The 243793-nt window shown below is 40.0% G+C and overlaps 1 protein-coding gene across 4 annotated transcripts; it reads right to left on the bottom strand.

Moving 5' to 3' along the window:
• Nucleotides 1-98783: 98783 nt before the first annotated feature.
• On the bottom strand, nucleotides 98784-235093 carry IGSF11 (immunoglobulin superfamily member 11). 4 transcript variants are annotated; one of them, XM_044251436.1, is made up of 7 exons: nucleotides 234985-235093; nucleotides 123909-124072; nucleotides 122290-122497; nucleotides 119312-119467; nucleotides 103886-104008; nucleotides 102917-102983; nucleotides 98784-101145 (listed from the first exon to the last, which is right to left on the bottom strand). In XM_044251436.1, the coding sequence occupies exons 1-7, from the start codon at nucleotides 235034-235036 to the stop codon at nucleotides 100701-100703; spliced, it is 1215 nt and encodes a 404-aa protein (XP_044107371.1). In that variant the 5' UTR covers nucleotides 235037-235093; the 3' UTR covers nucleotides 98784-100700. The 4 variants fall into 4 exon arrangements, with proteins under 4 accessions (XP_044107371.1, XP_044107370.1, XP_044107372.1 ...); XM_044251435.1 differs by having other exon boundaries at nucleotides 102917-103067; XM_044251437.1 differs by lacking the exon at nucleotides 119312-119467 and having other exon boundaries at nucleotides 102917-103067.
• Between the last annotated feature and the right edge of the window lie 8700 nt (nucleotides 235094-243793).

Consider the following 243793-nt stretch of genomic DNA (forward strand, 5'->3'; position numbering starts at 1 on the left):
AATTTTCAAATGCACATCCCTGGGCCTCACCCCAGGCACATCAAGTAAAAATTTCTCTGCTGAGCCTCCAAAGTCTGAATGTTTAAAACCAGTGGTTCTCAAATTTGGCTTTACAACAGTACTACCTGGAGAGATTTTTGTTTTTCTTGTTTTTTTGGTTTTTTTAAATCCTAACAACCAGGGGCACCTAGGTGACTCGGCCAGTTAAGCATCAAACTCTTGATTTCAACTCAGGTCACAATCTCAGATTGTGAGATCGAGACCCCCATGTTGGGCTCTGCGCTGAGCATGGAGCCCAAGATTCTCTCTGCCACTGTCCCTCTTCACTTCTAAAAAAAAAAGAAAAAAAAATCCCAACAACTGGGCCACACCACTGGCCAATTAAATCAGAATTTGAGGGTGATACTCAGTCATCACATTTTCAAACCCATTGAGAACTCCTGTTTTCCTGTTTGTTTGTTTGTTTTTAAACTGAGAGAGAGATCACAAGTAGGCAGAGAAAGAGGGGGAAGCAGGCTCCCCACCAAGCAGAGAGCCCCATGTAGGACTGGATCCCAGGACTCTGAGATCATGACCCGAGCTGAAGGCAGAGGCTTAACCCACTGAGCCACCCAGGCGCCCAGAGAACTACTGTTTTTAAACCTGTTCTAGGTGGTCCTGACATGCACCCAGGTTTGGGAAGCCTGCTTCACACTTGATTATCTCCTGTTCGCAAGACTTGCCATTAGATTCCTGGGCACAAAGATTAGGGACAAGCTACTAATGAGCAAACAAACAAATATGTGGGATTTCAGGAAACTAATTTTATTCCTGGAGCCAACTTAATCAACCAGCTCCATATGTGAACAAATGCAATTAGTACTCAGGATCGCCGGTATGTATTTTGTTAATAAAACTCTAAAACTTATCAAAGATTCATTAGCAGCCAAAAGCAAGAACTCTGTACTAAATATTTACATCTGTTTCTAAATCAACATTTTTATCTTCAGGTATAATGACATTCACCAGTCATTATTCTGGAATCCTGCTCAGCTGCTCAAGTTAAAAGAGAAAGGAGCCTCTATAAACTGTTGGTAGAGAATCTCAACAGCTCAGGGTTAAAAAGTCCCTAGAGGTCAAGAATCCTCTTCCAAAACCTGACCCAGCCTACAGAAAAGCATCTGGCCTGACACAAGTTTATGTGGGGACCACCGCCTGCATAGGAATCACCTGGGTACTTGCTTCAACTCCCCGTTAGCAGCATCACCTGGAAATGTTTCTTTTCGAAAAACAAGCTTCCCAAGAAACTTGTAAGCATGTTAATGTTGGAAAACAGTGTAATTTTTTAAAAGATCTCATTTACTTATTGAGAGAGAGAGAATGAACAGGGGAAGAACCCAGGGAGAAGCAAACTCCCCACTGAGCAGGGAGCCCGAGGCGGGGCTCAATTCCAAGACCCAGAGATCATGACCTGAGCTGAAAGCAGCCCCTTAACTGAATGAGCCGCCCAGACAACCCCCCTTTTTAAAATATTCTATTCTATTCTATTCATTTGAGAGAGAGAGAGAATGAGCAGCAGGAGGAAAAACAGCTGTCCTGATAATTCTATCAGCCAGTCCTACCCAAGTGTTAGACAGTGGCAAATTCACCAAGCCAGTACTATGCTAGGGATGTTCTAGTGGTCAACTAGCTGCCTCTCCCCACTTGAACACCACGTATCTTCAAACCACCATCTTTCCTGTTTACTCTAGAGTTAACTGGTGATTGTTCTCATGTCCTAGAAGGTAGAATATGAACCATGAAAAGAGCCTAGGCATTTTATAACCAAATACGCCCAACTCAAGGCTCACTTCAATGTAAGCCAAGCCTAGCTCCTCGTACCTATCCTAGGCAGAGGCAACTGGCTTATTCTGGAAGCTTGACCTAGCACACAAAATGTTTTTTGGTTTTGAACCAAAACCTACTCCCCAAACTACAGAACATGTGATCCCATATCTGCCCTCAAGATCTACCCAGAACAAAGGTAGGATAGTCCACAGGACAGTCCTTAAATACCTACAAATATACACCACATCTCTCTCAAATCTTTTTGTTTTTCAAGCTAAATAATCCTACGTCCTTTAGTTTATTCTTTTTATTAAATTCCCTGAAAATTTCTGTGTATGGTCTTCCATAATATGTATTTTTAGTTCAGGTGAATAGAATTGTGTAATATCTTTCTGTTCCTTATTTTTTTTTTTCAACAAATGCAAGGCTTTTAAGAACTATGTATGTTGCTATGCCCACCTTAAATTTTTTTGCCCGATGCGTTTCTCCATACCCTCTCCCCACCTCTCCAGCACCCCTACGTCTGTCCTGGTTTCCATTGCTCCACAGATATTTCTCATTATCCATATGCCTTTTAAACAAGGCACCCAGAACTGAACATTATCTCACCTATTACAAACACACAGGATCCTACAGATATATTTTAAGGGATGTGTGATTCTAGATTCTCACAGCAGCTCACCATCCCTAGAGACTTCAGCTGCAGTGACAATACCTCATTTAAATCATTCCCCTTGGATGGTCATCTCCCTCCTTCTCAGGCAGAAGAAGCCCATGACCTGAGAAATATTGTCTCCTAAATACACTAACTCTGCCTTCTATTTCCATGTGTTCTTTTTGCTCGCAGAACTGCATGTTATGTTGCTGAAAGGGACTCAGAGTATTCAGAATAAACCTTAGAGATCATCCAGCATGAAGTCGCCTGAAGAACTTGGTGGTAAACTCTTAACATTTTATGAAGGAGGAAACGAGGCCCAGAGGTGTTCAGCAACTTGCCCAGGAACACAAGGCAATTACAGCCCCAGAGCGGAGTCAGAAGCCCCAGGTGTCCTGGTGCCCAGGCCAGCTCCTCCCAGCACCCATGTGGGCCACGTTCCCTGCCGCACAGCAGAGGGCTGTGAGTTGGCGCCTACAGCTGCCTCACCCACCCCCTCCCTCGGATTCTCTGAAAGCCGAGCACACAGAGCCAGCCTGTATCAGAGCTTCAGAGCTACAAAGCCTGCATTATTTAACACTGGCTTTAGCTATCTGGGATGGAGAATAAATAGCACTATAATAAAATCCATAAAACATACCAAATTGGATTTTTTTTCAGGGATGGCTCCAAGCACAAGTTGGTAATCAAAAGGTTTTCAGAAAGACTGGAAATAGTGTTTGCTGTGTTGAAATTTCCCAGAATCTTAAGAGCATCCCTGTTCCCCATCGCCCACTAGCTGAGTACTTCAGGCAGAGATGCCTGTTACTCTAAGTCATAAGAAAGGAGGACATTTTCAAAAAGCCTGATAAAGTCTCTCCTCAGGTCTTTATGAGCCAACCTACCTTAGAGTATGAAGGTCTTTATCCCTGAGGTTTCCTAATACTCCCCAGGCAACAGCATTAGGGGAAGAAGAGGTGGTAGACCCCCTTGTCAGCGAGGTGAGGAAGATACCTGTGACAGCAAGTGGTGATGCTTGTCAGCCATTTACACACATTTGGGGTGGCAGAGCCCCAAATACTAATAATGAAGACTCCTAATTCCTCCTAAGGACTTGGCCACAATTTGGGGTCTCTCTCAAACCTTAGGAGTCAGAGGAGCCCTGTTTCCCATCAGTGTGGTCAAGTGATGGTCAGCAATGAGCACTGCTGCTTTTATATTAATATCATACTTTCCAAAGAAAACCTCCAGCTCCAGGTTTCATGGGCTTACCCTATTACCTCTCTCCCACCCCAAACTCCCAGTGAAATAACTAAAATATATTGTTTAAAGAAGGAAATCCTAATAGGGATAGCACATAAGAGAGGAAGGCATCAGGAAGTTTGAGGAATCCCAGAATACCACCACCCAAAACACCAGAGGTAAGAGGTGTTATTCCCAGGAAAACTGGAAGACAAGTCAAACAACTTGGTGTCCACAAATGATGAAGGACAGGAAAAGGCTCTGAGATCATCATATGAGTTGATCTGAGAACTCCTTTTAGATCACCTGAGTGCTAACTCCTCTCCCAGATATACAGAACACAAACAGCAGAACCTTTCTGGGGGAACGAAGGTTTCAAATTGCTCCCCAGCACAAGTGGACAGTTATCTGGATAAGAGTCAATGTGTGCATGTTTAGGGCAGAGAGAGAAGGAAAACAAAGTTGCACACTTGTCTGTACCCTCCATCAGACCTGAAAGGAAAGGAGGAGGAGGAGGAGAATAAGGAGAAAAAGGAAAAGGAAAATGGAAGGGGGCGAGGAGGAGGAGAAGAGAGCTCTCCTTCCAAATGTGCCCCCCTGGAGCCAGCCCATTCTAGCTTCTGCTGCTGGGGCAGCCACACACTACGTGTCTGCTTCACCACAGGGAGTCTGCCCATGGCCTGCCCCCTCACGACCCTCCCGTAACAGGGGTTTCTGCTGACCGACGGCAGCACAACCTTAGAGAAAACTATATTAGGGATATATACTAATCGATCTAATTAACCAAACCCTTTTTCATGTGTCTTAACTAATAACCAGGACTCACTAGAAACCTAGAGACAAAGAAACTCCACCACGGTGACCAAACCAAACAACGGACTCAGGAAGGAACAGGGAGGACAGGAAGCACAGAGGAACCTCAGAGATCTAATTGGCATGCTCTGAAGCATCAGAAAGGCTATCACTTCTCTATGTTGATCCAAAAGGTGAAGCAAAGAGATCAAGAAAGGGAAAACATGGAGGGAAAAGTCAAAGTGATATGGAGGACAAAATCAAGTCCAACAACCACTTACTACAAATTCCATTAGGTATAAAACAGAGACAGTGGATGTGAGTGAATAAAATATAATGAAACAAAATTGCCCCAAACTTGAGACAGACAAGAATCTTCAGATTAAAAGTTTCTACCAAGTGCCAAGTGGGATTAGCAATACAGCATGATGGAATTTCAGAATTCTAAGGATAAAGAAAAAAAAATCCTAAAAGTTTGCGTAAACAACCACTTATAAAAGGATCAGACAGCATTTTCAGTGTTTTATTTATCAACCACTTACCCAGCATACATTACTTACCAGGCCCTTTTCCAGACACTTTAAAAAGAATAACTCATTGAGAGAAAGCATCACATTCCTTCTCATCAACAAGCCTGATTACTAGAACACAATCAAATAATATCTTCAAAGTTATAAGAAAATTCATTTTTAAGCCCAGAATCCTGTACATATTCAAACCATCAGTCACATGTGGGGGCAAAACAAAGGCATTTTTTGACATTTAGGAATCAAAACTTCACATGCCCTATGTGAAAAAAAAATATGCTAGAACCTATTCCAACAAAATTAGAGATTTTTAAAAAGAGAGAATATAAGACAGAAGAAGCTATGGTAGCTGAATATGACCCAGAAGAAACGAAGAGAGTCGGAAAGAAATTAAACAATGATCCAGTGGACCTTGACGCTTAAGATACTCTCTTTTGAGCATCGGTGATTTAGTGACACAGGCTGATATTGCCTTCTCAATGGGCAGGCACTAAGCCCGGTGTGACAATGGATAATCTATGCATAATCATAACACTGCAAATGCTAGTCAGAGGCTTAATTTTTGTAATAAACCTATAGTCAAAGCAAGAAAAAAAAGTCATTACAAAATAAAATATAAATGCAAATGCAAAAATACTAATGTAACAAAAACTGAGGAGAGAAGGAGGAGAAGAGAGACCAGGAGAAAATACAGTGAAATAACATTCTCATCCTTCATGTCAAGAAATCAACAAATACAATCTAGTATTATTAAATAGAGAAAAGGAAGTATTAATGATAATATGAGAATATAATAAAAACCAGAAGCTTTAAAAAGCAATTACTAGGAGTATATGGAAACTGTGCTTTCTCCTTGATTTTTTGCAAACCTAAAACTTCTCCTAAAAATAGCCCATTAATTAAGAGAAAAAAAAGTAGTTACCTGCGTGGAGTAGGTAGAAGGCGTTTCAGCATGGTTTGAACATTTTCATTATGATTAATATGTTTAACCTCAGAGTAAGTCTTAAATAACAGACTGAATCAGGATAGAGTGTTCTTTACAAGTACATTTGATCTTTATTATGGTTATTTATATATTTATCTTACCCCCATAAGCTCTTTGAGAGCTTACCTGTGTATGTCCTATAGTAATTAACAGTACTTTTGCTCTTAAGTTCAACTGAAAAGGGTACTTGTAAAAATTTTAAAGAGACAAAAGAATGAAGGCACAGTAATTATTGTTTCTTACTAATTTTTAACTTTCATCCATCATTTCATGTGTGCAATGTCTAGCTGGAACAGATACTGGCTGGGAATCAAGGTCCTCTTTGTGCCATCCGCTGCCTGACTGGCCCTCCTCTGCTCATGGTTCCCGGCTCCTGACTGATTCCTTAAATCTGAAGCCCTGGCTGCCAACAGCCATGTCCTTCTGCACACCTGCCTTCCCCTGTTCGCTGCAGCATGAGGATTCTGTGTTGTCTGGTCTCTGAACGTCCTTCCTTACTGCTAATAGACCAACTATCCTGCACTCCTCATTCCCAAAAACCTCAGAAGTACCTCAAAGATACTGGTTCTGGAGTCCTGTCACTGATGCCATGACCCCTTCCAAATCTGAGATGAAAAAAAGAACTGGAAATAAAAGCGTAGAGAGTTGGAAATTGGAAGAGTATTTTCTTTCAAGAGTGAGGTGATCAAGAACTTCCACCTCAGGTGGGGTGATGCCACTCCTCACATCAAGCCAAGGGAAAAGAGCCTAAACCGAACACTTCAGAGAGTTTCATTATGTTCTCTCGGCACTTTGGTAGGCATCATAATGGTGAATAACTCATGCCTTTTAAATTGAAAACGTAAGAGAAGTTATCGCTGGCCTCTCAGAACATGAGAACAAAGATTCTCATATGGAGGCAACCAGCACTCCTAGTGATCCAGGTGTGTGCTACTCCTGAGCCGGCAAAGAATTCTCACAGATCCTGAACAACAGAGCCCCCCACAGGGGCAAGGGACTTCAGCCAAGAGAGGAGGGATGGCTGGCCTGCCGGAGGTCAGGAGACTGAGGCCCATCAAAGCCACAGGTGGAATACAAGTGCATGCAGAGCAGTCAAGCGAACCTCGGTGAAAGCGCCTGATGATGGAGGGGGCAGGGAAGTGTACTGGGACATCACCGAAGTATCTCTCAGGGTGGCTTATGGGAAAGGGTCAGCTGCAAACCCTTGTCAAACTGAAAAGGCATTAAAGCCACCAAGAGCAATATTATCAAATAGAAATTTTCTCCCCACCTGTAATAGGCAGATTACTTTGATGGCCTCCATGATTCCCGGCCCCTACCAGGAATACCTTTTCATAATCCCCTCTCCTTGAATGTGGGCAAGACTGTGCCTTGCTTCCAACCAAGAGAATATGGCAAAGGTGAAGGAATTCTGTAAATGTGATTAAAGTTCCTAATCTGTTAACCTTAAGTTAATTGAAAGGGAAACTCTCCTGGGTTGGCCTAACCTAATCAGGTAAACCCTTTCAGATGCTGTATCCTACTGACCTTGAAAAAAACAAGCCACATGAATTCTATAGGTGCAAGGTGAGGAATTCTGCCTGTAACCACATGAGCTTGGAGGAGCATGTCAAGCCTTGGGTGGGATCCCAGCCCAGAAGACAGCTAGACTGAACCCTTGTGTGACTCTGAGCAAAGGACCCAACTATGCCTGGACTCATGGCCCATAGGAACTGTGAGATTATGAATGAATGGTATGGCTTTAAGTCACTAAACTTATAGTAGTTTGTGACACAACAATAGAAAACTAATATACCCACCCTACATACACTACAATTCTCTGGGGATTAAAACTAAGGTTAACAAGGTGCGGGATGGCAGGCTCAATTCACTGGCTGGCCTCAGCCTCTGTCCCTTTGCAAGGACAAGGTCACCCTATAGTAGGACCTAACTGGGAGAGGAGAGAAATCTTAACTTTACATTAGGATTAAAGTTTTTGTTATTGCCTGAGATCGCATTTGTGGTGTGTGTGATTGTGTGTGTGTGTGTGTGTGTGTGTGTGTGTGTGTGTAAACTGTGCTTGTTTTCAACAAAAAAGGTAGGGATTCAACTAGCCCCATAGTATGGGAATTCATGGACAGTGCAGAAAAGACACTGCTTTCAGATTATACCCCAAGAGTCTTGCTTGCTCAACAGAATAGTACTTCTTATATAATTTCATTATGCTGAGATCTCTACATACCAAATTGGAATTGTCTGTGTCTGACACTGTGTCTTTTCTAGCAGACTGTCCAGTGACCCATACTGCCAGCAACCACTGAGAAGAAAGCCTCCCAGTCCCTGCAGAAGGGTTTCCTCACCCTCATTTTGTTCCACTTCAGTCTTACTCCTGCATTTTCCCAGCTCCTGGCTTTCTGATCTCTTCCTTTTTCTAGCCCTAATGTCTGTCTTTGGACTTAATGACAGATTTGTTCCCCAACTAAGCTGTAGTCCTCTTTATTCCATAAGGCCTCTCCCTGGGTCCATCTACTTGTGTCTGCTCTGGATTACTCCCATGCATGACCAAGCCCTGACTCCCAAGCCCCCACTTGACTGGTATCCCTACCAAGACTAACATGACCTACCATGATGGGGGATTCCACAAAAGTTGGGTGTTCTCAGCAGTGTGCTTATGAAGAGAGGAAGCAGAAGCCAAGTATCCAAGAAAAGACACAGCCTCTAGGGTGCAATCTGCATGCGTGCGTGTGCACACATCCATACACACAGACATGAGTCTTGGAAGCAGGAAGAGAGAGACTTAGACTTTTCATTTGGTGACTGCTGTAGGTCCGTTTCATCACAAGTTTCTTCTGGGTCCATTGTGCAACTACAGTTAACTGTCCTAGCCAAAGAGAAGGGAGTCATTGATACTGAGGCTTTCAAAGGGCCTAACTCCAGGGCAGACCTACATTCTGAGAGTTGGCCAGTGCCTGTACCCTACTAGGAATGCAGACCCTCTTCCTACTGCTGTAGCTGAAGAATCAGAAGAGCTGGAGAGCAACTTCCATGATGAAACCTAAATTTAAACTCTGAAAGAGTGGGAATCTTAATCTTCTGTTAACCACTGTATCCCTACAACAGTGCAGTGTTTGGTTCAAGTTCCATAAAGGCCCACCAGATGAATGAATTAATGAATTAATGAATGAATGATTAATTCCATCAGCCCCATATTAGTTCTGAGATGCCCCTGCAGGTACAGGGTTTTGCCTAGCAAGTGGACACACCCTTAGCCCCAGGATCTGCTTTTGCCTCTCTCTTTCCCTCTGCCTTTTCTCCTCTCTGCCAAAGTTTTGTTTACCTCTCCATCGAAAGCCCCCCAGCTCTCTCTGCCCTACCTCTCTCCTGCTGAACCTTCTTGGACCTCTCTACTCCTACTCCCTCAATTTTCTTCTCTCTCTCTCTCTCCCTCTCTCTCTCTCTCTCATTCCCTGTTATCCCCTTTCTCCATCTTTCCTTTCTATCTTGTGTACTTCCTCCTCCCACTGCCTCACCACACATGCCCATCTGTTTTCATCTGTCCCTCTCCCTACCACTTACCCAGCCATAACACCAGTTTGAAGTACATTTTACTTGTTATGTCTATTGATTAAAGTTTTATGTTCCCTGTTCTTAATTAACTTATTCATCCTGCTCCCATATATTGCTGTTGTATATTTCAAACATTAGATATATTGCTGACAAAGCCATTTGTAAATCAATGTTCTGTAAACTGAATCCTATTTCAAATGTATTGGAAGAATTTGGTAGATAAAGGAATCCTCTGATGAAAAATTAAACAATTCCTAATAATGAATAATTTTGTAAATCTGAAGTTTCAGGTAATGGCTATGGAGAACAAAATGAACCCATTCTGATGCCACGTACCACCATCCTTCTGCCCCAGTTTGGGTTGATTTCCTCAAGGAAGTTATCTGACCACAAAGGAGTCTGTGGAAGGAACTAAATAATTCCCCTGGGAGGTTCTTCTTTATGAAAACGGAAGTGTTGCAAGATGAAGGATGAATGAGAATAGGCTCAAAGTCTGCAAATTTATAAAAGGGAAAAACACGAGGAGCATTCATTCATTATACATATGCATGTTTAGTTACCATGATATTCCAGGCACTCTGGTAGGTGCTGAGGATAAAACTTGATTAAGACATAGTGCTTGCCCTCAAGGACTAACAGTCTAACAGGGGACAGAAATACATAAATAAGTAATTCCAAAGCAATGTGTAAGTATCATAAATAACAGTAGCATGTACTTAAAAAACAAAGGCTCAGCAGTGGCATCAAGTGGGGAAAACTTCAGGAGAGCAGAAACCAGGTCTGTTTTGTTCGCTGCTTTATCACCAGTGCCCAGCATGGAGCCCCACCCAGCTTCCACGCACAATGAGTACTTGCTGCTAAAATGCCTAGTGATCCACTCCGCTGTGGCGGGAACTGGAAGGGGTAAATCAGTCAAGGCTTCAATGAGGTGATGATACATAGAGCAGACCCTCAAGGAGAATAAAGGGTCTGGAGTAAGACAAGGATGGAATCCGTACTCTGCGTACACACAGCGTTGAGTATAAGGTACAGAGGTAAGAGAGAACACTGCACACTCAATTAAATTTCAAACAAACACCTGCCACTCACAAAAGACATCTCCCCTTATCAGGAGAAAGAGAACTTAATTTCTTTTATGTGTGGTTCGTGATCGCATTTTTTTCTCTTTATGACTTTGTCTGCTCTTACCACTGAGTTGCTTCCTGTATCCTTTACGCCTTTCCCTAATTGGTCCTTCAAGGGCCTCTCTATTTCTTCTACCTAAAAGCTCCTTCCCTCCTATACTCCAAAGTTATTGTCTTATCACAATTGTTTGAGGTAGTTCCCTACCACGTGTATGTTAGGGCAAAAATATGTTACGCATTCTAAATACATCCTTGGTTGCCCATGTAGGACTGGCTGGATATGGTATACCAGCTAGGTGGGGTTCCACAAGAAACATGCACTTTCACCAAGAATTTTCCAAGATAATCTGTATTTCAAACATTTGCTCCTGTTGTTCCCTAAACCTGCCAAGTCCCTGAAGTCTGAATACTTCGCCTCCTATCTATGTCTCCCAGTCTTATCTCACAACAGAAAATAGCACAGAATTCTTCTGTTAGCCCGTGTCACATGCAATTTTTATTTCAAAAATTCTGAAGACCAGACTCATGGGTTTTGTCTCCTATGACAATCTGTATATATCCTAACATTTGCTGCAACAATTTCCCTACTCCAAGGTTACTCTAAGAACAGGAGCTGTGTGTTTGGAAGGGTTGTGCAGCATCCTGGCTAAAAGCTGGAGGACATCAGCACTGCCCTCTGGAAGGGCAGCAGAGGTCAAGAGAGGCATCTTAAGGCACATGGGCTTTGCAGCCAAATTCAATCCCATCTCTTGCACTTACTAGTCAAGTAATTCCTGCAGCTGGTCTCAGCTCATCTAAGTGTTCTTATTCTTCCACCTAGAGATGAAACAGAGATAGGAGACCCTCTCCTCGCACTAAGAACTTGTCGCCCAACAATATTTAATAAGTAATAAAGAAGTGCCTTTGGCCTTTCCCACCACAAGGGCTCCTTATACCAAGTCCCGCATGCTCCTATACCACTGCCATTTGGTCACATTAATCACACTCTAACCCTCATCTCCTCTGATTCCTCTCCTATTGATAACTCTCTCTGCTCCAGGGTCTCCAAGCAATAACAGCCCACAGTGTAACACTGACATAAACAGCCCCTGCTGCGAGGTCACAGGTCCTTACCTGGGGTTCGGCTGCTAGGGAAAGGCTCCTTGCACACCTTACATTTGCATTCTGGCTACCCGTTTCTTTTTTCTCTTACCGCTTGGGATGCTGCCTAACAGTATATAAGTTTGTCCTGCACAGATATGCCTAGCCCAGGTGTGGAAAGGACCCTTCTGCAGCCACATAACTGCAAGGGGATATATTTCCCTAAATGACACATACCATGGACGTGCCAGCAGCAACCCTTCTCCTGACCAAGTACATGCCCTCCAGACAGCAACCTGCATACTTCTCGGTTCAAGCCCATGACCTGCTCAGTTCCCTTTCTTTCCCTGGCTCATCCTCCCCCATGATCCCCACCACCCTCTTGCATGTCATCCTCTTCATGTATATTTCTCTCCACTCTCCTTTCATCCCACCCACATGCCTTGGTCATTTTATGGGAATACAAAGGCTACACATTTCATCTTGAGTTATACCAGATCCTCTTAATTCTGACTCCGAGGGACTCCAGAGCAGCCGTGTGAAGCCAAAGCATAGGAAGGATGGCGCAGCAATGTGCAGGCAATCATCTTCTAAGAGCTAAAATACACACCCAATTTACATGACTATTTGCATTTGTGTATAAATTATACATCAATATGTATCCTCCCAAGACAGTGAGTTACTAAAATAATTTTGCCAGTTTCAAACTTGTCATTGCTCAATTTTTCCTCTCTCCCCCTTGCAACAACACCCACACACATCTTTTCATTCCTTAGGAGAGAGGGAGAGTGAAGAAAAAGAGAAGGAGGGAGAGAGAGAGAGAGAAAGAATAGGACAAGAGAAAAGTAAAGAAGAAAATAGAACAAAGGAATGGATTACAATGAGAAAGGGAAAATACCAATGAAATACTCAGCATTTTTGAGTAATGAAATAAAGGATACCTCTATAATCAGCCCCTAATGATGATTAAATACAATCGAATCCATGCCCAAAGGCAGAAAAATAAATATAAAATCATATATAGGCAACCTCTCTATAATTTCCTATCTCTTCAAATAAAAAAAAATTAGGACTTAAATTCTACAGAAAGTTTCTTTAATAGGTCACTTTGGAGGTCATCTGGGTGGCACAGTAAGTGTCTGCCTCTCAGTTTTGGCTCAGGTCATGATCTCAGGGTGGTGAGATCAAGCCCAGTATCAGGCCTTGTGCCCAGCAGGGAGTCTGCTTGAGGATTCTCCCTCCCTCTCCCTCTGCCCCTCCCTCTGCTCTCATGCAAAGGGGACCTCTCTCTCTCAAATGAATAAATACATCTTTTAAAGAGAGAAAAAAAATAAGTCACTTTGGCACACATATCTATAGAATCACCTTTTAACAGTAAATGACTATCATAACATACTTCAGCTACAAATATTTTGTGCCCACATTATATGGTACTGAAAACAAATCAATCAAGACAAAGCGTATAGCACCATCACCCATCCTAAAAACTCACTTCACTAAGGATTTCTGTCCTCTCCTCATCCAATCCCACCCCAATTTAGGTCTCTAGGCAGCCCTGTACTCACTACAGGGCTCCTACAATCTGGACCAATCCCATTATTTCTCCTTGATAACTGAACAAAGGGTTCAGACATGCTGGGTAGTCTGAGCTCTTCATTTGAACTCAGGAACTGCGCTCGCCCTTAGGAGACAGGAAGCACAAATGACTGTGTGAGAAAGATGAAAAGAGAGAGAGACATCTTGAAGGATAAGATGTGTCTACGCCCAGGTTCTAGTGGGTTCCCACTTCCAGGCGGCAGTCCCATTTTCTGCCCTTGGGAACTCTGAAACACCTATGTGTCCTTATAATCAGCCTCCCATTTCTGCTCCAGCCAGTTTCATAGGTTTCCATTATTTACACCAAAACAACCTTGACTAAGAATATTTAATGCAATGAATCCAGAAGCATTTCCAGTATCATTTTGTACTTCTAATAATTTTTAATGTATTTGAATTGTTTTGTGGCTACTAGGATATTTTTTCTTTTTCTGTTAAATAAATTTGACTCTTTAGGATATAGCCAGTTTGTTCTATGAAACTTTCCTTAACAGTGTTATATTTTTAGCCATAAAAATATCTGACACTGTAGGGGTATGTATCACTTTGTGTTGCACAATAGATCATGACTTTGTGAATTACACATCTTCGAAAATAAAATACATTGAAGTTCAATAAAATTCTCACCCGTGGGTCTCACTTCTTCATTTCTGCCATCAAAATACCAATACCTCATTAAATGTGAACAAATATTGGAAATGTGCTAATTCAGTTAATAAATGCAGAGAAGGAGCAAAGGCACAAATAATGAAAAAAGTGGCAAGAAGAAGGCAATAATAATAAAAAGGAATAAGTTTGATAAATTCTGCAAGGCAGGCTGCAGGCTTAATAAGTAATTTATTACAGTGGAAAAGTGGAAAGAGGCAGAACATCAACAGAACCTAGAAGGGGCATCGGGGCCCGCCAGAACAGGGCCTGTTCTTCCAGCCATACTTGTGCAGAGCACCAAGAATTTAACATCAGCACCCCACTGTGTCCTCTTTCTAGTTGGCTGTGTAATCATAGGGCAAGGCTAGTGTCTGATAAAATGCAAGTCCTTCTCATTGCACAAGGTAGAATCAGGAATTCTCAACTAACTGCTTTATGTTTCAACAAATAAATAGAGTGCAAGCTCTTCCTATTAACTGATCTGATAATTCAGGCAATGTCTATCCCTAGGATAGGCACAGACTGAGAGCTACACATGAGAGACCCAAGCCTTGCCTTTAGGAGAGACCGGTTCCTGCTGGGTCCTATGTCCAGGTTTTGCTTTCTCCACTCACTGCTACCAGCATAACTAACGTTGGATTGAAAAACACAGAATTGGGATTATCGCTATTAATATGCAATACCTACCCTATGCCAGGGACTATATTATGCTTTCTCTATATATCACACATCATTCCCTTTATAACTCTGCCAAGTAGATACCCTCTACCTATTTTACAGATAGGCAAATTGAGATTCAAAGAAAGTAAGTAGTTTTGCCCCAGACACACTGTAAGTAAACAAGGGAGCCAGGATGGAACCCAAGTTTCTCTTACTCCAGGGTCTATGTATTTCTCTTTCACCTGGACTCAACATTAGCTACACTAAACTCCCTGAGAAATGAAACGAAAGGCATTCAGTCAGTTGCTTATTCATTAATTTCTATTTTTATTGAGTACCTACGACCCTGTCACACAGCTGCAAGGGGTGCCACTCAACCTGGTCCACGTGAATCTCTTCCTGCCCACACAAGAATGTGACTGGTGTCTCGGAACTTCAAGACCTAAAGAGTCCCTCTTGCATGTGGCATTCAAAATGACAGCAATGTAAGGAAGACAGTTTTCCATAAGAAAGAGGCTTATTACCCACTGCAGGGACAAAGAAAATCCTCCCGCACCCTAAAATAAAAGAAGATATGATAAAAATGTAATAACATCTCAAGAAATGTAAAAATACAGTGGACATTCCAAAGCAAGCGTCCAATTTCCTAAAAGTCTGCTAGAGGAGATTAATAAAGGAGCCCTTTAAATACAGTGAGCAATTTGCTGACTGCACAGGTGGCCTGACATGGCCCACTGCTGCCAAACACATTCAAAGACACCACAAGGAAGCGAGGCGAATAGGAAAAGGTTTTTGCATTTTTTAATCTTCTGTGTTGATATATCTTTCTCTGTGCTATGAGTGGAAGCAAGTCATTCTCCCGCCTCCTCCCAGTTTCACCTCCTTCCCTCTCTCAACACACACACACACACACACACAATTTAAATTTATAATTCATCTGTGATCTTCATTCGGGTTTCAGTGACTCAATTTTAGGGAATGCAAATACATGTTCTCTTGCTACCTGCCAGAGCTCAATAATCACTTGGCAGTATACAGACTGTAGATGAAATTAAAGGACCTGTGGTTCTAAGAATAGACATTCAAGATCTTAAATAGTAATGAATCCATATTTGGACACCAAGTAAATTTCCCTTCACGTTATTTCTTTGGCTTATAGATATCTGATAATTCACTGTGCATATAAAGTTAAGTATATTAGGTCAGGGATCCAATTTTGATATTTTCTTTACCTATCTAATATGATCCATTGCTACAGTACCATAAAAAATGAAATTGATGCTAATCGTATATGTATGTGAATACACACACACACACACACAACACACACACACACAGTCCTCCACCCAGAGATAAACTGTGTCTGTTCTTCATTTCCCTCCTTCCACTGGTATCTAAGTTTTCGATGTTACCGAGGAAGGAAGATATTAATTTTTTGCTCTAGTAGTCAGAAGATTAGAAGCATTAAAACAGATGCACCACAGTCATGTTTATTTGAGATTTTTTTTTTATCTAAAGACCAAAAGGAAGCAAATGTAATTGACAGATACATCAAACAGGGCTATATTCTCAAATAGATTATTTTCTTGCTACTAAGTTTCCTCTCTTGCTCTATCCAATACCTCATCTTTGCAAATATAGGGTTTGCTTCAAAATGAATCTCAGGAAACCCTCCCTGTCACTCAGCCATCCAGGGAACAGTCCTCTATGGCATGGCACGTCCCTTCACAGGTGGCTACGCCTGCTGAGAAGACAGCAGAGATTCCCCAGTGGGAGGAAAAAAAAACACAAAACAGAAGGCTTTAGAGTCAAATAAAGATTTAAGTGTGAAAGGTCATTTTAGTTAGGGAGGAAGGAGATTAGGGAAGATATCCCAGAGAAAACATTTTCCTAGTCCTGGAAAATGATTGCCCTCTCAATACAAAGTGAAATGCAGATAAGTGGGGCCTTAGAGCAAACCAAACCTGCCTGATCCTTAGACATCTGAGCTACATAAAACACAGATTCCTGGGTTCCACCCCAAAATTGCTGAATCAAAACCTCCGGGTATTGAGCCTAGAAATCTGTATGTTTTCAAAGTACCTGTATTCCTGTTTGGAACTGTGGCCTTATTAGACACACCAATCCACAGGTTTTGTCCTAGAAGAAGCCAGTCTCGGCATAGCCGACATAGGTCCCAGGATGAGAACAGGTTACTCGGACCCTTGAAACCCTGCTTAAAGTCGGGAACTGAGGAGCATAAGAAGAACAGTTCTCAGCAAACAACCCCCTAATAGGATATGGCTGTAACTCGGACATGAGTTCATAGCTCTGGAATTCGGTGTGCAAGAAGGGGAGTGGAAAGGAAAACACAGATGCAGAGGGTATTATGATGCAGGACAATGTAAAAAAACACGCTGGTGGTTAACTAGGAAGTATATTCAGACACAGTGGCTCTGAGGTTTTTATTTGTATCCGAAAGCCAGCATTTTCTCTACATCTCTGTACCCACCAGCCTTGACCTTATCTCCATCCTGCAATGACTGCCCGACCAGTGGCCTGACATCCACGTTTGACCGTTTCCTGCCAATCCATTCGACCCCAATGGACCACAGTAATCTAAACATGCAAGTGTGATTGTGCTATTCCCTTACTTAGTATGCTGTTAACAGCTCTTAAGATAAACACCAAAATCCTTAACATGGCCTCAGGGCCCTTCATGAACTGACTCAGCCTCATCTTTTGCCACTCTCCCTTCCATGTTGTTGTCGACCTACACTGCTTTCTATGTTGCTTGGACTTGCAGTCTCCTCTGGTGCCCCCACTCTCAAATTTCAGGAATGCTGGTTTTTATGCCTGGGATTTCCCTTTCCATTTCTGACTCATCATCCAGATCTTAGATCAAACATCACTTCTGTAGAGAAGACTTCCCTTCCCTCCTTGCCTAAGCTGAGTCTCTTGTCCTACACTCTCATGGCTTCCTGTACTTTATCATTCTCCTTTGTCATTCTTCTCATACATGTAGCAGGGTCTGTTTTTGTGATTACTTGATTAATGTCTAACTCCCTCACTGTGATACAAATACACTAAGGCAAGGACCATGTTTTAGTCCATAACCTACCCAGCACCTAGAAAAGTAACTGATATATAATAGAAACTCACATTTTCTAGGGGAAAAAAGCCAATATGCTTGCATAACTGGGAAAATAGAAGTACCACTGAAGAAAGAGGGACACTAAAAAAGGGGGAAAAAAATGAAATGCTTGATTTCAAGTACTACCTACAGTCAAGAGCAGCAAATACAAGTGGATTAATGTAGAGATAAAAATAAAATTACAATAACGTTTGATTTTTTTTTGAAGATTTTAGTTATTCATTTGTCAGAGAGAGAGAGAGAGATTGCACACATGCAGCAGGCAGAGAGAGAAGCAGGAGCAAGGAGACTGATGCAGAACTCGATCCCAGGACCCTGCGACCATGACCTGAGCCGAAGGCAGATGCTTAGCTCACTGACACACCCAGGTGTTCCAACAATGACATTTGATTTCAACAGGTAATTGATAATGTATGTTCTACTCTAGCGCTGAAAATAAACTCTTGGAAGATATAATAATTCAAGCAGTAGTTAAATCATGAGAAATCCAAATGAAAAAGTGTACATAATATCAGAGAATCAAATATTAAGTCTCAAAGAAGGCCCAAATTTAGAGGGTGGGAGGGCAAGTGAGAGATAGACCAGAAAGACAAGACCATCCAGAATGGTGCAGTGAAACAAGAGAGCACTAGGGAGCGATTTTGTTTCCAGATCTGAATTACCAACCAAGTCAAATGCTGCAGAGAAGACAAAAATGATGAAGATCAAACAGGCCACTGGTTGTGCCACAAGTCTGCTCCTTGAAGAGCTGAGTAGTTGAAACGCTTTCTTGGAGGATGGGTTAAAGAACCAGGCAGGTGATAAAAGCCTGTTTTCAAACACCTCCCATATGTACATCTGCAAACGTAACCCTAGCGTCTTCAATAGGTTGTTCTGGTTCTTACGTAATGAAGAGGTGCCAAAGAAAACACCCACAGTGAAGAAGGCTTGCCTAAATCCTCCCCATATTAGAACCCAAATCGGTTCTAATCTGAACCAATCATGTCACACATTCTCGATGAGTGTTTACTGATCCTGATGGTGATATTATGCCTTTAATCCATCTTCAGTGTACCCACTTGGATTTCAGCAGAACAGAATCTGTTGTGTTATAAATATCTGTGAAACATTTCATTAAATGTGAATGCAAAAATCCAAATAAACAGCAGCATCCCTTCTCGAGAAGCTAACGGACAAACATAGAGGGAGAGCAGTTTGGGGCAAACACAAAACGTCAGTTGATGCAGGTTTCTACTGAACCAGAACAGCCTGGACACCCTAAAGTATAAAAAAGATGAGTCAGATAGAGATCAGAGGTCACTGATTGAAAATTCCCATTAAACCATAAGATAATATACTCTACCATTTAACTTTGAGCACAGAAAAAAGAGAGCCAAAAAAAAAAAAAATGCAATTGACCAGTTTGCATCTAGAAGGCCACTAGAGAAGCTACTTTCTTCCAGTATTGATCAGCAGATAGATGAAAATCCGATAACAGTAAAGAGTTTCACTGAACTGTTGCTCCCTTTTAGCTCTAGTTCCGTTGGCAAATGTACCCACCTCTGGAGAAGCCCATTCACGGCCCTTTGGGACCAGTGAAAGACGTGTTCAATTGTTGGAATGTTCACGTGACTTTAAGGACCCATGAGTAAGCCCAGGGAAACTGTAGACAAGAGAGGGGAATGTTAATTTAAACTCCTCCGCTCCTTGCATTGATATCATCAGCCTTGCCTTACCCTTACCTTCCTATCCACCCAAAGGATAGATATATTCATTATAAGTATCTCTGGATATATGAAGAAGTATTAATTGCTTTAACTGTCTATAACTTCATAATGAGCCAGCGGCGTATCATCTAGAAAGAGAAGGAAGTAGACGGCAGGCCCTCTCTCTCAGTATATTCAAGCCACATGGACTCCTGTAATCCAGCCTGGAAGCCTTGATTAAGGATAGAGACAACCTAAAGTAAGCTTAAACCTCAGTAGACAGCCTCGGTACAAAGCCTCAAAACAAGATCATCTGCAGACAAGTTCAAGGAATTGAGGCTAATTCTGGTTATAGAAGAGTAAGATGGGGTGGTATACAGGGTCGGGAGATGGGAAGGTAACTACACATTATTGAGCTGTACCAGTGTCATTAGTTTTTTCATCTTCCCCAACTTAACTGTGAGCATCATGAGTGCAATGACTGTATTTTATTTGTGCTGGGGACCCAGGGCAGGTCTGGGCCTGTAAGAAGTACTCAATAAATATTCAGTTATAAAGTGAATGATAATTGCCTTCAAATTTCCAAAGAACTGCCATGTGGAAAGGAGAAATTTGTTCTTTGTGATCCCAAATAACAGAATCAGGAACAATGGATGTAAGGTATAAGGAGACAGCTTTATGTCAATGTAAGGAAGAATTTCCAATAGAGCTGTTCTTAGACAAACTAAACTTCTTCCTTGGAGGAATCTCACAGAGACCATCCAAGTCTGGGACAGTGACAATGATGCAAAGGAGATTTAAGCATCAAGTAGGTTTACCTACATCATGGTCCTCAATCCTGGAGACACAGTAAAACCACTTACAGTTCAGTTTTTATTTTTGTTTTAATACAGATGCCTAGACACAATCCCCAGAAACTTGGTTTCAGTTGGCCCAGGGCATCAGTATTTTAAGACACTCTCCAGATGGCTCTAATGTGCAACTACAGGTAAGAAGCACTAGATGAAACTTTAAGGTTCTTTCCAAACTTAAGACTCTGATTTTACATCTGAAGAATTAGGAGCTCCCATTCAAAATACTTCAATTTTGACTGACTGCCTAATTCATTAGATGTTCTCTAACACTAGTTAAACTAATGAAGCATCTAAGGCAATGTTCCAAACAGAAGGATAAAAAATTGGAACAGGAGAGAAAAACAGGGCATGCATCTGTATTAAAGCACATACCTTAATCTGTAGTTTGCAAATTCTAAATAACTGAATTTTTACTTAATCAAAATTTCAGAAAGTATAAACATGTAAAGTTCTTCCCCTTAAGTTTCCTGATATGGAACCATCAGCAGTTGGATCACCAGTAGGTGTAGATATAATCAAAAACCTCAGAATTTTCAAATCTCAAAATTCTGTTTGAGACCTTTCAGCCTGAGGACTGAAAATATCGAAAGTGAATAGGAGAGTACATATGGTTGTTAGAACGCAAGTAGGTGACAATCAGATAATCTCATATGCTGCTTTTTTATCCTGAACTATTTTGGTTAAAGTCTGCTCTTTGGTAAATGAATAATTCACTTATCTTTCAAGTGTATTTTAAATGTGTCACTTTTGAAAGCAGGGTAAGAGATATTTAAATAATATGTTATCACTCTTTAATAGGTTGAGACGTGGTTCGGGGTACTGCTGTAGATAGAAGCAGCCAGTCAGCTGCATGCCTAGAAAAACAAAGAAGGGATGGGCACAGAATCCTTTCCTTCAACCCAGTAACCATAGACACATTCTACTCAATAGCTTCTCTAGTTTCGGGTTTCCCTTAATGTGCCTTCTGAGACTGACTTTGCCAAATGAGCTTGCTTGGTACTTAGCTGCCATACTTGTGGCTCTCGATGATTGTGGATTTAATTGATCTACATTTACCCCCTGAGAAGAGACCATAATTCTGGAATAAACTTATATCATTAAAATACAGAAGTAAAACACACAGAAACAAATATAGTTAATTTCCAACAAAGGAAGTTGGAGGTTGGAAAGGCACAATGTCATGTCCATAGTAAGTGTTCAAAGATCACAGAATGCAGTGACAAAAGGTCAGCTTTTGAAACAGAGATTTTCAAGTGAACGTCTCACAAGGCAGGAATGTGGCTAGAGCACTGGAAGCCAGTGTGTCCACTAACAGCACATAGTGAGTGTGAAGGAGACCATTAGGAAGGAAAAGGTACTAAGAGCCTTCCAGGAAGCTTTGTAAGGACTCTGGCTATTACTCTAAGTGAAATTCAAGGTTGTGAGTAACATAATCGGACTTTGTTTTTTAAAGGATCACTTGGCTACTATGTTGAAACACCATTAGGGGGTGCCAAGGCAGAGAAGCAGGGAGACCATTCAAGAAGGACATGGCAATAAACCAGGTGACAGAGGATGGTATCTGGGACCGGGGAACAGTATATGGTCATATTCTGGATCTTCAAATATTTTGAAGATAAACCAGTAAGCTACACTGATACACTGAAAGTATAATATGAGATAAAAAGATAAATTAAGATGACTTCAAGGATTTGAGCCCAAGAAACTGGAAGGGAGAACTGCTTTTACTAATAAAGACAGACTAAGAGAAGGATGTTTTTGGGGGAAAACAGAAGTTCTGTATGAGATGTATTAATTTTTCAACACACCTATTAGAAATTTAAGTGGAAAGCTGAGTAAGCAATAACCATACATATTTCATATCTAAGAAAGGGTTTTAGGTCAGAGATATAAATTTGGGAGTCTTTAGCAGATAGATGGTATTTAAATCCATGAGTTTGGTTGGGCATGACTGTAGACAATATAGGGAATTGTCTACAGTATAGGGATTGTAGACAATATAGAGAAAATATCTTAAGGACTGAACCCTGGAGGACCCAATATTTAGAGATCAAGAAGGTCAGAATGCACCAAGCAAAGGGACTGAGGGGGAGCAGCCACTGAGGTATGAAGAAACCGGAAGAATATAAGATCCTGGAACCCAAGGGAAGAAGCTGTTTCAAGTGGAAGAGTAGAACCCGGAATATCAAATGCTGTGCTAATGCAAATGCAAATCAGAGATAAAATTTGTCATCTGTTTTTTGCAATAAGGAGGCCATTGGTGGTCACTGTAAGAGTAGTTTGACTGCAGTGGTGGAGGTAAAAAGTCTCGGTGAAACAGATTCAAAAGAGGAGAGGAACTAGAAAGAGCAGGCACAGATGATCCAAGTCGCCATCACTGACTGGCTACAGGAGACAATGAAGAATAAATAGACATATTCCCCTAGCAAAGCAACACAATTTAGCACATAGAAAACAAGTCCATATTTCTATTCTCAAAGGAAAGAAAGAGCTTCTTACCTCTTTGTAATAGGTGAGACATTGTTTAACTTCTCGTTTTGTCAGACTACCTGGCTTCTGAATCTCTAGACACAGTTTTCTGTCCAATTTGACAAACTCAGGTGGCAGGCTTGGATTTCGGCTCCCACCCATTTTCTTCATAGGCCATAAGACAAATCCACACCCCAAATGCCTCAGGCCTCCACCCAATCAATAAATTGCAGTTAATGCCCTTAGGGAAAATGGTCTTTGATGAGATTCCTGTTAGCAGCCAATCCAAGCCCATTAACTTCCACGTCTGGAAATAGGCAAGGAAAATGAGGCTGATGGCTTCAATTTAGTTCTCATTTATCAGCATCACAATAACGCAACTCAAGGACATAGAGTTCAGGGTGATTGGATGAATTTGCTGAGTAGAGGTCCAAGACAGAAATAATAAAGAGGTGGAAGGTAAGGATCCAGGATTACTGGTAGAGTTATGATGAAGGACCAGGTTTAGAGTCAAGGAACAAGAATAAAGGGCACTGTGTGAGATGCTAAGAGGCCCAAATCCAGAAAAGCTCCTAGGCATGGTAGCATTTGCCACTCCTCTATAACTCTATAACTTCTGACTCTTAATGTCACTAAAAGTATATATTAACAGTGATTACAATAAACCTGACATTTCTTTGGCTAAATCCCCTCCAAAATGCTTTGCTGTCTCCTTTTCTCATGTGTCCCTTAGCAGGTAATAATATTCTTCATTTCACAGATGGAAAAAACTGAACTTACAGCGAGTAAGGTACACAGAACAGCAAATGCTGATGACCAATAAAGAACACACTTGGCTTCAGTGAGTAACACACTCCTCTAAGGAGGGAAAGAACTAGCTATCTGAGTTTAACCAAATTTGAAGAGTACATGTAATGGATGGGATGAAAAATATTTTATCTGTGAACACCAGAGTTGTTCTTGAGGAGTAAGGATTAACAGGAAATGATGCTGCAAAGCATTGGCCAAACAGCTCTGCGTTTGACATGAAAAGAAATGGAGAGAAGAGCCAGAAGAGAGAAGAGAAATGAGCCATCAGAAGAAACCAGGCAACTGATGTGTGGCTGGGGCACCGTGTGGGATTAATACCCAAATCCCCAATTATAGGGTGACCTTAGGACTTTCAAGAACAAAGATAGCTGATTTCTAATCTGAAATTCTTTTTATTTCTAAAATGTAAAACTTTGCCCTGTCCTCCCTTTCCCCCACTTTAGTCAAGTCTATTACACATGTAAATGCTTTATGGATTTTTTTTTTTAAGAGAAATTAAGGAAACCTGAGTTTCACAGCCAGAGCTAAGATACAGAGAACACATTAAGGATGAGTGTTGACACAAAAACAGAAATTCAGAGAACTTGAAGTTTAGAGCCAGAGGGGCCATGAACATGTAAGTTCCTAAGAATTCTCAAAATCCACAGGGCCAAGAATGCAGCTTTGGGACAATGTTCTGCAATTCCCACAGAGCATGATCACTGAGTTCACACTTGGTTGCATAAACAGTGAATGTGATAGGGACTGACAGTTGTTTGGTTTATTAGAAAAATCAGCTAAAGTTCCTTAAACATTTTATTAAAACTTGAACCTATATATGCATATGTATTCACCAATGTATTACGGTGGAGCTAAGGCAGCATAGTCTACCACCAGTCTGCTGAACGGAGTTCTCTATTGTCTTTCTTGCATAAAGCACATCCATGATACTGCATCTAATTTCTTTGGAGGAGACAAAACAATCTAAATGCCAAATTCTCCTCAACGTCTATGATATTTTTATAATCTCATGCAGATGTTCTGCCCATCCCTAATTTGATAATAATTCTCCTTAGCAATGTGTTTTATCAAATCTTTCTAAAGAAGCTTAGCTTCCATAGAAACACTTTCTTCTTGCATTAATGCCCCATCTACTTATGTAATAGTTAGCAAAATTATATAATTATGATAATAAAAAAACAAATGGCATATACAAGTTTGTGACCAATGCAGCCAACTCTCCATCTCCAAAGCAGACATGGAGAAGTCATCTAGGGGAGCAGAAGTGGTTGGTGTATAGAACATCTACCCTGCCATGACTCCAGACGTGTCCCATGTTTTACAGAGGAGAGAGCTCTGTTATTCCAAGGAACTTAGTTAACAGAGGTCAGTTCAAAGTTTCTATTAGGTTTATACATGATTTTCCCGAAGAGTTAAACAGCTTGCCAACACAAGACACACTGGAACCATGGCCATGACCTGCTCCTTCAGTAGCTGCTTCACTGTCAACCTCCAGGCATTCATGTGGCACTCCCATGATCGCCCTTCCTTGGGCAGCCAGGGGCGGTGGAGGGACATGATGCAGAGGCAAGAGGACCACCTCCCTTCCTGGCAAAAACATCATTCCCACTCCTAACTGAATAATTATATTGTGTAGTGAGCTTTGACATTTGCTCACCCTTCAGTGAAGCCCCTTAAAAGAAGCCAAGTTGTATGAGGAGCCAGACAGAAGAACTCCAGAACAGATTCTCATTGAGAAGTTGTAACATTAAGTGGTAATGACTAAACGCATGTATTCAGTGTAAATTAGAGGACTCTCTTCGGCTGGAAAGGGCAGAGAGCTAAATCTAAGGAAGCAGTCAGAGAAAGCAAATTTTCTCCTAATCAGGAAAGTACAATCATGGTGAAGTGGAGCAGGTAAATGGAGCTAGTGTGCATAATTAGGATCTTTTTTTTTTTTTCCTCTTCCTGGAAACTGCAAGAAAGTAAAGGTGGGCATCTGAGAAGGAAGTTAAAACTGCTGGAAGAGAACTTCTTTGGTTAACTGAGGGGACAGGTTAAGCCTGATGACAGTCCTGGTAAAGAGCTGAGACACCTGCAGCCTGAGGACACTTAGGAATTTAAAGGGACTGCTGATGTCAGAAATTCAAAAGTGATAGCATTCCTTCTTTAAAGTTACAGATTTTTTTTTGCTTTAAATTTCTTTTTAATTTTTTTTATAAACATATAATGTATTATTATCCCCAGGGGTACAGGTCAGCGAATCACCAGGTTTTTTTTTTAATTTTTTATTTCTTTTCAGCGTAACAGTATTCATTGTTTTTGCACCACACCCAGTGCTCCATGCAATCCATGCCCTCCATAATACCCACCACCTGGCTCCCCCAACCTTTCACCCCCCCGGCCCCTTCAAACCCTCAGATTGTTTTTCAGAGTCCACAGTCTCTCATGGTTCACCTCCCCTTCCAATTTCCCTCAACTCCCTTCTCCTCTCCATCTCCCTATGTCCTCCATGTTATTTGTTATGCTCCACAAATAAGTGAAACCATATGATAATTGACTCTCTCTGCTTGACTTATTTCACTCAGCATAATCTCTTCCAGTCCTGTCCACGTTGCTACAAAAGTTGGGTATTCATCCTTTCTGATGGAGGCATAATACTCTATAGTGTATATGGACCACATCTTCCTTATCCATTCGTCTGCTGAAGGGCATCTTGTTCTTTCCACAGTTTGGCGACCGTGGCCATTGCTGCTATGAACATTGGGGTCAGATGGCCCTTCTTTTCACTACATCTGAATCTTTGGGGTAAATACCAGTTAGAATGGCCAAAATTAGCAAGACAGGAAACAACATGTGTTGGAGAGGATGTGGAGAAAGGGGAACCCTCTTACACTGTTGGTGGGAATGTAAGTTGGTGCAGCCACTTTGGAGAACAGTGTGGAGATTCCTCAAGAAATTAAAAATAGAGCTTCCCTATGACCCTGCAATTGCACTAAAGTTACAGATTTTTTTAATGGATATTAACCACTACATGCAGTTAATAAGCAAAACTCACTATACCTGGGTTTTGTGTTTTTAAGTTTTACTCTACTTATATATTCTTCATTCATACAAGGTTTAATAAATGCACACGTGGTAAATTCAGTGCAAAATACTGTTGTTTTTATAAGAAGGACAAAATTGAGTAAAATAAATGCACCATTATCTCTGGGACTCAACCTCACCACTGGGCCACCTGGGACCCCACACCTAAGGCAGATTAATTAAAGGGAGATCTAGAACTTCAGGGGAACTAGATAGCGAACTGAAAACCATCACATCAATGGCACCTCACAGAAGGTGGGGGGATGGAGAGAGTGGCAAGCTGAGCTGGATGGTTTGTTTTTATAATTAAAAGATGTAAAAAGAAGCAAAAAGATTAAATGGAAGTTGCCACTGTGAGCTTCAGGAACAAACACGTGAATTTTGTCTTACTTGCTGCTGTTTTTGCAGAAGCAGCCAAACGATGGATCCAGCCTCGCTCTTGTTTTGAAGCTGGGGGACAGGTATGAGTAGGGCCTCCACATTTCCAGTTTTCTTGTGTTCTTACAAGCTCAAATGCATTATGAGGATGCCCATACTGAAGCCTCTGCAGGACACCATCAACGGGAGCTACCTACTGATCTTTACATGGGATGAGAACAGCTAAAAGAGTTGAGCAGATTATATTTATAAGAGAAGAAAAAGAAACTGCTCCCTAAGCCAAAGCAAGACATGACCAGGCTGGGCACAGTTAAGCCTAGTAAAGAAAAAGCCTCAACCGTCCTAAAGAAACGACGTTTATCCTGAAGGCCTCCACCACCTCACAGCATCCACGGCAACCACCAAACACGGAGTGTCATGAGACAACATCCACAGTGCACCGTGATGCCTCATGGGACACTTGTATTAGGCAACACGGTGGACATTCTTTCCTAATTTGCATTTATGAAACAGTGTTAACCCACAGGCAAGACAGAGTGGCCAAGTCTCCAAGACCTGGGCTAAATCCAATAGGAACTAAACATGCTGTCAGTCAGATTCAGAAACTATAGCAAAAGGGTGTAGTTCTTCAAGGATTTCTCGAGCCCTGGGAAATCATCTGGTTTTACCAAATTAACCCAAAATCACCTTTGGAGCTGGAAGATTTCCATCCCACCCAATCTGACAGTATTTACATCCATGAATACTCTAGAACAAGAGTTCTCAGAGTGTAATCCTCAAACCAGTAGCACCAACGTTTCTTACTAGAAAGGCACATTCTCCAGTTACTGGGAAAATCCAGGGCTGAAGCCTAGAATCTGTTCTAACAAGCCTTGCAGATGATACTCCTAACTCACTCCACTTTGAGAACCTCTGATATCTATTACTGGATCTCAAACCTGGCTCCATGTCAGAGGTTCCTAGGAAACTTTAAGAAACAAAATGGCGAGGCCTGGTTCTCACACCCTCCCCCACTTCCAAGATTCTGATTGAACTGGCATTGGTGCAGCGTAGGCGTATGAATTTTTTGTAACTCCACCACTGATTCTAATGGGCAAGAAAGTTTGAAAACCACTAGAACAAACTCAGGAAATGAACACAGACAACTTTTCATACTTGGGGCAAAAAGCATACATATGTAGTCATCAGGTATGCAGAGTCATCGATTATAAAGAATAATAACTTATCTACACTGACAGGCTGGACAATGTTTTCCCTTGATTATATTTCAATAAAAAAGAAAATAAATTTTCCCCCAAAAGTCTTAGTCTTGGGGCGCCTGGGTGGCTCAGTGGGTTAAGCCGCTGCCTTCGGCTCGGGTCATGATCTCAGGGTCCTGGGATCGAGTCCCGCATTGGGCTCTCTGCTCAGCAGGGAGCCCGCTTCCCTCTCTCTCTCTCTCTGCCTGCCTCTCCATCTACTTGTGATTTCTCTCTGTCAAATAAACAAATAAAATCTTTAAAAAAAAAAAGTCTTAGTCTTGATGTTTTTTTTAAAGATTTATTTGAGAAAGAGAGAGAGAGAGAACGCATGCAAGAGAGAGGGCAGCGGGAGAGGGATTCCCCACTGAGCAGAGTCTGACTGTGGCTCGATCCCAAGACCCAGGATCAAGACCTGAGCCAAAGGCAGACTCTTAACCAAAACTGAATGAGCCACACAGGCATCCCTACGCCTGATTTATTTAAATGTGTATTTGAGGTTTCCCCTTTTGCTCTTGCTGCTACAGAACTCAGAAGCTAGTTTTGTTCTTAGAAATTTTATCTACACTTTTTTTTTTTTAAGATTTTGCTTTTAAGTAATCTCTTCAGCCAATTTGGGGCTCAAACTCACAACCCCAGGATTAAGAATCACCTACTCCACAGACTAAGCCAGCCAGATGCCCCTGTCTCCTTCCTTTTAAGTAACTGACTCCTATTCTTTTATACATACTGAAAGTCTTGTTGCTATGCTTCTCACACTGTAACATAAGTATCCCTAAATGTGGCTCGTATGTCTGGAGACCCCAGTTTAATCAAAGTTAGGTTATTTTAAATGTCTTAATATTAATATAAACACAGGTATATTCTGAATTGGAAGGCCCAATTTGGTCATTCTGGGTTCTTCCCCAAGCCTCCCAAGGATACTGCCCATTTACTCTCCCTGCCCTTAGGACCACTTCACTAGGGAAATCCAAAAAGCACTAACATGCTTTTTGGTGTGTGTCTATATATATAGACACACACACACACACACATACATATGAGCCTTACTGAAAACCACCTGAAATTATTTTGGAAGAAGGTATAATATAAACAAATAAATGATGAAACTGCCCCCTTGAGATCTTTTATATGTATGTAAAGCATCATTTTTTTAAAGATTTTATTTATTCATTTGACAGACAGAGATCACAAGTAGGCAGAGAGACAAGCAGAGAGAGGAAGGGAAGCAGGCTCCCTGCTGAGCAGCGAGCCCAACGCAGGACTCGATCCCAGGACCCTGGGATCATGACCTGAGCCGAAGGCAGAGAGCCACTGAGCCACCCAGGTTCCCCTGTATATAAAGCATTACTATTACCTCCAAACACTGTTTATTCTTTGGATTCCATCAGACACCAATATTCAATAAAGAGAAACAAGCTATTCCCATTTGGTATGACTGATACATGAGATCCATTATGGCAGACATTAAGAATACCTTTGAAATTATAATAAAGTTAATCCCTTAACTTATTTTAATGAGACTAGACTCTGAGAACGGCATTCTAGGTGAGGACTACCATATCCACTAGGGCTGAGGTGGGAGCAAATCAGGACTTAGTGGTGGAGAAAACAAGAGAACTGGGCAGGAAGCAAAAAGGAGATAAGTTATTGAAATTGGGATTCAACGCAGAGACCTGTAAAAACTTATAAGGGAAAAGGCTTAGAAAAGAGGGCATTCTCACCATCTCCCAGAAGAATCAGAGAGAAGAGAGAGGAGAATGAATGACAAAAATCCAAATCAAGACTACAACCTGAAAGAGAAATTGTCAGCATTTTATATAGAATTCTTGTGCCATATTTATGCATTTATTACACCCAAAGGATTTATTGCTCAGTCTTTCTGCTGTCCTCTGGGTGAAAAACAGAACTCTGCTCCTCAGAGCTTTTATAGAAAATGGCAATAAAATTCCCCCTAGAGTTTGCCCTGTCTCCCAGCTTTTCCTTCTTGCTAACCAAGTTGGAGCTTTTAGAACCGGCACTTTGGGGTGTCTCTGACGATGCTGTGGCTTCAGGCAGCAGCGTGCCTCACCACATCTTCGGGGCTTCTCACTTCCGCTCAGCTCCATCCAGCCCAGATGGCAGCACACGTCAGTGCAGGGTCCCTGGGGTCTGTCAATAGTTTGGAGAAATGCAGTTTTCTCTCCTTTTTTGTTGGAAAAAAATTTAAAATCTAAAACCCGACTATCCTTAGCACTTACTGTTCTAAGTGGCAAAATAAGCCTCTCCATTTCTCAGAAAGTTGGGGAGAGAAGACTCTCACATTGCATAAGCCCCACATTTGGAGCCACAGCATCTCCAAACTGTATCAGCAACCATCTAATTCCAGACCCCCATTCTACCAGTGAGGGACTCGGGGCACCAAGACAATGATCTCTCTCCAACCACAAAGCCAATGAGACGAGAGTCCCAATCTCCTAGCTGAGTTCCAGTTTCCTCCCAATCTACCTTGCCACACCCCTGAATGCCAGTGACAGTGAAGGAAGCAGAATGAAACCTGATGGGATGCAAATAAAGCCTTGACACTAGACAGGGGCAAAACAAACAAACAAACAAACAAACAAAAAACGGATGCACACACAGGAGGCAGCAAGTGGATGTGCAGCAGGTCACTGGCACATGGTGGAAGCAGTGGAGATCCATGGAAAGGGCCGAGCGAGAGCGCTCCAGAAGCTCCAGACAATGTCTGCAGAGTCTGGCCAGGGCAGAGACCTTTTTTCGTTTCTCTCCCAGTTGGATGTTCCTGGACCCATACAAGGTACAAAGTCTTGCACCCAGGGAGACAGAAAGTGCGACAGATAATCTAGAATATGGATTCTAACATTTGGGTTCTTACCCCAGCCTTGTAAAAAGTGAAGTGAATCCCGTAACCATGTATGTGAATTATAGAAGGTGAGATGGTACATTACTCCTGTCAGTACAACATCTACCATCTCAAGGGCAAAAACACCTGGCTTTTTGGGAATTTCTGACATACAGTCCTGAAGTTTAAAGATGGACGAAATATGTGGTGAAATGAGAAATAGCTTTGGAAACAGAGATAGGTTTCCACAGCAGTTGGCATACAATCCTGTTTCCTAACCTGTATTAGGAAATTAGTAAGCTGTAGAATTTAATAATAATAGCAATAATACACATGTTCATAAAGCTCTTCATAAAAAGGAGGCAATCTCAGGGCCAGGACAAAATCTTTTCTTCTAAATGCTCATCCTCTCACCTATTGCAAATCTAACCCCAGTTAGATACCCCTTTGTTCTGAAAAATTCTCCCTCTGTCCCTGACTGTCCAGGAGCAGAAAGCCAAACTCCAGGCATAGTTTCAGTTTCCAATCCAGAATAAAAATATAACAATTAGAACAAAATGAAGAGAAGAAATATCCTGTCAAGGCCATCCATTACTAGCTAAAGAGAGAATCAAATATTTTACATAATTTTGGAAAATTCTTAATAATAACTGGAAATGCTTGCCTTTATTTGGCTTCCTTTTTATACATACAAGAAATTAAATCCTCTAGTAAGTGCATGAAACTATCTGGAAAACAGCAAAATGTACAGTGGGTAGGAATGACAGAAACCACAGTTACCCGATGTGGATCAAAAATATTAAACAAAGAAAAAATACTCATTATTCTGTCAGCTTTAAGACATTTTCAGCTTGCTCAAACTGGAACACGTCCCCCTGTGGTCTTGTAAAACTCACTGAATTGGAGTAAAGTAGTGTAAGCAGCGGTTTCATCTTCAAAGATGCCATGTAAAATATACATATTAACAAGCAGGGTTTTTCTTATTTCTATTCCTTCTCTCCATTTCTCTGCTCAGTTCTACACATCGGCCATGTCTTGGTAGCACACTATCAACTAGAGTGTACATTTCCTTGCACCCGCCACCACCCCCAACCTTGAGGCTTCAGCCCCGGCCACAGAAGCCCTCGTGGGTTCCTCCAGCAGGGAGTGAACTTCCTGAGCCAATAAATTTGACATAAGTACTTACATCTCTTTCCTCTAAGACAGTACCTAGTAAATAGCGCCCAGGTTAAACTGCTTGTATTTGAAAAAGCAAATAAACCAAAAAGGCATGTTTGTGGGTGTGTGTCCCAGTGCTTTGCTCTGTAAATTCCTCCTGAATTACTGATTAGACCAGGGACAAGCAGTGTCTTAGATGTGAAACAAGAGGAGACATGTGAATTCAAATTCACAGTTCTAAATGCATCTTCAAACCTGGGGAGTTCTGATATAGTTTGCTATTTCCATTTTGCAGAATATTGGGAGTTCTGTAGACAAAGTCAGTGATTAGTCTCCTCCTGACACTATGCCATCCTTGGCAATGGGCATGTGGGTAGAGCCACGGAGCAAGATGACCATGAACCAAAAGAGAAGATCAGGTGATATTTCATTGCCTTTTTCAGCTCTTTGAATTTTTACTTCCCTTTTCCTTCCTACCTATGGGAATTGAGGTATGTCTTTCTAAAGGTACAGCAACCACCCAGGAAAGCGTGACTATATATTTAATTCTATACCATGCAACTAGGCAACCATTTTTGGAGACCCTCCTATAGACTTAGAATATGCAAAACCCTGAATCTTCAGCATCTAGCACAGTGCCTCCTGCATAGGGGACACTAAGTAGATGAAGTTTGTTGAATGAATGAATGAATGAATGAATAAGTATTAGACCTAGATAGTAAAATAGAAGCTAATGCTAGAATTTACATCAATGCAATTTCAAAATGTAGGGGAAAAGACAGGTTTTAATGCTATGGCCCAAAGAAATACAGTTCATGAGAACAAAAAATTACAAAAGAAAAATAAATCTGTTATGACACAGAAAACAATCCCTGATGGGGAATAAAAAGGAGACACAATGAAAGAAGCAGGAGGGGCCAGACAACTGAGCGGAACCAGGGATATGGGCCAAACCCCCAGAATGGGCCAGGCGGTCCCTCAAGCTTCCAGAATTTGACCACAGAGGTATAGGCATGTGGTCTGAGAATCATCAGTAAATGTCTGACATGGGCAATCAGCGGACAAATAGGGGTCAGCCCTGGAAAAGTCCAGCCATGGCTGGAGATGGCCCCATGCATAGGGTCTGGTTTCACAGACACAATTCCAGGAACTAGATACCTCATTGCTTCCACAGGAGCAGCAGCTCTCATTACACAGCTGCTGAAAGAAAGCCTGATGTCCCTTAAACATCTCTTGGTGTCAGTGGTGCTTAAAACGAGAGAGGGGCTGGGCCCACAACAATATCAACAACAAACAGTATGGTGCTCACTATGCTGGGCACTGTTAACACAGTCACTCATTTAATACCCTCTCCAGCCTTAGGAAGCTGGTGGTCCTGTAATCATCTCTACCTTGGAGATGAGGAGACTGAGGCACACAGCACTTTAAGTGCTTGTTCAAGCTCATGCAGCTAGTAAGTGGCACAGCAGAGATCCCAACCTGGGCAGCCTGGCACCAAAATCCATGCTTTCCACACATACTGCCAGCTGTGAGACGCTGAGGGAGGTGGTCAGGGAGCTCCGTGTTCTTTCTGAGCCAGAACAACACCAATTACGCATGTGGAGATCCACACTTTGCAATGTGCAGAATTAGAAAGCAGAGCACATAACCAAAGACTCATACACAGGATGGCAAGACCTCGAAGAATAATTCAGCAGGGCAAAAGCCCCAAAGGGCCTGAGGCTTGCTCATGCAGTGAATTAAAATTTACACAGTATGACTCACATGTGCAGAAATGGAGTTTAATTCCCCATGCTCCTGAGCCCCGTTTCCATTTGCCTGCCCTGCAGGGCTTCCAAGCAATCTCTTATGGTTAATGCAGTCTCTTTAGGGTGAATATTCAGTGTATTCACAATTTACCCCTTTATCATCTACCCCCAGGGTGGACTTACAACTCCCCTAGCTCTGAAAAAGGGACTGCTAACTGAGGACTCCTGCTCCACTTACTTCAGGGTACGCCTCTTTAACATGTGGCTATTTCACTTAGAATTAAATAAAGTTAGAAATTCAGTTCCTCAGGGCACCTGGGTAGCTCAGTGAATTAAGCATTTGACTCTTGGTTTTGGCTCAGGTCATGATCTCAGGGGTGTAGGATCAAGCCCCGCATCGAGCTCTGCACTCAGCCAGGAGTCTGCTTGAGATCCTATCTCCCTCTCCCTTGTGCTTGTGCTTTCTCTCTCTCTCTCTCTCTGAAATAAATAAATAAATAAATCTTGCTCCCCCAAAATTTTTTTCAGTTCCTCAGGGGCACCTGGGTGGCTCAGTAGGTTAAGCATCTGACTCTTCAGTACAGGTCTTGATCTCAGGGTTGTGAGTTCAAGTCCCACACTGGACTCCATGCTAAGCATGGAGCCTACTTTAAAAAAAAAAAATTCAGTTCCTCAGACACACTAGCCACATTTCAAGTGCTCTATAGCCACATGTGGCTAATGGCTACTGTAACTGGATAGTACAGACATAGATCATTTCCATCACAGAATAGTCTACTGGACAGCACTACACACACACACACACACACACACACACACACTCTCTTGTTTACTTGTCTTACTTTCTTCCAAATGTAATATACATAAAATAACATACATATATAACAAGACAATCAAATTCAAGACGGAAGCTCCATGCCTTGTAGAACCAAGTTCTGCCAACAGGTGGCAGTGAGATCTCAAAACAATTCATTTAACATCCTGATAAAACCCAGGATTCCTTGTTTTCAAAATGGGAACAATAACACTAGTCCCACCAATTTTTTCAAGTGACTCTAACAGTCATGAGATAATGCATGTGGAAGTACTTTCAAATTTTTAAGACAATACTCAAATCGAGCCATTGCTATTCCTATTCTAAATAAAAACACACTACAGACTGAATGTGTGTGTCCCACCAAAATTCATATATTGAAACCTAACCTCTGAAGTAGTGATATTAGAAGGTGAGGCCTTTGGGAGGTTATTAGATCATGAGAGTGGAGCCCTCACAAATGGGAGTGGTGCTCTTAGAAAAGAGACCCAATGAAACTCTTTTTTGCCATGTAAAGACACAGCAAGAAGGCAGTCATCTACGAAGCTGGAAACAGACTTAATCTAAAGGCACTTTGACCTCCTAGCATCCAGAACTATGAGAAATCAACTTCTGTTACTTAATCCACTCCATCTATAGTATTCTGTTACAGAAGCCCAAATTGACTAAGACAAATCATTATTTTATTGTTAAAAGAAACATACACACACACACACACACACATAGCAGAACTCCAGACTAATTTTATCACAGGTGCTAAAGGAATTTACATCAGTATCTCAGGGTTACCTACTCCCTGTTAGTGTGATGAAATCCTGAAGAATAGACAATGGAGTAGAAGGCTGCGGATGGAAGAATTCTTGAGTTTCTGAAAGAAGGAAGAATAGTTCCGGGAAAGTACAGATCAACACATTACTTACCAGTTCTTAGAAAATTTAGAGCACACTTTATAACAAAAGATTGTGAAATAGTCATAACAAAATATATTTGTTAGAATTGCTTACCAAGTCAAATAACTTTAGGGATACTACAAACATAGTCTGACTTGATTTCAACAAAATACTTAACATTCCCCAATATGTCCCTGTGATCAGGAGGGTAAAATGGGGACTAATAGGCAGTGTGATTCAATATATTTGTGTCTGTTCAAAAAACACCCCCGAATAGTGTTGGTTTTGTGTTCAAAGTTGGCCTGAAAGAGGGATGTAGAGAATACCATCCTTGGAGCCATTCTGCTGCATGTTTTTGACAATGCTGGATGCCCTTGGGGGAGTCCCTGCACATGACAACAACACTGCACAGTTCACCTAGGCTCCCACAGAGAAGGCTCTGAAGGGCTACTCTCCAGAAGGGTGTGGTGGACAGGCAAGTTCAACTCTGGGCAAGAGCGCACACATACACATTATTACCAGACGTGGTTTTGCTAAACTGGCTACAACTGTGCAAAGACAGATTATTAACCCAGGTTTAGAATTAAGGAAATTAAGGAGCATCAGAGTGGTTACATCCTCAGTCAGGGCAGAGGAGCCAGCCAGCAGTACAGCTGGGGTTCCAGCCCTGATTTCCCTAACTCCCAAGCTTCCAGTCTTCCCTCTGTCCCATGTCTGAACATGTAGGGGGTAACTGTCTGGACTCCCGACGAAGTACAACCCCCTCTTTAACCCTTTCTCTGCCCCTTCTCCTTCCTCTCCACCCACCACCTTCCTTTTCCATGATCTTGCTCTTTTTTGTTTTATAGATTTTACTTACTTATTTGACAGAGAGACAGAGAGAGAGAGAGAGAGCAAATACAAGCAGGGGGAGCAGCAGAGGGAAAAGGAGCAGGTTCCCTGCTGAGCAGGGAGCCTGACACAGGGCTTGATCCCAGGGCCCCAGGATCATGACTTGACCCAAAAGCAAACACTTATCGAACTCAGCCACCCCAAGCCCCCCCCCACCATGATCTGCTCTTTATCTTCTTCCCTGCCTGTGTTTTATGTCTATTCACATCTAGGCAGGTTTTGTTCCCCTAAGGTTCTTAAGGAGAGGCCAGGAGCTGATCTCTGCTCTAGAAAATGATGTTCATGATCTCCCAAAGGCAAAACTACTAGATCTCCCAAACACAGTTGGGAGTGACCCATATTTTACTGTTTGTTCCATTTTCAACTCCTTTGGGACAAATAACTGTCCTATTTTAAACTGGAACTAGGGTGTGGGGGTTGTGTACATGTGTGTGAGTGAGGAGAAGGGAGGGTAGAGAATATGTAATACCCTAGCTTCCTGACTTTATAGCTGAAAACTTCTAGGTCAATCATATTTTGTCCAGTCAGCATTTTAAAACCATGACCTCTTTCGCCCAACACACACATGCACCATCGGATACCTAACAACCTTCTGGAGAAAGGCCAGCACTGGCCCCCGAGGAAAGCAAGAGTCAGTAATTCAAAATGTAGGCATGGATTTGTCACAAAAACAAACAATCCTTCAAAAAAACAAAAGTCGTGGGACAGCCTGGGTGGCTCAGTTGGTTGGACGACTGCCTTCGGCTCAGGTCATGATCCTGGAGTCCCGGGATCGAGTCCCACATCGGGCTCCCAGCTCCACGGGGAGTCTGCTTCTCTCTCTGACCTTCTCCTCGCTCATGCTCTCTCTCACTGTCTCTCTCTCTCAAATAAATAAATAAAATCTTTAAAAAAATTTTTTTTTAAAAAAGTAGTAATTTCATAAGTGAATTTTTAAAAGAGAAACAGAGAATTGATGGTTCAGGAAAGGTAAAGTTATGGCAATGAGTTGTAAATCCTTCTCATAAATTAAGGCTGAAAACAGGATTTTTGAGTCAGTCACTGGGTAAACTGCTTTACTGGATACACTAGCACCACCTTGTGGTGAAGAAGGGGAACTTCTAAGGTTCTATCTTCTCTGTACCAAGGAAAAATGCCTTTTCTATGGGGGTAAAACAATTTTGGATAGACATCACAAGCCTCCAGAATTTTACTCACTAAGAGATGACTGCTATTTTTACCAAATATCCTGCTTTGGGGAAATCCTGTTTTATCCAGAGAGGACAAAATGCAAAATGAGGCTAGTCCTGGCATCTTCAGTGCTTATCTTTATGAATGAATGCTAAAATACAATGTTGAGACTGTATTTCACATTTCTGTAGCACTGTCACATACGTGATTTTATTATCAAAACAACATCACGAGTTAGGCAGACAATATATTTATCCCATTTTACAGATGAGGAAACCGGTTCATTCATGTTATTGGCCAAGATAGTTATAAAGTTATTTGTGCCGCTTGCAGAGCAAGCTAAGAAGTTAATAGGCCTTCACAGGAACCGAGGGTCTTATAAAGAGGAGCACACTGAAAAGGCCAAAGTATGAGAATCAATAGTCAGTCAAGTAAATGTCCCACTCACTTTCAAATGACTTCTAAAGAGCTGACTTCTCAGCAAAGCTGTACCTTCCACAAGTTCAAAAATGAATGGAACCCTAGCAACAGATGCAGCCTCAGAGAGGCAGCCACAACTGGCTGGACCACTGGGATGCCCTCTGCCATGCCCGTGTGCTGGTCCATCACTGAAGTCCTCCAGGGCCAACACGCCCACAGAAAAGGACATTTCCACCAAGCTGAAATAAACATGTCATTTTAACCAGACCACAGCATCCCATCCCCCACTTGTCCAAAATCTGCTTGTTCTTTCTTGTCTGTAGAACATCAGAGAAATTATTTTCATCCTTCTGTTTGAGTCAAGGATCTGAGCCAAAGAACTTCATTTAACAGAGAAGAGTCTACATGTAATCTTCCTACTAGGACTGTGCTCTGTTCATAGTGGGATGGCATGCATTTGTCAGTTTTTTTGGACTCGGCTTTTAGAGGAACCTGTGCTGGGGGCGGGATGCCCATCTGCCCAATCTCCCCCATCTCGGAGCAAACTTACTGAACTTCTTCTTTTGATGTGATGCTATGAGACATTTGGAGGGTCATATGTTTATTCAGCACTAATCTTTTCATCTCAAGAGTCAATTCATCAAAAATGTTAATAAGTATACTACAAAAATGTGTGTACATTAATCTGTATATGCATTTCTAATTATTTCTTATTGAATATTTTCTGAAAGGAGAGATGTAGAATTTAACCAAGTTATTCTAAATTGGAGAACTACACCTTGAAAGAATGTGGAACTCCCCCTTTAGGGTGTTCCATAGTTATTTTTAATATTTTTCCTTGTTTGTTATTTGCATTTTAATTTAATGGTGAGGATATCTGATGTAGATTACAAGAATTGTAGCATTTAGAAGAATTTTTGGCCACAGATCAGAACTCTTTTCTCCTTGGTTGGCCCCAAATTAATTGATTCTTTTCTAATGGCAGTGAGTGAAAGGCCAAGATATCAATCAGATATTTTTTTCAACAAAAATCTCTTTGTTTTCTAATCAAGATAACATTAAGAAATCATCAGATTTCACTTCTCCTTGAACCATATCAAAGGCCTGAGCCAAGCTAGAGAAACATACATACACACACACACACATACACACCACATTCCCCCGCTTAGGTACAACCACAGTCAAGCTTCCAGAACATGACCTGGTTCCTCTCTCTTTCCCTTGAGTGATCACAGCTTCCTCTGTTATAATCCGAACATGATCAATGGTAACGACCTCCAATCATAATTCTCCTTTTTCATGAGGGTTCCAAGAGGCAGGCTTATCATTCTCTAAAAAAGATATTACAAGATAGCAAACATGCAAACATTTTGGTGACATAGTACAATATAAAGCTAATGAACATCTTAAGTGTTCATTCTCTTTTCCACTGTCATAACTCATATATTTATCATATATATCTTTAAATGATATAATACAAATAACATAATATTTATACATAAATTTTATCATTTATACACACACATACACACACACACATATATTTCATGGGAATCACCTAGTCCCCACTGTTCACAGATACAGGCTGCCTGTCCACTGCAGGGGCTGAGAAACCTGCTGGCACATGGTGACAGGCTTGCCGAAGGATCCTTGAGAATGCCAGGTCCAGTGATATGATAAACCTTAAGAAGTGGAAGAAATCTGGAGGGACAGTTTTGACAGATTTGACTGTTTTACCCAACAATAAAATAATACACTGATAATGAAAACATTAAAGCATTATAGAAAAATAGACAAGAATTAGACAATTCAAGAAAAAAATACTAATGGCTGAGAAAACAGCACAGCCCATCACTAGCAGCTGTTTGAAATAGGCATTAAATAAAAATAATTAAGGAAATGTAAATTACCTCACCAACAAGAAACTATTTTCTTGGAGTTGGCAAAGATTAAAAACATTATAGAGGCACCCGGGTGGCTCAGTCAGTTAGGTGGCTGCCTTCAGCTCAGGTCATGATCCCAGGGTCCTGGGATCAAGCCCTGCATCAGGCTCCCTGCTCGGCAGGGGGCCTGCTTCTCCCTCTCCGTCTGCTGTTTCCTCTGCTTGTTCTCTCTCTCTCTCTCTCTCTCTCTCTCTTTCTTCCTCAGTCAAATAAATAAATAAATAATCCTTTAAAAAATTATAGAAACTCCTGACTATCTTCTTCCATTGTGAAAATGCTAAGACAATATGCATCAAAAGTCTTAAAGTTTTTATAGCTTTTGACCTAGTAATTTCAACTCTAGATTACTACCCTAAGGAAATCATCAGAAGTGCAGGCAAATTTATGTGCAAATATGTTTATAATAGCATTATTTATTACAGTAATAAATGGAATCAATAAACATGCCCAACAAGAGAGAGCTGCTTAAATAAATTACAGGCCATCCAAACATGCATACTGTGGACTGTTACACAACCATTAAAAATTACATTTACAGGGAATTTTGAATGACATGGGAAAACGCTTACGATGCATGAAGTGAAAAAAAAACAGATATTAAACTATTCATACAGCAAAACCTGAATTTTTTAAGTGGAGTTTGTGCACAGAGAGAAAACACTAAAACACTAAAAATGTGTAAGATTACATATGATTTTTATCATATTCTTTATAAAACTTCTTTGTTTTTTTTCCAATTTTTCCATAGTGAGCATATATTATCTTAACAATTAGAGAACATATTCGTTGAAAGAACATTCCACAGCAGCATACTTCAGGCCTGGAAAGAATCCATTCTATCTATTCCTTCTATCCCTGATTGTTTCCTAAACACATCAAGAACATCCACAACTCCCTGCCTTTCTTCTTTAAGTCCTTACTGCTCCGAAGTCTTTCCAAGAACCCAAAAGTCAGTTTTTCTGGGTGACACTCTCTGAAGACCCCAGTACGAATCGGCTGTTCCCTCCTTTTTGTTTTAGAACCACTTGATTTCTGGTAGTAGGGACGTGAAAATCTTGGGCTTCAGAGCCGATGGTCAAGAAAGAAGTTTTGAGACAACTTCAGTGCAAAATGGTGGTTTTATTAAAGCACAGGGATAGGATCCATGGGCAGAAAGAGCTGCACTGGGGTCCTGAGGAGTGACTGATGATACACTTTCAAGGTGGAAAGGGGTTAGGGATAGCGTAAGTCTTTAAGGAATTTGGAAAGCAAGGCTCTAGGACCTTGAGAGGCCAGCTGTTGTTAGGAAAAGTTCATTTGCTACAGTCTAGTAAACCCTTAGTCAGAACACCCTTCAGATGCGTATCAGTGAGTCATATGCTTGGATGACAACTGCCAACAGAGACAGAGATAAAGGAAGTTTCCAAAGGAATTTTGGAGACTTACCAGATCCTGGAAGTTGGGCAAATGCTAAGCTAAAACATTAACCTCAAGGCCCTGGAGTTCCTAGAGGAAGTCCACTCTGACTGTTTCAGAGACTTGTCAATGAGCCGTAAGTTGTAAGGGAATTTAATTTTTTCTTTTGCCTTTGTTCTCCACATCTGTAGGATGCCATTTACTAAATTAATTCCAATTATTCGTTTATGTGTCTGTGTGCCCCCTCCCCCCCAACACACGCACTTGGACTTTGAACTCTTCAAAGGCCCTATGCCTTAGAAACCTTTAAATTTCTAATACCTGGTACCATTCCTGGCCTGCTGTAAACACTAAATATGTTGAAGAATGAATGATAAATGGAAGGATACATAGATGGATGGAGGCAAATGAGGAACTTCTGTAAGGGTGAAAGAATCTAGAAGCTAAGTCATCTTCAAGTTGCTTCACATATTTGGATGCACACATCCTTCAGATAACACACGGAAGGCACTACACTGAACACTGTAAGACAAGTTGAGCTATAATTAGCTTATAATAGAACTGGAATTTTTCTAGTTGAAACAACAAATCTGTTATCCTGCTTTACAGTAAATGGCTTTCTACAAAGGATACCCACATGCTATTTTATTATTAAAAAACATTCCAATAAAAGATATGCTGAAAAATTATTGCAATTTCTACTAATTAAAAACTAATTAAGTCATTTGCTGAATAATACATGTACTCTACTTGCATTATCTATGAACATGCTCTTCACTTACAAATATTTGTCTCCATTTCATTAAAGTAATTAAACTGCTTCAAGTACGGTTATTTTTACAAGCATTTTATAGCCAACTCTCAATTTTCCATACCAATGGAGAAGCATAATTGAAATATTTAAAACTGAGTAAGAGAGAATACACAATCTCCCTGCAGTTCCTCTCCTCCTCCAGTTTAACAAACAACAAAAACAACTCACTTGAGTTTTAGCTTGGCTCCCTTCTCTGACTCCCACTCTGATAGCCTGAACAGAGAATCATTGCACATAAACAGTAGGATTGGATTCACACGCATATGTCCCCTCCTCCCCTTCCCCACCTCTCAGTACTCTCATTTTAATGTGTGTTAGGGCAAAATGGAAGGATAAGGGAGCCTCCTTTCCCAGGGAAGAGGGACCATCTACAAATCAATGACAAAATTAATTGCACTCTGTCTCTCCGACCACACAGCCCATGCTTTGTCCCTGGTGATTGTAACAATTCCTTAAGTCCCTAAGGGAGAAAAGTGCTGCACAAAGCAAAAAAGTTACACGAAAAATTATAATGGAGATTCTGAGTGAAGGTGTCAGGGTGTGCACGACAGTGTAACCAGCTGCAGCTTTGTTTGCTATTTTAAAATAAGGGGAATTACATGGAGGAAACTTTTCTTCACAGAAGGGGAGGGAACCTATTTATGAAGGGGCAGAGAGTAAATATAAGTTGGATGCATCTAATGACATAAAGTGACAAGAAACTATCTATTGGAAACCGGCTGACAACCCACTTTCTGTAAGAGTCACTTTGTTGGGGACAAACTGAGTAGAGTTCTGTTAACTCTCTAAGGCCAGTTTTTTGACCTACTGCAAGAGCAGAGTGTGGGAGGAGCAAAATGGCGGGAGGCAGAAGTCCTGCAGAGGGGACAGCCAGGAGCAGATGGGGGAAGGAGGAAGGTGGTCAGAGCGAAGATGGCTGGGAGAGATTGGCTCCAAGGGCTTGACAGCTGCAGTTATGATACAAAACACATGATATGTTGATGACAGAGATGGATAGGTACGTCCGTACATACAGACACACATACATAGGAGGACACACGGACAAATACACAGGCAGAAAGAGAGGGTAATATTTGGTACCCACACCTATCATAGAGGAACCTAATCAATGTCCTATACATCCTGGCAGTCCTCATACACAATACTGCTTCCTAAGGCTAAAGACACAAAACAGCCTGTGTGGTAGGAGGTGAGGGACAGAGCTGTTGTTGGTTTTGTTTTCTTCTAATACAGGCCTCAGAGGTGGTCTCCAAGATGTGTTCAGAAGGCTTAAAGCAGAATTTGATTCAGACCTCCTGTGTTATATGACATCTCCTTTATTCTGGGCTTTCCCCTCTTTTAAATTTTATTGGATTTTAATCGAAGACCATCTGATGAAATGTTCTGAACCTGGATTAGAATGGAGCACGTACTACAGCTGAATGAGAGGGAGGACAGCAGAATCACATAATGGAATATAAAATAGATTTTAAAAGCAATAAAACTGCAGCAGGCAGAGGGGTCTCCTCGGGAGCAGGGAGGAGTGGGGACAAGCAGGAACACACTCACTATCCAGAGAAAGAGAACCCAGTAAGTTCCTCCCCAGGCCAAGGAGGGCCCCCTTTACCTTGGGATGTGCTTGGTCCTGCCCAGGGCGCAGCAGAAAGGAGAAACAGAGCCCAAGCTGCTTTACGTGGAAAACTGAAGAGAGTTATAAAAAGCAGAGAGAACCAGAGCTCTCAAGAACCTGAGGCAGACCCGTGACTTCTCCAAAGTTCATCCTGAGAGACAAAGGAGGTCAGTTTTACTATGCCATCAAGAACAGGACTTCTCTGAACCTTTCCATGCAACTGAACCACAGGGGATCTTATTAAAATGCAGATTATGATTTAGAAGGTCCCGGGGTGAGCCCAAGAATCCACATTTCTAACACGCTCGCAAGGATGCTGACGTTTTGCTCTGGGGACCACACTTACAGTAGCGGAGGTAAAGCAGTGTTTTTCTCACCTGCTTCAGCATCACGGTTGGAAGCTATACCACAGCCCCCAGGACCCCACCTGGAACTGCAGCTCTTAGGGGTGCGGATCACCTCGTCATCTGCAGGTGTACCAGGCTGCCCTGATGAGGTTTTATGCCTATTCTTCCACATGACAAACTCCTGATCATTTATAACACAGAGCTGGCTACACAAATGATCATACGACGGGAAAGGGAACTCCAAGCTGTGGGCAGAACTGCAGGTGATGTGAAGAGGTTGGGAGTGGCTCTCATGGAGGAGCTGAGCAATGGCTCTGTGAAGAGAGGACCATGCTGGGAGCCCTCTCTGGGCCTCCAGGGCATGCTTGCTTTTGGGCAGGCATACCTACTTAACGGGCTCCACGCTGCTGAGCACTTTTATGTTTTGACTGAAGTAGAGTTGACAGACAATACTGCATTTGTTCCAGGTGTATGACACAGTGATTTGAAAACTCTATACATCACCAAGCAGATGTTTCTTAAACAAACCCCATTACAGTGCCCTACTGAATGGAATCTTCAGGAGCCATCCTGAGCTCTGCACTTTCTCTCACAGTCACCTGCACACGTTGTGACCAGTGCCATTGGCTGAGCCTCTGGGATCCATTCTGTCCTCCCTCTCCTCCTCCCCATATCCACGGCTACATCCTAGTCCAAGCCATTGTCTTCTCCCTTCTGGACCAGAGCTACAGTCTCCTAGTGACTGTTCCAACCACTGTCTTGCACCTAGCATTCCTTCTCTATTCCACGGCTAGCCTAGAACTCCTTCAGAAGCATCTCACGCATGCAGGATAAACTCTTCACTGAAGCCTGAAATGTCCCACACGGTCTTATTCCTCCATCTCTCTTCGACCTTCTCATTCTCTCTCTGTGCTCCAGCTGTATTGGCCACCTCCGTGTTTCTTAAAATTTACCAAGCAACCTTCCATCTCAGTCATGCATGTGCTCACTTTTTAATGAACATTCTCTGCCAGATATAGCCAGATGCCGCTCTTCTTATAGGAGAGCCACAGATACCATCTTCCCTGAGTGAATGTCCCTGTCTACCTCACCATAAGTAAATCCCTCTCTGGCCCCTTATCCTTCCTTTAGAGCATGCACTATGACTGGCAATTAGTTCACTTATTTACTCATGGAATTTTCTTTTCCATTATACCACTGGTTCTCAACATTACCAGAGAATCTCTGAAGGTTGGGCTCAGGCTCTGTTTAGCAAGCCGTTCTTGTGAACGGTTATATGTTGAAGTCTCTCAATCTGTCTTGTGTGTATGCCCAGCACCTGGAATGGTGAATATACCAGACATTTGGTAAAGTTTTTAAAATGAATAAAGAAATCCTGTAAGGACAATATCCATGCCCCAGCCAGTAATCCCTTCTTGAGCCATTGGTATACTTGCAAAAGAGCCATTTGAAAGAGAAATCTCATAAATTTTGTTTCCAGTGAAGGAGTTCTAAGCTGGCTTCAGAGTAGCAGATGGATTTTAGGGAGCAAAACAGAAGGTGGGACACCCACTAGGAGACTGTTGCAATGTCCAGGTGAGAGATGATGGTGGCAGGAACCAGAGTGATGGCAGGGGAAAGGGAGAGGAGGTGGTAAGCTGAGGACAAATCTCAGAGGCTAAGCCAACAGGACTTCATGACTGATCATAGGTGGAAGGGTATGAGGGAAAATGAGAAGCCAGGAAAAGCCAGGAGAAAGAGGGGTGGGAGATAAAAATGGGGGGTTCACAAGTAAGAAAAAATAGGATAATAAAAGATAATAAGCAGACTGCCTTTGCACAGGAATGGTTACACTGGGCCCCTTCCTTTCTCTCTTTAACCCCTTTCCAACCCTCCACTTCCCCAAAAACACATGTAAGAAGTAGATATTCTAGTGTAACCCACAGTGAGAATGGCATATTTAAAAGAAATCACTTAGCGGCCCCACATCCTTCTTATATGGCTGATAATGCCACAGCCCTTCAGGAAAGTGGTTTATTCAGGTCATGCAGCTGCTGGTGGCCATGGGGATCAAGCCCCAAGCCCCCACCTCCTAGCCCACTCAGATAGCTGCTTCACTGGGTGCTCGGTGGGAAAAAAGGGAAAACTCCAGGTTCCAACATGACTGAAAGTGTTGCAAGCGACATTCTCTCTAGAGAGTTGCAGTTTCCCTGTTCCGGGCTATGAAAAGTCTTCCACTGGAGGAAGATGTTGAACCCTGAATGTCTCAAACACAGCTGACCACAGAGTCCTCTTCCCATGCACTTCTATAACACCTGTTAGCACCCCAAACCGCACATCCTAGGCATGAGCTACGAGAGAGACAGGGATAGATTAATCCCAGTCTAAAGGTTGCACGTGAATTTTTCATATAGTCATAGAAGTCTTGATGCCTTTGTTATGTTTATCCACGTTCCATATTCCAGAACCTTTAAATGGCTGTTTAAGCAACTAACAGAGCTAGCTCTGAAGGCCTTTAGCCCTCCCCAAGGGAAAACCACAACAGATGCCCTGCTGGGTGAGCCTCACTTTAGGTATTCCCACGTGCTTCAGACATGGAGCTGCCCAGGCCCATCCCTGCTCTCAGAGGCCCTGCACTGCCCAGCTGCCCTCTTCTACCATGAGGCCAGAGTATGCACATAAGGGCACCTTGATGCTCTGGAAGGAAAAACCCCCACTTGTGGCCAAGAGAACAGGGAACAGGGGCGGTCAGGTTTAGGGATGACCAAGCATGGAAGAATAGAGAAGGGGGAGGGGGCCAGGGCTTGGGAGCCCCTTACTTAGGGATGATGGCAGGGGGCCGTTGGCAGGCTTGAGGCTATATTCAGGAATCTGGAAAGGAGTTCTCTCAGCAGTGCAGGATTCCAAATTAGGAGGAGTGCACAGGCAGAAAACCTTCCCAATGGGGAAGGGCGTGGACCCAACATGGGGAGCCTACCTGAGGTAGCTGTGCCACCCAGCTGTGGGCGAGGAAGAGAGCCAATGCTCTGGAATTCATATACACCAAAGTCTGAATGAATAACCTTCTTATGTTTTGGCTGCATGACGTTAGATGCTGGACGTCACTCTCCTGAGTCTGGGCTTCTGCATATATAAAAGAGACACAGTGATGCCTGCCTCCCAGAAATGCTGGGTTATTTAAATCAGATAGAGTGAAAACACTGCCAGATAAGAGAAATGCAACCAAATATAGGTATGATTATGACAGTTATCACAGGTGTTTACTGAGCATTTACAATATGCCAGGCACTAGGTTAAGTGGTTCAAAGACATAAGGTTATCAATGCCTTCGAGGAGCTCTCTGAGGTAGATCACAGCATGGCCTCAATTTTACAGCTGAAGAAACTGAAGCCCAGAAAAATTTACTTGCCCAGAGGCACAGAGACAGAAGGCAGTAAAGCCAGCATCTGAACGCAGAGTCTGAGTACAGAAAATCTTTCCCGGTCTACAAACACAGCCAGAGAAAAGGGCAGAGAGGCAGGCACGCTGCCAATAGTGAGCCAACAAAACTCGGGGGGTGGGGGGGCCTATAAATGCTGTGACAGCCAACGGCCCCACCAGGGGTCCCTTTAATAAGCATCAGCCTTTGATCTCCATTTGCAGACTCTGGCTGAGCTAGAGTAATACCTAGAAATCCTGGGAGGGATCCATCCAGTCCTCACGGTGGATGGGAGAAGAGCCCAGCTGGGTGACAGGGGCTAGTGGGCTGGGGGCCAGCACCAGGAATGGGAAGACGCGTTTCTCTGCTGACTTCCAGGACTGGAGCCTCCCTCCGGGCCCTCAGGCCTGCTCTACCTCTGGAGACAGAGAGCACAGTGTAGACAAGGCCAGCGAAGGGAGAGGTGATGACTGGTCACTGGCACCCTCGAGGAAGCCCCTCTAGCCTGTGTGGCACCACAGCTGTTGGTGATCCACAGGCAAAAGCTCCTCGATGAACATTAACTCATGGGGAAGAGATTCACCCAGCTGGAAGATGATAGACAAACCTGCCCAGCCCAGAGTGATCTTTGAACAAAGCCAGGAAGTGAGGGGTTAAGAAGGGAGGGCTTCCAGGGAATGCCAGGGAATGGGGTGGAAGCAACCTTCACATCACCTGCCTGCACCTGGTCACAGCAGGCTGTCCTCAAAGTTTTACTGAAACCAAAGTTTTATTGAAAGAACAGCCAGTCCTAAACACAGCAGTATTCTGTGCCAGGATGGCTTGGAGAGAAGTTCCAGAAGGGCTTAACATGAACCCCGGAGATGACTTACACAGTCCTTGGTGAAGCCAAAGGGGTGGGGTGGGGGCTGTAAGTGGATTTGAGGGTACAGTGCAGGGAATGGGGTGGGGGTGCTCAGCCCCCACTCTCACCAGGGTTGGAAAATATAGGATTGAATAGTTTATTCCATGAGTGAAATTATAAGTTAGCCAGTATCCTACAGAACAGGCCCTTTTAAAACCAAGTAGTTTTTAAAAACCAAGCAGGCTAAGAAGGACAAAATCTTACAGCCCTTGAAGAGGGAGGAAGGCAGAGGAGAGGAGAGGAGAGGAAGGGGAGGAGGAGAAAGGACAATGGGAAAGAAGGGAGGAAAGGAGACAGTCCTAGGAGGAGGGAGGGAAGAGACAGGATCTCCTAAATTAAGGTCAAATACTAAATGAAGAAATCTTACAACCAAGGCGAGCCCATAGATAGGACCATTTTATACTATTGCTTAGGATTTGAATAAAATCTATTGTTTTAAAACAATGCTGTCAGACTTTTGGGCAAGTATGCTCTTCATTGTAATTTTAACTCTTGTAATTAAGGGGGAAAAAGAGTTTAAAAATTAAATGTAAATGATAAAAACCTCAAAATTTTCAAGTCAAATTTCATTAACTGATAAAGGTCTACCCTGCGCCCTGGGCAAGGTCAGTGGAAGGGATTTGGTTAATTTGTAAGATTAAAGGCATGGTGAATAATTGAGGCCACATTAGAGGGAAGGACTATAGTTTGAATGGCATTCCAAGGTCAAAAGACTGAAGATGCTAAGAGTACTTGTCCAAAACACCAAGTTAACCTTTCAGACAGGAAAAATCCAAGTAACTGTGGCCTTGAACTTCAATGACTGATAAACAAGAAACAGACAATATAAATTGGTAATCTACCTGTTTATAAATAGATTTATCTTTCCTTTGGCTAAGGAATTTGACCAGTGGAGTCTTGAATATTTTAAAGTGTTCTTTATAAGGTAATGTGTTATCTTGACAGTTTATTAGCAACAAAGTCAAGAAGGTCAAAACTGAAGACTTCTTCTATAATTTTATTTCTACTCTGCTTACATCTTAATAAAAGGTGTCTCTTGCAACAGTAAACAGAAACCAATCTGCATTTGCAGGTGCAGAAAAGGTGCTTTCAAATATATTATAAGCAGACAATGACATAAGCTTATTGGAATCAGCATTACTCAATATTCTTTGGACCTAGGCAAGATACAAAACTATCAGTTTCTTCTCTTGGCTGAATAGAAAATGGATAGGAAAGTCCATAGAACACAAAACTAAGCCAATTAAGACTGTGGTAGTTTTGTTATTGTTGTCATTACTACTAATAAGGATACCATTACACAGTGTTTTATTGGTTTCTAATATTTTCCAATTAGTAAGTGGTCAGGGCTGCTTTTGTTGAAGGTGTGTGTTAGGGGCAGGTAGAGGGCTGAGTATCTTGTCCCTCCATTCCCTCACACCCTCAGAGTTGGCCCTGCAGGCTCAATGGGACACATAATTTGAATAAGCATAGCCATAAATTGCCTGGTTTTATCTTCAACTTTCCTATCATGGATATTGTGGTTGCTACCCTAACCTCCATTCCCCTTCTCTTGGTAGCTGTCAAGATTTCCGTTCTGGAATCCACACTCTATCTGCCACAGCCCACCTGCTTTGGCAGAATGTCATGCCACACCTGGTTCTAGATGTGGGACACACAGAAAAAGAAGTATTATCTCAACCCTGGGCCTCAGCTGCTACCTGAAGGGTAGGAATGGACACAGTTTGAACACTGAATGAACCCTGTACATTGGAATTTTCTAGGAGTCTGCAAGAAAAAAAGCATCATCTCTCTTCTAAAAGATTTCCAGAGTATTCCCATATATACACAATCTAAATGTGGACAAGAAGCATATGGGTCTCAAGTTGTGACAGCAATGGGTATTTATTCTCAGGATGAAGCTAGCACCAGGAAAGGCAAAAAAAGGACAAAGATGAAAAGAGACATGATTCCTGATGACATCATCTGCTGAATCACACCAATCCTGAAGCCTATCTAATTCTAGACTTCCGATCACATAAGCTAATATAGTCTCTCTATTACGTAAGCTGATTTGATTTGAATTTTCTGTTACTTAAAGCTGATCTCACCCTAACTCAGATTGGTACCATGTGAGGTGATTTAGTCAGCTGTTAGAGATAAGAAGGCTGACATTCTGAGATCTTTATGACACAAAGCCCACAGCTAATAAGCGATGAGACCAAGTTTCAAGTCCTCCTACTCCAAGTGCAGTGCATCGTCATGTGCCGTCTCCAGAGGGTGGTCCTAGCGAGCCTCTTCTCCAGATTTATAACTTCCACTAAGTGTGAGTGCAAATATCCGACATCATACAATTAAAATAAAAATTGTAGTGTTGGTTCAAAAGATTTTTCCTGTTTTTTTTCTAATAGCAAAGAGCCCCCACCCCCCACCCGTGGACGTGGCAGTAAATCCATCATATGGCTTCATTCATAGCTCCATCAGTAATATTGGGCATAAGGACAGGCTGGCAAAAGTATGTGTAGATGGCTAGGTATGCAGCTCTTATGGGATAGGCTATAAAATACATTAAAACAGAAGCCCTAGGTGAGTTATTTAACACCAATTAACAACATTGGTTAGGTAGTATGGAATCATAAACAGAGTTTCTGCCTTCCAGGAATGTGTTAGCTAATAGAAGAGAGAATGGTGACCCTTCCTCCCTCTGCTACTTCTTCCCCCAACTATACTCTTCTCCCACTGCCATGATGTGAGATTAATTCTATTCATGTATGTGCTAAGTAAGTGTGGGTGTATTGAGAATCTTTCTATAGAGAAAAATGTACCCAGCTTCCCTTAAAGATCAATCAATTATATGAAAGTGGTTCAGGCAGGAGTGACAGAGACAGCACAAAGAAAGAAAAGTGATTTGTTCTCTTAAGGGATATCTTGGGTTACCGAAAAAAAGTAAACACAAATGAACTAAGAAAGAAAAAAAGTCAAACTGCCTAGAAATAAAATAGACATCAATTATTATTTCAAATTAACATTATTTTTACTAAAACTAATTTCAGACTATAAGGGAGGAGTAGGAAACTAAGCAGTTATAGCCAAAGAGAGGCTTATGCTCTTCTTCCCACTTGAAATATTGATTTCTCACCTATCAAAATTTCTGCATAATGAGAAGGTCAAGAGTAGTGCTTAAGAGTTCTGGTTTCAAGCCAGACCTGAAGCCAAAGCCCATTCCCAATATTTTCTAACTATGTGACTATATGAGTGACTAAATTACTGAACCTATATAAAACTATTTTCTCATGTACAAAATGAGTGATTGTGAGGATTAAGATTACAGATGTCAAGTGTTTAAGATACAGTGCTCAATAAAGTGAAGATACTATTATTAGCCATATGCCAATCATCTTTCAAAATTTTGTGCAGATTCCTAATTGTTGACCAGCCTTCCCTGGCTTCCCATAAACCCTGATAATTTGACTTATGCCAGCTCCTAGATCAGCCATTACCATTAAGATTCTCCTAAATACTCTGGCCACAGACTCCAAAGAGTTCTACAGCATTAACTCTTCCTTTTCCAAAAATCCTTAGGTAGCTTTGCAGACTCTCTGTAGGGCCAAGGTTCAAGCCTCTGTATCACTGCCCCGTTTCCTGGGTGTCTAGGCACTCTTAGCTTAGTCTTGCCTGGAAGTACGTAACTCCTGATGACCCAAACCAGCACTGGGGGGAAGGCGTGGTTCTTGATTAGAACAACCATATAAGGCAGGATCCATGTGATCCATTTTCACCGAGGGTCCGGAAGAACTGAGAAAGTAAGAACGTTCATGCCTCTTCCTATTTTCTGCAAAGACTTTAAGTCTCAAGGGCTCCCATGTGGTATTGACTGAAAATCCATACTACAGTGCCACGTACAAACTCAGGTGAGGTCTTGCATCAGTCAAATCAGTCAGGAGACAGAAAACACGGAAGAAATTTAAATAGAAAAAATTTAATATAAAGAAATACACAAAGTTACTGATCAGAAAGCTGAAAGTATAAAAGAACATTAAGGTATCACGGTTGAAGCCAAGTATGAGAAACAGCTATCAGCCCTAGAACCAGAGGAACAAATGCAAGCATGTGCAATTATTCAAACTAAGAGATGAGGAAAAAAACTTACAGGAGGGTTACAGTCTTCAGAGAAGGGAATGTTAGGGACTGGTGCAATGAGACTGATTCTCAAGGTGCTGGAAAAAACTGCAAACGAATTCAGCGGCTCCTACAGGAAGACGGGCTGCAGCCAGAGTGAAGAAGCTTTACTGTGTGACACTCAAAAGAAGGAAAAGCAAACAGAAAGGAATAAATTGCATCTTCCTTCTCTTGCTGTCTCCCTCTTAGTGCTCCCTCCTGGCAAGTCCTAACACATTAAAGCATAAAGGTGACAGGCAAATTATCGCAAAGTAGAGTGCAGAAGGTTATCCGTGGAGGTGAGAGATGACAGCTTAATGACTAGCACAAGGCTCCTCTCTTCCCCTTTGACCAGAGATTTCTCACACTAGGAAATCACTGGAGCCTTCAGAGACATCCACTCTACCCTCTTCCACCCAAAGGACCCCCAGACCCTCAGCCCCAACAGTCCCTGAGAAAGGCAGGGATTTCCAAGGATATGAAAAGCTGAGAGGAACTCCTAAAACTCCCACATCAGATCTATCCCAGATGGATCAAACAAGGACATTAAGTTGACCCCAGGGATACAGCTAGGGTCACTCCTTATTTAATGACCACATTTTCCAGCCTACATCACTAGAATTCATTAACCCACAGGCACTAGGTAACAGCCCATTTAATACGACCCTAGCAATATGAAATGTCCCAAATGCTCCACCATCCAATAAGATGAATGTCTTCCCTTTGCTCTCATAGGTAAATTGACATCTGTACACATAGGTATATATACATTTTCTTTCCATTTATTTTGCTTAAATCCTATTCCCATTTCCCTTACATTTTTACACAGAAGGAGCTTAGGTTTTTTAAACTTCCACAAGAAGGGGAAGTCTAGGATAACGGCAACTGGTAAAAGTGTTCCTTCTGTTCCTAAATCCACATGATCCATTGTTCCTGCCCCAGTTAGCTTCTGGGGCTGATAAGCAGATAATTAATTGCCAGAGAGATGTCAGGCTCCAATTCATATCTAATGGGGAGAGTACATGGGAGCCTGAGGACCACAGTCAAAGAGATGGGCCATGACTGGTCACCTTGAAGGAGCTCCATCTCCACAGATTTTTACCCACTAAAGGTAAGGTCAACATTGGACCCTTATGTGAGGTCTCACAGATCCCCAAGAAGCTGAGATGTGCAGAACTATGGAGCCAAAGTTTCCCTGCCCTTCAGGAGAGAATAAAGTGAGGGGTCTGGGGAAAAGGCAACTTTCTCCAGAGACCCCAGACTGCTGTTTCCACTTCACCACCCCAGGAAGGAGAGATCACATGAACTCTGACTGGCATCAGGACTCCTGCCACTTGGGATACCCCAAGAACCAGATCTGAGTCTTGGTGATGCACGAAAGACAAAAGTAACACATTAAACGGTTCCAGAAGAGACCAAACAAAATGATAGCCTAGCAAAGTGGTGCTTCCATGGCAAAAGAGGACAACTAACCAAAAGCATACCAATGCACTTCATGAAATTCAAGCACAGCTCACAAGCACACACCAAAAATCTTCTAGAACTGAAAACCTTGATTTTCAAACTAAATATCCCAGTAAATTAAATGACAGATAAGTGGTAAATGCTGAGACCAAAGTTAGTGTGCTGGAACCGTAATTAGATGAACAATCACAAAGGATAGAAAAGTAAATGGTGAGGGAAAGGATCAAAGTCATGGAAGGCAGACTGAGGAGAAATACAAGGTCAGTAATCATCAAAGGGATATAGTGACAAGAGGAAATAAGTAAAATAAACAATATGAGAACTTCCCTGAGATGTAGGCAAGTCTTACTTTTCAGATTAAAAGTTTGCACAAAGTGTACACTAGGCAAATTTGACTGAAAAAGATATACTCCTGAGCATACCACCTTAAAATTCCTGAAGACTAATAATAACAAAATAATTATGAGTTTCTACTAAGAGGTGGTGTAGAAACTTTTATTCATCACATTAAAAGAAGATTTTGGAGGGGCACCTGGGTGGCTCAGTGGGTAAAAGTCTCTGCTTTCAGTTCAGGTCATGATCCCAGGGTCCTGGGATCGAGCCCCACATTGGGCTCTCTGCTTTGTGGAGAGCCTGCTTCCTCCTCTCTCTCCCTGCCTGCCTCTCTTGCCTACTTGTAATCTCTGTCTGTCAAATAAATCTTTAAATAAAATCTTTAAAAACTAAAATCTTTAAAAAAAAAGAAGATTTTGGAGGACATCGTTCTTACTGAGAGGAAAGGAATGCAACGTAAGAACTCTATATTCAACCCTGATACTTAAAAGTTATTTGCATATATATATGTCACCCATATCTCATCAGAAGAAAATGCTCAAGAAAGGATTCTACCCAAACAACTCATGAATCAGAAGGAAGAACTCAATGTGTAAGTAGTGAAAAGGAGAGGAAACAATGGTATCATCAGGCTTTGCAGAGAGTGCGTGTGTGTGTGTGTGTGTGTGTGTGTGTGTAAGAGGTAGAGAGAGAGAGAGAGAGAACTATAAATGAATACTAAAAATTGTGAGAATGAGTTATCTGTTCACTAAATAAGGATTATTAAAATAGAAGGGATAAGTGCCAGTAAAAATTTTAATAATACTAAATACTAAATACTAAACTAAATACTAAATTTTAACAATACTAAATACTAAATACTAAACTCTCTCAGTAAAACTTTGAGGTTAGGGATAGAGATAAGAAAGAGGTCTTCCGGGACGCCTGGGTGGCTCAGTTGGTTGGACGACTGCCTTCGGCTCAGGGCGTGATCCTGGAGTCCTGGGATCGAGTCCCGCATCAGGCTCCCAGCTCCATGGGGAGTCTGCTTCCCTCTCTGACCTTCTCCTCGCTCGTGCTCTCTCTCACTGTCTCTCTCTCTCTCAAATAAATAAATAAAATCTTTAAAAAAAAAAAAAAAAAGAAAGAGGTCTTCCAAAAGTCTCTTTTGGGTTGAGGCTGGGAGTTTAAGAGATGGGGAAAGTGAAAGTATTCTTAAAGTCCTATTTTATTGGGAGTAATCATCAGGAAAATAGAGGGAAGTTACAGGGTCTTAATGGGGGAAATAAATAGTAGAGAAATAGGTATACAAGTTTGAGAAACAGAAAAGGGAATAGGAAAATACAAAACTTCCAAGTTAATAAGGAGAAAACAACTGAAATGAGTATCAACTCTAACAAACCAGTAAAAACAATGAAAGTGAAAAGAATACTCATTTGAATTATTTAAATATTCTTAGTATTCCGTTTTAGTATATGGGCTGCCGAAGCGAGCACCTTAGTATTCCGTTTTAATTTATCTGTTGGCTTTTTGGCTATGTATCTTTTGCTCTGTCCTGTTGTTAGCGGTTGCTCTAGAAATTACAGTATAAATATCTAACCTTACCTTCTCAGTGTAATTATAGCCAATTTTGTTCCACTTCATATAAAATGTAGAAGAGTTGCAACCACATGGGTCCTTTCACTGACCTTTACAATTGTTGCGTATTACTTCTTCATACACTGAAAATCCCATAAGCCTTTTTTCAGTCATACATATTTTTGAAACCTTAAAAGGAAAAAAAAAAATCTTTTCTGTTCACCAATTCCTGGTGTTCTCCCTTTATTCCTGAAGACCCTTTCATCCTGAACATTCTCTCTGGCATTTCTTAAAGTATTTCATATTCCTGCTAATGAATTCTCTTAGATTTCCTTTGCCTGAGGGGAAAAAATATCTTTATTTTGCTGTCATTCCTGATGGATATTTTCACTGGACATAGAATTTTGGGTTGATGGTTCATTTTTTCTGGCACTTAAAGTTGTTTTACTCTCTTCTGGCCTCCATGGTTTTTGATGAGATAACCATTGCTTTCTTGTCTGTGACGTGTCACTTTTTTCACTGTCTTCCAGATTTTATCTTTAGTTTCTTCAGTTTGACTCTGATGTGCCTAGTTACACCTTTCTTTGAATTTGTCCTGTTTAAGATTCACTGAGCTTCCTAAATCTATAAACTTACAGGTTTATTTTCCCTGGGGAAAACTGGGAAGTTTGGCCATTATTTCTTGAAATGTGTTTCCTGCCTCAGTATCTTTCTCCTCTTGTTCTAGTACCACCACAACATGTGTGTTAGACCTTTTGCTATTGTTTCACAGGTGTCTGAGACTCTGTTAACATTTTCCGTCTTTTATTTCTTTGTTTCTCAGATGAGATCATCTTCAAATTCACTGACATTGTTTCTCCATCTTCTCCATTATGCTACTGAGTCCATACAGTGAGCTTTTCTACCTAGGATATTGTATTTTTTAGTTCTAAAATTCCCATTTGGCTCATAGTTTTTATTTCTCTGCAGGGAACTCCTATCCTTCCATTCATTTCAAGTGTGTATGCCTTGACCTCATGAAGCACAGTTAACAATACATGTTTAAAGATTTTGTCTGATAATTTCAACATCTGGACCAACTCAGAGTTAGCATCTATGTATTGTCTTTCCCCTTGAGAATTGGTCACATTTTCCTTGTTCTTTACATATCAAGTAACTAGACATTGAGATTATTATGTCATGTAGATTCTGGGTCCTATTATAATCTCTGTATTGCTGAGAATGTGGAACAAATGAAATCCTCATATACTGCTAGTCAGAATGTAAAATGATAACCACTTTGGAAAATGTTTGTAGTGTCATAAAGTTAAATATGGGGCACCTGGGTGGCTCAGTCCATTAAGCAGCTACCTTCTGCTCAGGTCATGATCCTAGGGTCCTGGGATCAAGCCCCGCATCAGGCCCCCTGTTCAGTGGAGAGCCTGTTTCTCCCTCTCCCTCTGCCTGCTGCTCTGCCTACTTGTGTTCTCTCTCTCTGTGTCAAATAAATTTTAAAAATCTTTTAAAAAAATATTTAAATATTTAAATTAATTTAATTTAATTATACACCTACCATACCCTGCCATTTTAATCCTACATATTGACCCAAAAGGAATGAAAGCATTTATGTCAATATAAAAACTTCTACATAGATGTTCATAGCAGCTTTGCTCATAAAGTCCAAAAATACTGGAGACAATCCAAATATCAAAAGGTGATTAGATAAGCAAATTATGGCATATCCATGCCATGGAATATAAAAGAAATGATTATTGCTATAACACAAAAAGTAGATTAATCTCAAAATCATTCTGTCATTTGGAAGAATAGCAAAACAGGAGCATATATACTCTATGATTTCATTCCTATAAAATTTTAAAAGATCCAAACTAATCTCTATTAACAAAAAGCAAAAGTGTTTGCCTAAAGCTAGGGGTGAAGAGAGAAACAGATTACAAACAAACATAAGAAAATTTTGCAGGTGACAGGAATGCTTGCTATCTCGGTTATAGAAATGATTTCATAAATGTACACATATATATCCAATATATCAAAAATTGACCAACAGTACACTTTCAATATGTTCATTTAATGTGCTTTAATTATATCTCAATAAGCCATATAAATAAAAAGAAGACTCAATTACATAAATGAATACAAAACAAAGCAGGAGAGATGGACTAACATGAAGTACACCTGTCTTTGCACTGAGCATGACTGAATTCTCTCATGAAAAGACAAAAGACAATCAGTTCTGTTTAACAAAAAAGAAAAAAAAAGCCTCTTAAGCTTAGAAGAAATACTTAAAGTGATAATGGAAGGGTTTTGAAAATTAAAAAAAAAAACCAGACAAAGAGATACGGGGAAAATATAAATAAAAGGAAAGTTGAATGGAGCATTTAAAAATCAGACAAGGTTATAAAAACATCAGAGATGTCTTAGAAATATTTTGCAATAAGAATGCACTATTTATGAAGAAGATGCCACAGTCACCAAAAAACACAGCAGATAAATATGTAAAGCAAAAAGTATTGGAAATGCAAACAGAACTTAATAAATAAATAAACTTAACAAATACATGAGGAAGATTCAATATACTTCTTTCAAAAATGGGTAGACCTAGTAAACAAAAAATAAGCAAATACTTAGAGGAACTAATGTAAGCAATCGATTGAATAATGCAAATAACAAATGTTTTAAATATATGGAGAACAACATGGCCCCAAATAGAAAATATACATCTTTGGCTTGTGTCCATGATACGTTTCCAAAAAAATTAGTCCTATATTTGGCTTAAATAAAAACATATTCAAGGAAATCATTTACAGGTCACAGTTTCCACTCATAATAAATTACAAGCAAACATTAAAGTGGCTTACTGAAGGAGCGGTCAGGACATTTCTGAGGCTGAAATACCACCTGACACTGACCATGATAGAGGCTAAATAAACTCTGGGGTCCAATGCCCCCTCCACCACTCTGTGACACTGGAAGGTTACCCAACCCCACTGAGATTCCAACTCCTACAAATAGCAGCGATTCTACCCACCCTACAAATTTCTGAAGTGTTGCTAGTGAAAAGACCAACTGACATCATAGAAATGAAAGCATTTTTCAAATTGTAAATTACCATACAAATGTCAGTTTTCCATGAGAAAATATGTCTAAGTAGCAATCAACCTTGGGAGAGAAAGGAATTAGAAACAGGTCTCTCCATATTGGGGTCTACATCGTATGGTATGCAAAGATCTTTTAAAAGAAATGTAGAGAGGCCATATATACTTGCAGGAGTAGAAGCTATAGCAACTAACAATGATAACACGTTACTAACTTAACAACTAATGAGGAGGAAAAGTCAATGAGATAGGAGCTACTTAAATATTTGATGACTAATAAATTAAATGTTAATTAAATACTTCAGCAATTTTCTTCCCTGACCAGCATATAATTAACATTTAATTTGTTATAAAATATTTAGAGTTATGAAATATCCTATGGCATCCAAAATGTCTCCATTGTCAAACCATCTTGGGACAATGTGTCAAGGGTACAAGGGGTTAGACTGGCATTTAAATCTCAAGAGACAGAACATAAAAAGTACCTTTTGTGACTTTCTCACATAAAGAAATTGAGATGAAATAAGGATAATTTCATTTTCCAGTTGAATTTGGCCAAAGAATTTATAGCTAAGTGTTACTAGGAAAATGAAATAGGAATGAAGCACTCAACTAAATCTAAAACTACAGTTATGTTTGCAACCACCTCGACAGCAAGAGGAAAACATGATTAAAAGTCAGTTAGGAAGAAAATACCATTTACTTTGTCCTCTTTGAACTTGCAATACATCTGGAAGAATGAGCACAAAGGAGGAGGAAGACTGGAAAGAACAGTTATCCAGTAAGACTAGGGGTACCATAAAAGAAGTGTCCTGTTCCCAACTTCCACACAAGGCTGTCTGGAAGTTTCAGACGGAAATGCATTTCCCCACTGGCTCAAAGCTGACCTTGGAAAGTACATGACCCTGGGCTTAAAGTAAGGAACACAGGGGCTGGGAAGGCAGAGACATCTAGTTAATAGGAGAAAGCGATATGGGGAATGAACATCCACACTTCTAGTACAGAAGAGTCAGCAGACCAAAAGAAACTTCTCTTGTGGATCATCAGCAGAGCTACAGTGAACCAGGCGAAGGCCAAACCTCTAAAAGAAAGTTCCCCAGTGTGCACCTACAACACTGAAGGGAAAAGGTGGGTTCCTAAAGATCATGACTTGGGGATGCAGCCTCTTCCCTTCCAACCCTTCATTACCCTTCCTGCATGCACGGTCTTCATTCAGCACAACCCCAGTTCAGTGACTCAGAGAGCAGTATGTGTTCTATCAGAAATAAGTGCACACGAGATGCTAAATTCTGGCCTTCACCAGGACTGATTCCAAGAGCCCCTCCAACAGCCTCTCTATTCCAAAAGACATTCAGGGTAGCCTACCCAAACTCCCTTACCTATCCACCACCCTCTCACTAGTTTCAAGAGAGTCCAGCTCCTCCGCGAGGCCCCCAGCCTCAAGGAATACATTATGCTCAGCACAATATATCCTCGTCAGGGAAATCCCATTCTGCTTGTCAGTGATTGATTGAGGAATAAACAGAAACCTAGTTCTTGCCAAAGAGTTATGAGGAGAGGTCTACTGAGACCTCTCTATGAAGGAGAACCTAAAAGAGACACTTCTCATAACCCTCTTTCTTGTTGTGTCTGTGCACGACTATGAGACAGCAACAGCCATCTCATCACAATGGAAGGGCAAGCCCGAGGAAAAAGCATCCCAGTGAGGATGGAGATCAGAAAGAATGAAAGCAGCTGGCCAACTGAAGACGTTAGTGGGTGACTGAATTAATCTACTCTTGAGATGTCCCACCTCTGGATTTCTCAAACTGTGTCCTTTTCTCAAACTGTGCCCTTCTCCCAAATTGTGGCCTTCCTTTTATTGCTGTGTTCAATTTTCTCAATATCTCTGCCCTTTTAAAATCGTGTATTTTCCCTGACACCTGATTCATACACCCAAGTTCTCCACTTGGACAAACCCCAGCCCGCTCATGCTTAGCACAGCTCAGTGCAACAAACCTGAGCAGTATCTACTGTGTGGTGGCTGCTAGTCTTTGTGCCAGGAGTGAAGTTCATACTGGCTCCAGACAAATGTTTCTAAAGTCTAGCTAGAAATATGTTTGGTGCTGTCCCTCTCAAACAGCAGTCCTCCTCCCGGGTCATCCTATAATTTTGGAGACATCCTATAATCCATAGTGTCTGTATCAGAAAGTGACTTTCGCTGAGCTCTCTGGACCAACTCCATCTTCCACTCTAGCAAGTTACTTCACTCACTTCGACCCACAGGTCCAGAAGCAGCCACCTGGGGAACAGGTATGACCTCAGCAAGAAGTGTCTGTCTATAAAGATCAGGGACTGATGATGGCTTCAGTAAGCAGCCTTATTTAGAAGCTATTATTAGAATCCTAAGTTTTCTTGTCAGCTCTTCTCCACTTCTCAGCTCTATAAAACTACAAGTCCTATCCCTTTTCCTGGAAGGTAGACCACCTGCCCTGCTTCACTCTCCAGGAAACTGTGATCCTCGGTCTGGTTTGCTGGCATGGCTCCTTACCTGCCTTTTGGCCTGGTTCTTACACATGGCACGAGCCTCCACATCCCACCTTAATCACTCACTTGTCAAACAAGAAAAGCTTCTGTCCACACCCCAACCTGTCAGACTTAGCCAGAGCTCTGAGAATTGGAAGGGAGAGAGAAGGAAATGCTTGCTTCATATTGTGGAACATACTGCCCTGTAAATATAACCAGGGAAAGTGGAAAGAAACTTTCCACTGGAAAGGTGAGGAAACAAATGCATGTATAGCTTTGATATACACAAAGTTATGAAAGACGACATTGGAGAATGGCCAACAAGTAAAAGGCTGAGAAAAAATGAGATTTGGGAAACATGTGATTTCCTATTTCAGAATTCATACTAACCAAGACAGAATGGGGAGTATCCTAAATTAAAACTCATTTCAGAGGAGGAAATTTTGTTTTGGTCATTTAACCTACCGGTGAGTAACTCCAGCAAAGAGGTAAGAACACTGCATAGGGCTTACTGACATCAGACACTCCATGAGTGAATAGCAGCGCTGTTGCTCTCATCCATGAGTGATTACATGGACCTCCCATGAGGCTGGGCAGCAACACTGGGCCTGGTGATGGCTGAAATTCTGCTTACAGTGTCAGCAGAGGTTTTGGTGGTGGAACAGCTTCCAGCCATGCCATCTAAGCCTCTGATAAGCCCACCACAATGATCGAGCTCTTCGTATCCCCAGACCGGCAGGGAACATCAGCGTCACACCTAATTATTATCCTCAGAGAAAAGAGTCCTCTAATGATCTGGGCTGAAACCAGGTCTGAATACTAATGAAAGGTGGCCTTCTAGGATATTAATTAGGGGTGACACTCCCAGGGCAAGCTTGACTTTTCTTCCTGGGATTCCAGTTGAGACCATGCACTGGATGTGAGCAAAATGCAGATTAGAAGAAACAATGGATAATTTTAAAAAATAAAAAATAAAAAAATAAAAAAGGAAAAGAGACCATGAAAAGCAAATCATGAAAGTTTCAAGTCTAAAACCCAAAAACCTCAAAAATAATTCAAGTGTCTATAACTCCAGTGTTAGCTCCTCTCTCCTTGCCATTTGAGAGTTAATAAAACTGACTCCATCCTTTTTTCCAGTGTTTGGAGGGCAGTCTGATACTGTCATAAGACATCCAAGGTCTCTAGGATTTACATTCTCAAGGTTTTTGTGAGTCTCAGTTCCTCAATCCACTGAATGTGACAGGTCACCATCTCTTGCCTATGGTTTCCTTGCCTCTCCCCAACATAAACAATGTTGTTTTGAAACCAGAGGTATTGGTAAGATCTGGATACTTTTTAGTAAGGCAGAATCTTAGATTGGCTACTGGATCAAAATCTGCAAGTTGAACAAGATCCCCAGTGACCTGCATGTATATTAAAGTTCCAGAAGCTCTGTTTATTCAATTTAGAATTGCTCCACCAAAAGCATGGTGAATGTAACAGACTTTATTATAGATTTGAGACAACTGCGATTTGGGGCATTCTGGAGCACAGAAGCAATGCCTATAGCATACATTTGATTATTAGTCATCCCATACTTGTCTTCACACCACCTTGACCTGTTTGACTACCTCTTCCCCTCGATTTCACATCTCAATTCCCTTCATTTTAATATGCAGACTAATTTAATTCTATTAATTAATTTAATTAATTTGATTTATTAATTTATTATTTAATTGGATTAATTAATTAACTAATCCAATCTAGCTCTGTGCTCAAATTTGCATATATTTTTAAAAATTCATTAATGTCCTTTGACAAAACTATGGGTTATCTCCACCACCAGCACCCCCAAAAATCTTACAGAGACTTTGAAGTTTTGTGCTTTTCTTTCCTTCTCTGCTTCAGGCTTCCATGAGTACAAGGAAGTAGTACAGATGTAAATTTTCTTCTGATATGAAATATGTCCCCCTACCCCCACTTAAAAGGCAGAAATTGCTCTAGTCACTTTGGATTTTGAAACTTCTTTTCATCCTGCAATGCTCAAATCTCAATTATTCATTGTAAAGCAAGATAAGAATAGCTCAGGTCATTCAAATCCACAGAGTGTAAACACCATATGTGAGCCACTATTTTCAAATGTTTTATCAGAATTACAGGCAAAGAATGAAAATTATTCTAAGTTCTAATTGGCTTCTCTTTATTTGATCTCTTCGGTCAAAATCAGCTCCTATTTCAGACTCCAGACATGACTTTGGCCAGAGCAACCTAATAACATCTGCCTTGCCTCGGACACCAACTTCACTTGCGGGCCTTGTAGCGATCGCTCTCTGGGGTTGGGTATGATCTCTAACAGGGTTTTCCTAAGAAATTCTTGGCTAAGGAAGGTGTTGCCTCTGCCTTACAATCTTTATTTTGGGTGTCTTATGACATGGGGTGTCATCAGACTTACTGAGAAGAGGGAGAAGGGAAAGAGATTCACTTGCCTCCACGTGAGGTGGAAGCAAGAGAATCAGGCATGGAAGGCTGAAATCACAGGCTGGAGAGGTGGCCAGCATGATCAATAAAACATCAGATTCATTTGTTTTATAATGTGGTGGCCAAATTCAATCAATAAAAGAGGTGATAAAAATAGCCTACAGTTCAATTGAGCACAACAGACAACTTTTTTTTCAGCATCTGCTAGTTTCAGGCACTGTGTGAGGTCCTGAGAAAGCACAAATCATTGCAAAATAGTCCCTGCCTTCAAAGAGTACAGTCACATTCCAAAGTTAATTTGAATATAATGTGGTAAATCCTAAAAGAGATATTACTACAGGAAGTCTTATGTAAGCACAGAAGATTTCTTCTCCTGTCCTGGGCAATCAAGATAGGCTTAAGGAGGGGTCACCTGAGAAGAGATTTTTCTATTCTACTGTGGTAGAGACTGATGTCCTATTTCATCATACCTTTTACCACAAATATGCTTATGTTAGGCTTTTAAAAACAATTATCTATATAACTCTCCTGGAAGTTTTATAATAGAATCATTAAAAAAAAAAAAACTAGGCTGCAATGCAGAGTTGGAGATCTATGGAAAATTGACAGTAGTTAATTTCTGTCATAAAACAATTTGGACAGTGATATTAAGACAACAGTTCAAGGTAGAGTGGCCCTTATAATTTACTGTCCTATAATTTACTTCCAGGAGTGAAGGAGAGACACTAATAATAATTTCTAGAGACTGTAAGATCTGAAACCATAAAACTCCTGAAAGAAAACACAGGTAGTAGGCATCTTGACATTAGTCTTGGTGATGATTTTTTGGATTTGACACCAAGAGCAAAGACAACAAAAGCAAAAGTAAGTAAGTGGCAAGTACATTAAACCAAAAAGCTTTTGCACAGCAAAGGAAACCATTAATAAAATGCAAAGACAGCCTTTGGAGTGGGAGAAAATATTTGCAAATCATATATCAGATAAGAGATTAATACTCAAAAACATATAAAGAGCTCCTACAACTCAATAGTGAAAAAAGAATAAAATGACCTGATTAAAAAATAGGCAGAGAAGATGAACATTTTTCCAAGGAGGACAAAGAGATGGCCAACAGGTATGTGAAAGGTGATTAGCATCACTAGTGATCAGGGAAATAAATATCAAAACCAAATGACATATCACCTCACAACCGTCAGAATGGCTATTATCAAAACAACAAGAAACAAGTGTGGAGACTTGAGAACTCTTGTGCACTGGATGTGGAGACAGAGAACTCTTGTGCACTGTTGGCAGGAATATAAACTGGTACAGCCACTGTGGAAGACAGTATGGAAGCTACTCAAAAATTTAAAAATAGAACTACTGTACAATCTAGCAATTCCACTTCTGGATATTTATCTCAAAAAATCAAACCTTAACTTGAAAAGATAAATGCAGCCTCATGTTCACTGCAGCAGTATTTACAATATCTGAGACGTAGAAATAAACTTTTCACTGATAGATAGATAGATAGATAGAGGCATAGTGATAAATATACACAACAGAACATTATTCAGCCACAAAAAAGAAGGAAATTCTGCCATTTGCAACAACATGGATGGACTTGAAGGCATTATGTTACATGAAATAAGTCAGAGAAAGAAAAATATTGTGTGATGTCACTTACACATGGAATCTTAACAAAAAAAATCCCCTTAAATACAGAGAATAGATTAGTGGGGGGTAGTGCATGAAAGTGATCAAAAGGTACAAACTTGCAGTTATTCTATAAGTCAGTTCCTGGAAATGTAATATACAGCATGGTGATTCTAGTCGTTTGGGTTTTTTTTTAAGATTTTATTTATTTATTTGACAGAGACCACACATAGGCAGAGAGGCAAGCAGAGAAAGAGGAGGAAGCAGGCTCCCTGCCGAGCAGAGAGCCTGATGCGGGGCTCGATCCCAGGACCCTGGGATCATGACCTAAGCTGAAGGTAGAGGCTTTAACCCTCTGAGCCACCCAGGCATCCCGTGATTCTAGTTTAAAAATAGTTTTTTGTATTTCAAAGTTGCCAAGAGAGATCTTAAAAGTTCTCATTATAAGAAAGAGAATTTGTAAGTATGTGTGCTGTGGAATGTTAAAAAGACTTAAACACACAGATCAAATCATTACGTTTTATACCTAAACCTAATTAATGTTACATGTCAATTATACCCCAATACAAATAATAATGTCTAGTTTCACACACAGAAACTGAGACTAAGCTGGATGAACCAGTAACAGGGTCACCCTAGTGCAAGGGCACATTTCCAGTCATCTTGTATTTTAGTCTATTCAGGTTGCTATGATAAAATACCATAGACTGGGTGACTTAAAATATTAGGAATTTATTCCTCACAGTTCTACAGTCTGGGAAGTCTAAAGTGAAGGTGCCAACAAATTTAATGTCTGGTGAAGAGCCACTTTCTGGTTCACAGAGAGCCATCTTCTCATGGTAACTTCATGCGATAGAAGAGGCAAAAGAGCTCTCTGGGGTCTCTTCCATAAGTAAACTAAAACCTTAAATGTACCTCACAAAGTACCTAATCACTTCCCAAAGGTTCTACCTCCAACTAGGTTTCAACGTCTGGATTTGGAGGAACAGACACATTCAGCCTGGTAAACGGTAAATGCTGCTAACAACACATACTGCTATCACCACTGGTCTTCCCACGTTTCCTCCTGAAACTGAGATTTTTGGCCTTGAGAAGAGACCACTTTTTAATGGTGAGAGTAGAATCCCATCTGAATGGACCATTACCCAAAATAATATGTGATAGAAAAGAGGTCAGAAGCACACTTGACCAGCTGCAGGGAACAGATGCTGAGGAGACAGACTCAGCCCAATAGGGGTTCCTGGTCTATAGCATTCTCCGATCCCAGCCTGTGTAATCCTCACCAGTGGCCAGGGAGAGAGCAAGAGAAGGAGGAGCAAAAGTAAAGTTAGAGGTAATCTCAACTGATGGCAGAGACAACTGAAAGAACAGGGACACTCAACAAGTCAGGGCAGGAATGCACTACCTCCACAGTCTGCTGAAAGGTGGTAAAGCCCAGCTGCAGCGATGAGTTCATTCTGGTTCTGACCGGGAAGACCTAAACCAAAAATCCAATTGGTGGTACTGAGCACTGGGGAGACAGAATAGTGTCAAATATGATGTTGATTTGATACACATTTTTAAATATGAGCTTTATAATGAGTCTTTTCAAATGATAGTAATTGTAAGGGCACCTGGGGGGCTCAGTCCATTGAGTGACGTGTGTGTGTGTGTGTGTGTGTGTGTGTGCAAAATGGTATTTTTTTCTTTTTTTCTTTTCATTATTTATTTGTTTTTATTACATTATGTTAGTCACCATACAGTACTTCACTAGATTTTGATGCTGTGTTCCATGATTCGTTGTTTGCGTATAACATCCAGGACTCCAGGAAACAAACTGAGGGTTTCAGAGGGAAGGGGGGGTGAAGGGAGGGGTTAGCCCAGTAATGGTATTAAGAAGGGCACATATTACAATGAATGACCAACTCTTGACTTCAGCTCAGGTCACGATCTCAGGGTCATGAGATGGAGCCCTGTGTCAGGCTCCATGCAACAGCAAGAAGTCAGCTTGAGATTCTCTCTCCTACTCTGCCCTCCCCCTACCTGCTCCTTCTCTCCCTCTAAAACAAATAGATCATTAAAACACTTATTGAATGATGTTTCAGGCATTATTCTAAGACCTTTATATCTGTTAATTCACTGTATTTTTATAATTACTTTAAATGCTGGATGCCATGATACATCTTCATTATGTACCTGAGAATCTGAGGTACTGAGATAGGAACTGTGAAGTCCGAGAGGACACAGGAAGCAGTGCAGCATCTTTCCAGTCCTGCCTCTTTGAAGGTAGATTTGCACCATTCTTTAAATGCAATGTTGCATACGTAAGAAGCATGCAAGAAAGAATTTGAGATTACCCTAAAGAGCACCTCAAGAGTTAATAAATTCCTTCAGAAATGGTGAGAATTTTAAAGGTCTGCTCATTAACAGGATGTTGAGCTTGATGCATTATTCAAACTGCACACCTTAATTAATACAATAGTCCAATGTGGTTCACCAAGAACTAATGGATGATGGAAGAAGCAAGCCAGCTCCTCATTCTCAGAGGTGTGGTAAGAAAGAGTAGGTGGAAACTTTCTAATAGAAAATCAGCTCTTGTGAGAAAAGCTCACAGCTACAGAGTAAACCACATTGCTGAGAACCAAGGGCAAATTCAGAGAGGGTCACTGGGCCTGGGACCCTGAAAAGATCTCTACCACCCAGTGACTCAGATTGTAATTTAGATAGCCTACTTCTGAAAAATATCAGATTATTGTTAAAGCACATTGCAATAAAGTAGAGTTCCTATTTGCTTCAGGATGAATGTTTTTAATTTTGAATGCTGCTCTGAATTGTTTATCATGAAAATGTTTAATAATGCAATGTGGCTGCAATATTGGAGTGCACCATAGAGAGGGGCAGAGGCTGAATAATTGACTGGGAAAAGCCTCTCAGCTAAAGCCCAGCAGGAGCACGCTAGCCAGTACAGGAAACACTGTAGTAGGAGAGTGGAAGAAAATAGCCCGAGGAAGACAAGGAGAATCAAAGAGAGTGTCACACAGAGAAAAGGAACCGCAGTTCCTTTCTCTTTTAAGTCCCTTGCAGAAGGCCATGTGATGTATGCAGTAGGCTTCTGTACTACCCAGGCATCCAAACAACAGCTAAAGATGTGCTTTTGGCAGTAGACATGGGGGAAAGAGGGGGTTTCACAAGCACTTGGATGATGCCCCTCACTGAGGTCCAGGAAATACGCCCCAAGACTTCAGCCGCAAAGATGAGGTAAAGAACATCAGATCTGGCAACATGAGATATTTTAGCTTCCATGTGAAATTAATATTTACTGTGTGTTGTTTCCAAATTAAATTTCTGATTAACTCATTCTTCGACAAGAACTCTCCTTAATTCCCTAGAATGCTGAAAGAGAACAAATAAAGAAAGCAACATCCATAGTTGGTGAAGTAAATTTCCTGAGACTTTTGTAAAAAAGTGCTGAATCAAGTCACAACACATTCATACTAAATGATGTTCTGGACATCTCCAGAAAATACCTTACATGAGGCCTAGATTTCCAGGCACCAATACTGAAGGATTTTCCACCTCACAGGACTAAACAGAACTAAAAGAGTGTAATCATTATTTGTCAAAAAGGTGTGGCAGGGCTTCTATGTGCCCTTACCAGGGGCACAATGAGGGAGGAAAGCACGTCCATCTGCAGATTCTTACTAAGAGCCGTATTACATAAAAATCTCCTTAATTCTCTCCTTTGATATGTGGGTTTCTATAAATAAAATGGGAGAAGCTAAACCTTTTGTAAGCCAAAGAAGACAAAATAAAATGTGACTAGGTATCATATAAGCCCACAGTTTCAGCCCAGAATAAAGCAATAAAAGGAGTGAGCATCTCTTCCCACCTTTGCTAGAACAGTTGGGGGTTCCCCCCCCCACCATGCTGCCTGGTAGAGGAGAAGGAAAGGCAGAGAATGGGGATCCTGCCTTTCTGAAAAACCTTTGGAAAGAGCATCTCAGCATGACAGTGAGAAACCATGTTGGTTCTCTATGGGAATTAAACAGCTGCACTGTATGAATCTATAATTCCAGGGAAGTGACAGCCTCATAGCCACAAAGGGTATACAGTTTAGAGGCAGAGTCACTATTAATCCCTCTGAGGTTTGCAGCAAAGGGTGTGCTGTCAGTAGCAAACAACTCCAGGGGCTGCTGGCTTGAATTCTCAGGCCATGCCCACATGAACTGGAGTGTCTTTATACTCTACAGTGACTCTAGAGACTGGTGATGCTTATTTCTCTCATCCTATTCTGTGAAGAACTGAATTCTGCTTCAGCTGACAGTAGACCCAAACACAAGGACTAGGCAAGGGCACAGCTGTGGCATGAGATTTAAGGTTAGGACCTAAACATACAAAGGGAGCTCAGGCCAGGAGAGTGTCCCCCAAGTATTAAGGATCACCATAGTGACAAGCTCAGAGGCAAATGTGACAGACTGCCAAAACTCAAAGGCAAAATGTGGTAGCTAAAATGATTTAGAGAGTTGCTATAGAGATAAGGACATATTTATAATCAACTCCATGGATGAAAATTTCAGAATCCTACAAAATAATGGAAGCAGCATAGGTTTGTTGTTTATTTAATCTACAAAACTTCCTCCTGAACATCACGCCAAGTAACAAGGACAAGAAATGCAAAGCAAAACAAAACAAAACATACAAACCATACTTTTGCTTCTGACCATGACAGTAATTCATACCAAACCAATATTCTCATAGTAATCAATGGTAAAATTGGATAAATCTATGAGGCGAATGTTTTCAGATGTTGGACAATAAACCCTATGATTTCCCTGGCTTTCTGTATGAAAGCAATTTCTGGGCCATAATTCAGGGAGATAAGTTCATGCAGAGCATAATGGGTTTTTTACCTACAGATATGGGGATTATAGATCAGGGCCTCAAAGGAGATGGATTTGTGAAGCCTTGTACTAAGAAGAAGGAAGCTTCGCACAAAGGTAGAGCAAGAAATTTGCAAAAGGATCTTAGCATTTTCAACAAAGATTAAGTTGCACATGCACAGAGTGAGGAGATGAGGAAAAACAGATAACCACTACCGGTGTTAAGATCTGTGCTTTGAGGGCAGCATGCATGGCTCAGTCAGTTGACAGCTGACTCTTGATTCTGGCTTGGGTCATAATCAAAGGGTCATGAGATCAACCTGTGTATTGGGCTGCATGCTCAGCAGAGAGTCTGCTGAGTCTCCCTCACCCTCTGCCCCCCGCCACTTGTGCACATGATCTTACTCACTCTTACTCTCTCCCTCTCAAATAAGTAAATAAATATTAAAAAAGAAAAGAAGAAGAAGATGATTTATGCATTGAGTGGAAACTACAGAGGTCATAAGTGCACACAGATACGTGGGTGTTCCAACCAGGCAATGTGAAAAAACCCCACTGCACATTTCAAGAATTCAACTGAGACCTCAGAAAATTCAAAAATGAGTTGCCTAATTCTAGCTATATAGTAAAGCCTACTATACATCTACCCTAACACAGCTTAAAAATATGCCTTGAAACCATCAAACTGATCCTCCATTAAATTAATTGCCCGACAAAACAAAACCCAACACCCTTAAGAAAAAGACAACAAAAGCCAGGTGCTTTTGTTTGTTTGTTTTTGTTTTGTTTTTAATGCAGCATCTTAAATGTCTTGCACATTATCAAAAATTACCAGATACAAGAAGAGAATGTGATCCATAATTCAAAAAAAAAAAGTCAAAAATAACAGATCCAGAGATGGCAGAGATGTTGTAATTAATAAAAAACTACTTTAAATAGCTAATGTAAGTATGTTTAGGGATTGAAAAAGATAGATATATGGATGAAGATACAAGTGGACCCTATATAAAAGAACCAAATAGAAATTATGTAACTTAAAACTGACAACTGAACTAAAATGAAAAATATTCTAGATGAACATAACAGCAGACTAGATAATGAAGAAAAAAAGTCAGTGAATATGAGGACAGGACAATGAACACTGTCCAGACTGAAGGACAGAGAGTGTGGGTGAGAGGGCTAGAAAATTAACAGAATCTCAGTGACTATATGGTAATAGCAAACAGTCTAATAAAGATGTGACTGGATTTATAGTAGGTAGAGGAGAGACAAATTTCAGTAAAAGCAAACAAAAAATATTTGAAGAAAAAATGGCTGAAAACTTACCCAAGTTAATGAAAAATATCAACCCACAGACTGGAGAAGTTCAACATACCATAATCCAAATAAACGAAAGAAAACAACATATAGGGCGCCTGGGTGGCTCAGTGGGTTAGGCTGCTGCCTTCGGCTCAGGTCATGATCTCAGGGTCCTGGGATCGAGTCCCGCATCGGGCTCTCTGCTCGGCAGGGAGCCTGCTTCCTCCTCTATCTCTCTATCTCTCTTCCTGCCTCTCTGCCTACTTGTGATTTCTCTCTGTCAAATTAAAAAAAAAAAAAATCTTAAAAAAAAAAAAGAAAACAACATATAATAAGTTCATCATACTCAAATTTCTAAAAATCAAAGATGAAAAGTAATGCAACCATAAAAAATACTCCAAAATGCCAAGAATTATCACTGACTTTTCCTTAGAAACAATGCAAGCCAGAAGCTAATGAAATGACATATTTAAAATGCTGAATGTAAAAATAAACATTGTTAATCTAGAATTCTACACATAGTGTATTCTTCATACACTAAGAAAAAATAGAGACATTTTCAGACAAATAAGTAAGATACTTCATCACAGTAGACCTGCCCAACAAACATTTGATAAGAAAGTTCTTTGAACTGAAGGAAAATGATCAAAATTATAAACATTCATGAAAGATACTAAAGTACATATGAACAAATGGAAAGATAAAGCACATACTTAAATAAGATGACACAGTATCATAAAAATCTTAATTCTGAGTTGATTCATAAATTTAATGTAACCCTAATAAAAATGTCAATAGAATCATTTTCTAGAGGCAGACATCTTAATTATAAAGTCAATTTGGAATAAAAAAAAAAAAAAAAAGAAAGAAAAAACAGCCAGAAAAATCTTTATAAAAGAAGAGCAAAGGGGGGAGAGGCTAACACATATTAAGGCATGTTATAATCCTTTAAAATTAAAATGGTTTAATATCAACACACGAGTAAACAGAATACGAGCTCAAGAAATATAGCCAAGTGTATATGATAATTTGATATATGAAAAAAACAGTTTCTCAAATCACAGGAAAAAATGATTTTTTAATAAACAATGCTAAGATAACTAGATTACATTTTGGAAAACAAAACAAAATTGAATCCTTCTCAGACTACTCACCAAGATAATTTCCAAACTGATTAGAGATTTAAATATAAAAAATGAAATCTATAAGACAAATAGGCATACTCTTTTTAAATTAGAAAGACAGAAAATCTTCCTACATGTTTCAGAAGCAAGAAAGACTGCTTTGATTACATAAAATATAAAGAAAAAAGAAAAAAATTTACATTGAAAAAAATAATAAAAACTGAAATACAAATGAACACACTTGCAAAATGCAACTTATAACCAAAAAACGTCTAGTCTCCATAAGTATATAAAGGCTCTTTTAAAAAAAAAAAAGCACAAAAGATCAATAACCCCCCCAAAATAGAGAAACAACTACCGATTAATAAATTAACAGATAAGAAATGTTTCATAATCATATGAAAAGATGCTTATCTCACTCCTAATAGGAGAAACTCAAATTAAAACAACACTGATATACTATTTCGCAGTTACTTGCCAGCAAAACCCATGAGTCTAATCATGTACCCTTTGGTGAGGCTATAGGAAAACATTTTTCTTCATCTTAGCTAGCAGGTAGATAAAATGACAACTTCTAGTAAAATTGCATTTGCATTTATCCATCCTACATTTATTCAACTTTAGTTAGCGATATCCTGAAACCTATTTTTACCTGAAAACATTTTAGAGGCTCCTTTTATAATTAGGGTACTGTTAAAGAGTTGGAGGTTTCCATTATCTCCATATTTGCTAGGTAGTGGTGATACGATCTTAGTATTTGATTTGTCTATTGATACAGGACAGTGCAGAGGATATTTATAACTCTGTTCAGTATAAGCAATCCAACAAAAAGAAGAATCAAACCCATAAATACAGAAAACAAACTGATAACTGACAGGGGGGGAGGGAATGGGCAAAATGGATGAAGGGGTGTGAAAGATACAGGCTTCCAGTTGTGGAATGAATAAGTCAAAGGGATGAAATGTACCAACAGGGGATATAGTCAATGATACTGTAATAGCCTTGCATGGTGACAGACAGCATAACATACAGTATGTCGAATCACTATGTTGCACACCTGAAGCTAATGTAACACTGTATGTCAACTATACTCAAATTTAAAAAAAATTTTTTTAAGAACTCTGTTCAATAAAATCTTAAAAAAAAAAAAGGAATTTGTTCAGAAACACATCCCCCAAAAGGGTTTTCAAATGCTGACTGATCAAGGACACAAATTTGATCTTATCAAGGGCCAAGATCCCAATGAAAGGTACCAAAACAAACACCGTGAATTTTTAAGCCCTCCCATCACTCCTAATAACTATTCATATTGTTCTAGTGGTGGCAAGAGTTTCAGATGGGAGAAGACTGTTAAAAAATATTTTTTTAAGTGGGTTTGGACCAAGTGTTGGTTCAACTTGACATATTATGCACTTTTTAAAAGATTTTATGTATTTATTTTACAGAGAGAGAAAGAGAGAGAGAGTGCACACACAAGTAGGAGGAGCAGTAGGCAGAGAGGGCGGGGAAGCAGGCTCCCCACTGAGTAGAGAGCCGGATGCGGGGCTCTATCCCAGGACCCCGAATCATGACCCGAGCCAAAAGGAGACACTTAACCAACTGAGCCACCCAAATGTCCCTATAAAATAAATTTTTTATGAGGGGCAGCAAACTATGGTCTGTGGACCTAATCCAGCCCACAGCAAGCACCCTGTTTTTGTAAATAGAGTTTTATTAAAATATAGCCATGCTCATTTGTCTACATATTGTTTGTGGCTGCTTTTATGCTACTATGGCAGACTTGAGTGGCTGCAAAGAAAATTGACCTGCAAAGCCTGAAATATTTACTAACTTGCCCTTTACAGAAAACGTGGCTCAGTGGGTTGAGCTGCTTCCTTCGGCTCGGGTCATGATCTCAGGGTCCTGGGATCGAGTGCCGCATCGGGCTCTCTGCTCGGCGGGGAGCCTGCTTCCTCCCCTCTCTCTCTCTCTGCCTACTTGTGATCTCTCTGTCAAGTGAATAAATAAAATCTTAAAAAAAAAAAAAAAAACTGTGCCAATCCCTGCCTTAAAGTAAAAAAGGATTTGAACTTGGCAAATTCTGTAACGGTTTAGTTTTGTGAACAGGCATCAGATACACTGTATCCACGATACCAAAGCAACAAAAGGTCAGCTAGATCTCTGAGGTTGCTGTGGTCAGGAGCTAAAGGCAGAGCCAAGTGGCCTCCAGTGTCCCAGAAAGCAACTGTCTTCAGAATCACTAGCCACAATTCAGAAACCCAGCACTGGCCCCCACCTGCTTTAACAAGTTGTGGCACGTGGAGTGTGATCCTGGGTAATTTCAACCTTAGATCTCTGAACCCAGGGACAGTTACCTCACTGATGGCTATAATTAATTAAAATAAACCCTGCAGAGAATCATCCTTCTATCTAAAGTATTGGGCTTCCAACTCTATCACAACAAGAACAAGATAAAATGGGATTCGGGGAATATGAGAACCGAGTGACCCAGGACAGGAGAGCTGCAACTTTCTTTTCTGAGCTCACCGACTGAGGCAGGAATGTCTTATTTACTCATTTTCTCCATGTCACACCGCCCACCCAGGCTGGATCCTTCCTCTGCCCTCCCTCCACCCCAGGCACCAGTGATTCCCTCCACTGTTTTATCACATAAATCCCTCAATGCCGGTCTCTTCTGCCAACTAGCCTAGCTCTCCAGTGGTTTTCAGTCTCCTAGACACAAAGCCTCCATAGAAGACAGGTTCTACTTTGGTTATTCTGCTGCTAAACATGCTTGACTTGCGTTCTAGCTCGTGAGTCTGCACCCGAGGGAGGGAAGATACTACGAGTTACTTTGCCAGGCACAGCATGGGGTTTGGTGCCCATGGATGTGCTGCCTGCCACCCCCCTACCCCCTGAAGATTTCCCGCTGCCTCTTCACCTATCCTTGCCTTGATAAAGTGGCTATGTACACCAGGACGGGTGTATTGGCCTGGAGATACAGAGCGCTGTGAAATTGTCCCAGGTGTGCCCGGCTTCCTAAATGGCCTAACCAAGACCTTCAAGGTATTTAAACTTAAACGCCAATTTGATTTTCATCAGTCCTCAGCCCCTTTGTTTTTTCTCCTTTACTAACCATAAAAAGGCCCAGCTCTTCTGCACATGAGCTCCTAGTGATCTCCTGCTTCTCTTCTAATAACCCTAACTGATGTATGAACATGCAGATTATGATTCTGTTCCATTACATTCATTGGCTTAAGGAGAAGCTGGTTGCTGGGTGCACTTGGGACCACACTTCTCCAAGTGTGTTTGTGACTGAGGACCCAGCAGGAGGACTCCAGCTGGCTTTCTGCCAGCTCCATGGCGATGGGGAGTGACCAGATCCCAGCCCTTGGTTCAAAGCTGTCCATCTCAGGGGCAGGAACCAGAAGTCACCTTTCCCTCCACACCTGTGACTGGGAACACACTACCTAGCATTAAAGTCTTTAACAGTAATAAACCAGAAGTCCAGATAATAAAGGCTCTCCACTACAGAAAGGACCTATGGGTTTATTAGTATATCCAGAGCTCACCTGTGTGTGGAATTTTCACTCTCTCTCCCATGCCCCTCAATCAATCCTTCCATGTCCACCCGTCCACATCACTTGCTGTCTCCCTCTGCACCACCTTTATATCTACTAGGTGTCACAAGCCTGAGAAAGGTGCAGGCAGTTTAAAAACTGAAACTAAGTGCCAGTGAAAACACTAGAATCCAGTTCTGCCAGAGCTCCCTCTTTTCCTGACAGAGTTCTTGAGTGGGTCACGATCAGTTCATTTTTACGGTCACAGAGCTAACTTCATCTCTGATGCCCTCGCAGCTGGAGTTCCATTCTTCCTATCTCTGTTACACAGCAGATGGCAGATGGCGAGAGGAACCGCTCAGCACAGATGCAGGCCGGCCTTCTCCTCCTGGCCACTTCTCCCCACCATCCCCACCGGTCACACTGCCAATATCCTCTATCTCCTGGTGCCTCACTCCCCTTTCCCACACCTACCGCACTGCTTAGGTGGGAGAGTTTTCTCACCGTGAATGTCCCAGCATTCCAACTTGGTCCTTGCTATGGACTGAACTGTGTCCCCTCCAAATCTATATGCTGAAGTCCTAACCCCAATGTGACTGTTTTTGAAACAGGGCTTCTAAGAGGTAATTTCAGTTAAATGAGGTCATAAGAGCAAGATCCTAACCTGTTCAGACTGGTATCCCTATAAAAAGAGGAAACGACATCAGAAGTCTCTCTCCCTCTGCTATGTGAGGACAGTAAGAAGGCAGCTATGTCCTGGCAGACACCAACCATGCTGGCACTTTGATCTTGGACCTCTGGTCTTCAAAAGTGTGAGAAAATAAATTTCTGTTGTTTCAGACACCCAGACTGTGGTATTTTGACGCAGAAGCTCACGATGATTAACATAGTCCCAAACAAGACAGACTTGCCTTGTCACTTCTAAAACACTGTTACATTTGTGGGTCTCTATCCTCAGTGTGTTACAGCCCCTTCCACAGGAAGTCAGAGGTGCCCCACCTGAGTTTCAGTCTGAGGCATTGTGGACTACCTGAAACCATCCACACCACCCACCCACCTAGCCTTGCCAGCAGCTCCATCATGCCTCTTCCTTATTCTCCTCAGAAGACCCATGTAGTCACTACCCCAAACAGTCCCCATCCTGGTCTTGACTTGCTAGGAATCCTTCTTGGGAAGACAGCATTGGACTCTGCAGAACTCTCACTCCATAGTGATTACTTTTCTCATTTAAAGGTCTCTTTCCCAGGGCGCCTGGGTGGCTCAGTGGGTTAAAGCCTCTGCCTTTGGCTCAGGTCATGATCCCAGGGTCCTGGGATCACACCCTGCATTGGGCTCCCTGCTCAGCAGAGAGCCTGCTTCCTCCTCTCTCTCTGCCTGCTTCTCTACCTGCTTGTGATCTCTGTCTGTCAAATAAATAAATAAAATACTGGGACGCCTGGGTGGCGCAGTTGGTTGGACGACTGCCTTCGGCTCAGGGCGTGATCCTGGAGTCCCGGGATCGAGTCCCACATCAGGCTCCCAGCTCCATGGGGAGTCTGCTTTGCTCTCTGACCTTCTCCTCGCTCATGCTCTCTCTCACTGTCTCTCTCTCAAATAAATAAATAAAATCTTTTAAAAAATAAATAAATAAATAAATAAAATACTTAAAAATTTTTAAAAAAGGTCTCTTTCCCTATATTTCTCCACGTTTCTCACTCTAACTTTCCTTGTCTTTTTATTTGTAAAATATCCTTTTTTATTCTCTCCTTGCCTCATTTTTTAGATCTGTTATTGTCTCTTATTCCTAATCATTCCTTTTTTTGCTCCTTTCCTTTCCTGCACCTTTAATATTAAAGCATACTTTTTAATTATTTTTAACTTCATGAATAAGATGTGCTCTCTAGTATTAGTCTGATAAGTTAATGAGTCAAATGCCATATGCCTTTTCTTGAATGAAAACAAATAAGCAAATGAAACAAAATCAGTATAACTGCTCTAATTCTTGACTATTCTTTTTTATTGGGTGCCCCACTAACCAACAATTGTTGGTACCACAAAGTGTCAGCCAATCAAGCAGATCATTCAGCCCAAGCAATTCCAAGACCGGAAGTCAGAGGAGGTGGCGATCAGCTTTATCCTTGAGAGGCAGCGCCAGAGTGCAGCAACTGCTTGCTTCTGTCATCTGGGTAGAGCCATAACAGGCCAAGAGCCAGGAGCCAAGAGCCAGGAGACTCAACAGGCTAATCAGTTTTCATATTTATGAAATGAGTTTACATCCAAAAGAGGACCATAAAAATTCATCCCAGCTCTTGTATTCTGTTGAAAATCAAGAGGTAGGGGAGGTGGGTGAGATTATGAATGACTTCAAATCTGTGACATGGTGACCAAAAGGACCCAGCAATTTTGTTAAACATGCAAAGAGGCAAAAAAGAAATACCTAACTGACATTTGTAAATTTGCACCCACTGCTCAGAAAGGAAGTGAAAAGGATGGGATTTGGGAGGTCACAGAAGCCACAAACATGGAGAGCTTAACGTCTTGTGGTGTTCATCCTGATGATTTATGTAACGCTCCACTTGGTACTCCTGTGTCTTCCCACCCCCCAACACACAAGTTGGGATCTACCATCTACCTGTCCTAACTCTCATTGCCAAGTGACAAAAATGCAATTCAGATTAGGCTCATTTAAAAAAGAAGTTACTACGGGGCACCTGGGTGGCTCAGTGGGTTAAAGCCTCTGCCTTCGGCTCAGGTCAGGTCATGATCCCGGGGTCCTGGGCAGGAAGCCTTCTTCCCACCCACCCCACACTGCCCCCCACCACCCCGGCCTTTTCTCTCTGCCTACTTGTGATCTCTGTCTGTCAAATAAATAAATAAAATCTAAAAATGAATAAATAAATAAAATAAAAGGAAAGCTACTGGACACTGTACCCAAAGAGTCTAGAAAAGTGCTAACCAACAGCAATATAACATGAGACATGGATATATTTAAAAGCTTTTAGTGGACATATTTAACAAGTTAAAAGATCCTAGTGGAATTAACCTCAATAGTATACTTTATTAGCTCAATATATCCAAAATTCTACTTTCAGCATGTAATCAGAATGTTAAAACTATCAATGAGTCATTTTTCTTTTCTTTTTTTTTTACACACATTAAGTGTTCAAACTCCACTGTATATTTACATTTCCAGGACATCTCAATTTGGACTAGACATATTTCAACTGCACAAGAGCCACCCAAGCTAGTGGCTACTATATTAGACAGCACAAGGCTAGAGCTAGACCTTCAAGTTTGACTGTATCCAGGAATTCAAATAGTGTGGTTTGGCCTCTCTCTCCGTTTTGCTTCTCTCTGCATATCGAGCTCATCCTCTCTCCAAGACGGATACCTTCATTTGGCTGGGCAAGCTGGCCCACACAAGACAGTTCAATTTGTATTGTACTTATAGGTCAAAGTCACAGAGAAAAAGATATTTTAAAAGCTTTGATCAGTCCTGCTGATATCAATTCATCCATGAACGAGTCACTGATGCCAGGGGAATGGAGCCAACTCCAACCTAAACTGTCCCCAACAGTTCTAGCAAACAAAGCTGTGGTGGCACAAGCCTAGTGATATGCTCCGTTCTGGACTTGGGGGTACAATGAAGGGGCTGGTGAGTCCCAGGTGAGCCACACAGAATTAAGGAAGATGGGCCCCCAAAGGAAGGGATGTGAGACAAATCACATATATTAACACATGTATCTACTTGTGGGCTTAAACTGCCCCAGACTCTGCACTCAGTGGCAAGGCAAGGGGAATCAGGAAGGTGAATATTAAAAGATGCTTTGATCACCCATTCTTCTCCATCTGCTCCTGCCTTCATCATTGCACCAAGTTGCTCAATTCCCACTCAGTTCCCACTCCTGATCTGCAGCACCTTTAACCAGCTTCTCCATGCCTGTGGCTGGATCCCTCCTTGCTAACCTGTGTGGGATTCCTCTGAGAACCCAACCAACCCTGTGCCTCCATTCAGCCCTGGACCCTGGATTTTATTTTGACGGATTGCCTGTCCGTCTTTCCTTGCCGACCAGTGTCCAAGTCTGGAGCTGACATTTGTTCCGGTGCTCCAGACCAGTATTCTCAGGCTCGGCTTTTTTCATGCAAGTCTCGCTGCCCTTGAGGGGCAACTTGGGTCCTCCTGGCTCTCTCCTGACCACTGAACTCCAACAACAGCAGCAATTAGAAGAATAATCAGGAGAGACTGTGCGATATGGAGAATAATAGATTCAAATCCCAGCTCTGTGCCTTAGTGGCTCTGGGATGCTCAGCAAGTTAGTTAACCTTTCTATGCCTCAATTTCCTCATCTCCAAAATGCAGAAAGAATAGGACCTACTCAGCAGGCGTGTGTTACAAATCAGATACGTAAATACACAAGACTCACCCGGATGAGTCTAAGAGTGTATCATGGAGGTTCCATCACGGAACCAGAACCATTACAACTGATGTGGAAAAGGGTTTTATTACAGGGATTAAAGCCTACATGACTGTGGGGAGAAATGGGTAAGTAAAGGTGAGCAGGGGGAAAACTGAAGGATAGGGCAGTGTTACCTAATCAGCAGCCACAGAGGGTTGCTGGTGAAGGCTATTGCAGAGGACACCGCCCCTGCACCTGCTGGTGGCCTGAAGCGCCAGGTGGGAAGAGCAGGCCGCTGGACCACAGCAGAGGGAAGCAAGGGAGACTGGAACCCACGACTCTCTCCAGCACGTTTAACTCACTCCTGGCCGCTGACCCGGAAAAGGGGGTGCTCTCCTCGGGGCTGCACATGTACCTTACAGGAACTCGGAGATCTCGCGGGAGCCTGAGGAGCCTCGGGCCCAGGCACTGCTCCACTCAGACAACGTCGAAGCGGAAGAGCGACTGCAGCACGCGGCACCCCACGCACCAGCGGCTGGGTCACGATCACGTGCGCCCTGCAAGTCTCGCGTGAATCTCCCATGGCCAACCGCAGCCCAGAACCACGCCCGGAGGGATTCTGGGGGATACCCCCCGGCTTGAGGCGGAAGCGTGGGCGTGTGAAAGCCCCGAGTGTTAGCTGGGATTGTTACTACCGCTGCCAGTATGGGGCTTGGGTCTTGTGTCATTATCAGTTCTCGCCTACTACACTCGGCGAATGTAAGGTCCGCGAGGATATCTGAGCATGACCTCTTACACAGTGGGCAAGCATTGTCACCTGTTACTTAACCCACATGACAACTCACTTGCTCAGCACGTTACGTTTTATGACACAGAAAGGTTACAGAGCTGAAAGGTGGCAGGGGACAACCGACTGTGGTCGCTTGATAGCACAAGTCCAAGGCAGCCCCCTAGGCCTCGTTGCCTGTTAGGCCACACGGTGGCAGCACAGCGCACAGTGTGGGCACTCAACCATACTTCTTAACTCGCTTGTAATTTACACGTGTACATCAGTCAAACGAAAACGCGGTATTCCGTGCCACAGCGAACCTGGTTTTCATGGGAGGTTTTCGGGATCCTTGTCCTTACTAGCCCGCCATGCCTCAGATGCCGGAGGAAATCCAAATGCTGAATTTTTAGGAGATACACTTCCTAGAATTTGCAGCAGGCGTCACCGTAGAGCTACTGAACAATCAATTCCTGATCATCTGAAAGCATCAAGGACAAACCGTGTAATGCACATCACGTAATGCAAGACACTGTCTACATTTTAACCTGGACAAAACAATAGAAAGCAAAGAGAAAAAAAAAAAAAACCATTGCACCATTTCATGTTACTTTGCATATAACAACTTTTTTTTTTAAGATTTTGTTTATTTATTTGACAGGCAGAGATCACAAGTAGGCAGAGAGGCAGAGAGAGAGAGGTGGAAGCAGGCTCCCCGCCGAGCAGAGAGCCCGATGCGGGGCTGGATCCCAGGACCCGGAGATCATGACCTGAGCTGAAGGCAGCGGCTTAACCCACTGAGCCACCCAGGCGCCCCTATAACAACTTTTTAGTAGAGGATTTCTCTGCACCCTTTTTCACTTGACTATCTATCAGGAAGTGTCTATAAAACAACAGCTATGTGCTAAATGCTAGGGGGTTGCAGAATTTGAAGTTGATTTTTCAAACCCAGTTCTTGTTCTGTTATATTGTGATATCCTCAAGTCCTTGTAATTATCACTCACAGTTAGGATCCTCTCTGTAATGCTATCCCTAGGAACATACAGTCCTCTCTCCCTGCCTCCGTTGCTCTTTTTTGCAGAATCAACAGTCATGATGAATTCCGCTGTCCTTAGGTCTGAACAAACCCCTTTAGGCACTTATAATATCATGGGAGATAATAAAAACATTATATTACTTTTAACCCTTGTACTTTTCCCAAAATATTTTCACAACTGTAATCTCATTGAAATGTATAACCACCTTGTACAATGTGTAGGGCAGTGATTGTTGTACACATTTTAGAAAAGTGGAACTAGGCTGAAGAGTTTAAGGCAACTGGTCAAAGTTCCACAGCTGGTCTTCCAAGTACTGTGTATCCTGAATCTAAGTCCAGAACACACTATGCTGTTATTATTGAAGAGGAACTAGAGCCTTGTGTGTACAAATTAGTATAATTTATGCATGTTCTATCCTAAATAGATTTTATTTATTTTTTTAAGATTTTATTAATTTATTTGACAGACAGAGATCACAAGTAGGCAGAGAGGCAGGCAGAGAGAGAGGGGGAAGCAGGCTCCTCACTGAGCAGAGAGCCCAATGCAGGGCTTGATCCCAGGACCCCGGGATCATGATCTGAGCTGAAGGCAGAGGCCTTCTGGCCCTCTGGACCCACAGGGCCACCCAGGCAACCCTAACCTAGGTAGATTTTAAATGAAAGAGAATAATCAGCTTCAGTGGTTTCAGTAGCCATAAAACCATAACCTCCAGTTAATCAAGAATCTAAAATGATAAGGGTAGAACTTTCTGGTCAATTCAGAGGGCCACACATATATATGATTTGTACTGCCAAGATGGCTTTCTTAATACTTATTTCTGCTACAATTTCTAGAATGTAAATTTCTTTCAGGGAGAAACTTCATTTTATTTACTGAAGCATCAAGAGCACCTATAAGAATCCCTGGCACATAATAAGTACCTAATAAATATTTGGTGGTAAAAAATGATAATGAAATTTCCAAAAGCAAAGGTGGAAGGAACACAAGTGAAAATGTGTACCCTACGCTATTACATAATTCAGCTTTTTTTTTTTAGGCTTGTCTCAGTTATTTAGCATATGGAGGTAAATATCTTCCATTTTATGTCTTAGTCTATTTGATAAACAAAACTACAGAACAAGAAACTGAGACTTTTAGCAGTAGGAAATCCTGCCTTTTCTCTGAGACTTAGTCATGTCCCCAGCACTCATAAATGCCATATTCAAATATTAAAGTTGTTCATGATATTTCTCCAAATCAGAATCTTGTATCCCAGATCAAAGATCACACCCTGCAATGGTATTGATTTATAAGTTTTATTCATCACAAATGGCTTCCTGAGTTTTTGAGAAGGATGTAGTATGGTTTAAAAAAAAAAAAAAGTATGCTTCTTTCTGAATATAGGTCTCATCTCATCACTTCACTTTTCTGCTTTCAAACATCATGGTACTCCAGTTCCCAAAGAATAAAGACCAAAAACATAGTAAGGCATGTAAAACCCTTGAACTCAGGGCACCTGGGTGGCTCCGTTGTTGAGCATCTGCTTTTGGCTCAGGCCATGATCCCAGGGTTCTGGGATCGAGTCCCACATAGGGCTCCCTGCTAGGCAGGAGGCCTCCTTCTCCCTTTCCTACTCCTTCTTTCGCTGTGTCTCTCTCTGTCAAATAAATAAAATCTTTAAAAGAAAAAAAAAAAAAAAAAAACTTCAACTCTGGCCCCAAGCTATTTGACTAAAGTCTTGCTCGTTTTCAATAACCACCCCTGCACAACGCTACCTGTTATTCCCCTGTAGTAATAGGCACTTACAGCATCCCCAGCCCAATTCCTTTGATTATTCTGTTTTCTCTACCAGGAATGTGCTTTCCTTCTTCATTGACTAGCTGGGAATGTTCACTACTCTGGGCCTAGTTCTAAAACATCACCTAAAAATTCCATATGTTGCTGCTGGTATTACAGATTTCTATATTCTTTCTAAATACTAACTTGGCAAAAGATATAAGAGGCTAATGATTCATATTCTTTGACCCTATTGTTTGCCATCTCCATCTTTGCTAGGAAATTATCCATAGAGAAATTATCCATGGAGAAATCCATTACAGTATCATTTACAATAGTAAAAAATGTTAAGTAGCCTAAATGCCCTGCTGTTGGAGGATGCTTAAAACAGGAGCTTTCGAACTTTTTTGACTATTGTATATATATATTCACATACCAAACGCACTTTTGCATATACATACACAGTGTGAAACAAGTTTCATGAGACAATATTCTTGCTGTATTCTTACTACATACAATGCATCCATTATAAAGTGTCATTGCAACTCACTAAACCTACATATTAATAGGTGATGAGCTACAGTTGGAGAAACATGAGATCAAAAATATGGCAATCATATAATAGAATATTATTTAGCTACATAAATACTTCTTAAAATAACACCTAATAAGAATATATTAAAATAGGGAGCCTGGGTGACTCAGTGTGTTAAGCCGCTGCCTTCGGCTCAGGTCATGATCTCAGGGTCCTGGGATCGAGTCCCACATCAGGCTCTCTGCTCAGCGGGGAGCCTGCTTCCTTCTCTCACTCTCTCTCTGCCTGCCTCTCTTCCTACTTGTGATCTCTGTCTGTCAAATAAATAAATAAAATCTTTAAAAAAAAAGAATATATTAAAATAACATTAAGTGACAAAAACAAGAGACCAATTCTCTAAAGAGCCTGATTTTAATATTTTTTAAGTTTGTGTGCTTTGAGATGGCTCTCTAGGGCTACAGTGAAAAGATTGGACACTCCACTGTGTTTATAACTTGCTTAATATTTCCATGCACTCATTTCTTACAAAGGGCAGAAAAGCATGGAATTTAGACAGTTCTTCAGTTTTGTGTAAATTTGGGTTACCTATGAAGTACATTCATTTTATTCAATAAACATTTATTAGCCATAATCATTATGTACTCGGGACTCAAAATGCATAGTGCTCCAACTCTGTCATGGAAAGGCAGACATTTAAACAAATGAATGGACTGATGTTGCAAATGAACACCAGATGTACATACCGTGGGGACCCAAAAGAGAAGAGTGTCCTCATTTCTCTGGGGAGATAATTCCTGATCTGAGATTTAAGAGGAGTTCACCCCAAGAAGTCAAGGAGGAAAAGAAGAGCATTTCAAGTTGAAGGATGGAACAGTGGGGTGCAGGGACAGGGAAAGGTGAAACTTCAGAATGAATGGGAGGTGTCAGGCATATTAGGTCAAATCTCATGCATGACTGGAGCATGAAGCCAGGTAAGAATGGGGTGGGAAGTAAGGTGGAATCATGGAGGGCCTGGTGTGCAGAGCTGAGGAGCCTGGAGGCTCCAGGCCACTGACTTAACAAGAATGTACATTACCATCACCCACACAGCTGTAAAAACTACAGATGCCCAGCTCACCCCCAGTAATACTGATTACTTGGCCCCTAATGAGATGTACCATTTCTGAATTTTTACTCGCCCTCTTTCTGTAGGCAATGAGGGCCTATTTGAGGCATGCAGTAAACATAAGTGTGATATCACATTTCCATCCGCAACAGTGTGGAGATTGGACAGCAAGTGGACAGACCAAAAGCAGGGAGCTCCGCTAAAGAGACCATCGTGATAGTCCAAGTGAATATGGGGGGGAGGGGGAGGCGGGGAACACGGGGTAAAGGAAGAGTGGTTGGGAAGGAGAGGGGGAAAGGGTAATGAAATGTCAGGTCTCCAGCTTGTAGTCATGTGGAAGTAGTGGCGTCTGGTTGGGGTGCTGGGAGGTCTAGCTCTCCCATGATCTCCTGCAGCCCCCCTCAATAAACAGGTAAAGTAAAAACATTTGCTGTGCTAACAGAATTACAGAAAAAACCCTCCACCTTCCCTTCCTCCTCCTTGCCCACGTTCCAGTAGATTGGCACCCAATCTTTCTGAAGCCGCAGCTAGCATCTGGGGGTGGAAAGGGGGACATGGAGGTGGAAGGGAATGAAGAATGGCTGCTTTTTTTTTTTTCAACACATCAAGGAAAATAATACTTACCTCATGAATTTGAGTGAGAACAAATAAGATAATGTATGGGCTGTGTCTGGCACATGGTGGGTTTTGGATAAATCATTTCCTTTTCTCACATGGGAGTGATTAAGACCAGAGTCCTATCCCTGTCTGACCAAAAATGTCTACCCAACTCTGTGTTCCTCTATCAAACATATTTATAAGTTTTCTAGTGCAAGACTAAAATGACAAGTTTTCACTTTCTTTTTTAGAAAAGGCAGGGGAATTTTTTTCATCATATGGAATAATTAAAGTCAGAGCAAGGTGAAAGATGTTCCCCCTTTCAGCTGTGTTCCAACAACTGAGAAGAAATTCTCTTTCTTGTTAATGCTCCCCAAAAAATAACCTTCTTTTCACCCTTATACTCAATGGAAAAAAAAAAAAAAAGTGCTAGCAGCAACACATCTGATGATTCCTTGTACCCATAGATAAGTTAATTCGTCTTCAGTGCTTTGCAAGTAACCAGAAACACTACACTTTAAAAAAAAGGAGGGGGGGCTGCAGAAGCCTCTGTTAAAGTTGTTCTTTTTATAAAGTGCAGCTACAAATCCATGCATTGTTAATGCAGAAGTTTCCTCAATAGGCTTCTGGAGTTACATGGATTTAAGACTTGCTGGGGACTTCTTCCCCAGGGGGAGGGATGGGCTGGGAGTTTATACAATGGGGGCTTTCAGCTCCGTTTGTTGCAGAAGAACCTAGCCCAAGCAGTCACAGACCAGACCAGCCTCCTCCCTTCCTTTCCAAATGTTAAGCACAGATCCTTCTGAAAATTGGGGAGAGGGGTATACTAATCCAAATTTGCCAACTCTTCTCTTCCTTTAAAAATGATCAGTAATGCAGCTTCTGTTCTTCTTGTGGAAGCCCAAATATCAGAAAATACTGTATGTCCGTGAAGATCCAGGTGGCCAACATTTTGAACCCCAGTCCCAGCTCTGCTGCTATGTAACCTTGGACTACTTCACTGTTTGTGCCTCATTTCCTCGTCTGTAAAATAAGATAGTAATAGCACCTGCCTCACCACATTGCTGTGAGGCTGAAAATGAATTAATAGAGGTAAAGTGCACAGAAGAGTGGCTGGCATGTCGTTTTCGGACTTCAGCAGAGGATAGCCCCAGACTGATCAACCCGCGGGGCTGCTAGAAATAGGTCTCCTGTAACAGAGATCGTAGGCACTGGACCACTGGCCAACAAAGACCTACAGTTAACTTGAACAGGGTTCAACTTTTTAAAAAAAAAATTCATTACCAACATCCACAATTCAGGAGACAGGTGAATCAGCATTTCTGGCTTCTCTTGAGTGTTCAAGAGACCTGGCCATCCAGGGCTCAGAGCCCGGGTGGAAACTCATGGTGGTCCTTGAGTAGCTGCTAAACTCTGGGCGTGGCACTGAAAGGACAGGGACTCAGAAAATCACCGCTTATTCTTACCTCATCATAAAGGAGGGGCTCTGTGATGTTAGAGGGGTCAACACAGCCCCGACTTCTTGATGACTGGGAAAAGGGGTGAAGAAGAGGGAGGAGGATGAGCTGGTTGGGTAGGAGACTCAGACCTTCTGTTGACTCTCCAATGGAATGTTTCCCCTCCTTTTAAAATTTAAATAAAAGGCTTATCAAGTCAAACAACAGCAGCGATAAATTATCCGGAACTGTGCCATCGTGCACATATTCACTCACTGAATCCTCAGAGCTGTGATGCAGGAATTAGGATCTTCATTTAAAGGAGAAGAAAATGAGGCTCCGAGAGGCTGGATGAGTTGCCTACAGTCATCAGGGAGCCACGGGCGGAGCTGGACCGACACCCGTGTCTGGGTCAAGCGAGGCATCCTGCCTGTGAGCAGCTTCCTCCAGTCCCTGCATGCCTTGAAGGACTGCTGGCTCCTGCCAGAGCTTCTCGCCTCAGAGAATTTCCCCCACCTCACCCTCCTCTCACAAGACCTCTCTGACTGCCTCAGGCTAAGTAAGGGTGGGGAGGAAACTGGACTTTGTGCAAACTGCTAATGCCCTAGGAAACTGATGAGAAAAAAATACAAGGCTGTGAGACTCCCTAAAGTATAGGAATTAGAAAGGGAGACTTAAAAGCTTTGACTGTGGGGCGCCTGGGTGGCTCAGTGGGTTAAGCCACTGCCTTCGGCTCAGGTCATGATCTCAGGCTCCTGGGATCAAATAAATAAATAAAATATTTTTTTTTTAAAAAAGCTTTGACTGTGTGAAGAAAATTATCCTAATTGTCTACAAGGTCAGAGATAGAAATTTTCTCCAATCAATTAAAAAAATCACACTTGGGGGCGCCTGGGTGGCTCAGTGGGTTAAACCACTGCCTTCGGCTCAGGTCATGATCCCAGGCTCCTGGGATCGAGTCCCGCTCAGCAGGGAGCCTGCTTCCTCCTCTCTCTCTCTGCCTGCCTCTCTGCCTACTTGTGATCTCTCTCTTTCAAATAAATAAATAAAATATTTTTTTTTAAAAAAAGCTTTGACTGTGTGAAGAAAATTATCCTAATTGTCTACAAGGTCAGAGATAGAAATTTTCTCCAATCAATTAAAAAAATCACACTTGGGGCGCCTGGGTGGCTCAGCGGGTTAAAGCCTCTGCCTTCGGCCCAGGTCATGATCCCAGGGTCCTGGGATAGAGCCCTGCATCGGGCTCTCTGCTCAGTGCGGAGCCTGCTTCTCTCTCTCTCTCTCTCTGCCTGCCTCTCTGCCTACTTGTGTTCTCTGTCAAATAAATAAATAAAATCTTAAAAAAAATAAAAATAAAAATAAATCACACTTGGACAAAGAATGACTAGAAGGAATTAATAATTCTATGCCATACCAAATTGGAGGCAGTGCCAAGACTTTTCATATTTATTAGCTATCATAATGGAGGAGCAGTCTACGACAATACTCTTGGCTCTCTCTATAACTCACCAGCTTTGACCTTGAGCTAATTACTGAAACTTTGTAAGCCTTGGTTTCCTCATCTATAAAATCAGCATAATACTAACTTGGAAGTGTGTTGTGAGGATGGACAGGATACACACAGTGATTGGCATGCTGTCTGACACACAGCAGGCACTCTGTGTTTTAATTTCCTCAAGTGATTTAAATTGATGGCAATCAGAACATAGATATGCTATTTTGGAATAAGTTTGGGAAAGCAGGAAACAAGGGACTATTTGGGCAGACAATTATTACAATTATTATAAAGGTACTCTTCTTTCTCTTAAAGAAAAAGAGTCTCAGTGTGCTATGTATCATGGGCAGCACTCCAATACTACCTCTGGCAAAAAGAATTAGAATACTGAGTCCGTATAAATGACTTGGTCAACTAAAAATTTAAGTTTCTGAACTACTAATAATGCTAACATTGAGTGTTTACTATGGCCAGACCCTGTGCTACTCACCCTATGTGCCTTAGTTCATTTAGTCCTAAAAGAGAGCTACCATTGTCTCCATTTTGTAGATGAATTTGAGCCTTTGAGAATTCTGTGACGTGTCCAATATAATGGACAATTGCAGCTCATCCAAATACATACACGTGGTCCTATAATTTACTCAAAGTCCCACATGCAAAACTTCTGTAAATCTGATGAACTTGGGGGAAAGAGAGCAATTGGTGGATGTTGTGGAAATGTACCTTCAGTGTAAAATATTTTAGGCTCAACTATCTAATGTAGTTACCGAGCCTGCCAAAAGTAATCAACTATCATCCGAGTCCACAGTGCTACATACACAGCTGGTACTTCCATGTATTGCTTTGTCTAATAATTTTGTCCCTATTGTCAATGCCTTATGATTCAGTCAGAATTTTGTGCCCTGCCTTTACCTAAAATAGGGAAATAATACCTTATTCACAAGGAAGCTGTGAGGAGAAGCTATAAATAACTACATATGCACAGAATTTACAAGTCATCTTTTCTCTAGATTGTCTTTATCTTCTCCACATTTTTCTGTAAGCTTATTTTGCTAAACATAAGCTATACAACTTGTCCAAAAGAGGGTTTTAGAAAGCAAACAACCCAGACCCCAGATCTCTGGGATAAGCAATTGGCCAATTGCTTATCAACACCTAGCCTCAGTTTCTGCACATGTAAAATATGAGTAGTTTCTTCCACACAAGGTTGTGATAAGGTAAAATGAATGAATGCTAAGTGCGTTTTTTAAAATGCTGCCATTTAGTAAGCACAAAAAGTAGCAATTATTATTTTTATGTAAAACACTTCAGAGCTACTCACCATGGGATTTTCCAAATCCCTGCGTTTCTTATACGATCTCTACCATTTCCAAAGGACCCATCCCAAGGAGTTGGTACAGTTATTTGCCCCTTGGATGAATAACTCTGATCCATCATAGCTTTGGGAATTTTCTGATAACTGACAGCTACTTTTAATAACTGAGATCAAGAGACCAATTGTCCATTTTCAATTTCATCAGTTTAGCACATCCCTCAAGCACTTTCTCTGCACGAGGCCCAGAGATGTTGTAACCACATCTAAGGTATAGAAGACATTGTCCCACCTAAACTTATACAAATATTCACGTGTATACTTAGGACATTAATTGCAGTAATTGACTTATAAGTCTGTACTCCTGTCATATGAGCTCCTTAAGAATAGCTATTGTGGCTTTCTCCTGTTTTTATCTCCAAACCTAGAGCAATACTTAGCACATAGTGTAGGATAAAAAAACGATTGTGGAATAACTTGATCCAGTGGGGGAGATCAATCAGGTACACAAATACAGGAATATAATACAGACTGTGACAATTCCCTTACATACAGTAAATGCTCTCACTTGTGAGAAGCTGCAGCCACTTCTCACCAGATGGAAAAAGAGGATTTAGGACAGAGTATTTGTGTTAGACTTGTGGTACAGAAAGATTTGGGTAGCGATAGGTGGAAGGTATAGAAAAAAAGAGAGGAAAAAAAGAGTTAGTTTGAGGGAAGTGAATAGGCCTAGAGCAGAGTTTTCATGTAGAGAAGCTGTGTAAGTTGAGGATAAAAAGAATACACCATTTGTGGAAGGAAATGAGTGAATCAAGTGAAGGAATAAGAATTTTATTTAATACACAACTAAGAATCCTCAGAATAGTAGAGTACTGTAAGATATAACTGATTATTTTTTAAAATAGTGCTCGCTTCAGCAGAACATATACTAAAATAATGTTCCAGGATTTCTAGTTCCAATCAAGATTGGGTAGCCCCATTATAAGATAGCCTTCCCTCTTGCAATTACTTTTTAAAAACCTGGACATAACACAACAAGCATAGACACTCTGAACAGTGGAAAGAAGATGGATTTTAAGAGACCGTGGTACCCTCCCAGTGCAGGCAGCTGAACCTGTATTCACATCCAATATCAACAAGGTGGAAAGAAGTGGTGCAAGGCAGGGTAGCTGACGCTCTACTTTCCTCCTACCCTGGTCTCAACAAGTCCAGCGGGGAGGTAAGCCTCCATCCTCCTTCCCATCAGGGACGCAGGATAATGTGGCACTCCATCTTCCTTCCTTCTTCCCATCTACGTCAGATGGCAGCATAGAGGTGAGTTTCTACTCTCATCCCATAGCAAGTGGTGTAAGTAAACACCCTCTTTCTTCCCTTCTGGGTCTCAGCAGGTTCCAGCCAACAGCTGAGTTTATACCTCCTACTTGAAGGCAAGAATATGGTACAGATTGGTGCCCAACTTTAACCAAGAAGGTGTAAGCAGAGCCAAAAGGGAGCTATCCTTCTACCCCAGCCATCTGCAAAGAGACACCATAAACACTTCACTTTTTGCTATCTGTAGTGTCCCCCAGAAAAGTAAACTTTTATACACATCTGGATCACGTGCTACACCTCAACAAGGGGAGTAAGGGCTAAAATAAATGAATATTAAAAAGAGGTTCCAGGGGCACCTGGGTGGCTCAGTGTGTTAAAGCCTCTGCCTTTGGCTCAGATCATGATCTCAGGGTCCTGGGATCAAGTTCCGCATCAGGCTCTCTGCTCAGCAAGGAGCCTACTTCCCCCTCTCTCTCTGCCTGCCTCTCTGCCTACTTGTGATCTCGGTCTGTGAAATAAAATCTTAAAAAAAACCACACACACACGAATAAGAAAAGACCACCAATAGATGCCAGTATTAATATGAATAGGATGTTGAAAATATCTCACGAGATAATTATAATAAAAATGTTTCAATAAGCAATTATGAATCCTTTTGAAACTGAAAACTAGAAAATCTCAGTGAAGAAACAGGAATAAAGCAATAGCACAGCTAAAACATGGATGAATCTAAGAAAACATTATGCTAGGCAAAATAAGGCAGTCACAAAACACACACACACACACACACACACACACACACCCCTATACTGTATGATACTATTTACATGAAATGTCCAGAGTAGACAAATCTTTACTTTACAGAAAGTAAATCAGTTGTTGCCTGAAGTTGAAGGTGGTGTAGAATAAGGAATGACTGTTAGTGGGTACAGGTTTCTTTGGGACTGATGAAAATGTTCTAAAATTAGATTATAGGGGCGCCTAGGTGGCTCAATGGGTTAAAGCCTCTGCCTTTGGCTCAGGTCATGATCCCAGGATCCTGGGATTGGAGCTCCGCATCAGGCTATCTGCTCAGCAGGGAGCCTGCTTCCTTCTCTCTCTCTGCTGCTTCTCTGCCTACTTGTGATCCTGTCTGTCAAATAAATAAATAAATCTTTAAGAAATAAAATAAAATTATAGTGATGTTTGTGTAACAACTCTATAAACAAACTGAAAACTACTGAATTATACACTTCATATGGCTGAATTTTATGGTATATAAATTATATTTTAATGTGATTTGATGTGGAATTATCATTAATGATTAAATTTTAAGAAGAATCAAATGTAAGTTGCCAAGCTAAAAAATATAGTAACTGAAATAAAAATCTTACTGATCTCGCTAAGCAGAGTGGAAACAACAGAGAATAGAAATTAGTAAGTCTGAGGAAAGATCAGTCGGATTTACCCTGAACAACAGAGAGAAAATAGACTGAAGAAATGAAGAGAGCCTCTGGAACCTGTACGACAATAAAAAAGATCCATCATCAGACTCCCAGAAAGATATGAGAAAGAGAGGGAAGCTGAAAGGGTGTTTTAAGAAGTAATGGTGGAACCCTTCCCAAACTTGTCAAGTGCTGAAAGAAAGGAACTGTCAACCATGAATACTACATCCAGTGAGGAATGAAGGGGAAATAAAGACATTCTCAGACAAAAGAAAACTAATAGACTTCACTCCTAGCAGACCTACCCTGATAAACTGGCTAAGGGGAGTTCTTCAAACAGAGAAAAAAATGATCAAAGAAGGAATCCTGGACCATCAGAAACTAAGAAAGAACAAAGAAGCAGAAATATGAGTGCATATAATGCACTCCTTATCATAAGTTTTATAAATCTTTTTGATGATTAAAAAAATTATATACCATATTGTGATCAAGAAAAAGATATCTAAAGGGGGTGAAAGAAAAGGGATATATATGGAAGTAAGTTTTCACACTTCACTTAAAGTGGTAAAATGTTAATACAAGTAGACTGTGATATGTTCTGTATGCTTATTGTAATACTTAGAATGAACACTAAAAAAAAAACCATCCAAAGCAATATGTTAAAAAACACTCTAAATAAATTAAGAAGGAATCCTAAAAACTATTCAGGTAACGCATAAGAAGGTAAGAGAAACAAATCATTTAAAAAGGGGGAAAACAGAAAACAAAAAATGAAATAAATTTTAGCCTTAAACATATCAATAATTGCCTTAAATGTAAATGGTCTAAATATAATTAAAAGATGGAGGTCTGCACACTGGATAAAAAAATATGATCCAACAATATCCCATCAACAAGCTCAAATATGATGACATTGTTGTAAAGGATGAAAAAACATATCCTATGCAAACAGTAACTTAGAAATGCAGGGTGGTAAATTAATGCCAATAAAAGAGACATCCGAGAAAAGAAAATTCCTAGAGACAAAGAAGGACATTACGTAATGATAAAAGAATCAATCCCATCAGGAAGGCATGATGATTCTAAATATATCTGCACCAAAAAGAGACACTAAAAATACATAAAGCAAAAATTGATAAACTGAAAGAAGAAAAAGATAAATCTACAATTACACTTGGGGATTACAACACTTCAGTTTCAGAAACTGATTGCTAGATAGAAAATCAGTAAGGATATAAAACTGACCAATGCAATCATCCAACAGGATCTAATTGTATACAGAACATTCTATCCAACAAAAGCAGAATAAACATTTTTTAAAGAGCCCATAGAACATGTACCAACAGAGACCATGTCACAGGCCATAAAACAAACTTCAAAAAATGTAAAAGCATTAAAATAATACACATTTTTAACTTAAATAATACAGATTTTTTTCTAACTTCAACCTAAAAAACCACTAACAGAAAAAATGACCAGAAAACTTCCAATAACTTGGAAATTAACACATTTCTGAATAACCTGTGGGTAAAGAGGAATTCTCACAGGAAATATAAAAACACATAGCACTCAATGAAAATGCAAAAGCTCAAAATACGTGGATGCAGCTAAAGAACTGAGGGAGAAATTACAGCCCTAAATCCTTACATCAAAAAAGAGGAATGATTTGAAATCTGCTCCCACCTCAAAAAACTAGAAAAATGAAAGAAAGATAAATCCATAGCAAACTGAAGGATGAAATTAATAAAACTGAAAACAGAAAAATAGAAAAACAAAACAAAACAAAAAAACTATTTCTTCAAAAGAAAATCTCTACAATTGACAAACTTCAGGCAAGATTGATAAAAGTAAGACACAGATCACCAACACCAAGAATGAAACAGATACCAGTGTAGATCCAGCTTCCATTAGAAAGATAATAAGGGAAAAATACAAATAACTTTAGTCCATAAATACTGACACACTGGAGCAGATGGATCAATTCCTCAAACCCAGAAACTATTAAAACTCAATCAAGATGAAATAGAAAACCTGAATAATCCTATAACCATTAAAGAAATTAAATTGTTAATTTAAAAGCGGAAAATGAATTCTCTAGCCACAGTTCACTTTACTAGAGAATTCTAGGCCGTTAGATACAAAAATCCTCAGCAAAATATTAGCAAATCAAATCTGGCAGTGTTTTTAAAAATTATACACCATGACCAAATGCAATTTTATTCCATGTATGCAAGATTGATTCAGCATTTGAAAATCAGTCAGTGTAACCCAATATTATCAACAGACTAAAGCAAAAACAAAACAAACAAAAAAGTATGACTATACCAACTGATGGAGAAACATTTGACAAAATCTAACACCCATAAATGATATATCTTCCCAGCAAACTAATACTAGTGTAAAACTTCTTTATTTTATAAAAAGCACCTACAAAAACTTAACAGCTAACACCATACTTAATGGTAAAAGAATGAATGCTTTCCCCCTACAACTAGGAATAGGGAAAGCATATCACACTAACCATTTGTATTTAACATAGCTTTATGAAAAAGAAAGGGCACACATATTGAAGAGAAAGAAAGAAAACTGTCCCTATTTGCAGATGATGTGATTCTGTACATAGAAAATCCCAAGGATCATCAAGAAAACAAAACACAAAACAAATAACCAGACTCTGAAAAAGTTATTTCAGCCAAGTTGCAGAATACAAAATCAACACAAAAAATCCAATCACATTTCTGTTTGCTGAAAACAAATATATAGAAACCAAAATTTAAAGCACAGTTACATTTATAATTGCTTCAAAGAAAATTAAATACTTAGTGATAAATCCAACAAAACATGTACAGGATCTGTATTTTGAGAATTACAAAATGCTCGGGAAATAAATCAAAAAAGGTCTAAAGAAGTGGAGAAACATACCATGTTCATAGATTTGAAGACTCAAACAGTAAAGATGCCGGCTCCTCCCAAGGTGGCCATAGATTTAACACAATCTCTATTAAAACAGCTCAGTGTTTTGCAGACACAAACCACTTTATTCTAAAATGTATATGGAAAGCCACTAAGACCTGGAATAGTTTAAACTATTTCGAAACAGAAGAAGAAAGTGGGAGAAACCACTCCATCAGTTAAAGCTTATTATATAAGGGGATGCCTGGCTGGCTCAGTAAGTTAAGAATCTATTTTCCACTCAGGTCATAATCCCAGGGTCCTGGGATCGAGTCCCACATCAGGCTCCCTGCTCCACAGGAAGCCCTGCTTCTGTCTGTCACTCTATGTACTTGTTCTTTCCCTCTCTCTCTGTCAAACAAATAAATAAAATCTTTAATTTAAAAAAAAAAGCTTATTAAATAGGGACAATGGTCACCACAGTATTGATGGAAGAACAGATACCAAGATCAGAGGAACAGCTAAGGAACTCAGACCCACACAAATATGCCTAAATGGTTTTTTTTTCAAAGATGCAACAAAAGTTCACTGGAAGGATAGACTTTTCAACAAATGGTGATGGAGCAAATGGTCCCTCGGGCATTTATCTCAGAGAAATAAAAACTTACGTTCACATAAAAGCCTGCAAAACAAAAAAATGCTCAGTTTTATTTCTAATAGCCAAAAATGGAAACTACTCAAATCTCATAGCCTTCAACAGGTAAGTGCTTAAACAAACTGGTCCATCTGCACCATGGATGACTACTCAGCAATAAAAAGGAAAGAACTATTGATACATGCCACAATTTGGATGGATCTCAAAAAAGATATTCCGAGAAGCCAACCTACAAATGTTACATGATTCCATTTAAGTACCACTCTTGGACAAAATTATAAAGATGGATAGCAAATTAGAGATTAGGAACTTGGGGAGCAGGGAAGCAGCTTAACTATAAAAGGGTAAGACAAGGGATCCTGTATCTGACTGTAGTGGTAGTCACACTGATCTACAAACCTGATGAAGCTGCATGTAACTAAACGCATGCCCTGCAAATAGTAACTGCATGTACAACTGTAGAAATATGAATAAGGTTGATGGACTGTATCCATGTCAGTTGGTGATACAGTGTAACAGTTTTGCAAGATGTTTGGAAATTTTCCATTTGGAAAAACTAGATGAAGAGTATACGGGAGTCTATTATTTCTTATAATGGAATATAAATATATACATGATCTCAAAATAAAAAGTTAAAATTGGAGGCGCCTGGGTGGCTCATGGGTTGGGGCCTCTGCCTTTGGCTTGGGTCATGATCCCAGCATCCTGGGATCAGGCCCCACATGGGGCTCTCTGCTTGGCGGGAGCCTGCTTCCCCTCCTTCTCTCTCTGCCTGCCTCTCTGCCTGCTTGTGATCTCTGTCTGTCAAATAAATAAAAATCTTAAAAAAAAAAAAAAAAAGTTAAAACAGGACACCTGGATGGCTCAGTTGATGAGGGGTCTGACTTGATTTCAGCTCAGGTCATGATCTCAGGGTTGTGGAATTGAGCCCTGAGTGGGGATTCTCTCTCCCCCTTTCCTACCCCTACCCCTCCCACTTATGTGAGCACACACTCTCTCTTAAAAAAAAAAAAAAAAGAAAGAAAGAAAGAAAAGAAAAGTTAAAACAAACGAATGATCCAGTATATACCAAGAGCTACAATCATGATCATAACTTCCCCTGCCGGAACTTGGCAACTTCAGTTTAAAAGTCATCAGTCATTCACATACTCAATACCTATATTAGGTACTGCGCTAGGTAAGGGATTCAGAGTGAGAAAAAAGCAGTCATGGACCTGGTCTCATGAACTTCAGACACGGAAAGAGGAAAATCATTCAATGTGTGAAAGGGTCATTACAACTTCAGTCATACACATGAGAACTGGACTCAAATTTCTAGTAAGAAGATAAAGTAATTTCAAGAGTACTATTTGCTCATTAAAATTATTATGTATACTATTTAACAGAATGGAAAACTCTTATAACATTAAAAAGAACACAAAATATAAACTCATAAATTCATTAATATATGATAAGTAATGACAACTTGTTTTTATATGAATAAACTTTTATTGAATTTTAGATAATTAGAAAGAATAAAGAAATGCAAGATAAATGCTTTCTAAACAACATCTGATAGTATCTTTTCTGTCATGGTATTTTCACTCTTTATAAAAAGTATAGACATTCATTTATTTAAATTTTTACAAAGTCAAGAACAATCACATGGAAAAAATAAGTAATGCTAACGTAAATTCAGCATTTCATCAATATCGAAATGGCTGCAATGGTTAGGTTCTGAGCTTAGCCCTCCCCGAACACGGTAAAAGCAGCAGCTGCTGGTTTCCACATATTCAAACGGTCTGAGAATCAGGAAGCCACTCCCTGTGACGACTATGCTTGCAGGAAAAGAGGGCAAAAGGCATGGTGCGAAGAGGGAGTGAGAGACAACATTGGGAAAAAAAATGATGCTCTTATCGAACCACGAGGCTGGCCTCATAAATAATTCAGAGAACGATTCTGGGGCGAAATCATTTCTGGGCTGCTTAAAGTGTGATTAAGGCGAGATAGTCCCCGATACAAGTATGCCCAGATCCACACAGCACGAGAGTGGGGAGTTTATAAATTATCTGGTGAACTCCAAGGCCAGCCAAGCCGGGTAATTAATCACAGAAGGAGTCTCTTTACAGTGGTGTAAAATGCATTTGGGCAAAACTGCAACCCTGAGCTGTGACAAACATAGGGCAGACCCTCCCAGGAGCATACCTGAAGGCATCCCTTTTGTCTTATTCTTATCTGTTTTGCAAAACGAATTATTTTGGAAACAACAACAGAACTACTCCTGCCCTCCCTGTAACAACCTACTAACCTCGACATGTCAAACAAAGAGGAAGTTATCTCCCTCAGTGCAAAAGGCATCAGGTGCTGCCCTCATTAAGGGTAACCTGGTGTGATAGGCAGGGAGCCCCGGCCAGCCCAGCCGTGCCTGGAGGCTGCCAGGAAGGCTCCAGTCCCTCACACCTGCCTTCCTGCTCCCCTGTGGCCCACACACCCCAGCTCTTTCTATCTGGGCATGGGCCTCCCACAGGGCTCCACAAACACAATCACTGAATGTGCTGTTAGTAACAGTCTTTTCTTTCCTAGCCTTATGCCACTCATGTATTTTTAAAAAAACCAAAAAACAAAAAACCCCACAAGAGTTTTCTTTTAAAAAAATATTTTTCCAGGAAATAATGAACAGTAATTGTCATGGACCCAGAACAGACCCTAGAAAAAAGCAGACAGGCAAGAATCTGTCATATAGCAATATTCCAAATATGAAATTCATGGTTTAGGAAGACATAAATAAATAAATAGGAAGGGGCTTCTCAGAGAAGTTTCTTTTGCTTTCCCCCATTTCTTACCAAATTTTGTTTGCATAAAAAAGTTTTGATTCTAGGATACAAGAGCCAGCCCTCTTGGGACCGATATGAACCATTCATACCACTAAGCCCTCTAGATACAGAGGGAACCGTGATGATCCCAGGGTTGCTCATTATTTTTTTGAAGGATACCTATATTTTTAAATAATTTCATTATTTAAACTTCACCTGGCACTTGAGTCTCTTGAAAAATTATTAAGTTAGGCATGAATTAAAGAATAAGTCCATCTGGACTGCAGTTTGGGTTTTAAGTGCTAGTCTGCTCTTGTATCTTTTTCCTTGGCTTGGCACATCTCTGAGAACCAGTTTTTTGAATAGAATGCTGGGACATCTGTGGTGGGGAAACGAGTCTTCAAGATGAAGAATTCCAGTTCATTTCACAAATTTCACTGGCCACGTAACAAACAGCATTGCCTTATCCTTTGTGCTTTTTTACTAGTATCCTTATAAGGAAAGCTCTTCTTTCCCAGCACTTGCTCACCCCGCCCTCCCCCTGCATGGGGTACTCCACTGATTCTTTTCTGAACGCTCTATCGGCTCAGGTACTATACCAGGGAGCCGGCCCGACTCTGGGCTGGCACCATGACAGGGATAGCACCAATTCGCTCTAGTGTTGCTTGGCTGACAGTGTACGAGTGTGTGTGTTGAGGCCGAGGCTTCCTGCTGACTGAGCCATTGCTCCTGGGCATGACCTGCGGGGATGACCCTCTGTTGGCTGTCACTACCAGAGTCTTATGCGGAGCTGAGCCCAGGTGGGTCCCATTAGCGTAGATGGAAGGGATGTTGGCATTGCCTGAATTGAGAGAGAAAGACTGGCGCAAGTCACTGAAGTGGTTGAATGACTCCGTGTTCCTGGGAACTTTTGGATTGTTGCTCCAGTATCGACTGTTGTAGGTATTGGAAGAGGTCAATGTGTTGTTCTCTGAGGAGGATATCTCGGTGTGAAATGCTTTGGCAGAAGAAGAACATTTAGGTGGAAGATCATCCTCTCTGAAAAGGAATAGAAATAAAATTGTTGTCAGGATTAACTTGAATGTCACCCTACCCTCCAGCCCAGGAATCTTTCATCTTCTGCTAAGGCCATATGTCTGTAAGATACAAATCCTCAGGACAGAACATACTATCAAAAAAGCAAACACGGGGCATCTGGGTGGCTCAGTGGGTTAAGCCTCTGCCTTCGGCTCAGGTCATGATCCCCGGTTCTGGAATCAAGCCCTGCATTGGGCTCTCTGCTTGGTGGGGAGCCTGCTTCCTCCTCTCTTTCTGCCTGCCTCTCTGCCTGCTTGTGATCTCTGTCTGTCAAATAAATAAACAAAAATCTTAAAAAAAAAAAAAAAAAAAAGCAAACACATCAGCCCTGGTGTCCTGATGTCCTCGGCTCTGGCACTCATTCCCATTAAGACAATGCTCAAGAAAAATGTTCCCTCAGCTTTTCAATAGCCAAGAATACAAAAAGTAATGTCAAATCTCTCAGACCATACTTTCCAATATACCTGAAAAAAAAAAGGTGTGTGAATATATATGTGTGGTATGTATATATGTACGTTTATAATTTTTTTTGCTCTAAATAGGAAAATAGACCTTGAAGAGAGCCACTGAGCTTGTTGTGTAAAGAATTACAAGAGGCTAAGATAAGTCACTAATTTAGCTTAAGATGTTAATTCATTCAACATTTATTGAGTACCAGGCACTCTACTATACTAGATGTTTCATGTAAAAAAAAGACACAGTTCCTATAATCCAGAAGCCTATGGCCAAACGAGAGTGCCAATCAATGCAAGAACATTTCCAAGTCTGAAAGGCTGGACAGGGACTAGAGTCAACTTCTGTGAGGAGGTGACACCTGGACTTGTCTTGAATCAGATCAAGGAATTTATGAAAGAGATGGATGAGAAGGGAAGGAGTTTGGTGCCTGAAGAGGGTGGAGGCTTGAGCAAAGACCCTGAAGCACGAGAGGCTACAGAACAGACTGGAACACCAGTGACCATGGAAGTAGTGACAGAGGACTAGGGAAGCAGGGGAAGGTCAGTCCTGAAGGGCTGTGTGGATCACGCTAAGTAGACTAGATTCATTAAAGCATTTTTAACAAGGATACTATGTGGTACAATGTGATAGGGATAGAGAGGGAGCTTGAACTCCCCTATCCTTATAACATGCCAAGAGTCATTTTTCTTGAAAGATGATTTTCGTGCTGTGATAAGCACTGGCTGTTAAAGGTATAACTAATTAATAATTGAACACTTCATCAAAAACTAACGATGTACTATACAGTGGCTAACTGAACATAATGAAAAAATTAAAAAAATAAAATAAAGATGATTTTCACATTGTTGTCTGAAGATGTTCATATCCTTGACTGAACTGTCTCTCACACCAAGCCATATGGCTTTGGCCTGTGTGCACAGGAACTGGTATGCTCTTGGGGTGTTTCTTCTAGCTTCTGGTATAAATGCCAATGTCAAACACATTTCTTAAACTAACTTTTCTTCTGTGGCAGCCATGTTAACCCCACCTACCTTGGAAGTATGGAAGGTGAAGGAATTCTTCACATGTGTCCTCCTAGTTGGGCACATATGGGACCCTCTTCCTCTTTCATGATCCAGTAAATGAGTAAAAGTGATATAACATACAAGAAAATATGACTTGGCACTTTAACTGTCTAGGCCATCACAGCCATTGGATTAGCAAAGAAGTCTTAGCTGCCAAAATTAATAGAAATACAGACACTGGCCATGTAGGATGAAACTTCTGACACACAAACCTTATTTCATTAGGAATTTCTTCTTCCTCCTCCTCTTTATTTTTGCTTCTCCAGTAAAAGAATGCCCCTAAAATTAGTGCAATGCAAAAAATGATAATAACTGCACCAGTGCCAATGGTTCCAGCTATTAGTCCAATGCTCCTGGGCTGGGCTGCAAAATATATTTAAGGTAGGTTTAAAGAACAAAAAAAAGAGAGAGAGAGAAAGAGAAATAGCATACACTCATGCAACTTCATAAATATGTAAGTTTACCACAGAATCTTCTTAAAATGCACAGAATTGCCCAAAGTGTTGCATCCTTATAAAATTAAACCTCGGTTAGTTTCTGTGTCCTCAGTGGCTGGGACTCACACACAGGAGGCTCACAGACACTCGCTGAATGAATGAACATTACAGGACTCACAATGTCAGTAGAACAACACTTAGAGCAGAACAGGCCAAAGATGCTCACCTGCCTGATCGGCCCAGAGGAACCCTGGTGATCAGTGCGATAACAACCACCTCAACCCAACAGGGTCACTACTTTTTGTAAGCGGAATTCAAATAACCCAGAACTCTCAAATTAAGGGAAAATTTCTGCACTTCTTATTTATGACCTGGCCACCTAGCAATTAAGCAGATATAAATGGATTAGGAGAAAATAATAGAAGGTCTTGCCATGGCCATAAGATCATCACAAGTTTTTATAATGTCAATAGGATTAGGCAATCACTTGAAGACAAGTGACTGACTTGATTCTATTGATCCTGATGAGAAAGACATTCTGTCATAAAAAACATGTTGTATTGCTGAGGCTGAAGAGTATACCAAGACATTTATAAACATTTCAATAACTAATAAACCCAAGAAAATTTTATACTTAATCTTCAAACAACCTAAAAAAAATTAAGAGAAACTCTTCATTCCCTGGTTTAACAAAGATGTTGGTGTTCCAGACTCAGAGTCAATGTCAGAATTTTATATACTTACGTGAAATAACCTGGAGATCTAACAGACAGGTGCTGGTTCCGATGGCATTTGAAGCCACGCACTGGTACAGGCCTGAAGACAGGGCACTGATGTTCCGAATGGTGACTGTCCCCTGGACCTGGTCTGTCACAAAAATCATAATCAAGTGAGGAGTTAGGGGGAAAAAAAAAAACAAGAAAACAGAAGAAATCAGTAGGAAGCTATAAAAATAAACACTGAAGAGCCCTCCATAGCCTTTGCCAAAGAGATTTTCTTGGTTCATGAAAACACTAAAATCACATCACATTAAAGACCCAGAGACATGGAGGGAGGGCTGTCCTGCATGCAATCTTACAACCTAATCTGCCGTTAGTCTGAGGTCCTACATGTGAGTAACCCTCCCCTGAGGAAGCAGTGGCTAAGGCCTGTGCTAGAGAAGTTATAATCAATAACATCAAACTTCAGTTCTGAGGAAATGCGATGCCATCAAGATGAAACTAAACTCATTAATGTTCACTTTATACTTGATGGAGAAAATGTCCACGCTGTGCTCAAGGTTGTTGATTGCTACTTCCAACAACTATTGTAACTGTAAATCCAGATAAGCCAAAGGTTTAGTGGAAGAGCTACCAGTTCAGGAAATGGAGAGGAAGGGGGGAGGGTGGGAGAGCCTCCAAGGACAGTGCAGGTCTGGACCCTGTGTAGGGGAGAGACAAGGAAAGAGGGCCAGGCAGGGGGCATCTCTGATTGAGGCCTCAGGTCAGGGAAGTCTCCATCAGGCTGCAGGGAAGGCCCTACACCAGAGTCACCTGTTAAAGGAGTCCCACCCCCTGGAGGACTGCATTCGCAGGCCCACTGTGCCCATTCCCTGGTTGAGGGCAGCCTCGGAGAAACCTGGTCTGGGTGCAAAGCAGTGGCAAAGTCTAGAGGGAGCAGTTGGGGCTGGCTGTCGACAGTACTCCCCACAGCAGGAGATGAGCAGTGCTATGTTCAAGTCCCCCACATTGACATTATCCAGAAATGTTTCAGTTGTTCATATTTTATTAATTCATCAACATTAGCATAGATTATTTATTCCTTGTAAATAAAATGCAGATTACAGTAATAATAAAAAAAACTAAGATTAGTAGTTGCTGTTACTATTTGCCAAGCATTGGTTAAGCTTTTATAGTATTATCTTAATCTTTATGATGACACTATGAGGTATTATTACTCATCTCACTGAACAGGTAAGGAGACTGCGGCTCTGAGTAATATGGTTATACAACTAGACACACAAAATTGGAATTAGATGGTGGGATGTCTTACATCTAAGATCTAGGCTTCCCTGCCTCCCTTAGGCAGAATATAACACATCCAATCATTTCAACCACTCAGAATAGCTGCAAATTTAGAAGTAGAAAACGTCCTGATGGCACATTTCTGGCACCAAGTCCATGTGTTCCTAGGGCAACACCTGGAGCTCCCCCTACCCTGGGCTATTTTTACATGAAACTAACATTATCTTGTTTCTGCTGGCAGTCTTCATTTCTATCTAGAGCAAAGGCAGAAGCAGAGAACACGGATCAGCAAAAGCAAACCTAACCACAGCACTGCATGCATTTATTGGTTAAGTCATTTAAGAAATAAACACAGGGTGCCTGGGTGGCTCAGTGGGTTAAGCCGAAGCCTTCGGCTAGGGTCATGATCTCGGGGTCCTGGGATCGGGTCCCGCATCAGGCTCTCTGCTCCGTAGGGAGCCTGCTTCCCTCTCTCTCTGCCTGCCTTTCTGTCTACTTGTGATCTCTTTCTGTCAAATAAACAAATAAAATCTTTAAAAAAAAAAAAAGAAAGAAATACAGAGTTAGCACCTTTCGGAAATAGCTTAAATAAACAAGCTAAAGAAAGGACATTTTTTTCTTGCTTTTGTTTTTTTAATCTGAACTTTTTTTTCTTTTTAAAGATTTTACTAATTTATTCATGAGAGACGGAGAAAGGGAGAGAGGCAGAGAAAGAAGGAGAAGCAGGCTACACAATTTGTTCAGGATCACACAAGTACAGAGGCAGTAACAATCTATAAAATCAGGTCTCTCCATATCCAAATGGAGCAGGGAGCCCAACATGGGGCTCGATCCCAGGACCCCGGGATCATGACCTGAGCCTAAGGCAGAGGCTTAACAGGCTGAGTCACCCAGGTGACCCCAGTGGGAACATTTAAAGGGTCAAATCCATATTAGAAGGGTAGCTTACTTATTCAGAACATGATGCTCAAAGAACTTAGACATTTGAATTGTACTGGACAAAGTCAATATATTTGGTGGTTACTTTGTTTGCACTTTTGTATTATTTCCTTTTCCTTGACAAACAACTCCGAGGGCTACTAATGCATGCGAGCCTTTCAGTGAAGGCACTCAGGAGCTGGGCCAGTCTGGGAGGAAACCGTTTTCTCCTGTGTTTGCCTCTTGCTCTCCCAGGCCTTCAAGAAGTGCCCCTCCTCTGTGCTCTTCAGCACCATGTGTTTTCTTGTGCAGGCACTTAACCCCATTTGATGTCATTTCCTGCCTACTCATCTCACTAAAAGAAGTGGGGAGGTGGGGTGGTGTGCCTAGGTGGCTCAGTCAGTTAAGCCTTCGACTCTTGATTTCGGCTCAGGGTGGGGATCAAGCCTCACGTTAGGCTCTGTGCTCAGCAAGGAGTCTGCTCGAGATTCTTTCCATCTGCCTCTCCCCTGCTCGCTCTCTCTAACAAAGGGCAGGGGGGTGGATGGGTTTGTCTTGTTCATCACTGCATCATCATCCTCGGAAACTCTTCAGTGTCTGCTGTGTAGCATATGTGCTGTACTAAGAGTTTTACATCTGTATCATCTAATCGTCAAAATCCTAGGTTTTATACGGAGAACAAACTGAGGGTCACCAGACGGGAAGTGGGTGGGGGATGGGTGAAACAGGTGAAGGGAATTAAAGAGCACACTTAACATGGTGAGCACTGGGTGATGCATGGAATTGTGGAATCACTGTATTGTACACCTGAAATGAATATAACACTGGATGTTAACTATACTGGAATTCAAATAAACAAAAACAAAAACAAAAACAAAATCCTAGGTTTTATATTCCTTACTTCTCAAAGATGAAAAAGTTAGAGAAGCTACATAATTTGTTCAGGATCACACAAGTACAGAGGCAGTAACAATCTATAAAATCAGGTTTCTCCATATCCAAAGCTTATGGGCACCATACATATGCTTGGTTTTTTAAACCACAATATTCTGTAGGGTGCATCTGCAGGGTATTTCCTCACCATGCAATGTTACACTGCTGCTGTTAAACTAAGCCATCTGTCCTACTCCATCTTCGATACATTACCAGATGTCACCAGGCAAGAAAACCATAATCTCTGGGGTTACCAGGCAAGAAAACCATACTCTCTGGGCAACTAGCCCTGCAATTCCAAACACTGTGCTGCTGTTTTCCTAAGCCCTGAAGTTCTAGGAATTTGATCAGCTCACACCAACCAGTAATGTTGTTGACATTTTCATAGAGATCATCGGGGAGACTTTTAACTGCTGAATGAAGCAGCATTACGGCATGTAGAAAGAGGTAAAATAAAGATTCTTGCTTTAAAAGGTTATTTTTAGAAGGTGAAGTCACTGTTCTTCCTCTTATCTCCATCAGCAGGGATAGCGCATGCAAACTGATGGAACCAGTGCTTCCTAACTGAGGCTGACAGGGCATGCTAGAGCTAACTCAGAATGTAAGCGGGGAAAGAGGCACATTGATAAGAGAGGATTAGCCAGAAGCAGGACTGCGCTGTTTGTGTAGTCATAGCAAAAAGCAGACGGGAGCCCCTCAGCAAGCAGGGGGCTGCTTCCAGCCTCAAGCACAGGGCTCTTTCTCAAGTAAAAAGGACTAATTCTTCAACTCAGTCTGTCACTTCACTTGGCCTGCTCTGGTACAGAAGTAGTTTGTTGAACTGAAGTTAGAAAACAAATGTTCTTATGGTCCTCTTTCTTTTAAGAATATGTGAAGTTCAACTGTGTGGAACCACAGTTTGGAAAACACAGGGATCTTCCCTACCACCAACCAGCTGGTTTCCTTACGTGTGACACAGAGCTACCAACCTAACCTCCATATTGCGGGTTGCTGTGAGGACGAAATGAGGTAATGCATGCAACAGGCACAGTATAGTGCCTGGTAAAGCTTCCCTGTAGGAATTCCATCCCAGCATCACTTGGGAAACTTCCATAATTTTCTGAATCATAGGAAAAGTCAGTCAAGAAATTTGGAAAATGTTGGATGTCTCCAAATCCCCAACAGATATTAATACTTAGTATCTGAGGTTGAGAGACAGGAATTCCTCAGTCGTGAATTATTCTATACTTTCATATGATTCCTCAGTCGTGAATTATTCTATACTTTCATATGATTTATGTACTTCAGAATAATTAGTGGCCATAATAATAAACAGTCAGTCATTTCTCAAATAAAAGTTCCAGAAGTATCCTGTAAGAAAAAAATAATAATGCAAACATGGTTTATTTTTATTTGAACCAATTATTATTACAAAACTATATATTTCAATTCTGCATAAAAAAATGATCTTAACCCAACACATTTGATAATTAGTCAAAAGGAGAGCAATATCACAAAATACATGTCAAATTAAAATCTATTTAAAAATTCAAAGAAAACATCACAAATACTTAATATTTAAATAGTCGTTCTAAAAGAAAATTTTAGGGCGCCTGGGTGGCTCAGTGGGTTAAGCCGCTGCCTTCGGCTCAGGTCATGGTCTCGGGGTCCTGGGATCGAGTCCTGCATAGGGCTCTCTGCTCAGCGGGGAGCCTGCTTCCCTCTCTCTCTCTCTCCCTGCCTCTCCGTCTACTTGTGATTTCTCTCTGTCAAATAAATAAATAAAATCTTTTTAAAAAATAAAATAAATAAATAAATAAAAGAAAATTTTAAAATACTATGTAGCATTAAGTATACTATCCAATAATCTTGATCTTTTTCATGCCAAATTTTCTAGACACTGAAAATTTTATTTCATTTTTGTGTTGATATTTGTTGAATTAAGATATAGATGAAGAACGCACAGGGAAAGAATCTGTTCCCATTAAGATACTATCTAAAGTATCTTTGAGACACACATTAAGATATACACTGCTTCCTATTAGCTTTTTTTTTTTTTAATTTCATGATGAAAATATTTTGTCTGTTTGCTCAGCTTTGGCTTCGCCATTGAAACAGATACTCCTATTGCCAATTCAGATTTTAAATTCATTTCTGATTTCATGTCAAGTGTATTTCCAAAACAACATTCCCATCTCCTTCTCTTTGCATTTCTCCTATTTGAGTATTTATAAAGCATTGAAATCCACAGCAAATATTCAACCACTGGAAAAAAATGATGAACATTACTGGGCAGTATTTGAATAACAAAAAATTTGGAACCCCCAGTATTAACAACATTACATAGAATCACACATCAAAATTACCAAGCTAAGGACTTTTGCTTTTAGAACTTGTTATTTCCCAGAATACCACTCACACAGCATGTGTATGAAATATATTATGTATATAAACTTATTAATATTTATTTGCAAGAGTGACTCACCATTAGCAACAGACTGGGGCACAACTACACACTCACAACATGGCAACAGCTACAAGCAAGACTGATTAGCTCGTGACTGCTTCTCTCCTACTCACTTCTGTCCAGGTTCCCAGAAATGTTGACTCTGAGTGTTCTTGCTCTGAATTTGTCATCAGTGGATTCTTTTGACTCAGTCTGTCTCTGTGTGGACTGTTAAGCTTTAATTCTCAAAGAAGAATAGTACTTAATGTTCAAGAAATGTTACCTGTTATCATTATTTTGGCCCTCAGAGGACCACTCACTGACTTGCTACCTTCCTTAAGCAAATCTCTAAGCATTCCTTCTCTGAGCTAATACAGCTGGTATTCCTTCAATGGGCCTACGACAGAAATCTGAGTTAATTCTGACTCTTTTCTGAGTCAGAATTTTTGATTAATTTTTTTGTTGATTTTTGTCTTCCGTCTCTCCTGAATCCCACCCCCCACTACTCCCCGCCCCTTCTCTATCCCCATCACAAGGGTCTTGGTTCCAGTCCTCTTCCTTTCATGATGGGGCTATTATCAAAGTCTCACATCTACGACCAGGCTATCAATCTTACACCCTGACTGCTTCAGCTGTTTCTAAAATGCAGATCTGGATATCTTTTCTTGCTTTATAAATAGCCTGGGAACACCCACAGTCTCAAAGACAACGTCCAAACTCCCTGAAGGCTATACAATGCCTTTCACAATCTGGACCTGAACCTTCCAAACTCCTCCCTCACCAAACCCTCATGAATCTTTTTGTCAGCTTCATAGATTTTCTCACTTTAAAGCATCAAACTTACATTTGCAAGATTTTGCATGCATGCAAATCTACTACTCTACTAATAATAGCCCCTTTTACCTGGTAAAACTTCTACTCATCCTTTAAGATCCTTTTCTGTTCAGGAAACTCTTTCCCTATAATGTTCTTCCTAGACTCTTTGGGGGAAAATAAAGGTTAACAGTAAACATGTTTATAGCATTCAATATTCAGTAGTACTAAAATTATCTATCTCTGTTTCCCCCATTAGACTGTGAGCTCTAGAATAAAGAAACATCTCTAGGTTTCTATTTCTCTACTCTCTCAAACACCCTACCCTGAAGTAGTTACACAGAATAAGGGTTGTGTCTGTGTGTGTACCTATGTATACACAGGCACACATACATTCAAAGAATGGACAACTGTATAAACAAATCTATATAGTTTGACAATTGCTGGTATTTAATTTTTAAAGAGGGAGGACTGAACATTGCACGGGACCTGCTTTTTTATGTCAGAATGTGGCAAAAGAACGGGAGTGCTTTCTATGTGGACCCTGGACAAACCTGGTATCCTCTCTGGGCCTGGTAACGTGACAGAGTCGGACTACAGTAATGTTTGAGACACTCTCCTGCTCCATCCTAGTTTCCATACTAAGTTCTGCAGAGTTCTCAAGCAAGCAGCAAGCAAAAGAGTTAATCACCGCTCTTTACTGTATTAAATTATGAAAGGATAAGGACAACAGAGGATTTGTTAGGAAAAATGAGGGAAAAATGCATGATTTTAAAAAACCACACTGAAATAATCAGTAGACAGTATGGAGAAAGGGTAAAAAAAAAGCCTGGTAGATGAAAAACATAAAATATTAGAAATGAATCAAACTAATCGCTTCTCAACCCTTTGGCTAAGATCAAGTGTAAAAATTAATTGAGCTATATCTATTATCACAATTAATGTAAATGGTGCCAATCAAAGAACAAGGCTCTCAGACTGTAGACTGAAATCCAAATTAAGTCCAAACACAGGCTGCTTATAAGCAAAACAAAACTAAAACTTAAGACATGGAAACCTGAAAGTAAATGAACCATAAAATAGAAACATACCAGCAAGAACTAACCAAAGAAACCTATTGAAGAATTTTAATAACAATTAAAATAAGGCAAAAATGCATATTAAGCATAGAAAATCAAGGAGACATAACACTCTATAAGCAAATAATGACACATACTGAGGGTACATAAAAAAAAATTGGCATAACTGCAGGGACAAAGTGACAAATCCACAATCCTACTGTGTGACTTTGAAACACATCGCTCTCATAAAATAATAACTGAAACATAAAATATTGGTAAGGATAAAGAATATTTAAACAATACAATTAACAAGTTTCTCATCATCTATACAGCCATACCTTGTTTTATTGTACCTCACAGATAATTGCACTTTTTACGAATTAATATTTTGTGGCAACCTTGAACAAGTCTACTGGTACCATTCTCCAAGAGCATCTGCTCACTTTGTATCTCTGTGTCACCTTGTGGTAATTCTCACAGTATTTCAAACTTTTCCATTATTGTTATATAGGTTATGGTGATCTTTGATGTTATTATTGTAATTGTTTGGGAGTGCCACAATACGTACCCCTGTAAGACAGCAAACTTAATGGACAAAGGTTTTGCGTGTGTTGACTGCTCCAGTGACTGGCCATTCTCCCATCTCTCTCCCTCACCCCAGGTCTCCCTTTTCCCTGAGACAGGCTAATTAATAACCCTACAATGACTTCTAAGTGTTCAAGTAAAAGCAAGTCACACATCTCTACTTTAAATCAAAAGCTAGAAATGACTGAACTTAGCAAAAAAGGCATGTTGAAAGCTGAGATAGGTTAAAAGTTAGGCCTCTTGCACCAAATAGTTGGCCAAGTTGTTAATACAGAGGGAAAACTCTTGGGGGAAATTATAAGTGCTACTCCAGCGAACACAGGAGTGACAAGAAAGTGAAACAGCTTTATTGCTGATACTGAGAAAGTTTCAGTGTTCTGGAGAGAAGATCAAACCAGCAACAACAACCCCTTACGCCAAAGCCTAATCCAAAGCATAGCCCTAACTCTCTTCATTTCTAGGAAGGCTGAGACAGGTGAGGAAGCTGCAGAAGAAAATTTGGAAGCCAACAGAGATGGGTTCATGAGGGTTAAGGAAAGAAGCCGTCTCCGTAACGTGAAAGTGGAAGGGGAAGCAGCAGGTCCTGATGGAGAAGCTGCAGAGGTTCTGCAGAAGACCTAGCTCAGATAACCCATGTGGCCACACGAAAGAACAGATTTTCAATGTAACCAAAATAGTCTTCTCCTGGAAGCAGATGCCCATCTAGGACTTTCATAATGAGAGAGAAGTTAATGCCTAGCGTCAAAGCTTCAAAGGACAAGCTGACTCTTTCATTAGGGGCTAGCGCAGCTGATGACTTTAAGTTGAAACCAAAACTCATTTACCATTCTGAAAACCTTAGGATCTTTAGGAATTATGCTCATTCTACCATGCCTGTGCCCTATAAAGGGAACAAGAAAGCCTGGATGATAGTATGTCTGTTTACAACATGGTTTACTGAGTCTTTTAAGCTCACTGTTGAGACCTACTGCTCAGAATAAAGGACAATTTCTTTCAAAATATCACTGCTCAGTGACAACATATCTGGTCATCCAAGAGCTCTGAAGGAGAAGGTCAACATGGTTAATGTTTCTGTGCCTGCTAATACAACATCTATCCTGCCTCCCATGGATTAAGGAGCAATTTTGACGTTCAAGTCTTACTATTTAAGAAATACATTTCCTAAGGCTACATTTGCCATAGGTAGTGATTCCTCTGATGGACCTGAGTCTGGAAAGGGCTTACCATTCTACATGCCACTAAAAACATTCATGATTCATAGGAATAAGTAGCCTAAGAGGAGTTTAGAAGAAGTTGGGCCCAACCCTCAAGGATGACCTTGAGGAGTTCAAGACCTCAGTGGAACAAGGAAATGCAGATGTGGTAGAAATAGTAAGAGAACTAGAATTAGAAATGGAGCCTGTAGAGGTGACTGAATTGGGGCAATCTCATGATAGAATGCTTAAAGGAGCAGCTGCTTCCTATGGATCAGCAAAGAAAATGATTTCTTGAGATAGAATCTACTCCTGGTGAGGATGCTGTGAAGACTGTTGAAAAAATGACAAAGGATTCAGAATATGACATAAACTTACATGATAAAACAGTGGCAGGGTTTGAGAGGACCGATTCCAATTTTGAAGGAAGTTCTACTGAGGGAAAATCCTATCAAAGAGCACCCCATGTTACAGAGACATTCATGAAAGGAAGAGTCAATCAATGTGGCTAACTTCACTGCTGTCTTATTGTGAGCAATGGCCAGTCACACTAACCTGCAACAACCATTGAGAGAGAGCCAAGACCTTCCACAAGGCAAAATGACTGTAACTCACGGAAAGCACAGATGATGGTTGGTATGTTTTAGAAATAAAGTACTTTGAAATTAAGGTAAATACACTGTTTTTTCAGACCTGATGCTATTGCACCCTTGACAGACTACTGTATAGTGCAAACATAACTTTTACAGGCACTGGGAAACCAGAGAATTCACTTGACTTGCTTTACTATGATATTTGCTTCATTATGGTGGTCTGCACCTACACCCACAGAATCCGTCAGGTGCCTGTAATCTCCATCCGAGCACCTGTAACTGGACATCTGATTCCAGGATTCAATTCCTGATTCAATATTCTGATTCCAGGATTCAATTCCTTTAGTCAAGATGCCACAAAAACAACCTGAGGGGTTTGAAGTGGCGGGGGGGTGGGAGGTTGGGGTACCAGGTGGTGGGTATTATAGAGGGCACAGCTTGCATGGAGCACTGGGTGTGGTGAAAAATAATGAATAATGTTTTTCTGAAAATAAATAAATTGAAAAAAAATAAAAAATAAAAGTTAAGACACTAACACCAAGGCAAAGGATTTGTCTATTTTGTTGAAATTCATTAAACTGGAAATTTGTTCAACTAGAGGTTTTACTTACAGACTCATTTAAATGTAGGTCCACCCAATAATTTCTTCTCCCCTTTCCCCAATTAACATTCAACACTTAAAGCTGCTTAAAGCTTGCCATCAGCATTATTCCGGTAGGCTTGTCAGTGTTAAAACTGTTTGTTTCTGACAGCTTTTTAAAGACCAATTTTAGGTAGTTCTTACTTTCCCTTACTCTCCTCTGCCTCACTTGCTCCACTCCAAACACACGGGCCTCTTTGCTGTTCATCCCAAACACCAGGCACATTCCGGCCTCAGGGCCTTCAGATGGCTGTTCCTTCCGCCTGGTATACTCTCCACCTCCCATATTCACAAAGTTCATTTGTCAACATGCTTACATCATTTTCAGAGTATCATCCTCTTGGTGAGATTTACCCTACGCACTTTATTCAACACTGTAGCAACTCATGCCCCAATGATTCCATTTTATCTTCCTCCATATTTTTCCCCACAGAAGGCATCACATGGTAACAAACTGCAGTCTACTGATTTGTTATATTCAATCTCCACCCACTAGAAAGTAAGTTCTATCAAGGAAAGAAGCATTTCTGTTCTGTTCTCCACTGTATCTCCAGTAGCTAGAATAGTGTCTGGAACCTAGTAGGTGCCTAACATATATTTGTTGAATGAATCAAAGAAAAACAGAGTTAACATCAGTATACAAAAGGATAAAATCAAAAGCTTGAATTAACAAGATTGATCCAAAAAATAAAGATGAAAAAGCATAAACAAAATTAATAATGAAAAAGGAAATATAATAGAGTTTTAAAATGTGCAAGAAAATAATACGAAGGATAATAAAAAACATAAGTATTAAGTGCTTATTCGTGCCAGATGCTGTTCTAAAAGTTTTACAAGTGTTTTCATTTAATCTTTATTCCACACCTGTGAGGCAATTACTGTTATTGTGTCCATTTTACATGTAAGAAAACTAAGGTACAAGGTCACATAACGAGTCACTCCTGGAGCCAGGATTCTAAATCGCGTCCTCTGACTCCAGAACCTGCACTCTTAAATACATTCTCCTGACTTCATAGAATATATGAACAACTTGATGCTATTATGTATAAACTCATATGAAAAAAAAAGATGTTTTCTATAAAAATAGAGAAGAGGGGTGCCTGGGTGGCTCAGGTGGTTGTGTTCAGCTCAGGTCATGATCTCAGGGTCCTGGGATTGAGCCCCAGAAAGTGTTCCCTGCTCAGTGTAGGCTTTGTTTCTTCCTTTCCCTCTGCCCAGCACCACCCTGACCCCAGTCTTGCACGCACCCCTTTTTTCTCTCTCTAATAAATAAATAAATAAAATCTTTAAAAAAAGAAAGAAAGAAAAATAGAGAAGATACAGAAAATCTAAGTAAACTTATATCACTAGAAAAATAGTCAGGAGTCAAAAATCTACCAACAAAGCATAATAGCAAGGTAAAGCTTTTATAGGCAAATTTACAAAATCATCAAATAACCTCCATCTTATTCATACTATTTCAGAGTATAGAAAAAGAAGGACAAGTACCTAACTCATTTTATAATACCCTTATGTAATCTGATACTAAAACTGAATGAGGGCAATGGAAAACAGAAAAAAAAAATCACAGACCATTCTCACTTAAGATCACAAATGTAAAGATTCTATTAAAATGTTAGCATACCAAATGGGGCAGAGTTTATTAAAAAGTAATCACAATCATATAGACTTTATTCCAGAAATGCATGGATATTTGACATTAGAAAATATATTAATGTCATTCACTCATTAGCATTTTGGGCCAGATAATTCTTTTTTATCTTTTTAAAATTTTTATTTATTTGAGAGAAAGAGAATGAGTTGGGGGGGTGGGAAGCAGAGAGAGAGGGATAAGCAGACTCTGTGCTGAGTGCTCAGCCTGAAATAGGATTCGATCTCACAACCCATGAGATCATGACCTGAGCTGAAATCAAGAGTTGGATCTCAACTAACTGAGTCACTCAGGTGCCCCGCAGGCCATATAATTCTTTATTGTGGGGGTATCCCTAGCCCCTACCCACTAGCTACTGGTAGAACCCTTTTATGTCAGCTATGATAATAAAAAATGTCTCCAAATATTGCCAAATGAAATTGTCCCAGTTGAGAACCACTGAGGCAGGGGCTGGTGAACTGTGACACAGGTCCAGACACTTAAAGAAATCTGGGCCAGTTGTGCAGACCTTAGAAGCACCGGCCAAACGGTACTTCATATTTCCTAAGAATGAAGACATTCTTTATATATCACAGTACAAGTTCCAAAGTGAATGAATCGAATGTCAATACAATACTATTATCCATTCTACAGTTTATACTCAGATTCCAACAACTGTACCAGTAATGTCCTTTATGGCTCTTTCTTCCCCTATCCAGTTTCTAATCCAGAATTCTGCATTCTATTTTCTTAACCCCTGAGTCTCTCTAAATCTGGAATAGTTTTGCCTTCATCTCTGTTTGATGTTTCTTCATCACCGGATACAGATTTTGTGTTTGCAACAAGAATACCACAGAAATGATGTTGTGTCCTCCTCAAAGCATACATAAAAAAGCTCTCAGTTTGTAACAGTATTGGTAATGTTCACTTTGATCACTCAGTTACATGGTATCACCCAGGTCTCTCCACTATAAAGTTATCTTTAAAATTAATAAGAAATACGTAGGGGCACACTTCAGTACTATGTAAATATTTTGTTCCTCATCAAACTTTTGCCCACTATTTTGACATCAACGGTAATTTTCAAACTCTACTATTTCTTCTGCAGTGGGGAAGGAACATTCCTTCTCTCCCATTTATTTATGCATATTAGCAAGGATTGGGGATTTTTATTTTATTCAACAGATTATGTATTGATTTTAATTTTCAAATTGTCCCAGATTTGTCCAGAAGGAGCTCCTTCATGCTAGGCCCTACACACAAGGACAATTCTAAATCCCTAAATATCATGTCCCTGTCACTAATCTGACTTCTAGAGTGCCCTTCCCTGGTGTCAAAATATTTTTTTCTCAGAGAATACATCTTGAATTTAAATTAAACAAAGTTGGGGTGCCTGGATGGCTCAGTGGGTTAAAACCACTGCCTTCGGCTCAGGCCATGATCCCAGGGTCCTGGGATCGAGTCCCGCATCGGGCTCTCTGCTCTGCGGGGAGCCTGCTTCCTCCTCTCTCTTTGCCTGCCTCTCTGCCTACTTGTGATCTCTGTCAAATAAATAAATAAAATCTTTAAAACTAAATAAATTAATTAATTAAACAACTGCAAACATATTAGTAAAGTGCTTTTAAAGTCTAAGTTATTTTGGGATTATAAACTATTTTGAGATCTATTTTACTATTATCAGTACCAAGAGATAAATTTAAATAAAAAATCTGATTCACTTAATGTGCATTATTATGATAAATGAAGTTATTCAAAGTAATTCTGGTAATTAATCCAGAGTTTGAATTACAAAAGCCAACATTTTCTTCTTTAGCATTCAAGCTCACTTTCATAACTAAAGTACTAAAAATATTTAAGTTGCTAAGAAGATACCAAAAAACTTGACTGACACATATATTCAGAGACAAAGAGGTATGATAGGCTCCTTCTACACTGTATTTCTCAACTTACATACAAACCACCATTTTCAAGCATTCATTTGCAATTCCAAACTCAGCCCAATATTTCACAGAAATGTTTTTAATATAAATCATAGAATCTTAGTGCCGATACAAAGAACCTTGGAAATGATTATCTAATCCCTTTATTTAAAAAAGGCAACAGAGGCCCAGAGAGGTGAACGGTCACTGAAATAGATAACTGGAAAAATCTGGAATTTAAATATGGTTTTCAGGATTTCAACACAAGAGCTAGATTAAACATGCCACTTACATGTAAATAGTGAGATTAACAAGTTAGTTCACAAAAAAAAACTATTTACCCCACAGCGCAGCTGAAACATTTAGCAATTTAGCAATCCATGGGGAACAATGATACTGCAGTAATCATTATCAGAGTAAGCCAGAAGATGAGTATCCCCCATCACTGAGAAGTTTTTTTTTTTTAAATAATTAATTTAGGGCTGAGTAAATTAAAAAATGATGGAAAGGCCCATTAATATTTCTGAGATTCTTGTAGAAAACTTACAGGCTCTTACAGGGCTGATGGCCCTGGTTCTTTCACATGCTACCTTTACCACATGACTTAGGACTTTGTGTTTTGATGACAGCCATAGACTATCTATACAATTCAAAGCTTCTCAGGCATAATTCAGTTTGTTTGGGGCCCCTTCATTAACTGTCAACTCTTTAACTTAGGATGTGTATACTGCCCTGAGAACGCTACAAGAAACATACCCCGTATCACAGACGATGCAACACTCAAGGCCACCAAATTTTATTTTCTTGAAATAGAAGATTTTGTATATAATTCTATAATTTTCCCCTCATTCTATTTGGTCAGCTTTCCTCAAATCTTCTAGAGTGTTTCCTTTATTATCCAATTTAAATCACTGGATTTACATGTAGGAAATAATCGATAACACTCATGTCTCCTCCATCTTTACCTGTTTGGTGTGATCAACTCCTGGTTCTCCCATGATCTGAGGCCTTTTCCTGTTCTCTTTCCCATCTTCTTCCTCTAATTAGACTTGAGGCTGAAAACAGGATGATTGACCCCCTCATGATCATGCTGATGCTTCTCACACTAAAACAGGCAACTGTGCCTCAAGGAGGAAGTGGCTTCTCAGTTATCAACTTCAAGGGGTATCTCATAGTTAACAATATAAAGAAGCTACCATTTAGCCATTTTAAGTCTTCACTGTAATAGAATGGAATTTCCATGTATAGTTACCACTGGATGAGATATATAAAGGCAGCACACAAGAAAGAAAATGTTTTATTCTCTTTAAAGTTGGAAACGCAAAATGATTCAGGTAGTTTTTTCAGCAGACAGTGTGTTATTTTTCAAAATCTATTAAAGTTAATTACTTCATGAGTCTTAGAATTTGAATTTTGCATGGTAACTGATTAAATGGGTAAAGCAACACTGTACATACCCTGAGTGGCGGTTGGAGGTAGTTTGAGGGTATTGTCTAATTTCTCCCAAAGGTAAGTTGGCCGAGGGATGCCTTCCTCTGAGCTACAGAGCAGGATGACATCGCTGCCGATATCCTGGGATCCTTGGATTTGGCAGTGTGGGGCAGAAGGGGGAACTACAATAGGAAGAATAAGGAATAAAGTATGCATTTACTACTGTAAGCCAACTGATGATATAGGAGACATCAACATTCAGTGCACTGGAACCCCAGATGACAATGTTTGTAGGACACACACCAGAAGACTATCTTGTGAGTGAAGCCTGTGGTTAGTCCTAGGTACTATTCAGGGGCTTGGGTACAGGTGCGGGGCCCACAGCTTCAGCTGGCAGGGGGCCACCGTGTAAAAGAGGCTTCACACCTTCATTATATTTCCAAGGAATCTTATGGTCTTGGTTTCACTCTCCTTCCTCTAAAGAAGAATGTTGAAGATCCTTGGTGCCCACAGACCGCCTTTAGAGATGTGAGTGAGAGCACACATGCCGGCAGCAGCGGGATTCCCAGTAGCTCAAGGCTGGAAACAGCCTGAGTGTCCATGGATGGATGAATGGATAAACAAAACGTGGTACATACCTACTACGAAATATTATTCAGCTCTGAATAGGAAGGGAATTCTGACACATGCTACGGTCATGGATGAACCTGGAGAATATTGCGCTAAGTGAAATAAGGCAGTCATAAAAAGAAAATGATTCTACTTCTACGAGGCACCTAGAGTAGTCAAATCCATAGAAACAGAAAATAGAAAAACGGTTACCCACAGCTGGTAGGAGAATGAAACACTGTTTAATGAGCACAGAGTTTAGGTTTTGCAAGATGCAAAGAGTGCTCAGATGGGCCTCCCCACAACATGAACATGAAACACCATGGAACTATAGACTTGAAAACTGGCCAAGATGGCAAATTTCACGGTATGTGTCTTTTACCACAATCAAAAAATATTTTTAATTACTCAAGAAGCCACTTTTAGAAAAGATATTTCAAGAAAGAGCAACCACTGGCCCTGGCAGCTACTCTCCCCACAGGGCTCTTTGTTAATTTACTAACAAAAACCAGACAGGTCTAAATTCTCCTTTATGCAGGGGAAGTCAGAGGAAAGTTCAAGTATGTCTACTACTTGGTCGTAATGCAGTGGACATTTTAAGGCAGATAAGGACATGAAGGACACAAAATTAAAAATTACCCAAAAAGAGCACTAAAGGAAAAAATGTGGTGCTTTGCAGTAAGAATGCAAACAAATAAAAATATACACTAAGCCCATGCCTGGAGTCTCATACTGGGGTACCTAGGAATTAAAGTTGAAATCCAAGTGATGATGTACTTAAAATGCTAATGCCTATTCAATAAATTGTGTTCAACCTTTTAAAAAATGAATGTAAGAATACACAAAAGATAAGTGCAGTAGACAGAGGAACCAGGAAAGACAGCGGGTGGGGGAGAGAGAACAACAAGAGGGTATAAGGTAGGAAAAGTAAACAATCTCAGAGAATCCTAGCTGCTGTGATGTGGTAAACCAATGTCCTTCATTACTACCTTTGACATTGCCACCATGTGACTATAAAGGAAACCCAAAACAATTCTCTGGAGGTAGCATTAACTGTAAGATAAATTAAGGTTTTTTTTCTTCCTTTAAAAATTGAAAAAATAAACTTAGATAATGTGGGAAGACAGTTATCTAGCTTAGAGGTATAAACATCAGAAAAACACTGAAATTCTATTAGTACTCTGTATTTAGTACTCAAGCATTTTTAAATCTCCATATTTCATAAAAATTTCTGTATAATTAAAAATTCTATTTAATATAAATATAAAATATATAAAAATATGTATTATATAAAAATACTTTATATATATATAAATATATATAAAATATAAAAGCAATATAATTAAAACTCTACAATTTTAAACAGATTACTGTATTTCTAGGATAGAAATCTCCAACCTGGTCCTTAGCTTTCTTATTTCATTTGAAGGCTAGGAAAACAAGACATCAAGGCTATAACATATTGTCACCCACAGAGGGAAAATGGCAAAAAGCCCCATTACTGATATTCTCAAGTAACTCAACAACAGGAGGGAAAAGGAAGGGCAAGAATTTGCCAAGGAATAAGGGAGTAGATTCTGAGACATGGCTAGGATGGAGAAGAATCACGAGCATCAGCCCAAAAGAACTGAACTGAGCTGCTTCTCCCACAAGCATGCATTTAGGAAGCAGGGTTTTACTTCAGAGGCAGCAGAAGTGAGAAATACAACATGTTTAGAACGGACTTAATTTAGTATGAGATAGTCTAACTCTATGGTAAAATGGGAGAAGCACTCATTTGAAACAAGACATCTACATTTTAATCTAAGCTTTATTGTACATTATCTACGCCACCTCGAAAAGGCCCTAGATCTGTATGGTCTCAGTATTAAGACCAAATTGATCATATAACTTACCATTCTCTGACTTTTGAGAGTAAAAGGAGGTATTACTGAAATTATACCAGGACATGAGATATAAGCTGAGAACTGTGGGGAGTCTACTCAGTGTTATGTAGACATGAAGTAATTGTTTTCTCACATGAGCTGAAACTTCTGCTTTGTACTCAAAATAAATGATTCTTGATTTAAGTGGCTCTAAATGGTAAGTGCTATCATTTAGTCCTAATGTAGCACAAGTGAGAGGCCACTCGTGATGGTATTTTACACCACCTTTCTCCACCTTCACAGCAAATCATTTAAGAAGCTTCAGAGAACCACCAGAAGGAGAAAGGGATGGGAAGATCATGTGTAAAAAAACAGAGAGAAGCAGAGTCCAGACAGGGCAGACAGGAGAGGAGACAGGAAAAGGACACGAGCAGAGAGAAAGTGTAGAAGGATGGGCAGAAATAAATATTCTCAAGAAGAGAGACATACCGTAAACAAAGCCAAGGTGCCTGGCACATCCTGTCACTCACCTAAAACTGTGAGACCGGTGACCCCAATGTTTCTGCCCCCTCTATCTGGAAGGTTGTTGACCAAACACTGGTAGGTGCCTGTATCTGAGAGCTGAGTGTTATTAATGAAGATAGAGACGTTGGTGGCTGGCATGGTGCCTGTAAATCCTACCCTACCATGGAACCGGGGGGCACCATCAAACATCTGTCCACCCTGATACAGGATGACCTGAAAAAAGAAAGCAAAACAAATAAACAGGACACTACAACCCCTTCTAGACACATGGGACATAACAGTAACGATCTGCTAGACAACAGACTGCACCAAACCTTGGAAAACTTTATTTCTCATCTTAACTGTTGTCACCCACTTTTTACTGTAGCACCAATGCATAGGTATATTCTGGGATTCTAAATTCTCATATCTCAAGTTGGAATAACACTGTTTCCTGGTCGAACTCATCACAATATAGAAAATAACGTGAATGCAATCTTACTATCAGCCCATAAATATTTTTATTCCGATAATTCCAGAATAAAAAGTTTAAAAAACCAGTACTGCTGTTCTCATGCTTACTAGGTGACAGAATGACAGGTCATAGTTACAGTCTGAACATAAAGGAATATCCTAAAAGGAAGAAGAGTCGCAGGCCTGGTGATTGCTCTTCTTTCATCAATTCCTATTATCAAAGTTAATTATTCATGAGACAGGACTCAGAATGATGTGACAAAAAGCCCTGTGGGCTGAGAATGAGAAACTTGGTTCTATTTCAGCTCCAGCCGTAAATGTTTGGGTAACTACAGACAAGTCTTTCTTTGCCTCCTAAAGTGAAAAGGTTGAATAAAATGATCTTAAAGACTCAGTCTAATTATACTAAGTTCCATGGTTTGAAGAAACAAAAAAAGCTTCTATTAAATATGCATATTTGAATTCATATCAGAAAATTTACCTTATCAGATATTTTTAGGCAGCAATAAGCTTACTACTGAAGCAGAAAAGCTTCATAACAGTAATAAATTATCTTTGGGAATAAAGGTATAATCATGATTACTAATCATTAATTTTCTGAACATCATTTTCTGCAATGGTTAATACAAATTATGGATCTTTTACCTGTAAGTGGGTAGCAGCTTCTATTTTCATGTACCCTAATTTATTTGAGACTCTTTGAGGCTGGCTAGTATGCCTGGCTGTGTTTATTTTAAAACACTTGTGAAATAAACCAAATAAATCAAGTACTACTATCTAATTTTACTTCCTTAACATTATCACTGTCTCTCAAACATACTCTCATGCACCTGTGTCAGTGTCAGTCCCTTCCTGTCAAAGTATACTTTGCTTTTTCTGTCTTGGTATTTCCTATCAGCAATGCCTTTTGAAAAAATTCCATGTTCCTACATAAAATCCTCAGAGGAGTCCCTTGACATCTGTTAAAAAACAAAACAAAACAGTCTCTTAAAAAAGAGGATAGCCTCTTCTGATAGTTGACTAATAACACAGAAGTAGGATTTAAAACAGCACAGGCTCACTGAAAGTACTACCTTATTCTAGAAATCAGATATGTACTCGGATGCTTTTTGACCCATGTCTTCTGAAAAGATGAATAGCTGAGAGGTAGCATGGAATGGAACAGAAGTACCTGCTCAGGTTGGTTCGCATTGGAGAGAGGAATGACCATCCAAATGACATTGAGGTTAATAAGGGCAGCGCTGGTAGTGAAGGTACAGGGCAGGACTGCCGTCTGGCCCCGGGCCACCTGGATACTCCCAGGACTCTCGGAGACTTCCAGGGAAGCTGCGACACCTGCAGAGGAAAGAAGAAAGGTTATGTTCTCACACTTTGCCAACAGACCAAACCGCTTGAGAAAAGTTTGGTGTGTTACACTATTCGGAACATAAGCAGACTAACATGACAGTCTTACTGAACAACTACTGACCAATCACCGATTCAAAATAATAAAAACTGTTCACCCCTTTATCTCTAAGAAACCACAAATGAAAAATTTCAGCAGCTATTTACTTTATTTCATAAGAAAGTAAGTAGCTGATCTTTGGCCAGATTCAAATACAAGATGGGAAAAGAAGACTGATAGGGTTTGAGCAAAACTAGCAATGCTGAGGAGGGATGAGAAACCGATTATTTTTTTAAGAGCATCATTATAATAGCGCACTTGAAATTAAATGTTTACACATAAATCTAACAAATTCTATGTAAGATTTATATAATAAAAATCATAAAATGCTAATGAAAGGAATCAAATAAGACCAAAAAATGAACAGATATGCAATGTTCATGGATTAACAAATTCCATTCTGTCTAAACTGATCTATAGAGTCAGAGCAATCCCATCTAAAATCCCAGCAGCTACTTTTTGTAGCTATTGAAGAACAAATTCGAAAACATATGGAAAGGCAAAGAACTAGAATAGCCAAAATAATATTGAAAAATCAGAAAAAATTTGGAGAATTCACACTATCTGATTTCAAAACTTGCTACAGAGCTATAGTCATCAAGACAGTGTGGAGCTAGGATTAAGGATAGATCACCAGGAAAATGCCACAGGATCAATCCTGTGTTCTGAAGTAAACCGTTATATTTTTAGTAAAATGCTTTTCAACAAAGGTATAAGACAATCAAATGGGGGGAAGTAGTCTTCAATAAATGGTATTAGAACAATTCAATACTAATATGCAACAAAATAACTCAGACCCTTACCTCAGTCATATACAAAAATCAACTCAAAATGTTATCACAGACCTAAAGGTAACAGCTAAAGCCATAAAACTTCTAGAAATAACCAAGGGAGAAAATCTTTGTGACTTTGGTTTAGTCAAAGAAGTCTCAGATAAGTCACCAGGACCATAAATCATGAAAGACAACAATTAAAAACCTGGATTTCATTAAAATTTTAAAAACTTCTGTGCTTCAAAAGATTTAATTAAGAAAATAAAAAGCCAGGGTACAGGCTGGGAAAAGGTATAATTCACACATCTGATAAAGGACTCAAATACAGAAAATACAGAGAACTATTACAGCTCAATAATGAAAAGACAACCCAATATTAAAATGAGTAAAATATTGGAGTAAACGTTTCAAAAAAGCAATAAGTACATGGAAAGATGCTCAACAGTATTACTCACATTAGGAAACTGCATATTAAACCACAATAAGATGTCGTTACACAGCACTGGAAAGGCTGTCATCAAGACAAAACCAAGTTGTTACAAGGAGGTAGAGTAACTAGAATCCTCATTTTCTGCTGGTGAGACTGTAACATAACAACCCAGAAATTTCACCCCTAGGGATCTACCAAGTACAGTGAAAATACATGTCACACTAAGATAATTAACATTCATGGTAGCATTACTGAACAGAAACAATACAAATATCCATCAACTGTTTAGTGGACAAACAAAGTGAGGTATACCCATACAATGAAACATCACTTGGGGGAAAAGAAAACCATAAGCTACTGATACAACATGAATGAGTTTCTCAAAACTGTTTTGCTAAATGTTAAGAAGCCAGATGCAAAAGACTATATACTGTATGACTCTATTTACATGAAATGTCCAGTAAAAGCACATCTAGAAAGACAGGAAGCAAATCAGTGGTTGCTGGGGGCTAGAGAGGAGGGGTGAGGGACTGATGCAAATATGTTGCATGGAACTTTTCTAGGGTGATGGAAAACTTCCAAAACTGGATTGTTAGATAGCTGTACAACTCTATAAATTTCCAAAAAATAACTGAATTTTAAATGTGTGAATTTTGTGGAATGTAGATTATGCCTCAATAACACTGTTAAAATTCAAAAAAGAAAATAGTGATCTACCAGAGCCAAATGAAACCAACCGCTATCTCTTCTAAAAAGAATGCCTGTGCCCCTGGGACTACAGAACAGTATGGGACTAACAGGAGATTAAAATAGGTCAGGGATATCCAACAGAGAAGCTACTCTAATCATGAAAAATACATTAAGCCCATGGTGGTATCTCAAACTGTTTTACTTTGAAGTGATATTATCTTAATTCTCCAAAAAAAGTAACACAATAACATACAGGTATAATTACAATTAGTTAAAAAAAATAAATCTACATAACACCTTCTTTCTATAGAACCTCATGTTCTTCACATATAGTCTGGTGATTTCTCAGGAGTTAAATTTACAGGATAAAACATTTCATAAAATAAGCCATCTGTGATAGGATATAAAGCAGTTGATAACATCAGGAAAATTCCCTAAGGAAAATAATATTAGGTAAAGTCTCTAAGTTTCCAAAAGGAAAACTAAAAGAACCTCAAGCATTAAGAGGCAGACAGGGGAGGTTTATCATGGAAGGGGCAAGGAACCAGGGAATAAGGCATCTTAAAGGGTAGAAGAGGGTTAGGGGAGTCTGTCTGTTACTATGGTTAAATAAATGCCCCTGGAGATGTTTTTAAGAATAAGTATAGAAGCCAAACTGGCAATCTTCTCCAGCTAATACTCTACGAAGTGAAGGGAATATGTCCCCTTTAAACCAGACAGGATATTGTGTACCCTCAATTCACTAATTTCAAGCTCAATGCATGCAATCTTTCATACAAACTTTAAAGAGAAAAAAATGGCTAATATAAACTGAGAATGAAAGAGAAAGATGCTGATGGGAAAACTACCAAAATGAGACAGGAGTAAGCAAGGGAAGAGTAATTTCCTAGGCCAGGGTGGGAGCTGAGGGGAGGGGAGCAGGTCTGCCGGCTAAGAGCAGTCCCGGGGGGTGAAAGAAGCTAGCCAACACTGACTTCATCTACTTCACGTTTCACAGAAGATTAACTCTGAAATCTCAAGTACTGAGAAGGGTATAGAAGAAAGAGTCAAGATGAGAGAAATGTACAGGGCTAACTGCGCCCACCACGTCACCCAGAGGGTATGATAAGGGCAGTACCAGATGCCTACAGCTGATGACAGCTAGTGCTGCAACCACAGCTACTAGCACACAGACGCCACGCCCCACGGTAAGCACTACTTACAAACATACGAGCATGACGCACACACTCATTCAGTCCACGCCCCAATTCCTTTCCTTAGTAACCTCCTACTCATCCTTCCAATCAGCTCAAGGGTTACTTTTCACAAAAGAGCCTTTCCTGGCCCACCAGCCTAGCTCAGGGTCTCATAAGGCAATGTTCCTTCCATTCTGAGCACCATCCAAACTTGCAACCATACTTTCCTTGGTTTTTATATTCATTTCATTTCATTATTTAACATATCTTTACCAGTATACTGTAAGGTCTACTGAGAACTCCATTACTTTTTTAACTAATATTATGTTCAGTTAACAAGCATATAGTACATCATTAGTTTCAAATGTAGTGTTCAATGATTCATTAGTTGTGTATAACATATTATGCCTAGTGCTCATCACAACACGTGCCCTCCTTAGTACCCATCACCTGGTTAACCCATCCCCCCGCCCCATCCCTCTGTAACCCTCCGTTTGTTTCCTGGAATCCAGAGTCTCTCATGCTTTGTCTCCCTCTCTGATTTCTTCCTGTTCAGTATTCCCTCCCTTCCCTGTGGTCCTCCACACTATTCCTTATGTCCACATTAGAGTGAAACTGTATTATTGTCTTTCTCTGCTTGACTTATTTCACTTATAATAATCTCCTCCAGTTCCATCCTTGTCCATGCAAATGGTAAGTATTCATCCCTTCTGATGGCTGAGTAATATTCCATTGTATATGTGAATCACATCTTTCTCCATTCATCTATTGAAGGACTTCTCGGCTCCTTCCACAGTTTAGCTATTGTGGACACTGCTATTATGAACACTGGGGCACATGTGCCCCTTCTATCTGTGGTGTAAATACCTAGTAGTGCAATTGCTGGGTTGTAGAGTAGCTCTATTTTTAACATCTTGAGGAACCTCCATACTTTTTTCCAGAGTGGCTGTACCAGCTTGCATTCCCACCAACAGTTCAAGAGGGTTCACCTTTCTCCACATCCTCACTAATATTTGTTGTTTCCTGCCTTGTTAATTTTTGTTATTCTAACTGGTGTAAGGTGGTATCTTGTTGTGGTTTTGATTTGTATTTCCCTGATGGCTAGGGATGTTGAACATTTTTTCATGTGTCTTAGCCATTTGTATGCCTTCTTTGGAGAAATGTCTGCTCAGGTATTTTGCCCAATTCTTGACTGGATTATTTGGTTTTGGGGTGTTGAGTTGGTAAGTTCTTTATAAATCTTTATAGATACAAGCCCTTTATCTGTAATGTCATTTGCAAATATCTTCTCCCATTTCATGGGTTGCCTCTTAGTTTTGTTAAGTATTTCTTTTGCTGTGCAGAAGCTTTGTATCCTTACAAATTCCCAAAAGTTCATTTTTCCTCCTGCTAACCTTGCCTTTGGAGACGTGTCTTAAAAGAACTTGCTGTAGCTGAGGCTGAGGAGGTTACTGCCTATATTCTCCTCTAGGATTTTGATAGATCTCACGTTGAGATCTTTTATCCATTTTGAGCTTATTTCTGTGAATAGTGTAAGAGAATGATCCAGTTTCATTCTTCTGCATTGGCTGTCCAAATTTTCCCAGCACCATATTGAAGAGACTGTCTTTTTTCCATTGGATATTCTTTCCTGCTTTGCGAAGATTAGTTGACCATAGAGTTGAGGGTCCATTTCTGAGGTCTCTACTCTGTTCCATTGATCTGTGTCTGTTTTTGTGCCAACACCATGTTGTCTTGATGATCACAGCTTTGTAATCTAGCTTGAAGTAAAGCATTATGATGCCCCCAGTTTTGGTTTCTTTTTTTCAACACTCCCCTGGTGATTCAGGGTCTTTTCTGGTTCCACACAAATTTTAGGACTGTTTGTTCCAGCTCTGTGAAAAATGTTGATGGTATTTTGATAGGGATTGCACTGAAAGTGTCGATTGCTCTGGGCAATATAGACATTTTCATAATGTTTATTCTTCCTATCCATGAGCATGGGATGTTTTTCCATCTCTTTGTGTCTTCCTCAATTTCTTTCAGAAGTGTTCCATAGTTTCTAGAGTATAGATCCTTAACCTCTTTGGCTAGATTTATTCCCAGGTATCTTACAGTTTTTGGTGCTAGTGTAATTGGAGTCAATTCCTTAATTTCTATTTCTTCAGTTACACTGTTAGTGTATAGAAATGCAACTGATTTCTGCACATTGATTTTGTATCCTGCCACATTGCTGAACTGCCATATGAGTTCTAGTAATTTGGGGGTGAAGTCTTTTGGATTTTCCACATAAAGTATCACGTCATCTGTGAAGAGAGAGAATTTAACTTCCTCTTTGCCCATTTGAATGCCTTTTATTTCTTTTTGTTGTCTGATTGTGGAGGCTAGGACTTTTAGTACAATGTTGAAAAATAATGGTGAGATGGGCATCCCTGTCATGTTCCTGACCTTAAAGGAAAAGTTCTCAGTTTTTCTCCATTGATAATGATATCTCTGGTGGGCTTTTCATGGATGGCTTTTATGATATTGAGATATATTCTCCTATCCCTATACTTCGAAGAATTTTAATCAGGAAAGCATGCTGTATTTTGTCAAATGCTTTTTCTGCATCAATTAAGAGGATCATATGGTTCTTGTCTTTTTCTTTATTAATGTGCTCTATCAGGTTGATCAATTTCCAAATGTTGAACCACCTTTGCATCCCAGGAATAGATCCCACCTGGTCGTGATGAATAATCCTTTTACAGTACTGTTGGTTCCTATTGCCTAGGATCTTGTTGAGTATTTTGGCATCCATGTTCATCAGGGATATTAGTCTGTAAATCTCCTTTCTGATGGGGTCTTTGCCTGGTTTTGGGATCAGGGTAATACTAGCCTCATAGGACTGAGTTTGGAAGTTTTCCTTTCATTTCTACTTTTTGAAACAGCTTCAGAAGAATAGGTATTATATCTTCTTTAATGTTTGGTAGAATTCCCCTGGGAAGCCATTTAGCCCTGAATTCTTTGTTTTTTGGAGGTTTGTGATTATTGATTCAATTTCTTTACTGGTTATTGGTCTATTCAGATTGTTTGTTTCTTCCTGTTTCAGTCTTGGTAGTTTCTAAGTTTCCAGGAATGCATCCATTTCTTCCAGATTGCTTAATTTGTTTGCATATAGTTGCTGGTAATAATTTTTAATAGTTGTGTCTATTTCCTTGGTGTTAGTCATGATCTCTCTCCTTTCATGCATGATCTCATTGATTTGGGTCATTTCCCTTTTCTTTTGGATAAGTCTGGCAAGAGGTTTATTGATCTGAATTCTTTCAAAGAACCAGCTTCTAGTTTCACTGATCTATTCTTCTGTTTTTCTGGTTTTTATTTCATTGATTTCTGCTCTAATCTTTTATTATTTCTCTCTCCCACTTGGCTTAGGCTTTATTTGCTATTCTTTCTCCAAGTCCTTCAGATATAAAGGTAGCTTGTACTTTTGTGATTTTTCTAAGTTTTTGAGAGAGGCTTGGATGGCTACATACTTCGCTCTTAGGATACAGCCTTTGCAGTATCCCGTAGGTTTGGAACCGATGTATTTTCATTCTCATTAGTTTCAATGAATTGCTTAAGTTCTTCTTTAATTTCCTGACTGACCCAATCATTCTGTAGCAGGATGTGCTTTAACTTCCAAGGGTTTGAGTTCCTTCCAAATTTCTCTTGTGGTTGAGTTCCAGGTTCAAAGCATTGTGGTCTGAAAACATGCAGAGAATAATCTCAATCTTTTGGTATTAGTTGAGACCTGATTTGTGACACAGTATGTGGTCTATTCTGGAGGAAATTCAATGTGTACTGGAGAAGAATGAGTATTTTGTTGTTTTAGGGGGTAATGTTCTGTATATATCTATGAATTCCATCTGGTTCAATGTGTGCTTCAAAGCTTTTGTTTCTTTGTTGATCTTCTGCTTAGATGATTTGGTCATTGTTGTGAGTGAAGTGTTGAGATCTCCTACTATTAATGTATTATTATCAATATGTTTCTTTATTTTGGTTATTAATTGGTTTGTATAATTGGCTGTTCCCATGTTGTGGGCATAGATATCTACAATTGTTAGATTTTGTTAGATTGATTCTTTCTTTAAGTATGATATAGTGTCCCTCTACATCTCTCACTATGTTCTTTGGTTTAAAATCTAATTTGTCTGATATGAGGATTGCTACCCTAGCTTTCTTTTGAGGTCCATTAAAGTAGTAACTTGATCTCCATCCCCTCACTTTCAATCTGGAGATGTCTTTAGGTTCGAAATGAGTCTTGTAGATAGCATATGGACGCTCCTGGTTTTTCATCCAATCTGAAACCCTGTGTCTTTTCATGGGATCATTCAGCCCATTTACATTCAGGGCAACTATTGAAAGATATGAATTTAGTACCATTATATTGCCTGTAAAGTCCCTGTTTCTATAGATTTTCTCTGTTTCTTTCTGATCTATGTGACTCTTGGCATCTTTTTTTCATTTACTGACTCCCCCTTAATAGTTCTTGCAGGGATGTCTTGCTGGCTGGTTACACATTCTTTTAGCCTCTGTCTGTCCTGAAAGCTCTTTATCTCCCCATCTATACTGAACAACAGTCTTGCTTGAAAGAGTATTCTTGGCTGCATGTTGTTTTCATTTAGTACCCTGCATATGTCTTGCCAGCCCTTTCTGGCTTGCTAGGTTTTTGTGGACAGGTCTCTTGTTATTCTGATGTTCCCCTTCCATATGTAAGGAACCTCTTCTCCTGGATATTCTCAGAATAGTTTCTTTGGCTGTAAAATTTGCAAGCTTCACTATTATATGTCAGGGTGTTGATCTATTTTATTGATTTTGGGAGGGGTGCTCTCTGCTGCTTGGACTCAAATTCTTGTTTCCATCACCAGATTAGGGAAGTTCTCAACTATGATTTGCTGAAATATACCTTCTAGCCCTCATTCTCTCCACCCCCTCAGGATCCCAATAATTCTGACACTGGAACGTTTCATGCATCATTAATTGCTCCAATCCTTTTCTCGTGTGCTACTAGCAGCCTGTCTCTATTTTCCTCAATTTCCTTCCTGTCCATCAGCTTATCTTCTAGAACACTAATTCTTCTGCCTCATTTACCCTGGCTGTTAGAGTATCCAGTTTAGACTGCATTTCATTCATAGCATTTTTTGGTTGGGCCTGATTAGATCTCATTTCTGCTCTTAGAGATTCTGTATTGTCACTAATGCTTTTTCAAGCCTTGCTATTGACTTTATAATTGCTAGCCTGAATTCTACCTCTGATAGCTTCTCATATTCATATCCATTAGTTGTGTAGCAGAGGACATTGTCTCTGGTTCTTTTCTTTATTGAGAGTTCCTCCTCCTAGTCATTCTTTTGAGGGATGGTTGAGTGAATGAACAGAGTCCAAAATATCAACCAATACCCAAGCAAGATGCATCCCAGAAAAATCCAGAGTGTTCAGAAGCCACCACCATAAAACAAAGCCACAATGAAACACAGGAATAAAATTTAAAAATTAAAACAATTTTTATAAAGGAAGGGAGAGACAGGGCTACAATCTCTCTCAGTGTTGACAAAGCATTCTTCAGTTGTTCTTGGGTGTATTTTGGTCTGTGTGTTAGAGGACACTATGTCCCAAAATTACAATGAAAATAAAGCTTGTATATATAAAGGTAAAGTTGAATAGAGTGAAAAAAAGGACTAAAATAAATCATCTATCTATAAAAGTATACATGTGTGAAAAAAACAGAAGTTAAAAAGCGACTATGAAATATAAATTGACATAATAAACATCTAATTGAAATGAGAAGGTAGAAAGAAAAACAGAAAAAGTATAAGAAAAAGAAAAAAATAATTTCATCTGAAAATAAACAAGTCGTGAAGCCACACCTAGGGCTCAATATACAATTTCCCTTGGTTTGGGATTTTACAGGCTTATGGGATCCATAGGATTGTCATCCACCTTTTCTTCAGCCTGTCTTCTGCAGGAGGGGCCTGAGCACTGTTTCTCAGGTAACTCCACCTGTATAGAGTTGCCCCATCCCCTATCAAGGGGATGGGCTCAGTGGAAACCAGTCCTCTGTTATGGCTTTTGTTCCCTGGGGTGCTTTCCATGCCTCTTCAGAGAATCAGAGCAAAAATGGCCACAGCCAACCCTCTGGCCCAGAGCATAAAATTCTTCCCTTTTTAATAAACCTTCTGGGACAAACAGTCTCCACCTCTATATGCTCCGCTGAAAACCACAGCCACCAGTGGACCATGCCTACAGCAACCCTCTCAGAGTTGTCCCAGGGCCCCCCGAGTACCACTGCCCTTTACGACTCACTGACTCCTGCACATCCCCAAAGCTCCTGGATCATGTCTGGGTGCCACTTTATTTATTTTTTTTTCTAAGATTTTTTTTTTTAATTTGACACCGAGAGAGAGAAAGAGAGAGAGAGAGAGATCACAAGCAGGCAGAGAGGCAGGTGGGGGGTGGGGGGAAACAGGCTCCCTGCTGAGCAGAGAGCCTGATGGGGGGCTTGATCCCAAGACCCTGGGACATGACCTGAGCCAAACGCAGAGGCTTAACCCACTCACCCAGGCGCCCCTGGGTGCCAATTTAAAGCCCATTCTGGGGCACTACCGCTCTGTGCTCTTTGCCTGGTCACAGGCACAGGTTTCAGATTTTTTCAGGTTGCTCAAGAGAACGATTCTCAACCAGCCAGCTTGTGGTTTATGGAGATAAGTCCCTCGCTGGGCTCGCTGACCATAACCTGCTTCTGTCTCCACTGCTCAGGTAATACCTCTCACTAGAACAGATTTCAAAGAGTTCCAATTTAAGCTCTGGTGTTACATCACTTTCCAGGAGCCAGCTTATGGAGGCTCCCTCCCCCTTCTGTTTATCTTCTGATATCTCCCCGCAGATTCATGACTCCACACATCCTACCTTGCAAAAAGCAGCTGCTTTTCTGCTTATAGAGATCCAGATGTATATTCTTACATCTCAGGCTGTTTTCGTGGGTGTTCAAAAAGGTTTGATATCCAGCTAAACTCAGGGGACCAGTTGAAACAGGGTCCCCTACTTCTCCACCATCTTGCTTCCTCTGAGAACTCCATTACTTTAAGCACTGAATTAAGAACCCAATAAATACAAGTTACTGAATTGATATAATTCAATTCCTTTAGTTTCCACATAAAAGCATACATACTGTATCTGTCTAGACTGCCAAAGGTCTTAAGATCAGGACCTGTGTCTTCTGAATTCTAATACAGTATGTTTTCTACTATGTCAAATTCTTCCACAGATCATATCTTGGAAAATAAATTATGTTATCACAACTATTAAGATTAGAGTGAGAGGTTACTTCCTTACCAATAAAACTGATACTGAGCAACAAAAACTCAATTTACCTATAAATCTCTCTCTCTTTTCTACTCTTAGTCTCTTTTAGATAGAAACATTTAACATAAAAAGGCTGTTACATTCTTTAGCTACTAGGATTCTCTATGGAACAAAATTTTAAAAGATAGTCATCCAAGACCCTACAACATTATCTATTAAGATATAAGATGCCAAAGCACGTAGTACAATAAACTGCCCTAAAGGACTCACGTAAAGAAAATGACTGAAAACTGGCTGCCTAACTTTCAGAACTGCACGGGGAATAAGTAGGTAAAGAGTAAACATCTATAGAAAGACTCTGAGGAAGTTTCCTTGTAGAACTTGGTGAGCTACAAGTCCCAGCCCTTTCCTACCCCAACAACAGGGCCTACATTCCTGGAATATGTCAGGGACAAGGACATCTGAGAGCTCCCAAGGATGAGATGTGAGCACAAGAAGAGCCAGTGCAGGGCCACCTTCGATTCTGTCCTAGGAGGCCTCGCTGATGAGACCTCACTAGAAGGAAGCTGGGGGTAAACAACTGAATTCACAGAGGGTAGATCGCTGGCATCCTGGAAACCACACGTATATTTCTATCTGTTAGTTGAGACTTTTCTGGTTTTGCTTTATTTCTAAAAGCAGAGTGATCAGAAAAGTTGTGTAACCTGCTTAACTTTTCATGTCGGAAAAGGAAAACTGGATCTTAAATAAACTTAAAGAGATCTGGAAGACAAAGCTGCTTTGGGATTGTGTCTCACAGTTCCTATTTAACATACTGACTAAACTGAGTACAATTGAAAATTTCTTAGAAAGAGTAAGAAGGAGGGAAATGGGTATTTTTCACATTTTAAATGATTAAATTTTTTTCTATCTTATTAAAGAAACAACTAAAAACCCTATTTCCTTTTAGAGTGTATTTCCATGTTTGAAATTCTAGGCAGGAATTTAAACTTTAATGCTAAATATTAGATTAAAAATTCATTTAAAATACCTTAGAATTTGCAATATTTACATGAGAAATGCATAATTTAGGAGCTCGTTTGGCAGCATTTTGCAAGCTTGAATCTTTTCTTAGCACTTTCACCCAAGAAAAATTAAGTAAACTCATGAATTCTGAATGACGCTAAGCAATTAAATAAGAAAGACATAAAGCACATGGCCCTGTTTCCTCTGAGGAGCTGAAATCATAAATAACAGTTGTCTATACTCTTTCTTTAGGCCCCCGTTTCCCAAGATTTAAAGCCAAAAGAAATTCACACTTTTCTCAGACCAAGAATTACCCATCAGAGGAAAAGAAACTGGCAGCAGAGAATCCTCAGAAGTCTTCAGAGGGACCATCCACACTACACAGTAGCCAAGTGAGCAGACAAAAGACATTTTACAGTGACCTGCAGACTAAAGGAACATGAAATGTCCCTTGCAAATCCATCAGAGCCAGAACACCCGAAATTCAGAAGAAGGACAGGCACAAGCAATCCAACTGAGATTTTTTAACAGAGTATTCACTTATGTCTGAAGCATGTACTCTTGTTTCAGGATCAGCCCAACTGCCAGACTACTTCCCTCTGGGAGTATAGTCAACAAAGAACCAAAAAGACATCATGGTAATTTGAGAGGACTATGTTGCCCTGTCACCCCAAATATTAATATCAGCACTCACAAAATGCTAATTGGCTTATATGATTCCCCTGTAATTTCATAAGTGCTGTTTCCTACATTAAAAAAATGTAAAATTCATTTAACCTATGCAAATTCAGTTCCGTATTTCCATGAGACTAAAATAAATTTCAAAAAATAAAAATTCTACACTCCTTGTTTTCTAAAGGTAACTATGGAATACCACATATCTTAAATATTATAATGATTTTTAAAACAAATAAATCACTTTCTTCTCATACTGTAAGCAAATTCTAATTAGATGAAAAAACCTACTATTATAATTTTATTATATGATTTTTTTAAAAACTGCCATCTAAACTAAAAAATAATGTTTGTGCTAGTTGACATTAAATTATATTTTGGCCATCAAAACAGTACTAAACTAAATGAAGAGTAAATATCTGGTTAATTTGATCAATGTAGATGGCTTTATTACATGCTGGTCATCTACATTAATCAATTTGTAGGATCAGGGCCAAATCTCTGCTTTATTTGATACCATATTAAACGATAAACTTGATTGTTGGTATACAAAAGCAAGCTACAGTAAAATTATATCCTTATATTCTGGCTAAAGCAGGGAATACTCTCACATAGTCTATGACTCACGGTATTGCAGTCTTGCATTTCCACAGTTTTATGGTTCTCCCCTTCAGGTCTTACTACAGTGCCTTCTCATTAACTTCTCCTTTTCAACCACAAACATTCCTTGGGGACCATACCAAGGGCAAACAGCATGGCAGGAAACCTAGGTATTGAGATTATTTCCTCAGAGCAGACCCCAAGATGAGACAGAGGGAGCCCAAAGCCCTGTACCCAACCAATGCTCATGGTCTACATTATCACTCCCCTTTGTCACTTTTCAAATAATCAAAAAGTATATACATCTGCATATTTGGCCCCTTCATGCCAAGTCATAACTGTTATGTGAATGATTTACTCAACAATAGCTCCTAGAACTTGAGGTGAACTTGATCACAATCCTCTACAGCAAGTCTGTACTTGCTGACAAGTAAGTCAGTTGACTTACTTACATATAAGTAAGTCACTTACTTGTAAGTAAGTCAGCTTACTTACTGACCCCTTCTGATTACATATCTGGCTTCAGCAATAGGTATTTAAGAATTCTCTTACAGGGGTGACCACAGCCTGACAAGGTGACAGATCATTCACATACATACTTTGTTTGGCCCATATTATATGACTCACTCGAACTCTTTAAATATTTTGAATAACTTACAATTAAATAACACAAAATTCTAACAGATTACCACTTGTCTTGAAAAACTATAAACGTTAGTTAACACTGGACCTACATTTCACATGACAATTAGTGCTGCCCCTATTAGACAAAGCATGAACAGAATCCCCACAATCCCCAAACCCATATTACTCTACAATATGGCCCACTTTACTCAGTTAGGACATCCACCCAACTCTTGTGGGCATCTGTCTTTGCAAACCCTTTTGTATAACTAAGTGAGTTATGTGATTATAATTGTTTAAAGAAGCAAGACACAAAACCAGAACCAGGCTTTGCAATTATACATGATATTATGACAGCTACCAAGACCACACAATTCTCTTCAGAGAAAACAAATGAGACAATTCCTTACATGGGTTACCATGGTTTGTGACACACGATCTCATTCACATCCTGGCTACAAGTGTTTGCACCATGAATGAACACCTGACCCAAACTGTCACCTACAGACTGGACAGTTGTTTGAGACATAATTGTCAGAAGATCTTTGTCAAAAGATACTACACTACCAAATACAATGGTGCCTGGAAAATCCAATAGGACCTTCCTTCTTGGTGGGGACTTTGAAAAAGCAGCAGCATGTGAAGAGAGAAGAGCTAGGTCACTAAAGTAGGAATAAAGAAGGACATTAAAAAAAGATAAAGGGGTCAATTCATCAAGGACATAATGGTCCTGTGTATATACCTAATAACAGGGCCTCAGAGTACATAAAGCAAAAACTGACAGAATTGAAAGGAGAAAAAGAAAAATACCAATCATAGCTGGAGATTGGAACACTCTTCTGTCATTAACAATGACATAGAACAAATTCATAGACTAGATAAAAGTCAGTAAAGAAAAAAATCAGTAAATTACAAAAGACCTAAACAACATTACTAATAAATAATTTAACATAACTGAGATTTTTAGGACGCTCTACTCAACATCTTGGAATACACATTATTTTCTAGCATACAAGAAATATTCACCAAGATAGACCATATTCTGAGTTACAAAATAAACTTTAACAAATTTAAAGGAGTTAAAATCATACAAAGAATATGAATCAAATTAAAGTTCAATGATAGGAAGAAACCTAGAAAATTATCAAATAGTCAAGAAAATCCACTTCTAAATACTTCACTTCAAAGGTGAAATTACAAGGAAAATCAGAAAATACTTTGAATTACATGAAAATGAATATGGAACATATCAAAATTTATGAGAAGCAAGAACTACTTAAAGAATAAGTAGTAGCATCTAAATGCTCATATAAAAAGAAGGCTAAAAAACATCCATTTTAAGAAAGCAGAACAAGGGAAGCCTGGGTGGCTCAGGTGGTTAAGCATCTGCCTTTGGCTCAGATCATGGTTCCAGGGTCCTGGGATCAAGTCGTGCATCAGGATCCTTGCTCAGCAGGGAGCTTGCTTCTCCCTCTGTCACTACCCACCTACTCATACTCTCTTTCTCTGACAAATAAACAAGATCTTTTTTAAAAAGAAAGTAAAACAAATTAAATCAAAAGCAAGTCAAAAGAAGAAAAGAGTAGAATTCAATGAAAATGATAAATCAATGAAATCAAAAGCTACTTCTCTGAGAAGGTCAATAAAATTGATATATCTCTAACCAAACTGTTAAGAATGAAAAAGAGAAGATACAAGTATTAAAGAAGGGACATAACTACAGATACTAAAGACAGTGAAAGAAAAATGAAAGGATATTATAAATAACTTTATGCTAACATATTTGGTAACAGAGATGGAATGAAAAAATGCCCTGAAAGACACAAAATACCAAAGCTCACTCTAACAGAGAGAGATGGCCTAAGAGCCCTTTGACCATTAAAGAAAATTAATTTTATCTGCAGCTAAGTATCTGCCTTTGGCTCAGGTCGTGATCCCAATGTCCCGGGATCCAGCCCCACCTGGAGCTCCCTGCTCAGTGGGGAGTCTGCTTCTTCCTCTCCCTCTGCCCCTCCCTATGCATGCACGGGCATTCTCTCTCTCTCTCTCAAATAAACAAAATCTTTTTTAAAAAAAATGAGTATTCATTATAGAATATTAATTTTAAAAATTCTTCAAACAAGGAAGAGAAGGAAGCTCTTCTCTTCCTTCCTTGTAGATCCTTGTAGAACAAGCATCTACAAAACAAAACAAAACAACAGCTAACATCATACTAATGATACAAAGACAACTTATACTAAATGGATAAGTTGTTTTCTTCTAACGATCAGAAACAAGGTAAGGATGCCTGCTCTCACCAGGTCTATTCAACAAGGAAGGTCCTGGCCTTTGTAGTTAAGGCAAGAATAAGTGGGAAAAGGCATATCAATTGGAAAGAATAAAAAGTAAAATTGTATTTATCTGTAGATAACATAACCATTTACATTAAAAATTCTATTAAATCGGGACACCTGGGTGGCTCAGTCAGTTAAGCGGCTGCCTTTGTCTCAGGTCATGATCCCAGGGTCGGTCCTTGGCTCCAGTCCCACATCAGACTCCCAGCTCAGCCGGGAGCCTCCTTCTCTCTCTGAGAGTGAGCTTGTGCTCACTCGCTCTTTCTCTCTCTCTGACAAATGAATAAATAAAATCTTTTTTAAAAAATTTTATTAAATCTACAGAAAAGCAACCAATTTTAATTAATAAATTTGTTTAGCAAGGTTGCAGAAGTCAAGATCAATATACAAAAAACATACAAAAATATTTTTATACAATAGCAAAGAAATTTTGAAAATTGAAAATTTTAAATAATACCATTTATAATGGTATCAAAAAGACAAAACATTTAAGGATAACTTTAATGAAATTTCTGTAAGATCTATATAAAGAAAATTACAAAACTTTCCTGAGAGAAATTAAAGGGCCTAAATAAACAAAGAGATAAAGCACAGCCATTAATCAAAAGACTTAATACTGTTATTGTCTCCCCAAAGTCATCTACTGATTTAGTACATTCTAATCAAAATTGCAGGAGCTACTTTGTAGAGATAATCAAAGTGCTTATAATATATATGTGTAAAAGCAAAGATTAAAATAGCAAAATTTTGAAGGGCACCTGGTGGCTCAGTTGGTTAAGTGTCCAATTCTTGATTTCAGCTCAGATCATGATCATGATCAGATCATGATCTCAGGGTTATGAGATGGACCCCCACACTCAGTGGGGAGTAGGCTTCCTCTGCCCCTCCCTCTACTCACACTCACTCCCTACAATAAATAAATTTAATTTTTTTTTAAATAGCAAAATTATAAAAAGGAAAAAAAAGTTTGAGGACTTGTCATACCCAATTTTAAAATGTCCTATAATGCTAAGGTAGTCAAAATAGTGTGAGGTTAGCGTAAGGTCAAACTTAGAGAGTCCAGAAATAGACCTACATGTATATGGCCAATTTATTTCCAACAAAGACTGCAAAGATATTCAGTGGGAAAGGATACTCTTTTCAAAATACAGTGCTAGAACAATGGACCTCCAAATACAAAAATATTAATTTACCTTTGCCTTAGACCTTTATATAAAAGTTAATCTGAAATGGAGCAAACAGTTAAGTATAAGAGTAAAAACTATAAAATTTCTAGAAGGAAACACAGGAAAAAGTCTCTATGACTCTGAATTAGGAAAATACTTCTTAGGATACAAAATCCATGAATTATTTTTAAAAATAATAAATTAGACATTCAAAATTAAAAATTTCTTGTTTTCAAAAGACACTAATAAAAAGAAAACCAAACATCACCCTTATTTTGGTAGAAATTAATTTGAAAACACATCAAAGATGGGAGCCTGAGTGGGTCAGTCAGTTAAGCGTCAGCCTTTGGCTCAGGTCAGGATCTCAGGGTCCTGAAATTGAGCCTGCTTTGGGCTCTCTGCTCAGTGGGGAGTCTGTTTCTTCCTCTCCTTCTGTGTGGTCTATCTCTCTCAAATAAATAAATAAATCTTAAAACACACAGAAAACCATCAAAGACTTGTATTTATAATACAGATACAGCTCTTACAATTCACTAAGAACCTCATTTTTCTTTTTGAGAGGAGGAGAGAAAGTGAGACAGAAAGGGAGAGAAAGAAGGGGAGCATGCTTGTGAATATTGAGGGGCAGAGGGAGAGGGAGAGAGAGAATCCCAAGCAGCCTCCGCACCCAGCACAGAGCCTGACATAGGACTCAATCTCATGAACCTGAGATCATGACCTGAACAAGAATCAAGAGTGGGATGCTTAACCAACTGAGCTATCCAGGCACTCCAAGAACCCAGTTTTTTATAGGCACCATAGAAAACATAAAATGAGTAATAAGAACAAGAAAAGATGTGCAACTTCATTAGTCAACAGAGAAATTAAAACCACTTTGAGATACATAACTACAATGAGTTAAATTAAACTGATTGACAACACCAAGTGTGAACAAGAATGCAGACCAATTCAAACTTCTATAGCTTTCTAGAGGGACTGCAAAGTGGCACAGATCTTTGGGGATATTTTCACAGTTTCTAATGAGGGCAGCTCTCTATCTGGTACTCTACCTGGCAACAACATTATGCCCCAAAGCTATACTCTTCTGCAGCTATCCATGGAGCCTAGCACAGAGCCTGTTTCTCACACGGTTTTCTTCCAAAGCATGGTCACACCTACATGCAGATGACTGGAGAGCCAAAGTCCAAGCTACACAAGAGGCTGGAAATTTGAGTTTACACTTCAAATGGTGAGAAGAGGACTCGTAACGTGAGAATTTCTCCAAATATAGGACTACTATTCAAAATATGATGGCCGGACATTAACAGGACAAATAGCAAGTGAAAACATTAAAAGCTGTTTCTTTCATTCATCTCCCCTTCCCCTTTTGAGCCTATCTTTGTCAAGCCCTCTCTCATTCCTTCCCTCACAGGCTTCTGCAAGGTGGAAAGCTGAAACTACCAAAGATAAAAGGCTTCTTGTCTCTAGTGAAAGCCTGCGCTCAGGGAGGATACTACACTGGGGGAGAAGAGCTCAGAGGGCCCCCCTCTGCACTTGCAGAAAGGAGAAAGAGGGCTCTTGGGAAGGGCATGGAAGCTGGCCAAGTTCCTGGAGAAGAAGGCCAAAGGAAACAGCAGTGCTTCAAAGAGGATGGCTGCTCTGGACACCAGGGCTCTGTGATTCTAAGACTCCTTCTGTTCTATGAGGCCCAGAAGCTGCAGGGCAAGACTTCAAAGGATCCTGGAGGCTCCAACATGGGGAATGTAGTAGTTACTCCATGGAAGACCAGAGGGCTCCCCCAGTGTTTTGGTTCTGTAAGAGATCTTGCTGTGTGTGGATAGGGGAGCCCCAATAACGACCGATATTAAATTTCTTGACACAATGGTAAGAAGAATCTCAGATTTGTATTCAACTAGAAATAGATGCACAGAACTTATAAACCTCTGTGGGTCCTAGGAATGATAAGTATAATTTTAAAATAAATCTAATGCCCTAAGGATAATATGAAGGACTTAAAAAAAAAAAATCTCTGTACTTTCAAATTCAGAAACCCCTGTTCAGAGACAGGGCAAGGGCACGGGGAGAGAAAACTGACATTCCGTAGGCTATGTTTTCAGTGTTTCAGGACTGCCATTTATTATAGGGGAAACCCTCTGGCCAAATCTCAACTTGCCATTGACTAGCCATTTTTAGGGGGAAAAAAATAAAAATTTCTTGCTGTTTAGTTTTCTGAAGAACTTCTGAATACCAGGTTTTTAACCTGACAATGACTAAGGTAGGAAGAATGTACCTGTCTTCCCCAGCTTCAGTTTGGCTTTGTTTTCTAAAGAAATTACAGAGTAGTTTGTGTTCTGGTAGGCCTTTCTGGCATCACGACACTATAGGTGAATGCCAGTATCAGTATGGGTAGCAGACTGAAGATTCACACTGGGAAATACTAACTAGAGCTTCCAGATGGCAAAAGGCCAAACAAATGGCCTCTACTGTTAAATACAGCCATGTACTCTCCACTTCACCACCTGGCTGCACACAGCCCCACTCGGCAATAACGAGCAAGCGCCAGTTGTTTAATGAAGCATTCATGTGATCAAAGAGGCTGAATCAACAAGTAGAGATATTTATGAATAAATAAAGCCATCTGAAGCCATCAGGAAGGATGTTATATTCTGAAACCAATTACGTTCTTTAAAAAAAAATGGCTTTACTGAAATATTTTATTCTCATTCACCAATAACACTGCCTCCTTCCAAAACTAAATACTATTTTTTAAAAATTTCTTGATCTTGTGAATTTGTCATTACTAGTTTAACTTTTAACTAGTTTAAAGCATTCTACAGTGTATACATTCTTCAGCGTCTACAGGATGAAAAAGAAAAGATCTGGAATAGGGAAAGAGGATCAACAAAATGAAAGGACAACCTCCTGAATGGGAGAAAATATATGTAAATCACGTACCTGATAAGGAGCTAACATCCAAAATATATAATGAACTCATACCACTCAAGAGCAAAAACACAAGCAATTCAATTTAAAAATGGACAGGAGCAACTGGGTGGGTCAATTGGTTAAGCGTCTGACTCTGGTTTCAGCTCAGGTTGTGGTCTCAGGGTTATGGGATGGAGCCCCACATCAGGCTCTGCACTCAGCATGGAATCTGCTCAAGACTCTCTCTCCCTCTGCCTCTTCTTCCACTTGTGTTCTCTCCCTCCACCCCTCCCTCCCTCTAAAATAAATAAATATATATTTTTTAAAAATGGGCAGAGGATCTAATAGACATTTTTCCAAAGAAAGAAGAAGACCAACAGGTACGTGAAAAGATGTTCAACATCACTGATAGTGGGAAATGCAAGTCAAAACCACAAGGAAAGGGGCACCTGGATGGTTCAATCATTAAGAGTCTGCCATCAGCTCAAGTCACAATCCCAGCATCCTGGAATCAAGCCCTACCTCAGGCTCCCTGCTTGGTGGAGAGCCTGTTTCTCCCTCTTGCTCTGCCTGCTTCTCTGTCTACTTATACTCTCTCTCTGTCAAATAAATAAATAAAATTTAAAAAAATAAAACAAGGAGATATTACCTCACATCTGTTAGAATGGCTATTACCACGAAGACAAATAATAAGTGTTGGCCAAGATGCTGGGGGGTGGGAAGGAAACACTTGTGCATTGCAGGTGGGAATGTAAATTGGTGCAGCCACATGGAAAATAGTATGGAGTTTCCTCAAAAAAATTAGAAATAGGGCGCCTGGGTGGCTCAGTGGGTTAGGCTGCTGCCTTCAGCTCAGGTCATGATCTCAGGGTCCTGGGATCGAGTCCCACATCGGGCTCTCTGCTCAGCAGGGAGCCTGCTTCCCTCTCTCTCTCTCTGCCTGCCTCTCTGTCTACTTGAGATCTCTCTCTGTCAAATAAATAAATCAAATCTTTAAAAAAAATTAGAAATGATCTAGCAGTTTATCCAAGGAAATTGAAATTTATCCAAGGAAATTTATCCAAGGAAAATGAAAACACTAATTTGAAAAGATACGTGCACCCCCATGTTCACAGTAGCATTGCTTGTAAGAGCCAAGACATGGAAACAAATGTCCATCAAACAATGAATGGATAAAGAAAAAGTGGTGTGTGTGTGTGTGTGTGTGTGTGTGTGTGTGTAATGGAATAGTATTTGGCCATAAAAAAGAATTATATCTTGGGGTGTCTGAGTGGTTCCATCAGTTGAGCATCCAACTCTTGGTTTTGGCTCAGGTCATGATCTTGGGGTAGTGATATAGAGCCCTGCATCAGGCTCTGTGCTGGGCATAGAATCTGCTTGGAGTTCTTTCCCTCTCCCTCTGCACCATTTGTGCTCTCTTTCTCTCTAAAGTATGTAGATAGATACATAGGTAGATAGATATACACATACATACACAGATATAGATAAATACAGACAGATAGAAAGAATGAAATCTTGCCATTTGGACAACATACATGGACCCTGAGAACACCATGCTAAGTTAAATAAGTCAGAAAGAAAAAGATAAATACCATACGATCTCATCTATATGTGGAAATTAAAAGCAAACAAACAAAAAATTGAGCTCATGGATGTAGAGAACAGACTGGTGGTTACCTGAGGTGGTAGGGACAAGAGAGGAGTAGATGAGCAGAAAGGATGAAAGGGTTACAGAAGGCACAAATTTCCAGTTATAAAATGAATGTCATGGGGTTGTAATATACAGCATGGTGACTATAGTTAATAATATTGTACTGCATATTTGAAACAATGAGAGTGAATTTTGGAAGTTCTCATCTCTAGAAAAAAAAAATCACAACTATATGTGGTAAGAGATATTAACTGGACTCACTCTGGTGATCATTTGGCAATACACAAATATCCAACCATGACATTGTACACCTGAAACTAATATAATGTTATGTCAATTACACTTCAATTTTTAAAAATGTGGAAATAGGAAGTTTGTTAGCTATTCTGTTAGAAGCTCTTACTAATCTGAGAAAGCAGAGAGATAATAGGGCCTCATAATTATACACTGACCCAATGCTCTGGAGTACATTCCATGACCTTCCAAACTCTGCTTAACCTGGTCTCTGCCTGTCTCTCTAGTCAGTCTTACATGACTTCCTTCCATAGTGGACCTTTCTCAGGTCTGAGAATACACTGGGCTCTCCTGGATTGATAGCTGTTTCTCCAGCTTAAAGTTCTCTCCCCTGTTAGACCCACATACCCTTCTAATTCCTACCTATCCTTTACACTTCAAAATTTCCCTGATCCAAAACAGGTTACATTTCTCCTTTACATGCCTCCACATACTTCCTTTAAACTGTGATAAGACTTTATAGTCTCTTAGCATAGGTCTTTTTCACCAGATTCTAAGTATGCCCAGGTCCCTGCACACAATGACCATAATGCAGTAAATGTCCAATATGTATTGGATAATATTCATCAAGAATTTATGTACCAAATATACTTCTAAGCACTCTCTTTTAGTTTAGTAACAAATACGACTGGAAAGTGATATGATGATTAATCATATTTTATATATGAGGACACCAAGGCCCAAGTGTTAAAAAAAAAATGTTCCTACATAAAACTGGGATTCAAACCAATGTCCAGCCTGACCCAGGGCCTTGCGAACATTTACCCTATACAGCTTCCTAATGATAGTGGAAAGGGCTCAGGACTTGGAATCCAGGGGCCACTACTTACTACTTGTGTAATTTTGTGTAAACTTGTGCACACTACCTAAACACTTGGATCTTTTGCATTTTGGCATTTTTATAGAAATAATAAAAACATCTACCTCCCAAGACTGTTGAAGATGTATACATTCATATTGCATGGAGCACTGGGTGTTATACGTAAATAAGGAACCCCAGAACGCTACATCAAAAACTAATGATGTACTGTATGGTAACTAACATAACATAATAAAAATAATAATAGAAAAATTTTTACTGAATGAAAGCAAAAAAAGAACTATACATGTATACATTCAATGCCTGGCAAAAAGGAAGTTTTTAAAGAAGAGTAATTAAATCTGATCTCAGGAAAATAACCCAAAACAGTACTAAATAAGAAACAGAGAAGAGAAGAAAGCAGTTAGTATGTATTCACCTACATTCCTATAATTGTGCCAGTGGCAGGAAACTTCTCAGGAAAATTATGGTCATACACTTATTTTGATGCATACCCACAGCTCTGAGTTTTAAAAAAATTATTGAGAGCTCTATGGAGTTCAGCATATGTTTAAGTTAAGAGATAACTTTAGGTATGTGGGTGAGTACATGTTTATACTCTCCACGCCCCCACCATGTAAAAGGCCAAAAGACTTTCCTATGACAAAGCAGAAGCGAAATTCAAAAATGAAATGTGACAGAAAAATATAAAAGAAACATTAGAAAACAAATAATTGATAAGAAGTGAAAATATAAATCTAAATGACACCAAAGATAGTACAGGAAGAATAAGCAAGAGAAGAATGGGGACCATGATGGGGATAGAAGGCCCTGTATTGTTGACAGCATCTGATCCACCGATTAACGTTATCTCTAAGCAGATTAACCAAATCCCAACTGTTCTACAGCAGGTCCTTTCTCTAAGCTTTTCCTCCCTCCTAGCAGCAAATAAAGAATACAAATTTTAAACACACAAAGAAAACAAAAGGAAAAAACCCACTCCCACAAACCAGAAATGTTCTGAGTTGACGATCACCTGAGTACGTCTACATCTTTCCTTCCGTTCTGTGCCCATACTAAGATGATAAAGTGACAAAGCTGAAAATCAAAAAAGGAGAATCAGCTCCTCCGTATGTTTTAAATAGCGCACCAAGCCGCCCTCCCTTCAGCGCGCCACTGCTGTAGGGAGACTGTTACATGAGGGGGGAGCCAGTAAAGAGATGCTGGCTGGGGCGGGGGTGGGAGGGAAGGACTGTTATTTCCATGCCAGGCGCAGGAAGACTTTTAACCTTCTGATGCTTGTCCCTACCATAACCTTCTCCATAGCAACCATCGAACTGCAGTGGCAAGAAACAGAAGGGAAGATTAAAAAATATACATGTCTTACATATACTCACTTAAATATAAATCCTGCAAAATTGAACTCAGTAATTTTTTTAATCACATATTCCTCTGAAATCTTATATTGCTGTTGAAGACTAACTCACTAAAAACCAGAATGAAACAAGCATAGTACACTTGTTATTTTTCTATAACACTAACATTTGTTAACAATTATATAGCACTTTACAATAGATTCAATGTACCTTTTGAAGCCTACCAGATTTCACAGTGTTTGCTGCAGAAGAACTCTTTACAATGGTAATGTTACAAGATTACAATCTTGTGCCCATTGTATGTTATACTTCTGGGGAAAAGTTTAAAACTAGAAAGGGCCATTCCACCCACAAGGACTCTTCTACCAGGTAAAAGCAGCAAGCCAGGACGACAGTCTCTTTTCAGATACTATTTACCCTAGTTTTTGGTCACTGTTCCCCTGTTTTTACTTAACTTTGATGTGTAACTACAGGATCAACAAATATGCATAAAACATATATTTCCAAATGAAGAGTTTCAGCAAACAAACAGGCATGAGGGAGCAGTTTCATGAGGAAAGCACAGTACCCCACAGCACTGCTTTACAGATAGGAAAAGTGGCTCTTAGGTTTCAGATGGCCATGACATCAGATGAATGAGTATTCCCCGCCAAGACTCGCTCTTGTGAAGGAACAAGTATTACAGATACCACTGTTTCTGTTCCTAACCTCTGGGTGCCTAGTCATTACCTCAGAAGGCGCTAAACACCTGTTGGAAGCTTACACCAGAAGTCAGAAGGCCACCCCAGTGGGCAATTTTGCGATGTTCACTGCTGAATTATTTATTACATATTATGGTGGCCTCAGTTCTCTTATTAAATGGTGAAATGTTGTTATGGCCTGAATTTGTTTATTTACATCTAGTAATTTGAAGTCACATGAAGATACGTTTTTATGGCTCCCTTTATTAAAATACGGGGAAACAACAGGCAATAAGGAATATGGGTACAATGGGTTTTAAGTGGAGGAGAAATGGGGAAAAACATTTTGATAACAAGTATATTGTTAATAACTTAATGAAAAAGAAAATACTTCTTTCCAGAAATGGGAAGGTAAGTGAGGCCAGAGTACTGGTGTGTGTGTGTAGTGGGCAGTGGAGGACAGGTGGGAGGACAGAAGGAAGAGGCAATGGCTGGGGGCGGGGGCTGGGGAGCACTGAGACTCTCACTGTTTGCTTCTCCCTCAGTCCACAGGCTTATATGTGCTCAGGTCTACTGGATTTTACATTCTTTAATCCAGGCAGCTTAACAAAGGCCAGGCCAGGGTAAGAGGGACAAACACAAGTGACATAGTTTCTACCCTCATGGAACCAATAATCTAATGGAAATAGAGCTGTTAATCAATTAAACACAACGGTGATAAATGTTATGCAAGAGATACCCACTTCTACTTCTCTCAGGGTGAAGTCTAGACTGTGAAGTTTGTCTTTAATTTGAGAGGATTTCTCTAATACATTTGGTTACTTCTGATACGCTGACCTGTGAACAGACAGGTGAATCTTCCTCAAGTCTCAGGGAAAATAACATGGGAGTTCAGGCTAGCTAGCAGTCTGTGACTGAGCCACTGGGCTCAGGGGGCGAATGGACGAGGCAAGTCTGATCTAGAGCCCCAGGGCTCTGTTATCTGAAGGGGTGGAGGGTCTGTTTCTCCCATTTGCCTATGAGTTTTTCCAAAATGGTCTCAGGTTCAGAGAGTATATCAGTTGAATTTTGATCAAACTGATGTTCAGAAGAAGCCCAGACAGACTGGTAGAGGGATGTTTTCTTTGGCACAAGAAAAAATGGTAATGAACTGGAGACAACAGGCAGGACAGATAGAACTTTCCACATAGCAGCCACTTTTGTGCAAAATATTAGCAGCTTCCCACAAGAGTCTAACTGATGGTCCCAAAATGAAACTTACCCAGCCCCACTCTAGCCACAATGAAAACAAAAGCTGTGTATGATAAAATATGTGTTTCCAGTAATTTCTGAGTTAAAGGGCTTTGAAAAGTGTAAAGCACTATCAGATTTAAGGTATAACAACTTGTACAGTATCAATAATGTGTTCCTTCCAAATGACTTTTAAAGTTCAATCCTTTTCTCCTCTCCCCAAATATCTTCCAACTGGAGACCAGAAGCAGCAGGAGCCATAGACTCTGACTACTGTTCTTTGTACAACGCAGGCCATCTCATGTCCTGATCCCCAGAAGGCCACTCTCTCAGCACCCTATGAACTAGAGAGAGAGAATCTCATAAAATTCTGATTTATTCTCTTCAGACAATTCCATGGCTCTTCAAAGCTGTCTGTAGTTTGCAGACTCAGCCACATGAAAAGAGACTACTAGGTGCAAAATGGCTTCCAAAGAATAAACTACCAACTTCAGAGGCATCCAACTATGAGGACTATGAGAACAGAAAGATAACCACATTACCCATGATTTTCAAAGGGTTAAGTATTTTTTTTTCATATTTTCATTTTTTCCCCCAAAAGAAGAAGTGAGAGGTCACAGGTCTGTTCTCTTTATCCCAGTTTCCTAATGAAAATATCCTCAAAGTAACAATTTGCTTCCCTCACCTCCCCTTCTCCGTTAAAGCCAGATTCCAGTGGGGACCACCACCTCATCTTCTACAGAAGTGATCAATAAAGAGGAAGATGACATTGAAGACAGAGGTTTAAACTATCCAGAAATGGGAGTAATGCACTCCTCAGTTATGAGGACTCTCCCACACTATTAATGACCATTCTAACACTACATATCAAGGTATATGTATATGCATGTAAAACACACAGAAATTACTGAAGATGAGATTGAATCAGATAAGCAGCTCAATTTAAAATTCACTAGTTGTTCTACTTAAAATAAACATTTCCTACTTTTGATTAGGAGCTGGCAGGAACAGTCTCTCCAGATGCTCACATACCAGTATCTAATGGCAAGCACTATTAGACAAAGCTCTATCTCTGCTGGCTCTGTAACAGAGATGCGACTATGGTCTGAAAATACATGCGTGCATGAGCACACACACACACCCAATTTAGTAAATATCTATGAGTTTTGACAAAAAGTAAAGTGATACCCTCTATCCAATCCAGTATTCAGGTGGTGCATTTAGTGACTTAGCTTCCAAATAAAATAGTGGTCTACAACAATTTATTTTTAAGGAAGAAAGAGCGTACAAGAGAACGGGGGTGGGGCACAAGGGGGCAGGCAGAGAGAGAGAGAGGGAATCTTAAGCAGGCTCCAGGTTCAGCATGGGGCTTGAGACAGGGCTCAATCTCAAGACCCCAAGATCATGACCTGAGCCACAATCAAGAATCAGAGGCTGAATCGACTGAGCCACCCAGGCACCCCGAGATATCATTTTAATGTTTGCTTGCTTTTTTATCTGGAGCTTTTCAGAATGTTGAAAGAGTGTGAAGTGACCTTAAATATCATCTAATCCAATACCTTTATTTCATAAATGAAAAAACTTTCCCCCACAACAGGGAAATCATTGGTCTGGAAACACTGTCAGTCCTTAATTCCCAACTGAGTGTTATTTTCACCATATCAGATCTGTTGTACAAAGGATAGAAACTCAAACACCCAGGAATAAATCTCAAATATTTATGAATAGGAAGCCTGAAATATCTGCTTATCTTTTCCATTGTTATTCATTCTTCTACTCATTTAAACACTTACCAAATGGTGGAGGATGGAGAAAAAGAAAATGACTGTGAAATCAATTCATTCTAATAATTTCTAGAAGACTTGGCTACTTTAAATTTTCTGGATGAAAAGAAGTTGAAATCATATAAGTGAAATTGCAACTGGTGATTTAAATAATTTCAATTATCTATGTTTTTTATCCCTACCTTCTAATACTTTATGTCACGATCCAAATGAAAATTCAATTAATATTCTCTATATTAGAAAATCAAACATTGGTGGCAATGTTTCTGCATGAGCTTTAACAAATTCAAGAGCTTTAAAAATTTACTCTGCCATAGGAAAAATACCTAAAAGATACTTGGTTACAATTATTGCCAGGATATCCTATTTGTGATAAATTTAACCCACTGTATAAAAAAAAGCAAATATATTTTTAAGCCAGTGAAATATTGTGATTTAAATTAGATAAAAACATGTAAAGCATAAAATATCCAAATTATGTACAATAGCTTATACAACTGAAGGTGGTAATCTGAAGTATAACTTCTGCAGAAAACCTACAAGTAATTTACAAGCTGTTTAAGAATTAGAAGTAAAAGTATGATTGTAGTGAAAATATCATCTGATAATTATATAAATGAAGCATAACACACTTTTAAAGCATATACCACTGAATGAGTTTGATGGCATTACTGAAACAGGATAAGAAAGTTGCCCAATGTTCCCAAACCAATCAACGTAATACATCACATTAATAAAAGAAAGATGAATAACTATATGGTCCTTTACATAGATGCAGAAAAACCATTTGACAAGGTACAACATCCATTCAAGACAAAAATCCTGAACACAGGGGCACCTGGGTGGCTCAGTGGGTTAAAGCCTCTGCCTTTGGCTCAGGTCATGATCCCAGGGTCCCGGGATCCAACCCCACATCGGGCTCTCTGCTCAGCAGGGAGCCTGTTTCCCCCGCCCCCCTGCCTATCTCTCTGCCTACTTGTGATCTCTGTCAAATAAATAAATAAAAATCTTTAAAAAAAAAAATCCTGAACACAGCAGGATTAGAGGGACCATATCTCAACATTATAATTGCCACATACAAAAAACCCACAGCTAACATCACACTCAATGAGGGAAAACTGAGAACTTTTCCCCTATGGTCAGGAACAAAACAGACATGTGCTCTCTCCCCCCTGTTATTTAGCACAGTTCGGGAAGTCCTAGCCTCAGCAATCAGGAAACAAAAAGAAATAAAAGGCATCCAAATCAGCAAGGCAGAAGTCAAACTTTCACTATTTGCAGTTGACATGATACTCTATATAGAAACATCCCCCCCCCAAATTGCTAGAACTGATACGTGACTTCGGTAAAGTCACAGGATACAAAATCAATGTACAGAAATCTGTTGCATTTCCAAGGATGCCCAGATGGCTCAGTCAGTGGAGCATGGGACTCTTGATCCTGGTGTTGTGAGTCTGAGCTCCACACTGGATGCAGAGATTAATTTAAAAATATATAATCCTCAGAAAAAAGAAATCTGCTCTATTTCCATATACTAGTAATGAAGCAGCAGAAAGAAAAATCAAGGACTCAATCCTTCGTACAACTGCACCAAAAACTCTAAGATACATAGGAATAAACCTAACCAAAGAGGTTAGGAGTTCCTTTAACTCTTTAGCAGAAGACTTGGTGGCATACAAAGGGCACAGTTCTATCCAGCTCAGGAGAGCAGAGCTGTTGAGGTGCTGGAGACACTACAGGCTGAGACACAGCACAGGACCATAGGCCTGGGGCCCAGGAGAGTCTCTATGTCCAGGACATCTCAGTATCTAATGGCAAACAGAGTGGCGCCCACAAAGGCAGAAGATTACATCAAAGGTCTACAACAAACTGTGGTCATTATGGGTGATCCAAAGATGATAGGAGGCATGAGAGGAAGTTGCTAAAACCTCTGTAGTAAAAAAAAAAAAAAAAAAAAGAATCTTAGGGAGGGAAGAGGGACACCCATGGAAGTGCTACTGTATTACAATTTGGATAGATGTTAGAGCCTTGTGGTGTATAGAGTCCCATTAGAGAGAGGCTGGTTTGCAAGTCATAGCATAAACCGGGGTAAGTAAAATTCATCAACGTAAAATATGCTGTCTCTCAAAGCCAAAAAGACCTGAAAGACTGAGCCCATTTTAACATCTGTGGGTGCTAAAAGGGTCATCAGCTGTTTCTCGACATTATTAGGGACAGAGTGGCTCCCAGCTTGTCAAACAATTTTCAGTAATTTAACAAAGGTAGCAAGGCCCTCCTCTGTGTGTGGGGCAATGGTGCATGTCCTTTGTGAATATTATTAGTATGTCCTGAGTGAGTCTGTTATGGGAGTCTCCCTGGAGAAGAGTGTCACCAGTGTGATGTCACTCTTGTGCTTCTGGAGAAAGCTGGATCTGATTAAGATCTTGCCTAGAAAGACTGGATGCAATAGTAGGACTATTGAGGTACTCCATGAATAGCTGCGTAGAGGCATATCATTTTCCTTCAAAGATATAGGCAAACTCACCCAAAAGGCTGTTAAAATAGGCTTTGAACAGAACATCTCAGCAAAATCTGTGATTTAAGTACTGCCAGTTGCTGATTAGATGGTGTCAGCAATTTCAATAATATTGGGAAGTGCCCTTAATGGGTAAGATTATTGCAAGAAATTTGTGGTAATCCACTCCTTGGCACTATTCTTTCTTTCCAAGTTTAAGAACAGGTCAAATTGTCCTGTTAAATGCAGAAGGAGTAGAAATAATTACCCCTTTTCTATAAAAGTCTTATATATGGGTTTTAATTCTTAAAGGCTCTATTTCAATTTACATTGTGCAATATTAACTCTTTTAATCATGGGGTAGGGAGGCGGTCAAGGGAGTCCTATTTTTCCAAGCCTATTGTAAGTGCCAAAGATGAAGTTTAATTTATTACCCACTGGGACAGAACACCTATGCCGATTATGGGGTATTTTAGGGCAATAAATGCTATGAACATGGGAAATTTTATCAGACAATAGTTTAAATGGTTAAAATACGGCATTCCTATTCTCTGTTTTATATTTGGTACTTACTTTGTTGAGTGCAGGGCTAACTTATTAAAATGTAGTAGGACCCCCATGTACAGGATAACCTTGTTTAAATTTATTTGGATTCTCAGATATAACTATAATCTGAGCCCTAGTGTCAATTAAGAAAGGCCACAGAGATACAGTTCAGCTGATGTTAAAGTCAGAACCCATGTAGTAGAATTGCAAAAGTCAGTAAGTGCCTTTTTATCTTTTTGTTACATCAATTCTTCTAGGACACTTTGGCTTTCCAATTGAGTCAAATTGTAGACCTCTAATTCAGTACTTTGTTACCTCTCCCTATGGACATATCAAAGCATTTGTTTGTTGGGAGTCTTTTGGAGGTTACTACCTATACTTCAGGGAGAAGTATATCTCTCTAACCTGCTCATATTTATAAATTTCTTTCTCCAGGGGGCCTCAAATAAGTATCATTAGGGCTAGGGGCCTCCCCCATGGCAATGATGGCTTAACTGGGTCAGCTCTGAATGAACCCCTGGCTTTGCCACAAAGTGCCATTGGTGTTTTTCTCTATAATCTTGAAATATTTGGGATGCAGTTAAACTAGTACTTAAAGGGACATTTATAGCTCTAAATGCTTATATGAGAAATTTATGTAATAAAGCAAATAAAATTTATAAGTTATTACTGCTATACTCAGAGACAAAATTAAAGAACAATAAATGTTCTTTAAATTGATGGGTGAGCAAGAAAGACTATATGCCAGAAGTAAATGCACCTACCTCTTATAAATGAGATAAAATTAGCTATAACTTCATGTTTTAATATGAAATTTTTGAAATATAACACACATACAGAAAAAATGTTCACATCTCAAGTACACGCCTTTTCGTACTTCACCTCTGGGAGAAGGAATGCATTCATTTTTTATTTCACTAAGTAATCTGAAATTAATTTACCACTAAAAGTTGATCAGAGTCCTCAAACTCAAGACTTGGAATAAATTATATTCATCAAGTTAGGGAGGTGAGGGGTACAGTTACCAATGCAAAAGCTTAAGAAAGAGAGAAAATATAAAGAATTCGCCCTACTTTTATTAAGTCAGGAATGGAAATACAGATTTTTCAGAGAAAATGGGTTAATTCCCCATGACGCATATAATATCTGATGTCACCAGCACATACACACACTCCCACTATGCTCTATTATTTCTCTGTTTAAGGAGAAACACATGGGCTCTCCCATGAATGGAAAGAGAGATACAATGCCATCCACTAACATAAACAGTGCTAAGGGAATTGATCTGTTACATCATCCCATCACCATCCTAAGCTTCCTCCAGTTAAGTCATAACAGTGAAAATTCTTCAAATCACCATTCTATGATCAAAAATATGCTATTTCCCATTATACATGATAAAGCATTATTCTAGCAATAGAAGATATTGACTGCCACCATGAGATACAGCATTATCATAAAAAAATTTAGAACGCAATACACAGTTTATATATTCAGTAAAGAATATGTAAAGTTAAAGTTTCACATTGATGTATTTTTTTAGTGGGGAAAATACACACATGCAAACATATATACACTCCAAGTCAATTTTCTCCATCATCCCTAGAAAGGCACTAATAACATAGCCCTTAAAGCTTAGTGGGGGAAACCATCCTTATTATTCCCTTCTGGAATTTTCTCCTCAAACTGCAGATTCACCTAGTACCAGGACCCTAGAGTCACCAAAGAGTTTTTCTTTTCTTTTCTTTTCTTTTTAAAGACTTAAAAAACAACTGTGTAAGCTGCTGCTAGAGAGTAGATTAACAGCTGTAGGTCAAGCAGGGAAATAGCTCTGCCCAAACCCACACCAAGATATACGTAAGTTGGTAGACAGCTATGAGTGAGTATTTTTATAAACCACTAGATCAGCTCTGTATGATGTAGCTTTCTGTAATGATGGAAATGTTCCATATTTGCACTATCCATTATGGTAGCCACTAGCCACATGTGACTATTAAGAAGCACCTGACCTGTAGTTTGTGTAACCAAGGAACAGGACCTTAATCTTAATTAACAAATTTAAATATCCACATAAGGCTAATGGCCAACATACGGGGTAGCACAGTTTTAGATTCTTAGTCTTTTCATAGAGCTAAACTACTTCTCATGTATGGATTCCTCACACCAGGGGCTGCAAACTGGTGATACGTGGACCAAACCTGGCTGACAAATGTGTTGAGTTTGGTGATCACAGCATTTTTACTTTTAATGTAAATTAAATGCTTCTAGACAGGGTATTCACCAGTTGACCATCACATCTAACATTTCTTGTTCTAAATTCTTCATATGTATCAGCTCATTCTTTACGACCTTTATATAAGTTCTATGATTACACACTATTTTCTCTAACAACTAAGGAAAGTGAGACACAGAGGATGAAATAATTTGCTGACTTACTGCTAATAAATGCTGGAGCCAAATTTTGAATACAAAAAGCCTGGTTCCAGAACCCACGCATGTACTTCATCACCGGGATCTCCACTGCTTGCAGGCTAACTTTCGTCTTCCAATCATCACTACCCTCACAAGCAACATATTTCAAACATAAGTTCTTCAAAGTAATTACTAGTCTCCTGTTCACCCTTGTTTTAAGGGGTGAAATGAGCTACTACTTCTAAACAACAGCCAATCACTAGCAAAGGTTACAGGCTAAAATAAAGAGACAGCTTTTTTTTTTTTTTATACTGTTGTGAGCAAGGGTCAAAGAACCAGCATTCCTCTCTTTATCTCCAAGAAAAGACATCAACCTTTAAATTTTCTTATCTTTCCTATTCTCTTGGAGCTACTGAGCCTGTTACATATTTCCACTTTGACTAGGAAGACATTAACAGAACAAGCTGCACACCCCCTCCTCCAAATTCAAAGGTGCTGAAATCCAAAACGAGAAATTCAGAAGAAAAAGGAAAACCTAAACTTAATACTACTTATTCTTTAAATCATATCTTTTCTTGTATTTCTTAGAATCACAGACATTGCTGCCACAGTCTCTATAATAATTCACAGAAGACCTTTAAAAAACTCAAAGTCACACTCAAGGGAGGGTTAAAGTTCACAGTTAACATTGCCAATAATGAATGCCACTGTTGTTCCTTTATAAAGGAGAAAGAGAAATAAATCAAAGTTGGCAAATGTGGCAGGGAACCAGAACCCAGAAACCATCATAATTACCATGACTGTGGCCACCATTCATGCTTTAGAGGGAGACACAAGGCAGAATGTGGGCCTGTTTCGTGACTAAATTTAGTAGTTTCAGCTCTCCCTTTCCCTACTTTATCATGATGTACTCAGAGATGACTTATATGAGGACTGTGGCCAGGAATCTTCTGGTCATGCATTTCATTTGCCTCCAACTTTCCTTAGTCATTGGGAAAAAACAAAGATGAATTTAGAAGCAGCAAGATAAAGAAAACCATTACTAGGGGATACATGCAAATTCACTACAGTAACATCAAGAAATACAAACATCTGGTCATTATGACTGCTTCTGCCACTGGAACGAATTACAAATGAAGAACACTATATTTAATTGCAGGGAGTAAAAAGCTCAGATAATGACAAGTTCAGCCAGTGACCTAAAGGATTAATGAGTATATTTTATAATAGATGTTCTTCAACACATAATTATCATGAAAGGCATTATTATTATAATAAAATAAAATAGAAATGTAGATGAACGAGGAAGAGATATTTTATTAAGGGCAAATTTTGTCCTTAGCATTGAGTTAAATGTTATGAGGAACACAAAAAAAAAAGCAAATGAGACTGCATTAACCGAAGTTGTCATCCTATTTCATACATTCCGAAAGCTAATGCCCTCTTGGCTCCCAGCAATTTTACTTCTGCTGGATGCTATGAACTACAGAGGCACCTGCAAATTATGTGTGCAGGAGACAAATTGTTTTACCAATAAATAAAGTTGGACACACCAAATTTCATTGGACGTTAAAGAATGCACTCTGGGGGCGCCTGGGTGGCTCAGTGGGTTAAGCCGCTGCCTTCGGCTCAGGTCATGATCTCAGAGTCCTGGGATCGAGTCCCACATCGGGCTCTCTGCTCAGCAGGGAGCCTGCTTCCTCCTCTCTCTCTGCCTGCCTCTCTGTCTACTTGTGATTTCTCTCTGTCAAATAAATAAATAAAATCTTAAAAAAAAAAAAAAGAATGCACTCTGGAGGAGCTGCCTAGATCAGGCCTGAAGTACAGACAGCCTCCCAGACCTTCAGCATACATAGATTGTTCTCTAAACAGGGATCCATTTTTGATGTTCTCTGCCAAGAACTGCAGGCCACAGGTCTTTGCTTATAGAAGACCTAAGCCACCAAGAAAGATTCCTGATTTAGATTACATTATGTTATTGGATGTGAGAGAAGGATGAACCTGACATGGCTTAACTCAAAGGGAAAGACTATGTATGACTAGTCTGAATCCTAAGTGAGACCTGGACAGGAAGGAGGATAATCAAACAGCAAGGAAGTAGGACCATACTCCAGACAGAGGAAAGAGCACTAATTCCCTCTGAGAAACATGAATTAATCCTGAAACAAGAATTAATCCTGATGGAACAATAGGTAAGAAGTAACATCCTGGGATAACATGGCCATGCAAAGTTACTAGCACCGTCATTCCTGGATTGTTGTCTTTGTTGAATTCACAGGAAAGCAAGTCCCATGAAGAGTGAAAAGTGTCTCCTCAAAGAGAACAAACAGAGAATAGGTGTCCTAAATTTTTAGGAGAGTAAGGTTGAGGAAGCCCTGATGGGTAGATAAAATAGCTGGGGGGCGAGGGGGTATGCATGTGTGTGTTTTAATTGTTGCTGTTCTTATTAATAACAAATGTGTGGAATGAAAAGGTGATATTCAGGTAATGTAGCCCAATCCTTTGTCAAGTCTCCCAAAGGATCACTGAAATTAAAACTGTCTGATATCTAGTACTTTGAAAATGTACTAGAAAGGTATGGCCTAGTCATACCATTTCAAGGAATCTACCTATTCCAAGGAAACAAACAAGGAAGCAAAGGTTTACAGGAGACAGTCTTGGAGATGCTAGTCCACTGTCTTCCCAGGGCTGGCCTCACTGAAATAGACTCATTTCTTGTTTCACTACCACTCATCTCTCTGCCTTTGGATCTTGCCAACAGCAAGTAGCTGAACCTGATCTGTGTGGGACCCTGAGTGGGTGTTCTAGCAGCCCAGTGCATGAGCTACACCAGGATTCAAACTCAGGGAACGGCCTGCTACTGAGTCACAAGTGCTGCATGTAAGTCCTGGAAGCTGTGTACAAGTTCTCGAACCTCCACGAACCACATTTTCTTACCTACAAAATGTGGAAGATAGGACCTGCCTCTACACTTGGAGATTCCTTTCTAAGAAACTCAACTTTGCAGTGATTTAGGCCTTCTTCTGAAGAGAGGAGCCTCTTAATGAGTGACGAAGAACCACCAGACACTTATTTGTAGGATGAGACCCATGTTGATCCAAAGACATTTAATCTGAATTTCATGGGGCCTGTTCCCAAAAGAAGGCATACAGATGTTCTGTGCTGCATAATCTCCATACTGTTCATTACTGGCTATAGTCTTTTAGGACTTGTTGCCTGGATACATGGCAATTCAGGAGAATGGCCTAGCCTACAGATAGCAAAGACCACTTTTATGGCCAAAAGTTCTCACCAAATGAAAACAAAGTCATTTTGTTTCACTTTAACTTATCCAACTGCGCCAGTCCCTCTGCGGTGCCCTACCACACAGTGCCCTACCACACAGATCTGTGTCTCCAAGTGCCCAGAAAAAATTTAACATACGTGGAAACACAATTTACATATAGAACAAACAAGAACTGTTGGATATACCACAGCTAGTTCTGCAGGTCTACTTTTGTTAAGCTGCAAAGACTCTCACACAAGTTTTTACTGAATGATGATTGTCCAACTGTGATTTTTCCAAGCAAACCATTTCTCCAAAGACGTCTCCCTGACTTCTTTAATAAAAATGGCATTTTGACAGTAGAAAATAAGACACTTGAAAATGGAAGTGGAAGGACGAGAAATGCTGTAGAACTCAGGGCAGCTACAAATCGTATTGATAAAATCCTAGATGCAAAAGCAATTGGAATGAAAATAAATGAAGATGAAGCAACAAGTTGGTATTGGATTCTCACTGGTCTAACTATCACCATACTCTTTAGCTGGTTGTTGGTGATACTCCTAAGATTCATAGCTGGATTCCTCTTCTGGCTTTTCAAGGTGGGTGTTATTGGTATTTTAAGTTACAGAATACGGCACTGTTACAAGGAATACAGCAATCTTCAGGGATGGCCAAATTCTTACTTAACGATGTATGACATCGGGATTCAGACTGATTTAAACATGTACTTTCAAATGCAACAATCATGGTTGGCATTTAGTGAGTGGATTTTAAAAACCATTTTTGTTAAAGTTATAATAATGGAAGAGAATCGTTTTTGTTTAAAGGAAATTTGGGTGCATGTTATGTTTCAACTACAAGAAAAAATAAAATCAATCTAGTTTCTTACTTGAATTGAAAAAAAATAAAGGAAACCTTGGACTGTTGTAAACTGTTAAATATACTCATCACTAATGTCATTAAAGTAAATGTATCTATGATCTTACTAGTTACAGTAAATGGAAAAGTCGCTGGGGGAATTTAAGAAAATATTACTTGACAGTGATCTCCTGCTGTTTGCCTTCAACTTAAAATACTTTGCATATGAATGTTTACAGCTATTAACTTCACATCCAAGAAAGGTGCTTTAAAAGGAAAAAAAGTTTAATTTTTCAAGCCCATTTTGGAAACACACCAAAAAAGATACCTGTGTGGCTCAGTCAGTTATGCATCGGGCTCTTGGTTTCAGGCCAGGTCATGATCTCAAGGTTGTGAGATAGAGCCCCATGTAGGGCTCCATGCTTAGTGGGGAGTCTGCTTGAGAATAGAAGGAGAGATAAAGAGCTTCCAGGACAAACAGAGACTAAAAGAATTTATGATCACTAAACCAGCCCTGCTAGAAATATTAAAGGGGACCTGTAAATGAAGAGAGAATCCAGAAGTAATACAGACCAGAAAGGAATAGAGACAATACATAGAAACAGTGATTTTACAGGTACTACAATGGCACTAAATTCTTAACTTTCAATAGTTACCCTGAATGTAAATGGGCTAAATGCCCCCAGTCAAAAGATACCAGGTACCGGATTGGATTAAAAGGCAAGACCCATCCATAGGCCATCTATAAGAGACTCATTTAAGACCTGAAGATAACTCCAGCTTGAAAGTGAGGATGTGGGGAACAATATATCATGTTAATGGGCATCAAAAGAAAGCTGGGTGGGGCGCCTGGGTGGCTCAGTGGGTTAAAGCCTCTGCCTTCGGCTCAGGTCATGATCCCAGGGTCCTGGGATCGAGCTCCACGCCGGGCTCTCTGCTCCATAGGGAGCCTGCTTCCTCCTCTCTCTCTCTCTGCCTGCCTCTCTGCCTATGTGTGATCTCTGTCTGTCAAATAAATAAATAAAATCTTTTAAAAAATAAAAAATAAAAAATAAATAAAAAAAAAGAAAGAAAGCTGGGGTAGCAATCCTCACATCAGACAAATTAGATTTTAAAGCAAAGACTGCCGTAAGGGATAAAAAGGGACACTGTAACATACTTAAAGGGCCCATCCAGCAAGAATATCTAACAATTATAAATATTTATACTCCTAATTTGGGAGCACTCAATTATGTAAATGAATTAATAACCAAATTAAAGAAACACACTGATAATACTACAAATACATTGGTAATAGTAGGGGGCTTCAACAGCCCACTCACAGCAATGGACAGATCATATAAGCCAAAGATCAAAAGGAAAGAAAGGCTTTGAATGATATACAGGATCAGATGGACATCAAAGATATATAGAGAGCATTCCATCCTAAAGCAAGAAAATACACATTTTTCTTGAGTGCACATTGAACATTCTCCAGAAGAGATCACATACTGGGTCATAAATCAGGTCTACCTAGGTACCAAAAGATTGGGATTATTCCCTGCCTATTTTCAGACCACAATGCTTTGAAACTTGAACTCAATCACAAGAGGAAAATTTGGAAGGAACTCAAACATTTGTAGGTCAAAGAATATCCTACTAAAGAATGAACGGGTCAACCAGGAAATTAAAGAATTAAAATGCAAACTGGCATAGCCACTCTGGAAAACAGTATGAAATTTCCTCAAATTAAAAGTAGAGATACCCTTACAACCCAAAAATTACACTACTAGATATTTACCACAAAGATTTAGTGATCTGAAGGGGCACCTGCATCCCAAAGTTCATAGGAACAATATCCACAATAGCCACACTGTGAAAAGAGCACAGATGTCCATCAACAGATGAATGGATAAAGAAGATGTGGTATATATATACAATGGAATATTACTCAGCCATCAGAAAGGCTGAGTAATATGAAAGCCACCATTCATATTGATATGGATGGAACTGGAGGGTAGTATGTTGAGTGAATAAGTCAGTCAAAGAAAGACTTTTAACACATGGTTTCGCTCATAATGTGGAATATAAGGAACAGTGCAGAGAACCATAGAGGAATGTAGGGAAAACTGAATAGGAAGTCATCAAAGAGGGAGAAAAACCAGGAGAGACTCTTAACTATAGGAAATAAACGAGGGTTGCTGGAGGGGTGGTGAGTGGCAGGATAGGGTAATTGGGTGATGGGCATCAAGGAAGGCATGCAATGTGATGAGCACTGGGTGTTATACACAACTGATGAATTATTAAACACTACATCTGAAACTAATGATGTACTAAATGTTGGCTAACTGAGTTTAAATAAAAATAAAATTTAAAAACCTTTAAAAAAAACCACACACACATATACAAAAACCCACAATTTTTCATGGTAAGACTTTAAACTGTTAACAGGAATTGGAATAAAAGTCACAAAATAAATTTACATTTTTGAAAAAACATGCAAAGATTTACAAAGAATTATGTATATTACAGAATTACTTAAAATGGTGATTTTTTAAAAAATTTATTTGACAGAGAGAGGCACAGTGAGAGAGAGAACACAAGCAGGGGGAGTGGGAGTGGGAGAGGGAGAAGCAGGCCCCCTGTTGAGCAGGGATCCAGATGTGGCACTCGAGCCCAGAACCCTGGGATCATGACCTGAGCTGAAGGCAGATGCTTAACAACTGAGCCACCCAGGAGTCCCTAAAATGGTGATATTTTTAAAACAACCTAGATGTCCAACAACAGAGAAATGATTCATCAACAAACTATTCACAGCTTTTTTTTTTTTTTTAATTAAAAACACATTTAGGGGGCACCTGCGTGGCTCAGTAGGTTAAGCATCTGACTCTTGATTTTGGCTCAGGTCATGATCTCAGGGTGCTGGGATACAGACCCACATCAGGCTCCACACTAAGTGGGCAGTCTGTTTCTCCCTCTGCTCCTCCCCCTGCTCGTGCTCTTGCTCTCTCTCAAATAAATAAATAAAATCCTTTTTAAAAAATTTTAAAACGTATTTAGGGAAAAGGGGAAATGATCCTTTATGATATTAGGTGACAAAAAGCAAAATATAAAATTCCAAAAATGTACTGTATCAAATATTTACATGTAAAATGTATACCATAAGGCTGTGTCATATGCATGTACATCTAATAAAGAAATTATTAGTTTTTGCTCACTGATTAATTTCTATTTTTAATAGCATTTCTTCCTCCTAGCTACAAAGCATATAATTTATCTCAGACAATTTAAGGGGAAAAAACACAAAAATAGAAAAAGAAAATAAAAATCACATGTAAAGTTACCACTCAGAAATAAAGACTGGGGCGCCTGGGTGGCTCAGTGGGTTGAGCCGCTGCCTTCGGCTCAGGTCATGATCTCAGGGTCCTGGGATCGAGTCCCGCATCGGGCTCTCTGCTCAGCAGGGAGCCTGCTTCCTCCTCTCTCTCTGCCTGCCTCTCTGCCTACTTGTAATCTCTCTCTGTCAAATAAATAAAATCTTTAAAAAAAAAAAAAGAAATAAAGACTGTTGGTATACCTTATTTCTGAATTTTTTTCCCATGCATTTATCATATTACTCCTATTGTCACAGGGTGACATTACAAATCTATTTTTGGCAAGGGTTATTTTCTGTGGTAAATAACACAGATTTATTTTTGAAACATTCAGTTGGGCAAAGAAAATGCAGCCTCTTTCATTTCTATAGCTGATTTAATCACCCTCAGGAGCCCCATCAGCAATATTTCAATCTCTTCTAGTTTAAACAAGGCTTCAGCTTAAACATTTACCTATTCAAAATCTGACCTGCCAGAACTGCCGGCTTATGACATGATCACTCCGGAAGACTGAGTGTCTTTAGGACAGTCTCTGGGAGCTCTCTGCCATCCCATTCCCACCTTTATCCAGGAAGAGTAAGGGAGACGATACAGGATGGGGCTCACGAGATCCCTCCGACCCAGACAACGTCCCCTGGACATCCCTGCTCTTGTCAGCTACAGTGGCTCTCTTCCTTGGACTGGTTCCTGTTGAGCTGTGGCTGGTCCTAGGCTTTGTGGGGCCTGCTTGCTGGCACCCCTCCCGGCCTGTGGTCCCAGACAGCTGCCTCTGGCCATGAAGTCCTGCACACACAGACCTCTGGGCTCCCATACAGAGCTTCTGCAGGGTCACAGGCTCTTTCATGCTTCCACACCATCCTCAATTCTCAAAACTCACTGTACTGTCCACTAAAAAAAGAGTCAAGATTACTATTTATAAATGATACCTCAAAAAAAAGCTATATATTTAAAGTGATAAAGTGATAAAGGCAGATTTGCCCAAAATGCTCCCTTTAGCAAAAAGGAGAAGTCTCCAAAATAGTGAATTAACCATATCATGAAGTCGTCAGAGGAAAAACAAAAACAAAAAACAAAAAGCAAAAAAAAACCCTCCATAAACAAAAAAGAAAAGAAATGTTAAAAATTATTCTTGGGCTCCCAGCTTGAGGTAAATGTGTGAATGGCAGGACCCAGTGGTATGGTAAGGGCATAGGGCTGAATCTGACAAAATGGGGTGTGCTGTTTACATCATCAACTTAAAAATAAGAATAAAGCAGACTAAAATCCAGTTGTCTTCTTGTTACCATGAACCAGCAATTCTAAACAATGTCACTGATAAATTATTCTCCAAAAAAAAAAAATGTGTTGGTCTAAATTCTAAACAAGTGCAACAGTGACTATTAAGGTTTAGTAATAGATACGTAAACTTAGAGTTGGCACATTTTTTAAATTTCTTAACCTTTAATAAGCATGGGTATTCTACTTGGAAGTTATTTCACAGAAATCATAAATTACAAGTGATTTACATTTATGGAATCTAGGGTCTGGCCTCCAATTCGTGTTTGTCTGCGAGGACTGGGGCTCACTTCCAGTGAACTTCTGTCTCCAACTACACAGTCCTGGGTTTGAAGAGTAGATTCTCCATAAACTGAATGAGCATAGTGGTTGCAACAGAAGAAACACACCTGAATCATTTCAGCTCTCATTTCAGCCCTTGTGAGGTTCACTCTTTCGGAAGTGCTTCTTCACATGTTTTCCCCTCCTCTTCTCATTACAACCACTCTCATTACATCCACTCACTTATTACATCCACTCACTTATTACATCCACTCAATTACATCACTCTAAGTTACAAGTTTTTCCTTTTTGTATTGTAACATTGATTTATTTTGTTACTGGTTTGATTATATGTACACAATTTCAGTAAGAAAAATTTATCTTCTGGTCATGACTACTATTTCTTTCATTTCATGATTATTACTGACAACAGTTTTCTCAAATAGAAAAGGGGGGTGTTTCTCCAGTTGTCTAGTACTCTGGGTAAGCCACTGGTGGGACCATTTACTAAAATAGGAAATACAGGTGGAGGAAATGTCTGGGAAAAAGTGATTTGGACTCAATTATAGACACTGAGTTTGAAGGTTCCGAAGGACAAGCAGATAAAAATGCCCAGTAGGTAGCTGGAAATGCAGGAAAAGAGCAAGCTCTACAAGACACAGACAAGTGGGCCAGTGAAATCATGAAACTGAACAGAAGATCAGTCAAGTACAACACAAAAATTAAAAGCCAGAACTTCTACCTCACACCAGTCAGAATGGCTAAAATTAACAAGTCAGGAAATGACAGATGCTGGCAAGGATGAGGAGAAAGGGGAACCCTCCTACACTGTTGGTAGGAATGCAAGCTGGTGCAATCACTCTGGAAAACAGCATGGAGGTTCCTCAAAAAGTTGAAAATAGAGCTACCCTATGACCCAGCAATTGCACTACTGGGTATTTACCCTAAAGATACAAATGTAGTGATCCAAAGGGGCACGTACGCCCGAATGTTTATAGCAGCAATGTCCACAATAGCCAAACTATGGAAAAATCCTAGATGTCCATCAGCAGAGGAATGGGTAAAGAAGATGTGGTATATATACACAGTGGAATACTATGCAGCCATCAAAAGAAATGAAATCTTGCCATTTGCGATGACATGGATGGAACTAGAGGGTATCATGCTTAGTGAAATGAGTCAATCAGAGAAAGACAACTATCATATGATCTCCCTGATATGAGGAAGTGTAGATGCAATATGGGGAGGCTTTGGGGATAGGAGAAGAATAAATTAAACAAGATGGGATCGGGAGAGAGACAAACCATAAGAGACTCCTAATCTCATAAAACAAACTGAGGGTTGCCAGGGGAGGGGGTTAGGGAGAGGGTGGTGGGGTTATGGACATTGAGGAGGGTGTGTGCTATGGTGAGTGCTGTGAAGTATATAAACCTGATGATTCATAGGCTTGTACCCCTGGGGCTAATAATATATTATATGTTAATTTAAAAAATTAAAAATTTAAAAAAAAAGCCAGAACATCATGGTACTGCCACATTTAGGGGTAGACAGAGGAAAGGGCACTAGGGAAAGAGAGCAAGAAGGAGTGACTGCTGAGAGAAGACAAGTACCAAGGGTGAGGGGCAAGAAGAAATAAACATAGGTGAAAAAACTATAAAGTCAATTTGCAAGTTTAAGTCAATTTATTATGAAACCTGAAAGCCAATGTGCCTACGTTTGGCAATCAGGAGGTGTTCAGTGATCTTTATAAAAGCAGTTCCCACTCTGGCCTCTTTGCTGAAACTTAAATCTGCATAATTACCATGCCACATACCCAACTCTAGGTGTTGGGACCCCCAGGGCTTCGGGGACCTATACAAGGAGGCCCCTGCCTATCACACACCAGGATTATCTGAGGCATCTGTTTAAAATTGCTGATTCAAAGACCCTACATTAGACATTCAAATCAGAATCTCAGGAAGTAAAAAAACAAGGCACGGTGTCTTGAATGAGCTCCCCAGATCGTTCTAATACAGGCTTACATTTGAGGACCCCTGGTCTACATGCTCTTCATTACTCAGTCTACCTCTGCCATTCTATAGTCCAATAGTTTCTCTCTATCTGAAAACAGGATGCTTAAGCAAAGATTGTTAATATCCACCCAGAAGTCAGACATTACCTGATAAACATAAAATAACCAGAAGTACTCAGCGCACAGATAAGATTTTTGCTTTTCATTGACATGAATCCATTGTGATTATGTGGTCCCATCATTCTGACAACGATCACTCTGTGGAGGAAGTGCTCCAGCCGTGTAGGAGGACTATGTCTGAACGTAGTAGCTAGGGCACCCCTAGAGATGGGGACTGGGGGCAGGGAAACTATGTAAAATGAGATCAAAAAAGAAACAGTTCTGCTTGGTGGTATTGAGGTGCTAAAAAAGTCATGCATGCTAAAAGCGCTACATTACTATTACTAGATACCTTCCAAATACTCCACGTTACCATCTTTCATTTGGGTGGAGGGGGGAAAAAGCTGTATTTTTGTTCATCTATATATAGAAATAAAGAGTCAACGGTTTTATCATAAACAGAGACAGAGAATCAATGTTTTTCCCCTTAGGGAGTCTACAATTTTAATTAATATTCCTTAATTGATATTGACTTTAATTGACTGGTGACAGTCTTATGATGGGCCTCCCGCCAAGCTTCCCGGGTCAGGAGTATGCTGAACTCCATTATGCACAGAAACCTTTTGTTTTCAGTGTTGTTTTTAACGGGTAAACATTTGAACAGAAAGAAGATACAAAAATGCTGATAAATACTTAAAAGAGCAGCTTGGATCATCTGTTATCAGGAACGAGGGCAACACTTTTTAGGTCTCAGAATACTGGAGTCAGAAAGATCCTTGAGAAACCATGTACTTCAGCCTTCCATATACCATTTACTAAAATCACTCTAACACCTCCCCAGCCCCCACCCAGAGCCTAAATGGTCTGCTCATTTCACTTGAGTTCCTTTGGTTATTTCCTCGTGAGTCATCTGTAGCATCCTAAACATTGGATTATCTTGGGAAAGATGGTCCTGGGGTATCATTAAATGGGGTAACATTCTGGGTTAGCATGTTTGCTCTGGTATTTTTAAATAAAACAGCAAGAAAGTGGAGGAGAAGTTAAAAAGCTAGATGTGTTGTATCTATGACTGTGTATTAACCACAGCGTTCCATAAACAGTTACTGCACGTGTGTGTGTGTGCGCACACGGGCGCGCACACATACACACACAGATAATGAGTACAAGTCAGAAGGCTGAAGAATAGACAGAACTAAGGAGGAAAGGAAGGAGGTCAAGGTAGAAGGTGTCCCACCAGTATGTCACAGGCTGTAGAGATGTCTTGAAAATACTAGCTTAAGGTACATACACACATTAGAGCAGATACACAAATTACTGGCAGGAAGAAAAGCAGGGCAAGGGGAGGAGGTGCAAATGCAAAGAAAAACATATTAAACTTTTAAGTAGCTAGTAGGGTATTGTTATTTTTTTTTTTTTAGCCTCTGAGCATATGGGCTCTTTCATAGTAATCTAACCTATTTTAACTGCAAACAAGATCACTTTAAACCATGTCAAATAAAAATATAATCCACTTTATGAGGGTTTATAGAAGAGATTACACAAACTCATTCTTGTGTTTGAAATTATTTATAAAAAAAAGTTTCCTGGGGCGCCTGGGTGGCTCAGTGGGTTAAGCCACTGCCTTCGGCTCAGGTCATGATCTCAGGGTCCTGGGATCGAGCCCCGCATCGGGCTCTCTGCTCAGCGGGGAGCCTGCTTCTCCCTCTCTCTCTCTGTCTGCCTCTCTGCCTGCTTGTGATCTCTCTGTCAAATAAATAAAATCTTTAAAAAAAAAAAGTTTCCTTAGGGGCGCCTGGGTGGCTCAGTCGTTAAGTGTCTGCCTTTGGCTCAGGTCATGATTCTGGGGTCCTGGGACTGAGTCCCAAATTGGGCTCCCTGCTCGGCAGGAAGCCTGCTTCTCTCTATCCCACTCTCCCTGCTTGTGTTCCCTCTCTCATTCTCTCTCTCTCTCTCGCTATCTCTGTCAAATAAATAAATAAATAATTTTAAAAATGTTTCCTTACAGTCTACCCAAATCTATACCACTAGCGAATTCAGTCTGTATTTATTTGTTACCCAAATCCCACAGCTTACAGCTAGCCTCAGAATATAGTAACAATAGTTCACATGGTTCAGATTGGCAGTAAGTCATCCCCTGATATTTTCTGACAGTAATATCAATTTGTCATAAACTTAATTTCTTTTTTTTTTAAACAATTCCCATGTCCACTGTGCCCAAGTAATTCCTCCACTTTTCAGAGAGGTTATGTGCCTTGTCCAGAGTGGTCAATAATTTCAAGACTAAGCCACAACAGATCTTAGATTCAAATCTTGAACCTTTTTTCTGGCAACGGAATCATTTGAAAATCTGATAAAACTCATGGACCAATTCTCTTCCCAGAAAGGCCCACATATAAACACATTTTGGTATATAATTTTCAAGGACGAAGATATCCTCAGGAAAGGAGTCTCCGATTTTGATGAATCAGTACTTCTTCTAAGAAGCCAAGGCAACCCAGAGTCTGATGGGACCCCATTCCTTAGCTAAATTCATAAGCTGAAAGGGAGAGTAAAAAAATAAAAGAGGGGAAAGTAAGAGAAAAGAGAAAGAAAAGAAACTGTTGAACATCTAATATGGGCCATAAATTACCAAATGAAAGAACCCCTCTCTCTTCTCATTCCTACTCTTTTTTCTTTTCTTCTTTTTTTGGGTGGGGGGGGGCTCAAAAATGACTCAAGGCTCATGTTCACAGCAATCTTACACAAATGAGCTTTAAAACCACCACCACCACAACAACAGGGGTGCCTGGGTGGCTCAGTTGGTTAAGTACTGGACTCTTGGTATCTGCTCAGGTCATGATCTCATGGGTCATGAGACCAACTCCAAATAGAGCTCTGCACTCAGAAAGTCTGCCTGAAGATTCTCTCCTTCTGCTTCTCACCCCCATGCATGCATTTTCTCTTTCTCTCTCTCCCTCTCTCTCTAAATTTTTTAAATCTTTAAAAATAAATAAATAAAGCCCTTTCCTATTGAACTAATTGTAGTTCTTTTTTTTTAAAGATTTTATTTATTTATTTGAGAGACAGAGATCACAGGTAGGCAGAGAAGCAGGCAGAGAGAGAGAAAGGAAGGGAAGCAGGCTCCCTGCTGAGCAGAGAGCCCGATGCAGGGCTCGATCCCAGGACCCTGAGACCATGACCTGAGCCGAAGGCAGAGGCTTAACCCATTGAGCCACCCACGCGCCCGAAGTAATTATAATTCTTGAGGAAAAATAGTCCCAGACTATTAGAGATCATACATAAATATGTCAGTGTTACTTTCTAAAAGTAGCAAATCTATATGAGTTGCACTGAAAATCCAAATGTTAACTAAATAATTTTTTAAGAGACAGAAAGGATATGCCAAAACTTTAACAGCCAGGACCTCTAAGTGCTAGCACTGTGAATAATTTTTATTTTCTCTTTATACTTTCCTATATCCGCTAAGATTCCTGAAAAAAGTATAGATGTTTAGAATTAAAGCACCCAGGAACATGTTACTGCATAGCAACAGAAGCATCATTTTAGAGAGATGGAAGAAAGATGGGGAAAGGCCAACTCACTTTATCCTCAGCCACTGAGGGGATGAGTTGTGGGTGTAGAAAAGTTTGCAGCAGAAGATTAAGGAAGGGGAAGAAGAAGGTCACAGAAAGGATAATAAAATAGAAAAGTAAGAGGAATTTCATGGACAGAACTGCAGTAGTAGCCAATCCAAGAAACAAGTATGATACAATATAACCTGAACCCATTTCAGCGCACCAAAACACTATCTCCTTTTTTACACAAAATGCAGCACGAGTAATACAAAAGCAGTATCAGAAGCCTCCCCTCTTGGTAAATTTTACCTCTCCAAGCCCCATGTTCGAGCTCATCATGGTCTTCCCCAAACAACATCCACAAGGTGAGGGACTGCTATGTGGTTGTGCGGGCTGTCTTCCACCCTTCCTGATTCTGGTGGACACACCCCCGCATCACCAGCCTGGGTAGCAGCCAAACCAGGACAATTCTCACACTCCCTGATCACGGGTGGTCCAGCAGGGCGGCGATACAGTGAGCTTCCTGTCACGTGGTCCACCGTCTGATGCAGGACCCTGAGAATGACCACCGGTCTGGCCACTGATTCAAAGCATGGAGCAGAAATGGCACCACTGGTGCTTTTCCAACAACAAATGGAGCAACTCGAAGAGGGCTGGTCTTAAAACTAGTGAACTATAAAGGGCTGGAAGGCAGGGGCCAGGGATAGCTCACCAGCATACTTAACCTTGCACACATATGTGCTGAGCAATTAAATCATAAATTCATTTGAAGGTTAGGGACCATGTACCCCATGCCAGGCATGTTATCCTAATATGCTCACAAAGGACCTTAATGAAGCAGGTATTGCCATCTCCATTGCACACGTGAGGAAACAGCTCAGAAAAGCTAAGTATTCAGTCCAAAATCATGAAGCTACTTTGTGGAAGAGCAAAGGTGTTAAAAAGCCCCTGACTGCACGTTGCTTTCCCTATACCACAGCACCTTCAGACTGAGTTATTTGATTTATCTTAATTATATTCTATACAGTTAAAAATCAGAAATGATTGGGTAAGTCTACCAAAAGACATCTGACCTTCCTTCCCCTTTCTTTATCAAGCATCTGGCAATGTGCTTCCTAGAGGAACAGAATTAAAAAGGCACCTTTCACCTCTGTATCATGTTATCTCCCATGACGTATGTAAGGATTTCCAGACTCAGGTCAGTACAGAGGGAGCATTAAGACAGTATATCAAAGATTACATATTTGTTCAAATCAAAAGCAGCCAGATTACATGAATAAGGACCAGATTCAGATTTAAGATAGTCAACTGAAAAATAACATGCCACCTCCTGCCCTTTCTATCCAATTTATCCCTTCATAAACCAGACATCCCTCAGCTTACCCAAGCCAGCCCAGGATTCCTGTCCCTTTGTCTGACTTGCATTCCCAGACATCCCTGGGTGCACAGGGTTGTACCCGCACGGGAGACACTAACAGGGCACCACACGTGGAAGAGACAGCTGTGCCCACCACCCTCGGTGATCCCACCAAACAGAGAAGTCAAGGCAGGGAAAGGAGAACAAAGAAGAAAAAGATGCATGCTCCGAAGTTAACTCAGGACTGAAGGCGGTCTCTAACTCAGTATACTCTCATATTCTTAGTGAGGTAAGATGAGTTTTAAAGGTTCCTAAACACAGGGGAATGCCAAATCAAAAAGACAACTATACATAAGAATGAAATCTGTCAAGTGAATACCGAGGTATTCCACTCATTATTTGTCAGTAAAAGAGGAAAAATCTCTAAAAGGCACCGATCACAGTAGGATCTGTGTTACATTTCTCCTGTGGTCTTCCTTCACAGACTCTGTGAGGCGTTCGGTATGACTACATAGGAATCTACTGCTTCAGCAAATTGTGCCTAACAAACCATTTCACTTGCCACAGCTATTTGTCAAATATGAACCCCCAAATCATCTTTTAAAAATTAAATATGAGCATTTCTAAGGGCAGCTGCCTCCCTCTCCTGCTATTCTTACCCTCAGTTGCTGTGCTGCAGGTCCAGTCCTTAGGGCCTCCAATGTGCCCAGCAGTATCCACCTTCCTCACCTCATTCACTCTCTAATTCCTCCTAACTTTCCAGGTCTCCACTAAGACAGCACAGCCTTAAAGACCCCTCCAGAAAGGCCCCCTAGGCATTTTGTCTCAAGCACCAGGTGCCTTTTTCTCATCGGCATTTACTGAAACACGTGAAATAAATAAATGAACGAGCAAGCAAGTGAACAAATAGAGTTGTACTGCTTTTTCTTCGTAGAAGTTTTTCTATTTACTTTTTGATTATGCATTGGCAAGCAGCACCACTGAATGAGGAAAGGATTCCCCCCCCCAAAGTTAATGCCTGTTCTTTTTTTTTTAAAGGTTTTATTTATTTATATGACAGAGAGAGAGAGAGAGAGAGGGAACACAAGCATCAGGAGAGGGAGAGGGAGAAGCAGGTTTCCCGCTGAGCAGAAAGTCTGATGCGGGGCTCGATCCCACAACCCTGGGATCATGACCCGAGCTGAAGGCAGACGCTTAACCATCTGAGCCACCCAGGTGCCCCAATGCCTGTTCTTTCTTATTATTCCCACAATAAGGACACCCTCTCTAATAACCTGTGACAGACTTTCCAGTATGAAAGTGTGTGTGTGTGTGTGTGTTTTGTGTAATTTTTTGAGAGCTTAATAAAAAAGCACCTCTGATAAGATTGCCTTAAAAGCAGAATATTACAAAGTTCAAATTACTTGTAAGGGACCATTTCAGGATTTAAAAATATTAGATGTACTATATATTTTTATATATGAAAAAGGATACATGTTTTATAGGTCATTCCCAAAAAGAGACATAGGACCTCCTTCTGCAAAATGGGTTCTATGTTCTGCAGTGGCACAGCGGAAAACCAATGTATTGTTGGGGGAGGGGAGGACAGAGGAACAGGATAGCATCCCTGGGCACCTGAAGCCTCTCAGGTTTCAGCTCCTTCCTTCCCCAGGTTCTCTGCCTGCCCTGGGCCTTCAAGGGATCATTATAGCCAGGGAAATAATATGGGAAAAGAAGATCCAGCCTCTCTAAAACCTAACGAAGGAGGACCTTCTATGACAAGCCAATATCAAATAAGAAAGAAACTACAGAACAGAGCAGGAAAACAGCTGAGTTCCTTTCAAGAAAATGTGTGAAACACAGAACTAAAATCTGTGACAAAACTGTTTATTAAAGTTGTGTCAAATGGGGACTCTAATATCAGATAATGTTTCATAACTAAAAAAATTAAATAAGACAGATCATTAGCTTTCTTTATCCTTTCAATAACTTGGAGTAAGTGTTAACTAAAGATGCTAAACCTGCAAGGTCTATATTCCAAAGGCCTTTCTTCCAAAGTACACCACTGCATTAGAAATACACAGAGTACTTATTGAGCTACCCATTTTTAAGTGACACTTGAAAAATGAGCACCATCAAGCTTTCCAAAAATAGAGGAAATCAGCTTTGTTTTACTTTTCAGAGACATGCACAGTACATCCACCCACTGCTTGTTTCTTTAACTACCAGAGTGGAAGGGATACAGAAATATATAAAGAATAAAACAGATAAAGATAAAATTCATCTCCTACATAATGTAAATAACAATGGTTTCTAGCTTATTAATTAATGAATAATCTTTCATTATCTACTCTATGCCCACCATGTGCTAGCATTCTAGAGAATGTAAGAAAAATATGGGTGCATGGCCCATATTCCTAAGAAGCTTATCATCTAGTTGGATTAAAAAAACCCTAAAACTAATGGCTGCAGAACAAAAACCAAGAAACAAATAACTCTACGTAACTAAGTGCTGAGTGGCATTGTAATTTTTTTTTAAACCAACACCATTATGATTCTGAAAATAGAGGTTTTTAAAAAGTAGCATAATCGGGGACACCTGGGTGGCTCAGTGGGTTAAAGCCTCTGCCTTTGGCTCGGGTCATGATCCCAGTGTCCTGGGATCAAGCCCAACATTGGGCTTTCTGCTCAGCAGGGAGCCTGCTTCCCTTCCTCTCTCTCTGCCTGCCTCACTGCCTACTTGTGATCTCTGTCTGTCAAATAAATAAATAAAATCTTTAAAAAAAAAAAAAAAGGTAGCATAATCTGGGCTGAACCTTGAAGAAGTGTAGGATTTAGACCAGCAAAGAAAGAGAAGGGGGGCCATCCCTGTCTGAATATAAGTAAGGAGGAAAAATACAAGCAAAGAGAGAACGGCTGGGTGGGAAGCTGGGAAGTCATCTGGCAGACAGGAGGCTGATGGGCTGGTGAGGAAAGTGGACTTTCTAAGTGAGAGGTTCGAGTCCGGGAGACCAGTGGGAAACAACAAGGCAGAGTCTGACTACAAAGAATCTGGATATCCAGGTCATGCACCACGAATTGCCATGGTAGATTCCTCCACCAAGAGCAGCAAGATTGGAAAGGCAGCCCTGGAAAGGAACAAGTGCAAAGGGTACCCCTGCAAAGCACAAACTTATATGTAGAAGAAATCACAGCTTAGTTCTGTATAATCGTGCTTAATTTCCATTTTAAGGCTCCCATTCTACTAACAGTAAAAACTAAATTATAGTCAATTCAAGGTAATCTCAACCAATTTCTGGCTTCCTCTTTCTCAAGGGTTACATCTAAGTAACAGAAGATTACAAAATGCTAGATTTAGAGGGTGTAGGTTCAGGAGGGGTTGGGGTCATTTATCCCTGCAAACATCTGAAGCTCTTCCATGAGCTGGTCCCTCCAGATCCTTCCCTCATTCGCTTCTTCCTCCACAAGCCTCCTGCAAGTCTGGCTCTCTCTGGGTGACATCCATGCCCTTCCACCATGCAGGCATCTCCTTGCTGCCCTAAGTAATCCTTGCAGTTGAAACCAGCAAAGCTCTCTCAGGACCAACCAGACAGAGAGTTCCCATGGCCATCTGTCCTGTTCTCTTAACAGAGCCACCATTCGAAACCCGAGACTTCTGAGGATAGGAAGACTGACTTGGAATCCTCCAGACCAATTCCCTTTATGCCTGGGACTTAACTTCTAAAATTCACAAGAATTTGTGGATTCCTTCATGGTAGGGGATTAGAATGTTTGTCTTTTCCTTGAAAAATCATTCAGACCACCAAATTAGACAAAGGGAATATAAGAAAAAACTGGTTAATATCTCAAACATTCTCACATCAAATTAGGTAGGAGGTAAAGAGGACCTGAACCAGGGGATCTTTGGGAATAGAGAATAAAATGGGTAAGCTTGGAGATACTAAAATAATAAACCATCAGGAATGCTTGACAGAAGTAGAGGATACTGAATAAAAAAGCAAAAAATAAAAAATAAAAGCAATCCAGCATTTCCAGTCTTTGCAATAAGAAAAATAGTGGAATTATCAAAACAGAAGCCAATTTAGAAAGGAAAGGTTCTAAATTTGATTTGAATTACATTCACATAGGTTTTTCTGGTTCAAGGTGATGACTTTAAATCATCGAAAGTACTCTGATATTTTAAATACTAGCAAAAAGCTAGCAAAAAGGGCCAGTTTTTTAAATACTAGCAAAAAGGACTCAAGATGTATTCTAGGAGCTGGTACTACAGGGACAGAGAGGTTTCTCAGTAACACACTCACTACTATGGTTTTCAAATACTATTGGATTTCACATAGTTTACGAAAGGGAAAGCACAACTGGACTTTTAAAAGAGAGTATTTAAAATTTTCAAAGACCAAAATACACCCTTCCATTCACACTTCTCTACTAAATGGTCCCGTCTTTTGTACAAACAGGTACCTAGGCTGCGTATTCTTTGAGAAACAGACAGAGCATAATGCCACGGTGTCTCGGCAGCACTCAGGCTGCAGAAGCAGAACAGCAGCGGTAATGCTGACACCAGCAAGTGCTGGGCCCAGCTGTACACAGGCGTCCAAAGCCCAAGGCTGCTCGGTGGGGCTTGGAACAGACAGATGCACCTCCTGCTCCCTCACTAACTAACTTTGTGCCCCAGTGATAACCAGAAGACATGTGAGGAGTCGTCACTCACTGTGCTAAAGGGCAAAAAGCACTGGAAAGACCGAATGATACTACGGGCACTTAGGGCATGCTGTGTCGATAGGAGCAGAGAGCGTAGAGCAGAGAAAGATACTCGCATTATAAATTATTAGGTCGGCGTCAGTCAGATTAACAAACTTCAGGGAGTGAAAATTCAGTAATAAATACCCAAAGGAAAACATTTAAGGTTTATGTGTGCACATGAAAAACAGAACATCAAAAATCCAGAATTATGTCAGGCCCTGTTGTTTGATCTTAATTCTGAGATACATTTCTTCATATCAGTAACACTGATTATCCTAAAAAGGAATGACTAGAAGAAATAAATAAATAAATAAAGTGAAATAAAAGATGTGAAAGGATAGTGAGTAGATGAAGAAAACCTGCCCTTTCTCCACTCACCACTCTTTTAGGCCGTCCCTGACAAGTGAGCATTTAGTGTATAAATAAAACGCGTGAAGAATGGCATGTATAAAATAACGTGTTCCCCAAATAACATTTAAATCTCTTCAATAAGATATTTTGTCAAAGCCACCTAAAACTCAAATTATGCTTGTTGTACACTGAAGACAAATACTAGAACAAGATGCATTTCTTTTTTTTTTCAAATAACAAAATATTTTTTTTATTTTTATCATAACAGTATTCCTTGTTTTTGTACCAAACCCAGTGCTCCACGCAATCTGTGCCCTCTATAATACCCACCACCTGGTACCCTGACCTCCCACCCCCCACCGCTTCAAACCCCTCAGATTGTTTTTCAGAGTCCATAGTCTCTCATGGTTCACCTCCCCTTCCAATTTCCCCCAACTCCCTTCTCTCTAACTCCCCTTGTCCTCCATGATATTTGTTATGCTCCACAAATAAGTGAAAACATATGATAACTGACTCTCTCTGCTTGACTTATTTCACTCGGCATAATTTCTTCCAGTCCAGTTCATGTTGCTACAAAAGTTGGGTATTCATCTCTCTGATGGAGGCATAATACTCCATAGTGTATATGGACCACATCGCATTTCTATCTTTTTTTTTTAAAGATTTTATTCATTTATTTGACAGAGAGAGATCACAGTAGGCAGAGAGGCAGGCAGAGAGAGGGGAAGGGAAGCAGGCCCCTGCTGAGCAGAGAGCCCCACGCGGGACTCGATCCCAGGACCCTGAGATCATGACCCGAGCCGAAGGCAGGCCCAACCCACTGAGCCACCCAGGTGCCCCCGCATTTCTATCTTTAAGGAGAAATCCCAAGTCCATGAGAACAGAAAGAGGGAATTCAGTGTTTTCTCTCCTTTGGAGCTTCTTCTCACTAAACTTTGATTTAGACCAGGGATTTTTCAGTTTATTCCTATCCTTGTCTCCAGCCCCAAATGGCCAGATTAATGGCCAGGACTAAATGGCCAATCACTCCTCTAAGATCTAGAATGCCTGACTCCTCATGGTCCTATAATCTAAATCTATGAAAAGGCACAGTCTCTTCAAATTACATTAGTTTAAATATGAGGCTTATATATATATTCAAATGGAAAATATTAAACTATAGTCCCATTCACATATTTGTAAGTCACTCTCTCACTATTCTCAGGTTTTCTGGTTCCCAGTGTACTTATCACCTCCTAACATACTACACATTGTATTTATCATGCTCAGTGTTGACTGTCTGTCTCTCCCTGCTATAAAACAGAAGCTCCATGAAGGCAAGAAAGTTTACATTTTTTAGATCGGATAGTGCTGAATGGGTAGATTGCATAGTCTGTGCAAATCCCGACACCTTGTAAACCTGAGGTTTTGAAGCAACAGAATCCGTGTGCCTAAAACATTAAATATAGATGTCAGCTGGACGGTTATATCTTACTCATTCCAGGCAGATGGCATTATTGAATTTATAAAAGCTATCACTGAATGCTTGGGGGGCTATAATTCAAGGACAAATGGAACAGTTGCAGTTATGTAGACCAGGGTCTCAGTGTCATAAACTACAAGCAAATTAAGGAGTTCAGTAACCCCTGGAGAACTAAAATATGGACACCTTTAATAAAGAATTAACACCTTCTTCAAGCAGAGTTGGGATAAGGCACAAGTCATGCCATAAATTAATTAATTAAAGATTGAAGTCAGCAGCCTCCAGGTGATGCTAAGAACTAGGTAAAGATGCATTATACTGTGAAAGACATCACAACCCTGCTCTCTTTGGCTGTCTCCTTCAAGAAGGTGCATGCCTATTCCCTCTATTGTCAATACCTCCTTTTCTTTCTGTTCTTACCCTCCCTTTCAGTCCCTCATTCCCAGGGTTTTGTTCTCTCTGATACTCTCTCAGGCAGGATCTCTCACCCAAGCATATGCCCTACCCAGCAGGAGCTGCACTTGTCATATGCACAGAGGCAAGCGGGCCTCTCCTGGCCACCAGCATGTGCCAAGCTCAGCAGTGGCCTGGCACACATAAATGAGTCCAAGTCTAAATAGAGTAGAGCATGGACAGCCCCTAGAATTAACTGTTCCATGCATACAGCACTGGGCACAGACCCAGAAGCTAAACACATTCAATGCATCCAGGACAAATCCCTTCGAAAGTGGAGAAAATGGCTTTCTCTATCAATTGCCTGAGCATGGTAGAATTCAGTAATACCAGGACTCTGAACGCAGATTTCAAAAAGAAACAAAATAAAGACTCAACTCATTTCTTTAAGCTGACTTGTCTGTGTGAGCGCCCCAAGACCCAGTGCTACAACTATTTGAAATTCAAAACAAGATGGGTCAGCTTGATCTCTAAAATCTCTTCCACTCCTCCAGGCCTGTGGTTCAATCACTACCAGCTTTTCTGCATCCACTGCAATACACACAACCATTCTGAGCACTGTGAGGACTAGTGACTGTAAATGTAAGAGACTACAGTGGTAGAAAATCATTAGGATAGTGAGGGACTGAGTTAGACCTTAAAGGATTTAGGACTTAGAGAAACAAGGGGGTTTTCATGTGCAACGGCATGTGCAGAGAAGCAACAGAAGAGACAGGACATGAAACACTTTGATTGAGGGAAGACAGGAGACTAGCCGGGAACAGGTGCAAACAGAAGAGCTAAGAGTGGTAACATCGGTCAGGCTCCCTTTGGGGGACCCTGAATGGCAGGATAAGAAGTCTGGCATTGTGGGCAATACAGAGCCTTTACTAAAAGCACGTGAATAAAAAAGAAATAAAGATGAAATGATACTTCATAAAAATGTATTTGGTGGCCAAAGGAAGGTTGAAAGGGAGTAAATAATGACAAGAAAGATCATATATGATCTAAAATAATGCGGGATGCCTGGGTGGCGCAGTTGGTTAAAGGACTGCCTCCGGCTCAGGGCGTGATCCTAGAGTCCCGGGATCGAGTCCCACATCAGGCTCCCAGCTCCATGGGGAGTCTGCTTCGTTCTCTGACCTTCTCCTCGCTCGTGCTCTCTCTCACTGTCTCTCTCTCTCTCAAATAAATAAATAAAATCTTTAAAAAAAATAAAAAATAAAAAAATAAAAAAAATAAAATAAAAAAAAAATAAAAAATAAAAATAAAATAATGCAATAATTGAGTTACTGGCAACATGTTAATAATATTATTATTAATTATTATTAATGATTACTAATGCATTGGCAATTGTAATGAAGACAAAGAAGGCAGAGAAGGAGGCAGAGCAGGAAGGAAGCATGGTCAGCCCTTACAAGAAGCCCCTTTCAGGATGTGGAATGCTCGTTAATGCCAGGTAGGTGTGTGGAGTGGCACCGGCGTCCTACCCGAAGGATCCCTTCCCATTATGGTTATGGCACCTACTCCCTTTGCCCTTCTTCAGTGTTCAAACCACACTCATGTGACTGGCTTTCCCTAAGAGAGTTTTTCACATCTCTGATTAATGCTGTCTCTCTTCATTCTCCTTGCTCCTTTTCTCCACTCCCTCCTTCCATCCAGCTCAGGGTCGAAATTCTGCAGAGAGCTTTTCACCATGATTTCCACACCACATGGTCCATCTCTTCTCTTTCTTCTACAATCTTTCTTTTCTATCATCTTTTGAGTTAACCTTATTAAAAATTTACTTGTCGAGATACCTAGTTACCATGGTGATTAGAAGGCAACATCACAGATAAGAAAAAAAATTGCCCTTATTCTTTTACCAGCTTAAACACTTTTCAGTTTCCATCAGTTTACCTAAAAGATTAGGCCATTAATCTCCAGTCTTTCAAAATAAGCCTGCAAATAGCTCAACCCTCATTCCAAGACCAATATATAGTGCAAGCTTCATCCTAATTGCTCTAATTACATGAAGAACATAATGAGATACAGCAGCAGATGGCTACAGATTAAATGTGACAGAGAAGAAATGCTCCTCTCTCTCCTCTTATTGAAGGAAGTTTGCCATGGGGAAAAAAAATTATTTTGTTCACAAAGCCAAATCTATGTTTTAAAGAACGTTATCCCACTTTTCTATTTTCTCCAATAGTAGCTTTCCTTAAAAACAAAATTTGTTCACTTCATGTTGGTTTCTGTTACTATATATAACAGAGATAAATTTGTACCCCTGCTGAACAAATAGAAAGTTTTTGTCAGAGTTTATGTAATACATCATACACTTCCATGAACCTGCTCCGTAATCTCAAAGATGGATTCTTTCAAATAGAGATGGGGCGGGAGTGTCTGTAGTTTGGACCTAGCAACAAAAAGACAATGTCTTACCCTTCAAAGTAAGTTTGTTTTCTAAACTTCTGTCTTGTGGCTAATGGTAATAATTGGTTCAGATCTGATTATCCTTTCAAACCCCTCATGCTATTACTGGTACTGTCAGGATCTTGTACACACGAAATCCCTAAGTCGTGACCCCAGAAATCACCATCATCACTGGACTGCCAGGGCTCCAGGAGGAGCATCTACCATAGTTGCTCTGGTCGGGGGGCTACAAGAAAGCCTCTGTGCCATGACAGAAACTGTGTACAAGAACAAAGAACACAAGTTCTGACTCTAGTAAAACAAGAGATAAAATCAAACTTTTCCTTTGTGCCTGATGCTAGAGGATATTCTGGAAACTGGATCTAGGCCACCCCCACTCCCCAAAGAGATAAACCTGTCACTTCATTTCTAAGATCAGTTCCATCCAGATTATTGGTGTGTATGAATGCTCCTACTGCCACGGCACTCCACAGTGGACCAGGAGATCTCTGAAAACTGCAAATTGTAGGAGGGTCTATGCTTTCTTCCCCACACAATGTAACACGCCAATGTCAGGATCAGAAAATACGACTCCTTGTAGAAAAAAATAGGCACTGAATTTTATCTGCCACTCCAATGCAGCACTATACAAATTTTTTGTTGTTGTTTAAAAAAAATTTGGGAAACATTTGTTTGCATGGTCTTATTTTCTCAAAAGTAGGCATCAGTGTAACATGAAGTGAACATATGTGATATGTGACGACTGATCCAATAATGCCATGGATCAAATTTTTTTTCACTTATCAATTCCCATTAATAAATAAAGCTGTTCTGCTTAGATCTCAAAGTCACCTTAATACTTGACTATACTTATACTAATTTTCTTACGCTTTAGAATTTCTTTGCCCATCTTCATAATGACAATCTGAGAAATACCTGAAAAATTAATAACTGAAAAGAGGGAAACAGTAAGGAAAACATTTTCAGAAGCACTATTTTCTTGAGGTAAATGTTTAAAGATACCTGAAAACTTGTTCCAAAAACCAAATCCATTTACCATTTTGTGTGGTGTGCCCAGGAAGCAAAGACCAGAAGAATGGCTAGCACTCTTTGTCACTCTGCAGGCTTCACCTCAAGGATCACTTCACCCTGTTTATGGATGGCCCAGGTTTTATCCTCTGCCTCCATGTAATTCAGTCACTAATAATATTATTAATTACCATTCCAGAATACACACCTGCTTGAAGTTCAACAAGATTTGAGAAGATTTAAAACAAATAAATTTCTTTTTTAGGATACAGGGCAAGAAAAAGAAAGGTTAAGAATTGTATCACCTAGGGACGCCTGGGTGGCTCAGTTGGTTGGACGACTGCCTTCGGCTCAGGGCGTGATCCTGGAGTCCCAGGATCGAGTCCCACATCAGGCTCCCAGCTCCATGGGGAGTCTGCTTCGCTCTCTGACCTTCTCCTCGCTCATGCTCTCTCTCACTGTCTCTCTCTCTCAAATAAATAAATAAAATCTTTAAAAAAAAAAAAAAAGAATTGTATCACCTAGACATGAATTTACATGAACCCTCTTTCAAAAAGAAAAGTTATCCTAACCCTGTTTGTTTCCTTAATAAAATCCCCTCTTCTCTCCTTCTTAATATCTTCATTAAAAGGGCCTCTACTAAAACTGCCTACTCAACAGTGTCTTCCCATTGGTGTTCATCTAATAAATAATAATGATAACAATAGCCATACGTACTAATCCACTCAGGCCAGATTACGCCTCCGTAGCACATCAACTCTGAAACCTCAGCAGCTTTATACATCTCTTTTGTGCTCACACAGCCTCCTTGATGGATCCAGTAGCTGTCTTCCAAACGGTGACTCAGGAACCAAGTCTCGTACCATCTTGTGATTCCCTCATCTCAATATGTTGGTCTCCACTACCCACACTCTGTCACCCTCACTGAAATCTACCGGTTAGAACACATGCATGTCCCAAACTAACTGCAACGAATGCAGGAAAATGCAGCTTTGGTCTGGCTCCAAGAGGAAAATAAAACAGAACTAGGTGAACAAGCAGCATTGTCTCTGTCTGACCAGGTGCTTACTACCACACAGCTGCAAGTCTTTACATACACTAACTTCATTTGCCTCTATAGTCAAACACTAAGGTAGTTATTAGTGCCCCACTTCACAAAGGAGGAAATCTAGGTCCAAACAAGTTAAATAAGCTACCCAGGCTAGTAAGGGACCTAGCTGGGATTCAACCACGTGCTCCAGAATACACTAGGAGATACTGCTTCTCAGATACGGAAGACACAGAGCTTGGCCCTGTTTAGGATATTGGCCTTCAAATACCTGTAAGGCTATCACATGAAAGAAGTATTCAGATATATTCTATAAGTCTTGAGAAAACCAAACAAAAGGTAGGACTGAGTGAAGGGGGTTGTTTCTGAGAGCTTATGAGCATCCAGGCAGGGGCTAGATCCCCCGGACACACATCCCCATCTAAGCATGGAAGCACTCCCATGGGCGGGTGTTACTAACATGAGAGAAACAGACCCCGAGAGATTAAGAAGCCTGGCTAGGCTGTTAGGCAGAGCTGGGACTGAAACCCACATCAAGCTGGCTTCCAGACCAAGCAATCCTCTACTGCGTTCAATACTGTACAGAGACAGTGAATATGACTTCATTCTACAAATCACATGGGCAAGGAACGTAACCTTGTTCTTTTTTTTTTTAATATTTTATTTACTTATTTTAGAGACAGAAAGAAGGCACAGGCAGGGGAGGAGCAAAGGAACAAGCGGACTCTGTACTGAGTGCAGCGTCTGATGTGGGGCTCAATCTCAGGACCCTGAGATTATGAACTGAGCGGAAACCAAGAGTTGGACACTTAATGAGCTGAGCCACCCAGGCACACTTAACTTTGTTCTTTTTCTTTTTTTCTGTGACTAAACTTCATGCGCTTGTTGACCCCTGTTTAAAAGAAAGGCAGAAACCTGAGCCTTGCATTTCTGCACTGAAGTCTGAGGAAGCAGTCTGCTTTGCTCTAGGACTCATCAAACCCTCCTAAAGCTTTCTTTCAAGCATAATGCCAACACCTACGCTCCCTCAACCCCCCAGCTGACTCTCCTTCCTCAACTAGTCTACAAAGTCTTTTTTCTTAACTTTTCCAAATTTAGTTCTGTAAATATACCAAGACTTTGTAATTCCTGAAATTTGAAAACTACGCACTTGCCTCTTCTCTGCATTCTGATGAGGTGTCTCTTTCTTCCCCTGATAACCAGAAAAAATAAGACTATCAGAGGGCAGCAGGAAATACCAGGAACAGAAAACACATTCGTTAATGTATCACAGTATTATCCTGTTACATAAAGGAGAACTTTTGATAATTAAATGAGCCCTAGTATAAGACAGCAAACTTCCCAGTACAAAAATTATTTATGGAAAAGGTGATTGGTCATGTGGGTAGAGCAATATGGGGGTCTAGCAGGTATATTTTGGGGAGCATAGTGATTGGACCTAGAATATCTTTTACCTTAATGGATGGGAGGGAAAACAAACAAACAAACAAAAAACAGACAAACTTACAATTTCAAGGAAGCCAGAAAAGAATCACTGATTTTCTATGTATATTAAAATGGAAGAGGATAGGAAGGGACAGATAACCATAAAGCTCAATATTGACATGAGAATATTTAAGGAAAATGTGCACAGACTACAAAGGAACAGAATGAGAATATCCAAGAATGTGGTTTCCTAAGATCCTCTGAAATAAGATGAAGTCTGTCCTCCTTGATGAGAAAAGGTAAGGGAATGGGAACAGGGAAAGGTGATGGTGTGGAAGATTATCTAAAAAAATCTGAGTTTCAACAACTTTATCTGAATAGTGTCACTCAGTAACACCTTGATTCTGATCTAAAACTGCAGAACCTCTGGGAGAGAGAAGGCAGGTGCACCAAGTGAAAAGACAAAACGTCATTGTGGCTGAGATATTTACAGTTATCCCTCTTATAGCCCAGGGAATACATCCAGATTTTTCTAATAATTTTCTCTACTCTTTTGTCTGAGAGCTAATGATAAAATAACAATGCCACCACCAACAATAATAATAAATTATTTTGAAGCCCTCCCAGAGGCATCAGAAGAGATGCTGAGCTACATTAAAATGCAGCTCAGAGTTATTAAAGTATCACATTAAAATGTAAGACCCTTCAAAATCCAATCTTATTTAATTTCAAAGCAGTATTTCAAACCAAAATGCACTAGGGGAATTGAGAGAGAAAAGGGAGATAACAATAGTCTATCTCTATTTAGGAGAGAATTGAGATTGAAGCGGGTGGGAGATCTACCAGACATTTTTAATGACAGCTTCATTTGTGTTATATTATGTCTGTCCCTCAGTCACAATGCAAGGACAAAAGGACTTTTTTTTTTTTCCCTGACCCTAACCCTGTATTACTACTATCAATTAAAATTAATGTGAAAACCTACATCTCTGGCTCTGACTTCCTTTAAACCCTAGACTCATATGCTGACTTGCTTGCTCGTTTTCTTCCCCTTGGTCACATTCCTCCAGCAGAACAAATTCAACTTGTCCAAAACTGGATCTCCTTCTTTTATTCTCCATTCCAGTGCATCCAAGACAAGAACCTAGAGATTCACCCAGGATTATTTTTGTCATCCTAGAGGACTAAAGGAATTTTACCTCCTAAACTGCTCTCAGTTGGTGGCCTCCTCTTTATCCTTTCTGCCATTTGCTCTTTATGTTCTGGCCTTCATCGTCTGTCCTCTGAAATCCCTGCACCAGACTCTCAGCATATCTGCCCCTGACTCATCTTATCTCCTGGGATACATTCTGTGCAGAACCACCAGAGGACACTCGGAAAATGCAAATGTGCTTATGCTCCATCCTAGAATAGAGCCTTGGGGTGAATAGACCTCACTCCCCGCTAAGGGATAAACAAGATTCTCAGCAGGACACAGTCCTCCCATGAGCTGCCCCTTCCACCACCAGCATGTCGCCCAGCTGCTACAACTCAGCAAACCTGAAAACCCAGGAGCACTCGCTGTGCCACCTGACACGTTCTTGCCTTTCTTCATGCGATCCTCTCTGCCCAGAATGTCCTTTCCTTCTTCAAGAAGCCACAGTTCAAAAATCCATTCCCTCAGGAGCTCTTCCCTCTCTCCCATCCCTCCTCCTCCTCTTGCTTCCCCCCTCTGTGTTTGCACAGCAAAGCAGCCACCACTCCACACCCCAACACACCTCACTGAGTGCAGGTCTGCATACCTGTGTGACCCATCAGACTACCAGGAGCTCCAGGAAGCTGGATACACCTCCACACACAGTGGAGAAGAAATACACAAGAAATGCTCTCTGAGCTAAATTTTTTTCACTAAATGACTTGATTTCTACTTGATGCTCTTTGTAACATTTTATCCCAGTTTTCAATAGAGTGCAAGTGAGAGATTCATAGTAAGGAATATTTTGTATGCTCAATTTACCAGGAATGGAAAGGAGCCTCTACTAAAGTCTCCCCCAGGTCAAGAGTGCACCACCCCATGTACACTTCCACATGATATTAAATGTTTAAAACTGCCATGTAAGTTGAGTAGAGGAAGTATCCTGTTTGTATGAGAAGAGAAGATAATCAAGTCTCCCAAGCTGAACAGCTCAAAAACAGAGGGGTCAATATTGAAATACAGGTTTTGTGTCCACTCAATAGTGCTCCTCCCATAAGAGAGAGTACAGATGAATTCAATGGAAAGAAAATACAAAAAGTGAAAAAAGAGGAAATTTCCTAAGTTCTTCTCCACCTCCTTCTCTCTCACACAGTTTTCTCTTTCTTGCACCTTTCCCAGCAGAGCAGAGGACTCTGGGTAATAGAGTCATTCTCAGACCGTGGCTGTTACTTAGAACACTGTGTTAAGGAACACTAAGGTCAGTGGTTCAATAAACTTAAGTATTAATTAGTTTCGTTCTACTAGATATCCATCCACTAAACTTCTAATTTTTGTGAACCTCACAAACACACAGACTAGGAAAATGTGTAGAGGCTCAGCTCTAATCCATTGCCGCCATTACAAATACAACTCAAAGCACTAATCTTCCTCATGATGCCTGTACATTGGTATCTGTAAGTTATTACAGAGGCTGGAGGCTCAACTCCACAAACAGAATGCACAATGGAACGCCTGACAAGAAAAGCTAAATGTGAGTATTATTTCATAGATCATTCCTTCAGCAGATGGGTGAGGAGGAGCTGCCTCTCACACTGTACCCACCCACACACACACCACACACCGCAGGTTGGGGACATTCTGAGGCAGTCTGTGGGTACTGAGGAGTGTGGGCTCAATGTGTAAGTTCCGGCTCCAAGCCGAGGCTAGAACAAGTCTAATGCCCCCACTTCCGTAAGACCTGCCTGATAGTCTGGTGTCACAAAATATGCTTGGCCTACTCAGCAGAGGTAACACAGCCCCAGGAAAGATGGCAACTGCTACTAAACAATGTTTGTAGCTCACCACAGGGAGAAGGAAAAAAGCTACAATCCAGGGACACCAGGCAGAGATCCCAACAATAAGAACCTTGAAAAAGACAAGGAAGAAAAAATGTAACAGCAACTCAACTGGGCATGTGACTTGAGACTCTTGGCAGGTTGCCCTGCTAGGCTGGACAGAATGTGGGCTGAGAATTCCCATCTTTCTCCCCACTGCCAGAGGCCAACATGGCCAGACACAGGAATACCAAGTCAGACACTTCATCAAGCTAATAATCAATGAGAACTTCTGAGGAGCACGATGAATGAATAACCACAACTGTCATCTGTTTCACACATCCATGTGACTGATCTCCATTACTCTAATGGCTTTATGACATTAACAACTTCAAACAGCTCTGTAATATATTAATTAGGTATCAAATATGCAACCAATGCAAGGTTTCTCACCTGATAGGCAGATTGGTAAACAAAGCTCAGAAGCAAAAACAAAAGCCAGAGTTCACCTTAACATGTCACCCAACATTAACAGGGCAGGAATTGAGACCCTGGGCCAAGAGCAGCTAAAACAAAGATGAGTAAGATGTCTTGGAGGAGGCTACAGTATCCTGGTGGGAGGGGGGAAGCAAAGAGAACATCAATATAATAAGGCAACTGCTGGCACTGTGTATATATAATATATAAGAGTCACTAGTCAGAGTTAAAAGACTAAAAGCAAGACAAGCAAACATCGACCCCCATGACCAAAGGGAAGAGTAAAAAAAAGAAAACCCTAGAAATAATCTAATCTGGGTTTTCAAAGGCGGACCCAAGTTTTTTTTTTGTTTTTGTTTTGTTTTGTTTTTGTGTGTGTGTGTGTGTTTTGTTTTGTTTTTTTTCTAATTTATTTATTTTCAGAAAAACATTATTCATTATTTTTTCACCACACCCAGTGCTCCATGCACGGACCCAAGTTTTAAAAGGAGTATGACTTCTCCGGAGTCATGTGGTCAGTAGCAAAGCCTGGGCTGGAATTCAGGTTTCCAGTTCTTTCCATCACAGCAGAAAACTAGGGGGCAGGGCAAGAGGGTAGGCTCCAGGCTTCTGAAACTGGATGAACACAACTTCAAAAGAGCAGATTCTAAAGACAGCCTAACGAATGAACTGTGAGTCAGAATGAGGGGGAGACATGAGGACTGGATCTCCTCAAGGAGGGGAGACCCGGAGGACAGAAAGGCTGACACGTGCTATGTCAGTAAGACCAGAAAAATTAAAAGCATTGCATTCTTCTGCCCATTTTTTGATATGATTGTCTGTTCTGTGTGTGTTGAGTTTGAGGAGTTCATTATAATCCTGGATATCAACCTTTTGTCTGTACTGTCATTTACAAATATCTTCTCCCATTCCGTGGGTTGCCTCTTTGTTTTCTTGACTGTTTCCTTTGCTGTGCAGAAGCTTTTGATTCTGAGAAGTCCCAAAAGTTCATCTTCGCTTTTGTTTCCTTTGCCTTTGGAGACATATCTTGAAAGAAGTTGCTGTGGCTGATATCGAAGAGATTACTGCCTATGTTCTCCTCTAGGATTCTGATGGATTCCTGTCTCACGTTGAGGTCTTTTATACCATTTTGGTATAAGAGAATTGGTCGAGTTTCATTCTTCTACATAGAGCTTCCCAGTTTTCCCAGCACCATTTATTGAAGAGACTGTCTTTTTTCCACTGTATATTTTTTCCTGTTTTGTCGAAGATTATTTGACCATAGAGTTGAGGGTCCATATCTGGGCTCTCTACTCTGTTCCACTGGTCTATGTGTCTGTTTTTATGCCAGTACCATGCTGTCTTGGTGATCACAGCTTTGTAGCAAAGCTTGAAATCAGGTAATGTGATGCCCCCCCCCGTTTTATTTTTGTTTTTCAACATTTCCTTAGCGATTCGGGGTCTCTTCTGATTCCATACAAATTTTTGGATTATTTGCTCCAGCTCTTTGAAGAATACCGGTGGAATTTTGATCGGAATAGCATTAAAAGTATAGATTGCTCTAGGCAGTACAGACATTTTAACAATGTTTATTCTTCCGATCCAAGAGCATGGAATGGTTTTCCATCTTTTTGTGTCTTCTTCAATTTCTTTCATGAGTGTTCTGTAGTTCCTCAAGTACAGATCCTTTACCTCTTTGGTTAGGTTTATTCCCAGGTAGCTTATGGTTCTTGGTGCTATAGTAAATGGAATCGATTCTCTAATTTCTCTTTCTGTATTTTCATTGTTAGTGTATAAGAAAGCCATTGATTTCTGTACATTGACTTTGTATCCTGCCACATTGCTGAATTGCTGTATGAGTTCTAGTAGTTTGGGGGTGGAGTCTTTTGGGTTTTCCATATAAAGAATCATGTCATCTGCAAAGAGAGAGAGTTTGACTTCTTCATTACCAATTTGCATACCTTTTATTTCTCTTTGTTGTCTGATTGCTGTTGCTAGGACTTCTAATACTATGTTGAACAAGAGTGGTGAGAGTGGGCATCCTTGTCGTGTTCCTGATCTCAGCGGGAAGGCTGCAAGCTTTTTCCCATTGAGGATGATATTTGCTGTGGGTCTTTCATAGATAGATTTGATGAAGTTCAGGAATGTTCCCTCTATCCCTATACTTTGAAGCGTTTTAATCAGGAACGGATGCTGGATATGGACAGACACTTCTCCAATGAAGACATACAAATGGCTATCAGACACATGAAAAAATGTTCATCATCACTAGCCATCAGGGAGATTCAAATTACAACTACATTGAGGGGTGCCTGGGTGGCTCAGTGGGTTAAGCCGCTGCCTTCGGCTCAGGTCATGATCTCAGGGTCCTGGGATCGAGTCCCGCATTGGGCTCTCTGCTCAGCAGGGACCCTGCTTCCCTCTCTCTCTCTCTGCCTGCCTCTCCATCTACTTGTGATTTCTGTCAAATAAATGAATAAAATCTTTAAAAAAAAATAAAACTACATTGAGATATCACCTTACACCAGTTAGAATGGCCAAAATTAGCAAGACAGGAAACAACATGTGTTGCAGGGGATGTGGAGAAAGGGGAACCCTCTTACACTGTTGATGGGAATGCAAGTTGGTGCAGCCTCTTTGGAGAACAGTGTGGAGATTCCTCAAGAAATTAAAAATAGAACTTCCCTATGACCCTGCCATTGCACTACTGGGTATATACCCCAAAGATACAGAAGTAGTGAAAAGAAGGGCCATCTGTACCCCAAGGTTTATAGCAGCAATGGCCATGGTCACCAAACTGTGGAAAGAACCAAGATGCCCTTCAACAGATGAATGGATAAGGAAGATGTGGTCCATATACACTATGGAGTATTATGCCTCCATCAGAAAGGACGAATACCCAACTTTTGTAGCAACATGGACAGGACTGGAAGAGATTATGCTGAGTGAAATAAGTCAAGCAGAGAGAGTCAATTATCACATGGTTTCATTTATTTGTGGAGCATAACAAAGAGCATGGAGGACAAGGGGTGTTAGGAGAAGGGAGTTGGGGTAAATTGGAAGGGGAGGTGAACCACGAGAGACTATGGACTCTGAAAAACAATCTGAGGGGTTTGAAGTGGCGGGGGTAGGAGGTTGGGGGAACCAGGTGGTGGGTATTATAGAGGGCACGGATTGCATGGAGCACTGGGTGTGGTGCAAAAATAATGAATACTGTTATGCTGAAAATAAAAAATAAATTAAAAAAAAAAAAAGCATTGCATTCGTAACCAGCAGCAAACGTTCTCCTCAAAGCACCTATTTGCTAAGAGGTTGCTTCAGTGGTGTTACTAGTTTACTCCTCCCCTTGTGCAGAGAACTCTTTCATCACTTGTGCTAAGACTAAAGAGATGTTCTGCGTGCAAGATTTCTTAGAGACTGCTGAAATTAAGGCAGATTACAACACAACTGCATCTGCTTCAGAGTGTGTGAGCCCCTTCTGCAGCAGAACTTCTCCATGGCATCATGAAGTTCCAAGTAATGTCCACATAAACTAATATAGAGCTCTACCCAAGTTGTGAAATGCAAACCAGATGGGACTATAAGGTAAGGAGATCAACGCCACACCATGCTACGCTTAATTCATTCACCAAAATTTACCTAGTAACTCTGTGTCATGCACTACTTTAAGACCTGTTGGAGGGAGGGTAGGAGACAAAGGAAGAAAAGTCGTACAAAGGAAAACACAAGATAACTAAGATAAATAGGACCTAGTCTCTGCCTTGTGAGAAAAACAAATACTATATATGCAAAAACTATAAAACTGATGAATGTTAGAAAGCAGTGCTACTCACAATGAGGCCAACAGACCAGTGCCAACCCACGAATTGTTTGTTGTGGGTCTATAAGAAGACAGCAAGTTCAGAAATTGAGAGTAAACATTTAGAAACGTTTATAGCCATTTAACAGTAATTTTAGGTATATTAGTTTAAGAACAAGACTTCTGTTTTATATGTCATTTTTACATTTCATTTTTCTATTATTTCATTTGTATTTTTTTTTTTTACAAAATAACAGTCCACAAATAGTTTGAGAAGCAACGCAATAAAGTGATGTAACACAAGTACTACGTATTATACTACACTTATTCTAGGAGTCAGATGAAGAGAAATGGCCCAAGAAATTTAGGAGTGGCTCCAGAGAATGCAAAGGATACGTGGGGGTATCCCACTATCACTATCAGAGATAGTGAGAAGCAAAAGGCATCCTAGGCAAAGGAAGAGTATCTGCAAAAGCTTGGGGGTCATAAAAGTGGGTGGCATGTTTGGCGAATCAACTCTGAGGCATAGTAATAAATAGTTAAAGTGCAGCAAGTTAAGCCACAAAGAGACTACAGGACACTTCTATGACTTTAGAGGTTAGGCTTTGGGCTGTTTACATAAAACATAAGAGGGAACCACTGAACACTTTCATTATCCAGAGAAGGATGTGTTTATATTTTCATTCAAGTTATTCTAGCCTCAAATGTGAAACAAGAGACAACAGAAGGAAGGGCAGAGACCAGTTACAAACATACTGGAATAATCCAGGTGGGAAGTGAAGAGAACCTGCATTTATATCAAGGGGAACGGAAGACAGAATGGCTTACAGAAATGTTTCAAAGGCAGGAATGTATAATATTCTTTACCCTCCAGTATGTCTCAGAATCTGTAGTTGGATAGCTGTTCACTCAATTCAATAGATGGTCTGATTTTACAAGGGGGAGATCAGCAAGCACAAGGATGATGAGCAGGTCACTGAGAAGAGAGAGATTGGGATGAAATGGTAAATTTAAAAATGAAAATGTTAAAGTTCAATAAACACAAATATGATGAGTGTGCTGCTGAGAGACACAGAAGGTATGTGGACTGAAATGTGAGATTCTAGAATGACAATGGGCCTTGATAACACGCATGCACAGACACACACATACACACACACACACATTATACATATAGAGGGAGAAGAAGAAAAGAGTTACAGCCAATGCATTTATTTTGCACATTCTGTGTATAAAGCAGTTTTTTAGATACCATGAGAGATAAAAAGGGAAATAAGAATAAACCTTTCACTACTAGCCCCAGGGCAATTCTAGGGTCTCTTGAAACCCCCTAGTTCATTCTGAACCACAGCAGACCTGAGATATCCAGTAAGTATCAAACCAAGACTCATTTTCAATCCAGAAAATTCTATGGGTTCAGAGAATCTCTAAAAGGAGGTAGGCGAGGGGCATAAGTGCATGTGTGTGTGGGCAGGGTAGGAGGGTTTCTTGGCTAGAAGAAATTATGCCCTGAAATAACCCTAAGGACAATGTGAGTCCCTCAAATGAAAACTGGTGAGTCAACCAGCTCCTCTGGAGCTCCCAACCTTCAGGCAAGATGTAGCCCTCCCAAACCCACAGTAAACTCTGCAGAGAACCAGAGATAAGCTTCTCCTTAGAATAGCTGCTTCTCCCTGAAACTCAGTGACTCCTGAGATGAAGCAACAGTGATGGCAAACACAGGGCAAGCATATACCATTTTTCATGGAATATTTGGGAAGAAGTAAACCTGTTGTTAGATGTAGTCAGAAACAAATATTGTTCAGTCATGGATATGTATATCCCTGTGAGCCACAACCAACACACAAATACCACTTATCATTCACTGTGGCTGTGGGACAGGCCCAGTATCCACATTCTGGTAGTCTGATTGTGTTTTATCAGGCTCTCCTTAAAAGTGCCTGCTATATTTCAGGGCACATGACCTTCCCAAATGATATAATGGACTTAGTTTTTGTAACAACTTCTGCTTCATTCTGGTCATGAACAGGGACAATTAATGCCTTGTGCATTTTTACAGCTATATCTATACAAGTGGATTTCAACAATTAACCTGTGAATTTAATCTAATTATTCAACAAGTATATAAAATTAAATATTAAACAGTTTAATTTACCTAAAGAGCAATAAGCTTTTAATCTAAAATCATCAATTGCCACTTCATTTTCTTTTATAAGACATAATGTTGCTCGTGTCTTTGTAAAATGACATTGGATATAAGACAAATGTTTACATGCAAGAAAACATAAAACTATCTCCAAAGAGCATTAATTGCTATTTTGTTATCAGAAATGAACAAATTTTCAATCAGTGCCTACCCATCTGCAAGACACTATTGGGAATCAACGGAAAACAAAAAGATCTAATTACCCACAAGGTCTAGAAAAGATAGAGAACAGAATCGCTTAATACCAGCAGTGTATGGAGGTAAGCAGAGGAGAAGCTCTCCATTCAAAGTCTCCAGGATCCTCCGCAAGCCTCATACAATGCACCAGCATGGAAAGTGATGAATAAGCTTCATTGATAATAGTGACGACGTCACGGCTGGCTGAACATTCAGTCCACAAACAGAAGCCTTCTTGTATTTGCTCAAATCAACCATAGGAAAGTTTTAGCAAAAAGACTGTTATATTCAAATGGAAATCAGTACTTTCCAGCAAGAATGGACAATTAGCAATTCCTTAAACTGGCACTAAGAGGAAGAGCAGGGAAATGTACCAAAAACAATCACCAACAACGTATATTCCCAAATGTGAGATAAATAAGAAAGATTACCATAGTTAGTATTTTGAAAAAAGCACACAGCAGACCTACGTCTGAATGTTATGGGTCTCCTGATTATCAACCCACTGGTAAGCTTCAACAAAATACTTCCCTCTTGTAAACTGCTTTTACATTCAAGTTTAAACCCTCTAAGATTCCAGGACATAGTTAATTTAAATGGTGGTTCCCTGAACATTAAGTAAAAAAGTGCAAAGCCTGTCTGTACATTTGGAAAGCCTTTATTCACCAGATTAACAGATTCTAGCAAATATCTTTCCAAGATCAGCAGGGCAAATAATCAGCTTTCTCGCCCCATTTCCAAGCACACATGCAACTTTGGCCTATCTGACCTATGGATCCGGCACTGTGAGTCTGATCTGGGGGTGTAATGAGTCCAGATGTTCCCAAATAAGTTACAATGGTTTCATGACCACCTTGGGATTGAAGAAAAAAAAATTCAAATAAATAAATAAATAAAATATTTTTATGAAAAAAGGAATACAAAGACAAAAGATATAGTAGGCCCAACACCCAAGGAGTTCATACCCTGCTGAGGCTGAGGCCAACACGTATGCATGCAATTCAGGTTTAGTGCCCTGTGTGCAAATTACCGGGATGAACATGGGACAGAGAAACAGAGCAGAAAAGGGAGGGATTTCATCTGGAAATGCTGCACAAATATTTCACAGGAATGATGACACCTGAGCAGGGCTTCTGAGGCCTGAGTAAACAGGCAAAGAATGGTGTGGGAAAGGGGACAGAGGAAGGAAAGCAAACTCACTGAAGGCAATAAAAAGGTGTAAGCAGCTTGGAGGACTGAAAGAAATTTGGAAAAAAAAGAAAAAAAGAGTAGACAAGAATGTTAGATGATGGTCAGGGTGAAGAGAAATGGCTTCACTGACAAAAGGAAATGTACAAGGGATACCTGACTTTCCTAAAGATCTAAAGATATTCCAAACCTAATAATCCCCCAAACTAAACTCTTGCCCCTCCACCCCAGACCTGTCCCCAGTGTCAGGTTCCATCATCTCAGTATATGGCACCAGGCTGATGCTGGTTCTTGAGCCAGAAACCTGGGACTCACCTTGGAAAAATGCTGCCTCCAGCCCCCACATTCAGTCCATCACCAGCACCACTGATTCTAATTCCAAAACGTGTTCCATGCAGCCACCACATCTTCCTATGGCCACCGCCATCACTCTAGCTCATGCCACCAACATTGCACCTGATTTCCCAACAGCCTCTTGCATCAGTCTCCCTGCCACGAGCCTTGTCTCATTCCAACTCATTCTACACACAACGGTCTTTTTAAAGTGTCAACCCCTTCAATAAATTCCCACTGCACTAAAGCCTACAGACAGGGAACATGCCTTGGGATACTCAATGCCTTGCCTATTGAAAGAATAAAAGCAAGAGATCGGGTCCGGGACAAGACGATGAGTACGAGCCCGTTGGGTTTGAGCTGTCTGAGGAATATCTAAGTAACTGCCCTGCTGGCAACTGACACTATGGGCCTGGATCCCAAATGACATTTGCTTCCCTCACATAAGCAGAATTACCTATGGTAAACAGGACTAAGACTATTTTAGATAATCATGAACTAAGTTAATAAAGCTTGAAGCAAGCTCAGCTTCTTAGAAAAGATTAAAGTGTCTCTCTAATCTGAAATTCTGCAGTTCTGGGTCAGGTCTAGGTTAGCATTTCAAGGACAACAGAAACCATGGATCTAGCACTAGATTTGTGGTGGGATCTTCACAAGCAGCAAATTGGTAGTAAACCCTATGATGTGGCCACTTCCTTCAAACTATTTTCACAGTACTTATGCCCCTCTGTTCCCTGATGTCCTCACCAATTTTCAAATGACTTGTCTATTAGCTCATCATAAATGGGCTCCTGACTCTCAGACACCGCATCTGGGTGGCACCCGCAAGTACATATTCTGACAACTACACCAGGCAATTTCTCAGTCTGAGGATGCCACTAAGTTTACTGCTTAGGGGCCAGACACAAAGGTTATCTTCCTTCTCTCTCCTACTAACTCTAGAGAGCTACCTTGGGATGTGGGTGCTGTAAGGATTTTCAAACAAGAATTAAATTATAATTTATCATGGGCTTCCCATGGTACTGTGTAAAGCATTTAACATAAAGTACTGTACGTGACAAATAAATGCAAAGCACTTCCAGAGAGTTTCTAATAAGTAACAGTTACTTTTCCAAATGCAGATATGGGAGATTACAACCTCCAATATCCTTTTTCATCCTTAACTTTCCCCAGTATCAGTATTTCTGAACCACTACATATAAACTCTTCAAGTTCAATAAGATGTTGTTGGCATCTATCTCTATACTACTTTTTAACTCAATATGTAAAATAATCATTCAGCTGCCTTAACCGTTAAAAGAGAACACTTTGAGAACTTCTGCCTACCTATCCACAGAGCCTGTACAACAGTTAGTCATGTAAGACTGGTCAGGTTAGGACCTAGTCAGCTGGCGTCTTATTCAGGTGATCACAGGCAACAGTCTGATCAATCTGATAGTCCTAAGGCTTTTAACTCATCCATGTTTAGTCATATATCATTTACTTTATATCTGAAAGGACCATTGGTTAAAAACAGAAAAACACAGGAATTACTGAAATATAAGTGAATGAAGAACACAGACATTAAACCCTACAGATTTAACTTATGATGATTTCTACCAATGTTGTATGTTGCATTATCTGATCACATTTCTTACATCTTACAAAAAGTCTCCAATACTTTAAAATACAACAGGGAAAAAAAGCAGAAATATAGAAAATAAAATATCAATACTGGCTTTTCATTTACAGGGATTAAGATTGTCTCCATAATGTGTTATTTACCAGAAAAGTACTTAATTAATAGCAGTTTAAAATTTTTTTATTATAATACTTTAAAAGAAAGCCCCAAAATATTTTTTTAAAGATTTTACTTATTTATATGACAAACAGACATCACAAGCAGGCAGAGAAGCGGGCAGAGAGAGAGGAGGAAGCAGGCTCCCTGCTGAGCAGAGCGCCTGAAAGGGGGGGGGGGCCTCCATCCCAGGACCCTGAGATCATGACCTGAGCTGAAGGCAGAGGCTTTAACCCACTGAGCCACCCAGGTGACCCCCCAAAATATTTTTTAAATAAGACAAAATATAGACTTTCAACCACTGAGTGATAAACTAAGGTTAATCTTTATTTTTGATGCCTTGACACAACCTTAAATTTTCAACCTGCACTTTAATCTAGATTCATTCCAAAAAGTTTGTCATTTAAAATTTGACAAGTGGGGCTTTATGTGATTAATTCAAACTAAATTAAGCAATCTTGTTATACATGCAAAATAATATATGTATAAAGCTATTCATTTTAGCATTGTTTAAAACAGTAAAATATTGGAAACTAAGTATCCATCAGTGGGGGGACAAGTTATGGTACATCAATATGATGAAATATTACACAGACATAAAAAAAAGAATAAGAAAGCATACAGTGTAGTGTGCTACTGCTTGTGTAGGAAAATGGGGGTGAGTTAAAAATGCATTTGATTGCATATTCTTAAAATAACTCAGTGATACTTAAAAAAAAAAACAAACTAAAAGGTTGCCTGTGGAAGAGACAAATTGGAGGAAATAAGCCAAGAAAAACTTTTCAAGAAGTATTCTTTTATATTTTTTTAAAATTTGAGCCATGTGAATATATAACCTATTCTAAGAAAGAAATGTTTAAAATAAATATTTTTTAAAAGTAAACCATGTAAGAATATTTTAAAAAAAAAGAACACTTTCAAAAATGTAATACTTGGGGGACGCCTGAGTGGCTCAGTGGGTTAAGCCTCTGTCTTAGGCTCAGGTCATGATCTCAGGGTCCTGGGATCGAGTCCCGCATCGGGCTCTCTGCTCAGCAGGGAGCCTGCTTCCCCCCCCCCCCGCTTGCCTCTCTGCCTACTTGAGATCTCTCTCTGTCAAATAAATAAAATCTTTTAAAAAAATGTTAATACTTGGGTTTGGGGGGTAGGAAAAGAATAAATGAAGCAAGATGGGATCAGGAAGGAGACGAACCATAAAGACTCTTAATCTCACAAAACAAACTGAGGGTTGCCAGGGGGAGGGGGTTAGGCAGAGGGTGGTGGAGTTATGGACATTGGGGACGGTATGTACTGTGGTGAGTGCTATGGAGTGTTTGAACCTGGTGATTCACAGACTTGTACCCCTGGGGCTAATAATACATTATATGTTAATTAAAAAATAAAAAAATATTTTTAAAAATGTAATAATAACTAGTTTATATATAATCACACAGATAAATCCATTTTGTAAAAGAACAATCACAATTATGTCTGTAATCCTCAAACTGCTCAGTACATGCACTCTTGAATCACATGCAACACAGCGATCTTAGAGTTAATTCTATCTCAAACACTTTCCCTGTTCCATCAATGGGTGGAATAGCAACTACAAAGGGTTCCTTCATTTTCTCAGAGCTACAAGGAAAAAGCAGTGCAAATATGAGCTTCTTGACAAATCCCTCTAACAAGTGACTGAGAACAAAATTTTTAAAAATACTCATTTTTTCTCATCACACTATACATCACTTATCAAATGGAAAAGTCAAAATGTCTTTTCATTTATAATGCTACACTAAATCATACACTAAATATAAAATTTATAACACAATACTTAATAATAGAATATTCATTTAAGATCAATTTTATCTTAATCACATTATCTTTTACAGACTCCAAATGACAAAATGCTTTTAAAAACTTAATTCAAAAGGAGGTTCTTGTGAAATAGGGTCTCAGGTCAAAAAAAGGTGAAAACAAAGCAAGCTGACGATAGTACACCAATGACCAACTGACACCCAGTGTTGTTGGGGAACAAAAATCATAACTCTAAAGATATAAAACAAAATGAACAAAGAAGGTTGACTTTTTTATTCACCATCCAACTTCAGAAGGGTATTCTCATTACTCCTCTCTCACTGGGCTCACAGCAGATTGACTTTGACGTTCTTCCAAAGGTTCACCTTTCTTGAGCTCCTTCTCCTATCCTTACCTTCTAACTCTTGGCAAACACCTCACTCTTCACCTCTACTAGAAGAAATGGAAGAGGGCACCTAGGGGGCTCAGTCCATTGAGCTTTTGACTCTTGACTCTTGATTTCAGCTCAAGTCATGATCTCAGGGTTGTGAGATCAAGCCCTTTGTCAGGCACCATGCTCAGTGGGAGGTCTGCTTGGGATTCTCTCTCTCTCTCCCTTTCCCTCTGCCCATCCCCCCACCTGCTCACACATAGGCACATGCTCTTTCTCTCTCTCAAATAAATAAGTCTTTAAAGAAAGAAAGAAAGGGAGAGAGGAAGGAAGGAAGGAAGAGGGATGGAGGGAAGGAGGGAGAGGGAGGGAGGGAAGGAGAAAATGAAGAAAGAAATGGAAGGAATTCTCTTCCTGCCACACCAGAATGTCCATCTTTTTACCTACGCTTTCACCTTTCTCTCCCACCACAGGAGGCAAGGTAACTCCTGCCCTGCCTTAGAGCATCTGTCAACCTCCATCAGGATCTCGTTTGGGCCATTATCCTACCACTTTATATTTCAACTGCTCCCTTTTCATTGGTGCCTTTCTACGTGCCCTCAAAACAGAAAAACCTTGTATTATTTTGAAAAATTTCTCTTGATCCTGCTCCATCCTCTAACTATTGTCCTATTTCTCTCCTCTTTCTAGTCAAGCTGCCGAAATACATAATCCACATCCATTACCTCCTCCCTCTTTCTTCAGAAAAGGTATACTTCAGTTTCAAACCCTCTACTAAAATAGCCTTATCAAAGCTCCCCAATGTCCTCCTAATCACTGAATCAAAAGTGAAAGGAACCTTCAAGCTTAGCTATCCATTTAGCTTATTATATGGGTAACATAGCTGAGAATCATGGAAGATTAATTTGACCAACATTATACAGTGAACCTGTTGGGCTGTCAACCTGATGACCTTCCATCCAGAATACACATTCTTTTGTAAAAAAAAAAAACAAAAACAAAAAACAATCGAACAAAAAACACTAAAAAAAAAAAAAAAACCAAGATGAGTAGGGGTGCCTGGGTGGCTCAGTGCGTTAAAAAAGCAAGATGAATTTTCCTCAAGATTATTTTAGGTATCTCCACAAAGAAAAAGAAAGAACCATAATTATAATCTGAAATGAAGGTCCATGCAAATAGAGCAACAGATAATGCAAAATCCATTGCAGTTATCTTTAAAATATGGCCTTGCACTTCATGAATTCCTAAGCACCAAAACCAAATAACAAAGTTACATTCTGGAATCTTCTTGGGGAAAAAGCCAATTCCTCCTCCTTTTCTCCACTCCTCCCTCTGCCATGAACTTGCCGACAGTACTCAATCTAAATCCGGGTGCTGAAAGACCCTGCATAGTAACTGAACAAGAAATCAGAGAAGAAGAAAGAGACACAGGGAAATAAGAAGTAACAGGTTTCCAGAAAGTGGAAGCAGGCGGTGCAGAGTACCAAATGCTAATAGTTCACATTCTTCTCCCTACAAACCTCTTTTTGTGGATTCTTAGTCATCCTAAATAAATCAGAAGTTTTACTGAATTGGGGCTTAACCTCTTTTACAAATAAACATGCCCAGCTGAGCGTGAAGAGTATAGACTCCTTAATCTACTTGTAATCTACTTGTGTTCAGTCTCCCAGACTTTACATTCTAGAGGCTGACCTACAGTCTTAGAGTAAAATATTTGAAATTCTATTACCCAAGCTTTCTCCCCATCCAATACCTACTTCCAGACTACTCTTTGAAACATCCATATAATTACAAAATATATGTATGTGTAAATATATATATACATATATATGTGTATATATATATATATATATATATATATATATATGCTATATGAGGACCTTAGACAAAGAATCAATAGGAATTAACAGATAAAAAAAAATTATTTTGCTTATACTCAGCCTTTCCAGGTATTTCCATTCCAAATAACTGGGAGGCTTCATAGACATTCTTGCTTCACTTTTTACTGTTTTATCACACTACCCCCAAAATTTTCAGCTACCCCCAAAACTGAGGCAGGCAAGGTACTACAAGAGACAGCCACTTAGTAATATACAATACCTAGATTTCAAATTTAGTAATTTAAAAATTAAAGTAATGTGTTACTGGTAAGGAAACATGAAAACACAATTTTGTCATGATTTTGAATATTACTTTAATAAAATTAATCAGCAGAATGAGGAGAGGAGGGACAAGAGTAATGGGCAAGCCAGGGGAAGGATAAGAGGGAGGGATGAGATATGAAGGGCAAGTAGAAGAGGCTATGGAAAGAAGAGTGATCCTATAGGCCACCCTCTGGGGCTCTGTGTGGTGTCCACTAGTTCTCCTTTCCTTCAGACTCCTATTCTAGGACTAGGCTTAGAGCCACAGGACATCCTTGCATGGTATGCAAAGTATACCCAAGGATAGGGAGGGCTTCCTCTGGCATGCAGTCACAGAGATTCAACTGGAGATTCCCCAGAAGCCTTGTTTAAAGGGAATAAAGAACATAATACAACAGGGAAGGCAAGAAAGATGGAAGCCATTCCTAGGTTGGCAAACTCCAACTCACTTCTGTTAATAATTCAATACTCAAGCATAGTAGCCAAAAGCAGACCATCTGTTCACCTTAAAAATAATTTTAAGCTCAAGGAATTGTATTAGTCAAAAGTAAATGAAGAAGTGATTCAATCCAACCTCCCTCCTTAGAGGTTACTGAGATAAAGACTCTTGGATAAGATCATTACAAAATCTACTTCTGCTATGGAAGACTAAGCTTCTAGTGAATTAAAATTCCCACAAATAACAACTGAAACTCATATAAAAGAAAAACCAACTACCTGAGGGCTGTAGCAAGTGAACAAAAGCCAACATGGTGGGAAGGGAAATCTAAACTTGGAAGATGTGACTAGCATGGGATAAGTTGCATGTCCTCAGCTCTGCTCTGAGAAACAGCCACAATCATGGTGGTGGTGCTAAACTCCTATTTTAAAAAACCCATCCTCAGTGATGGGTTGAGTGACTCAGTCAGTTAAGCATCCGGCTCCTGACCTCAGCTCAGGTCTTGCTTAATCTCAGGTTCTTGAGATCAAGCCCCACATTAGGCTCCATGCTAGGAATAATGGGCGAAGGGCCTATTTCAAAACAAAACAAAGCAAAAAACAAAACAAAACAAAACCCATACTCTTCATGACTAAAAGAACCTGGCAAAGTACCTCAGGGAAACCAGAGCCACCAGAGAGTGAGGGAAAACCTTAGAAAGAACAGAGCCAGAGAAGGTGAACATCAAATTCATGAAAAAAACTCTGCCCAAGCCTCTGCCAGATACTTAAAACATCTACACATGGGGCAGACCAAAATTAACCTCAACCGTGATACAAGCCACCATGTGTGGAAGTTAAAACTCCAGTAGAAAAATCTGCCATCTTTTTGGCAAAAGAAATCAGAGCCCAAAGCACAAGGGCTACCAGGGAGTGAGAGAGAATCCCTGCAAAAATGAGAAGCAGAGAAGCCAGAGTTTTACATAAATCCTGCACAAGTCTCTGGCTGACCCCTGAGCCACATATGCATAAGACAGACCTGAGACCACCTGAACTAAGATCTGAGCCACCACCACCAGCTTGACAGTGTGCACCCTGATCCTAACCATCTTAAAGGCCTGCTTCCATGCTTCAGAGCAAAGAAACAGAAAAAGCATAACATTCAAATGCCAGGAATATAATCTACAATTTATCCCCATAAAAAGGCTAAGAAAATTTGATTCATTCTCAAATGAAAAGACAATCAACAGATGTTAATCTCTATATAAAACAGTTCCTAGAATTATCAGACAAGAATTTTAAACTAGCTAAAATAACTATGCTCAACAAAGAACATATACTTATAATGAATGAAAATATAGGAAATCTGTTTTTAAAAAACAGAAAAAAGCAAACAAACCAACCCAGGGGCACCTGTATGGCTTAGTCAGTTAGCATCTGACTCTTGCTTTCAGCTCAGGTCATGATCTGAGGGTTGTAAGATCCAGCCCAAGATGGGCTCAATGCTGTGTGTGGAGCCTACTTGAGATTTTCTCTTCCTTGCTCCGTCTGCCCCTCTCCCTTCCCCTCTAAAAAAATAAAATAAAATAATAATAATAATAAAACAGAAAAAAATAAAAATTTTAGTACTAGAAAAAAAATCTGAAATTTAAAAATTCATCAGGTAAGCCTAAAAGCAGAAAAAGGTGAGAGAGAAAAAAAAAAAAATCAATGAACCTGAGGCTAGAGTAATATAAATCATCCAATCTGAGGAGAGAAATAAAAGATCTAATAAATATGAATAGAATCTAATGGATATGCATGCAAATTTCAAAGTGTTAACATATAGTAGTTGTAGTTCAAAGAAAGAAAGAGAAAACAAATGGAGCAAAGAAAATACTGAAGATAAATGACCACAAACCCCACAAACCCAGCGAATGACACAAATTGACAGATTTAAGAAACTCAGTGAAATGCAAATAGGATACCTTCAAAGAAAACTACACCTAAGAAATGTCACAGCCAAAGTTTTTTAAACCTAGAGAAAATCATAAACTCAGATGGAAAATAAACATTACATACACAGGAGGAATGATTCCAATGACTGCAGACTCCTTATCCAAAGCCACAGGAACCAGTTGAATAATATCTTTAAAGTAACAAAAGAAAACAACTGCCAGCTTAGAAATACTACAGCAAGCAAAAATTTCCTTGTAAAACAAAAGAGAAACAAAGATATTTTCAAATAAAGAAACATAAGAAAATTTGTTGTGAGTAGACCTGAATAATAAAAATTGCTAAAGAAATTTCTTCAGGTTGAAGGCAAATAATGCCAAAGAAAAACGTGAATCTTCATGAATGAATGAACAGCATCATAAATAGTTACTATCTAAGTAAATATAAAATATCTTTCTCTTAATTTAAAATAAATGACCATTTAAAACATAAACTGCCTTTGGGGTTTATAATACATGCAAATATATAAGATATATAACAAGAATCATACAAGGAACAGCAGAAGTTATAATAAAGGTACTTCAATGTAGAGTTTGTATTGGTATGTTAAATATAAGGTATACCATTACAAGTTAAGGAGGCAAATTATAATCTCTACAGCAATCGCCAAAAAATAGTAATAATAAAAAGATGAACAGCTTACAAGTCAACAGATAATTAACAGAATATATTAAAAATCAAGACTCACCTATACACTACCTATGTATGTTAAATAGAAACAGACTGAAAAAAAATGAATGGGAAATCTATCCCATACAAGCATTAAGTATATGACGTCCAAAAGACTTAAATTAATATCATATTAATGGACTCACAGAGATAAAGAGGAACAATTCATAATGATGGAAGAGTTAATTCATCAAAAAGTCATAATAGTCATATATGTGTATGAAACTAATTACGGACCTTCAAAGCACATGAACCAAAAACTGACAGAACCAAAGAGAAACAAGTAATTCCACAATCATACAAAATATTAACACCCACTCTGAGCAACTAATAGGAACATTGGACAAAAAATTAATAATGAAATAAAGAGGATCAGAGCAACACTATCAACCACCTTGACCTCTAATACCTGAAGAATACACATTATATTTAAGTGCTCATGGTACCTTCACCCAGAGAACATGTGTTTTCCAATGAGTTCTAATCAATTTTAAAAGAATGACAACATACAAACTATGTTCTCTGATCAAAAAGGAATTAAGTTGGAAATCAATAACAAAAATATATCTAGGAAAACTCCCAAGTGATTGGAAATTAAGTAAGACACTTTCAAGAAACCTATTGGATCAAAGAAGAAATCACAATGGAAATGATAAAACACTTTGCACTAAATTCAAATGAAAAAGGCAACATGTAAAAAAATATGTGGGATGCAGGAAAATAGGGTTTACAAGGAAAGGTATAGCTGTACATGCTTATGTTGGGGAGAAAAGGTCTAAAATCAGTAATGTAAGTTTCTACTGAAATAAGTTAGAAAAAGAAGATCAAGACAAATTAAACAGAAGGGAAGAAATAAAGATAAGAGGTAATTCAATGGGGGAAAAGAACATCTTTTAAACAAAAACTATTGGAACAATTGGATATTTGCATTTAGAAAAAAGGGTAGATCCCTTACATCACAACACATAAAAAATTAATTCAGAATGGATCACAGACCTAAATGTACAAGGTGAAACTATAAAACTTCTAGATGAAAACAGAAAATACTGCAATTTCTGGATAGGATTTTCTTAGAACACAAAAGCCACAAAAGAAAAAAATTATAGTGGACTTTTCAAAATTAAAAACATCTGCTCTTCAAAAGACGCAATTGATACACTGAAAACACAACCCACAGAATGGCTGAAAATATTCACAATACATACCTGACAATGTAATGGCATCCAGAAAACAAAAATAAGTTACAACTCAGTAAGAAGACAACCCATTTTTGCAAATGGGCAATGGAGTTCGAACAAACACTTCATTAAATTACATGAATAACCACTAAGCGCATGAAGAGATGCTCATCATCACTAAACATCAAGGAAATCCAACCAAAATCCACCAGAAATCATTATACACCCATTAGAATGACTCAAATTTAAACAGATTTACCAGACCAAGTCTTGGTAACAATGTGAAAAGAATAAAACTCTTACACACTGATAATGGGGGTAAGAAACAGTACAACTACTTTGGAAAACAGTTTGACAATTTCTTAAAAACATCCAACACCAACCATTCCACTTATAATTATTCACCAAAAAAAATTCAAATGTGTTCACACAACGACTCATACAATAGTAGTCCCCAAACCAGAAATAACTCAAATTCTCCTTAATAGGAGAAGGGAAAAACAAGCTATAGCACATCTATCTATACAATAGGGTTTACTCAGCAATAAAAATCAACAAGCTACTGACACATGCAGCAACACAGATGAATCTCAAAATCGTTATGCTGAGTGAAAGAACCAGACACAAAAGAGAACATATTGTGGGATTCCATGTACAAAATTTCTATAAAATTGCAAACTAACACACAGTAACAGCAAGTAGATCAGTGGTTACCTGCACCTGGGGGAAGTGGGAGGGAAGGATGCAAAATGCTACAGATGATCTTTAGGCAATAACGGCAATGTTCTGCATCATGTTTGACCTGGTGGACTCATGGATATGGTACAACTGTTATCAAACTATATACTTTAAGTGGATGCAGATTTTTGTACTTAAACTGCATCTTATCCAAGTGGATTTTTTAAAAACTTACCAATGCCCACTGGAGGACACTTTTTCCTGTGGTCTGATGAGCGGATTCACCATAAGCAACCCCACCCCACCATCTTACCACCTTGCATAAAATCATGGCGTCAGCCAAAGCTGTTTTTACATCAGCTCAGCTAAAAAATGAATCATGTTTTATTTCCATACAAAAGCTACCCTAAATAAATGAAACATTAATTTTGAAAAACAAATTTTTGAATATTTTGATTTTGCCTGGCGTCGGGGAAGGGGAAGAGAGTGAGTGGGGAGCTATATTTAAGCATGGCTAACTTAGCACAATGTGCTTTACTGGGGAGGAAGTCTAGGGAAGGAGGAGAGACAAGAGGGGGGTAGTGACGCAGCCCCACCACTCCAGGACAGGTGAGAGAGGATCCCATTACCAGGAAGTGTCAGACACAACTTACTTACAATCTCTACAAAGAGCCTTGAGGCCAAGAGATTGTCAGAGAATCTTGGAGACCTCTGAGAAATACAGAGAAACTGGCAAACTATCAGCAGTTAGTCTCTCGAGGAAAATTCAAGAAAAGGGGAATTGCAAAGGTCTGCCATTCTTAGAGTTATTAACTCTAACATTTCTCAAACCTTTATGAAATTCCCAAGTAAGTGCTATACTATGATTTTACATGCTTTATTCAACATAATCATAATTTGTTTAAAGATTTTATTTCTTTATTTGACACACTGAGAGAGAGCACAAGTACACAGAGAGGCAGAGAGAGGGGAGGAAGCAGGCTCCCTGCTGAGCGGAGAGCCCGATGCAGAACTCGATCCCAGGACCCTGAGATCATGAGCTGAGCCATAGGCAGAGGCTTAACCACTGAGCCACCCAGGCACCCCACATATTCATAATTTATATCCTTCCCCAAAAGGTGTCCTGGTTTAGTCTGTACTCAAATGCGTACAATTTAAGTGAAATTGAAATTTCTTCTTTTACCATGTTATCTAGATTTCTAAGGTCCAGTTTGGTCACCAATACCAGAACTACGAAACAGACACAAATGGTTAGATTTTAATCTTAATACAATCACCTTTCAGTAATCCACATTTATCCATATGTTAATGAAACAACCACAAATTTAATGTGTTTTTCCTTTTTACATTTGACCCATTTTGAAAAGAAAATACTCTTTATAAGTCTTTACCTTTTGCAATAGAGGTTTTTGCAAAACCAATTATGCCAAGCTTTTAAAAGATTCATTGAGAATATGTCTCTCTTCTTGGACTTAAACTTACTTCATCAACATTTAGGAAGAATTTCACATAACCTTGAAAGAGCAAAACAGCACAACAGGTAATCTCCGTGTTTCCCTCTTGGTCCACTTCCAATCTACCCTCTTTCTGCTACTAAAGCCAAATTACTTAAAAGAGCCAAGGTGAGCAAGTTATTTCCCTGTAAAACCCTTAGAAGACTTCCCACTGCTCACCAGGTAAAAGTCCAGATCTTTGGTGCGTACCTATCCTTGTTGCCCCATCTCTAACCTCTTCTGCCCTTGAACCTTTCTTTACCTCTAGTCCTGCAGAGCTATGTGTAGCTCCCAGACTATTTTATGTTTCTGTAACTCTGCTTGTCTACTCTTTTTGCCCACAAAGGCTAGGTCTCACAAACCCTCTCCCTTCCACATTACCCTCTCGCCTGAGGCGACATCCCCGAAGACGGAGCTTCTGGATTCGCTTCTTCTGCAAATTCGATCATTCTACTTGGATCTATGGACTTCCAGATCAATTTATGCCTTCCCTTTGTGACTTGGGAATAAAGGTTCTACCAACATATTTATTTATATAAAACGTGATTCCCCATACAACTCACATTCCAATGAGAGGTGATATGTATATACTAACCTCCTCACTTATCTGGATTTTGCTTTTTTTTTTTTAAAGATTTTATTTATTTATTTGACAGACAGAGATCACAAGTAGGCAGAGAGGCAGGCAGAGAGAGAGAAAAGGAAGCAGGCTCCCCACGGAGCAGAGAGCCTGATGTGGGGCTCGATCCCAGAACCCTGGGATCATGACCTGAGCTGACGGCAGAGGCTTTAACCCACTGAGCCACCCAGGCGCCCCTGGATTTTGCTTTTTTTATGTCCTTGGATTGTTGTTGATCTCTTCAACTTAACTATAAGATATCAGAGAGAAATAGTATATTCTACTAGGGGCAGGGTGGCCATAAAACACTTAGTTCTTAAACAATTTGCCTAATGAATTTTATAAATTGAAAATATGAGATGGTACTGATTCTTTTGTCAATGTTTACTAAACATCTACTATGTGCCAGGCACTGTGCTAGATTCTAGGAACTCAACATAGTACAAAATAAATTCTAGACAATTTATAGAAACAACTGTAATTTATAACTAATAGAGACATTAGAGACCACTGAGTCTAGTCTACCCACTTTATGGTAGAGGAAGTGTCTTGCCCAAATTTATCCAGGTAGTTAGTCACGAAGGCAATATATAAGAGATTTCTCATCTTGGGGCACCTGGGTGGCTCAGTGGGTTAAAGCTTCTGCCGTCGGCTCAGGTCATGATCCCAAGGTCCTGGGATCGAGCCCCACATCTGGCTCTCTGCTCAGCAGGGAGCCTGCTTCCCCCTCTCTCTCTCTGCCTGCCTCTCTGCCTACTTGTGATCTCTGTCAAATAAATAAATAAAATCTTTAAAAAAAAAAAAAGAGAGAGTTCTCATCTAATCTCTCTTTCTTATCTTTTCCCACCAGTTTGAAGGAATTTTGAGTAATAAAACAGATTAAACACTATTTTGGATTAAGGTATTATATAAAATCTCAGTATTTTAAAGTAATATTAATCTATATGTAAAAAGAGGCTTGAATGCAGTGACAAACAACAAATCTAAAGGGAATGAAATAACAGAGACCCAGAAGTGGAAGCTGAGATTCATCTAAGTCAGCAGATGACATCTATTTGCACTCGTTAGCACTGCCTGGCATGTGCTACACCACCCCCTCGGGTAATTTACATTTTTTTTTAAAGCATGTATTTCTAAATTTAGGAAGTTAGGATAATCAGGGTGGAAAAGCCCATCTGTTTGACGTTCACTCCAGCTGCTGCAGATTCTGAAATGAAATTTGAGTATTTTCTTGTCTGTTTCATCTTATCCAGTCTGGAATCTGAGGACATTATAGTAGAATAAAAGTAGCTCAGGGCAGAGGATGCAATCGTGTTTTTTTTGTTTTTTGGTTTTTTGGTTTTTTTTAGCATACACAACACTCCCATTGTGTTTAACTAGCCCTACCACAATTACACAAGCACATCCACTATTTATACACATCTGTGTACACTCATGGTATGTATACATTTCCTTGTTTAATATTTTTGGGGGCCCTTGTATAATATTTTTGGGGGGTGGTGGGTAAGGCAGAGAGAGAAAGACCCTCAGAAGAGATCATGTTTGACCCTAATGGGGTTAAATTTAATTTGAAAAAGCCAGAAAAGGTAACTGAAATAGTGCTTGACCCTATTATTCCCCTTATGTTATTAGAGAAAGTTTTAGCCTGGATCCTGGTCCAAACTTTGCCACTTAAAAGCTGTGTAGTTTTGAAAAGATGACTTTACCTCTCTGGCTTTCGCATTATATAACATGAAAGAATACAGGCAGGAGGGAAAGGAAGAGAGAGTTAAGCAAGAAGAGAAGCCAAGAGAATGAAGATGCTTTCCAGATCTGTAATTCTAGGACTTTATGACAGCTGCATGAATTTTCAAAGAGAAGCCTCTGTTAAGTAGAAGCAGCTTCCCCATTCTGGTTTGAAATTATCAACATTAAATCCAGAAGCAAATCAATAAACATCAATTTATATGCCTTTTTATTTATCTTTAAAGTGTATGAGTCATATATATTGGAAGCTAAGTAAATATTTAGTATATACTAAAGCAACTTAGAAATGTTTTTAAGGGACGCCTGGGTGGCTCAGTGGGTTAAGCCGCTGCCTTCGGCTCGGGTCACGATCCCGGGGTCCTGGGATCGAGTCCCACATTGGGCTCCTTGCTTGGCAGGGATCCTGCTTCTCTCACTGCCTCTGCCTGCCTCTCTGCCTGCTTGTGTGTACTTGCTTGCGCGCGCTCTCTCTTTCTCTCTCTATCTCTCTCTCTGGCAAATAAATTTAAAAAAAAATGTTTTTAAAATAAACAGATTCAAACAATTCTACATTTCTAAAGGACAAAAATACATTAAAAGAAAGAGAGAAGCAAACATTATCTAGGACAATGTTTATTACAGGTGATAAATGTTAAATGCAGCTGTTAATAAAGCCCCAAAAAGCTCATCTAGAGAAATAAAGGTGTCCTGTGTCCATAAACCTTTCCCAAATACCTTCACCATGCAAGGTACTGTGGTCTAAGCAACAGTAGGTCAACAGGAACCAAAACCCCTACGGGTCGGGCGGCCAGTTCCGATTTCGTAGGTGAGACCTACTAGGCCCGACAGAACCAACAAAGCGCCAAGCGTTTCAAGCCAGAGACCCAGCACAGGCTGCAACACCGCGACCCTGTGACTTCACTTAGCAAACTGTCACTTACCTGGACAACACACCAGAAATCATAAGGCTGCAAAAGCTTTAAAAAGCTTGTTTACCAGGACTTCGGGAGACCTAGGTTCTTAACAGAATTCCTCCCTGACAGTTCCATTATTCTCAGCCTACCAGTACCTTAGAGGAGAACAAACATTTTAAGAAGCAGCAGGGACCTGAAAGAGAAACCTGTGAGGTCATCTTGTACCGCCTCCCATGTTGTAGGCTCTTCTTGCCTCTGCTGCATGCCCAGTACCTAGAACAGTGTCTACCACCAAGCAGGCCATTGAGAAATGCTGAGTGAATTTGGCTAAGATCAAGTGAAACAACAAATGTTCAAGGTAGTGCGGCCGCATCAGGGCTGAGGGGAAGAGACGGGCTTTAGCTGTTCACACCAGGCGTTACGAGACGGGCTTTAGCTGTTCACACCAGGCGTTAGGGCACGTTCCCTGTCAGAGCAGCCACTCTGTGGAGAGGCTCGCAGGCCTCTCTTTCCAGACAAAGAGCAAGAGTCAAAGGTTAAACAACACACTGACCAAAGAAGAGAGGAAAGCATGGGACTGTGTAGAGTACCTAGGTGAGCTGGGATGAAGGTGCTGAGCTCTGAGAGAGAGAGAGAGAGACAGGCATAAAAGACAGCAGTCTGAGACCAGAAAGAAAGCTGGGCTGGGGAGGTTAGCAACAGGCTGAGCAGCAGCAGGGACAAGAGCAGGCACAGACACAGAGGAGTCAGTGCCTGGACCAGAGCCAGACGGCAGGCACAAAGGGTATCTTGTGGGGCTGCGGGAGTCCCACAGGGAAGGCGGGAGGTGCAGGGACTCTCGGGAGTGAAGGTGTATGGGCCCTTGGGCTGGAGAAATTGGGGGAACCAGGGTGGTATGGGTCATGTGTTCAAAGCTTCTCAAAGTAAAAACCGCCTAGAAATATGTCAGTACAAGCAAATAATGGCATGCACATTAGTAACGAAGATGATGGTCATTTATGGTAATTTATTAGTCGGGCTGTCATTCCTAATCTTTTTTAAAATCATCTTCAGAAATCTAAAGGGAAAAGCCAATTCTTAGCAGAAGGAAGAGAACACTGCAAATATAGAATTATTGACTATGCAGGAAAATGTTTAGAATGCCGAAGCACATAGTTCAATGTGTACAGATTACATGCATAATAGAGCTTCAAATGAGTTACCATAGCTACAAAAAGATAATTAATTTTGAGGAAACAAAAGAAAAGAGATATCATTAGGGACAGTTTCAAAGAGCTGAAATAATAAATGTGGCATCCAAATTTAACTCACATTACTCCCCAATAGGAGCTAGCAATGCAACTTTCCACGTGCCCACTTCTGCTGTGGTTCCCCACCCCCTCCCCACTCCCATGTGCCAGGCCTCCACTAGGCCAGTCCAGATCCTATTCAGATGCCAGGAGACTCTGTGACTTTCCACCTACTCCATAAAGTCTCTCTCAACTCCAGATGACCTTGTAGCCCGAACTGTACAATCATCACCAACTATGTACGAAACAAACATGGATTGGGCACTGGCTGTATCCCAGGCGCAGTGCCAAGGAGAAGGAAGGAAGAATGGGATTAAGCACACATGTGAGTGTGAAGGTCACAGCCAACAGGTATGGACTAAACTCTGAACAATGTTCTATAGAGAAGGGAAAGGAAGAAGCCAACTCAGGGGGAGACCACGTGGGACATGGTCCAATCTGCCCCCAGAACCATAAGCATTATTTTCCAGGCCCAGAAAAAAAGAGGAGGAAGGGGGATATTAAGTTGAAACTATAGTATTTTCTTGTTCCCCTTTCTCTGAAGCAGGAAGAAGTACATTTGAGAAACCAAAAGGCGTGAGTTCTGACTTTATTTAACTTTCTAAACATCAGTTGTTTTCTTCTTTGTTTATAAAATGGAAACAATGCAAGGCGGTGGTAAAGATTAATCATATAATGTATACTGAAGGACAAGTACTTGGACACATTTTTTTTTAATTTTTTAAAGATAAATGGAGTATTTATTTATTTATTTATTTCAGAGAGACAGGGAGTAGGGGGCAGAGAAAGAATCTTAAGTAGACTCCAACCTGAGCTAGGAGCCCATTTGTAGGGTTTGATCCCATGACCCTGAGATCACAACCTGAGCAGTAACCAAATGTTGGACACTTAACTGACTGCACCACCCAGATGCTTCCCTATGAAACAATTTAGGTAGGAAGAAGTAAAAAAATGCTTCTTCTCTTCCCTCCTCAAAAACCATAAACTCAGTGAAGGCAGGGATAGAGATTTATACTTCTTTCCTGTCACCTGCATGAACAGAACTTTAAAGCATGATTTCTTGTTGACATAACTTTTCAATCATTCCCATTTGAATTTGATGACTTACAAATCTCCTATCATGTCTACTTATTCAACATAAATAAAAATAAAATTTTAACTCTTATATCCAGAGCTGTATTACCCAAAAGAGACAAACACTTAAGGCACCAGTAAGACAGGAACAGGGTGGTGGGAGGAAGACAGAGGGGAAACATTTTTAAGGCTAACTGATATCTGATATTTCAGAAAAAAGATCAAGGCAGTCCTCTTGAAGTCCAGCTTTCTCTTTATAGTTTAGTGTCCCATTCTGAGTTTCATGGCGGGGGGGTGCGGTACCATGATCTTTTCATGCTAAGGATTCCAAAGATCTCTACAAGCCCGCTCACAGCTCATATAAATGTTCCCCAAGTTCTTCTCAATCAGGGCCTAGAATGGAGACAAAACCACCACAAAGTCAAATGGAGCTTAAAAGAAAAAACAGAATCCATTTACTGACTGCCTGAACCTGGCACAATATTGGGTACTTTACATACTGTCTTACTCTTCCAGGCACTTAACTCCAGGTACTGAAATTCATTCTACTGTATAACTGCACAATTTCCTCACTTGGAAACAGGGATAATACTCATCTGTCTCACAGACTTGTCTTGGAATTGATGAATAAATATACATAAAATGCCTAGGTAATACATGGCACATGGGGAATACCCAATAATTATAGCTACAATTTTCATGGAAATTTGACAGCCAGACTAGAAACTCAGGACACTCTAAAATCAGAAGAAATGCGTGTGACTTACGGAGGGATCCAGAAGCGGTGGCAGCAGCAAGACTGAAGCTCATCAGAGCTGGCACTAGGGGCAGGATGACTTGGCTTGCCACCCCTTGGCACATGTGCCCAGAGCCTATTCAACTCCAGTGTTCCAAGCTGTTTAACCACATTCAGTTCACTGTGGGCACCTCAGGACCAAAATGCCTGCCAAAATCCAAGTATTTAAAAAAAGCACTCCAAGTGATCAAGCAAATAAAGAGGCTTTTCTTAAAAGAAAAGATCATTTATCGAGATTCAATAAACCACTGTAGTATAGTTCTTGCAACTTCTTACACATTTGCTGCCATGTTGGTACATCAGCTTAAGTTGAAAACTAGGACAGAGCTCAAGATTGGCACATCTGGCCAGAGGAGACCCCTAGATTCTGTAGAATTGGCCATGCATCTAAACATAATGTTATCAAGAAGAGGCCAATAAGTAAATTTACAATTCTTTGATAAAGGTGCATATGCATAAAAGCATGGTGTATTATCTTTTAAACTGATACGATCTTCTTACTACTTCCTACCTCTGCAACTCACCCCAAATCTAGATGGGTGGGAGAGGTCAGGGCATAACTGAATTTAGTCCAACCTGGTCAGCTAAGACTGATGCAATGATCTGAACAGACTTTTTAAGTAATCTTATACATGTCTCTTTTAGATGGCTCAGATAAATGCACAGTCTTTTAGATTTCTTTATCCATGTCCTACTTTTCTTCCAGATGGTGTCTGACTGCCTGAAGGAAAGAATCCTCAAACTATCCCAAGGCAGAGAAGAGGAGAGGTAGCCATCACATCTACACAAAGTTGCTTGGGTCTTTACTGGATTCAGCTCTAAAGTATCCTGACGGAGTACTCCCTGTCTGGTAAGTTACAACTGGTCCAGTAGGGGGTAGTTGTAGTGGTGTAGTTGTAGTGGTGATGTTGAATGGGGAACAGAGCTGAATATGTTCCAGTCCCCATCTTTACACAATGATCCTGGCCATTTGTCTCTGATCTTGAAATTCATATACAACACACAGACTTCTTCCTTCTCCTCAGACCTCTATAACTCCCCTCAGCAGAGTACACATACACTCCTAGTCTCTTAACCACTTCATGCCAGGCCCTGAGGAACCAGGAGCACTGCCTCAGACTCCACCTGCTGCTGCCATTGCCTCTGTGTCATCACTCTAGCACATGTTCAGAGTGGTTGGCTGCAGAACCTGCAGACCCCAAGAACCAGAGCACCCAGGCAAATGGCATGGATTGGTCAAAACAAGAATGAGAATCAAATAGGAGACAACACGTCACTCATACCACTAAAGAAACACACTATATCATAATGAGCTGAGTCATGTTTGCCTTTTAGACTAAATGATTGGAGTCTTGCTGAGGACAGGACCCAACCCTTTTTCTTCTTTCTACCCAATTTCTGGAGCATAAAGGACACTTCAGGTTTTTTGCTGTTTTGTTTTTCCTTAAAAACTGCTTAATACCAAAGAAACAAAGGTGATCTAATTGGTTGGGATAAAGATGAGACAGATAGTGTACAGGACCATTAACTATCTGGCTATATCTTCTTCTACCTGACATTTTAACTACTACATAGCTGTACCTCAATTTCCTCACACGATCTGACAAGTGCTCCCTAATTACTCCTTCTGATTCACATAAATCTCCAAATTATAAGTGAACTTACCACTCTAATTATAGTTACATATGTTTTAAGCTCCTCAAGACCGGTTACCATACTAAATACTCCACATACCCCCAGTGCTTACTACAGTGGTACACAAACAGTGGGTTTCTCAATAGTTCATTGGAAAATGAAAAGATATACTTTTAAGAAGTTGAGATATTCTCCCCCAGGAAAAAGAAAAAAATCAAATGCATACAACACTAAATTTTGCATAAAATTTCTGTGGAAACCATTTTGGACCCTAAGCTCAAATTCCTTATAGAAAACAAATGTAAGGTGGTGCTATTATCATGCAAGGTACCCAACAACAGGAAAGGCTATTACACCACTAAAATTATTATTTTTAAAAGAAATTATTATATAATGATAAAGTGGAGATGATGAGATTCAGAATGCAACCTCAGCTCCAGATGATGAAGATTATATTAATGAAGCAGGAGATGATGATGATAAACAGGGCAGAGGCAACAGGGGAAGATGAGGGAGATAGGAGACCAAAAACAAAATAAAACAAAAGGAGAGAAGAAAATAATGCTATAAAAAGGAAATGAGGGGCACCTGGGTGGCTCAGTGGGTTAAGCCTCTGCCTTCAGCTCAGGTCATGATCTCAGGGTCCTGGGATCAAGCCCCGCATCCGGCTCTCTGCTCAGCAGGGAGGCCTGCTTCCCCCTCTCTCTCTGCCTACCTCTCTGCCTACTTGTGATCTCTCTCTCTGTCAAATAAATAAATAAAATCTTAAAAAAAAATGGAAATGAATCTATTTACAAACAAAGTCAGATTTCACATCCTTCTGGTTGGGTCCCTTCAGTATTTTGAGAAGTGAGTGTTTCTGGATTGACTGTTATTAGTAAGCATTTATTCATCACTTACCATGTGCAAGGAATTGTACTAGACTCTGAAGGTAATATGAAACATAAGACCATATCAAAGAGTTTATGTAAGCAAAAAAAGACTGGACATAAACATAAATGGGTAAACCACCACCACAAGTTTTAACCCCTGGCTCCCAAACGTCAACACACAGCCAAAAGATCATTCTGGGTGGACTGTAGTTCAAAATATAAAAGGCAAACAGCATAGCTTCTAGAAGAAAACAGAAAATATCCTAACAACATTGGGACAAGCAACAAATTCTCAGCCAAGACACAGAAAGTGCTCGTCAAAAAGGAAAAATTGTTAACACTGCACTAATTAAAATCAAGAACTGTTCTTTAAAAGACACCAAAGTAAGAAGATTGAAAAGACAAGTCACAGGGTAAAAGATTTTTGCAACACATGTAACCAACAGAGTGCCACTAATATGACAAACATTTTAAAACCTGTACAATTCAGGGAGAAAAAAAGACACACAGACCCTCCCATTTTAAAAACTGGCAAGTGAACCTGGGTAGCTCAGTCAGTTAAGCATCAGACTCTTGATTTCGCTCAGGTCTTGATCTCAGGGTTCTGGAATCAAGTCCCGAGAGGGGCTCTGAGCTGAGCAAGGGGTCTGCTTGAGATTCTCTCCCTCTGCCTCTGCCTCTCCACCCACGTCTCTCTCTCTCTCTCTCTGTAATAAATAAATCTTTTAAAATAAATAAAAACTGACAAAAACCAAAGGTTCATCAACAGATAAATGGATTAAAAAAATGTAATATATATATATATACACATAACAATAAAATATTCAGTCATAAGATATTACGAAGTTCTGATACATGCTATCACATGAATGATTCTTGAAAACATTAAGCTAAGTGAAATAAGCCAGTCACAAAAGAATAAATACTGTATAATTCCACCTATGTGAGGTACCCAGAATAGAAAAATTCATAGAAATGTAAGTAGACTAGACCTTACCAGCGGCTGGGGGAAGAGGAAAACAGGGAGTTACTGCTTAATGTTTATAAGGTTTCTGTTTGAAGTGATGAAAAAGCTCTGGAAGTGGTGATGATATTTGTACAACATTGTGATGCTTAATGCCACTGATTTGTACACTTATAAATGGTTAAAATAGCTAATTTTATGTTGTGTTTTACCATGATTATTAAAAATTAATGACACATTATATCCAAACCATTAAATTATAAAATAATGTAATATGCCAAAAACCACCAAATTGTACACTTTAAATGGGTAAATTATACAACATGTGAAAATATCTCAATAAAGCTATAAAGAAAAAAAAAAAAAAAAGCAAGACTTGAGCAGACAATTTACATAGGAGGATACCTAAATGGCCAAAAAGGGGAAATGGTGAGCAACCTCATCAGTAATCAAGGAAGAGCAAAACACAAACACATACACATACACACACACAATGAGATACCCTTAATCATCCATCATAATGGCTCAAGTTAAATAGATCTAATAGCTTGTGTTCACAAGGATGTGGAGGAAACAACTTTCAAACACTGCTAGCAGGCATAAAGATCAACACACTTTAGGGGAAATGGCAGTACGTACTGAAGATGAATACACAGTTTGTTTCCTAGGTATACACCTGACAGAAAGGCACTCTGATTTGCATCAAAGCCACACATGTCCAAGCACATTCACTTCAGCCTTATTCATTATAGGCCCAAAGTGAAAAAAACCCAAATGTCTATCAGCAGTGGGATGGCTAGATGGATACCATGGTACATTCACACGAAGAAGGTCTATACCATAATGAAGGTGAAGAAACCACAGCTACACATGATATGCAAAAACCTCATAAACAATGTTGCATTTTAAGAGCCAGATGCAAAAGAATGCATAATGAATATGGATGATTCTATTTACATAAATTTCCTAAACAAGCCAACTAATTTTCAGTGTTAGAAGTAAAAAACTGGCTACCTTTGGTGAGCAGGGGATGCTAGGGTGATTGAGGGGGCACTGGGAGTCTACAGGGAGTGGGCAATGCTGTCATTGGTTACACAAGTACATCCACTCACAGTAACTCATTAAGTAGTACTCTTAAGATTTTTACACTATTTTTTGTGTATATTACATTTTTTAAAAAATTTAGTCCCTGTCACTATTGCCTTTTCTCGTAAATATATCAACTTTGAAATATATCATAACCAAAGAAAAAACTGGCTGAATATAAGTCCCTGCTCTTCAGTGGGATGAACAAAGTATGAATTAGAGAAAGGCAGCAGGAACATGTTACGAGATAGTGGGAAGCTACTGTAAACTTAGCTCCTGTAAAGGAAAAGGGTGAGAAACTATTAACCTTTTCGAAACGAGAGCACACATGAAATGCAAATTCAATCCACAACATTAAAGAATCTGTCTTTTTTTTCATTCTTTGAAAATGAGAAATGCCTATACTCTAGGAAAAAAATTTAAATTTACAGGCATATCTCAATTTCATATATGGAATTTCAATCTTTGCCTGTGAAATGAGAGAACTGGATTGTCCGTTATGTAATACAAGATAAAAGGCACTGAAAGCAGAGATTTCACATTTACCCATTCACTGGACAAAGCAATCGCCTGCCGTGTGCAGGCACAGAGCGCTCATCCTTTGGAGCTTACAACAAGTGTGAGAGAACGAGGCACGGCTGTCTGGAGGCGCTACCTACCAGGGGAGCAGGGCACACTGTTCTGCCTTCACAAACTATGAGAGGAAAGGATCCCCTACAGAGGGGTCAGGCCACAGTGTGAGGGACCAGGCTGGAGCTGGGCCTGGAAGGGCAGGAATATGGCTTTCAAGAGAAGGAGGTGACGGGTTTCAGATCCACCAGCAAAACATGAAATAAGTCAATCAATCGGAGAAAGACAATTATCATATGATCGCTCTGATATGAGGAATCTGAGAGGCAGGGCAGGGAGTCGTGGGGGGTAGGGAGGGAAAATGAAACAAGATGGGGCCAGGGAGGGAGACAAACCCTAAGAGACTCTTAATCTCAGGAAACAAACTGAGGAATGCTGGAGGAGGGGGCGGGGAAGGGATAGGGTGGCTGGGGGATGGACTTTGGGGAGGGTATGTGCTATGGTGAGTGCTGTGAACTAAGACTGATGATTCACAGACCTGTACCCCTGAAGCAAATAATACATTATGTGTTAATTTAAAAATAAAATAAAATAAAGATCCACCAGCAAAGGTTGGGAAATGTGGGCAACAAAACTGAAGAGGCAGACAGGATCAGAGTGGCAAAGGGCACTGGGGACATGCTAGGTGGGGAAGAGCAGAAAGCCAGAGAGCACAGAGGATATTAGGAAAACTTCAGAATTTCTCCTTTAAGGTGACTTGACTTTGTGTTGTTTTGGTTGTTGGAGGAGGAGAGGAATATGATGAAAGCAGTGTTTGACAGAAAAGCAACCTTGCAGAAAAGCAAAGGTGGATCAAAGCGAAGAGAGGTGAAGGAAACATCAGCCTGAAAACTGGCAGAACAACGTGAACTTAAAATGATAAGGGTAAAAAATCTCGAAGGTGGAGAGAAAAGAAAGGAAAGTGAAGTTAAGAAAACTAAGAAGAAATATTCTCAAGATTTGGGAGTTTTCAGATATGAAAAAATAAACTATTTTGCATAGGAACAGGCCACGGGATCATACATGTGTACAGCACTGTGTCGCCACAGTCCACACAGATTCCAGAGTCTGCCCAAAAGCAGCAGTGTGTGCCCCAACCCCCACACACATGTTTACCTAATTAGCGATTACATATGAAGCAGAAGGGCAAGGAAAGGCTTGTGAAGGTTAATCTCGATGTGGAAAAGCTGAATTAGTTTCCCCGCCATGCTTGGGATAACAGTAACCAAAGGAGTAGGGGAAAAGTTTCCACTACCCTTACTCAAGTCTAAGCGAAGTGCCAACTTCCACTATGTCAAGAGAATCTGAGCTGAGAATTCAGAGGAAGTGCTCAAGACTGCAAATTATTTTTGTGTTCATGGTCTTCATCATCAGTTTATAGAATATTTGTTAGACACTGAAGGAGTAAGCAGATTTGATTTATTTTAATGCAGGCAGATGGCTTGGTCATGGAAATTGTGAAGAGATTACTGAGCCGCTTCCTCAGATCAAGGACATTATGGAATTAAAGCCTCTAAGAGACCATGCTGGTCCAGGTCCCCGTGGCTCACAACCTTACACGTTCTTATTAATGAGAAAGGAAACTCAACCCCTTAAACTGGAAGGAACCAGGGAAGAAGGGGTGGGGTAGGGTGGGGGAGAGCAATTAATTTGTCCAAAGAAGTATAAATGTTGAGATGGAAACCAGAAATACAGATTGATCAAAGGCCAATTAAAAACGTGCTTTGCTCTGAGGACACTGAAATCATGAATTAAGAAGCATTAAAAAATCACAATTTCAGAAAATGTACATTCACGAAAATGAATCATGTTTACGTTGCTGTAACTATTTTGGAATAATTTAACGATCTGAAAACAAACTATACTTACTAAGACAACATAGTATGCATTGAATTTATGAATCTCTGGATTATTTTAAAAATTCTGCCAAAGTGACTAACTTTTGTCAATTTTGGAGTCCCCCTGGCTTTGTATAAAAACATCCTCTTTCATAAAAATGCAAAGAAAAGAGCTGGGAAACACCATCAATGACATAAGACCTTGAGTAAGAATCCAGACATCCCCTACCCACACCCCCCAAAGCTTTCCATTTAAGTACCACTATCTTCCTGACTAAAACTCCCTGGTTTTTGTTTTTTAAAGTTCACAGACTTGGGGTGCATGAGTGGCTCAGTCAGTTGAGCTTTCAATTCTTAGTTTCAGTTCAGGTCATGTTGTCAGGGTCATGAGATCAAGCCCTTCTTTCTCCCTCTTCCCCTGCCCTCCAACCACCCCCCCTACCCCTGCTCCAGCCGCTGGAGCACACTAAATCAATCAATCAATCAATCAAATCTTTGTAAAAAAAAAGTTCACAGGCTTTTCACTTTCAATCAACAGCAGCACTAGGAAAATATCTGTATTTGTCATGTAACCTCATACAGATAAAATTTAGACAAAAGAATTTATGAGAGAGAGGAAGAAAAAAGTCATAGAAATCAAGACAAGACCAGAATATAGTGATTGTGGTAAAAAGATTTCTGTCATATTTATAGTCTGCTTATCACTGACCCTCTCCCTCCTGACACATATAAGATCTATGATATAAAGGATTTAAGAGAATAATTATGTACATAGTAAAAAACAATCAATTTAAAAATAAGAGTCTTTAGGGGCGCCTGGGTGGCTCAGTGGGTTAAGCCGCTGCCTTCGACTCAGGTCATGATCTCAGGGTCGTGGGATCGAGTCCCGCATCGGGCTCTCTGCTCAGCAGGGAGCCTGCTTCCTTCTCTCTCTCTGCCTGCCTCTCCATCTACTTGTGATTTCTCTCTGTCAAATAAATAAATAATAAAATCTTTAAAAAAAAAAATAAGAGTCTTTATATTTGAAACCACTTTTTATTTTTCCACAATAGATAAGGATGGTTTTAATTCCTAGAATTAAAGAAAGTCTCATTGTATTGATGGGAGAAAAGGACAGGAAAGTCAAGTAACTTGTCTTAAAATAGGGCAAGTGTTGTAAAATCTGTAAGTTTGGAAATCTTATAAGTCTTGTAAATATGTTAAAACTAGCCATATAGTGTCTCCAACTTATTTTATGTCAATATTCTTAATACTTGGATGCCAAGTCAAAGAATCATGAGATTACAGAGCTGGAAAAGAACAAGAGATTACCTCATCCAACTTCTTCATTTTGTAAATGAAAGCAAGCCTGAAGAATTATAGGATGTGTCCCAGGCCACATCTCCCGTTGGTGCACCCTATACAGAACTCTTTTGCCTTCTGACTCAAGTTGGAGATGACCAATCCTTATAACAGTAACTGCCACTAACCAAGCATTTTTTTTTAATGCCAGACTTTATGTCAGACCCTTGAGAAATGTGTCATTTTATTAAATTTATATGTACAAAGATGTTCAGTACAACATCATTAATATAAAAAAATCAGAAATAGGGGTGCCTGGGGTGCTCAGGCAGCTATATGTCCAACTCTTGATACCAGCTCGGGTCTTGATCTCAGGGGTCATGAGTTCACACTGGGCATGTGCTTACTTAAAAAAAATATCCAGAACATAAATGTCCAATAATGGGGAAATAGTTAAATATACAGCATATATGTGCTATGATATACTGAATGATCATCAAAAAGAATGAGGTAGCTCCATGTAACAGATGGAAAAATACCCTTGTTAAATTGGTATGTTTTACAAATAAGTTATAGAATGATACTTATGACATTATTTCCTTTTTTAAAAATATGAGAAAATGAGTGAACTGGGCTTAGTTAAAGCTGAATTAAAAATTTTAAAAATAAAATTATGTAGAAGAGGTAAAAATAATATATAGGTAGTATAAGATCAGATCAGATATGGAAATATCCAGAAATATAATACAGGAAAATAGATCTGAAATTCAGGAAGAAGTGAGCAGGCAGATTGAAAAGATACAATATCTCACAGAAAAAAAAAAACTCATAAAAACAAGCACACCACTATAAATTATGGCTAACCTATAGAACTATAAAGATAAAGGAAGGCTTTTGACATCCAGATACAAAAAGTAAATCACTCTCAAGAAAGAAAAATTAAATCTAGACTGATTTCAGACTTCAGCACAGCAACAGTCAGTGCCAGAAAATATGGAGTAATTTCTAACAAATTCTAGGAAAGACATTTTGATCAGTAACATACGTATATATACAAATTATCCTTTAATTTGGATAGAAATAGGCAGGGAAAACAGGAAGTAATTCAGAGAACAAAGTAAGCACTTAAAGAATTCTAAATGATAGTAATTATCTAGATTTATCAAGAAATAAATCATAATCATCAAATGTTAAAATGGACATTCTGGGTGGCGTGGTTTGGAATGATATGTTGAAATATTCCTTTCTCCTGCTTTGTTTTGTTTAGCTTAAAATGAACATAAATACCTGAAGTCTGTAGTGTTCAAACACAATATGATTTCATTTGGGTAATTTAAAACAGTCAAAATTAGTTTTCTGAGGAATCTCCCACTGTTTTTCAAAGTGGCTACACCAACTTACATTCCCACCAATAGTGTAAGAGGGTACCCCTTTCTTCACATCCTCGCCAACATTTGCTGTTTCTTGCCTGGCTAATTTTTGGCATTCTATGGTGTAAGGTGGCATCTCATTATGGTTTTGATTTGGAAAACAGTGTGGAGATTGCTCAAAAAAGTAATGATAGAGCTACCTTATGACCCAGCAATTGCATTACTGGGTTATCTACCCCAAAGATACAAAGGGAATGAAAAGAAGGGCCATATGTACCCCAATATTCATAGCAGCAATGTCCACAATAGTCAAACTGTAGAAAGAGCCAAGATGCCCTTCAGCAGACGAATGGATAAAGAAGATGTGGTCCATATATACAATGGAATATTACTCAGCCATCAAAAAGGATAAATACCCGACTTTTGCATCGACATGGCTGGGACTGGAGGAAATTATGCTGAGTGAAATAAATCAAGCATAGAAAGTCAATTATCATATGGTTTCACTTACTTATGGAGCATAAGGAATAACATGGAGGACATTAGGAGAAGGAAAGGAAAAGTGAAGGGGGGAAAACAGAGGGGGAGATGAACCATGAGAGACTGTGAATTCCGAGGAACAAACTGAGGATTTTAGAGGGGAGGGTGAGTGACTTTACAGGGGAGATGGGTGAGCCTGGTGGTGGTATTAAGGAGGGCACGTATTGCATGGAACACTGGGTGTTACAGGTAAAAATGAATATGTAAAAAATGAATCTTGGAACACTACATCAAAAACTAATGATGTATGGTGACTAATGTAACACAATTTTAAAAAGTCAAAATTAATGTATACTTACAGAAACAAACTGACATTTGACAGACCCAAGAGCAGAGGACTTAACTGCAAAGGCAGATGAGGGAAATTTTCAGTGATGGAAATTTCTATACTTGACTCTGCTTACACAAGTGCATAAATTTATCAAAATTATATAATATTATACTGAAAATAGGAGGATCTTATAGTTAGTTATATAGTTAATTAAATAGTTAATTATATTTCAATGAAATTGACTTAAAACACAAAATGAGTAACTCATGAAAAATTTTCTGGTGGCATGGTGGTTGTTAGTCACATACAAAATACACACACACACACCTACACACACACTTTCTACCTAGTGGCTATGATAATTTTCCTTCTAAATACATTCAAACATAATTGAATTTTGAACCTAGATTCTAGATAGAGGGTAAACAAAAGCTCCAAAAAATGTAAATGACTGGTCCTCTGTGTGATCCATAAAGATCCTCACTAAAGAGGGGCGCCTGGGTGGCTCAGTGGGTTAAGCCTCTGCCTTCGGCTTAGGTCGTGATCCCAGGGTCCTGGGATCGAGTCCCGCATCGGGCTCTCCACTGAGTGGAGAGCCTGCTTCCCCTCTCTCTCTCTCTCTCTCTCTGCCTGCCTCTCTGCCTACTTGTGATCTCTCTGTCAAATAAATAAATAAAATCTTTAAAAAATAAATAAAGAAAGAAATAAATAAAGAAAGAAAAGAAAAAAAGTACATGTACATGCAGACTTTGTCATTACAAAAATGTCTGGAACAAGGCACAGCAAAACCAGAAGATTTGGTGGGTGGAGGCAGGGTGGGTCAATTCTTAAACACTTCTGCATTGTTTGATTTTTTATGCCTAAGATATGTTACTTCTGTAATTAAAAACATATAGAAAATATACAAATAAAGAATTTTAAATGAGCTTATTATGCTTAAATAATATATACATACTTCACTTAATACCATCTTACATAGTATGCAATAATTATGGGCTGTCTCAAAAATAATTCTCAAAAACAAAGAAAGAAAGGAAGGAAGGAAGGAGGAAACTAACATTCCACTATAGTAACACCAGAGTTTCATACAGTCTGTGAACCCAACAGGGCTCCAAGATCCTTCCAGAAAATCGGTGGGGTAAAAGCTATTTTTTTTTTTAAGATTTTATTTATTTATTTGACAGACATAGATCACAAGTAGGCAGAGAGGCAGGCAGAGAGAGAGAAGGAAGCAGGCTCATGCAGAGCAGACAGCCCGATGCAGGGCTCGATCCCAGGACCCTGAGATAACAACCTGAGCTGAAGGCAGAGGCTTAAACCACTGAGCCACCCAGGCACCCCCAAAAGCTATTTTTTTAATGATGGTAAACTGCAATGTGCTTGTGCCTGTGTTGACACTTGTGCTGACGGTGCAGACACAGCAGTGGGTGAACCACGGGCCTTACGGCCCTCTGGGTGCGGGCACTGAACTCTCCTCACAGGCCTCCACATCACAGGCTCCCATGAAAACAGACACTCCAGTTTCACTGAAGAATGCCTTTGATGAAGCAGTAACAGTAATTTTATTAAATCTTGACCTCTTATAATATCCTGTGTGACAAAATGGGCAGCATGAACCATCGGTCACGTATGCTGCAGACCGAAGCACAATGGCTGTCCCGGGAAGAGCACTGGCGTGATTCTGTGAGCACAAAGCTGAATGAACTAGTTGCTGGTTTCGTGAATCAGCATTTTTACTTGAAAAAACAACCCACAGACTACAATTATTCAGACTTAGGTATGTGGCAGGCATTTTCTCCAAATTGAACAAAATAAGACTATCTCTTCCAGGGAAATAACTGACAGTTATCTGTTCCCAACAATAAAATTTGGGGAAATATTAAAATTTTACAAAACCTGTATCTGCCACTGCAGCTTAACAGTTTTCCAAGACTTAAACACACTTTTGATAAGATCAGTGGTGATATTAACAAATGTGATGTGTTTATATTATACAATTTAATGTATGTCAACATTTGTAAAAATCTGTATTGGGGAATCAATATTTTTGAAATTATCAATGCACAGTGTACCAAAAAATCATGCAGTGTACCAAAAAATCATGTACCAAAAAATCGTACACTCAAGTTGCAATATATACCAATGGATTTTTTAAAGAGTTTTATTTATTTATTTTGACAGAGGGAGATCACAAGTAGGCAGAGAGACAGGCAGAGAGAGAGGGGAAGCAGGCTCCCTGCTGAGCAGAGATCCTGATGTGGGGCTCTATCCCAGGACCCTGAGATCATGACCTGAGCCGAAGGCAGAGGCTTAACCCACTGAGCCACTCAGGCACCCACCAATGGATTTTAAAATAACAGAGCAAGAAATGTTTATTGATATGATTTCTAATTTTGCATGGTAACCAATCTTTAAGAAACTACTACCTATTTAGTTTTGGTAAATATCAAAGAATATCCTAAATTATTTGAAAATGCTATCAAAATACCCCCTTCCTCCTCTAACTACATATCTGTGTCAGGCCTGATATTCTTCATATATTTTAACCAGAGAAATGCATCATACTAAATTGAACACAGAGGCAGACAGGGGAATCCCACTGTCATCTAAATAAGTCAGACATTACAGAGATTTCCAAACATGAACAACATGCCCCTCTTCTTGCTAATATTTTTTTGGTTTGGGCAAAAATTCTCACTTTTTGCAAAAATATATTACTTATGTCAATATACAATGGACTTCTTGTTGTTTTTTAAATTGATTAATAAATATTTTTAAACATTCTTTTTTTTTTAAGATTTTATTTATTTATTTGACAGAGAGAGATCACAAGTAGGCAGAGAGGCAGGCAGAGAGAGAGAGAGGAGGAAGCAGGCTCCCTGCTGAGCAGAGAGCCTGATGCGGGGCTCGATCCCAGGATCCTGAGATCATGACCTGAGCCGAAGGCAGCGGCTTAACCCACTGAGCCACCCAGGCGCCCCATTTTTAAACATTCTTACTTTTAGTTTTTAATATGGTAAATATTGGTAGATATAATCCACATAAAGAAAAACTCTTTATGGTCCTCAATAATCTTAAGGCCAAAAGTTTGAGAATCTTTGTCGAACACTGTTAACACATTTTTACATGTTCTGCATACTTTTTTCTTCTTTCATAAAATGGGAGCAATGACAATAATATTTATTGAAACTTTACCTTACATGAGTCTCATGATAGCCAGATGACGTAGCTACTATATCTTCATTTTTTCCCCCATGATGAAGAGTTTTTATTTAATTCAATAAGCAACATGGAAACACTGAAATCCTTTAAGCAAGAAATCCTGGATCTTTCTAAAATGTACTTAAGAGAATAGATTTTTTTTAAATATAATTCATTAACACATAATGTATTATTTGTTTCAGGGGTACAGGGCTGTGATTCATCAGTATATATATAATGCCCAGTGCTCATTAAAACACATACCCTTCCAAATGTCCATCACCCAGTTAACGCATCCCTCCAACCCCCTCCCTTCCAGCCAATCTCAATTTGTTTTCTATGATTAAGAGTCTGCATACTGTCTAGAGTCTTGGCTAACAAGCAGACTGTCTTAAGTCTACGGCAGTCTGCACTTACACAGAGGCAATATGCGTAAGTGAAATGTACTACAAGCTTTCTTAACCAATGAAAGCCTAAAATGTTAGCCTGACTGAAATGTGTTCTGCAACAAGTGATGTTTACTATACTTCACCCTCACTTTTTGCCATGTATTTTGTATTCTGGCAAATGATCCTGACCTGTGGAGCTGACAGAAGTTGCGTAACAGGTAGTGATGAACCTGGTACAAGGAACCAAAGATGAAGTATTATAAAAGATGTCTGATGTTACTTAAGGCATCTCTGAGTATATGATGAAGGATGGAGCTATGATTAGTAGAAGACTTCTGACATTTTGGAAGATACAAACATCACTGCAGACTGAGAGGATGGTCCACAGGGAATGAATCCTAGCTGGAAGAAACTCTGGGGTGGCGGGGATGTTTTCACATGAGCAACTGCTGTCAACAGGGAGAGACTTTAGACAAAAGTGGGCGAGGGGCTCTCTAAACTAGGACATTTGTTAAAATTTTCATGGATGTGACCTTCAACAGACTTCAGAAAAAAATTTAAACCTCTTTCCAGTTTTTAAAAATAGTGGATTAATTAGTCTTTTAAGACTGGTCTAAGGAGTGGTCCCACTCTACTTGAGTTATATTCACAATGTCATACTGTGTTATTACACAGTTGTGACACTTGATGAAATAACAGCATTGAATTTCCAACCACTACCATTCATAGCTGCTGATTTTCAACTAATTCTCTGAAGAGTCTTCCGAAAAATTCTACGGAGTACAAGAATTTCCTGAATTCATTGCTTCTGGGGTCTCAACTTCTTTACTGACAAAGATGTTCTAAAGTAAAAGTATGCGTCTAATACTGTCAGTTTGTTACCTCTCTCAAGATCAAAATGCTAAATGAAAGGAAACTAGTAAGTAGACATCCTCTAAGAATTTTTTTTTTATTGGACAGACCTTTTTTTTCCACATCAGCAAATTTGTATTTTTAATCCCTTTTCATAAACATAAAGATTGTGATGATATTTGCTAAAATATGCTCTTCCTATAATCCATATGTGAGGCAGAGTCCCACCATAGAGGACCTCTGTGGTATCTATCCGGCGATGGTAAAGAATGAACTGGTATCAGATCAATGGCTGAGTCTATCATTTGTGAAATTAGGAAACAGATTTTCTTTGGCTGACTTCATGTCTTTTTTTTTTTTTTTTAAATCCTCACAAATGTAAACTACCCTTTCTTAGGTGGTAGGAAACCAGATACAGAGGGAATCAATTACCCAAACTTTAATAGAAAGAAAAAAAAATCCTTCCACAGTTTAGGTAAATCGGCTTAACTAATAAGTAATTAATTAACTTTCCACTTTTAAGACCAAATTCAGCTCAAATCAGATGGTGTTTTGAACACCACCCAAGAACTGACAACCCCTCTGAAACCAGTAACTCTCAATTATAATTGAAGAAGGATATCAGAGCCTCCAGATGGTCTAAGGGACCTTCTCAAAATGCAAGGGTGAGATTTATGTGTGCCAGACAGTCCTTACCAAACAAAAGAGGGGGGTACTTGAAGTGAGGGGGCTACCAGAAATGCAGCAATCCTACCTCCAATGGCCTCAAACATCACTACTGTAGATAACATAAATTCAGAATCCCTATTCTAAATGAACTAATGTAGATGAGAATTTCAGTGGGAGTACCACGATTTCCCCCAAACCAGCTAGTATTTCTAGTCCCTTGTTCTGTAGAACTCATTGCAATTAAATAATTTTGTGTCCCAGCACATCACCTTGTTTGGCACTAAATCACATGGTTTAAGTATGAAGACCCAAATGAGACTTTTCATTATAAATGCTTCCACTATCAAAGTGCGAAAACACATTTGAAAATGTGCCACATACTGTTACTGGGGGGATAAGTCTTTACCCATTGCATCATTACCTGGAGTCTGACAACAGTCCTAAGCATAACATTTTAGATGCGCTTGGCGATTTAATGTTTAAATTCCTTCCTGAATAGTCCACATTGAAAATACAGTGGATTAAGCTTAATTTCTCTAAAGTTTTCATCCAGTGGCTGCCACCTTTCATGTAGGTCAAACTACAGGTTTTTTTACTAAAAAGTGAATCCTGCCAAAGCAGTTACATAATTCAAGTTAGAGCTAAGAAACCAAAGTTCGCAAGACTTTTTTCAGAATGCTAACGTTTAGGCTCATAATTCTTTTCATTTTCATTTCATTTTTATGTGATCTTTTCTTTTTATAGATTTTCTCAGATGCTGGAAAGTTATCTGCTATTTCAAGGAATCACAAGTAGCACAAAAAAACACTTCAGATATATCTAACCTATTGATAGAACTATACAGAAGTCAACTTTTCAGTTCAAGTTCCCTTTGAAATTACTCCACAGAAAGTCAAACAAAAATAAAAACAGAAATCTCTTGACAACCACTTTCTTTCAAAAATGTAAGAGACTCTCTATGTCTACCTTTCATGCATCAAGACTTGGTAGTAGCCAATGCTACAATGATTACCTACTCAGCATTCCATTTCTTTTCCTCCTTCATAACGAAGCCACTAGTTCAGGTTTCCACCCCTTCCCATCATTCTAAGTCCTAGGGATGGGCCCTAATTCATTCAAAACAACTTTGCCTTTGACATCAACTTAATGGCAGTGAGGACATGGTATTCTCCTGGAGACTCTTACACTAGGCACAAGGATGCACACAATAAGCTATTCACCCACCACCCCTCCCCATCTTAAGGAAACTGAGTAACAGTGGCCTTCCCATGGCCTCCTGAATAAATCCCAAATTCAACATTCAAGGCTCTCTACTATTGTTTTACTGATTTTTTAGCCCTTTCTCCTTTCCACACATCTCCTGCTCTAGCAGCTAGACACTTGGCTTTCAAGAATATGCCCCTGCACTTTTCATTTCATAGCCTTCATCCAGGCTGTTCTTTTGACTTGGAAAGAAGGCCCAACCACTCCCATGTCAGCCAATTCAAATCCTACTCAAAGTTCGGATCAAAAGTAAACTTTTCTATCAAGTCTTCCTTGATATCACCATTAATAAATGGCACTCATCATACATTCCTTGTATCGTTAATCATTTTACATGCTTACAGCCTGTTTTAAAACCACAGACTCCTTACAGGCTGCAATCTCTTATGCATCTTTGTCCTCCACCATCCCCTCCCCACCAGACACCCAAATTCAGAAGGCAGCTCAGTAAATGTATGTTGAACAAATGAACATTATTGTTCATTTCTGAGGGTGAAAAGTACTTCTACAAAACAGATTATCATGAAGGCTGAGTTGTCCTTGGAAGTCTTTAAAAACACCCTAGGACAGCTGAGGAATAGTTCTGCTGAAGGAAAGGAAACAAATCAGATGACCTTGTAAGGCTGCTTCTGCAAATTACATCAACTCTTGAAAAGTACTGCCTAATAATTCAGAAACAGACTATACACAAATGCTATTTACAAAAAGAGCAGCATTTATTATAATAGATGAAGGTTAAGAACAAATTATTTTTACCAAAATTGCAGCATCTCTTATAATAATATTTATACCATTTTTCAGTTATATCCAAGAAATTGTACAAAAAGCTCATTTACTCTAATTATTTCACACTTGAAAGAAGTAGGACAGAGAAAAATGCCAGCCACTTCAAATGGGCAACCAGACAAAATTAATTTGGAAGCACATACTCATGTCACTTAATTATTGTCTATACATCATCACCAAAAATATACCTACTGAACTCCAATAAAGTTACCTGCAGTTCTGATGATTTGCTTCACTGGCATTTATGGAAAAAGTATACAAAATTTTGTATTCCTTTCTCCCCTACTAAATAAATTTGAACAATTTAAGTTGACTAAAATGAAGTTATTTCAAGATCCATGGGTATATTATCAGTTCAAATAAGGCGACAAAACTATGGGAAACATGTTGGTACCTCCAGAAACAAACAAGTTTAACCACAATATTCCATAAATCACTGAACCTGCTCTTTAAATAAAACCTTCAGAATAAATCTCAATAAATCTCATCAATTAAATGGGACAGAAAACATTGCAAGGACAGTGCACTCACAAAAGAAAAAAGCACAGTATAAGATGAAAAATCAGAGTTCAATATGATGACTATTCACAATAAAATGTAAAAAAGATTAAATAGAGAGTAGAAAATGAAATAGTTTTTTTTAAAAAGCCATTAAAAAATTAAGCACACATTTAGTCTTTTTGTTCTAATACTGTTACACTCTGTATTTCTGTAAACCAATTTAAATGCTTTGGGGAAGAAGCTAGAGTACAAAAACTATATTGTTTTCGAACACAGTGTAGCACACTGTATAGTTATTTTTAAAGTAAAGATCACATTTTCAGTCAAACCTGCATATGCTTGTTAAAGGTTAGGATAAAGCTACAATTTAAAGTTTTCTCATTTATTTTAAAGGCACCTCTGTTTTTCCCGGAGACGCCGGATAACGGAAACTGATTCCAAATAGTATTTCTTCCTGGACCCAGTAAGTGCGGGAGTGGTTATCTGAAAAGCACAGCGGGGTCAGAAGCAGGTCCGGGATCCGCGGAAACCGAGAAGCGGGCGCAGTTACCTCTAGGATCTGGGACACCTGAGAAGCTCGGAGGGGGAGGGGGAGGGGGACGGGGGCGCAGGCGGGACAGCAGCGGTGAGGGTGGGCGCGTGAGCCCCGGCCGACAGCAACGAATATGGCCCCTGGCAAAGTTGGGTTCGCAGGACCTGGCACAGGTCACCCCGGGCCCGCCGGCCCAGCCCGGCCCCACCGGGAGCAGAGGGCTCAGGCTACTCACCGTGCAGAGAGAGGAGCAGCAGAGGCGCCAGAGGAGTGCCCGGAGAAGTCATTCCGGGGCCGCGGGGAGCGCGCTCAACGCCCGCCCGGGTCCTCGTCGCGAAGGCGGAGACGCGGGCCGGGCTCTCGGCGCTCTTGGGGCAGCCGGGTCCGACCGGCCGGGCCGGCACCGTGGGACGCGCAGCCGAGACAAGTGCAGCTCCCGCGCCTTGCCCCGCTCCGCAGACGCTGAGCTGCGACCAGGCGCGTCCCGGGCTCGCGGGCCTCGTCCCGCAGCGCCGCGGCCACCTCGCGCTGCCCCAGGACCCGACGGCCCGCCGCGCCGCCGGGGGAGCCACTCCCCCCCTCACCAACTCTCGCCCAGCTAGTCCGGCAGCAGCCCGGCTCCACTCGGCACCGCGCCGCCCACTCGCCCCGCTCGGTCTCCCGGGCAACCGCGGCTCCAGCGCGACGCCTGGCGGCCCACCCGCGGAGCGAGCGCGGCGCGCAGCTGGCGCTGCAGCGGCCACCTGTGAGCGGTGCCGCCCACTCCCCCGCACGCCGCTGTGAGCGCCGCTGGGGACCGTCCGGAGGACGCCCTCCTGGCTTGCAGGCAAGTCCCACCCCTGCGGTGAACTACTCCGCAGACAGGGGTGTCAGTCTTGATCCCCAAGGTCCGCTAGGAAGGACTTGCCACAACCTTCGTTGAGCAAGACTTTTTTCTGTTTTCAGAGGATTTCTATTTGTCCATTTCCTCTCTTCTGTCACCTACATAATCTGGCAAAAATCTGATTCTGGCAAAATTAAGAATTGATGAGGTTTGTTCTATTCCATAGTGTTTAGTTTTCTTTTCTTTTCTCCCCATACCCACCCACTACCCTTTTTTCCTTAAAAGAGCCTAAGGGCTGTACCGTGCTTCTCATTTCCCGTTTCCGTCAAAGACCCTACCATCGTCTCTTGCCCCTTTAGTAAAACTTATCTCAACTTCTAATATTTAAAATTCTCCACTTTAAACGTTTTGGCTTTCTTAAACTAATTTAAACGCTTCGTTAACTAGTGAGGGGTTGATTTTATTATGGTCATTGTTACTTTGGGTTTTTATTTTTGGTTTCCTGTTTGTTCTGGTTGGATGGAAAGGGAGACCTTCTTGGCATTTGAAATGATTTTACTTAAATATCTACCTTCTCTTCTTAGAAAAACTAAACTTCATTCCTTTTCCATTGGATCGCTGGTGTCTTAACAGCCCATGGTCACTTTCTGCTTCAGCCTCCGATGGGAATCTTCTAAAATTTTTGGAGGTACCTTCCATGGGGAATGTCAAGCCATTCTGGTCAATTTCTACACAGCATAGATTAAGATTCTTGGGGCCACTCGGAAATTTTGAACCCCCATCTGGCAAATATAATACTCCCAGGGCAATTGAGAATTAAAATAGTATGCACAGGAGAAAGGCAAATATGTAAAACATCCATACATTGGACAAAAACTGGAAGATAAGTGTAAAAATAACACTATCAAAATGGTGGAATTATGGATGCACCCTTTTATGGAAATTGGTGATGTTATAATTTTATGTAAGACAGAGAACACATTAAGAAATGCCAATCAAAAAAAAAAAAGAAATGCCAATCACCTTTAATATCAATATCCTGAAAAGATATAGTTTGACTATGAATTGAAGATGCTTCAACTTTGTTCACTACTTCCAATTTGTTTGAATCCCTTGCCAGACCTCTAATGACCAAAAAAAAAAAAAAACAACAACAACAAAAAAATATATATATATGACATATAGATTGACATTAATAACAGAAATTTTACATTTCAGCTGTGATTTCATCACTGGGCTCATTCTCATTCTTTTAAATTCCACAGCAAGAACTAGATTTTCTTTCTCCATCCAGTTAAATTCCTTGTTTTGTCCTGTACATTTTCCCACATTCAAGCCCGGTCCCAAATAGGGCATGAGTAAGATAAAATATGTTTTTTAAAGGTTTTATTTATTTATTTGAGAGAGAGAGGTCACAAGTAGGGGGGAGGGGCAGAGGGAGAAGCAGACGCCCTGCTGATCAGGGAGCCCAATACAGGGCTCAATCCCAGGACCCTGGGATCATGACCTGAGCCAAAGGCAGTCATTAACTGACTGAGCCACCCAGGCACTTGCTTAAGAGTAATATAAAGAGAAAAGTAAGGAAGCTGTCAGATGGCAGGTGCTACTCAGAACAGGTCTTCACTTCACTATAACCCCAGGTTTAAATATTGAGATAGAATGTTCATTCTTTAATTAAATAAATAACCTAATAACCTAGAATGAAAAACTCTGATAAAGCAAGTTGCCTGATCTATTTCTTAGCACATCTATTCAAGAATTTACTAAGTATCTAACTGTGTAAGACATGGTTAACTTGAAGGTTAAACATAAAGTATAAAATATGACACCCACACTTTAAAAAACTTACAGTTGTACATGGGATATATCCTCAAGGTCATGAATGAGAGAAAGTGAGCTCGCTCTCCTGCCTGTGTCACCATAATGTATTTCTACATTCTACCAACAGGAGCTGGTGAGTTATAGGAGGAGTAGCCCTTTTCATAGAAAAAGAAATGTAGCTTCTGAAGGAAGAGTGGGAATAATCCGATTTCAGGCAGCAATCTGGCGGCCCAGAAGCTCAGGGCAGATGGTAGACGGTGGACTCACAGGAAGCCAGTTGGGAGTACTGAAAACTCAAAGTGCAGTTCACAGAGCATTCCAAAAGGACACTCTCACAGGAAACAGAGAAAAACATGTGCTTTTTAATTTACACAGATAATACCACTAGCATTATTTCAAGTCAATTCGTTATTAGTAATGATGAGTTCCGCCAACTCTTTCATCCTAATCTGCTTTATGACCACAGTAGGATTTTTTTAAATCTCTTAAGTATTCTAAGTTCTAAAGCAACAGACAACATCTTACATTTGCATAATACTTTATAAACTTCAAAATGTTTTCACATGTATAATTTCTTCTGATCTTCACAGCAATCCAGGGGGTAGTTCAGGCAGGTATTATTACCCCCTCTTCGCATATTAAGACACTGAGTCTCTAAAAGATCAAGGGATTGCAAATACCAAGGCAAAACTAAAACCAGGTTCTTCTGACATTCATCCTATAGTTGTTTCCTACCACACCATGAAGTCTTTCCCTTTTATCTCTTTACAGACCAACATCTGAAGGAATTTATATAAACCATAGTGTCTTAAAGCTGTCTGGGGGAAATACTACCATTGTCACCCCAAAATGTATCCCCCCTCCATCCCACCACCACCACATCCTCCCTACCCCTACATAAGTAGCCCATAAAATTTTGGCCATGTTGGTGCCACCCCCACTTCTAAGCGTGTTATAGTTGGTCTCTGACCAAGGAAGAAATGGAGAGGGGACTATCTGGGATCAGGAACCGCAGGGTAAAATGCTCTGATATGGTGTAATAATAATCTTGGCTTGAAAACATTAATGAAATGAGAATATGGTCAATTTCTAAATCTCTAAATATGGATTATCCCAATCCAAATGTTAATCCTAGACCAGCTTCTATTCTCTACCCATCAAAATGCTGGATCATCTCTCTACAGTCATTCTGCATTCAAGAATGGAAAATTAATTTTAATATTAGCTTAGGAGAAAAACAATTAAGAAAGAAAAACAGAGGGAATTATAAGGCTTTCCAAAGCCAATTATAAATTATTTTTAATTAGCAACTTTTAAATTATTTATAGTACCTATCTCTCTCCTTTACGTATATAATTAAAAGTTAATTGCATTTAAGTTTTTGAGGATGTTTGTCTATGGAATATTTTATGAGAATATAAGAATAAGAATCTTAGAGTTAGAAAATACTTTTGAGGGGGCGCCTGGGTGGCTCAGTAGGATAAGTGTCTGCCTTCGGCTCAGTACTGGGATGGAGCCCCACATTAGGGTCCCTGCTCAGCCGGAAGCCCGCTTCTCCCTCTGCCTGCCACTCCCCCCATCCTATACTCTCTCACTCTCTCTCTCTGTCAAATGAATAAATAAAATCCTAAAAAAGAAAGAAAGGAAGGAAGAAAGAAAGAAAAAGAAAATACTTCTTGGTCCTTGTTTGCATCAGTAACTCATTCTGTAACCATTATAACCAAGCTGCTTTGGATTATATATAACCTAGAGTAGAGCTTGGCCCTTACAGAAGAGAAATTTGAAAGGAATTATTCCCCTTTTCCCTTTGTAAAGAGGCAATTAAAACTCTATAATAACAGTAGAGGATCCAGGGTGGCTCTGACTCATGGGTTTAGCATCAGACTCTTAGTTTCAGCTCAGGTCATGATTTCAGAGTCTGGAGAGCGTGCCCTGCCAAGGGCTTCATGCTCAGCCTGGCGTCTGCTTGAGACTCTCTCCTTCTGCACCACCGCCCGCAACTTGCACATGGTCATTTTCTCTCTCCAATAATAAATAAATAACAATAAAGGAATGGGGAAGATGGTAATGGAATTATTAGAATAACTAACAAGTCAATAACTGTTTATTCTGTTAAGATAGAATAATTAACAAGCCAATAACTGTTTATTCAGTTAAGATATAAAGAAACCATTTAATATTTTAAAACCACCTTCTCAAATGTTGGATCAGTTTATAACCTAGATATACTGACAGTTTAGTCTTTCTGATCAAACCTGATTGTTTGGGCAGTTTCTGCCCCCTCCTCTGGTAAAGCGGGCAAGATAGGATTTACACAAAGGTAAGGAGCATTTCATCCCAGTCACCATAGTCTAATCCCTATCACCACTGTGAATATTGCTGAAGCAAAATTTCATATCTCCATCCATTCGAGGAAAAATTGGTTCTTTTCCTTGAAATTCTTTTATTATGAACACATTTATTTTCAGACAAAGTTACTTTCTGAGCAGGACCCATCGGGACAAAATGCTATGGAATTCATTCTAATGGCAAATCTAAAATAGTGCCACTATGTTGTTTAGGACTTGAAAAGGGAAATTGCATAAGAAGCATTTTATGTCACCTCAATTCTTTGTATTCTCTTTCTTATAATGCAAGGAAAATAATTTTCAAATATTCTTCAAAGTCTCTTTACCAGTAATCAGTAACCTAAGCTAATCTCTTTGAACCTCTCACTTGAGTTTCAATATTTGGTACTGGTAATCACTTATTTCGGTTGGTTCAAACTCTTGAGTTTTCCGTAGAAGTTGAAGTACAGTTCAAACTTTTATTTCTGGCAGGAAAACAGAGTGGAGACCTTGACTTAAAAGAGAAATGTGAAAAACAGTCTGAGGGGTTTGAAGTGTCGGGGGGGTGGGAGATTGGGGTACCAGGTGGTGGGTATTATAGAGGGCACGGCTTGCATGGAGCACTGGGTGTGGTGAAAAAATAATGAATACTGTTTTTCTGAAAATAAATAAATTGGAAAAAAAAAGATTAAGGGATAAAAAAAGAGAAATGTGAAATTATATTTTTTAATCCTAAAAAAATTGATGAGACCTCGATAAAATAGGAGAAATTCAAGCCAAAAGCTACATGGAGGAAGGAATTCTTCCACAGTCTATTCTCAACATAGCATCTATTGAATCAGATCTGATCACTCTTCTGCCTGATGACTTCCTGCCTCACTCACAGTGAAAGTAGAAGTCTTTACTATAAACTACAGCACTTGTGTTAGATTTCTATTGCTGTATAACAAATCACTGCAAATCTAGTGGTGTAAAACAACAAAAACTTTTTATCTTATCTTTCTGAGGTCAGAAGTCCAAAATGGGTCTCACTGGGATAAGATTAAGATGGCTGCAGTGCTGTTTCTTTCTGGAGAATCCTTTTCCTTACCCTCTCCAACTTCTAGAGTCCACCTACTCTCCTGGGCTTATGGCCCCCTTCCTCCATCTTCAAAGTCACCAACATCAGGCCACATCCTTCTCGCATTGCTGTTTCTCTGACTCTCTCCCCTACCTTTTCTTCCACATTTAAGGAGCCTTGTGATCACAGCACGCCCATCTGGATAATCTGGGACAATCTCTTTATCTCTAGGTCAGTTGAAGGGCAACCTTAATTTTATTTGCAACCTTAAATCCCTTTTTCCAAGTAAGGGAACATATTCTCTAGGAATTAGAAAGTGGGCATCTTTGCAGGGTGGGGGCCATTATTCTGCTTACCACAAGGCCCAACTTGATCTAGTCCCTTCCTTGTCTGTCTAATTGCTTCTTCTCCTTTCCCCTCATTTACTCAGCTCTCACTACAATGACCTCAATGTTCCTTGAACAAACAGGAACATGTTTGCCTTGGAACCAACAAAATTATTCTTTCCCTAGGTCTTGCTTAGCTCTCCATTCACTTCCTGTGGGTTTTTTCTCACATGTCACCTGAAGTGAGTCCTTTGCCGACCATCTTTTCTAAAATTTAAAATGAGAGATGGAAAGAGCGAGATCTCAAATAAAATCATAATTAAAAAGGATACATCACTACAGATGTTATAGAGATTAAAAAGATAAGGAGAAAAATGAACAATTTTAAGCTGATAAATTTGAAAACAGAATAAAAGGACAAATGCCTAAAGAAATATAACTTACCAATACTTGCTCAAAAATAAACAGAATATTCCCATATAATTAAGGTAATTAAAGCAATAATTTAAAATCTTCTTATAAATAAAACTACAGATCAAGACAATTTTATAAGGAAGTTTCACCAAATGTTCAGGAAACAAAAAAAAATCCATCTTTTGCAAATTACTTGACAATACAGAAAAGAAGGAATCTCTCTTTAATTCATTTTGTGGTGCTAGAATTATATTGATTACCAAATACTGACAAAGATAATGGAAGAAAGGAAGCTAGGCCAATTTTCATCACGTAGAGATGAAAATGAATATCATGCAAATGATTATTAGCAAATCAAGTTCAGTGATATATAAAAAGGGTAATCAATTCATCACACCAATTGGATTTATTTCAGGAAGTAAGATTGGTTTAACATGTGAAAATTAATGTTATTCACTACATTGAAAGATTAAGAAAAAAAATCAGATGATCATTTCATTAAGTGTGCACTGAAGGCAAAGCTTTGAGAAACCTGGATGCCACTATCAGAGAACAATAAAAGCAGTATGAAGAAGATTGGGGTAGTCAAATAATTTTAAGGGTACTACATTCCTTAAAGAAAGAAGATAAGATACCTAAATCCCAAAATTCTGGACTCAAGGCCTGGACTGAAACTCAAGTACTTTCTAAGAATGTGCTAAAAGAATGTTACCTCTTAAAGATGCAGAGTTGACATAACTATGGCCTAATAAATAGTTCAGAAATAATGTCTGTATCCTCTATCTCTGTCTCTTTTCTTGCTGTGTCATTTACATATTTACACTTTCAACTAACTTCCTGTTTTTTTCCTCTTCTTGTTTTATTTAGGGTGTGATGGTAGCAGGTAATTTTATAGTCAGTCCACAGACTGAGGAATCTCAAGACAAGAATCTCAAGACAAGATTGTTCTTTTAAGAACAACCAGAAAGAAGAATGGATATCACCACTGGACTTAAATCTGGGAAACATAAATAATAACAATAAGACTTTGGAGGCACCTGGGTGGCTCAGTTGTTTGGGCATCTCCCTTTGCTCAGGTCATGATCCCAGAGTCCTGAGATCAAGCCCCACATCCGGCTCCCTGCTCAGTGGAAAGTCTGCTTTTCCCTCTCCTTCTGTCCCTCCCCCCATTCATGCGCGCACGCTCTCTCTCTCTCTCTCTCAAATAAAACCTTTAAATAATAGTATTAAATAATAGTAATAAGACTTTGGATTATCTCCTAAAGTAGAATTGAGTGATTTTACAGTCATGAGAAGATACACACATTATGTATTCTAAAAATGTAAATATAAGGGAGAAAAGTATTATTAGATGTTGGGCATTTGAAGGAGCAGACTCTGGGGAGGATTGCTAAGTATTTTTTTACTGCTAAGCATCAAGACTCTCTCTCAGTGTTTGAGAATCCCCCAGTTTTATTCTCACTGGGAACCAAAGTCTACCTTACAGCACAGAAGCCAAAAATGCTTCCTGAACTCCTAGCAACTATAGTGTACTCACATAACACAAAGTTTAGCCAACTGGAGAGGCTCACCTCTGGATTTTAAATCTTGAGCAGCTGTTGCAAAAATTCAGGTATAAGAAAAGGATAAGAATAAGGAAAGGATAAAGAAGAATTCATTCTACTGTCCACTGAACAGAAGCCAGGTGTGGCATCCAGTGCTTGGTACCAGCAGTGGTTGTCTCTGGACTGTTCATATGATATCATTCTGGTGACTTGGCCTCCTTTAGTTGCTGTTTGTTTTCTGACTCTTTAGACTTCCTGTCTTTTCCATAAGCTACCCAACATCCTGGACATTTCCTGTTTTAATTAACCACCATCAATTTCTGTTGCTTGCCAACATTGTCTTCAGAGTTAAAGTGTTCTAAGGTTCTTGCCTTTCTAGAAGGAGGTTAGAGAAATTCCTGAATTTCTACTTCAAAAAAGGTGAGGTCTTTCTTGAGCAGAGCCAGCAGAGATTATCCTTCTAAAGAGGTAACATCTTGGCTAATAGTCAAAAAAGTATGAAGAAACGAGCCATGAAAAGAACCAGAAATTGTAAAAATATGGCCTCCAGTATGGTAACATACCTGATCAGCATGTGGATCAGAGCCAGTGTCACATGTACATTTCATATTTAAGTTCATTCCATGTTTGTTATGTGCTGGGACCTTGCTATCTGCTTTAACATACACAGTTTCATTTAAATCCTGTCAACAACCCTGTGAAATAGATAGTTTTCCCCTCATTTGTCCA

This window comes from Neovison vison, chromosome 6, assembly GCF_020171115.1.
Source record: "Neovison vison isolate M4711 chromosome 6, ASM_NN_V1, whole genome shotgun sequence".
In the NCBI taxonomy this organism is placed as follows: domain Eukaryota; kingdom Metazoa; phylum Chordata; class Mammalia; order Carnivora; family Mustelidae; genus Neogale; species Neogale vison.

Coding starts and splice junctions, on each gene's coding strand:
- IGSF11 (XM_044251435.1), bottom strand. CDS start 235,036: ATGACTTCTCCGGGCACTCCTCTGGCGCCTCTGCTGCTCCTCTCTCTG. Junction 124,073..234,984: donor GCTGCTCCTCTCTCTGCACG/GTGAGTAGCCTG, acceptor TTTCCTCTGCAG/GTGTCGCAGCTTCCCTGGAA. Junction 103,068..103,885: donor AGATCTCCAGGTTATTTCAC/GTAAGTATATAA, acceptor TATATTTTGCAG/CCCAGCCCAGGAGCATTGGA.